The sequence below is a fragment of the Microtus pennsylvanicus genome, chromosome 10 (assembly GCF_037038515.1).
Source record: "Microtus pennsylvanicus isolate mMicPen1 chromosome 10, mMicPen1.hap1, whole genome shotgun sequence".
Taxonomy (NCBI): Eukaryota; Metazoa; Chordata; class Mammalia; order Rodentia; family Cricetidae; genus Microtus; species Microtus pennsylvanicus.
Window position 1 is genome coordinate 89,528,836 of NC_134588.1, and position 259,816 is coordinate 89,788,651.

The 259,816-nt window shown below is 43.6% G+C and overlaps 3 protein-coding genes across 10 annotated transcripts; 1 reads left to right on the forward strand and 2 right to left on the reverse strand.

Annotated features, from left to right (window-relative positions):
- Positions 1–74,864: 74,864 nt before the first annotated feature.
- Ccdc190 (coiled-coil domain containing 190) lies at positions 74,865–79,454 on the forward strand. 3 transcript variants are annotated; one of them, XM_075987536.1, is made up of 5 exons: positions 74,919–75,008; positions 75,178–75,224; positions 75,418–75,651; positions 77,963–78,083; positions 78,461–79,454. In XM_075987536.1, exons 3-5 carry the CDS (start codon positions 75,465–75,467, stop codon positions 79,017–79,019), a joined length of 867 nt encoding a protein of 288 aa, XP_075843651.1. In that variant the 5' UTR covers positions 74,919–75,008; positions 75,178–75,224; positions 75,418–75,464; the 3' UTR covers positions 79,020–79,454. The 3 variants fall into 3 exon arrangements, with proteins under 3 accessions (XP_075843652.1, XP_075843651.1, XP_075843650.1); XM_075987535.1 differs by having other exon boundaries at positions 77,960–78,083; positions 78,461–79,452; XM_075987537.1 differs by lacking the exon at positions 75,178–75,224 and having other exon boundaries at positions 74,865–75,008.
- Positions 79,455–92,963: 13,509 nt separating this feature from the next.
- Positions 92,964–113,023, reverse strand: Hsd17b7 (hydroxysteroid 17-beta dehydrogenase 7). 2 transcript variants are annotated; one of them, XM_075989035.1, is made up of 9 exons: positions 112,767–113,023; positions 110,888–111,091; positions 109,433–109,525; positions 108,124–108,238; positions 105,650–105,844; positions 104,127–104,231; positions 103,859–103,915; positions 100,168–100,266; positions 92,964–96,819 (listed from the first exon to the last, which is right to left on the reverse strand). In XM_075989035.1, the coding sequence occupies exons 1-9, from the start codon at positions 112,799–112,801 to the stop codon at positions 96,718–96,720; spliced, it is 1,005 nt and encodes a 334-aa protein (XP_075845150.1). In that variant the 5' UTR covers positions 112,802–113,023; the 3' UTR covers positions 92,964–96,717. The 2 variants fall into 2 exon arrangements, with proteins under 2 accessions (XP_075845150.1, XP_075845151.1); XM_075989036.1 differs by having other exon boundaries at positions 110,924–111,091; positions 112,767–112,886.
- Positions 113,024–122,218: 9,195 nt separating this feature from the next.
- On the reverse strand, positions 122,219–238,852 carry Ddr2 (discoidin domain receptor tyrosine kinase 2). Of its 5 annotated transcripts, XM_075989039.1 has the most exons (19): positions 238,220–238,236; positions 237,937–238,006; positions 220,726–220,876; positions 165,816–165,924; positions 149,200–149,302; positions 147,557–147,788; positions 147,128–147,275; positions 146,633–146,738; positions 144,365–144,548; positions 139,421–139,664; positions 138,513–138,575; positions 137,558–137,688; positions 133,769–133,979; positions 132,155–132,378; positions 130,564–130,691; positions 128,134–128,322; positions 127,618–127,852; positions 126,276–126,425; positions 122,220–122,563 (listed from the first exon to the last, which is right to left on the reverse strand). In XM_075989039.1, the coding sequence occupies exons 4-19, from the start codon at positions 165,895–165,897 to the stop codon at positions 122,429–122,431; spliced, it is 2,565 nt and encodes an 854-aa protein (XP_075845154.1). In that variant the 5' UTR covers positions 165,898–165,924; positions 220,726–220,876; positions 237,937–238,006; positions 238,220–238,236; the 3' UTR covers positions 122,220–122,428. The 5 variants fall into 5 exon arrangements, with proteins under 5 accessions (XP_075845153.1, XP_075845154.1, XP_075845155.1 ...); XM_075989038.1 differs by lacking the exon at positions 237,937–238,006 and having other exon boundaries at positions 122,219–122,563; positions 238,220–238,411; XM_075989040.1 differs by lacking the exons at positions 237,937–238,006; positions 238,220–238,236 and adding an exon at positions 238,738–238,852.
- Between the last annotated feature and the right edge of the window lie 20,964 nt (positions 238,853–259,816).

Below are 259,816 nucleotides of genomic sequence, written 5' to 3' on the forward strand. Positions count from 1 at the left end.
GGACTTACAACCATTGCATGATACAAAATGCATTTGGTGCAACTTCCAAAGTCTCCATAGTTTCCAACAGTCCCCAGACTGTTTAAAAGTCCAAAGTCCTCAGTTTCTTCTGAGATTCAAACAACCTTATAGCTGTGACACCTGTGAAATAAAACAAATTACATACTTCCAACATACAACGGCATGGAGTATATGCTTCCGTTCCAAAGGGTATACATTGGGGTCTAGGGGAGAATGATTGGGCCAAAGCAAGACCAAAGCCAATCTGGGAAAATATAAAATCCTATAGCTCTGTGCCCAGTATCTGGGGCTTCACTTTCAAGGAGCTTAGATGGCTCTGACCTTCAGTACCTCTCTCTCTCTTGACTGGCTCCAATCTCTTTAACAGTTCAAGACTGTATTTTAGTTCATGACTTGCCTGTAGCTTTAAGCTTCTTATTGCTCATTTTCTCTACAAATTGCGCATATTATTGTTTATTTCTGCTCCATTTGTTGCCCCCTTTCGTGTAAACCTGCATAAGTGTAGTCAGCAATAACCATGCCATTGACTCAATTCTATGCAGTCTTGAGATTCCCTCTCCTCAAAAATGAATCCATTAATTTTTAATTCAGTCTCATGCAAATTCTTAGGACATAGAATACAGACTCCTTGGAAAAGTTTCACCTGAATGGCCCCTTAAGCCCATTGCAAGTAAAGTCCTTATTCCCTCTGAATCCTCATGAGTTCGGCCTTCACTGTCTGCATTATTGTCCGTACTTCTGTCTTGAAGACTCCCACAAAAGCAAACAATTAAGCTCTGCCCAGTGCACTCACTGTCTTCTCTAGCCCAACGTTCCAAACCACTTCATATTCCTCCAAGAAATATGGCCCAGGTTTAACTCCTTTCTGGTCCCAATTTCTGGATTGGTTACTTTTCTGCTGCTGTGATGCACTATCCAGACCAAAAAGGAAACAGAAGAGAACGGGGCTTGACAGAACCAGATGGTCTGAGTCCATCATGGTAGGGAAGACAGGGCAGTAGGGGCATGAAGTCAGCCTGGCTGTCAAAAAGTACACTGATCACATTTTATCTAAACACAGGAAGGAGAGAGGGAGAGAGAGAGAGAGAGAGAGAGAGAGAGAGAGAGAGAGAGAGAGAGAGAGAGAACAAGGCTAGGAAACTTCAAACCCTCTTCCATCTGAAAAGTTTCCGCCTCCTAAGGGTTCCATAATCTTAGATGTCACTACCAATTGGGGACCAAGTGTTTGAATACGTGAACCCATGGGGCTTCAAATCACAGAAGATGCATAGTTACATTATGTAGAAGGGGGAAATGTTAGGGGATGTTCCGTACAGCACATGAGCGATCGTTGCTAGTGATGCACCACACTATTGAAAATGTGAATGAGAGAGGGAATTTTGCCACCGTTCTGTATCAAAATTATAGTTATGTAATGTAATACATTTGTTAACTAACTAGACTTAACCATTGCATGGTACATTTCCTTCAAAACATTATGTTCAATATGCTAAAAATGTAGTTATTTTTTAATTAAAGCAAATATAAAATTGTATGTGTACTGTAATGATGTCTATCCAAAAAAAAATCTCTTCATCTAAGTATACATTTAAAATATCAGAGAGTAAGATAATTGACCTTTGGGAGTTTAAGTAGTTCCATTATAATATAATTCTCCCCTTAGTAGCATAAGTGTTATCATTAACATTTAAAAGTTAAAGTGTAATTAGGAATTGTTGATACCATAATCCACTTTCCATACTAATTACAGCAAAGATTCAAATGCCAGCATGCATCTCCTTGATGAAATATTTTTAGTCTTCAAATATATTAGGCTATATTTAATCTCAGCATCAAAACAATTTATCATTCTTTGTTTTCCCCTGTACCTTGACTCCAAGGACTACACAGGAGACTCAGATGGGTTTCCAAGGTTGTCTGCTCTATAAACTCTATAAATATTGGAGATCAAGTATCAGGAACGAAGTAAGTTTAAATCCACATCTAATTAGATGCACCAGGAAGGACAGCTGGCCATCTGGCCTGGATTCTATTCCTGTAGGTCCTGACGAGTGAGCGCACCACCCCAGGGTTGCACAGAAAGCTTTCTGCACCCCCCCCCATCCATTTGGACCCTTTCCTCTATCTTGTGTCCCTCACGAAGAAGCTCCATGCCAAAAGAAGAGGTGCAGCTTTTCAGAGAACTCCATGAATACTCTGATGATTGTTTGGGAATGTGTTGACTATTCATGAAAATTTCTTGACTATTAATGTTTATAACAATTCCCTGAATAGGCACCTAGTGTGTGGCAATGAAAGAATCATAGAAATTATTTGCTCTGAGTTGTTACCTACTAAATCAAATTTGCATGCTACAGGGAAAGCTGCTGGATGCAAATTTCTGGCAGGAAGCCTAGCAGAGGCCCTTGAGTCTGATTCATCTCCCCAATGGCCCTGTGCTAACTGGTCTGATTCATTGCCTTATGGACCTGTGCTTGCCTGTAGTTGGTAATGATATCTCTACAAATTGGCTCACCATACAACCCTTGCACCTCTTCTGACCACACACTCTACAGTGAGAAAGAGTCTAGCAGGTGCTTAGTCGTCCTTTTCTTCCCCAAGTGGTGCTAATCCAATCAAGATCAGCTGTGTCTATAGCTGTTCAAGTCAAAAATAAATATATTCTTTATTATAAACCGCCTCCTTTGTTTATTTCTAGAAAGCTCTAAGATGAATTTCTCAGAAAAAAGACTCTTCTGAAGTGATGACTTCCTGTCTTCATAGCAAGGGGAAAAGGCCTTCTGGAAGAAACAAATGAATATGGTATATAAGAAATAGAAAGAGATCCAATGGCTGCATTCCCATCAAAGAGAAAGGAGAGGGAGGTAGGGAAATATCTCAGTCAGTGAAGAGCTTGCCTTGTAAGTTCGATTCCTAGATGCAACAGTAAGAGAAGTCAAGCACTAAAATCAAGCTTAGAATGAATCCCGGCACTGAGGAAACTGGGTCCTGAGAAGCCCTGAGGTTTGCTGATAAACCAGCCTTGCTTAATGGGGAAGCTTCATGTCGATGTGAGACCCTGTCTCGAAGTATAATGTGGGTGTCTTCTGAAAAATGATGCCAGAGTGTGATATTTCTACCTGCATGTACAAGCAAACCTTCACTATGTGTCCCCCACATACATGCACCTCACACACATGAATAGGCACACATATACTCAAAAGATGAAGGAGAAATACTGCCATAGTCTTTTGTGGGTTCTTTCAGAAGACCTGCTAACATGGTCTGTCCCAGACTATAACACAAAACAGCTCAGTGAACTCATGGTGATTGAAAAACTGAAGTTTTCATTCCCATATCTATGTCTTCTCCTGACCCCTGCCTGACCCCTGCCTGGCCCCTGCCTGGCCCCTGCCTGGCCCCTGCCTGACCCCTGCCTGGCCCCTGCCTGGCCCTCTGCCTTTGCTATGTGCTAATAAAGCCTGGCACAGCAATTATTCTAAAGGACTTCACTATTTTACATTGCTCAGTCAATACGATTCTACTTCTGATTGACGTTCATTATAGATTTTGCATCTACTGCTTTCTTTTCCTATTAGATGTCCATATGGTAATATTTTTCTCTAATTTATGTTCCCTTTTAATCACTGAGTGTTCACACCTGTGTATAGCAATAACCAGTAGATATTTTCTGAGAAATAAGAATAAGTTTACTGCGTTGATTATTTTTTAAAGTATTTATATGTATTTAAATGGTCTTCTATATGTATTTGAATGGTCTTCTAGATATTGTTTTAATACTCTGAAGGGTCAAGAACGTCTAGCAGTAAATCTCTAAAAGTTTTAAACTAGAATTTTTTTCTCAGAACTAGTAAATAGCTTGGTTTGGTGGTTCAGAACTAGTAAATGATACTCAAGTTTATTGTCTACTCTTCAACGCTGCTCTCCTTTATTGCATTAGTTACTTTGGTATAGTTATGGCTGAAATGCCTTAGTGAACTGAATGAAGGAGGAAATATTCATTTGGGCCCACAGTTCCAGATGGTTCGGTCAACGCTTCTTTTGGTCCCATGTTCTTGGGCAGAGCATCAAGGCTGTGGGAGCACTGATGGCAAAGACTACTCGCCTCATGCCTAGCAAAGGCAGAGAGTCAGGCAGGGGCCAGAAGAAGACCCAAACACCACCCCCACTGACCTAATCCCCTCAGTTAGGTTCTCCCTCCTACAGTTTCTAAAACCTGCGATAATGGTGCCATCACCTGGGGACTAAGCCCTCAACACATCACCCTTCTGAGGAAATACTTCATAGCTATAATCATTACAAGAAATGATAGTCATCTGCCACATTCTTCCCTATGTCTTAAAATTTTGAACTAAAAGTACATCTTGTTGTCTCTAAAACTTTATAAATAAAGTAATTCTTCACTGAGTGTTTTTAATGCGGGAGGCATTGTTCTAAGTACTATAACACATGTTTGTGTATTTAAACGTTCTGAATCTCAAACTTACATTCTCAAATAATCAACTCAAGGCACTATGCTTTTATGAGAGCGAAGATTTGCACCTTTGCTCTTCAAAGGCAAACACCTGCCCTTAACCACTACGGATACTAACCAACTTTGGGACCTTCTCAGAGCCCCGTGTGTTTGGCCTCTAAACCCAATCTCTGCATCATACAGGTGTCCCTGTGCATGACATCTGTGTGGGCGGTGACCTTCTGGCTCTGATTGCATTGCAAAGCGTAGGATCAGGAAAGTCTGCTACCTTGACCATACAGAGGCATGCTGCAAAATTGTTATGTCTGATGTCTCACACAGATTCTGTTGCATTTAGGATAAGAGGTGGTGTTCAGGGGAGCACATGAATTTATCATGGTTTTTATATTGAACCTTAAAATCATTTTCATTTTAAAGTACGGATGCTTATGTAGAAATGGAAACAATATAGTTTTTTTTAAAAAGAAACTTCAAAGAAGTGTCTTGCCCATGAGCTACTTCCGCCCTCTCCCCAGGGTTTCTGTTCATATTCCCTGCAGATAAGAGAGTGGATAAGTTTGGCATGCTCTCTGATCTATTTTAAAGTATCTGCTATTACGCAGTGACATTTGGCTCTAAGCAACAGTCAATTTTTTTTAGTAAAAAAGGAGCATTTATGAAAGGGAAATCTCTGCAGGTCAGTTGTACACAATCAGCACCTTTTCTAAAGCTTTTACCAAGTCACTGTTGTATCAAAGAAACTCTCCATCCATTGTACCCAGAGCAGCCTATTTAAACCTCGAGATCAGTTGGAGACATCTCATGCCAAGGACTTTGCAGCCCAGGTTGGGGAGTTAACATCCGATCTAGCGCTCACGTGTACAGGGCAGCCAGACACCTGGAACAGACAACTATTAAGAGTCACTGCTGGTCCTTCTGGCCAACGGATCTACATGCATGCTCTAGTGAAGGCTTTTGGGAGGACTGTGCTATAGCTACTAAGTCATGGAGAGAGACGCTAGAAGCAGAACTACGTACAAGAGAGCCCAGGGGCTGAGATGTTGCATAGGCCTGGTTAAATTCTGTCCCTACTCCCTAAATTCCTCTTTTAGGTTGGTAGGCACACTCTCCAAAAGACTTGGTATCCTTGTCTGTAAAGGAAATGGCCATAGTACATCATGAAACAGTTGAAATTATTAAAACAGCCTCTAGCATGGACAGCTGAGATCACAACTGTGGTCCACACAACACAGTCGTCAACATCACATCAGGAAAGCTTCGGAAAGACATCCCTGACAGTCGTCCAGCTCTTAGTCGTTCTTTTTTATTTCTAGACAATAGGGGGAAGCTCTAACTTATTCAGAGATGAATGGGGCAGCTTCCGGGTGCTGGCTTTCTGTCAGTCAGGCCTTTCTTTCTCACCTGCCTCCTCCAGTGGAATGAAGATTGGCAGAGGTTGTCACGGGCTGTACAGACGAATACCGCCTCCTGGGCTTGAGTCTTCCCTAGAGGCTGCTACCCCAGCTCAGACACTTGAGTGGGAGAGTGACACTGACTTATTTGACTCGTGATTTTTACCTCAACTTTGTGTAACTAAACCTCTATCCAAATTGATATACCTTCCTACGTCGTGAGCAGCAAACAGTTTGAAAACAATAAAACTTAATTTAAAAATTTGATCCTCCTCAACTTAGGCTAGGGTTGTATCTTATCAGGATACAAGTGATCTGATAGTGGAAACTGGAAACTGGGCGGGGGGGGGGGCTCCTTAGAAAGGTAGAGGGGTAAGTACTACACAAAGCTTTGCCCAATACTCTATCCTCCCACAGAGCGGTCGACTGAAGGCTATGAAAATCCCCATTGTTGGGTTTCTGATCCTAATGCACGCACTGGCTTTGTGGGAGCCTAGGCAGTTTGGATGCTCAACTTACTAGACCTGGATGGAGGTGGGGGTTCCTTGGACTTCCCACAGGACAGGGAACCCTGATTGCTCTTCAAGCTGATGAGGGAGAGGGACTTGATCGGGGGAGGGGGAGGGAAATGGGAGGCGGTGGCGGGGAAGAGACAGAAATCTTTAATAAATAAATAAATTAAAAAATAAATAAATAAAAAGAAAAAAATAAAAAAATAAAAAAGAAAATCCCCATTGTTTTATTTCACAAAAATAAAATTTCTAAATAACAAAAAAAAAAAAGAAGGAGGAAGGAGCATGAAGGGGAATGGCAGAATACAAGTGGTCTCTTAAGGGAAACGGAAAAGGGTTCTTTTTAGGGTGGGGGAGGAAAATAGAAACCGTATGGTTACATCTTGATTGCAAATGTCTAAAGTAGAAAATGTGTCTGATACCCCTACCACTCAAGTATCCTAGCGCAGTAACCTGTCATAATATAGAATATTGATTGTTTACCCTGGTGATCATGTAGAATTTAGTATGGGGACAACAGCATTGACAGCCCAGGGAAAGATCAAAATTCAACATACAGTTTCTACTGAATTCTAATTTTTTGCATCATTGCAATGCAGAAAAATTACAAGTAAATTTTAATTAGCAGAGAGCCATTAGTACACATTTTACCACAAAGAGACTGTACACACAGAAGTTGTCTTAAGAGGAGACCAAATCAGGAGCAGAAGGAGAGAGAGCACGAGCATGGAACTCAGGACCGCGAGGGGTGCACCCACACACTGAGACAATGGGGATGTTCTATCGGGAACTCACCAAGGCCAGCTGGCCTGGGTCTGGAAAAGCCTGGGATAAAACCAGACTCTCTGAACATAGCGGACAATGAGGACTACTGAGAACTCAAGAACAATGGCAATGGGTTTCTGATCCTACTGCACGCACTGGCTTTGTGGGAGCCTAGGCAGTTTGGATGCTCACCTTACTAAACCTGGATGGAGGTGGGGGTTCCTTGGACTTCCCACAGGACAGGGAACCCTGATTGCTTTTCGGGCTGGGGGGAGACTTAATTGGGGGAGGGGGAGGGAAATGGGAGGCGGTGGCGGGGAAGAGACAGAAATCTTTAATAAATAAATAAATTAAAAAAAAAAAAAAAAAAAAAAAAAAAAAAAAAAAAAAAAAAAAAAAAAAAAAAAAAAAAAAAGAGGAGACCAGACCATCGCTGTTTCAGGCATCTTGATAAGCTGTAGAAGTAAATACAGTAAGCAGGGTCTATAAATTTAAATACCAGCAAGTCTTCACAATCATTGGATGCCAGAACTTCAAATAGGAAAGATGACCTTTATTCCCATAGAAAGAAGAGTCTGGAGCTCTTGGAGGACAACCCAAAAAGAGCGAGAGAAGAAAGGATGGAAGACGAGCGACTCTACACTGCACAGTGTGATTCTCCTTGAACCTTCAGGAATCTCTAAAGGGCAATAAACCCAAGAATGCCCTGAGCGAAGTACATCTCAGCAACCTATTAAGAGCCAAAGCTTTGAGTGTAGACGAGCAAAGCAGTTGACAACGGAATTGAAAAGAAGCAGAGACTGGAAAGAAACATGAAAGCTGCTGTCCCTAAGGATTTACAGGAACCTGGGATAATGGGCTATGGATTTGCTAAGTCTGTAAGTAAAAGTAAAAGCCGTTTTGTCTGGGTTCCTCTGGACAGACCATCTCAGTAGAGAACTGGGTCACTGCTGAAGTGTAAGTGCTCTTACTGTCACTAATGGACGCTTGAAAAGTAGGGTTGACTTGATTCTGAAGGGATGTGACTGTGTAAAGTTCTAAAAGAGACATCTTAGACTCAGATAAAAGGGAAGAAGTGGGCTCGAATGAGCTAATGGAGCGGGTTTCTCAGCCTCTGTTACAGGCACATTTGAGAAAGAAGGTCACTGTGGCACGGCTGTCCTGCACTCAGAGGCTGTTTAGTGGCACTCCTGACCTCCACTGGCTGGGTGACAATGTCCTCCCCCTGCACTCCAGCCATAACAAACAACTGTCTCTAGACACTGTCCGACATCCTGGGGTCGGATAGGACAAAACCATCCCTCAACTGAGAAGCACTACAATATAGATTTGGGGGCCACCATTAGGGTGATGAGCACCAAGACTGAAAGTCAGACTGTTTCATTGGAAGAAAGAAAAGTAACCAAGCTAACTTCTGGAAATTCCCACCATTTGGTTCAGAAAAAGAGTTTGCTGAGAAAGTGAACTCTCTAAGACCTAGAAAATATTCCATAGATTTACTTTATTGTCTAACAATAGTCTAATTGAAGAAGAAAGAACAGATCAATGAAGTGTTAGGGGGATGAAGAAATGGCTTACCAGGGCAGAATACTTGCCACGTAAACATGGGGACCAGAGTTTGCATTCCCAACACCATTGTGAAAACTCTAGGCAGTCATGGTGTTCATCTATAATCCCAGAGCTCTGGAGGTAGAGAGAGCAGATCTTCATGGGCTAGCTACTAGCTAGGCTAGTTGAATAGGTAAGATCTGAGTTCAACATGAAACCCCTGCCTTGGTAAGTAAAGTGAAAAATGACGTAGGGAGATACCCAAATTACCCTCTAAACTTCACACATACGTACATGCACTCACACAATCATGTGAACATGTATACACAGACAAAAAGAATACCATATGCACACACGCATGTGTGCGTGCACTCTCTCTCTCACACACACACCTTATAATGTTTTTAAATAAGTTTGTGGTTTGATGTTGCAGTGCCTTCTTGGCAATTCTTAGCCACACACAGCCGAACGTAGAGACTGGACATGTCTGCTGATCTTTTGCTGATCTTTCCAAGACCTCATCTTTCAAGCCAATATGAGGTTCTCCTGCCAAACACCTCAATACCCGTTCTGTTGTGGTTTGAATGTGAACTCTCCCCATGGGCTCAGGTGTTTGAACACTTGGTCTGGGAAAGCTGTGGAACCTTTAGTTTAGAAGATCGAGTTTTGCTATAGGAATTGAGTCACTGGGGGTGGTTCCTGAAGTTTGATAGCTGGGACCCACTTTCTGTCTCCTCTCTGTTTCCTGAGTGTCTGAGTGTCTTAGTTAGAGTTTCTATTGCTGTGATGGAACACCATGACCAAAAAGCAAGTAGGGGAAGAAAAAATTATTGGCTTCATCACTGACAGGAGCTTAAACAGGGCAGGAACCTGGAGGCAGAAGCTGATGCAGAGGCCATAGAGGGGTACTGCTTACTGCCCTGCTCCCCTGGCTTGCTCAGCCTGCTTTCTCATAGAACCCAGGATCACCAGCCCAGGGATGGCACCACCCACCATGAGCTGAGCCCCCCCCCATTGATCAACAATTGAGAAAACGCCTTTACAGCTGGATCTCATGGAGGCATTTCCTCAACCGAGGCTCCTTCCTCTCTGATGTCTCTAGCTTGTGTCAAGTTGACTCACAAAACAGAAAAAACATGACCTGTCCTTCACATCCCCACTGCCACACCTTTTCCTGCCATATATTTGCTCAGACTATGAGCTGAAGCAAAACCTTCCTCCCTTAAGTCATAGCAGCAAGCAAGCTAATACTCCTTCCTCCAACAGAGAGGCCACGCCATTAAATGGCAGTTGCTTATGTAGCAGCCTCCCGTCCGAATGTGTGAGAGACACAGCACGCCAGCCTTGCTTACCACTGTAACTCTAGCATCTAACCCCTGCCTGGTACCTAGAGGATGCTAAAAAATATTTGTTAAATGAATGAGCAACTTAACAGACAAGCTAGCCTAACGGATTGTTGTAATCACATTCATCCTAGAGGTAATGATTTAACCTGTCTGTGCTCATGACTATTCCTCGACATTTAATTGAAGACATAGGTCTTATCATCTTTTTTTTATAAGTAAGGAAACTTACTCAGAGAGATGCAGTGATTTTCTTCAAAGGACTGAAGTCATATGAGTAGAAAATAGCAAGACAAGACTCCAGGCTCATGCTAATCTAGTCTAAATTCCTTTTCCGTTCCAAGACACTTGGAGTGTCTTGTTTGTGTAACAGCATTTGGGAACTGCATAGTTCTGGGGGGCTGTGATTCTCCAGGAATATGCTGTGAGCAGCCCTTTTGGAGATCATCGAAATAGGGCTCCCGGGCCTCTCACTCCTACTTCCCCGGGCCAGGTATAATCCCCACGGCTGCAAACCTAGGTTGTATTAAGTTCCTACTCTACCATCTAATATGATTCACCTTCCAATTAAAATTCTGCCTGGATACACAGCTGAGTCCTTCCAGCGTACTCCCCTTCTCCAAACTTGCTCTTGACTGAAAATTGGATTGAAAAACAGTATCAGAAAGGAAGAACAGGAAGTCTCCGTTTTATTGGAAGACTATGTTCTCAAAGGTTATCCGAGCTGTTTTTGTGTGCGCATTTTTTAATTTAGAATTTTTTCCTTTCCTCTAAAAATATAAAAGCTTATAAGGAGTAAATAGGCTTCCAAGTTAGAGCACAGGAGATAATTTAGCACATAGGCTGCATGAATGTCAATAAAAGCACCCTTATCCAGGTTTCTAAACGGTGGCAGAATGGCTTCCTACCAGGGGGAGAGACCCAGAAGCTATTTGGAAACTTCCTACCTCAACATGCTGGAGAAGCTGAATAAAATCTCAGCACAGCAGCCTTGTGGTGGTGGTGATGCAAGTCTTAATCCCAGCACTCCGGAGGCAGAGGCAGATGGCTCTCTGAGTTGGAGGCCAGCCTGGTCTACAGAGTGAGTTCCAAGACGGCCAGGGCAACACAGAGAAACCCTATCTTGGAAAAAGAAGAAGCTTCAGCAGAGAATATACTCTGTATAGAACTACTCTCAGAGAGAGGCTTGCCACTGACTTCTCTCAGATCCACAGTGTAGTTTCCCAAAAACAATCTTCATCTTTTATTGGTTAGGGCTTCCGGGGTGTGGCTCCGTGGTGGAGTGCTTTTCACATTAGGTGCCAAGGCAACATTAGAAAGAAATACCAAAGAAGTGTGATTGACCATACACCCAGAGCACTGCAAAACATTTCCATGTTTGATTATCTAAAAATACATTTTGTAACAAAATGCATCCATTTGGTGGGGGAGGGAGGGATAATGTGTGAAAATTTTATGTGGATTTATCTTTTGAAGTTAATTTTCCTTGTAGACCAAAAGATACCCAAAGTATACTAAATTCAAAATAAAGATTAAACTCATTAAACTCCTGGCACTCTGGGAGTAATCTATTTTATTAAACCCCTCGCCTTTGCACAACTGCTTCATTATCCTCTTTGTTCAAACCAAATTCTGGAAACTTTGTAATTTGTTATTTGCCTCCATCCCTTACTCTTCGCATCAAAACAATCATAAAGTTTTGTTTCTTCTGCATTTCTTCAACTTCAACATTACCAACATGGATTTATTATTATTTATTGTTATTATTATCAGCATCCTTGTTTCTTATTTTTATTATCATTAGCAGCAGCATCCTTGTTTCTCGTCTGGATCATTAGATCAGTTTCTTCACTGGTCCATGTTTACCGTAACACCCAGACTCCCTGCAGTACTCTTCTTACCATTTCCTGCTGCTCTAGTTTAGCCTGGGTGATGATCACTGGACCCTTGGTTCCTAAGGTCAATGGGTATAGTCCTGACTCATTGCAAGTGACCAGCTTTCAGGTCCTAGGGGCAGGCAATGGGCTACATTTTGAGCAAAGGTAACGTGGGTGCTGAAACTGTTAATGTAGCTGATAGAATGCTTGCCTAGCTTGTACAAAGCCCTGGGTTCCATCCCTAACATGGCACAAACTGAGTGTGGTAACACAAGCCTGTAATTCCATGTACACTGGAGGTAGGTAGAAATAGGAGAATATAAGATCAAAGGAGTTTGGAACCAACCTGACCTAGAGGCTTTAATAAAATAGATTACTCCCAGAGTGCTAGAGGCTTGCCTATAAATAAGAAAATAAAATACATAATTTAAAATCAAGCACACTGCTGCATTCAAATGTAGAATCATCTTCTGAATTCACTGTCTTAGGGTTTCTATTGCTATGAAGAGACACCGTGACCATGGCAACTCTTATAAAGAAAAAAATTTTATTAGGGCTGGCTTACAGTTTCAGGCGTTTAGTCCATTATCATCATGGCAGGAAGCATGGTGGCATGCAGGTGGACATGGTGCTGGAGAGGGAGCTGAGAGTTCTACATCTTGATTCACAAGAAACAGAAGACTGTGTGGCACACAGAGCATAGGTTGAGCTTAAGAGACCTCAAAGCCTGCCCCCACAGTGACACACTTCCTCCAAGAAGTTCTTATCTACTCCAACAAGGCCTCCTAATAGTGGCACTACCTACGAGCCAGGCATTCAAACACATGAGTATCTTAGGGCCACAACTATACAAACCAGCACAACTACTATACTCAACTTTTGTAAGACTGTTGAGGAGAACCTGATGAACAAGCAAGCATGTATTATCAGGAGCATTTGACTGGCAAGTCACCAAGAAGACACTATGCAATACACCACCAGCTCACTGTAAAAGTCCTTCTATGTTCTGTCATCTAAAGCCTGGCTCTTATTTATAATTTTTCCTATTCCATTCTGATCCCTATATGAGAACCCTTCAGACAGGGCTCTTCAGCCAGAGTCTAGGCTCTCAACCTTATTTCTGTGGTATCTCTTTGACCCATTCATCCAGCCCAACATGAAGAAAGGGGGAAAAGCTATGTGATTAACTTCATCAGATCTTATTAAATTAACAATCACTGAACTTCTGAGATATATTTATATTTCTTTTCTTTATTTATTTATTAAAGAGTTCTGCCTCCTCCCCTCTACCGCCTCCCATATCCCTCCCCCTCCCTCAATCAAGTCCCCCTACCTCATCAGCCCGAAGAGCTGTCTGGGTTCCCTGCCTTGTGGGTAGTCCAAGGACCTCCCACCTCCTTCCAGGTCTAGTAATGTGAGCATCCAAACTGCCTAGGCTCCTACAAAGCCAGTACGTGCAGTAGGTTCAAAACCCAGTGTCATTGTTCTTGACTTCCCAGCAGTCCTCATTGTCAGCTATGTTCAGCGAGTCTGGTTTTATCCCAGGCTTTTAAAGACCCAGTCCAGCTGGCCTTGTTAAGTTCCCTATAAATCATCCCCAATGTCTCAGTATGTGGGTGCACCCCTCGCGGTCCTGAGTTCCTTGCTCGTGCTCTCTCTCCTTCTGCTCCTGATTTGGACCGTGGGATTTCAGTCTGGTGTTCCAGTTTGGGTTTCTGTCTCTGTCTGCTTTCATCGCCCGATGAAAGTTAACCTCCAGGAGGATGACTATATGTCTTTCTTTGGGTTCACCTTCTTATTTAGCTTCTCTAGGATCACGAATTATAGGCTCAATGTCCTTTATTTATGGCTAGAAACCAAATATGAGTGAGTACATCCCATGTTCTTCTTTTTGGGTCTGGCTTACCTCACTCAGGATAGTGTTTTCTATTTCCATCCATTTGCATGCAAAATTCAAGAAGTCATTGTTTTTTACCACAGAGTAGTACTCTAATATGTATATATTCCATACTTTCTTCATCCATATTTTTGTTGAAGGGCATCTAGGTTGTTTCCAGGTGCTGGCTATTACAAACAATGCTGCTATGAACATAGTTGAGCATATACTTTTGTTGTATGATAGGGCATCTCTTGGGTATATTCCCAAGAGTGGTATTACTGGATCTTGGGGTAGGTTGACCCCGAATTTCCTGAGAAACCGCCACACTGATTTCCAGAGTGGTTGCACAAGATTGCATTCCCACCAGCAATGGATGAGGGTACCCCTTTCTCCACAACCTCTCCAGCAAAGGCTATCATTGGTGTTTTTGATTTTAGCCATTCTGGCAGGTGTAAGATGGTATCTTAAAGTTGTCTTGATTTGCATTTCCCTGATCGCTAAGGAAGTTGAGCATGACCTTAAGTGTCTTTTGGCCATTTGAAGTTCTTCTGTTGAGAATTTTCCGTTCAGCTCAGTGCCCCATTTTATAATTGGGTTGATTAGTTTTTTACAGTCTAGTTTCTTGAGTTCTTTATATATTTTGGAAATCAGACCTTTGTCTGTTGCGGGGTTGGTGAAGATCTTCTCCCAGTCAGTGGGTTGCCTTTTTGTCTTAGTGACAGTGTCCTTTGCTTTACAGAAGCTTCTCAGTTTCAGGAGGTCCCATTTATTCAATGTTGCCCTTAATGTCTGTGCTGCTGGGGTTATACATAGGAAGTAGTCTCCTGTGCCCATGTGTTATAGAGTACTTCCCTGATGGAGGAAGGTCATTGGTTAAATAAAGAAACTGCCTTGGCCCTGATAGGTTAAAATTTAGATAGGCAGAGTAAACAGAACAGAATGCTTGGAGGAAGAGGAAGTGAGCTCAGACGCCATGCAGCTCTCTCCAGGGCAGATGCGATGAAGCTCTGACCCAGGATGGACGTAGGCTAGAATCTTCCTGGTAAGCGCACCTTGGGGTGCTACACATATTATTAGAAATGGGCTAGTCCAGGTGTGAGAGTTAGCCAAGAAGAGGCTAGATATAATGGGCCAAGCAGTGTTTAAAAGAATACAATTTGTACGTTGTTATTTTGGGCAAAGCTAGCCAGTGGCTGGGAGCTGGGTGGCAGGAATGCAGCCCGCAGCTACAGCAACACTTCCCACTTTCTCTTCTATCTGGTTCAGTGTGTTCGGACTGATATTGAGGTCTTTAATCCATTTGGACTTGAGTTTTGTGCATGGTGATATATATGGATCTATTTTCATTCTTCTACAGATTGTTGAAGATGCTCTCTGTTTTCCATCATATATTTTTAGCTCCTTTATCAAAAATCGGGTGTTCATAGGTTTGTGGGTTAAACTCCGGGTCTTCTATTCGATTCCATTGATCAACTTCTCTGTTTTTATGCCAATACCAAGCTGTTTTCAGTACTGTAACTCTGTAATAGAGTTTGAAGTCAGGGATGATAATACCTCCAGACAATCCTTTATTGTATAGGATTGTTTTAGCTATCCTGGGTTTTTAGTTTTTCCATATAAAGTTGATTATTGTCTTCTCCAGGTCGGTGAAGAATTTTGATGGGATTTTGATGGGGATTGCATTGAATTTATAGATTGCTTTTGGTAGAATTGCCATTTTTACTATGTTGATCCTCCCAATCCAAGAGCAAGGGAGATCCTTCCATTTTCTGGTGTCCTCTTCAATTTCTTTCTTCAAAGACTTAAAGTTCTTGTCAAATAGATCTTTCACTTTCTTGGTCAGAGTTACCCCCAAGATATTTTATGCTATTTGTGGCTGTCGTGAAAGGTGATGCTTCTCTGATTTCCCTCTCTGCTTCATTGTCCTTAGTGTAAAGGAAGGCAACTGACTTTTTGGAGTTGATCCTGTATCCTGCCACATACTAAAGGTGTTTATCAGCTGTAGGAGATTTTTGGTAGACTTTTTTGGGTCGCTTATGTATACTATCATATCATCCGCAAACAACGAGAGCTTAACTCTCCAAAAGCGGAAGTTTATACTGTGTGTTTTAACACACACACACACACACACACACACACACACACACACTACACTACCCTCACGTGCAGATCACCGGCAGAGAGCATGCATATGAGTACCTGCCAATCATACACAGAGGTATTAATCCTCCCTGCTTCTGAAACACCGCAGAACTCTATCAAAACCTTAAACTATCGAATCAAGCCCCTCCACCCTCTCCCCACCATCCTGCACTCTCCATCCATCATCCGCAGCAAGATTTTCATATTCTGAGACATGCGGGTAAGTAGAGCAGGTAGTTTCTTAGCTTTTGCAATTATTTCTATATTTCAGCTCTATTACATAATCACTCTCTCCTTGGCAGCTACAGGGGTGAGATGGGGACTGTGAACTCACAGCAAGTCCCTCATGCATCTTGACAATCAAGAAAGTTTAGAATCAGAGACTTCGGGCAGCACCTAGAAGCTTGCCTTTGAGCATTTCTGAAAGATGTGGCACTGAGTTAACCAACCTCCTCTCTCGTGAGAGAGAAAGGAAGCTTGCTCTTGCTTGGATGTGTCCTGTGAGCCTCTGAAAACAGTCCATCCATCCAAATGCCCCAGCACACTAAGGACAGCACGATGCAGTCCCATTTGCCACAGGAAAAGATGAGAAGGAGGAGAGGTGAGAGAAAGAGTGGGAGGGAAGCTGGACAGTGGGAAGAAGACAGGATGCATGGGGAAAGGCGTAAACAGTTCTATTTATTCCTGTCAGCTCCTAACAGCACAGTTGCTTTGCACAGGAGGGTAATTCAAGGGAGACTTGGACACTCGAATTTAAATTTTGCTTAAACTGTGATGGCAGCACTGGAAGGTATCTGGAAAATACTGTTTATCATAAATGGCTACAACTGTGAGTACTGCATTCAAACCCAAATATTTGGCATCAAATATTTCAGCAATTTTTTAAAACGTTCGCAGAACCGGGGTATATCTCAGTGAGAGAGCATTACTATACTTGATTATGTACAATCTTCTATGTAAAAAATCAGATGCAAAAATTACCTCCATGTTTTATAAATACTGTATCAGCCTTAATAATAAACACAGCTAAAACTCTTAGCATGGGTGAAGCTGAGAGGGTTATCTCTGCACACAGGAAAAGAGGAGCATATGAGACTTTGTGTTAGGGCTTGTTTCTACCAGCTAGCCACTGGGCACTGTGCAGGATGTCACACGCTGAGGGAAATCCACGAGATGGAGACTTTTCGGTAATCAGTTGCAATGTCTAATTAGGGTGCAGAGGCCTGTGCTTCAGAATGGTCCTGCTGCAAGCAGAATATGAAATGCATCCTATGCAGAAGTAGAACTGGAAAGCGTAAGGTATAGGAGGAAGAACAAAGGGAAGAGGAAGCAGGTGTCTTGGTTCTGCTAAAGAAGAAAGGAGACTCAGCTTAAGAGCCTCACCTGTCACATTCAGAGGTATGGACACTGACAGAAAATGAGATATCATCATAAGAATTAATAGGAAAATGACATACCATATTTATGTCCTTGTTTAGGCACTTGAGTTGCAGGGTGTGGAAGGCATCCACTTTCAATTCATGAGAAAAACGTTCATGGCATAAGAATTATTACAGTCTACTTGCTGCCTAATGAGCTACATATAATGCGTGCGCACGTACATGTGTGGGCATATGTAAAATCTATTAAGTTATATAGCACTTAGTAGTTCATTGACAACGAATAACAAAGAGAGTCTGTGATGTAGGCAGGTGTAATTATCGCCACTTAACAAATAAAAAACTGAAGACTTTCGAGATTGGTGACTTGCTTAACAACACAGAACAATGGGGCCTGAGTCAAGCTCAAAACCAGCTCTCTTCACTCTTGGCCTTGTATTTTTCTACAAATTCATACTTTCAACTCAGTAGTGAACTATACTAAACATTTTTAAATGTGGGGTATCAGCAAAGGCCTGGAAGATCACTTTCTTTAGCTCGTGCTGCAGTTTAGATATGGTTTGTCCTCCCAAAGGTTCGTGTGTTGTAAGACTGGTGATCAGTGTAGCAATGCTGAGGAGTAGGGGGAACATTAAGAACTGGACTTTAGTGGGAACTGTCTTGGTCATGGAGGCACCACATCTTGAAATGATTGTATCTTCTCTGGGGACTGGATCAGTTTCTTCAAAACTCAATTATGCCTGGTAGGAGCGAGTTAGGTCTCACAGGACTGGATTAGTTACAAGAAGTGTTCATTATCGTATAATATTACAAGTGGGACATCCTCCCTTTGTCTCTCAGGCACAGTGTCCTTCCTCTCATCCTCACTTCCTCTTTCTGCCTCTTTGCTATCACATAATACAGGGTGACATGGTCCCTTCCCAGAATGTTGGCCCTGAGTTGTTGGATTTGCCTACCTTCAGTCCGCTAGCTAAAGTCACCTTTATCACTTTATAATTTACACAGGGTAACATTTTATCACAGCCACACAAATAAACTGCAGCATCACGGGAGCAAATGCAAAGGAGCTTGTGAGATTTCCCGGCTACACAGCAAGAGTAGGGCCTCCATGCTTCCATACTTCTGTGAGTGCTGCTCCTCTGCCTGGATCATCTTCAATCCTAACTCTTCTCTGTCCTACATCCCATGTCACAGTCATCACTTCCTCCGAGACACCTTCTTAGACCTCCAGTGTTGGGAATATACGCTCCCTTTATATTCTAGTACTGCTTAGAGCCCAGGTTCGTCACAGCACATGCACCATGCTGTAAAAGGCTGTTTAGGGCTCCTGTCTTTCCCTAGTTACAGTGTGAACGCCTAGAGACAGGAAATGTGCCTCTTTACGGATATCCCCTAATCGTGATATAAGCCTTGGCAAATTTTAAATATTCAAAAATTATTCTTAGTTTGAATGTTCTGCACAACCTTTGCTAGAGGAACTGCATGCAACCGACCAAGGCTAGAAATGCGATCTGCCTCCCACAGAAAGGATCCCTGCACCTTGCACCAATCCTCTCTACTAAGTGCTAATCTCCTGAGTGTGATTCATCACCACAGCAACTGCCTAAGAAGGCTGTGCCCTTCTCTCACGGAGCCATAATAAAGGTTAGTTTACTTTAAGCAAATGGTGTTTTCTTTCCTCCCTTCTATTTTTTTTCACTAACTATTTTTTCCTTCTATTTACTTATCCAGTGGCAGTAAGAAAAGAAAAATGACTCCAGTTTCTATTTAGATATTTGATATACAGCATGTTTAGATAAGGAGAGTTATAAATTGTCAGCTAGGCACCGTCTGGATACCCAAACTGAGTTCCTTCTATTTTAGCTTTCAGAAAAACAAAGAAAAGAAGTGTGTGGGGAGGAACGTGCACACCACATGTAGGTGGGAAGGTTGAGAACTGTATTGTTTCCAATCCAGTGTTTGAGTTCATGATCAGCATTACGCACGACAAGAACTGTACCTGGCATCACAAAAACTGGCCAATGGCAGCAAGCCAGATTTCAATGCAGATCGCACTGTTCGAACCCTGGTTCAGACCCAACCATAAACTGGTTATGTGAATCTAAAAGAAGTACAAGGTGCTCCGGGCCTCTGTTTTGTCGCTTGTAAAGGGAGTTTGGGACGGGTAAGACTGGAAAAGCCCACATTCACTTATTTCTACAAGGAGTTCTTTCAGCATGTCTGTGTGGTTTGCTTTGCACTAAGGGTGAATCCCGTGTCCATTGTGCTATCCTGTCTCTGTTGGAGACACACACTCTTCCTACCTGAAAGTATGTCCATTTTCCATATACCTATTCTGGAGATCTTTGCTTTTTTTCTCCCTCATGAAACTGAATATTCACATTTTATAAAAACTCTAATTTCTCCGTTTTCAGCGATTTCCCTGTCATGAATAAACCTGCCACACTCTGAGTATTGCCTTCGCCAGTGGGTAGATCAGATATGGCTGTTTGAAAGAAAATCTCTTGGGTTAATTGTGTTTTATGGTACATTAAAGATATTTAAAGTATTTGGTACTCAAAATGAATTTCATTTGAGACACTTGGTTTTGACGCAGGTGTGGGCAAACACATGAAATTTCGTCTAACTCTGACGTCCCAGGTTCCTCCGAATTCCCATTCTCAACGGGCAGATCCTCTGTACACACTTCCAGACCTGAGCAGACATCAGGCCTCTCACAGGCTTTTCCTTCATGCCCAGAGTCATTTCTCACAGATGGTCTTTGGCCTCCCATGAGGCGTGGAACAGAGCTCAACTTCTCAGCTCTTCCTCTCTCCGTCCTTAGCTGTCAGCCTCCAGCCAGCAATTCCCTTGATGCTCTCGGTTACACAGTACTAACCCGCGCCCTATCCTTTCTCTGTGCACTCTGCTTTCCCAGCTCCCACCACCCAAGCCATTCTTTGCCCCAGGGCCTCTGGCTCTTCACTTCGCACACAATTAGATGTCCATCACCATTTCAGCCCAGCTCCAAGGTCAGCTTGCAGTAAATAGCGGGGCTTAGTATCCTCATCCGTTCATGATTTGTTCATTCATTTATGAGTGACTTTGTTGACCATGTGTGGCTCTAGTTACACAGATGAAAATTGAAGCAGAATAGCTGTAGAATTTGTAGGTACAGTACAAAGTGCAAGTTTAGGCTTTTTGAAAAAATAAAACCAATAACAATTTCAAGGTAGTACTGGTACACATAATAAGCACAGGGCCCTGGTAAGGACAGAGATAAGTACAAAGATTATATACCAGAGCTCAGGGAAGCCCAGTGTCGTGACAAACAAGCAAAAGCTAACTCTGTGTGGTACATTGAGTGCTGTGATGTGGATAAACAGAGGATGCTGGGGACGGGGTGTGGTTAAAGAATGGAGACGGAGGGGGCGAGGGGGCGAGAAAATATTATGGAAGGAAGTAGCACCTAAATCCACTTGTGCGCCTCAACTGGAGTGGGGAAATGGGGGGGGGGGAAGAGTAAGAATAAATCAAAACACAAAACAGTCCAATGCAAAAATGAGGGGGGGGGGAGAAATTGAACACTATGTCCAAATTATGCATATCCTTGAAGACTCTCAAACACTTCTGACAATGAGTCACAGAAACAAATGCACACTTTGACCTCATACACACATTAAAACAAAACTTCACCAAAACACACACGGTTTGTTTGCTCTTTCCTAGTAAGTTTATAGCCCAGAATATGAATGGATGAAGGATATGAATACTTTCAGGATGACCTAAAGTGCCACCTTCTTGTCATGTCTCCCCAGTCCTCTCAGATTCAAGCCACGCGGATGCCTGGGTGCCTTTCTGTAGGCGCTTAGATTCTGGGGCCTGTGTCGTGCCTTCCATTGCTTATGGCACTTTAACTTGAAGGCAACCTCGGGTGCTAGGTGTCTATCAGGACCTCTAAAGGCTGCAAGCTGTCCATCGTCCTCCTCAGTCTTTACAGCTACCATCCTAGGACCACGAGCCTTCTCTGTCCGGCCATTTCCCACCAGTTTAACTACCTCATCCTTGCTAACGAGTTCAAGGTGAATCCTTGGTCTCAAATGAACAGAGCTTTGCCCACGGGGTAGGATAGCACATGATACACAGACACACACGATCCCAGCACTAGGCAGCTGAGGGAAAGGTGGAAGGAAAAAATTTTGTCTCAAAAAAATAAAATAAAATAAGAACAGGCTTGGGGAGAGGGGAAATCAGTTTTCTCCAGTGAGTAGGTCAAACACTCCAGGACAAGCCTTAGAACTGAACTCCACAGTTTGTGTGTGTGTGTGTGTGTGTGTGTGTGTGCTTTTAATTTGGTTAGTGTTTGGCAGGGTTTTTTCTTTTAATTTTAGATATGGTTTTATTTTGTTTTCTTGTGTAGGGGGTTGTTTTATTGCATTTTTGTTTGTTGAGAAAGAACTTAAAGTTTGTGGGGAAAGGACTTGGAGGATTTGGAGAAGGGGAAGAATATGAACAAGACACACTTAAATTTAAAAACTAAAAATTAACTGGGTCTTGATGGAGCTGGATGATGGTGGCACACGCCTTTAATCCCAGCACTCGGGAGGCAGAGGCAGGCGAATCTCTGTGAGTTCAAGGCCAGCCTGGTCTACAAGAGCTAGTTCCAGAACAGGCTCCAAAGCTACAGAGAAACCCTGTCTCAAAAAACCAAAAAAAAAAAAAAAGTAAGAAAAAAATAAATTTAAAACTAAGCCAGGGGTACTTCAGTGCTAAAGTACCTGCCTGGCATGTGCAAGGCCCTCGTTCTTGTCCTCAGTACCTCGGGTAAGAGCAAAACAGACCCCTTTCCTTGATATGCTCTGAAATTAACATCAAACCACTGTGATTCTTTGTGATCTTCTCTGTGCTTTCTGCTAATCTAACACCGAGCTCTAGTCGTATATTCCCAAGGCCTCCCACTCTCAAAGCTGTCTGTAGAGCAGGCCTTGAGTAAAGATAAATTGCTCTCAGTGTGAGTTTGCCAGGCTTTGACCTTCATATGGGTTTTACTACAAAGACTTTGACTATACCTGTGAGCCAAGAAATCCAATTATTATTATCAGTTCCCATCTGATGAACGCTCACAGACTTCAGGGTGTCTGACTCAAAGGTCACACTCTTTCCATTATACTCATCAAAGGACAGCAATGACAGGCTGTGGTGAGCAAAGGACCAGGTGGACTTCACAGCCAGCAACGCCACCTGGGCATGGGTGTTCATTTACCCAAAGAAATCCCATGGCAAACCACAGCTCCTTGCTTCCTAGTTAGTTATAGGATGCTACACAGTGACTTCCGGTCTCCCTTGCTGGCTTGGCACTGATTGCTTTGCCCTGGTGCTTTGTTGGGATCATCAGTCTGTTTAAGAGTTCACACTGGACATGAGATGTCAGATTCAAAAGCTTAGCCATCCCACGTCTGTTGTTTGTTTGTTATTGTATGGACCCAGTCTTCTTTTATTTCCTTTTTAGTAATAGGAGCAAAAAAAAAAATCCTTGATTTTCCTGGAATCAGAGAGCAAATAGGAAGTGGAGTGGATCCATAGGACTTTAAGGCTTACCTTTAGTGATCAACTTCTTCCTAAATGTCCCACAGTCTTTCAAAATAGCACCAGTCCATGGGGACCCAGGGGCCAGACACATGAGACTAACAGGGGACAGTTTGTTCTCAAACCACAGATGCTTAAATTGAGCAAGGAAGTACTGTAATAACAAATTCCACATGAAGCTCAGCCTGTTGCCTTGTTGTTTCTGTTTGGCTTCAGAGACAGGGTTTTAGTATGAAGCTCATATTGGTCTTCAAGCCAAGACATGCTCGTCTTACCTTCCCCCGTTCTGGGATGGAGGTATGTGCCACCATGCCCAGCCCAGTACCTTTGTCTTCTGATTTTAAAGCAGGGGGCTCACAGATGATGCAAAAGATCTCGTATAAATTTGAAGCTACCATGCATCTTGAAAATGTCACTCCCAACAGCTGGCTTCGCTTTGCTGCTCTGTGCCCGCGCTCCCTAAAAACACCTGCATGTGGATGGGTGGAGTGGGAACACTTACACAAAGTTCGCATAGTCCCTTCCTCTGTGACTTAGGAGCCTTTAGCCAAATGGGTTTCCATGATGCAAAATATGCAGAAAGGGCACTGAGTGCTCATCTTGGACCGAATATGAATTATTAATGTTGTGATTGCTAAATAATTCATCAAATTCAGTGTAGCTCAGGGATTCTAATTCAGGCAAATACGGAAGTATCAACCCTTCCCCTGGTCTTTCACATTACTTCCTTATTCATTTACTTGAATTTCTTTAGTAAAGTTTTAATATGAACAATCACCAATTTATCCCCTCAGCAATTACCCATGTCATGGATTTTCCTGGGTTTCTAGAGACAGAGGAGAACAAAAGAAACAAAGCCAATAATAAATATTTAGTGTTCAACAGATTTTGCTAGACAGCCAAAGATACGTCATTACCCTATCTCTGTCCTCAGTGGGTAAAATAGATGAAAGCAATGTAAGATCCATAGACTTATAAATAGCAAATGAGACATGCAAATCAGAGATGAGAGGGAATGACTTCAAAGGAAGGCCAAAGGAATTGACTGACTTGTGTTATATTGGGTAGACAAATTACCAATCCTTATATAGGGCTTGATTTTGAAAATCTGCACAGAGCATGCAGACACAGGCTGATTAAATTGGGCAACTGATGAAGGCTTTTGGGTACCGAATTTCCAATAAGCAAGTGAGTCATGCAAACACTCTTTTATGGTCATTTACATTGGCAATGCTGCTTTCCAAAGACAATCTATGGGCTCAGTTAAGCAGGGGGTAATTCATTAGAGAGCTACGTTAAGTCTACACAAGCCGAAAACACTGGATTATAAACTACCAGCCCTGTTTTCAGAAAACAACTGATTCATCCACATAAGAAAATTGAGAGATTGGGGATTTGACACCAGAAAGTACACGGAGCTCAGGCTTAATTGGCAAACTAGGTTTGTTATGCAACTGTGCAAGATTAGATAAGGAGGGGAATATGATGCAGGCCTGCTGTGCTGCAAAAATCTAGAGCATATCATTCATATGAATTTCTTGTTTGAGTGACAGCTATTGTAAATGGTACCTCTGGGTAAGCAAGTGCATCATAGAGCAGGGGCCAGCAGCGAGGAGTTCTGAGACCAGCACACTTAATTGAAGCATAGTTCACTGGGAATAGCTTAATGTAAATCTGGAGGCCAGATATATTGAGTAGAGGTGAGTTTTTAATGAGTCAGTATAAGGACTATGTAATGTGGGTCCCCCACAAATAACAGAAGGGCTGTGTAATGTGGGTCCCCCACAAATAACAGAAGAGCTATGTGATGCGGGTCCCCCACAAATAACAGAAGAGCTATATGATGCGGGTCCCCCCAAAATAACAGAAGAGCTATGTGATGCGGGTTCCCCACAAATAACAGAAGAGCTATGTGATGCGGGTCCCCCACAAATAGCAGAAGGGCTGTGTAATGTGGGTTCCCCACAAATAACAGAAGAGCTATGTGATATGGGTCCCCCACAAATAGCAGAAGGCTCTTGCAGTTATTGTTTTGAAAGAGCAGACTGTGTGCCACACACACAAATCACAGACACCTACCAAATCCAAAATACCATTCAAACTATTCATCTTGGAAACTCAAATTTAGATATCAGGCATCAGTTAAGAGCTGCCTGCTCCAAGTCCAAGTGACACAGTCAGAGTGACAGCTTAGAGGTGTAGCTTTAGGTGGCCTTTCACGAAATAAAGGAACTGAAGGAGTTCAACTGCAATCACGTCAGAGACACCCTAGTCCAACGTCTGAGGCAAAGTGCTCGAGAGTCCCATCCATGCCTCATTCAGCCTCGATTTTTTAAAAACAAGATATGAACTTGGCAAACTGCTTTCCTTAGCAGATAAGCTAGAGAGGAAGTTAGTGGTCTTTATTACAGGATATGAAGGAAAATTAATTGGACAGTACATAAAAAATGCTGATCAAATTTTGTTACAATGTTGCCACTCAAGAAATGTTAGGTCTTGTATGGTCCTTGATCTTCTGGAAGGCATTTGAACCTACACCTGTACATGTGCTGTTTAATCTTAGTCATCTACTTCTTTGAAATCAGAAGCACCCAGAGGACTAGCAGGGCACCCTTCTGGGGTACCTGCAGTGGGCTCCCAGAGACCATCGCATCATAAGGACTCTGATCTAATCAATAGACTTGCCATTTGGGGGTTTACAGTAGACGCCATTATTGAGAGGTAGTAAAAGGCTGGATCTAAGTGAAGGAAACAGGTCTCTAGGAACCTGTCTGTGAGGACTGCATTCCTCCTGGTCCTTTGCTTGTCTTTCCTCTTTTCTGCTTGCTGTCAACCATACTGTGAGCTATCCTTCTCTACCGGGCCGTCTCCTTCATGATGGACTGATTGACACCTCTGAAACTGAGAGACAAACCTTTCCTGTTCTCACAGCTACACAAAAGCAACCCAAACAACAAGTAAATGTGAGCTGGATGCACATCTGGATGCTTGTGTACAGGCTGGATGCACATCTGGATGCTTGTGGACATGAAGACCACGTACACGCCCAAACCCAGGATGCCCGAGAGATGCTCAGAAGCAAGTGAACAATGAGAGCACCGACTAAGAAAACAAGTAAGCCTGTCCTCACCCTGGACTTGACATTCCTTACTCCTCATCAGCACCCCAGGCTATATTTAAGTGAATGTTTCTTTCAGTAACGTATTTCACATTAAAATGTCCTTTTTTTTTTTTTCTGAGAGCTGGATGTGGTTTATTTCAATGCCTGTTTTATTGACTGAAGGGCCATGCCTCTCTAGCAAGAATTACAGAGAACCATTTTGGTTTTATAGCTGCAGCCCCTGAAGGTTGGAGCCAGTGTCTCCTCTGAGTGTCCTTTTAAAACAAGTTTTTCTATATTCAATTGCTGGAATGTAGGTCAAGTCCATATAAATTACATGATCTCATGGTAACTGCTACTCTGTTTAGCCCTAATGCTCAGGACCACCAAACCAAGGAGTATGGAGTCGTCCCCCCACCCCATGCAGCGCAGTCTCAAACACCGCCTGCTGCAATGTTCGAGTCTCTGTCTGTAGGTTTGTTGATGGTGGTTTCTCTGTTTAGTATTCAGAAAACATTAAGATACATGTTTCTGATAACTGTGGGCTCAACTCTGGGTAGTTATCTCTGAACAACAATTTTAATCGTGCCGACTATAGAGAAATCTGGCTTTGCTATTGGGTGCCACTGAGTCTCATCTTTATTATTAAAAGTTTTCATGTATAGTATTTAAAAGAGCTTTCTTAACTCTGAAATGTTATATTGCTATTGTTCTTTACAGAATAACATAATAGTTTTAGAATCTCTTAAGACATGGTTCTCAACCTGTGGGTCATGACCCCCATGGCAAACCTCTGTCTCCAAAATACTTACATTACAATTCATAACAGTAGCAAATATGAAGTAGAAATAAAAATAATTTTATGGCTTGGGGCACCACAATAAGAGGAACTGTGTTAAAGAGTTACAACATTAGGAAGGTTGAGAACCAGTGGTTTAAAAAGGCATATGAAGAAAGGAAAACACACATACATACCAAAAGGAAATTATCAGGCAAGGCAGTTCTTTAAAAAGAACAAGAAATATTCAGATTTATTTCTAGAGGGTGGGGTTTGGGCTTCTGGCACTGTACTGCGGCCCCTGGAATTTCAGATTTAATGACCATAAATGTTAAAGAAAATGAAGCAAAGCAGGAGGATAGAACTGAGCTGGCGCTCACGGGAGATGGCTTGAGGTCCACCTGGTGAACCTCCAGTTAGAATGGCGCATAGGCTCCCAAGCAAGGTCACATTGTGAGTGAGAGACTTTTCACAGAAATTTAAGGTGCAGAAATCTCCCTCAGAGACCCAGAAAGTCAACCTTGTGGAACGCACTGCTCATAGGCATGATGGATGCTTGTGTGTTCTGGAACCGAAAGAGTAAGAATTTAAAGTCAAGGAAGGAGACAAAAGAAAAAAAAAGCAAGAATAAGAACCAAATAGAACCCTGCTTAAACCCCTAATGTTAATCTTAGAAATTAGTGAATGTCTCAGGCAAAATGTCTGTCTCTTTGGGCCACAAACCACAGAAAAGTTCCATCGTGTTGTCTTAGGCTTTCACTGTTTTGTGGATTCACAACTGCCAACCTAGAAAAGATGCCTAATGGCAGCCGTATCTGAATTATAAGGGCTTCCTCTCTTTTTCACGCTCATTCACTGTTGAAGCACATTGGCTCACTTACCCACTGCAACCTCAGACCCTTTACCAATACGTTTCAAAATGAAAATAGACTTTATCCCCTCAGCATTCTGTATAAACTAAAAATAACAGCCACCTCCACGCCCATCCAACAGCCATCCAACCGCCTCGATTGCGCAAACTCAAAATAACTATTGGCTTTGACAGTCATTTGTCACTGTCCTCGACTGCGCCTGGACGAGAGACCCTTGTGTCTGACCCACCTAGATCGTGTCCTGTTCATCACAGATACCGAGAAATCTGCTACGGGGAGTCAACTCTGAGATTCTGTTTACCGAGCTGATAGAGCAAGTCCAGGGCTTATCCATCAATTTTAAGGCTAAACACCTTTTCTTTAGACATAGTCATACATACACCAAAGAGCCGTGAAGGAGATTTGACCCACGGGGACCAAAATGTAACTGCCTCTTATACAAGACGCATTTGAGTCTTTTTTTAAACATATTCCTTCCTTCCTCCGAGTGAATCATAGTTATTTCAAAGAGAATTTGTCAAGTGGCCCCATAACTATTTTTGTTTGGCGCCTGTACTTGGTTGCTCTCATTATCTGTCTAGGCCATGTTTCTTGTGTGAGCATGTCTTTTTTAAAAAAGTGCCACGGTCCATAGAAATAACAAGAGTCTTTGCAGTCACTTCGATGATGGGTCTCCCACCCCCATTTCCAGTTGTGTGCCTTTGAGAATGCCATTTCATTTATTTCATGGCCTCAGTTTCTCATCTGTAAAAAGAAAGAGAAGAAATCTCCCAGGGTCTTTGAGAAAATCCTAAACTGAAAGGTAAAGTGCTGAAATGCAATGAACTTTTCTGTAATTTAATATATATCCCTAGTCTGCTGAGAGGGAGGAACTTTACCAGTTTGGTGACCTACATTCAACAACTTCCTGTCCAGTTTCTGGAGAAAGATTGCCTAGAGCTTAGCTATGGGCCTGGGACAGACCAGGGGACACAAAGGGGAGAGAAGTGCCCAGCCTGAGCTCTGGAAAGGCTCACACCTGCTGCTTTTGTGACTAACTATTGGGTCCATTAAGGCCCTGCCAACTCCCCTAGCTCTGTTGATTCAGGATTTCTTACGGCTGGTGTCTTCTCTGAATGCTCCAGAGTCGTCTTCTGGTCCCTGTTACTCGATCTGTGGAACACACATAGGCAGGACAATCCACAGACCTGGACCAATGCCCCCCTGCCACTTCGTACTGACTTCATTTTTCACCCCCATATCATGATGAGCAGTGGAGATCCTCAGAGCTTCTCAGGCCCACGACAGTAGACGTGCCACACAGTTGACCCCCTCATGAACACCCATCTTCCCTGTCTCCCCCAACATGTAGGGCCCTGCGTCCTCTCTGCAAATGGATGTTCCACCTACTCATCCTTAGCTTCCTCTGAGGCTTTGCCTCCTCTGTCTTCTCCCTGTTGGGATACGTCTTAAATCATGTCAGGCATGAGAAACATGTCTGACTCACGTTGCATATTCTGTTACTTCTCAAAGCCAGGCTTCTGAAATGCTAGGTCTTTCCCTTTTTCCCGTGTGCCATTGTTAGTGTTTAGAATAAGGAAGAATTATGAGATAATTGGAGGTGCTCGGAGAGGAAGAAAATATTTAAGAATTCTACTTTCCTTGTTACTTTAAAATAGTGTAGTAATAATACTGAGTAATACTCAGTAGCAGTAGCGGACTGTTGTTCGCTGCTCACAAAAGCCCCCAGGAAGAGACCGTGAATGACTGACTCTGGGTCTTCACAGGAAGTAAGTCAGAAAAATGAAAATGAAGCATGGGGTTCTATGATCAGAAAAACCTTGAAAGACAACTAATTCTCTCTTTGTTTCCAAGATTTTTCCACTAAGAATTCTCCGAAATTCTCTGTTTGTGGCAGCCCTTTGATTCATTCGAATGGTAGGTAGTATGTAGTCTCTATATGTGATTTTTTTTTCTTTTTGAGTGAATAAATCTGAAATCCAGGGTGAGGCTGGACCCACTGGTAACACATAGGGGAAGAAATACTGGCTGAAGTGTGCTCCCCAGTAACAGCTTTCATTCCCACCACACCTTGGTGATCCCCCATTCACACAAGGGCACCCCGCATTCTCTCACTGGAGATCCTGAGCAACAGCAAGGAACCTTCCTGTTCCTCTTGCACCATATGGCTTTTCCTCTGGAGTCAAGTCTTCCCATTACCATCCGCTTGACTCAATACCCATCCCCTCTCTCCCCTGCTTTACCCTGGGGGGGTGGCTGTCATTAAAATCAGGGACATCTTCCATCCTGACCCATATTCCTACTGACCCAAGTCAGGGTTCATTCTTAATCCAGAAAATTGATTAAGCTGCTGTTCTTCTAGCACATGGCAGGGAAACCTCAGCTTCAGAAGAATTCACTTAACTAATGACCCCAGCTGTGATGTGCTGATTTCTAGCTCTGTGTGTCTTATCTTATTGCATTTCTCAGGAATTCTCTTACTCTGGCCTTCTGTCTATCAAAATAGTCATCGAAATCATTTCTGTGACTTGCTTTTAACAGGGACACCTCCTCCCAAGCACGGCTGCACAGCTGATGTCACCCACCTGCCTTCCAGCATGAGGATTCGTGATGCTGTAGAAAGAGGCATGACTTTTGAACGTAAAAGAAATCTGAGCTCATATCCTAAATTCCCCACACCCGGCTTCCGTGATCACCGCCAGCTATTTTACCCCTCCAGACTCGCGTGTCTTTATCTACAGATGATTGATAATGCTATCAACTGCGCAGTGTTGTTGTGAGGATTTCAGAGCCACATCTGTTCTGGCCTCCTGGCTGCCTGTCATCTGTAATGAAGACAATGCGATGCTTTCAAAACTAGCTGTTTATTGGCAAGAACAGGGCTATAGGATGGGAATCATACCACAGTCCTCTATTCTAATCCCAGCTCTGCTTTAATTAGCGTGGTAGCTTGGGTAAATGTCGTCTGTTAGAGAGTGGGTGGTGGGAAGGATTTATCTTTCATGTTCCTTATGTTTCCCTGCATCCATGGCGGGGGGGATGCCTCTCTCCCACTTGCTCGCTCACTTTTGACCGTGGATTTGCATGCCCATATGGTTTCTGCCTCCCTTGCTGAGTAGAAGGGGTCATGATTCTGCTCTGTTGCCCCTTGTGTACATTCTCCCTCCCAGCGTGAGAGAGATGACTGAGTGAGCCGACTTGCCTACAATAAAAAACGCGCTATCAAGACGTTTGTTCACAGACACAAAACATATCATCCTGTATCAGGACGTGTCAACGATGTCCGCACTACTTGAACTTCGCCTGACTTGCTCTTTTAGCTTATTTTTTTCCCCAAATATCCAGAACTTGGAAAGGAAACAGAGAAAGAGTTCTTCTGGATCTTTCTAGACTTCAAGCCAAGAGTTGTCTCTGGTCATTGCTCATTTGTGATCTGAGGGAGATAATGCCTGCTTCTCACGTGGTGGTCTCTAGAGAATGTTCGGCAAATGATGCTTTCTGTCCCACATACAGCGGCACACAGAGGTGAGCTTGCCGCTAGAACTATGCTTTGCTTTACAGCAGAGAAAAAAGGAAGGTATGCATTTTCTTTCCTTACAGTGTCTCATATGCCCCCATCAACAGAGGCCTCAAAAGCCAAGGCAGTATGTGCCCTCTCCTTAGTTAAACTACTTACAAGTCCTAGTGTCTTAAAAGAACAGACCTTGGGAAAATTTCATCTTGTCGTCAGACGTTTTCCTGTAAAAGCCCACGAGTTGTGAGATAAACACGTAATCCATAGGGACATTGTTGACAACTGAAGAGATAGAAGCTATGGGTCCCGAGTCACAGTGGCTAAAACTAATATCAGCCAAGGGAAACAAAGTCTAAAGTGGCCCCCTTCCTTCCTGCTTATTCTGCTCGGCTCCTGTCATATGGGGTCATTTCTCCTCCTGCTGCATTTATTCTCCTTACACTTGTCTTTCATTTCCTTTTGGCCACCTCACCAGTGACAGCTGCGCCACACTCTGGAAGTCTCCCCTCCACCTCCACACTCTCCCACTACTAGACTTTCTTCTAATTAAATACATTTTAATTGATACATAAAATAAACATACTATAGATTATCATGCGATGTCTCAAGGTATTCATGCTTAAAATTTAGTTTGGGTCTCTTTTTGTTTTCTTTTTATTTAACTTTTACTGAAAATGTTTTTTTTTCCCCCTCACATATCCGGATTGCAGTTTCCCCTCCACCTACTCCTACTAGCTCCTCGCATCCCTCCCATCTGAATTCAACCCTTTTTCTGTCTCTTGTTAGAAAAGAAATATGTTTCTAAGGGATAGTAATAAAATGTAATATGATAATATAAGAAACTAGTACATTAGAATAGGACAAAACAGAAGAAAAAGAGACCAAGAAAAGGCACAGGAAACTGATAAGATATTGACCCTATGTGATGCAGACCCAGCCCTACGCATGCTACCTCAGTCTCTGTGAGTTCATATAAGCAAATACATACCATATTTGTCTTTCTGGGTCTGGGCTACCTCACTCAGGATGATTTTTTCTAGTTCCATCCATGTACCTGCCAATTTCAATTTTTTAACAGCTGACTAATAGTACGTTGTGTTAACGTACCACGTTTTCTTTATTCATTCATCTGTTGAGGGACATTTAGGTTGTTCCCAATTTCTGGGTATTATGAATGAAGAAGCAATGAACATGGCTAAGCAAGTGTCTCTGTGGTAGGAGGAAGCATCCTCTGGGTATATGGCCAAGAGTGGTGTAACTGGATCTTAAGATCAATTTACATCTTCCTGAGGAACCACCAGACTGATTTCCCCCGTGGTTGTATGAATTTGCACTCCCACCAGCAGCATCCTTCCCAGCATGAGCTGTCATTTGTCGTTTTGAAGGGTATAAAATGAAATCTCAAAGTAGTTTTGATTTGCATTTCCCTGATGGCTAAAGACGCTAAACATTTCTTTAAGTATTGTTCAGCCATTTGAGATTCCTTTTTTTTGAAAATTCTCTGTTTAGGTCTGTAACCTATTTTTTAGACTGTTTTGTTTTTTTCATATCTAGTTTTGGAGCTCTTTATGTATTTTGGTTATCAGCCCTCTATTCAATGTATAGTTGGTAAAAAAAAAATCTTTTCCCATTCTGTAGGCAGCTGCTTTGTTTGAAGAATGACAGGTCTTCTTTACCATGCAGCAGCTTTTCAGCTTCATAAGGTCCTGTTTATTGATTGTTAATCTTAGTACCTCCCTGATTGGTGTTCTGTTCAGAAAGTCTTTTCATGTCCCAGTGAGTTCAGAGCTATCCCCCACTATCTCTCCTATCAAGTTCAGTGTATCTGGTTTTATGATAGGTCTTCATGTGAACTTCAGTTTTGTGCAGGGTGATGAGTATAGATTTATTACAATATTCTACATACGGCTGTCCTGTGTGGCCAGAACCATTTACTGAAGATGCTGTCTTTTATCCAGTTTGCGTTTCTAGGTTCTTTATCAAAAATCAGGTGTTCAGCTGCCCAAGGAACTAACTGGAAACATCGCCCTGGGCACCTGGGAGCCACTCTAGGTTCAAGTCTCTTGCCAGTCCTAAGGTGGCTCCCTTGACTAAGATATGTGCTTCCCTGCTCCCCTATCCAACCTTCCTTTATCCCAATCGTCCCATTTCCCCAAGTTTCCCCCATCCTCCCCTTCTCACTTTTCTCTCCCCATCTCCCCTTACTCCCATCCCGCCCCCCCCCCCCAAGATCCCAATTTTTTTGCCCGGCAATCTTGTCTACTTCCCATAGCCAGGAGGATAACTATATGTTTTTCTTTGGGTTCACCTTCTTATTTAACTTCTTTAGGATCACAAATTATAGACTCAGTGACCTTTACTTATGGCTAGAAACCAATTATGAGTGAGTACATCCCATGCTCATCTTTTTGGGTCTGGGTTACCTCACTCAGGATAGTGTTTTCTATTTCCATCCATTTGCATGCAAAATTCAAGAAGTCATTGTTTTTTACCACAGAGTAGTACTCTAATGTGTATATATTCCACACTTTCTTTATCCATTCTTCCACTGAAGGACATCTAGGTTGTTTCCAGGTTCTGGCTATTACAAATAATGCTGCTATGACCCTATCCTATAGCCATACTGATGAATATCTTGCATATCACCATAGAACCTTCATCTGGCGATGGATGGAGATAGAGACAGAGACCCACACTGGAGCACTGGACTGAGCTCCCAAGGTCCCAATGAGGAGCAAAAGGAGGGAGAACATGAGCAAGGAAGTTAGGACCACAAGGGGTGCACCCACCCACTGAGACAGTAGGGCTGATCTATTGGGAGCTCACCAAGGCCAGCTGGACTGTAACTGAAAAAGCATGGGATAAAACCGGACTCTCTGAACATGGCGAACAATGAGGGCTGATGAGAAGCCAAGGACAATGGCACGGGGTTTTGATCCTACTTCATGTTCTGGCTTTGTGGGAGCCTAACCAGTTTGGATGTTCACCTTCCTAGACCTGGATGGAGGGGGGAAAACCTTAGACTTTCCACAGGGCAGGGAACCCTGACTGCTCTTTGGACTGAAGAGGGAGGGGGAGAGAAGTGGGGGGAGGGGGGCGGGAGGAGGGGGAGGGAAATGGGAGGCTGGGAGGAGGCGGAACTATTTTTTCAATAAAAAATTTTAAAAAATTTAAAAAAAGAAATTAAAAAAATCAGGTGTTCAAAGCTGTGTGAATTTATGTCTGGGTTTTCAGTTTGATTGTATTGATCAATGAATCTGTTTGTATGCCAATGCCATGCTGTTTTTGTTATAGTTTTGAAATACAACTTGAATTCAGGAATGGTGAGACCTCTAGCAGTTCTTTTATTGTTCAGGGATCTTTAGCTATTCTGTGTTTCTTTGTGTTTACATATGAAGCTGAAAACTATCCTTTCAAGATCTGTGAAGAAATGTGTTGGAATTTTGATAGACATTGCATTGAATCTGTAGATTGCTTTTAGTAGGATGGTCACTTTTCCTATCAATGGCATGGGAGAGCTTTTCATATTCTGATAGCATCTTCAGTTTCTTTCTTCAGTGTCTTAAAGCTTTTTATCATACGAGTCTTTCACTTGCGTGGTTAGAGTTACCCTAAGACATTATATGTTATTTGAAACTATTGTGAAAGGTGCTGCTTCTCTGGTTTCTTTCTCAGTCCATTTTTCATTTTTTTATATAGGAGGGCTACTGCTTTTTTGTTTGTTTTGGGTTTTGTGTGTGTGTGTGTGTGTATGTGTGTGTGTGTGTGTGTAACTTTGTATCTTGCTTCTTTGCTGAAGGTGTTTATCAACTGTAGGTTTTGTTTTTAATCATGTATACACATATGTGCATCTGTGTGTGCGTATGAGTACATGAATGTAGATACCCACCAAGACCAGAAGAGAACACAATATGCCCTGGAACTGGAGTTATAGGCAACTGTGAGCTGCCTGCATTGGGTACTGGAAACTAAACTCAGGTCCTCTGAAAAAGCAGTACTTGCTCTTAAGTATTGAACCACCACTCCAGCCCCAAGATATGTGCATTAAATGGATTAATTCTACTTCCTCTGACATTTATCGATTTGTTATCTTTTCTTACAGCTTTTTGAAATACACAGTGTACTTCTGTGTACTGTGCAACAATACACAGGGTCCACTTACTCCCATGTAACTGTACTTGGTTCCCACTGATCAGTCTCTCCCCCTTCCCTTTAATCCTTTATCTCCCCAACACAGCCTCTCAGCTCCTCTGAGATCAACATTTTTTCTAATCCAAATATTATCACAATTAAGTGATGCTTATCCTCCTGTACCCAGTTTCATTCACTGACCTAAGGATCTCGGCTTCCATCCATGTTTACACCAATGGCAGCATTTTATTGATTTGTGACCGAATAGTGTTTTGTGTGTGTGTGTGTACCATAATGTCTTTGCTGATAGTCATATTGGTTGTTTCTATTTATTTTTTTATTTATTTACGATTTCTGTCTCTTCCCTGCCACGGCCTCCCATTTTCCTCCCCCTCCCCCGATAAAGTCCCCCTCCCTTGTCAGCCCAAAGAGCAATCAGAGTTCCCTGACCTGTGGGAAGTCCAAGGACCCACCTCCATCCAGGTCTAGTAAGGTGAGCATCCAAACTGCCTAGGCTCCCACAAAGCCAGTACGTGCAGTAGGATCAAAAACCCATTGCCATTATTTTTTTTGTAATTCATGGGAATTGTTTGTCAATGAAAATGAAATGCAGATTTCTCTTCTGGTGGTGAGGTGCATACACCGTCTTTTCTTTGTCTTGTTTGAGAAATGTCTCTTTTAAGTCAGGTGCCCAGGTTTAAAAATCAAGCTAGTCGTCTGTTTTTCCTTTGATGCTATGGAAGTTTTTTAAAGCTCTTTCCATTTCCTGGGGATTACGCCGTCAGCAGATGCGCATTTTGCCAATACTTTCTCCCACCATGTAGGTTGTCTGTTCAATCAGTCGGCTTTTTCCTTCACAGTGTACAAACATTTGAGTTTTACTTGGACACAATCCTTGATTGTGTTTCATTTTGTTTCCCGGCCTTTTGTATCTTGCCCCCACCAAAAAAAATTCTCACCCATTCTAATGCCCTGAGCTATTTCCTTTATGTATTTTCCTCTAATAGTTTTGCAATTTCAAATAATAGATGCAAATGTTTAAACTGTTTGGAGCTGATGTTTGTAACTGTCAAAAGATGTATCTTTAACTTCATTCTTTACGTGTGTGGACAGCCAGTATTCACGGGGCCCTTTCTTGTGAAGACGGTCCTTTCTTTGTCGTAGGTCCTTACGCTTGTGTCAGAATGAGTTGGCTGTAGTTGCACGGCTCATCTGTGGACCCTCTGCTGCGATTTATGGAAGCATATTTGCCTATCTGCCAGCACCATGCTAACTTGATCGCTACATCTTTTCTGGTTTTGCTCTAGATGGTTTTGGCTGTTTGGGTGTTTTTGTGGCTACATGCAAATTTTATGATTTTTTTTATAGTCCTGTGAAAATGTTATTGGCATTTTGCTGTGGATTGGAGAGAATCTGCTAAGCCACTATCCCACCACTCAGCTACATCCCCAGATTTCATTAAATTTGTAGATTGTTTTGGATAGCAGGAACCTTCTATGAATATTGAATCTTCCACTTCGTAAACAGAGGATGTCTTTTTATTTGTTTCTTCTTCAGTTTTTTCTTTCACTCATGTCTTACATTTTCATAAGAACTTTTACCTCACTGGTTAGATTTATCCCTAAGTATTTTTGTGACTGTTGTAAACGAGATTGCTTTCTTGGTTCCTCTTTCGGATAAATCACTGCCAGCAGCACTACTGATTTTTATGCTGATTTTATATACTGAAACTTTAATGGCTTTATTAATTCTGTAATGTTTCTGTTGAGTCTTTGAGATTGCTGATATATAAGTTGTGACCTCCTCTTTTCTAGTTTGGGTGATTTTTATTTCTGAATGGCCTGGCTAGGACTTGTAGAACAATACTGAAGAAAAGTCATTAAAAAAAAAAAGCACCCTTCCCTTGTTCCTAATAGAAGGACATTTCCCAGCCTCCTTCCATTCAGCGTGGTGTTATCTATGGGGATTTTAAATTCTACTCCTGCATGCATTTGGATGTTCATAAGAATTTTGTATCATTCTGTTGCTGTGTGGTGTCAGACTTAATGTTCTGCATATGCAGAACTTCAGTTAAACCACCCATGTGTCCGAGAGATAAATCCCACTTGATCCCAGTGAACAATCTTTTCACTAAATTATTGAATTCAATTTGTTCGCATTTTCCTGAGAATTTTTATATCTATTCCCATCCATGATGTTGACATATTGAATTCTTTTCTTGCATTCTTGTGTGATTTTAGTTTCTGGGTAATATCAACTCTACAGATGTATTGCAAGAATTTCTTCCTCTTCATTTTTGTCAGAATAACTCAAGAAAAATCAATACTGATTCTTTAAAATTTTATAAAATATGGCAGTGAAGTCATCTAGTTTTGGACTTTGCTTTAATGGAAGTTGTTTTCGTTATGGTTTCAATCTTCTTACTATTGATCTGTAAAGGTTTCTTTATGATTCCGTCTTTCTAATACTATTTCTGGCATGGATAATTGAACAATAGCATGTCTGTTACCCAAGGTTTCCATTGAATACATCTCAATTGTTTGGGGGAAGATGCTTCTGCTCTGAGTCTCTTCCATATTATTCTTCTCTTCCATCTTCCCTTCCATCTGGGTGAGCTATTTCTAGATTTACAATGTTCATCTGCTTCATCCCAGATTCTTATTCATAAGCCACCCTATGTCTACATCTTTCCCTATGGAGTCTGCTCTTAATGGTGTCTGATGGAGAAACAGAGATGCAGGGCAAGAGGGTGGACTTTAGCACAGGAATCCTGGATGAGAATGTAACTGTATTATAGTAGTCATTCTTCCTTGAGGAGGCCGCTAACTTCTCAGTTTAAGTTTTTTTCCTATAAAAATGTCACAGTAACACATCAACTTCAACTTGATTCAGCAGTGTAACAGGAATCCTAAACTAAGAGTAGCTGAGATGACACACACGCCCTAATCCTCATATAGATGTCTAGATAGTCGGTTGAGGAGGAGTTCCTCCTACCTTGTTGCTCTACAATACCCGAAGAGCAGCTTTCTTTCTTTTCCTTTCTTTCTTTCGTTTTTGTTTTTGATTTTCGAGACAAGGTTTCTCTGCAACTTTGGAGACTACAGTTCTGTTTCTTAATGTAAGAGGGTTTTGATTGTTCCCAAGGCTATATTATATCTGCCTTATATTTACAGGTAGGAAAGAAAAACCAGAGAAATAGTGGTCCTATTTATAGAGGCATAATTTAAAAGCCAAGAGCAGGGGAGTGGGACCAGAGAAAATGGTAAAGAACATCCATGAACTCTTTCCTCCATGACAGAAATGAGAAAAACAGCAAAACTTACAAACCATCTTTGTCATAACTCTGGAAATGAACCATAGGCTTGCACAATCCAGGAAACACCTAATCAGAAGCGGCAACCAAAGCTCCAGCAGAACAATAAGCTTCTTGGGGTTTTAACTCCCTGCAGTCTCCTCTCCCTCTCTTCAGTTCCATAGTAGTTTTGGAAACTAACAACCCAGCAGTCACAGGAGGGAGGTGAATAGAGCTTCGGCTTTTTTGAAGTCCCATGTACATAGGATTATCATTATTTGTGCTGTCTTGTGTTTCTCTAGAAGGTTCTTCATGAAAGGATGTCTGTATTTAACATGACTCAGATGGATCCCTTCAGGTGGGGGCAGGAAGCATTTTTCCTAGGCTCTTTGATTAAACATAATTATAGGCAATTATTCACCTCACAGCAATCTCAGACACTGACTAACAATTATACCAGTCAGCAGACTAACCAAGAAACTCAAAATGGAAAGTTAGGAAATAAGATCTCAGTGGAGGCTTTGAAAATCTGACATCTTTCTAGGAATATAAAAAGTCACTTGTGGGGCTGGAGAGATGGCTCAGAGGTTAAGAGCATTGCCTGCTCTTCCAAAGGTTCTGAGTTCATTTTCCAGCAACCACATGGTGGCTCACAACCATCTGTAATGGGGTCTGGTGCCCTCCTCTGGCCTGCAGGCATAAACACAGACAGAATATTGTATACATAATAAATAAGGAAATAAATAAATATTTTAAAAAAATTAAAAAAAATAAAAAATCACTTGTATGCTGCACTAGTTTGATAAACTGAAACCATGTAAAACTGTTGTCTGTGTCTTTTCTTGTTTTGTGAAGCACGGAGTTTAATCTGGGCTGTCTTTGTGGCCATGGCTTTAGGCATATCCACTGGAGCTTGATAGGCTCACCAGTGAGTACACAACTGGGAGGAATGACCTCTCCTCTCCCAGAATCCATCAGTTGCCACCAGTCCAGCAGGAGGAGGGGGAGGCTCCTCAGCGCATCCTCCATCCATGCTTAGCTGTTGAGAGCTGATTCTTGTGCAGACCCAGCGCATGCAGCAATGGATGTTATTTTGTTATTTTTGTGGCTGTGTCTTGCTCATAAGGTAAGGTTTGGTCACCCTACTACCTACCTCCTAGTTTATAGATGTCCCCACTCTACTTCTGTAGCATGCTTCTGGCCTTAGAGGGCGTTGTCTTGGTCAGGACTGGGTGTTTAATTGTGAGTTATTCTCAGGACCTTTTTTTGTTTGTTTGTTTGTTTTTGTTTGTTTTTGTTTTTCGAGACAGGGTTTCTCTGTAGCTTTGGAGCCTGTCCTGGAACTAACTCTTGTAGACCAGGCTGGCCTCGAACTCACAGAGATCCGCCTGCCTCTGCCTCCCAAGTGCTGTATTCTCAGGACGTTGAGTTGTCATGAGTCTCTGCATTTCACGTCCATTCACTGGAAAGAGGGGCTTCTCTGAGTATAACTGAGAGCAGTATCTGTCTATGAATGTAAGGATAGATATTTAGAAGGTAGTTTAACACTGTCAATTTAGCTAAACAACAACAGGAATAGGTTTACCCCACTGACCCAGTAGACTTGGGTTTTTGATTTATGGGACAGGCTTGAATTGTCTCCTGTAGAGCAGGCCTCAAATTCAGAGAGCAGTTAGTTACTCCTATAACAGTTACACCATTATTGCACAAATGTGTGCATCTTGCCTAGCAGGTTAATATTATAGTATGCAGAGTTCACAGATGGGTAAGACTGTTGATGTTTTTTCTTCCCTATCAGCTTGAACAATACTTCCTGGTACAATGAAAGCTGTTCAACAGAGAGGAAACATCTAATTTAGTTCTGACTCATCATTTTTATACCTTAAGCCAAAGTGTGTGGTATCTTCAGCCATAGAATCTCATCAACTGTTTCTGGTGAGCAACCAAGAGGAACAGTACAAGCTTGTTTTATTTGGGGATAGGGCCCTCTGTAGCCTTCCCAACTAACAACTCATAAGGAGGCATCCCATACCTGGCACTGAAGCTTTGGTTTAATAACCCATAGATTGTAGGGACCATTTTCTACTCTTGCATCACCCTTTCAAGCTCTTTTTGTCATTGTCATCATCATCATATTTTAACTGGGATATAGGATAATATATCTCTATATAGCTTTTTCAAACATCTTTCTATTTGGACAATTCTTTCTCCCACCCCTGTGTCCCTATCATCTCTACCCTTCCTTGCTTAAACCTTCATACCCCTAGTATTTCCCATGTCTACTTTCATATTACTGATGTCCTAGAGTCCTCCCTTTCTTAAGGTAGCCTCTCTCGATGGCCTTCTGATTTCATGACTTCCATATTGAACACTCAAAATTAGAGATTCTTAGCCAGGATCCACATATGAAGGAAAGTGTGTACCATTTATTTTCTATGCCTGGTAACCATCTTTTATATAATTTTTCCAGTTCCATCAATTTACTTTGAAATTTTATAATTTTGTTTTAGTTTCAGGCTCAATGAATTAAGAGATCAGACTCATCTTCATCTCAGACACCACCGCAAGTATAACAGTAATCCAGATTTCCTTGTAGCACTATTAATAAAAGCTCAGAGACAGAAATTTGGGTTCATCCTGAAGGTCAGAAAAGCAAAACAGCCAGCCACTGGCTCTTACCTCTACCTCAGTCTGAAATGATGATCCTGCCTCCAGGAATCCTCAGAACGAGACTGAGTCTGAGAGCTGTCTCCTCCCATCTTATATGCCTCTCTAGGGCTGGGATGAAAGGTGTGCACCACCACTGCCCAGCCTCTATGGCCAGCTAGTGTGGCTGCTGGGATTAAAGGTGTGCGCAACCATTGCCTGGCCTGTATGACTGACTAGTGTGACTGCTTTCCACTGACTTTCAGGCAAACTTTATTTATTAAAATACAGATGAAATATCACTACATAAACAGCCTATAAATTTGTGTTTCCCCATTATACATACCCACCCTTCAATTTCAACAATTTTCAGAAAAAGTCCCAGAACTCAATATGATAGTTGACCACAAGAGATGTAGTTCTAGACCAGCTGATTAGAAGGCAAACAAGATAGGATGGGAATGACACAGAAGCATTTCCATGCCCTCTGAATACAGCACTGCCCTAGCCCTTGGTGCACCCCACCATTTAGAGTTTTTAAGAAAGTTTCATTCCACGGATATGTTTGATTAAGTCACTGGCCATTGGTGATCAACAGCCCCTCGCTTCTGCCTTGGTTTGAGGTGAATGGCTGAAATCTCTAAGTTCCTAATCAAGACTTGACTTTTCTCATACCAGCCCCTAGTCTGAAGCTATCTGACAGTCTGACAGCAGACTCCCCTCAGTAGAACAAGTGACATTCCTGTCACTCATATCATTCAGGACATTCTAAGGATTTGAGGACTCAGCTCCTGGAAGTCAATACAAACCTACACAACATTTGTTTTATGCTGCAAGGACACCTTTTGTCAAGAAGATATAATATGTGCCCATCCATTCCTAACAACTGCCAAAAGGCAGAGTAAAGATCGTCAGCATCGAAGAAGAAAACAGACAACTGAACGTAGTAGGGATTTAACCATCTCACTTTCAATAACGGGTTCAACAACCAGAGAGAAGACCAACAAAGAAATAGAAGACTTGAACAGCTATGTAAACCAACAAGACTAGTGCATATCCATGAAGCCAATAACTCCTCCCATTAAGAGCAGAGCATGCAGCCTTCTCAAGGTATACAGAACAAAATCCAGGTAGGTCCTGAGTTAGCCAGTAAAGCAAAAGTATCAAAAGATATAAAGAAATTTAAATCAAGTAAAGCATAGTCTTCAGAAGTAAATTTGGGGGATTCATGAGTTGTAAAAAACAAAACAGCATACTCCTAACTAACCAGTATATTACAGAAGAAATTATAAGGCAATAATCTTCAATGACTGCGTACATCATTTTCTCATGCGTATACCTTGGCATTGAGGGACATGGCCGGAACTCTGATGTACTGTAGCAGTACCATTGCTCTGAAAAGCTATCTAAAAAATGCAGTTTATGTTACTGTTGGGAAGCAAAGCGATAGAAATAGGAAGATGTGTATCAATCAAGCCCTGCCACGTAGGATTTTGTGGGGACAAAATGCAATAACATGGAGTAAGACTTTTGCCATTTAGAATGCATTTTCCAGAGGTGAGTCATTGCTGTTGCTCATCTGGACAGGTTGGCAGACATTCTAGCTAGCTCCAAGGCTGACTCAACCTCTAATTGAACAAACACTAAAAAATAGTTTGTTGTTTTGAAGTCACCATTTCTGGCCAACATTTCAGCCTCAATTCAAGAATAGGAGCATGTTTCTCCACCAGGCTGATGAGACTCTGGCTTTCTGAGAGTAAAGGACTACAATTTTCGGAATTGGCCAATTACAAAAGAACCTTCACAGTCTTTAAGTTCTCTCTCTCTCTCTCTCTCTCTCTCTCTCTCGACCTTGCCTTGACTGAACATAGTTCCTCATTGCTGTGGAGGATTTTAAGTCTTTTTATGTTAAAGAGAAGCAATAAATATAGCTGATGTAGGGCTGAATAAAAGTCCCCAGCCTTGATTTATAAATTCAGATAAAGCATGCATTGTGATACACGCCTATAATCCCAGCACTCGGGAGACAGAGAAAAGTAAGTTCAAGGGCCTACCAAGACTGTGTGTGTGTGTGTGTGTGTGTGTGTGTGTGTGTGTGTGTGTGTGTGTTCAGGCAGAGATTTGAAAGTGTGCAGTCTCTTATCTTGGACCTACTCCATAAGACAGGTACACAATAGCCTTCCCCAAATCTGGCATCTGTGCAGCTCAGCTCTCCGAAGAAGCAAGAAACAGCTTGTGTGACGTCAGAGTGTAAAACAATTTCTATATGTTGGAAAATTCAATACTTTCACATACTCCCCTCTAGGGTTTCCCATTAAGGTATCCTTATAAAACACAGCATGTCTCAAAATAGCCTCGGCATTTGGCCCAGTTTACTCATCACAGCTGAGAAATTTCTTTTGTGTTCTATTTTATTGTAAAATGTTACATATCTTCAAAATATTGCTGGGTTGATCTTTATGATAAAATTGCTTCTTTCTCCCCCTTTTCCTTTCTGCTTTTCTCTCCCCCAGCCCTCTCCCCACTATATCACAGGAAGGTGTTTTTCACCTTATTTTTTTTTGAGACAGAGACTCTCACTGAACTTGAAACTCATTGGTTTGGCCAGACTGGCTGGACAACGAACTCCAGGAATCCACTTGTCTCCCCAGTGCCACCATAGATATATATCTATTATAGATTATAGATGAGTGCCACCATGTCTAGGTTTTTTTGTAGGTGCTGGGGTTCCAACTTAGAGTCCCAAGCTTGCATGGCAGCTGCTTTACCAACTGGACCAACTCCCTAGCCCCCTACTCTTAAATGACTTCATATAATAATGACATTCTGGGAGAATAAGTATGTGTAATTTCAAGCTACAGCCTCGTACAACACTGCATTCCCCTTTTAGAAGTCCAGGATACAACAATCCAGAATCTTGGTTTCCCTCTCATCCAGATGTTCACCTGATTCGAAGCCATTTTAAAAACTCTCAGGAAACTTGCCTGAGGATATTGTTATGGGTGCTAATTATTGGACTCATCTCCTTTGGTGTATTTTGATCACTCAAGTATCCCTCAGTGCTTGAAACCATGGTGAGCATATTGAAAGCGTTCTACTGACATTTGTTTGATGACTAATATTATTCAGGAATCTTGTTTATCAAATCTATTGTTCCAATAAATAAATAATGTATCCCAAAATAAAACATTGAACAAGAGCTATTGTTTATTGGGGTTTAGTGTTAGGCATGTACATACAGCTAGCTCATCATTTGTGGAATAGGAAACTGGGCAGGCAGTGTGGTACATTCTCTCTGCTCTTGACTCTGGGGTGACCAGCTGCCTCAGGCTCTCTGACTTTCCCTCCGTGATGGGGCTGTAACCTGGAATTCCACATACACTCATGGCTTAAAGGCTCATCTTGTGTGGCTGGCAAGATGCTCATTGTGTAAAGTCACTTGTGCAGGCCTCGTGGCCTGAGTTCCATCCCCAGAATGCACAGGAGAATGAGTCCAAGGCTATAGTCCATGTGACCAGGAAGGCATGGCAGCAGAAGCATGAGGCAGCTGGTAAGACTGCTGTCGAAGGAGAGGAAGTGAGTCTGGTGCTCTCTTCACTTTCTCCTTTTACTCAGTCCTGGACATAGCCTGTGAAATGGCGCCAAACTCATTCCAGATTCAATTAAACCAGTCCAGAAACTCCTTCACAGCTATGCCCAGAAATTCACCACCTAGACAAGCCTAGATCTGGCCAAAGTTAACAGTCAGTATTAGCCATCACAGAACCCTTACACAAAATAAAAATGGTAAATTGTCATAAACTGAGGTTTGTCTAACCTTTTCTACATGGGATGTCCCAGAAATTAAGAGTTATCGTTTATAAAATGTGTTGAACTGTTTGGACTCGGGGTTAGGGCTAGAAATCTGGAAGCAGAGATCCATGACTCGGAGCACCAGGAGAAAAGAATGTGTCAGAAAGATGACAGACACACTTGTCTTCTGCAAGGTTCCAATGAACCTGACTACCAAGTTAACACGCCTCACCTGGGACCACAGGCTCCAGACATTCAGTCCTGGTCTTTGTCCATAAAACAGAAAGAACGAGACACTCAAAACTCATTCTTTGTCTTTACATAATGAGACATTACATAAAGAATGAAGTGTATTTATTTCAGTGATGGGACAAACCAGAACAAACAGCGATAAAGAGAAATGACTGAAACCACGTCAATCAAATTTATGCCCCAGAGTACACAGTGTGAACACAACCCCCCTACACCCCATCAGCTGTTGCTCCAGACACCAAATTCACTAACATGAACTGTTGGCACTGGTAAACATCAGAAGGTGACCATCTAAGCAGTCACGGACTTGCTTTGGGGTTGGATGAAGGAGGTACTCTCATCAGCACCATCTGCTAAGAATTTCCTCATTTGCAAGTTATCAAAAGAAGAGTAAGATTTTCTTGGCAGTTTTATTCTGATGTCCCTGTTGTGAGTTACAATAAGTCTTCCCAAAATTCATACCTTTAAATCCTAACCCCTGGGACCTTAGAAAGTGAGTTTATTTGGAAATAAGCTCTATGCTGGTGTGATTAGACGAAGTCAAACTGCAGTAGAATGACGGGCATCATTATTTTTTAAAAAAGGAAATCTGGACACAAAACACACACGCACACAGAGAGAACATGATGTGATGATGAAGGAAGCGATAGAGATGGCAATTCCACAAACGGAGGGCTCTAAAGATTGACAGTGAACCACCAGGCACTAGGAGAGGTGCCCAATGAGAACATTCTTCCTGAAAATCCTCAGAATACACAGACCCTGCCAACCCTGACTTCTGAACTCTGAAAAGAATGTGAGAATATATTCATTTGTGAAGCCACCAAATTTATGATACTTTGTTATACTATCCATAGAAAATGAACATAAGCCCATCACTTAAGCTAATGAATAACAAAAAGTGTCTTAAACTGAACATGAGATAAAGTGGACTCTGCTTACAAACCAAGTCAGTAAATCGTTGGCTTCATCAATCACCTGGAAGCTATGAAGCTGAGAGAATATCACACAACCGTCAGCACCTCGGTCTTTTCTACGGTAAAGAGGGTGTAATAATCATCTTACCTTATGGGCGGAATTCAGCTGACACTGTTCTAAATACACTACCCAGCATACACTCTGCCCTCAAAAAATATTAACTACTCATAACGACTGAGTACATCTCCAGTAATAAAACGCTTTCTTGTGTTTTAGTTCATCTTTCTTTAGATTCTGAGAGCATCGTGTTGTTACTACATTTTACCACTAGACTGTAAGGCTCACAGATTTAACAAGAAATCTGAGTAGAGTTGAGGTCTAGATGGTTGGAACCCTCCAAATCCACCTCCCATTTGTGTAACATTGAACACAATTTTAACCCCGTCCGTATACCTTCTCCTAGACCAGATCTTCTATACAGTGAACCCACTAAGTTCTTCATAACCACTGGGGTCTTTAAACATCCACTTTAGAGTAATGCAGTGTGAGGAAGACTCACCAGCATTTTTTGTCTTGAAGATAAAGAAAAGGAGCTAGGAGTCAATGAATGGAGTCCACCCCTAGAAGCTGGAAAGGGGGGGCAACCTGGTTCTTTTGCAATTCTGAGGCCTACAGAAAGGAAACTAGTTTCTCATAAGAAATTGTACTATGATAGGACCAGTTTTGCACTGCTGGCTTTCAGATGACAGTCTGCAATGTTTAAGCCACTTATTTGGTGACAATTTGTTTATAATTTGTTACAGTGAAAACTGATACATGCCTACTCATTTATACATCTCCACACTGCTACAAAGGACTTCATCCCCCCCTACATATATATATATGTATATATATATATATACATATATATATATATATATATATATATATATATATCTTTCTCTCATCCCTCCAATCAAGATTTCAGGGAATAGGAATTCATTTGAATAAATCTGATTAGCTGGTTCCACCACCCTCCATTACCCCAAATTCCATTCATATTCTTAATATGGGACATATCTCCTCCACATAAAGTAAATAATCCATTATACCGTATAAAGATCTGCCCCTCCCCCTCCTGCTGTCTCTCAGGGCCACTCTGGTGACATAAACCCGTGGACCATTTTCTGCTTGCACCACAACACTAGGATGACTCATAGGTTTCTTCAGTTCCCATAACCAATTAACACAGAACAAGTACTTTTAAATATTAAACATTTATTTCTAAATATCCCAACATTCCGAATGAACAAATCAGCAGGATTCACTCTTTTGGAGGCCTTGAGGGACAGTCGTTGCCTTCCTCTCTCCTACTTTGTAGTGGTTGTCAGTGGTCCTGGGCATTGCTTGGCATGTGCATGCAACTCCCCACTTTCTGCCCCTCTTCAAATCGCCTTCTTCTTTGTGTCTCTGTCTTCTCTTTTGTATCATGTAAGGACACGTGTCATTGGATATAAAACTGACAAGGATAATTCAAGACCTGTGCTCCATGGTAGACTTACTACACTACCCAGGAGTCAAAGTCATCCTTGTTTTGCTCCTACCGAAGAGGCCATAAGGATGAACAGAACGGGTGCATTGCAAGAGCAGTGGGGGCACAGAAGTCCATTTTCTCTACCTCCTTGTGCCCATGTCTATTTATGCCCAATTACCAACGTACCACTTACATATTAAAAGGCACTGCTTGCTCTAAGGTTCCTCCAGCATTATGCTTTGAGAGGTTTGTCAAAAGCGCAGTTCATTGTGGAAAATTCTGGCTGCCTGGTAACTTAATATCTTACAGTCAGGTGTCTCATCTGTGCCAGGGCCCAGTAGACTGCCAGGAACTATTTTCAAAAACAATGTCTACTTCCGTGCTGTAAATGACTTGAGTATGTGCCAGAACCCTAGGCATCTATGTTGTGATTTTCTTATCAGAGCTTGATAGAAACCATGCACACATCACAGCTACCTACTGTGGACACCTGCAGTACTACAGAGTCTGTCACATGATATGATCCAAATGGAAGGACCGCTTCCTGATGTGACTTGGGTTTGCTGCTGAAACTTCTGCTTGGGGATCCACTGAGAGCTGGCAGCCTTCCACATTGCCTGATAAATAGGTCAGAGCATATTCTCCAGTGTGGACTATTCCTCCTTAAAGATATGGAGAAGCCTATTGGATTTCAGAACGCTTCTGGCTTCATGGGGGAAGAAGGAAGTCACAAATGTTTGTCTTTGCTTAGGAATGACTATCTCACCATATTAGACTCCTAGGGCCTCCTCTAATAGCGCAGACTTGAATCTTTGCAGAGTTTATGTCCCATATTCTAGGATGTATTCATGCCCTTGTCATACTTTCTACTTCTTCCTTATCTGATAGGGACAAACTGCCATGGATAGACTCAGTGTGATGAGCTGTCCAGTGCCCAGGTGGTCCTCATCCCTTTAGACTGCGTTGTAATTGAAGGTTACACAGCTACCATGCCCAACCCAAGGTCCTAAGTGTATACAGTCGTCTCTTCCATATAAATGGAAAATTCTATTTTTACGCCAAGGCATTGTTGTCATCTCTGTAGTTGTGTATTATGAGTACAAAATTATGGCAGTCTGTTCCAGTGTGGCAGATGCGGTACAGCTGTAATAGTCCCCTGGTATCCATTGCAATCCATCGGAACCTTGCAGTACCAGACTGACAAATGTTAAAATGATGAAGGTCACCACCCACACATCTCTTATGTCCTCACAGTGGCAGCCATCCCTTTTAGAATTCAGGGTAGTGGTGTCGTGGGTGGGATACAGGAAATTTCAAAATCTGTCATAGGACCGTCAGCCCTCTTATGTGTTAGCTCTCGTTCCACAGCTTAAAGAGCAAATGTGGGAATTTAGCTACAGATATGTCCATTCTAGTTATATATGGAAACTATGGCCCCATAGGCTTAGACTAGGATTCCTTTCGTAGCAACATCTTCAGGTGCCCCAGTTCTAGGGAAGTAAGGCATAATACAATCAGCTCCTGTCCCTATACATCTTTCTTCGCCCAGACTCTGCACACAATTCAGGGGATAAAAGGCAGTTTTCATCAAGCCTGACAACCTGAGTTTGATCCCCAAGATCCACAGAGGTGAAGGAGAGAGCCAGTTCCCCCAGGTTTTCCTCTGGCTTCTCCCCATAGGCTCTGCATACACATCCGTCCCACATAAAGTTTAAAAAGTGTTAATCAGCTTATGCCATTTTATTATTCTGTGTGTATGAATGATTTTCCTGCATAAATGTTTGTGTGCCATGTGCATGCCTGGTACCTGCAGAGGCCAGAAGACGGTACTGGATCCCCTGGAACTGGAGTTACAGACGGTCCTTGGTAAACCACGGTGTGGATTGCTGGGAACCAAATCCAGGTCCTCTGAAAGAGTAGCCAGTGTTCCTAATCACTAAGCCATCTTCCTATAGTCACTGGCTTTACTTTGGACATTGATACTTTTTATTTTACTAAACTTTTTTCTTTGAGCAAATTATCCCACTTTTTTTTATGTAGCTGTGGATTTTTCTCTTTTACGTAAAGATCAATCAGTGTACCAACCAATGCTTTCTTTGGGAAGTTTTGTGAGTCACTTTTATGTTTAAAGCTGTAAGCCATCTGTAATTCCAATTTTACTTTCACAGGAAGAACAAGACACTCTTTTCCTAAAATATTTTCTGAAATATCCTGCATCCCATTAAACCAGAAAGAAAAGGACCAGATATTCTCTCTAATTTTGCATAATAATTTCTATTAAATTACAAATATAGCCTTTAGGGTAGAAAATTTGCTAAATACAGGAAGGCAAAATACAGGAAGGCATAAGATAAAAAATAAAAAATAACACCAATAAGAGATAATATGACTGTGGATATGATGGTTTATTTTTGACATATCTTTATAACCTTGTCTAAAACTGGGGTCATACACTTATATACAATTGATTTGTAACTTTATTAGTTTATTATCAGTTCAGCAGGTTGTAGACCTCTGTCACTAAGGAATCTTTGAAAACATAGTCTTAAAAGGCTATATAATGTATTACATGCATTAGTATGATGATAACCATGCCAAAAATTTGGGAGTGGATCAATAAAAGAAATTAAGAAACCTTGGTCTGGAGAGATGACTCAGCTATTAAAGGCCAGGCTCACAACCAAAAACTATAAGAAATCAAAGATTCGCACATGTTGAGAATATCTTCAATATCTTCCACTTCCAATATGTAACAATAATTCCCACTGTATTTAAGAGGACTCACCTCAAACTTGTTTTGTTCGTTTAATCTCTGCAAGTTTGAGTGATAACAAATGATTTATTGTTGGGAGCCTTTTAAATACCACATGATTGCCTGCAAATATGTCTCTCCAGGAGTGTCCACGGATTAAAGAAAAAAACTTTAAAGTTCTCAAGCCTTCAAAACTTTTAGTTCTGATTGATGTATGTGTTACTTTCATTGGTTAATAAAGAAACTGCCTTGGCCTTTTGATAGGGCAGGATTTAGGTAGGTGGAGTAGACAGAACGGAATGCTGGGAGAAAGAAAGCATAGTTGGTCAGATGCGATGAAGCTCCGACCCAAGGTGGATGTAGGCTAGAATCTTCCCGGTAAGCCACCACCTCGTGGTGCTACACACATTAATAGAAATGGGTTAATCAAGATGTGAGAATTAGCCGATAAGAGACTAGAACTAACGAGCCAGGGACTGATTATTTATTTTTTTTCAGGTAGTGTTTAAAAGAATACAGTTTCTGTATAATTATTTTGAGTGTAAAGCTAGCAGTATGGAAGCCGGGTGGGACGAAAAGCAAGCCTGCTCACTCCATAACTACATCTGATAAAAATGCACAACCAGTTTCCTGTGCCTATCTGTGAACAGAGAATGCAAAGAACGAAATCCCCATACCCATGCAGTGTGCTCCATCCTTTGGGTTACTGTGACCCAAAGAGGATAGGTGTGTCCTGGTCCTATCTGCCTCTTGAGAAGGGTACCTAAGTTTAAATACGCAGAGTTAGCAGGGGATAATGCAGAGGAGAGGAAAACAGGAAGAAGATAGAGCCTGGGTCTCATTCTTGACTCTTCCTCACAATGGGTCTGAAGACGTGCAATGGCTAGAGTGTAGGACAGGCTCTAAATCTTGAGATGAGAGACTGTGATAGATGTTTTTCTCAGCTTCACACAAACCTAGACGTATCTGGGAAGAGATATCTCCACATAAGAATTGTCTCCATCAGAATGACCTGTGAGCAAATCTGTGGGGCCTCTCTTAATTGATGAGTGATGTAGGAGGAGACAGCACTGTGGATGACGTCATCCCTGGGCAGACGCTCCTGGGATGTATAAGAAGGCAAACTGAGCAAGCTATGGAGAACAAGCAATACGCAACATTTCTCCAGGTTCTCTGCATCTGTTCCTGCCTCCGGATTCCTGCTTTGGGTTCCTGTCTGTGTCTTCATGAGAGATTCTAAGCTCTAAAGTGAAATAATCTCTTTTCTTCCCATGGTGCTTTTGGTTGTGGTGTGTATCACAGCAATAGAAAGCAAACTGAGACAGAGATCACTAGGGGAGTGGCCATTTATTAAGAAGCCAGTTATCTCCGCATTTAATTACATTGGTGGACATTCATGAGAGGAAGCAGCATCGGGAGGGAACACATGAGGGCTATTACACTGTAACTGTCTCCAGGATTTTCTGATGAGTACATTCTTCCCACTGGTTGATTAAAGAAGTTGCTAAGATCAACAGTCTCATGGCTTTCATTTATAAACCAAGAGGAAGAAGGCTGGATCAGGAGAACATCACATGTGGGCTTTGTGTGTTCATTATTTTACAGGTGAAAGCCTGAAGCTGAGAGAAAAGTTAAGAAAACTGGCACAATTATAAACCTAGACAATAAGTGACAGGAAGGAAATGCCGATATCTGTTTGGCCCCTAAAGTTCCAGTCTCATTTGAGCAAATGGTTTAATTTCTGTGTCCTTGGCCACCCCACCTTCGATGTGGAAGAAGCAGAATGAATCATGTGTAGTCCAGAGCACCTCTCTGGCCCAAGCACGTATGAGGGTGTTTGTAAACTTGATTACAGGGATAGCCTTCTGATTGCAGAGTCATAACAGAAGGTTTGCGGCTCAACATTTAATTTAGCCCCACAGTTACCTATTTATATCCCAGGAAATGAGCATGACCTATAAATAGAGGATAATAAAACCTTATTGTGAAACTTTGTAAATGTAAATTAATACTTGTTACATATACTCCATCAGTGATTAACTATCCAGTTAAATTTATGTAAATCTTATCCAAAAAATACAGGAAAACTCTTAGAACAGGGATCCCTGCCTGCCCGTTATCCTCATTCTTTCAGCCCTCAATCCACCCACCCACTGCGCTTCTCACATGGAAATCTCATATATCTAGCAACAAGTGTTTACAGTTGCTTTCTCTCTTTGTAGTCTGTGTGTGTGTCTATCTGACTGTCTGAATACCTCTGTCTCCTCTGTGTGTGTGGTGTGTATCTGTCTGTCTGTCTGTCTGTCTGTCCGTGCCTGTGTTTCTGAGTCTGTGTATGTGTCTGTGTGCATGTGTAGATGTCCACATTCGTGTGTAATTTGGGGTGTCTTTCTCTATCACTTCCTACTTTGGCTTTTGAGACTGGGACTCTCACTGAACTTGGAGCTCACTAACAGGGCAAGAATAGCCAACCATCAAGCCTTGGTGACCCTCCCATCTCTAACTTCTGCTTCCCTGATGCTGAGGTTGTAAGTGTGCTCCTGGGGTTCTGGGATACAGGTGTGTTCCTGGGGTGCCAGATATACAGGTGTGATTTTAGGGTGCTGAGAATGCAGGTGTGCTCCTGGGGTGCTGGGATACAGGTGTGTTCCTGGGGTGCCAGATATACAGGTGTGATTTTAGGGTGCTGGGATACAGGTGTGCTCCTGGGGTGCTGGGATACAGGTGTGTTCCTGGGGTGCCAGATATACAGGTGTGATTTTAGGGTACTGGGATACAGGTGTGATTTTAGGGTACTGGGATACAGGTGTGCTCCTGGGGTTCTGGGATACAGGTGTGTTCCTGAGGTGCCAGATATACAGGTGTGATTTTAGGGTGCTGGGATACAGGTGTGCTCCTGGGGGGCTGGGACGCAGGTGTGCTCCTGGGGTGCTGGGATGCAGGTGTGCTCCTGGGGTGCTGGAATACAGTTATGCTCCTGCAGTGCTGGAATGGAGGTGTGGTCTTAAGGTGCTAGGGATCAAATTTAAGTCCTCATGCTTGCACAGCAAGCTCTTTACCAAGTGACTCACCCAGCCCCCAGAATTCATAGTGAATGTTAAACACAGAGTCACCAGAATTTCGACAATTTATCCTCAGCTCCGCCCAGAGAGCACAGCAGCAGGTATAGAGGAGGGAACACAGAAACAGGGTAAGAAGCTGGGCTTTGCCCTTAAGGTGACAAGAGCAGTGCACTTAAATCAGCCCCCGGTGTGAGAGAAAGGGGACACCAAGGTTTCCTTTTCTGTAAGGTCATACAAGAAAGCAGGAACAGTGGGGAAACCCCTGGCCTTTCTGACCTCGAGGCTTGAGATTTAAGTCTGACTCTGCCAATTTCAACATCAACACTGAGGCAGATGGCTCACCCTGTGGGCCGTTCATATCCTCAGCTGTAAATTAGGGTCCAACAGTTTTTAAGCATCTTTCAAGGATTCTAATATTTGGGATCTGAGCATGTGGATTAAAGGTGATTCTGCTATAACTGATGAACAAGGAGGTTTATTTTCTTTCGTAACTTGGTTTTTACTGGGTACATATGGGTGTTTTGTCCGTGTGTCTGTACATCACGTGTGTTGGCTACAGAAGCCAGAAATGGGTACCAGATCCCCTGGACCTCTAGTTACAGATGATTGTGAACCTCCTTATGATTGCTGGGAATCGAACCTAGGTCCTCTAGAAGAGCAGCCAGTACTCTTAACCACATAGCCATCTCTTCAGGCCCCTAGAAGAAGAATACTTTCAAGACAAGCTTCAGAAGCAAACTTCCCTTTTTCTGGTATTTGGACTGAGTCTTTGCAGGCTGAGGTTAAATCATTGCTGATTTCTCCCACCTCCTACCAACCTGTACACATCACTTCCACCACAACATGGGGACCTCCTGGGGTCTCATACCTTTCTCCGTTTCTCACCTCACAAGTTGCCTCCTCTCATCAATGGACAATCAAATGAGATAGGCGTGAGCTTTACGCTGACGCGAGGAGAGCCCTGGAGCAGCAGGCATGGCAGTGCCTCACCCCTTGCACCTCACAGACCTGGTAGGACTTAAAAGGGTCCTGTGTACAAAGGTGCGTACAGATTGCAGAAGGGAGTGGTAGTGGGGACAAGGAAAGGAAGACTCTCCATCAAGGCTTTATTCTTGCTCAATACATGCCCCGTGGTTATTTGACATTGATAGACATTTCCTTTACCTTCCATCAGAACTTTGCATCTAATAGAAGACTAATACCTACCATTTCCCCATTATTTTTTTTAATTTCCCTTTTCTCGTACTAAGAGCGAAGTGTTTCTACCTTTGGCTAAAAAGCTGGTGGTTCATCTGCTCAAAATAAACCCCATTTGCTTTTGTCATTTTCCAAAGCAAAGACAAGCATCTCTCCTTGTGCTGGTCTGAATAGGAATGGCCCCCACAGGCTCATATATTTGAATGCTTGGTCATTAGGGAGTGATGCTACTTGAGAGGGAATAAGAGGTGTGGCCTTGTTGGAAGAAGTGTGTCACTAAGGGTGAGCTTCAGGGTTTCAAAACCTCAAGCCAGGCCCAGAGTCTCTCTCTTCCTGCTGCCTACAGATCTGGATATTAAACTCTCAGCTACCCTGGCTGCCTGCATGCTGCAATGCTCCCCACGATGAGGATAATCCTCTGAAACTGTAAGTCAGCCCCAGTCAAATACTTCCTTTTGTAAGAGTTGTTGTGGTCATGGTGTCTCTTCACAGCAATATAACACTGACTAAGACGCTCCTTTTGATAAAAGGGTTCAGCTGCCCTTTTAATTGCCTAGGCACCATGTGGACTCATTACGGTCCCTGGATTCTGAAAAGTGCGGAAAGAACTAACTCAAAAAAAGCAAGCACTCTATGTGTTAGTTTCTACTGTAAAACAAAATTAGTAGCAGCACCTTACTCCTCCATTTCATTCTGACCATTATACAAGATGATCCAGCTAATGTCCTTCTAAGAGTCTGCCATATCACATAGTGATTGTGGCTTGTTGGAGGGAGCTGCTAGTGTGCTCCTAGCCACCCTGACTCCCAAAATAGCCATACAGAAACTGTATTAACTAAATCACTGCTTGGCCAATTACTTAAATGTATTGCTAGTTAGCTCTTACAACTAAAATTAACCCATTATTTTATATTTTGTCACCAGGCTCGTGGCCTACCGACAAGGTTACAATGTCTCTGGCAGTGGCTCCATGGTTTCTCCCTGACTCCACCTTCTTTCTCCCAGCGTTCAGTTTAGTTTCCCCCCGCATAACTAAGTTCTACCTAGCTACAGACCAAGCCGGTTTCTTTATTAACCAATGGTATTCACAGCATACAGAGGGGAATCCCACATCAGTGGAGAGCATTGATTTCACTGCTCCAGTGGCAGTTTTTTGAAAGAAAAAGACAGGAAACTGAATGGCAACAATGATCCACGGGCCTCTTGGCTGACCTGCAGCGTGTGCTGACAGAAGACCAGCCACCCTTGAAGAAACAAGCAAGCATTCTCCAGTAAGCAGCTTGTACATTCATTGTCTCCATGCCACATGGTCATAATTGAAGGTCCTGCTGTCTCAAACCACTGGCACCCCAATCCCTCCAAGACGACACTTATCTATCTCCCTTGCTCCTGGCAGTCCCTGGGTCTCCCTGCTACCTAGGCCTCTTCTCCTTCCCCTGCCCAGCAGCTCCTGTTACAGCTGTGGAAGTGCAGCTGCTGAGGGAAGGGCAGGACTTGGCTTCTCTCCCAACACAAACAATTAGGCAAGCATTAACTTTTCTCTTAATGGGCAAAGCAACATTAAGCAGATGGAAGCCCAGACATGGGTCACTTTGCAGAGATCCCAAGCTGTGGTGAGGCCTCAAATATGATCTCGAAATTGAAACCTAATTGGCCATTCATGGAATTTATCCAATTAAAACTACTTGCAATTAAGCATGAAGAAAAAAAGAAGCCTGAGTTTTGGACCCAGAGAAAACAGAACTACACTGAATATGGTCACTAAGCCCGTACTTAAGAATATATTCAGTTATACAACTATCTTCAGTCATACAGTGCTTATGCCCACCACCTGAGGAAAGCCTGTCATCGTACCCCATCCAACTCCTCAGGCTTTCCAATTCAATCCAGAAACTTCAGTGGAAAAATAACTCCACAGTGTCCCCTGAGAAACACACACACACACACACACACACACACACACACACACACACACACACGGGGGGGGGGAGGAGATTAAGGAAACAGATTCTGCTACTTAATAAGCTTCTTTGTGTCCTAGAACAGTAAGTGGTAGAGCCAAGGCTTTGTGGTTATCCTACCTCACCATTCCCCAGGTGAGGGAGATTGAAAGAATAGAATAGGAACCGCTAATGAAGGTACCTTGGAACTATAAGATATAAGTAGATCTAACTTTGTCTTCATGGCTGTAGCAATCTGACACCCAAACATCACAATATATAACCCCACCCCTAATGTGAGACGAAAACACAAGCTCGGTTGTTACGTAGCATATTAGACTGGTTACCAATGCAGGTGTGGGGTCAGAATGCACAAGCCACACCTTGACCTGTTGTTTATGAGCCATGTGGTCTTTGGGAAAGTTGCCTCTCTATAGGTCAGTTTTCCCACTTAGGAAATGAGAAGAGTAATGTCTTACAGGTTAACATATATAAAATGCCTTGGACAGGGTCTAATGAAAGGTAAGTATTCATGTTAACTGTTACTGTTCATCTGCCAAGATTAACAAATCTGTCTCCAGCCCCCTTTCCCTGAGAGGTCCTCAGAACTGTGTGCTTGGTGGCACTTACGATTAGATCATCCATGGATACTCTCGCAATGCAAACAAGAGATCAATATGCTGATGTCATCCTGGGCATCTCCAGGAGTCTGCAGAATCTCAGTAATTTGTCTTTTGTGAGTTTGGAAGGGAAGTGGCCATGTGAAGGGTATTTGGAACCCTGCCTCACACAGGACATTGTCCCCTGTCCTTTGCCACTTTCCAGATGCACAGATCCATAGCTTTCCCCTTAGCAGTTGCATCCCCTGACCACCAGCTCTGGCTACCCAGAATGACTAGGTCATTGTCTCATCCCATTTGTCCATTTGGTCCTAACGTGGACAAGAAGAGAGTGGTGTTGGTGGGTGTCTGAGCTGCAACAGAACAGCAGCCAGGCTGGCAGCATCAAAGACACTTGGTATATAACTGCGGGAGGTGGCTTCTGGGAAAAGTGAGTGGCTCTGACCATGTCCCTGCACAGAGGCTGTGATCCTTTGGTGTCCTTGCCCACCATCATATGAAGCACAGGGGCATGGGAGGAGACATTGGTCTTCTTGACCTTTGGTTAGGGTCCACATTTTCACTACACTGGGCTAACACGTTGGGCTCCGAGCTCTGAGATGTCTTCAGGACAGTTACCCTTGGCAATTGCCTTCACCATAGTTCATTTCTACCCTGAAGTAGGATTAGCTATGATAATCTCAATAAGCCTGCGTCTTTGGATCTGTCTGCAACCACCCCATAATAGGAACACGTAAATCTGAAATCACAGGCACTCCATGTGGCTATAGAGTATTGAAATTCTGAAAAGGGGCCACAGGAACCCATCACTTCAGGGTCCCACTGTATTATTAACAACAGCAGCAGAGAGAGCCGAGAGCCACAGGCCATCTCCTTTCTCCTACATCTGGCAACCATTAGCAAACTCACTGCTTGGGGCAGTTTTGATGAAGGGAGTGTCAAGAAAATCAGGCTAAGATCTTATTAATTCAATCAGCTCCACGGAGCCTTGGAAAAAATTTGTGCAGTAGAATCATTTTCTAAGCAGAAAATAAACATAATTAAGGCCAACCGTCAGATAATTTCCTTAATGTCTAGTGGGCAGCATCAGCACCATCGTCAGATTCTGGAAAACAAATAAGACTCGAGATATTATCTCATTGAATTTCCAGGGCTCTTTAAACATGCTTAGGATCTCATTGGTCTTAGCACATTAAACATCTCCACCGAAAGATGTCAGTGGACCATCCACCATCCCGACAGGACGGAGCAGATGAAGGGCTTTCTAAGAAATCGTGCTCTTTACTAAAAGTATCATAATTCAACTGAGCCATCCATCTCATGCCCTACCGCACCTTCCCGGAGCTAAATATTATAATGAATTCTTCTTTTTTTTACTTCTTTTCTGTGCTGGGAGCTTAAACATCCTTTTTGTTGCTGTTGTTTGGCTGGTTTATAATTTGGTTTTGTGGGGTTTATTTGTTGGTTTTGTTTTGCATTTTGTCTTTGTTCTTTGTCTCAATTTCCCCAAAGCTGCCCACCCTAGCATGTGGCTAACCTACCTCTATGCTGGCTGAACTCCACTTCTCTCCTCCTCGTCCTTCGGTCTCCTCTCCCACACGGCTTGCTTGCCTTGGCATGTTTCTTTTAAACATCGATAAAACTGTCTTTGAGCTTCCATTTGAGTCCATTCTTGAAATCATTTATTACTGAGGCTAAGAACCCCAAGAAAGGTTATAGATTTCCCCAGTATCATACAGCAAACCAGAAAAGCTACCCCTGCCCCCAAATTTTCCATAACAATCACAGCATGGTGAATGTGAACCCCTTCCCAGAGAGGAAAACTACCACCAGTTTAAAAGAACTTTTTCTGAAATTCACTTTATGTACAGGGAGGGATGAACGGAATGAGAATGAGACTTCTCCCAAGGCAAGGCACCCATGGGTTTCCTTTTGTGTTGCATTGCTGATCATGGTGCCAGACACAGAGGAGGTCAACAGTCCTCTCTTGAAATGACAACATATTAGCCCCTGAGATAGCAGGGGTCAGGTCAGCCATCCCTCCAGCAGAACTGGACTTTGTGCGTGAATCCCATCACGAAACCCTTAGGCGCCTCAGGAAAAACCCAGACTGATGGGTCCCTTTGGTTGCTCATCTGGAGCATCCTGTGCCCCTGGTATCTGTTAGCCCTGCAGACCCACCCTTCTTAGCTGGATGAGGACAAGAGTATGCAGATTAGCCTGTCAAAACTAACCAGCACCAAGCAGAGGACTCCGCCACTCCCCTTTGCCGCTTCTTCTACTCTTTCTCCCTGTGCCTATGAGAATTTTTTTTTTAACACAACACTGACACTGACAGGCAGCCCTGACCTCTACAAGCATCATTGGAGACCAAACTCCGATCATCAGAGACTCCTGCACTGTTCAGAACAGTTGTCCTGGCCACACTGCCATTTGCTTCCAGAAAATCTCTTGACTTGAATCGCTTTCTGGCTCATCAGAGAAAATGCACAGACCAACCTCCAGTAATCCAAGAATGGATTATCCTTATCACTCCACTGCAATTGTAGAACAGACAGCACTCATCTGATCCAGTCTGTTTAGGAGTGATACCAAAATAGAAACACGAAGGAACAAGGTCCAGATAAAGTGGGGCGCTTTACCAATGTGTCCCAGGAACCAAGTGATAACTGTTGGGGATCCCCCTTGAGCCCTGAAGGGGATCTGTCATCAACAGACTCTTGAGCAAAGCAAACATTTCCTTCCAAGGGACAGCCTGGCCCTGAGCCCTCCCGAAAAAGACTCGTCAGGATTTTTAATGACACAGACATTCGCCTTAGAAAATTGCAAGCCTGTTTTTTGTTCCCCCTCGGCACAAATGCACTCTTGCCATCTAAAGAGCAATAAACTGGACACCAGCCTGGGTCGCCACTGCTTGCCTCCCTGGTAAAGCTCCCTACAGGACAGGAAACTCAGAAAATTAACCTAGCATGGTAACTGAGGGTAAAATAAAACACACACACACACACACACACACAGGAATGAGTTGCAAACCTGGACTTTTGTCTTTATCTTACTTTTACTGTGTAGCTGTTGGTGAGTCATTTTATATTCTGTCTCCTAGGAGATGAGGCAATCAGAGAAGAAGTATTAGATGGTCCTGAAACTAACTCTTTAATCTCAAAATCAGAGGTCTCCCATAGTAGATATTTTATTGAAAAATAAATATATATAGAAAGGGGGGATAGACAGACGGACAGAGATTTGATTTCCACGTGTGAGAACATACAGGATGCCTGCCCATTTCTGGCTGTACGTGGCCTAATGGTTTCATAAATATTTTCAAGGTTGTCACATCAATGGGAAGTAACCCTGATCTTCTGAACTACCAAGGACAAGCCTACAAGTAAACTGGTCAACAGACGCAGGGGACAGTCTCACATGGATGCTCAAAGTGGAGACAGAGCAAGTTTTCCCTAGGGAAAGCCTGTGTTCTGCCGTCATAGGAAAGGAACCAAAGGGAACCGTTTGTCTGGTGTGAGCTTTGGTGTCTGTGCATTTGGGATCTGGGGAGGTGGGGGAGGGACAGTGAGACTGAGCATCGGGAGAGAAGAATCCCAGATGCTTGAGGAGTGCAATGTAAACAGCCCCCTAAGTCCCTTCCATCATCACGTCCCCCAGAGGGACATCTCCATCCCTCCAGCCAACTACGTGCTTCTCTGCATTCTCAGCCAGATGTAAGCTGGCCAAGGGGGTGGCCATCTGGACTCAGAGAGCCCATTAGCGCCGTAACAGGCAACCAAAGTCTGATTATAAACACCAGCCTCTCTCAAGCCAGCTGTCTCACGCTTTGAAATTACGCACTTGGGGAGCATCTGGGTTAGGGACAGAAGACTCTTCTCCCATGGGCTTCTGAGAGGAGGAGGCTGGGAGTAGGTGGCCCAGGCAGCACATGGCTTCTGGCAGAAGCCTAGCAGGCTCTTTTCATCTCTCACCCTACTCTTTAATCTTAGCATGCCTACCTGTAAGCAGTGTGTGCCTGCACGTACACAATTTGGGAGTTATTTTTTCAGGAACACTGCAGACAAAGAAGCTTTATTTAAAATAGGAGTAGGTGAACTAAAATCAGGAACACGACAAGGCTGTCCACTCTCTCCATACCTCTTCAATATAGTGCTTGAAGTTCTAGCAATAGCAATAAGACAACATAAAGGGATCAAGGGGATTCGTATCGGAAAAGAAGAAGTTAAGCTCTCGTTATTTGCAGATGATATGATAGTATACATAAGCGACCCCAAAAACTCTACCAAAGAACTCCTACAGCTGATAAACACCTTTAGTAATGTGGCAGGATACAAGATCAACTCCAAAAAATCAGTGGCCTTCCTATACACTAAGGATAAGGAAACAGAGAGGGAAATTAGAGAAGCATCACCTTTCACGATAGTCACAAATAGCATAAAATATCTTGGGGTAACTCTGACCAAGGATGTGAAAGATCTATTTGACAAGAACTTTAAGTCTTTGAAGAAAGAAATTGAAGAGGACACCAGAAAATGGAAAGATCTTCCTTGCTCCTGGATTGGGAGGATCAACATAGTAAAAATGGCAATTCTACCAAAAGCAATCTATAGATTCAATGCAATCCCCATCAAAATCCCATCAAAATTCTTCACAGATCTGGAGAAGACAATAATCAACTTTATATGGAAAAACAAAAAACCCAGGATAGCCAAAACAATCTTATACAACAAAGGATCATCTGGAGGCATTACCATCCCTGACTTCAAACTCTACTACAGAGCTACAGTATTGAAAACAGCTTGGTATTGGCATAAAAACAGAGAAGTCGACCAATGGAATCGAATAGAAGACCCTGACATTAACCCACAAACCTATGAACACCTGATTTTTCGATAAAGGAGCTAAAAGTATACAATGGAAAAAAGAGAGCATCTTCAACAAATTGTGCTGGCAAAACTGGATGTCAACCTGTAGAAGAATGAAAATAGATCCATATCTATCACCATGCACAAAACTCAAGTCCAAATGGATTAAAGACCTCAATATCAGTATGAACACAGTAAACCTGATAGAAGAGAAAGTGGGAAGTACTCTACAACACATGGGCACAGGAGACCACTTCTTACTTATAACCCCAGCATCACAGACATTAAGGACCTCATTGAATAAATGGGACCTCCTGAGATTGAGAAGCTTCTGTAAAGCAAAGGACACTGTCACTAAGACACAAAGGCAACCCACCAACTGGGAGAAGATCTTCACCAACCCCGCAACTGACAAAGGTCTGATCTCCAAAATATATAAAGAACTCAGGAAACTAGACCGTAAAAGGCTAATCAACCCAATTATAAAATGGGGCATTGAGCTGAACAGAGAATTCTCAACAGAAGAACTTCAAATGGCCAAAAGACACTTAAGGTCATGCTCAACTTCCTTAGCGATCAGGGAAATGCAAATCAAGACAACTTTAAGATACCATCTTACACCTGTCAGAATGGCTAAAATCAAAAATACCAATGATAGCCTTTGTTGGAGAGGTTGTGGAGAAAGGGGTACACTCATCCATTGCTGGTGGGAATGCAAACTTGTGCAACCACTTTGGAAGGCAGTATGGCGGTTTCTCAGGAAATTCGGGATCAACTTACCCCTGGACCCAGCAATACCACTCTTGGGAATATACCCAAGAGAGGCCTTATCATACAACAAAAGTATATGCTCTACAATGTTCATAGCAGCATTGTTTGTGATAGCCAGAACCTGGAAACAACCTAGATGCCCTTCAATGGCAGAATGGATGAAGAAAGTATGGAATTTATACATATTAGAGTACTACTCAGCAATAAAAAACAAGGACTTCTTGAATTTTGCATACAAATGGATGGAAATAGAAAACACTATCCTGAGTGAGGTAAGCCAGACCCAAAAAGAGGAACATGGGATGTACTCACTCATATTTGGTTTCTAGCCATAAACCAAGGACAATGAGCTTATAATTAGTGATCCTAGAGAAGCTAAATAAGGAGAACCCAAAGAAAAACATATAGGCATCCTCCTGAATATTAACCTTCAGCAAGCGATGAAAGGAGAAAGAGACAGAGACCTAAATTGGAGCACAGGACTGAAATCTCAAGGTCCAAATCAGGAGCAGAAAGAGAGAGAGCACGAGCATGGAACTCAGGACCGCGAGGGGTGCACCCACACATTGAGACAATGGGGATGTTCTATTGGGAACTCACCAAGGCCAGCTGGCCTGGGTCTGGAAAAGCCTGGGATAAAACCGGACTCTCTGAACATAGCGGACAATGAGGACTACTGAGAACTCAAGAACAATGGCAATGGGTTTCTGATCCTACTGCACGCACTGGCTTTGTGGGAGCCTAGGCAGTTTGGATGCTCAACCTACTAGACCTGGATGGAGGTGGGGGTTCCTTGGACTTCCCACAGGACAGGGAACCCTGATTGCTTTTCGGGCTGGGGGGGAGACTTAATTGGGGGAGGGGGAGGGAAATGGGAGGCGGTGGCGGGGAAGAGACAGAAATCTTTAATAAATAAATAAATTTAAAAAAAAAAAGAAAAAAAAATAAAACCCAAGTAATGCAAAATCAAAAAAAAAAAAAAAAAGGAGTAGGTGAGAGGCTTGAGAACATCGAGGACTGTCAAGTGAAAAGCCATTTAGACTGACAGTAGTCACATCCGTAGGCAGCCCAAGCCTTGGATGTAGAGGTAGGGGGAGGTCTGGACTGCGGGTGGGCATACATGCCTGTGTCCCCCCACCGTAGATGGTCAAAATAAAACAGGAAAACAGGTTGAAAGTCACACATGAATGGGAATACCGAAGAAATCCCCCACCTTGCTGTTCCATAGGGAAGCCAGAATGAGGCTGCTCCTTAACAACCATCCAGAATCTTCCTCTGCCCATGCATGACTCCTAATTAAAAGGAACATGCTGTGGATCAGTTATTATAGGCATCAGCCTCTGCCCTAATCTTTGAGCTGGTGGGGGGACCAAGATTGAAGACTGTTGATTCTTGCTACCTCCCGTACAAAGCAGGTATTATCAAGCAGATATTTGAAAATGTTGCAAAATGGATTGATTGGGACACCTTAGCTGGTCAAAGTTTTCCTTTAATGGGTGGTAGCTGCGCATTAGACATATCACTAGTAACTTTGGCTCTTAGGACTACCTCTGAGATCCATGAAGGACAGTTGCTAAGCTAAACGAGATGCTGAGGACCTAAGGAAAGAAAGTGAACAAAGTGGAGAAATAAAGGTGGTGACGTGGTGGTCCCGCGTAGAGTTTGAGAAGGGGAAGACACAGTTGTCAGCGTGGAGGCCAGTAGCATAAAAGAAAGGGACTACTGGGTCACCTCAGCCTTTGGGAAGGTAGACTTATGTCCAAAAAGAGGGGGGACTATGCCCCTCAGAAGTGTAAAAACTGGGGTGCTCCTTAAAATCAGAAGCAGGATTAGCACAATTCAGTGAAGTGGGATGCGAGGTTGCTGGGTGAACACCCTTATTTCCAGCAGTAGAAACTGACAAAGTCTCATCCTATAGCTGAAGGAACAGGTGAAAATCATCTGGAGGGAGGTGGGTGACCATCCCCACGGAGGCTGTCTTGGGAGGATACATAAACAGAAAGGATGGCTACGTGGTGAAGTGGGGATGCCATCTTCATAGACGCCGGGAAGAGAAGGACATCTCAGTTCTTATTGGCAGGCATCTCCCTCCACTGAGGGGGAGCCCAGACAGAGAGGAAAGCAAGCTTTAGGAAGAAGGGATGAGGCTGACATTAGGGAAGTGGCAAGGAATATAAGGTCCTCAGCCGTGGTGAGCACTCAGGCCTCTGGCTGAGGTAAATGCTAAAACCAAGATTGTTTGTTTGTGGGGGGTATTTTGAACACTCGGGGTATTTTTTAAAGGTCTCATCTCATTTTTATTTTATGAGCTTTACTCAAATTCCTTCTGGGATTCAGAAGGAAGAACTGACATGAACTTTTAGGCATGGCCCTCTAGAAACAGAATTGGTTTTCATCATCACCAAGAAGCAGTCTTTCTTTTTTCTCCCACAAAAATGGAGATTGACTCTCAGCACACCAGCCTGTATTTTACCAAGGGTGATGGCACATGCATATAATTCCAGCAGTTGAGAGGCTGAAGCAGAAATACTGCAAGTCCCAGGACAGCCCAGGCTGCAAGTCCTTGTCTCAAAACCCAGTCAATAGTAGTGAAAAGTACCTGAGTTTGAAATCTTTGTGACTTCTAACATGGAAAAATTAAGCTTCCACACAAATGACCTAAAAGCATGAAAACCTAATTTTGTGAAACAGTAGCTTACGCTTTCAGAAGAAATAATTCATAGTCACTTGTTAGGTCTCTTTTCTGTTCTAACCCCTTGTCCTAGGCTCTGGTTCAGTAGTTTCAGAAACTCCCAGTTTCCGCTCACTGAGCAGAGTAAGTGGTTTTGGAGCGCCCTCCGGTGTCAGAATCAGTAACTACAACAGACTGTCACGAGGCAGGACTCCAACCAAAATTTTAGCCATGGTGTGCTATAAGACATTTGGTTACTTCTGTAGCCCATGCACCTGAATTCCAACACAAGCTCAAAGTTCAATAGTTCTGAATTGAATGATTTCAACACACTATCGAGAAGCACAAGAAAATCCTGGAGCTGGGTCTCAACAACATTCTTACAGCAAACTAACGCTTAGTACAAGCATCCTACAGGGTCTGGCTTTTAAAAAGAGAAACCCTTCGCTCTCTACCGAAACTTCTCTTCACAGTTCCGCCAGCCTCTCTTGGACTCCACCCTTCAAAGAACAGCTCAGCTTCAAGCAAATGTTTGCCGCATATTATCGAAATCTCTGCTGCGCCGTTGGACCTAGGAATGAAGGAAAGGAGCAAAGGATGATCGTAATGGGAAACATATTGGGGTACCCTAGGATGGAGAAAGGAGACAGCAGACATTTATATTCCAGAGCACTCGCCCTTATTAATTCATCTCCCTAACGCAATTCTTCCTTAAAATGTTTAATCCTGTGTGTTAATCAATACCCCGGACCTCATTGTGATAAAGTACATTTTATTTCTGGACTTGAATTACAAATGGCGCCGCCATTAACTGAGATGCCACTGCTGCTACCAGAATACATAGCAGTTAGGGTCAAGACATTTCTCGCTGGTTATCATCTTGTTAGCATGTGACCTGTTTTGACCACATTCCTTTTTCCAGAATCTTTGAAAGAAATCACTTTTAAAAAGAAAACAGAATACTTCATGATCCCACTTTCCGACCCCCCTTTTTTGCTTGCTTGTTTGTGGGGTGGGGGGCTCGGGGTGTTGGTTTTTTGTTTGGTTTAGTATGGTTTCTCAAGACAGGGTTTCTCTGGGCAGCCTTGGTTGTCCTGCCCTAGAACTAGCTGGATTGACCAGGCTGTCCTCAAACTCACAGAGATCCCCCTGCCTCTGCCTCCGGAGTGCTCCACTTCCTTGCAGTAAGAGCCCTTTGTGTCTTTCTCAGCACTGTCTCGCTACCACAGTGCCCAATGCCTCTATGTAGAACCAACCTAGGAAGAATGATAGCGGCATGCGGAGGAAATGTCTTGATCGAGGCAGCGACCATTCCTAAGTGGCTAAGAGAAGGAATGGAATCTTTCCTTGGCTCTGGGACTTAAGCACGAACAGTTGGGGCCTGAAAAGATGATGGTTCAATGATTAAGAGCAGTCACTGCTCTTTTGGAGGACCCGAGTTCAGTTCCCAACATCAATATCAGGCAGCTCCCAACCACCTGGACCGCCAGCTCCAGGGAATCAAACATCCTCTGGCTACAACAGGCACCTGCAGACATGTGCATATACTCATGTACAGATACATGTGCATACAGGAGATTTAAAACAAAAAAATTAATATTTTTAAATTTTTAAAGAATAGACAGTTATGAAAAGAATTGATCAGTCTTGACAAAACACTCAGATTTTCCAAACAAGAATGTCTTCTGTAATCTAGGAGATTTCTGCTTCTTGTCTTAGTCTCTTTAAACTGTGTCCACAGACCCAGTAGCCTGCAAACAGCAAAAATCTTATTTCTCATAGTGCCGGGGACCGAGAAACCCAAGATTAAAGTTTAGGCAGATTTGTTGTCTGAAAAAGGCCCATTTCCCGCTCTACAAGAGCCATCTCCTTATCTCCCCTGACAGGAGGGCTGAGAGCGCTCTCTGGATCTGCCACAGCAGAGCTCTACTCTCACCAGTGACGGTTCTGCCCTCGTGACTGTAAAGTGGGCAAACCCAAGCTGAGCCCTCGCATGTGCGCATTCGTTACTCTCCTGAGGTGGACGCCCTGTGACTGACTAGCAGCTCTCTGCTCCCGTTGCTTTGACTTCCTTATTGGGAAGGACTGCCCTGCGAACTGTGAGACAAAGGAAGCCCTTTCTCCCTTAAGTTGCTTTTGCTGCAGTATTTTATTACAGCAACGGGAGGGAGGGGGGCTAGGAATAACTTGTTCAGAAATAAGGTGCAAGTGATCTAATCGAGACGACTGCATACATAAGGCAGTGGCTAATCCAGCAGAGCTGGGGATTTTTTTAAAAGGCAAAAGGAGAAGGCTATGAAAAATTCTAAGTAGGGCTTAGAATTGTGCTCATCTGAGCGGGCCTCCAGACCTGGAAGAGACAGGAGTAAGTCTCTTGAAAGCCTGCAGGGGGCGCGTGGCCGCCACAACACCTGGGTTTCAACCTCTGCCTCCACCACTAAGAGAAAAATAAACAAAGCAAAATAAAAACCGTTGCTACTGTTTCAAACCAGCCAGATAAGGTAACTTGTTATAGCAGCCACAGAAAATTCATTCCGTTTCTGCTCGGCACGCAGAGCAGGCGAAAGAGGTGGATGCTTAGCTTTGTATGCCTGGTGAGTATTACAGGACTGTGTCTCTATAGAGATGCTGTCTTACTGAAAGTTATTCATTAAATCCATGAAGAGATTAGGAGTTTGTTAGTTTAATAAATGGGTGTACTTTGTCTCCGATAAGGGTGGCCCCTGCTGTTATCTGATCGCTATATGACTACAGGTTGAAATTTGTTACCAGAACACAGGAGGCCTGCCCGGCGGCTTTCCTGGCAGAGCCATTCCCAAAAAAGAAACACGGTAACCCTAACCCTGGCTGTCCAGGCTGTACCCTCTCAGGACAAAGCACCTGATTTCCCAAACCCAGCAAGGTCCCTGTGCGTTAAGGCCACCAGGAGAGAAATGGGCTGTGAAGCCAGAACTAGCACATTGGGGGGGGGGGTGGAGGAGAGATGTTGGGAAATGAACCAACCCGCCCGCCGACAACGTAATCTGATTCACAGAGAGACTGAGAATCAGAACAACTATGGCTTCCCGAGTTTGAAACACTCGTTGGATATTTGGCGTTATTTTCAAAGCATGCTTATCTTTCCAGTTTCATTTAAGAACTAGTGGGCACGGTTTTTTTTTTTAAGCATTTAATAGGAAAGTCAAATGCTGTTGCATACGTTTCCAGGGGAGTCTATTTAAGTTGCTTTTTTTTCTAATTAATACTTCACTCAGCAAACATTTATCGAACACTTATGAACGAGGTGCTCTGCTCCATGAAGAAAAATAAATAAATCTCTTCCTCAAGAGAGTTGGCACAACAGCGGATTGAGTGGATGAATAGTTGAAGGTACTTGATCTTTTTTTTTAAATTATAGTGTATCATGGTTGTTGTTGAAAGACTTAGTGTGCTATTAATACCAAATGTGTTCTGTGCCTCAAATGTGTAAATGCAGCACAAAGAAACTATGGCTAATCTTCTCTGGGAAACAAGGCCACCTGTCTGTCCCCTAGAGACACTCCCTTCCTCTACCAGGCACAGAAAGCCAACATAGGGAGGGTGGCCAAGAAAAGGAAATGAGTTAGCATGTGCCAAAATCAAGAGTCTTGGGGTTCACGTGGCTTTAGGAAGATGCAAACATTTCAAGGGGGAATGAGACAGAGGTTATATCCTAAAATGTGTCATTCTCTGTCTGTCTTTTTTTTTTTTCAGCAAAATCAAGTGGTTTTCTTGGATAATCTATGTATTTGAATAGGATTTCTGATATTGTTTATTAATTTCTTTATAAGTCTGTGGATGGCAGTTAGACCCCAAGATTAGAATAAATTCAAGTACATGTCTCAACCCTTCCCTTAGGGATACTACAGTTTGTCAGAGGGCTCAGGGGTGTCGGCTGATTCCTCACTATGAATCCTTCCCTGAACCTTTCAACTAAGGTTGGGCAGGAGCTGTTGCCTGGATCCATTACCTCCAGAAGCTTCCAACTCACATGATTTCTTCTGCATCTGTGAGCTACAAATTCAAAAAAAAAAAAAATCCTCACCAACACTTTAACTTGGAAATACACTTCATGAGGGAAAACATGTGGGATGCTCGATCCTCTCCTTTTATTTTATGGACAGTAAACTGTTGCCTAAATGGTCTGAGAGTAGCCAGCCTGTGGTATCCACACGTTGGACACCATTTGTTGACAGAGGTTTCTCTTCCACCAGGTCCCGCAGTCGTTCAGTCCCAAAGAAATACACAGAGGTCTACATTAATCATAAACTGGTTGGCCTATTAATTCAGGCTTTCTTATTAATTAATTCTTACATCTTAACCCATAATTCTTGTCTGTGTTAGCCACGTGGCTTGGTACCTTTCATCAGCGAGGCATTCTCATCTGAGTTCTCTATGTCTGGGTGAAGACTGCAGTCTGAGCTTTTCCTCTTCCCAGAATTCTCCTGTTCTCAACATTCCACCTCTACTTCCTGCCTCTCTCCTGGCCAATTAGCTTTATTAAAAATAATACAAGAGACAGGATAAAAGACCATTGTCCCACGCAACTGTGTACATGCATTTAGTTCTATGCTGATACTCTGTCAGTCCTAGCCACCACAGTCTGCTTAGACTCCATTCTCTCCAGCTCAGAGCCGGCTGGGCTCTGTTTTGCTTCTGTTTTCCCTGTGTTATTTCTTATCTCACAGGAACCACACCGGCATCACCTCTTTCCTGATGTCTGAAAACAGTTTTTTTCATACATTTGCTTGGCCCTGTACTTACCAGAAGCAACAATTCTTCCTGTGCAAGCTGAAGCTGCCTGAATCTTGGTTGAAATTGTGGGGTTTTTTTAAATAATTAAATTTACTAAGATGTAATTTACAAACAAATATATATATATATATATACACACACACATATACATACACACACATATATATGTGTCTAATATATATATATATATATATATATATATATATATATATATATATGAGACAAGATTTCTTTGTAGCTTTGGAGCCTGTCCTGGAACTAACTCTTATAGACAAGGCTGGCCTCAAACTCACAGAGATCTGCCTGCCTCTGTGAGATCTTCCTAGTGCTGGGATTAAATACATGTGCCACCACTGCCCAGCTCATTCATATACAGTAATATGCCAGAGTTTAGGAATATAGGTTGTTGGCTTTGACAAATGTATGCAACACATAATCACCGCCTCTTTTCGCCCAGAATCCCCCTCTTCCCTTTCGGCAGTCAGTCTTTGTCGGCACCTCCCCATCCAGGAAGCCACTAAGCCGATCTCTGTTGCTATGGATTATTTGTGCCTGCTATAATATTTCGAATGATTGGAGCCAGTTTCCCTTTTGTATCTAGCTCCTTTCATCAACATGCTGTCTGAGGGATCCATTCATGGGGTTTATGCATCGCGTTTTCTTTATTACTAAGCAGTATCTCGTTGTGTGAATGAATCACAGTTTGTTTCTGAATTCGCTGACTCACTGGCCATTCAGCTTGTTCCCAGGTAGGGCCTGCCATGGAAAAAGCTGCCGTGAGCAGGCGTATAGAGGTCTTTTGGTGCACTTAGCCTTTCTCTTGGTTAAATCTCTAGAAATGGAGTTCCTAAATCTTGTCTATGTGTTAAATTTGACAAGAAACGGCCACACTGGTTCCCCAAATGGTTATATAAATTATATTTAAGTAGTCAATCCATGACAGCTTCAGTTTACCATATCCCCCCCACCCCCAGCATCTTTGCGAAGCCATCCTTGCTGTCTGTGTTAGGCTGGCAGTTGAGACGGGGCATCCCTCTGTGGGTTTGATCTGGGATTCCCAAAAGCTCACTACACTGAGCATGCATACCCATTTTCGCATCTCCTCTTGCGTACTCCTTTAGATTGTTTGTTCTGTCCTTTGTCCATTTTGGAATGGGGCTGTTGATGTTGTCATGCCAACGCTGTTTGGGCCGTTGCACACACAGGCTCCTTGTAAGGTAAGGAGGCTGCTGGAGCATCCTCCAGAGCTGGCACACCATCCCTCTTCTCTGGCAGTGTGCTTTGAAGAAAAGGAGATTTGCTACCATTTGATACAGTTTATTAACTTTTACTTTTATCTGTTTTTGTCTACTTTCGATTATTTGCCTAAACCTATGTTTACAAAAACATTTTATTTTCTTCCTTGTAGAAATTTTGTAATTTTAGCCCTTAAATGAAGACATAAAGTCCCTCTTCTTCGCTGTCCTCATTTGGTAAAGCACAAGGATTGAGGTGAATTCTTCAACATGGGTACCGATTCCTCCAGCACACCCTGCGGGGAACACAGCCTTCCCCTCGTTGCTGATGTTTCTGTCAAAAGCAAATGAACTAGATGTGCAAGTCTTTTCTGAAATCTCTTTTCTGTCTTGTGGTCTTGCATGTTGACTTTTATTCTGGCACAGTACAATCTGGCTGTGGCTTTAGAGTAGGTCTGGAAGTCACACAACGTTAATCTTCTTTGTGCTCCCATTTAAAAGTTATTTGACCATCATCAACCTTTTGCATGGACATTTCAAATTTACAGTTAGTTTTTCAATATTGACCAGGAAAAAATAAAAGTCTGCGAAGATTTTGATGGTGATTGACTCTGTAAATTATCATAAGAAGAGCAGACAGCCTAAAATTCTCCACATGATAAGATTTTCCATGCTCTGTAATCACTGAGTCTTTCTCTGTGGGTGGTAGCCAAGGCATGATCCTGGAATGATAATTTCACATCTGCCGCTGTTATGCCCAAATCTGCGAAGTCCCCCAAAAGCCAACAAGGAGACCAAGTCCCATATGTAAAAGCAAAGAGCCTTTATTTTATGCAAGTTTGCAAACTCGGTCTCTCTGCACATCCAACGTATTAGAATAAAAGAAGAGTCCCGAGCTCAGTTAGAGTTGGGATTTTATAGTAGTAAAGGTGGGGGTGAGGGGTTTCTGAGGTTCAGGGCCCCTGATTGGCTGACATTTGTCTAGGGTGTCCTGGTGCATGTATGCTGGCAGGTGATCCTATCTACAATGGTTGGGACATTAGGCATTTCCTTTGGATGGTCTGTTCTTGGGTGGTGCTCAGGTAATCTTAGTTTATGGTTTTTCCTGTAACCAGGTATGGCTTCAGGATAAACTACTGCGACTCAGGCCTCCATTAAACTTATCGATGGCTGAGTCCTACTCTGGCAGGTGATAATGGTTGGAAGTTAAGAACTTCCTTTGGGTGATCGGTTCATATTTAGCTTTTCATGGCTGACTCCTACAGCCACCACCATCTTCCTTTTATTTCTTCTCCCTGATTAGACTGGACAAAGTCTCCATGCTTCTGGCCACTCTGTGTATAAGAAGTTTCCACTCACTTTAAAGCTTCAGTCTTACATGCAGGTGAGACCTTTCCTCCCTGCCCTCCAAGGATGTGGAGGAAGAGGAAGAAGGGTGATGTCTTGTCATTCTCCTCCTCCCATTGTTGGAGTAGAGTGGGGAACACTGTGTGTGTGTGTGTGTGTGTGTGTGTGTGTGTGTGTGTGTGTATACATGTTCGTGTGTATGTACACCGAGGCCGGAAAGGCATTAAGTGCCTTCCTCAGCAACTTTTTGCCTTTTTTTTTTTGAGACAGAATCTCTCACAGAACCTATAATTCATTAATTCAGCAAGGCTAGATGGTCAGTGAGCTCCAGAGATCTCTCTGGCCCCTCCTCTTCCGGTGGTTTGGTTACAGGAATGCATCACCATGCCCGGCCTTTTTACATGGGTATTGCCGGTCCAGACTGAGGACCTGAGGCTTGTGTGGCAAACACTGAGCCATCTCCCAGCCCCAAGGCACTCTTTGTTAAGCTTCCATTCCTTCCCTTGTCTTTCTAACCCAGCCAGCAGGGCTTGTTTCTTGCTGCTGCTGTTGCTTGGGGCTTTACTCTTTCTCTGCCACTGTTGTGTGTGCCCGGGTTGCCTCAGTTTTAAGAAGTGCGGCTTTCTGGAGGAAGCTCATCTACACCCAGATCCCTCAGGCCGGGCTCATGCTTCCAGCTCCTCTCTGTTGAAGCATTTCTCCTCCCACAGACCATGGGTACAGCACGGTTTCTGCTCCCGCATTTGGCGTCTGTGCCTCCAACACGTTCTCGTGGGGACCAGAGGATCACGAAGCACACCACACTAAGGGCCCTTCATAGGGTTAGTTCCGCAAACTTCTCTCCATCAGCAGTTTCTCAAGATGACACACAATTTGTGTGAGATGCCACAATGTCTTCAGCTGGGAGGGGGCACAAAAGTACGGCATGATGGTTGCTCTGTTACCTGTACTTTATCAGCTTTCCTGATGGGGAAGTAGAGTGCCAGTCTACCCTTATGGGGCACCCCACTTTCTGTCCTGCACCCTATTTGTTTAAATCCTGGAGATGAAGAAGGTACGCCATGGGAAAGCTCTGAGAAGGCATTATTCCTCACTCAGAGCCTGAGAACCGGTCCTCCCTCTCTAGTCTCCTCAGTAATCTCTTTAAATAGTTTGTTTGCAGGGTGGTGACTGTGGTCATAGGGGCTGCTTAGCCACCTTTCAGAAACCCTGAGGGGATTACTGGGCCCCAGTGTTGCTGGTTGTCCTTAGACTGTGGAATATTACTGCCTCATATTTCCAGAAGGATCCCCAAGAAAACAACAGTAGCCCCGCCCAGTAGCTTTTTCTATAACCAATAGTTCAACTCTACTCTCTGCTGCAGTGATCCAAACATGAAGACAAAAGTTCATTTCTAAAAAAAAAAATAATAAGTCGCTTCATCTAATGCTATGTCCAATACTTTGCAAATCTAAATAAACTTCAAAATGCACTTAAGAAGGCTAGAAGCCTGGAAACACTCAACATGGGGTGCAATAATGTAGGATAAGCAAATCAAATGCCCTTCAGTGCAAAGTGGGCACAGGCGTGAGTGGGAAGACAGGGTGCTTTCTTTTGGTTTCCAAGAAACAGGAAAGAGGGTGGGAGGTGGGAAGAATGCCGGGGTGGGGGGTGTAGAAGAGAGGAGGAGAGGGGTGGAAAAGAAGAGAACGGTGACAAACAGTGAGGGACTCTTTGCTTTCTTTCATTCTTGGCTCCCATAGTCACGGCGAGGAGCGCTGCAGGCCTCTCTGGGGAGGGCTGGAAGTTGGCAAGCTTCCTTCATTCTCAAAGCACGTTAGAGATGTGGCCTCTTCAAGAGGGACTGACTGGTACCCAGGGCTTGAGGAGGCGGCATTCCTAACCCGGGGAGACAGGAAAAAGCAGAGCGGCCTCAAGTGTAGTTAACACTGTGCCAGTGGCCCTCTCCCAAGCTGCCTCCTCCTCTTGCACGGGCTCTTCTTAATGAAGAAAACAAGCACAGTAAAACAGACCTAGCCTACTGCAGCCCAAGAAACGAAGATTTTCACAGTGATAACTGGGTTTGCAGGTAAGTGATGCCTACTTGGTTCTCTGGTGATGCTTTAGTCTGTACTTGAGAGTCTAGATCAAGCTGATTTACAATAGTCTCTGAAGTTGAACTGCCCTGTGTCTGACTATGTCCCCTTCCTTAATGTTAATCTTACTTTAATGAATTATTACCACTATGGCCTTGGCAGGAGCAACCGCCTGCTACCCTACACACATTCTGTGCTGAAGCCCTGAGGTGAGTATTGGGAGAGACCCAAAGGAGAAAAAAAGTGTGTCCCCTTTATGGGAGTGTTCCTGGATTTAAGGAGGTGGAAGGGTGGGTTTTGAGATCGCAACTTCATCTGATGAGGCAGTTTGGAGTTCAATAAAATTCGGTTTCAAACTAATTGGCGACCAGTCACCAGAGACCAGCATCTTGGCTCTTTTAGGTTGGTTGTGAAAGACACGCGCTTCACCGTCTGCAACCGTGAAGAGGATGGACAGAAACACGGCGAGGGGACCACTGTACAAGCAGTTCGACTCGGAGAGGAAGAGTGCCAGGCGAGCTGAAGCTAGACTCAGCCTGAGCCTGCAAAGGCTAGAGGTCGTCTGCCTCTACCACGTGAAGACGCTGGCCAGGGAGCAGAGACAGCTTCAGAAAGAACTGCAGCGGTTGCAGCAAGGTGAGGCCCTGTCCCAAGGGGCAACCTGCCCCCCACCCCACTTCTGCTTCTAATCTGCCCTGACTTCCAGAAGTAAGGAGCAGTCTACCCCAGAGGCGGTGGAGGGGGGTGATAGCAGCCTCCATGTCACTGAGGGAAGGGAAGAAGAGTGTTTGCCTCTCACCAGGGTCCTTCAGGGTCCTGCATGGCCAGTAGAACAAGTGCCTCTACCTCCCATATATTTAAACAGGCCTAACTATCCTGGTTCTTCACCCTGTCCCCAAACTCCATAGCTTCTCCTGCTGCTTGGTTCCCAATCTTCCCCCAGGCTTCCATCATTGTCCTGTTTCTAATTTGCTCTCTCTCTCTCTCTCTTCTCTCTCTCTCTCTCCTTCCTTTCTCCCTTCCTCTTCCCTCCCCCCTTGTTTGACTCTTCACACAGTGCTCTCTTCCCTCTCTCAGAGCTGATTTTACTCCTTCATCATCACCGCCTTTCTCCTTGGGATCTAGTGGCCATTTATTGACCAGCGAAGGAAGGAAGGAGCCACTTCCCTTGCCCATGTTATAAAGCGAAATTTAAAAAGGAAACCAGAAACCCTTTCTCTGGGATTCTGACCTCTGACGAGGAATAGGAGTGGTGATTCCCATCCTGTGAAATTATCTGAGCTCTCAGTGCGAATTTGGCACAAACCTAAGCACAAAGCATTTGCTTAGGGTTTGACAACTTTTAATTACTCAGATCAGCAGTGCAAAGTCCTCTCAGAGTGGAAGTGCTCCTGCTGTCTTGCTGGAAACGGGTTCAGTTGTGTACCTTGTGGAAACCAGCGCTCCTCGTTTTCTTCCTCAAATAATTAGGTCTCAACATTCCTTCAAAATTACATGGAGTTGGTAAATTCAATTTCTCAGGACATTCCCCCTGACTTAAGGCAGGTGCCAGAACTAACTCAATATTGTGTTTCATGTGATAGTCATGCCTGCCTCTTGCCTGGTCCAGTGCCCTCATTCCCACTGCCTCACACATTCTAACTTCAGTAGGATGCTTCTCAGAGGGAAGTGGCCTGGGTCTGTTTGCTGGTGGTTATGTTTGTGTTTGTTTGTTATCCTTGGTTGGGATTTCTGGTTTGGATTTAGTGGGGAGGGGAGCAGATGGCCTACTGCTAGGGATTGAACCCAGGGCCTTGTGCATCTACCACTAAACAACACCCCTGGCCTTACCCACTGTGACTTTACACGATTCCCATCCAAACACAAATCAATGCACGATTTAAATGCCTTAAAAAATAGGGTCAGTGTGTTCTCTTCAAGCTATGACTACGAGAGCCCGGAACATCAACTGGGAAAATGGAAAGTCCACTTAATCCTGGCCTCTGGCAGTTGCAAACCCTTGCCATGGGTAGAAGTAAGGCATACAACTGTAGTAAACAGACAAAATGTCCACACCCAGGTGTTTTCTCTGTTTTTAAACACTTGCCCTTGCCAAGTAAAACATTCAAACAAAACCCATCAGGACTGGGGCAGTTGCAACATCTGATCCTGGTGTCTAAATCCTCTCTGACACATTCTAGGCAAACAGCAGGAACTACAGGAAGCTTTGCTGTTTTTGTCCAGTGTGTCAGAGAAGGGCAACGTGCGATGGGGACCCAGGATGCTCACATGCTAGCTCTCCGAGAGTGAGAGCCCAGCTTTCACTCCCCTCACCTATTAGACTCAGTTTCTAGGGCTGCACAGCAAAGTCCCAAATCCCGCACAGCTCAAACCAGAGAACTTCATTGTCTCAACCTCTGAAGCCTTGAAGTCAAAGCGGGAGTGTGAGCAGGGTTTCCCCGGGTATGAGGCAGGAGCAGGCTCTCTCTTTGGTGCGTAGGGGACAGGTCTACCCCCAACCCTGCTCTCTCTGCTTGTCTGCTCGGACTGCTGCTATCATAAGCATGCCATCACAACGGACAGGGCCCACCATAATGACCTCATTTTAATTTGATCATATCTATAAAGAACCCAACTCCAAATAGTGTCACAATCTCAAGAACTAAGGACAAGGACCCTAATGAATAAAATTTTATACAATTCAATCCACATGAACCCATTTTAAACTTTATTTTATTTGTGTAGACATGTGTCTGTGTGTATGTCTCAGTGCATGTATGAGCACATGTGCATGCAAGTGCTGGCCGAGACCAGAAGAGGGCGTTAGATCCCGTGGAGTGAAAGGTGTTTGTGGATCGTGGATGTGGGTGTCGGGCTCCAAACTCTTGGTCCTCGTGGTTGAGCATGGAGCACTCCTAACAGATGAGCCATCCCTCCAGCCCATCTTTTGTTAATTATGCCACAGCAGATATCATCAAGAAAAGGTTCTCCTCTTATGCCAAGAATGGAATTCAGAAGAGACCAAGAGATTCTCTCACGTTCTCACCACAAACAGGACAGAGGCATGTAGCCACGCAGTCTAAAATCAGGTAAGAAAATGAGTAAATGACTCCCATGTGCCAACCAAGCTCTTTAAAACATTCCCCTCCATGTAAGGAGATGCTGCCATCTTCTTCCGAGAGAGATATACCTCTGCCCCTCACCCTCCGCCCCTTCACACCCACATTAGCTCCTCAATAAAAATGCCACACATACACACACACACATGCGTGCACACACATACACACGTACACACATACACACATGCACACACACGCACACACATACACACATGCACACACACGTACACACATATACACACTCACACACACACACAGTCTAGTAAATGGAAAGGCCTAAATAGGAGACCCTTCATTTTCCAATGACATTTCTTTCTTTCTTTTCATCCCTTCTCCCGCCTCCCCAGGGTACCGCCAACCAATATGACCCAAGAAGCTAAAACTAAGATTCATGGGCCCTCTTTACCTGACACTGCCCTCAAAGCTGCCCCGAGAAGCCAGGATCACCTGCAATCCCAGCGTGACAGCACCAGCTGCTACAAGGAAGAGTATTCAGGAGCCCAGGAGGGAGAGTCTGCGAAACCACTTAAGGGCACGGACTCAAACAGGAATGTCCCTGTCCCGTGTCATGGTCAAGAGGTTTCCATCAACAATACAGAAGACAGCCCTGTGTCCAGCCCAGATGGTGCGAAGGGGTTGGCATCTGCAGATGAGACTAGATCAAAAAATGCCGATCCAAAGCCACACGAGGATGCTGGGGAGCAAAATGCCCCATGCTCTGTGGAATGTGCAGGAAGTTTCAACGGCAAGTGCGCAGAGTCAACCTTCCTCGAGCTGTTGGCAAAGGCCAAAGAGGCCCACTATCTCCGCCACAGGGTGCCCCCCGAGTCCGAGAGGATGCTTAGCATTGGGGAGATATTTGGACATGGAGACGCCTCACTACCCAGAGCAGGGGAAAAACTGTGAAAATGGTACCAAGTTCCTTCCTACCTGGCTGTGAAATGTAGCTTGACAATGAGATACCATAATCGCTAAGGAATGTGACCCGCAAATAGCTGCGATAAGCAAGGCACAGAAAGAAATAAGCAGAAATCCAAGACAACTTTCTTCTGCATCCTTAGGGCCTCCTGCCCTTTTATATAATCTTTTTCAGAATAAACTTTCTCATAATAAAGGCTACTATGAAAGGGGGGGAATATTTGAAAATACTTTAAATTGAGAGCCTGGACTTGCTTTGGTGGAGACAAAGGTCCGTCTCATAGAGGTGCTGCTTATAGCGCCACCTGTTGGCCAATCGGCACAGCTAGTCACCTTGTTTTCCTTTCTTTTAGGGTTTGCATGGGAACCCCACTGAAATTATGTAGTGCTGTGGTCTCCAAATAAAACCTGTTCTTGCCACAGTTCCGTACTCTTTTTTTGAAGCTCCTCTCTCTCTTCTTCCCTTTTTTCTCTTTCCTTCCTTCTTTCCAACCTTCTCTCCCTTCCTCTCCTTCATTTCCTTACTTCCTTTCTTCCTTTTTCAAGTAGTTCCAGCTGGATTTCTCCCCACCCCCGTTTTAACCCTAATACCAAACATTTTTGGATCCTAATGAAAGAAACTAATCTGTGTTCTTTCCTCTCCTCCCAAATCAAAATATCTTAAAACATCCAGCACACTATGAAAGCTATACCACATTCAGTCAATAACCAACCGTCTCACAGTGAAAGAATAATTTTCATTTAAAAATTGCTGTTTTAAGCTAGGGTGGTGTCACATGTTTATAACCCCGGTATTCCAGTATTTGGGAAGCTGAGGCAGGAGGATTTACAGAGCCAAAGTGAGCTACATATCGAGACTCTGTCTAGAAAAGCTCTCTTAGTAAAACAAAGATTGCTGTTTTTAGTACGTCTGCATAGCGTGCATCCCACTGTAAATTGATTGAGTAAACTTTGTTTCCCACCCAGATGGTCCAGATTTCACACTTCAAACAAATGATGTCATATGTCATCAGGGAACAATAGCTCACTGTTAATACTTTAATCATCTGCTCACCGAATACACACCAAATAAAACTGCCCCTTTTATCATACACTGTTTATATTAACTTCATTAGAAAAACTAGCTTGTAGTTAGAAATCCAAAGTCAGATAGCAACTGTTAAATTCAATTTTTCAACCTTATAGCAAATTTGGAAACCAAAAGAATAAATTCAAGACCTATATAGTTATTTTGGACTTATTTATTTACTTTGAATTAATTTTTTTTTTGAGACAGGGCTAAGCTATGCTGTCTTGGGTTGGCTCTGAACTCCCACGTTCAGTGATCCTGCTGCCTCAACCTCCTAGTGAGACAACCTCCTAGTGAGCTGGATTGCAAACTCGTATCCCCAGAACCTGTTTACATTAGGAGAATATATTTGTTGTATTCTAGCTTAAGGCTATCTTGAAGAAACAAAACAATTTATATCAAAAATGATAAAGGACCCAATCTTCTAATGCTAAAGCTCCTAGGGTTTAAATTAATTTGAATTTAATGACAAAGTATGAATTAATTGCAGTTGGTTTAATAACACAATTTAATTCCCATTTGAGATGCCTGGTGTTTAAATTTATAACTCATAATAGTTCCCAGTTTCCAGCACCTTCTGCCTTCCCGAACTTTCCACACAGCATATCAATTCCAATTGCTCCTCAGAATTCTGGAAAGAGTTGTCTTTTAGTTCCTGCTTTACAGATGATCAGAGCAAATCAGAACGCATTCTTGGTCTGCACACTGTCACACCTCTGTCACACCCCATCTACCTTGCTGCCACTTAGTTGAAGACAAAAGCTTCCCTCAATCTTGCACAATTCAGTTGTTTTAGCCCAGCCTTTGGTCTTCAATGACAAGGCAATAGTTTATGGTTGAAGAAACACAAGAAACCTTCTTTCAGGGTGTTCTCTAACGCAGAAGGCAGGTCAGGGACAAAACTGGATGATTCACAAATTATTTACACTGGTCATAAAGGTGGGAGCTCCCAGTACAGAGAACCCCCTTTACAGAGTGCCCAAGTATTGGAGAGAGATGATCTCTTCCCGCTCCCTGATGAGAAAAGCTTTCCCAGAATGCCTTCTAGATAGAGAGATCTAATAGATGTGGAGGCATCTATTACCGTCTTATCTGAATGCCTTCTGTGTGGAGACATCTATTACCGTATTACCCAAATGCCTTCTGGTGGAGGCATCTATCACCACATTGCCCAGGCAGAGGCATCCGGACACCCACAGAGGTCATGACTGGACCTCTCTCCTCAACCCGCTCTAAGCTGTAACACAGGTGCTCTATCAGTTCTGCAAGGAAGCCTTAAAGCTGACCAAGAATAATAAAAAGCAGCACCTAAGAGACCATGGCTCAGTGGGTAAGGAGTTTGCTGTGTGAGCTTGAATATCTGAGTTCAGATTCCCACTATCCACACAAAAGCCGGGTGTGACCAAACACACCTGTAATCCCAGCACGGGGTGGGGGTGGGGCAGAGACAGCTAGATCCCAGGGTCTCATTGGTCATCAAGTCTGCCAGAAATGGCAAGGCTCGGTGGGGGACCCTGTCTTGAAAAGTAAAGTGGAGAAGCAATCGAGGTAGGCTCTGGACATCTGCTTCTGGCTTCCACTCCCTCCAGCCTGAGTAAACATGTCTGCACACAAGTGACACCTAGTGAATGAACAGATGCAAAAATAAAGTCTTTAAAGCAAAAATGCAAGGACATATCAGGCCAATAGTTGTAGACGGAAGTTTCTGTCCCACCCAGTACCACAAATGTTCAGTCCCAAAGAAACACACAGAGGCTTTTATTAATTATAAACTGTTTGGCCTATTAGCTCGGGTTTATTATTAACTATCTCTTACAGCTTAAACTAACCCATAATTTTATCTATGATTAGCCATGTGGCTGGGTACCTTTTCTCAGTGCAGCATTTTCATCTCGCTTCCTCTGTGTCTGGATGGTGACTTCAGACCAAGACCTTACTCTTCCCAGAATTCGCCTAGTCTGGTCACACTAGCTATACTTCCTGCCTGGCTACTGGCCAGTCAGCTTTTTATTAAACCAATACGAGTGACAAATCTTTACAGGGTACAAGAGACTTATCCCACAGCACTTCCCCTTTTTTTTTCTTTTCAAAACAAGAATTGTCATCGCTTAGCTTTTTCCTCATCATTATCCATAACAACTTGTAACCAACAAGAGTAAGTGAAACTGACGACAGCTTCCCTGGGAGAAAAGCAACCATTCTGTTTCCACCTCGCCGAGCTGAGACTGTTCAGTTTTGAGGTGGAGAAGGAGATGCTGAGTCCCATTTACTATCAAGACTACAAGAGTTATTACTACTTCTAGGCTGAGGCCAATCTGCCTATGTGAGACCCTGCCCCAAGAAATTTCCTTACCCAAAATTTAAAAAAACAACAACATTAATTTATCACACAGTTCTGCTCTCACTTGTGGGTTAGAGTAGGGATCACTTGAGAACTGGACATAATATGAAACACACCCTATGCTTCCCACATTTCCACCCCCACTATGATCAGGATGCTGCCAACTGTTCTGATAACAGCCATCAGTCAATCGAGTATAAATTAACTTCAATATATCTAGTCATGTTATTTTTGAATGGCTTGAGTTCAATTCTGTAAAATTTGTTCCATGGAATTGAACTACAGAGAAATCTAATAAGACTCTAAATAACAAATATCCACTTGACCCATCATGACATGAACACTGTCATTGCCGTGGTCATAGAAGGGAGAAATTCTCTTTCACAATTTAATCTGAGATGAAGAGAAATGTGCAGAAGCTATGCATAGGGAATAGTTCACCGTACAATCGGCAATGGGAAACTGAATGTATGTTTGTGCTGGGGACTCTTTGCCTATGTTGACGTGGGAGGAGGCAAATGATGCTAAGCTAGCCAAACTGACACACCTCACGGCTGGTGGGACGGGGACAGGCAGCAAGCAAGTGCATTCCTGCTAATCTTCAGCTATTTCCTTCTTAGCTTCCCCTTGGACTCCAGAAAACAGGAAGCTATGATGAGAATGCCCATTCTGTCTGGCAATGGTCCTGTTATTTTTAAATTTAGTTGTACAGGGGACTGGTGATGGATCAGCGGTTAAGAACCCACGTATGAGGGAGAGATGACAAGGTCTCTGTCTCCTCTCCCTGATGAAAAGAAAGCTTTCACCCTTACCCTGACTACTCAGAAAGGTCACAGTATGTGCTCAGAATCTCTTAGTGGCAAGCCTCAGAAGCAAGATGCAACCCGGAGCCCTGGCCTCTGTACAACCCTGCCACATTCATTTACCCAGCAGGCTCAGAAGGCCTGTGTCCAACCAGCCCAGTGGCCTCCTGAAGTTGTGGAGGCGGAGAAGGGAGCCAGACAATGTCAGACCATGAAAGCTGAGGGTGTTGAGCAGGTTCATAGGAGAAAGGGAGGAGATTCGAAATTAGAGACAGGAAGGGATTTAGAGAATATATGTAAGGGCTAGAGAGCCGGCCCAGCAGTTAAGAGACTGGCTACTAGAGCACCAGATCTCTATTCCTAGCAGCCACGTGGCAGCTAACAATTGACTGTAATTCCAGTTCCAGGGGATCCAACTCCCCCTTCTGGCCTGGGGGGCACTGCACACACATGGGCCACAGACGTACATGCAGGCAAAGCACCCACACACATAAAACAAAAATTTAAAAGTAAACAAATAAATGAAGTTTTACGTATCCATGGTATTTTTCTTATGCTTCATTTCCTTAGGGAATATGACCATGTGGCACATACATGTGTGTGTGCGCGCGCGTGCGTGCACACACACACACACACACACACACACACACACACACACACCTTTCTTTGGGAATAAAAGCAAAGAGAAGCACCCCACAGTTACACAATGGCTTACTAGAGGCGTTCACACCAGCAAAGTGGTGGCTTGCCACAGGCCAGCGGGAGGTGATTGTTTCAGTACCTGTGTGTGAATGGTGGTCTTAACACAGTTTGGATTTGGCTGCTCTTGCTATACAGCCCAAGCTAGTCTCAAACTCTAAGTCTTACTGTGCAGCCTCCTGAATGCTGGGGTTATTCTCTAGTCACCATTACATTTGGCAGCCAGACTTTATTTTAAGTTCCAGAAAATTTTGGTACAAATTTGCCAGTGTTTTCATCCAGGCCTGTCTGAAGTAATAAATTCAGTGTAAGTTGGGTCCTAAATGGGAAGGAAAATGAGGCAGATAAGACTTGGATTAGAAAGAACAGTGTTTAGAGAAGATATATAGGAAGAGAACTGGCCAGAGCAGAGCCTGGCTGCTTCTCCAGGGAGCTCCGAGGACCCGGGACAGGTCACATCACTGTTGACACCATCCCCAGAAAACAGAGAACCGCAGGTGTGAACTGGCTGTCCCCAGTAGCTTGTCTCTGCAGAAGCACTACCTATGATGTCCTGTTAAACAGTGAAAAAGAAAAACCCACTGTACTGAAAGTTCAGCAGGTGCCGCGACCACAAAGTCAAGACCGTCCATAATTATACTCACAGCATCAAGGTGAATGTCTTCTTCATAAGGACCAGAAAACACCTACTTTCCTTTTACCCAGAAACCAATTCTCCTTGGGCCAAAAAAAAGTTCACACCCAGGAGGGTGTGCCCCAGGTCAGCAATCAGATCCCGGGGTTCACAAGCTCACAGCTCATCCCTGCTTGGCTATTTTATCCTAAATATCACACAGATAAGCATAACAAAGTTATGCTGGGGACAGGTTATCTTCCTCCCCTCCTGGGTTTTTGCCGTAGGGCCTTGGAGTTGGCACACGATATAGAAGTTAGCCAGTTCAACCTCAGTTCGGATATGTGAAATGACTTCCCCCAAAAGAAGCTGAATATGAAAGTGCTTACTTTGGGTGAATTTCTTGAGTGAATCTTGGTTTAGAATGGAAATTTGTTCACTATGTATGTTCCAATGCTGCCCCCTGGTGGTAAAGATGGCCCATTCAGAAAGAATTACCTTGAGAGTCAAGACTTAATTTCTCCACCAGTTTTCCAAGAAATCTTGCTAAGTGCTATTAAGGAAAGACATAGAGTTGAAATAAGCCTGGGGAAACCTGAGTCAGACTATTGGAATCAATATCTCCAGCTGGGACTTCTCTTAAGTCTTTAATATGCTAATATCAGGGTGCGCACTCAGAGGGGAAATTAAATGAAGCTGAATTAGCCCCAAGGATATGACCATGGAAACTCTGTCCATAAATCATCTCCAGGAACTATGGCGAGCCACTAAGCACACTTTAGAAACAGTATCATAGAATAAAAGCTGGATTAGAACACGCTTTTTATATCAAAAAGATCAAATAGACAACAGAGATCCCATATATTCCAGAAGGTAGTTTTTCTTACAGGCTGTTTCCCTTTACTATTCCTTTGAGTTTTCCCATGAATGAACACACACACACACACACACACACGCACACGCACACGCACACGCACACATGCATACTCATGCAAACGCAGCAATAACCCAGTTTAAAATCTTAGCATAAGTGAGACAGAAACAGTGAGATAAAGAAACAAAACGCTCTGCTGGTTCAACTGCTGCCGGTGTAGGGGTCATCATCACAAGCGAGAAATCTATGGGAGAGATTTGAATGTCAGGATCCTGGGTCGATTCTGAATAGGCAGCAAGCAGGACTAAGAACTCTATCTATTTCCCATCAGTTCCAAGGCCCCGTCACAACACCAGCAACACCTCACTTCTTTCCACACGAGAGCTAAAAAAGGAAGCAGTCCTGAGTCTGAGGATCCTGACAGCTGGTGACATAAACAGATCTCAGAACAAATTCAATTCAGGCACTGAGTCAGGAAGTCACTGTTTTTAAAGTATTCCCTAACATCCTTTCTACCACAAGCGATCAACCAAAGCCTACCCCGGTCAGTCTGTAATTCATTCTGAAAGGGGTGTGTGGCTTAGTACTCGCCAATTAGACGGGAGACATCCGCTGACTGCTTCGGGGAAAAATATCTCTGTTCTGAAGAAAAAGAAGCCAAGAGAGTAGCTGTTTCCTTCTTTTAGACACAGCCATACCTGGATATGACTTTCTGACCTGGTTGAGGTCAACTCGCTCCAGGCAGAAGAGGAAACAGAAAGAAACCAACAGTGAACAAGCTGAGAACCTGGAAGAGGTCAGATAACAGAAGAACAAAAGGCTTCCTATTAAGGCTGCCGTGTGGTCTCTCATCTGAACTGGAAGGCTTCTGAGAATGAGAGGGGATACTACCAAAAATAGGCTGGCTCAGAGGGCAGAAAATAGACAACCCTGGCTATATGTGATGCCAAGGAACCTGGGAAGCCAATGCTGGGACTAGAATTAGGGCAACGCTGGAGGCACAGTCAAAATGAGATAAGTTAAGAGAGGGGGTACAGATGAAGTGGGGCAGTTACAACAGTGTTAACGAGCAAAATAGTCATAATCTTAGCTGTGATTATTAAATATGATTAAATATAATTAAAATAAAATAATAATCTTAATAGCCAGGTAGATGACTGTTAGGTCTGAAAGGATGGCACCAAGAGGTTCTAAGACGGCACACGGGTCTATTTTCTGGGACTGGGAGGACATGAACATCACCTCACTCTGGGACGTTCTAGACAGCAAAATCTTTGAACACTATAAGACGTACAACTCCCTGGACCTGCTCGGTAGCCATAGGTATGAGGAAGCCATCTTAATGTAGGAAGAGAATTGGAAATGGGGAGTGACTGGATTCATTTCCTCAGTCTTTCTAGCATGGCATTAAGAAGGAAAGGATAAGATTAGCAGCGAGGAGTCCAACAGGTACTGTGAGCACAAAGAGACTGGGGTTAACAGCCAGGAGAGAAAATCCTGCTCACACTGCCAAGAGCCACACCGTGCCTGCATTTTCCATCTCACCATGTCGTTCTTTCTTCCAAGAAACCGTCTGTCTCTCCCATTTCCTGTTCTTATCAGCTTTAATGTAATCAGAAGGGCTACATTTTATCTGGCCATTCTAATATACAGCCAAGAGAACGTCTACAGTGTGGTAATAGTCCCACGGGATAAAGACACCCCTTACCCTACTGTTTGAGAAGTCATCCATCAACATGCAAGGCCTTGAGTGCAAGCCTCGTGCACGCACACGCGTGTGCGCACACACACACACACACACACACACCTGTCCTCACAGGTACAATCTCACCAATTAGAGAATCTGTGCTCAGACCCATTAGAGACATGCTGTAGTCTGCATTCCTAGTCTCAGATTCACACATGAGAACACGGTGATGCAGCAGGCCCTGCGGAAAGCACACCAGGAATAAACACATTCTCACAGCTGGAATTTCTCTACTTCCTTAGCATTCTTTCCTTCCTGTCTCCCTTCTTTCCGTCCTCCTTTTCTCCTTCCTTCCTTCCATCACTGCCTACTAACATCTTCCAGGAAGACTAGATTTGGCTTTCTGAAAGATGGGCTGCTCCCATTCATGGTTTCTAGGGCTTCAGAGTTCTGTGTCCCTCAAAGGCCCAAAGGTCAACTTGAGGGAAGTGGGCCTGGCCTGTGTGTGGTGAGTACTATTATGGGTGCTTACATTGCGTTCCGTGGCATTTGCTGGGGCACACTGTCTGAAAAAGCATTAAATGAGTTGAATAAAATTGCCAGATAGATTCTCACGTGTTGTATACTCTGGAATGGGTAAGCTTTGCTATGACCAAGGAAGGGAGAACAGCCCCCGAGGCAAAATACCCATTGCATTGGCCTCAGGTAACTGCTTTGGGTGCTTAAGACACTAGAAAAGATTGGGTCTGAGTGCTCAGCGTGAAAGACTTTTCCTGGATCCTATTTTTTTCCCAGAAAGTTCTGCTCTAGGAGGAATTTTTCACCTTCACAAAACTCACACCGGTGACTTAGCTATTTGCTCCCCCATAAAGGTACATCTAGCTGGGGATGTGGCTCAGTTTGTAGGGTGCTTGCCAGGCATGCACAAAGCCTTGGTCCCAGCTCATCATTGCATAAACAGGACTTGGTGGCATGCATCTATAATCCTAGCACTCGAGAGGTAGATCCAGGAAGATCAGAAGTTCAAGGTTATTCCCAACTACATAGTAAGGTTGAGGCTACCACACTGGTACACATGAGTTCCTGTCTCAAGGATACTTAAAATAAAGGCACTCCTGGATCTTAAGTGACTTGTTAGCCACCAAAGAATTGCTTCAGTGTTTTATAATGGTTTAATTTTCAATTATTTGTTGCTATCATTAGTGTGTGTGTGTGTGTGTGTGTGTGTGTAGGGATGCTACATATATAGAGGCCCCAAGACGACTTTGTGTAGTCTACACTGCTTGGCTTTGTGTGTCAACTTGACACAAGCTAGAGTCATCAGAGAAGAAGGAGCCTCAGTTGAGCAAATGCCTCCATGGGATCCAGCTGTAAGGCATTTTTTAATTAGTGATCAGTGGGGTAGGGACCAGTCCATGGTAGGTCGTGCCATCCCTGGGCTGGTGGTCCTGGGTTCTATAAGAAAGCAGGCTGAGCAAGCCATGAGAAGCAGCTCAGTAAGTAGCTCTCCATGGCCTCTGCACCTGCTCCTGCCTCCAGGATCCTGCCCTGTCTGAGATCCTGTTCTGACTTCCTTCAATAATGAACAGTGATATGGAAGTGTAAGCAGAATAAACCTTTTCCTCCCCAACTTGTCCTATGGTCACAGTGTTTCGTTGTAGTAATAGAAATCCTAACTAAGACAGAGTCTGTCCTCTCCTTCCACCTCAAGCTTGCATAGCAAGAGCCTTTACTGGCTGAGCCATCGCTCATGCTCATATAATGAATGACTTACTTTTTGATGACTTATTGTAATTATTGATAATTTAAAAAGCACTTATCTTACATCTTAATTTTAGCTTGTTAACTTAAAATTCATAGGTATAAATATAATATATGCTATCTATAATTATTCCTTATATAAACTACATGTGATTGTATCTTATTTCGCACTAATTTATTTCAGTATTACTCTTAATTTTACTTTAATCTTAGTTGTAGCCAAGAGTAGGAAAAGGTGATATAAATAATAGCCTATGTTTAGCCAATATCCCCAATTAAAGATTCCATTGCCTGTGTGCACTTGCTCAGCAGTGTATCCTGTAAGGTAACATTTCTTTTAAGTTTTTTTATGTGGTTAGCAAGAATTTCTTGACCTCTAGAGAGGATCTGGTGATTCACCTTGGCCTCAATATTGAAGGTGTAAGTCACAAAACAATCCCACACCAGTTTGGAATTATGATTAATAAAAGGGTTATTTATTTAAAGGGAGAAAAACTTACAGATCACCATCCCAGACAAAAGCCCTCTGTGCGATCAGGAACGAAGTCAAATGTCCGGAAGCAGAGGCCACGCCCAAGTGGGCTGGTATCTTAAAGGGTATTGGCTGAAGGAGCGGAAGGAGCTCCTGCAGCACAATATCACGGCCCTAGGAAATTTATTATTTATTAATTTTTAATTTATTTTAATAAGTGCTAAGAGCATAACTATGGGTACCATGTGCCAGGTACTGTGGTCAGCATTTAATAAACATCAATCCAGGACTCCCCTCTCAAGGGGGACTAGCCTTATCTCAGGGGATGCTCAGGATTGCTGAGAAAACCTGCATTTCAGTCTTGTTTCCAGAACCAATGTAGGTGAGGAAATTATGACTGAAGACTCACGATCATGTATGGCAGGATTAGGTGAAAAGTTACTGAGCGGAAGACCAAGTCTTCCTGGGCTGTGCACTAAAATCACACCATGAGTCTAGTTCAGGAGCAAGACAGGCAGTCCTGAGACCTGAGATCTGGAAGGGGCCTCTGAGTTGTTTAGGTCTCATATTCCGCTCCTATGGGCCCTGACAAGTAGCGATAATGTAAGCCCTCTACCGGAGTTTTCTAGTTCTGCTCTCTATCGAGCCTTTATCAACAAACTCTTCCCAAAGCACATCCTACCTGGACTTCAGTCTTACCTCAAAAGTGAATTTCCACTGCTAACTTAAGCGGCTGAAGAAGGCCCTAGCCATCAATGAGGCACACCTGGGTGTGTCTATAGGACTTTTCCAGAGAGATTTAGTTGAAGGGGAAGCTCCATTTTAAATATGGATGGTGTCTTGTTAGGATTTCTATTGCTGTGAAAAGATACCATGACCATGCCAACTCTTATAAAGGAAAATTTTAACTGAGGTGGCAGCTTACAGTTCAGAGGTTTAGTCCATGATCATCATGGCTGGGAACATGGTGGTATGTAGGCAGACACGGTGCTGGAAAATTCTACATCTTGCACAGACAATAGGAAGCGAAGTGGGACACTGGGCTTGAACATATATGAGACCTCAAAGATCACCTCCACAGTGATACACATCCTCTGAGGTCATACCTACTCCAACAAAGCCACATCTCGTTATAGTGTCTCTCCCTTTGGGGCCCATTTTCTTTCAAACCACCACAGAAGGCACCATCTCATGGGCTGGGTCCCAGTCTGAATAAACAAGGAAGAAGTAGAAAGCCTTCTGATTACCTGCATTCATCTCTCTGCTTCCTAATCTGCCCATGATCTCTACCCAGTGCTCTCCCCGCCGTGATGGACAGTCCCCCTCAGAGCATTAGCCCAACAAATCTTTCTCACCCAAGATGCTTCGTTCAGGTATTTGGTCAGAGTAATGTAAAAATTAACACATACATATTAAAATGTCCCATTCTCCCTTGACAATTATGACTCAAATAAAACTCTAAGATTCCCTCAGAGAGTAAGATGTTCTGACTTTGGCCAGCTCCACATTAATTTGAATAGAATAAACCAGGACGACTATATTCAAAGAAGAGCAAAGGGGACCTGTTGAAATTACTCCCCACTACCAGAGAGTCAGTTACATCTGCAGGACAGCAGGAGCGCCAGCTGTGTTAAATGGCTACAGAACCCGGAGGCAGGCAAAAAAGGAGGCTCAGGTCAGACGCTGAAAGCAGGAACGTGGACGCTTATGCTAGACAGTGCCTGGAAGAGCTAGCCACAGCAGTACCCAGTACCCACGTGGTCATCACTCCTGAATCATTTCTAGGACTTGAGTCTGGTGAGACAGCCAGAATTCCGAGTTGTCCTCGGGGTGGGAACAGTGGGGAAGAAGGAGTACCCCTGAGTGCATCCTCCACTCTTCCCCTAGCCACCCCAGTGAGCGGCATCAGCATGGTGCACGCAAAAACCGACTACCCAACAGGAAACACAGACTGGAGTTTCCCAAGTAAGAATCCGCCAGCAACTGACCCCATCCCTTCACCACAGCTCAGTCATCCTTTCTGTACTAAGTACCTCTCTCAGGCCCTATTGACCTGTAGCCTGGGTCCTAATCACTTGATCCAGAGGCTGCATGGTATGGGTGACCTCTGGGGGCTAAGACACACCCCAGAACTTGACACCTATCGCCCTGGGCTATTCCACAAATCCCACCACCTCCTAAAGGCTGCTATCACGAGTGGATTGTTTCAGAGTGGTCTGTCTGTCTGTCTGTTTTGGAGGGCTGAATAATCTCTACTTGGTCTTCCAGCAACCCACTTTCCGCTATCAGCTCTTTTGCTTTGCCTTTGCACTGAGCAGGTAGCTGTGAAAACAGCCTCCCCTTGTCTGTTGTTTCTTCTGACCCTGAGTGGTTTATTTTAGGCATATTTAAGCACAACACAATTTGGTGAAAACTTCCCTGGTCATAATTTATTCAACCCTGTGTGAATGCTAAAGCATACATAAATCTTGAGCAACAAAGTAGGTTAGATAAAGATTAAATGTGACTACATCAAAAATCTTTGTAAAGCCTATGTGACACCTTCCATAAAGACAGGTTCTATAGATCAACTGAGGAAACAGGCTTCTGATACGGGTCTGGGGGAGACTCAGTGTTGGTCTCCACCACAGTTACCAGGCTAGGCATCAGGTCCACGCCTCGCCTTCTGGGATTTTAACAAGTTATATGTCCCTCCCTTCGAGGGAACAGCCCAGTGTGCACAACATTCCAGGATCCCTTGTTCTTATCTGTGAGCGCAGGGACACATTCTGTCTTCTACAGAATCTGGTTTTATTCAACCAATCCACAATCTAGATGAAGCTACCTCATTCCTTTCTTAAACGCTTGTTTTATGATACTATTACTTTTACTGCATTTTATGGAAATGACATCATTCTTTGTCCAGCATCCTAAAGGCTGGAGAAACACGCTTAGGTTCTCTGTATTCTCCTGCTGTGACTGGACAAAGAAGCTGCAGTGAACATTGTTATGCTGGTCTAAAATCCCTTATCTGCAATTCCAAAGTTGGAATAGCTCAGAACGCTGAATATCTTTCAAATGTTTGGCACACTCCTTTGGCAGCTAAACTCCAGCTGAGCTGCTGCGAGGCTATTTATAGTTTTATAGTGCTTTAATGTGAATTCACGCATCCTTTTCACTGACACACAACTGCCTTTGATTACAGCTTGTTATCCCAACTCCCTCCAGGGCCATTACAAAGAATACAGATTGTGTGCACCAACTTATCCTTCCAACGTACAAGCAATTTTAATTTTTGAAGCATATTAGCACCAAGGGTTTCCAAAAGGTGACAGTAACCCTGACGCTCTATGCATTTGAGTTATATCTTTAGGATACATTTAGAAAGGCTGCATTGCTGAAGGCTCATGCCCTTTAACTTCTGATAAACACTGGCAAATTTGCAAGGACAGACAACAATGGCATGAGAAGGAAGCATATTCATTAGGGTAACATAATGTTTTAAAATTAGAAAAACATAACAGAGCCTCAGTAAACTCTAGCTTGGTATTATGAGTATTATTCCAAATTAAGATAAATTGTAGCTTTTTAAAATTTTGGCAGAATAAAAAAAAATCAACTGAGCCAACCCAAATAGCATGATTCTTTTATTCATATAAACACTTGTTCGATCAATTGTTCATATATTTATCAAGAGCCTCATAAATGCCAGCCATTGATTGAACTATAAATATGAGTCAGAACAACAAAAGGTCTTGGAGCTGGTCCTTTGGTATGTCAAAGGACAATAAGCAAGAGAAACAAGTACAAATTTTAGATAAATAAATGATGTTTAGACAAGAGCTTCATTATTTATTATATAGATAATATCCCTTATATTCAAAGGTTGAAAATCAAACAGGAAATGGTAAGATACATGAACACACAGCTTGACACAAAAATAGGTGATTTCTAAAGCACGCTCCATCAATACAAGGAAAATAAAAGTAATTCAACACTGGTAGATGTCTCTCAGAGTAAAGGCTTCATATGTGGCTGGGCTCCTGTAAGTTGGATGGGAGGGTGCGCTCCAGGTTAGCTTGGAGAGGAGCAGGAAAAGGAACCTGGGCAGCAGCCTGCTCCTAGATGCCTATCAGGAGGCTTTTAGGGTAAGAAGGGGTGCATTTGGTGATATGCACAGATTTTAGTTTTATCACAACTTTATACTCTTCCTCCCCCCACAAATTAATGTTTTTTAGTTTGGGATTCTGTTTTTAAAATTTATTTTTTTACGTGTATGAGTATTTTGCCTGCATGTATATCTGTGCACCACTTGTGTCTGGTGCCCACAGAAGCCAGAGAGAACACAGGGTCCCCTGGAACTTAAGATGATCATGAGCTACCATGTGTGCTGGGAACGAATCTGGGTTTCCTGGGAAAGCAGTCAGAGCTCTTAAGTGCTGAGCCATCTCTCCAGCCCTCAGGTAAATGTTTTGTTTTGTTTTTCAGAAGGTTGATAAGGATGGTAAAACCTGAGGTCCATGATAAAATGTTAGATTTGATCAACTATCAAAGACCTCACTGAGGCATGAAGAAAACAAAACAGCACCAACTAAAAGCTTCAGTGGACAACTATCATCTACAGCGTGCCTGCCCAGGGATCACCCACGAGGAGAAGATGGACTCCACAGCCCTGAATTCAATGTGCCCCAGCATGCAAAACAAATAATACAAATTAACAATAAAATTCATCAAAATTTTGCAATAACTAAAACCAGAAATGGACACAGAACAAGAAAAACTGACTGAACACAGGAAATTATAACAGAAACAAAGACTGGTACGTAGATGAGAAACACTGCTTTCAACAGAGTGGTGTGGCCTTCCCACACGACACCTGCCGGGAAAGCAGCCATGAACTCTGTAGAAGGTACAAAGAGAGCAATCCCCAGTGTTCTAAGGAGGAAATACGAGCAGGCATGGTGTGAAGGAAAATCCACAGACTGCTCCTGGGCCATAAACAGAACTAGGACTCAATGCACTCTGACTATACCAAGCTGAAAGTAGAAAAGCCCAACAGACTATACCTAGAAGCTAGTAGCAGCTCTTACAATAATTATTTACCTCCACGTGTACAGGTGTTTTGTCTGCATATATGCCTATGCATCTTATGCATAGCTGGTGTACAAGAGGCCAGAGGAGGGCATTGGATCCCCTGGAACTGGAGTAACATATCTTTGAGAGCCACCAGGTTAAACAGGGAATCAAACCTGAGTCCTCAGGACTCTCAACCACTGAGCCATCTTCCCAGCCAAGTACCAACCTTTTAAAGCTCTAAAAGTATCAACATTAAATAACTTCTAATAATTCATTAGAGGAAACCTCAACAGAAAGTAATAAAATAATCTAGGGCTAACAGGAGGAAAATAATAGGTAGCATGTCAGCAAACATGAAATCCAGTTATACCAGGCTGAGAGGGATATTTCTGTAATAAATGCTTATAATTAAACACTTACACCAGCCATGAAGAAAAGCTTTTAAATAAGTAACCTGTTTTTTTTTTTAAAAAAAAAAGATAATTAAAACAAGCAGAGCTAAAATCTCTAAGGAAAATATGTAAGAAACTGGAGAGAAAAAATTCAGTGAGGCGGAAACATGGTGCTCTGAAAACACAGCAAAACGGAAAACCTCCTGCACCACAGACAATGAAGAGATTATCAGTATCAAGAATAAACCAGAGGAATTACTAATCCAACTGGTGAAAAGAAATGAATAACTTGCTGTTCATAAGGTGACAACACTGGAAAAGGCCACATTTTTCCAAACTCACCAATAACCCAAGCCCAAACTACTCCACTCTCTCGAGGCCAGTTTAGATTATGACTACCCAGCCCCAGGGCCTAGAACTCTCCCCATTCCATCCTGCAGTACCCCATGCTATCTCCTGGAAATGCTTGGGGAACAGAACCGACTGTCAGAAGGACCGTGGTCAGTCAGCGCCCTTCATGGGAGTGGGAGTGGGGTGGGGTCTGAACCCCCACGCTCTGGGTTTCTGATCTCTAAGGAACATCCTCATTCTGCTGACGGTCTATACAGATCGTCAATCCCCTCTTCACTGCAAACCCGTGAGCAACAGAACAAAGAGGTTTCAGTTCACACGTGAGAAATGTGAGTTCACCATGTAGAAGAAGCCTTTTCCAAATGTGAGTTCTGAGTGGATGAAAGCAAAGAAAGAACAGCCCCCATGCTAAGCTCCACCCTCCTTTCCCAAAGGTGAGGGAGGGGCAGGGGCGTGCACTCATTCTCACCTGTATCTTTACAAAAAATCTTGGTCAACAAAATCAAATTTTCATAGCACAAGCTGTAGGGAAATTATATTAATATATCATTTTTGACTTTTATTCAAAATTTTACTGACTTTCTTATATCCCAAGTAACGGAATGGCTTTATTTATGATAAAAATATATAGTTATCCTTAGTATTCTGGCTCATACCAAAGGATGCTCAGGTGTGGCTCTTTCAGTTTTACAGAGAAAAGGATTTGGAAAACTCATCATCTGACACACACAAATGAACTATTTCTTTCTCCTTCCACTGTGCACCAGAGGCCGGCACTAGGCCTCATAGCAGTGTCTCAGACTTTTCTGTTTGTTTGTTTTGACATTTCATTGAAACGTGAATAAATAATTTTTGCTATAAATTTAATTCCGGTGAAATACGACCATGAAGATAAGCTCTTCATAACGAACACATCTGCCCACGTTACTGAAGACCAGGCTCACCGTGGCCTCCACTCCCTGATTAAAAAAAACAAAATGCTTCGAAAGAAAAGAAATAATGCGCGTGGCCCAAAGCGGTCACACTTTGCTCCTGAGACTGACTGTGGGCAGTCACGTGGGGGCTGCTCGGTGGACGATCGTGTAAGATTATCTGAAGCAGCACGTGGAGAAGAAAATAAAGGGGGGGGGGACAATCATAGAGAAAAGGAAAGGGAAGGGAAGGGAAGGGAAGCAAAGCAAAGGAAAGCAAAGAGGCATTGCCCCCTCCTTGCCAGGACTAAATGGAGGTTGAGGCTGCACCTGAACCCAGTCCCACAAGTCTCATCAGCTGGGCTCCAGGTGACAGAATGCTGTATGCAGATGCTGTGCAGGAAGCCTCTAGCAATTCTGAAAGAACACTGTTCTGGAGGGCATTTATTTGGGTCCTCTACTTTGCCCATCTTTCCTCACGAGTGTGTGCATGCCTGCACACATGTGCACACACAGAGTCATGGAGATCATTTTGAAAGGTAGGAGAGGAGATCATCATGGCTTATGGTTTACGACAAATGTGTATCATCCAGCACAATGGAAAGCCACGTGCCCCGGAAGGTACAGAAGGTACTAGACGCTCAGGAGAATGTCGCTATCAGCTGGGGTGATCCGATTTTTCCATAGTGATCCTAACGCGTTTTTCCAGTTCCAATAAGGTTTGATAAAATTTTTCAGCGGTGTCTTCATCTATGTCCATCTGGAAAACAAGCACAAATAGAAATGACTACAAGAGAAAAATAAAACAAACCACATGGAAACGAAGGGAGGGCGTCCATGAATTTAACTGGAAGCTAGGAAGGGACAGAAGGGACCATTCAGGGACCGCTAGGAAATACTGAGGCCATAAATGCTAATGTAAATTCAGCACTCACCAAACCTCCCACTGCCTGCAAAGATATGAAGTGCAAGTGTTTTTCCTACTGTCTCCTAGCACCCAAGCAAGTGCTGAAGGAAACGGGAGAGAGGAACTCTAGAGTCTGTAGTAATGTTTCACTTGTATTTTAACAAATAAAGACTGCCTGAAGATCAGAGTAAAACAGTCCCACTGGTCAGCCTCACAGAGCAGGCAGTGGTAACACACACCTTTAATTCCAGTTGCCAGACTAGTTTGCCATAGAAACAGAGAGGTAGTGGTGCGCGCCCTTAATCCCAGCCCTAGAGAAGACTGTAATACGGGAGGAGACTGCCCTCACACAGTCTCATTCTGAGATTCCTGGAGGCAGGATCGCCATTTCGAACTGAGGTAGAGATAAGAGCTAGTGGCTGGCTATTTTGTTTTCCTGACCTTCAGGTTGAACCCCAACATCTGTCTCTGGGTTTTTATTAATCGTGCTACAGGTCTGGATTCCTATAGATGCTCACCGCCTCCAAAGTGCTCCCGTGTGTAAGAAATAGGAGATTCTATCTCAAGTCACTAGTTTTTGCATTCTTGTTCTTCCTGCAGAAAATCTTATCAGGACAAGAAGAACCACTTTCAGCTGCTACAATCAAGCTATCTTTTTTTCCAAGTCAGTGAAAGAGGATGTCTTAAAACTGAAAGACTAAGGATTAAGGAAACTTGTTAACAATTTGGATGTAACATTTATCCACATTTAATCCTGTTAGTTCTTCATTTTGAAACTGGAGATGTTACAGAACTCGCCTGTGCAATCTCACCTTTTTTTTTAATTAAATTCCTTCCTCAACAATTCTGTGTCTTTATTACACTCATCCCCACCCTCTCTTATGCCCCCACCCACCCCTCCCTCTTCCTGCTTTCATGTAGTTTTGTCTTTTCATTGTGACAAACTGGGTTTAAGGGTGGTCCACAAATGCCTGGGCGAGGAGTCACCGCACCACAGAGGCTCAAGGACACACCACTGATGACAATGAACTGTCCTCCTCCAAGATCTGTCCCTAGTTCCCCCTATCAGTTAGAAGAGGGGAGAGCAGATTTCCCCCAGAGAATCAAAGGCTAAAATATTTTCTCCAATAAATTTCATAGAAAATATTATGAAATGCCTGGGTTTGTAAAATTAAACATTTTCTCCCCCATAAGTAAATCACTACCTGTAAGGTTATAAAATAGCAAATTTAAGTAATTTAAATAAACTCTGAAAGTCCTAAAGTGAGCATATTAAATTGCAACAGAATTTCACAAAATATATCATTTTGGATGTTAAGAATCAGTAGTTAACTCAAATTTGAGTTAAACAAATAAAAAACCCAACTCAGAGCAGGGAGCATGGTGGTACTTATCTTCAGTCCAGAAGGCAGACGGCAGAGGCAGGCAGACCTGCGATCCGCTTCTGCAGGTCAACCTAGTTAAGCAGCCAGTTTGTGTGGCTAATTTTATGCCATTGTGACACAAACTATGGTCCCTCAATGGAGGAAAAGGATCCCACAAGATTGGCCTGTGGGACATTTTCTTGGTTGGTGAGGGATTTGGGAGAACCCCGAGAGCATCTCAGGGATGACGCTCCTGGGTGCTATCTTCAGAAAGCACAGTGAGCAAGCCACTGGGAGCAAGCAGTTCTGCATGGCCTCTGCTTCTGTGTGTGACTCCAGGCTCCTGCCCTGACTTCTCTCATGAAGGACTGTGATGTGGAAGTATAAGGTGCTTAATAAGCCCTTTCCTCCTCAAGTGGCTTTTGTTGCAGCGTTTATGACAGAACAGAAGCCCTATCTAAGACAGAGTTCCAGGCCAGCCAGAGTAACGTGGTGAGACTCAGTCCTAAAACCAAACAATCATAGAGGGGAGGGAGGGAGGGGAGAGAAGCGAAGGGAAGGAAAGGGGTATTGCCCCCTCCTTGCCAGGACTAAAAGGAGGTTCAGGCTGCACCTGAACCAATCACTCAAGTCTCATCCACTGGGCTCCAGGTGACAGAATGTAAATGCAGTAAAGAAGAATTTGGAAACGCCGTCATCAACCACATCGCCTCTGCACCGCTTAACTGTTTCAACATCTCAAAGCCATGCCTGGGCTAATACGCTGTGGGGAACCCACAAGGGAAGACAGTGCGAAGGGTCAACTCTACCTGCCTGAGAAACCACTTCTCGAAAATGCTCCCAAGTCACTGGTATCCAATACACACTTTCTACGAAAGGCTGGTTTTTACCGGCAGGTGACATGGGAAGCAGCATTTGAGGCTGGCTGTCACTGGACTCACGCTGCTGCCAAACGGACAGAGGTCACCTACTTGGCTCAATCTAGTTGTATTTTACACCAATGCATCCTCAGTTCGGGGATGGGAAAAGCAGGCGGCTACAATAAACCTTGCTCGTGACAAAGTTACAGCATGTTCTCGTAGTCCCAAGTAAATATTCTCACTTCCCCCACAATGTAATTTTATATGATTACTTTTAAGATAAGATTTCAAAAGACGAAGCCGGGCGATGGTGGCACACGCCTTTAATCCCAGCACTCGGGAGGTAGAGAAAGGCGGATCTCTGGGAGATCGAGGCTAGCCTGGTCTACAAGAGCTAGTTCCGGGACCGGCACCAAAGCTACAGAGAAACCCTGTCTCGAAAAACCCAAAAAAATTCAAAAGATGAAATTGATTTTCTCTATTTTACCCGTCTCTTCAAAGCATCTGTCTAACAATGCTGCTAATAATCTCAAACAGAATGCGCATTCCAAGAGATATTACTGTGACAAAGAAAGATGTTCTCTGTTCCATACAACTCAGGATATATTTATTAAGAGTCTCCATGTGAGGCAGCATACAAGGGAAGCAGGTACGATCCCTCAGCTGAGAGTGAGTGCTACCCAGAACAGGTCTGAGAAATCCCGTAACAGGGCACAGGGCCCAGTCTAGAGAGACACAGAAGACTGAGAAGAAGGTGGGACCTGAAAGATGAGCAGACATCAACAGAAACACAGATAAGAGCAGCTTAGTGGGAAGAAGATGCTCTGAGACGGGAGGGAGAAGAAAACAATGAAACAGACCCTGAGGACGCCAGAGTGAGGGCTCAGGCACAGAGCTGTGTGGCTGATCTGCCAGCGTCATGAGTCCGCAGTACCTGACTGGCAGCATGCTCCACATGACAACACAAACCGACTTACCTTTTGGTCCTTGACGTAATTAGTCCCGAAGCCTGTGGTGGAGCTCACGTATTTGGTCAGAGGGTTGAGAGACTCGGGTTTTTGGTGGAAAAGCCACACCTGGAAGGATAAAGCATGTCAGTGACATCGCTCCTGCCCCAAGCAAGTGAGATTTGCCATTGTGAAATCGCAAGAGTCCTCTCAAAAAGCAGCAGCTAATCTAAGGATCTTTGGAAAGTGCTGTCATGTTCTGAAGGGAGAATATAAGGCAGCCTGCTTCACAGTAGACTTTAAGAGCTAACCTAAGCAAAAACAAAACAAAACAAAAACAAAACTTCACCCACCTTCTCCCTTAATCCCCATATAAATCCATGTCTCAGACACTGGTTAATTCAGTGTCATTGTCTGCCCACACCACAGCAAAGCACAGGTCGCTGGGATATTATCAGTGAGAAGATGCACATGTCCACAAGATGGAAGCACAAAAAGGAAGTCACTTAGCTTACATCTCTGGGAGTAACCCACTCTTGGGAGCAATGCCAAGAAATACCTGCATTGAGAAACACATCCTTCTCTCTTAAATGGAAGCATAACACAACGAGGTTTTCTCTTGAACAACAAACCTGCAAATTTTCCAATCTGTGTATACTGAGCTGTTTTGTTGGCTTCTGAAAGCACAGCATCCCATCCTGGGCATGAGCTGTAACTAGTATGTTCAGCTTTTAATTAAAGGATATATGCAGCAGACTGCAGTCTCTATGATCACAAACTAAACCACGATGGATGATGAGTACATCTACAGAAGAAATGCCAAAGATGGAAGTTCTTGGTGAAGGGTATGCGCCTTTAATACTTGGCTCACCTTGCCCGTGAGTTCTCCACAGGAGCTGTGCCATGCACAAGCGTTCTACTTCCTTATCACCAGCCACCACAGCCCTGGATCAGATGTCCTAAGCTTTGCTCATCTGAGCTGAGCTCTGAATTATAGATTGAATTTGCACTTCTCTCAGCATCACTGTGATGAAGAACCTTTTCACATGACTGAGAATGTTCAGAATCTTATGTCTGACTTTTTTGCCTGTGACTCCAACAAGTGCTGTCTTCCCTTTGCTGGGAGTCTCGATTTACTTGATCTAAGACAGATGCTTGTATTCTGCCTTGTGCTTTATTTATAGTGGACTTTGGGACCACACAAAGTTTATTTTAATTTCCACTCTTCTAGAGTGTCCACACTTAGATAAGTCTTTGCATTCTGAAATGTCCCATAAATTCCCCATATTTTCTTCCAAGAATTTTAGGCTTTAATTTTGACATATAAACCCCTTCACCTATCTAGAACATTATTTTGGTGGAAGGCAGGGAATGATGATCATAATCTCCCTTTGGGCTACATCCTTGCTAAAAAGGGCATCTTTTCCCTCCAACTCTGATTATTAACACACACTAAATCTCTGTACGTTTAAGGGCCAATTTCTAAACTTCCTATTCCATGCCACTGAGCCATCAGATTGTATTTGTATTGATAAAGATCTAATGAGTCTCTGCAATGCCCCTGCTTCCATTCACTGCTCTGGTTCTTATTTTATATAAAATAGATGGATGAAAAACATGCTCGAGGGTTCCCAGCCAGGAACCAGAGAACTTGGATCTGAATGGTAACCATAATTCTGACATCCTCATATTTGGCCTATGCTCAAGCTCAAACTCCCCTCCTGAGGAGGCAAAACTTACACAGCCATTGAGGGAGACCCTAACTGCCCACGTGATGCCCTACCATCCCATCCCTCTCCCCCTCCCGCCAGCATCTCCAGACATCGGCGGATGATGTTTGGGATGATGCCCTTCTACTCACGTACATTTCAGAAAATTATAGCAAGATCACCATGGATTTTAACATTTATTTTTATTCTATGGGTATTTTTCCTGCATATATGTATATGCCTACAGAGGTATCAGAACTCTTGGAAGTGGAGCTACAGTTGTGAGCTGCCATATGAGTGCTGGGTCCTCAACAAGGCCAGCAGTCCTCACCACTGAGCTGGTTCTCCAGTCCTTCACAATGAAGTTTTTCCAACTGTAACACTAGGATCCTGGTGCTCATCCTATCCAAATCGCCTGGTCCCTCAGAGCCCAGATCTAGCGCCACTCTAATCAAAGTCAGTTCTGATGACACCAGTCCCAGTGGGTCCCATGTTCCCCACCCAATGACAAGATGTCTTGCTTCCTTGCCTATTATATGGATTCATTACTTTCACAAACTTAACTCTAAGCTACTTAGTATCAGAGGATTTTTCTCTTCTAAATATATCCCACACCACAGAACATATGTGACCCCAGACACAGATGTACAGAATGAGAAATCCCTCAAGGACTGCACACTAATGCTTCTTATATCTTGGGATCTATATCAATACTGTCTAAAAGCACTTGTTTTCACAGTTACTTTGTGTCTACACAAAAACGTATTTGATTCATCCCCTTTATGTTTCCCCCAAACTCAATTTGGTCAAGATTTAAGAAGCAGTCAAGCCTGGACCCCACAGTACTAGCCCTCAAGTTTCTAGGATGAAAGTCAGGACTCAGTAGATTGAGTACCACCAGTGAGAACTAAGACAACAGGATTCCAATCAGAAGGCATGAAGAACAGATGGCAAGTCTCTTCTTGGGTGAGAATTCTGAACCACAAGTAGAGATTGTCTGTGGAGCTCTGGGGTTCTGAGTGTAATATACAAGAAAATACAACTATAGCTCAACAGCAATGCCTGTCCTGGACGAGGAAACACACACAGCCCACCATTAGGCACCATTCAAGGAAATCCTATTTTCCTAAGAAGATCCTCTTATACCTTGATCCTCTAGTACCAAGATAGGAAGAAAAATCTTTACGTTTTTTTCCTTTAGATGTATTTTATGTGGATGAGTGTTTTACTTGCATACACGTCTGTACCACGTGCATACCAGATGCCTATGGAGGTCAGAAAAAAAATGTTGGAGCTCCTGAAACTGGAGTTAAAGACAGTTATTCCACATGGGTGTTGAGAATCGAAGCGGGTATCTAAAGAACATGTGTTCTTAACCACAGAGCCACCTGCCGGATCCAGGAAGGAAACTCGTTAGGTGACAAGAGGGCTTGTTGCCTCAATGTTTATCCCACAAGGCACACCTCCCCGATGGGAACTCATTCACAAGTCACCTCCTTGCTTTAACTGACTCGACAGTGTCCTGCCACCTGTCCTGCGACTCTTGGTGCAGCTTGCTTCTATAGAAGTGTGTCGTCTATAGTCAGGTATCTAACATCATAGCAGACGTTAACTGTCAAACTTCTGATATCTTGTGTGTAACACAATACTTACCTTAGTCCCAAATGGAACTTGCTTGTCCACAGAGCTTGCTCCCTTCGAGCAGTGGTTCTCAATCTTCCTAAAGCTGCAACCCTTTAATAATACAGGTCCTCATATAGTGGTGACCCCCAACCATAAAATTATTTCGTTGCTACTTCATAACTCTAATTTTGCTACTGTTATGAATTCTAATGTAAATATTTGATGTGTGACCCCTGGGAAAGAGTCATTAGATCCCAAAGGGATCGCAACTCAGAAGCTGAGAATCACCGCCTTACAGCCTTTTACCCTGACACTGCTCACTGCCATCAGGAACGTGCACCCTTCCATCACTAAGCCATGTTGTAGACTATGAAACTCTAGTAACATACCAGCGCTTCTGCTCCATTGTACGGTGTCAGAGTGAAAGCGTTTGCAAAAAAGCGAATCTGACGAAAAGAAAACAATGGTTGTTATGAGGCTATTTAGAGCAGTAACAAAGAGTAAGCTTTTCTCAATTAGATTCAAGAAAGAAAATTTGCATTTATGATTACTGCATATCAAAAACATCAAGCCGAACAGAAGTCTGTCACTCCGAGTTGAATTCTTAATATTTCGGAACCCAGAATTAAAAGAAAAAAATCAATGTTTACCACTTACCAGCCATAACAGCGGCAAGAGCAATGTCCACACAAAGGGCGGCAGAATTCCATATGTCAGATTGGTCAGTACTACGCCTGGGCACATCACACTGGAGTACAGACCCTGGGAACACAGGAGAGTCGTCTGAGATTGTCATTCAATGCATACTGACTCAGTTCACGGATGCCCGTTAATAAAAGACACACACACAAGCCGAGAAAACAGGGAATGGAAGGTTTGCACTCTCACGCGTCCTTGTAGCTTAGTAGGACCATTTAAGTCTAAAATCACTTCCTAGGACCAGGAAGCAAAGGTTATTAGCAAGATGAAGTCTGTTCTCAAGACACTTATAGTTTAAAGAAGAGCCAATCTTAATGATGGGAAAGGAAAGTGGGACCTGACTACAAAGATTTTCTATTATTGGTTTAATTAAAGATCAATTCGTCACCCCCAATAAGTATATAATGGGCTTACTGAGTTTAATTCTTGCCTTCAACTTGCTTCTGATTAATTAAATACAGTTGCTAAATTTAAAATTATGCTGTTTCCCTAAAGCAGAGGTTCTCAATCTGTGGGTTACAAACCTTATGGCAAACTTCTACCTCAAAAACATTTATAATACAAGAAATAACAGTAACAAAACTACAGTTATGAAGTAGCAACCAAAATAATTTTATGGTTGGGGGTCATCACAACATGATAACTATATTAAAAGGGTCACAGCACACTTGGGAGGCAGAGGCAAGTGGATCTTTGTGAGTTCGAGGCCAGCCTGGTCTACAAGAGCTAGTTCCAGGACAGACTCCAAAGCTACAGAGAAACCCTGTCTCGAAAAAACAAAAAATAAATAAATAAATATATAAATAAAAGGGTCACAGCATTAGGACAGTTTAGAACCACTGACCTATAGGAACATAGCTGAGTTGGACGCTCTTGGCATCAGGAGGAACAAAGATCTTCAACTCAAGATCTCTAGCCAGGTCCTGAGTGAAGGACTGATCACTATGTAGGGATCTATCGTATACTTGTGTGTATATGTTTACATTTATACACACAAAAACATATATATGACAATATATATGTCTCTATAAAGAAAGCCTCAGTTAATACAGGGATTAAGGTAATAAGAATTACCCTGTGCCAACCATAGTAAGCCCTACAGCTCTGTAATTAATTTTATTACATTTTATATTATTGTTAGAGTGACTAATTTAACGCATTCTTGCAACTTTTAATCTCGTTCTCTCTCTTTCCTTTTAAATAAAAAGTAGAAAATGGCCATAAAAAGCAGCTCATTCCTGTAATTCTAGCCCTTGGAAAGAGGCAGAATTTTGAATTTGAGGCTCACATAAACTACTTAACAGTCCAAGGCCAGCGTTCCTGAAGAATACAGCCTGGTAAACAATCTGCACCTCCCTAAGAGGACAGGAGCTGTTTATCCCTCCCCTGTAGCTTTCACTATAAGAGTTAGGGGAAGCCTGCCACGCTCTAGAAATAGCGGCTCTGATGGTTAACTTCTGGATCTCTGAGACCAGCCTTGCCTTCTGGTTGAAATTCCTGTTCAAAGCCACATTCAGAAGGTCAGTAGCGTATTTGGAGGAGCTGTAGGGTTCCGGGCCTTTGCTGTGCTGGATATCCTCAAGGCTGAAGTTAGATTTCTTGGCATTACGAGAAGAGGTCCAGATGAGCTGGGAGGGGCTGTCGCTGTGGCAGAGAAGGGGTTCCAGTTCCCGGATCTGAGTGAAGAAGACACAGAATAAAAGGCTTCACAATCCACTGAGGGGCATATGCTAACAATTTAAAACACCCGATAAGACACCCCAAGCCAGGTGATCAGACCAACAAGGAAAGGCCATAAACTCTGTCATCGTCATTCTGAGCCAGGCTGTCACTATGCTCTACACTATGCTCCGTGCACTGCATCCACAGGCTGGCTCTGAACTCTCCATCTTCCTGCCTCCGTCTCCCACGTGCTGGGATTATAAGCACGTGCCAAACACGCCTAGCCTTGGAATACGTACTCTTGATATGAGGTGATGAGAAAGGAACTTATATTTACAGTCTTTCCAAAAACATTCTGCAGACTAACCATGAGCTATACATCAGGAAATCTGAGAGACAGTCTGTGAAACACCTGGGTAGCAAGCCCATGAAGTGTGAGGTCCTCAAAAACAAGGCAAGACTGTGAAACTCCCACAACAAAGATCCTAAGGGACCTTGACTATAAAATGGACGTATGTGGTGCCCTGGATCGAATCCCAGAGCTGATAGTGAGACTTTAGAAAACTGGCAACTTAAGTTAGTACAGACTTACTTAATAACATACCAGTACTGTACCATTTATCCTGACAAATGTACCATACTGACACAAAATGCTAATAAGAGAAACTGAATACAGGATGCACAAGAACTCGCTGTACTATCTTTGCAAAAGTTTTGTAAATCTACAACTACTGGAAAACATTAGTTCATTAGAGAAAAATCTACCAACAAAGCTTCCAGATGTGCCCCATGCGCAGTGGACAAATGAGCCAAAAACAATTGGGAAGAACTCCATAGATAAAACCAAGTCCCACTCCTCAGCAGCAAGACCTCGCTGAACCTGGAGCTCACAGAAAGAATCCCCACTCTTTACCACCACAATGGGTGCCAGCTCAGCATTCTTACATGCTAATCAAACCAGCAACGGATCTGTTTGTTCATTTACACGATCCCTAAATTCAGGTTTGTGTTTCATGAACTGCGGTCAGATTCCTAAACCTAACTGAAGTAGAAGGCACTGCAATCACAGCTTTAGAATCTGGTAAGTGTGTTCTGACACACACGCACCCCTCCCCAGGATAACATGTCTGCCTGCAGAAAGACATACCAGGACGTCCGTGACAACTGCCCCATGACCACAGCTCTCATTTGTTTTCCTAACAATTTAACTCTACAAACCATATATACATCAAAACTTGAGACTATCAATATTATTAATGAATTAAGTCTCTGTCATTACCTCTTTTTATTTCAATATTGTTTGTTTGCTTGCTTTGAGAAAGGGGCTCACACTGTAGCCCCAGATGGCCTCAAGCTTGTAGCAATCCTCCTATCTCAGCCTAAGCGTTGGGATACAGGTGTGAGTCATCACTTCTCAATTACTGTGCAAGCTGTCCCATAAGAGTGAGCCAGAGGCAACCTCACAGAACACACTAGGTAAGTCACACATCTCATGCTGAATCTGCTATATGTGCCTAGAATTGTACTTTCAGGTATGGGCTCTTAAGAAGAAACCATGATAATGAAAAGCCAACTCTGCATCAGTGTCTAATGACAGCATGCTGGCTATCCCGGGCTACCTGTGTCTAACAACAGCATGCTGGCTATCCCAGGCTACCTGTGTCTAAGGACAGCATGCTGGCTATCCCGGGCTGTGTCTAATGACAACATGCTGGCTATCCAGGGCTACCTGTGTCTAACAACAGCATGCTGGCTATCCAGGGCTACCTGTGTCTAACAACAGCATGCTGGCTATCCCAGGCTATCTATCTGTGTCTAACGACAGCATGCTGGCTATCCCAGGCTACCTGTGTCTAAAGACAGCATGCTGGCTATCCCAGGCTATCTGTGTCTAATGACAGCATGCTGGCTATCCCAGGCTATCTGTGTCTAATGACAACATGCTGGCTATTCCGGGCTATCTGTGTCTAAGGACAGCATTCTGTCTATCCTAGCCTATCTGATGCCAAGCCCAGTTTTTAGAACTACTTAGGGCAGAACTAATGTGCTTTTTCTGCTGTTATACATGTCATTTCCAATAGGTGACTGGGGTCTGGTAATCTGCTTCCTCTGTTCTCTAGGTAAGCAACATTTCCAGAGGCCAGCGGACAGACTTCATTACTCAAAGATTTCATGGTAACCAGACTTTAAGGAGCCTTCACAAAACAGTCACATGTCTATTTACATTGTCGGGATCACAATGTGAATGTGATGGAATTAGTAGGACCCAAGCCTTTTTTTTTTTTTTTTTTACCAGGATAAAGTGGCCAAAGAGATTTGTTTCAAACACCTCCTGGAACCCATCAGCAGTGACCTTGTCATTCTGGGTCAACAGTCCTTCCGCTGTGGAGAACATATGAACCACATTTCTGAAACAGCAGAAGACAGCAGGGTGACTTTTAATGCTCCTTTAACTGAAAATATTAAAGATGTTACACACACACAGACATATAGACCTTCTTTGAAATTATAATGACAAAATACCAACTTCTTGGACATGTGTGATTATTAAATGAGTTACTAAATGCTTTTCCCCCCACTGCACCAATTCATGGATGTACTTAACATGCTTGTCTGCTCCCGCTACCCAATCAGATTACATGTAAATTATTCTTGGGCAATCACAGCTACGCCAATGAGAAAAGGTCTCCAGCCATGTCAAGTGTGTTTGATTACTGAAAAAGTTAAGCAGGTTGTCTTTTTCACTAGGAATTCTAGAAGCATCAAACAGCTTAGTAGTGGGATCTGTGCATGTTTCGTCTTCACGGAAGAAAAGTGAAGAGAAAGTAAACACGAAGCCCACATCAATGAATAAACCTCTATGAATAAATGCACTGGGTTGCAAACTAGACTTATTTCTGACTCTGGTTCATGGCTAGATAGCTTTGAAAGCCACTAGACTCGTGCGGATTGAGAGTCTCTCAGGCAGACATGCGTTATCCGCATCCTCTCAGCCTACTGGCCAGAGTAGCTGGCACGTAGCTAGGTATCTTCTGATGTAGGAGGCTGTCTAAGAATGCCACATATCTAGGACCGTTCCGCCAGCAGCACATTCAGCCAAATCAAACGCTGACGGCATGATCCATCTGACAATATGGAATGTTCCAGAGTCTTAGAACATTATAAAAATCATGACAACGTGCGGAGTTCTCCACAAAGACGAGTACTTGACGTGCCTACTATGGATCAACTCCTCCTGTCCAGGTATCTTCATCCTCCTCAGCGTCCCCTCACTCAACAAAGGCAAAACCATGGCAGCAGAATGAATACCTTTCTTGCAATCGGTTCATCTAGAACCGTGGTTCTCAACCTTTCCTAATGCTGTGACCCTTTAATACAGTTCCTCATATTGTGGTGACCCCCACCCCCCCCACACACCATAAAATTATTTTCATTGATACTTCATAAATGTAATTTTGCTAGTTATGAATCGTAATGTAAATATCTGATATGCAGGCTATCTGATATGTAACCCCTCTGAAAGGGTTGTTTGAGCTTCCTCCACCCCTGAATGGGTTATAACCCACAGGCTGAGAACCACTGATCTAGAACATAAAAATTACCTTGAAAAGATGCCCAAGAAAAACGCTTTGAAATTTAGTTGGGGATTAGGCATGATCCCAGCATTCAGATATAAGTAGTCTAATCTTTGAAACCTACAAACAAAACACCAAAATGACATTATTAGAAAAGACAAGAGTGCACTCCTCCCCTAGAATACAGAAGATCCAAGGACAGAAAAACCCTTTCTGAACCAAGTAAGATGTCCATGCAGGCTACGAAACACCAGGGTTGAATAGTTCTTTCTCAACAGTTTCTCTAGCCATAGTGAGTATCTTTGCTCTGGGTGGTTTCAATTGGGCTTTCAAGTTAAATTTCTATAGAAAAATCCAACTGCGGCCCACCAATCAGGCGCTGAACATCCTCTATCAAACCATCCTCCACCCCGTCCTCCTTTTACAAAGCTCCTGCCCTTCTTCTCAGTTCACATCTTCCATAGCTGACAAGTTAAATTTATATCACGTATAGCAGGCCTGACTGGACCGATCAGCGCCAGAATCTGGATGGCCTGGTATCTACCAAAACAGAAGACCCAAGTGGAAACCAATCAGTGCTCATGGCCAGGGTCTATGTATCATAAACTGATCAGTGGTCACTCTCCTACCCTGACACTGTCAATGCCCTGTGGGAATTAGGTATGGCGAAGCTGAGAAACACAAACCTGAGTGAGCTTTTCCAGTTCTGGAACTTCATAAGATTTAATATAAATACATCCCTTTGGAAGGAGGATCAAAGCAGGCAGTAGGTGCTCCCATGATACCCAAGCAACACACATGCTCAGAGTATCTCCCAGAACCCTAGCCAGCACACTGTGTCCTCCACGTAATCAAGGACAGATCCACAGCTAATCAAACTGGACCTCTGAAATATATGCTTGGCTGACAATATGGATTGTGCACCTGCATTTCTTGATCATGCTATATAATAACCATATGGTCCAAACTATTGAAACGACTATTTTAAGTGATGACACTGTTGCCACTATAGCCGCCACTCATCCTGGAGGTGAAGCCAGTGGGACCCCAGGTTAATTACTCTATTATCAAACTTTAGTAATAGGAACTTCTTTTCCTAGGCATGGAAAAGCAAGGCTTAGTAAAAATGTGGGAATGAAGCTCTGGCTTCAACCAAACAATGTAATTAGTGTATTCAAAGATGAAAGGATTGCCATAGTGTCTCTATCTAGATAATAACAGCATCAGTATTTCTTATGGGTTCCAGCCGAACAGAGGACTGTGGGTGGAGAGACCTGGTGTCAGATATAATGATGCATTTGCCCACTGGAAAGGGTACTTCCAAGCTCTCAGGGCTCTGAGGTCATTCTGCACAGATTCCCTCAGCACAACACGTTTTCCAGCCTTACATTTACTTCTCATTTACCTCCCCTTACTTCCCTGTCCTTTCTCATTTGATTAACTGCTATGCGACACTACCGCATCTATCAAAAGGAGACGTACATTTGCTTGACTTCCTTTGCACCCTGGACCACTGACCGCAGGCTGCTGACATCCATCTGCACAATGCTGACTTGGGCGGAGGGGTGAGAGGCCAGCAGGGCATCACGAACGGCTCCGGCTTTGCTCAGGTTCCTACACGCCAAACACAGGTGAAGCTCCTCGTCTTCTGCCAGCAGCCGACTGCAAAGGGCCAGCCCAATGCCACTGAGGAGACAATCCAGGCACAGGGCGTGAGCTCATTGAAATGGTCGGACATTAAAACATTTCTCTCTGGTTCAGACACCTGACTGTGTCAACACGAGCTTCAACAAGAAGCGTGGGCAGACAGAAAATACCCAAACATCACGTGAAGGAAGAAACCCCCTCATAAGTCACTTGATTAGGCTCACATCTAGTTGTTCCCCTCTAAAATAGTTCAATGACACAGGAAGTAGGGTTTGCGGTACCTGTTGTGTGTTGGGATTTAATATATCCCAGCAAATGCTGTGAAGAGGACCTTATAGGCTGTTTATTATGTCCCCATTTTCTTGTGCTTTCTAGGTCCCTCAAGGGCGTTCTACCTCCTTTTGGTGTTGTTGCTATTAGGGAGACCGCCAATCCCGAAGAGTGAACAGGGGCGTTTCTGGGCTGCTCTCCTATCCCCCAGGAGAAAGCACAGTAGCATGGCAGGAGGTTGACTCCCTGTCAACTACTAAATCACAGCAGGACAATCAAGAGAAAGAAAAGGCCCTAGGAGCAAGTGACAAAAAGTACGAATACAAATCAGATGGAGAGGAAGACAGCGAAGCAGGGATGAATGAGCATAGCTCACTGAAACCTTAGACACACTAGGTCAGAAAGAGCGATATGAAAAGTGCCCAGCAGATGGGGCCAGTTTCTGGCAGCAATGACATCCTGGGTACTAATAAATTCTCAGGCAGACTGCCAGCAAATCGAACATCAAAATGAGTCTGGAGTTCACATCATCAGGTGGCCCTGCCAGGAGTAGCAAACATATATAGGCCTATTGATCCTTCCTTCAAAAGGGCAGACCTTTAGTATAAATATACAATTGCACATACCACAATGAATAACAAAGAAACACAAGATCAGGCCTGACTTTTGTATGCATCTTCCACTAAAACCAGTTGATCTAAAGGAGAGGACACGCTAACAAAAGCCCAAGAGAAACCCCTCCTACAGTGGCTTAGTTAGCACGGACATAGTTAGATCTGTATGAATTCCTCGAAAATATCAATGTAACCAGCTCGGAGAAAGGTTGGTCGGTTTCATCCTCCACACATTCTTCGTGGACAAATAAGAAGTCTAGTAGGCAACAAAGTAGGACAAGGGTCAAATGAACAAGCCTGGAATAGGTACGAACTGGTGACTGCCTTAGGACAAGCTTTAACAGGAAGCGACTGATCGTTCGATATGTTTCTGGGGAGAGTATGCTAGGCGTGCTGCAAGAATGAAATCTCCCATTGTCGTAAAGTTCGTGGAGGCTGACATTTAAACTCCCGGAGTGTAAGGCACACGGCGTGTTTAGGGTTAAAGTAAACTGAGGGTACCTGCAGTAACTAGTGAAGTCTGGGTCACTGATGGAGGGGATGGCAGTCTGAATGAAACCGTCAGGTCCCTTGAGAGCACTCCAGGGCTCAGGATCACTGTCAGGCTGATCAGTAACTGGAGCTCTGGTTTTCCTCTCCACTTCATGTTTAATTCAAAGCGCCAGTTACCAAGCACCCACAGGGGCAGGCCTGACCACACCTCTTGGGAGGCCCAGAGAAGGGCAGGGCAGGGTTTCTGTGGAATCCCCAACGAAGTGAGTCCAGAGTCACCGACCTGCGCTTCCCCGTACCCCGGAACTTAGCCTCCGGGATTCCGTAGGAAGCCTCACCTGCTTGCCCCGGTGATCAAAACCACCTTCCGCATCTTGCACGGCGCGCCGCAGAGTTGATCTGCACCGGCGACCACAGCAGCTCACGGCCTGGACCACGATCCGCGCCCTTGCGCACCACGGCCAATCAAGGCTCTGCCAGGCCCCACCTTCCCTTGCGTCATCCGTCTCCGCCTAGGCCAGCCAATTGCAACCCGGCATCCTCTCTCCACGCCCGGGCCTGGTGGGGTGAGATAGGCCGAGGGGCGGAGCCACGTGACACAAGGGTCCTGGCCAATCAAGGCAGCCCCCGCCCGCAGGACTTTTTGCAGGAGGTGTCACCTCGGGGCGGGGTCTTTGCTCTGCGTAGCGAAAGCGGGCGGGCAAAGGTGGAAGCATCACGTGGACGCTGGCAGAGGGTGGGGTGCAGGAACCTAAGTCCAAGGTTACATCTTAGAATGTGTAGAACCGTCTTTGAGAAAAGGAACGTGGATTTTATTGTGTTTTATTTATGTCGAGACACGGGTGAATTAGCAATTTCCAAGCTCTGAATGTGGAATGGAAATGAGAATTTCAGAACTCTTAAAGGAATGTGTACTGTCATCTCCTGCAGTGCCCTATCAGGCCTCTGTAAAGGGCCCTTTTTTGTCGCCAGGCCATCCCAGATGAGTATTTTGCAGAGAGTGCGTAAGGGGAGGAAGCTAAGTAATGAGGGAGGGAAGGCCAAATGCTTATAAGTTACAACCCCCACTTTTTATTAAGTTTAATTCCTATAAAAGTACCTTGTGCTGCTGTTATAATCCTTATTCCAGTTTCGCTATTTATGGATGGTTGAAAGTCCCCAGTAACATTGAGTAAAGGTACTTATACTTACTGCGACTAGACAAACTCCATACCTCTTTCAGAGCTGTAGACTATGAATAGCCGTGATCCTAAATGATTGAGATGATATTTTCTGGGGTTTGATCTTGATGTTTTGTTTCATGATACCAACTAACAGCTAAAATTAAAATGGATTTTTGATCATTTCCTCAAAGATTGTATCTTAACAGTATTTACTAAAAGCGTTGGAGTAAAATTCTTTGTGATCTTGAGATTCTATACCCAAAGGAGTCTTTCTTTTTTGTTTTGTTTTGTTTTGGTTTTGGAGGTAGGGTTTCTTTGTGTAGCTTTTGCTGTCCTGGAACTAGCTGGGATTAAAGGTGTGTGCCACCACTGCCAGGGTTCAAATGTTCTTTTTAAACCCTGGAGTTCAGAGGTGACATGGAAGAGAGCAGAGAGAACTATGTGGCTCTCCAAAAGAAAACTCATTTCTTAGCCAGGCAGTGGTGGCGCATGCCTTTAATCCCAGCACTCAGGAGGCAAGAGACAGGTGAGTTCAAGGACAGCATGGTCTACCAAGTGAATTCTAGCACAGGCTCCAAAGCTACAGAGAAGCCCTGTCTTGAGAAAACCGAGAGAGAGAGAGAGAGAGAGAGAGAGAGAGAGAGAGAGAGAGAGAGAGAGAGAGAGAGAGAGAGAGAGAGACAGAGAGAGAGAGAGACAGAGAGAGAGACAGAGAGAGAGAGACAGAGAGAGACAGAGAGAGAAACCCATTACTTTAAAGAAGTCAGAAAGCACAATGCCAAGGCCAAGCAGGTGTATCCAAACTGCACCCTAGGGTAGCTCTGAAAGTAGCCAACATAAAACTGTAAACTTAATTAAAATATTATGAGGTTTATTTTGAGATTTTTTTTTAAAAAGCTCTGTTGTACAGTTCTGAGCATGAACTTTGTCCATGGAAGCATCATTTATCACAATGTCGGGTTGGATGTCAGCTAGGGACTCAGCCTCACCAAAGTCTCAGATGAGACTTGCTGTAGGGCCAGCTTTGCATTACACGATGCCCTATACACGATTCAGAGAAAGTCTGTCCTCCTCTCTCCCCTACATCCTAGGCCAGTGAGAAAATCTGAATGCCGCCTTTCATTTTACTGAAGTTTGTTTTTGTTTTTTATTTTTTGAGACACGGTTTCTCTGTAGCTTTGGAGCCTGTCCTGGAACTAGCTCTTGTAGACCAGGCTGGCCTCGAACACACAGATCCACCTGCCTCTTCCTCCCAAGTCCTGGAGTCGCTGCATTCAAGGCCCTGTGACCTTCAAGCCATGGACTTGACTGTGGCACTAAACTGCTTCATTTTAAAAATAATTTGTCATAGGGAGGATACAACCAAAAACAAGTGGAATATATTTCACTCTATAACTGAGTGGATTGTTTCTTTATTTGTTTTTATCTCCCTAAACTAGTCATCTTGGGTTTGTATTATTCAGGGGCTTCTTCTGTTGGGTACCAGAGCAGTGTGGCACACAGTGAGTCTACCTATCACTGACAAGCCTTGATAGATGAGTTGAATGATAGGTGTACCAACTTTATCATTATTTATGCTCCGTATAATAGATATGTCTCTACCCTAAGCTCTGGCGCTGATCTCTGTTTTTTTTTTTTTATCATACAGTAGATAAGGACGAGGAAAGGATCTTTTGCTCCTATAACAAAGCTCCATTCTTGGTCCTTGTAAACTTTCCCGGAATTGCCTGCCTCTGATTTGCAAACAGAACTAAAGAGCAACTGCAGGCTGGCGCTGTGTAGCTTGTCTTGTTTATATTTTTCACCTCTCTTCCTGGAAATAATGCGTTCAGTCTGACCCAAAACTTACTCAGGATTTTTCCCAGTTCGCCGATGGCAAACAGTGCCGTGTTACCCTGGGTAGGCTCCAAGGACTACAGAAGAGAACAGTTTGCAGATATGTGGCCACTTCTTTTTCAAATGGGGAATAAATATAAAACAATATATGGGAATTAGTTTTCTTGTTCTCTGCGACTTAGCCAAGCCCCTGCGAGTTGCTAATGGAAAACTGAATGGACATAATTTCCATCCTCATTAGCAACCTGTATGTTAGATACATGAATAACTGGCCTGTGTGTTTGTGTAAATATGGATGCAAATCATCATTCATAGCTGCCTTTAGGCCTTGGCAGTAGGTATCGACAGCAGAATTATATCTCTGAACACCTCCAATCCCCTTGTTTCCTTTCCTTCCATCCCAGTTCCACCACTCAGGTACCTGAATTCCTGGTCTTGGGTCCCGAAGCCCCAAGCATTGCAGAGGCGGAAAGAGCAATCGTGACTATTCTGTTTATTCTTGGAGCATTTACCCATCCTCTTACCTACTGTGACAAGCTCTGGAAGAAGCGTGCTCAGGGTACCCAGAAATCTGTTCTGCAGGTTGATGTCAAAAGTGTTTGGGGTCGTGCCACCTTAGTCTCTATTGTGAAGCTTGAATCTGGGTTCCAGTTGTCTGCAGTGTGGTTGGCTTATGCTTGTGTTATCAGTCACCTGAGACAGGCCGTGCCATCTTTGGAGTTAGTAGAGATTTCTGTCTAAAACAAACTCCATAGCAATGACTATAAAGGCCCTCCAGATAGCAAGGCTATCTTCCAGGCAGGCACAATAGTGTGAAGCTATAAAATCATAGTTTCTACTGTATTTGGATATGTCAGAGACATAGCTGTGTTAGTTAGCTGTCAACTAATATCATAAAGAAGCCTACACACACACACACACACACACACACACGTGTGGCTGAGTAACCCTAATAAAGATGTCCAGACCGCATGCACCTATAGCTCTTCCCCTGTGTCTCATCAGTACTACATAAACTGTATAGGGAGGAAAGATAACAGAGACCCCCAGAACCGATGCTGCTTAGACAGAAAGGAGGCCCCATCAGTAGCATGACTCTTTAATCTGTTATTTACAAGGTATCATCCAACAGACTTACAGAGAATAAATAAAGAAAATACACTATTGGCATCACATTCTGCTCCTTTTTCTAATACAGAGGAGTTTTGTGTATTCTGTTTTAGAATGACTATGATAGTTTTAGGCAGAAATTAAATCCATTTGCTGCTTAGCCCTTAACAAAGCACATTATCCACCCCAGCCCGTGAATAAAGCCCAGATGTTGCCTCATCATGGAAGAGTCCACCATACTGCTGCGGAAAGTCAGTCCTCAGGAGCAGTTACCAGACATCGGGCAAGAAGAACTGCATCCTTGAAAGCAAAGAATGGTTCAGATGACTAGTGCAGATTGCCACCCCTCAGTGTGTTTGCAGAAAAGCTCCCAGCTTTCCCTGTCATCCAAACCCCTTTTAAAGAAAACACGTTTGCCCCGATATTGACTGCCTGTGCTTTCCCTTGACAGATGTTTCCTTGACACGCAGCTGGGATTGCAGATCAGCCTTGGAACTCGTATCTGTTCTCCCAGAAGACCTGTAAAGCGACTGGCAAGGTGTCTGTAGGAGAAACTAAATCAATAGCTCGGTTCAAAAGAGCTAGATTTGGAGCCAGGGTCTACTCTCCGCCTTTGAACTAGAGCCCTGGGAGAAGCACCATGCATCCTGTCTGAATCAGCTTCACCACCACAAGACACAAGGGGGTACATGCTGCAGGACACTTTCTTCCCTTTTCTTTTTATGTTTTAACAGAGCACTTCTCCCAAAATTCACACTTGTGATACATAACAATTTTTCCATACTTTATTCACTGAAAACATAAAATTCACAAAATATTCACTTGTGTGCTAGGAACTTCATAAGCCACAGACAGTTATTATCATGTAGCCCTTGAGCAGGGAAGCTTAAAAATGGCCAGCAGAAAACCCAAAGTCATGACCCTTTAAACTAGAGTTTCAACTTTTCCATAGGAAGCTTGAATTTAATTCAGTAGCTGTTAGGACATTTAAGGATGAACATTTAAGCAAATGAGACTTCCCCGCTACTCTGAAAAGGGTGTTTTATCTCCCATTAGGGGTTTATATTTGTATTATTAGTCTACCCAAAAACTATCCCTGCTTCCAATAAGTATCACTTAATTCTTGACCAAAGTACTGCTTTACCCTAAAGCCTCCTTGTCACCAACAAAAGCTCCATTCTTCTGTTTAGAATTTCCTTCTGCCTGAAAGCCTTTTATATTATTAATCTTCTTAAGTTGTTCTTGGATTGTTTGGGGGTGCCAACCGAGGAACTAATCATTTCATATGATTGGTGTGGAAGGCTATGGCCATTCTGGGTCCAGCAATGATGAACGTTAATTGAAAGTGAATTCAGCAAATAGGTGAGATGTTGTTCACTGGTGAATGGGCTTGCCAACTGCTGGTTTCTCTCAACGTTTGTCGAATAATATCTAGGCTCCTTCCTGCCGTGTGCCCCCAAGGCCAGGTTATGAACCAACAGCGGTGATGTCCAATGAGCAAATGAGTACAAGGCAGGAAAACTGGTGAAATCCAAGTTCAGTTTTGAAAATGGCTCCAAGCAGACAATGGTTTTGATGGATGAAAATAGACTAAAATATTACCAGCAGAAGGAAACCAGATCCAGGGTAAGCCCGTGCTGAACTGATTCTTTTGTAACTTCTTTCAAGTTTCAGATCATCTGAATATAACAAGTATCTGAGACGTGTGGGACAGCTAACTGGTGGCTCCCCGGTCTTTTTCTGCCAGCCTACTCAGCTCATTAGAGAACAGAGCCCAAATCTGCTCAGAATCAAGTCCTTATTAACTACCCAGTTTCCTTCCTTCTTAATTCAGGATCCCAAATAATTCATCGAGTGCCAATGACATTCATCTGTTTCTAGAATATGAAACTTCAGTTCAAAAGGATTTCCCAGAGTAGACCAGAATCTGCATCTTGTCAAGACGTTAGGGGCTTACCCAATGCAGCGCCCAAGGACATGGGCTTCAAAACAAAGAAAAGAGGACTATGACAGAAAACACCAGACCCATCAATTCAACTTAGGATCAAAGTCATCATAACTAATGTACTGCAATTCTCTTCATTTTGTATTTTGGGATAAAAATATTCTTCTGTCTTTTAGTGTATGTGCTCAGAGCATCTTCCCCTGTTCCCTTCATCCTGACACTCCCCTCTTTCTCTTCTTTACTTAAAACACATGGCCTAGCCTCACATCCTGGTTTTCTTGTGGATGCCTGGGTGGGGCTAGAAAAACATGTTTCCAATATGACACATGCCTCTGTTTAAAAATCAGACAAGATTTAGTCTTGTCTAACTTACACCTATTGCTTCCATGTTTGCTGGGGCCACTCTGGCTCCAGCAAAGATGAGCATTATTGAAAGTCACAACCATAAGCTCCCAAACTCCTAAATCTTCAAGCCGAAATAGCACATGGAACACCAAGCCCAGTGCACAGACAGCTTTGACTTGCTACCAGCACTAGATGTGGTCTAGAAAAAATAGGAGCACAAACTGCCTCCTGTACCCACTTCCCCTGAGATAAAAAGGGCATTCCCTGGTGGCTACACATGCCTTTATCCATGAAGACCATCCCCGTCCTTAACTCTGCCAAAATCCCTTCTATAGCCCTGACTTCACTTTAATAAATACAAGTCTCTCTCACCCAGTTTTTCTTCTTCTACTCATCCTTCATTCATTTCAAGTCACTTTTTCTAATCTCACTCAGATCTCCTTTCAAGGGTTTACTTTCAGGTATCAAAAATTGATTTCATGGCCTCCACCATCCCTGTTTCTACCTTTCCTGGCTTGCCTCCTCCTGTGTCTTCCTATAATCTCTCCTTACCTGTCTTTATGGTACCTTCTTTCTCATCTTCGCCTCATCCTTTCCATTCAGTCACACACACACATGTGTGTAACCACTTTTTAAAACCGCTTCTTGCACACTTGCACACAGCCCTCTTTTGTCATACAGTCCTGAACACTCACAGGTGATTTTTCCATAGCCTTAACAATGCATCATCCCCTAAGGGCACTCCTTTCGACTTTAGATCACATACATGAATTAGTGAGATATCTGTCTGGCCAACAGGGAAAGATTTGAACATAGATACTGAGGCTATAGATAATGATAGAACCTCTGCTTAGTATGTGTGAGTTTCTAAGTTTGATTCCCAGCACTAAAAAATATATGGAACTGCCTATCAATACATTTGTCATAAAGGTAGAAATCGAGATATGATAGTCTAAAGGTCATCTTGACATAAATGGTTCATATATATATATATATATATATATCATGATCATGAATAACTTCAGAAAACAACAATAACCCGCGGTTTCTCGTCTGTTTCTGTTCTCTTTCCTAAAGCCTAGCTTCATTTCTCTAATTCAGATTTGAGCTACCTGTTAAGTCTATATGGTAAGCCCTTCCCATCTACCATGTTGGGTCACTCAGGTTGGTACAGCTCAACTCTACAAGTATAAATAGAAACTAAACTGTGTCTATAAATCAAAGGTCTCAGTGCCAGAAGGTAGAGCCTTCTTCATACAAAAAAAAAAGAAAGAAAGGAGGAAAGGAAGGAAGGAAGGAAAGAAGGAAGGAAGAAAGAAAAAAAAGAAAAGAAAAGTTCTGCTTGTACATGATGATATGTTTTGGAGAGTCACCTGGAACAGATGAGTTCCATGATGCAAAGTCAGGGAATTTCATTTTAATCACGACTTTTAAATAGCAGGTAAAGGAATAAAGCGAATTAGGGACAGAATCTTAAAGAGTACAGAGCCAAGAGTTGTGAACGAGACGTGGCTGGCCCTGGAGATACCAAATGAGATAATGGGTGGGAATTCCGGGCACTCTAGAGCAGAGATGATGCCAGTGTCAGTGTTTCTAAAATGCTGCCTCTCGGGGTTTCTTTTACTGGCCACACTTTTCTGAGCAAGAGAGCAACTGAGCCTACATCAGTCACAAACCTGGTTCTCCAGCAAGCACAAAGCAGAGCAGAACTCCAAGAGATTTCCGTTTCCAGACTGCCTAATTCAATTTACTCCTTAGACAGATAAGGAAACAGATTCAGAGAGACAATGAGACTTGGGAAGGTGGCATACTTGGCTCGAGGCAGAAAGAGGGCCAGAGTTCCAAACCCAACACTCACCTACCTCTCCTCCAATCAATGACCCCAAAGTTACTCTTGGGAAAGACTAAAGCAGAAAATGATACAAAAGCCACAGGAAAGGGGAATTCACTATGACTAAATAGGATCTGAGAAATTAATTTTAAGAATTAGAACTATATCTCTGCTGTGTCCTGGAGTTATCTGAAGGCTGAACCAAGAAACAGCCAGGCTTCTGAGAGATAGAGCAAGCTGCCTGGGTAGACAACGGAAACAGCTATTTTACCTCAGCTTGGGAAGCTTATTCGTTAATCTTTTCTTGGTTTTCCTCTACAGGACTTAAGGTTTCTATATTCTAGTTTCCCAATGAATCTGAGAGTCTTTAGAATATGAAAACTTAGGATCTGCTCTTAGACAGCTCCTGTTTGATGGTGTGTCAGTTTCCACGAATCCTAAAACTGGTCCCTCTTCTCTGCTGCTGGTCGCCATCTCCATGGCAAAAGCACATTCAGTCACACTGAATGGCTATCCTTTGACTCTCCCATACAGACACAAGTATCCAGTGGCCAAGAACCTCTTTCTTGCATAGTTCTTCAGCTAATATCTGAAAGTTCTCAGAGATGAGAGATTCGCCATCTCTGGGGAAGCCCATTCTTGCTTGTAAGTTCTGATTCTCTCCATACTTCCCCAAATAAAGAGTGAAAATCAGTTTTCCTATACCTTCCTTTCAAGGTCCAGGCCAGCCTTTTGGGAACACTCAAAATGGATCTACTATACGTTGTACACAGCATTGGATATTTATGCCTGAGAAGTTCAAATCCTAGCCTCTAGGTCACACAGGGGAATCACATATTGAAAGAAACAGAACTGGGAAAGATGAACTAAAGGAGCAGCCTTTAAAATATCAAAACATCAGGCTTTTACTGATTAAAAAGTCAAGGGATACAAGTGAACAAGGGAACAACAGAGATAGCTACTATTCATCCTCCACGGACCTCCTTTCCTATGACTCTGTCTACTGAGAATCCCGGGCAATCTTTCTTTTCTCTATAGAAGTATTGTCCTTCAAGTCTCACAACAGACATTTTTCCTGCCCATATGACTTGTTTCATAGGCATGCCCTGATCTCTGTCCATGAGTGAAAAAAACATTCATTCCAAAAAACAAGGCAGAGCTTTTGAACTTTTAAGTACATGTGACTCACTTTGACAAGAAAGAGAGAGAGACAGAGAGACAGAGAGATCTGAGAGTTGAGAGTGGGTCAAGTCCGGAGGCCAAGTCAAGAAGACATCCATTAGTTGCGGAGTACCAAGTCCTGCAATTCTTCACGGCTACCAAGTCCTTTCCTTATGCCTAAGCTCATGCTTCCCAAGACATTCGTATTCTTCAAGTTTTTCTTTCTAAAGGTATTCTATAGAAAGTGACATGGAAAATATTGCAGGATCTGCACACTTATAAACATAAGCATAACCTTTATAAATTATCTGAGTTTCTAGCCTTTATTATCTAAAACTTAGATATATCAAGTAATATTTATTTTACTAAATTTTATCTGCTCTATTTTTTTTCTTTTTTAGTTATTTCATGTAAAAAAGTATATATGAGTCAGTGGTAGGGAATAGGGAAGTGTAGTGGAGGAGGCAAGAGACAGTGAGAGGGTAAAGTGAACGCTTTTCTGTCTCTTTGGTCCATTAAATGTCCAGATGAAGTGGCTTAAACGTGGGTGAGTGGTAGGTCTTGTGGGAAGGACCTGGGCCACAGGAACATTGGCAGGCATTGATGACATCACTCGTCCCCTTGTTGAAGAAGCAGAAGGTGTATTTCTTGGAATGATGGCCGATGCTTGGTCTCTCTTCTCCAACAGCTGAGCATCAGCTTATATACAGAGTCGGGGCAAATGGCTGGTTGAGGGAGATAAGTCTTTGGGAACAAAAAATTTAAAAGAAAAAATACAGATTAAGAGAAAGGAGGTGAATAAATTGTACCATAGCTCCATTTATGCCCACACTATCTTATTGAACTCAACAACCGAAACAGATAGAGGACTCTATCTATTCTTCTCAATCATGGAGTTCTAGCTCCTTAGCCCCTTTCCCATTTCCATGGTCTTTCCCAGTTCCCTTAAGCAGTATTTTATGGTGGACCATGCTGTGGGCCCTATCTTCATGCTGAAGATAAAACGAATGCAAAGCAAGCTCAGATCCCCAATTTGTGAGCGTGGATCTTGGTTGAGCCAATACAAAAGATATCAATTACATTTGTAACTTCAGCTCCATAAAGCATTTGACGTTTTATTGCAATTTTGCTTGGAATAAAATTTCAGCCAATGCAGAAAGTGGCATGCAGGTCGCATCCTTGTAATGCCTGCTACTGTCCTCTGTGTTCCCCCTCCTCTGTATTAGTCTCATTTAGAAGAGATTAGATTGCACTGACAGGGTGGTCACTGTGCCCTACCCCCAGGCTAGGATGTTGCTCTGAAGTTGCCAGTTAGCATCTCCACAAGGACGCCACTCTGCTTAATTCCCAGTCTTCTGTCTTCTATATACTGTTATCATCCCTTTACCTATAGTTTTAATACCCTGTTATACTGATAGATTACTTAGCCACACTCAAACGCTCCATGTTCCCTGAATCATCAAAGTATCATTGCTTCTGCTGAACACAATATCTGTGCCTAGTTAATCATTAACTACTTCCCATTGCCCCGCCTTACCCCAGGCAACACCAGCCTGTATCATGTATCGTAGGAGCTGGGCTTTACAGAGTCTAATAATCACATATGCCCATCAACTCCTAGTTCACAGGTAAAAAGGCTAATAGGCAAAATCTTTTACTTCTGTTAAAATAGCAAAGTAGATAGAATATCAAATCAGACATAACAGCTCTGCGCGTTATACAACTATGGTTGTAAAAGACCAAGCATTTGAGAGACACCATTACCAACAAGGGTACAGCATAACAGGCATTCACACATATTACTGATAAAACTTAAAGCTGCGGATCTCTTTGTGAGGTGCCCACTGTAGAACTTTATAAAAATTATTATAGAAGGATGCCAGATATGGCAGAGGCTGGTTTGTAATCCCGAGCAGAAGAATCCGACTTCAAGGTTACCTTCAGAATGTAGCAAGGCACAGTCTCAAAAGTAACAACAGCAATAGCAATGGAATCCACTCTAAGCCAATGTATATCAATGAAATTGCAATAGTAAATAATAGGAATTAGTAAGGCCCCTTTCAAATGTTATAAACTTGACAATTTAAGTTACGTTTCCTAATACTTCATATCATATATATGATTTTGTTACCTCTTGTAACACCAAAGAAAAAATTAAAACTATTTCATTTATATAGTTATTTATACTGTGCGAATTCAAGAAAAAAAATGCTGTCTGGAATTTCTCCATATCTTGTGACTATAAATTGAAAGCAAAAATGTCAAATACATTATAGTGGTTGAAATTTTTGCTATAGATGTCTAAGCATTTTAAATTGGAGATAAATTGTTTAAAATTTTCTTAAGCTATGAACCCGAAATATAAAATTTCTTCTAGCATTTACATTAGCCCAGCTGTTCTTTCTCTTCCTTGTATCCAGTAGGCTTGCTGAACTGCTTGAAAATGATTTCAGCTCGTGTGTAGTCCAGTGACCACAGAAGCCATATAGCTGCTGATAAACAAGAATACTGACATTTCAGTTGTAAACACAATAGCAATTAAATTTTATCAAATTTGATAAATTGTGTTTAATCAGTTATTAACATTGATATGCCGTTTAATAATTTTTATCAAAATTTCCAGTTGTAACTGAAAAATGACTCGGTATATGATGGTAATATTTGGCTTTGGTCTGGAGTCAGTCAAATATCCGACTTCAGTGTTTGACTATTGGTAGATGGTCAAAATGTATATTTGGTACACTGCTGGTATCTTGTATAGGTAAAAATAGGGGGCCTTTTTACACAGACTGTCCAAAACTAAATGAAAAAAAGTAAAGTTCTGAAGATTATTAGAAATGAGAATTTCTATTGCTATCAGATGGTTTGAAAAGACACATTCTTGTGAAATTGAATAACATAGAATTGAAATAACTTTTGGGTATTTAGAGATCATTTTTAGTATCACAAACATTCATGTAAAACGAGCAAGAAAGGACTTAGAGGCCTTCCTCTTGTGGCATGGATGGTGATCTAATTTTGCCTTGGTATAAAAACTTACTCTTCAGGGTTTCTGTTGATGAATAATAATTTGAAGAAAACTAAGAGGCTTTCAATAACTCTACCTTCGCATATAATTCTAAGATACACTCAAATTAAGACCATTATTTTGATGAGTAGGATCCATTTTCTAACTGAATATACAACTCTTAAATGGCCATGTGTCCCCTAAAGGATGGTTTGAATAGATTAATCCATGGAGAAGAACTTTTTTTCTTGGTCCATTGCATATTTCATAAAGACAAGGACAAATGTTTGCTTTATCACAATAAGAGAGCGGTTATCTCCTGTGCTGGATTGTTTTATGTCAGCTTGACACAAGATAAAGTCATCTGAGAAAACCTCAATTAAGTAACCTGAGAAAAGCTCAATTAAGAAAATGTCTCCATAAGATCTGGCTGAAAGCAAGCCAGTAGGCCATTTTCTTAATTAGTGATTGATCAGGAAAGGTCCAGTCTATTGTGGGTGAGGCCATCCCCGGGGAGGTGGTCCTAGATTCTTTAAGAAAGCAGGGTGAGCAAGCCATGAGGAGTAAGTCCTCCTCCTTGGCCTCTGAGTCAGCTACTGCCCCTGGTTCCTGCCCTGATTTCCTCAATGATGGACTACGGTGTGGATGTGGAAGCCAAATAAACCCTTTCCTCCCCAACTTGCCTTTGGTCATGGTGTTTCAGCACAGCAACAGAAACGCTAAGCCACCTCCTGACTAGGACAGGCGAGAGAATACCTATTACCACACTATCTAAAGAATATTGAGATGAAAATTAAGTTCCCTGCCAGTTCTCATTTTCAGCATGTACCATGTGTTATTCTTGCCCTCTCTTGTCATTTTCTTGTGTAAGTCCAGGTAAGCCAGACAGGACCCACTTGTATCTCCTGCAAAACCTGTCTCCAGCTATTACCATCTTCCTATTGATGATTCCATGACGTAAGGTTTGCTATGAACAGATCACCTGAGGGACTGCAATGCTCTGGTTATTAGCAAGCTTTAAGTCCTATGTCTCTCAAGAGCATTAAATAGTTGGCCAACCAAAGAAAACTTGATATCTCAGAGAATCCGGATTTGTTAGCTTAGGGGCTCAGTAGTCCATAAGTTCCAAAAGGCTCCATAAGCAGGCCCAGCCTCCCCAGAGAAGGGCCAGGGTACCCGGTCTATTTGTGGATGTGCAAGCGCAGAAACATTGCTCACCAGCCCAAACCAACACCATATCTTATTCTAAGACTTTTAAAACAAATACCATTAACTCCCTTCACTCTTTTTTGTTGCCCAGTGGACTAGTCAAATAATCTAGATCCAGAAATAGATTGAGCATAAGAAACAGAATTCTGTTTCTGTCCTTGAACTGGGGTCTTCCTACTAAGTCAGGACCTTCCTTTCCCCTTTGAGAGCACCCCAGTTCACATCCCCAGTAGTTCATACCTGCCTCCCTTGGTCTCGGAAGAACTCTCCAGTATTCTCAATGACCTGCTCATCTGACAGCTGGGAATAGGGCTGCTCCTGGCAAAAGGTGAAAGTCTCCCACAGAGTCACCCCGAAGGCCCACACATCACTTGCTGTGGTGAACTTGCCCTATTGAAGGAGAAGAAGACAAAATCAGAGTAAGCCAGGTACAAAGAGGAAAAGAGCACGTTATTTGCTCATCATCTGGAATCAGTATTCTCCTACAAAGGACAAGGAATGTGACAACTGGCAAGTTTTGCCTGGAGGATCTGGAAGCAGCAATATGACCTTACTAGAAAGCAGCCCACTCTCCCATCCCTATGACCTGGGCTTAGTTCTGTTTCTCTTGGAGATGACATCCAAGAACTGAAAGGATGCTGACCATGAGCCAGTGGACTCTATGAGTGCTAGAACCCACACTTGTAAGCTACCCATCCTCTGAACACTAGAAGGGCCACCTGTAGGATATGGGACACTGGAGAATTGCCAAAGTTAGCATGAGAAGTCAGCTGTTTTGATGGTAGGGATAAAGGAAGATGTTTCAAGTGCATGGAATTAGGCCTTGCTTCCATATTCAGTGATAGCCACAGTCTTGAAAAAAAATGACATTTTCATTAAATACATATTTTCTATTTAATAAAGATAGTGACATGAACTTGTAGAGGATGTTGATTTTTAGCTCAGAAAAATAAGAGAAGTTTGCTAAATCATCCTGGTTAATAAGTGCCTTAATAATGCAAAAACTGGAGTAGGAAACATGGTCCCCTGAATGTAGTCCAATATGTCATTTTTTTAAGATCACAAAGCACCTTTAGGTTTAAAAAATGCTATCTATCTATCTATCTATCTATCTATCTATCTATCTATCTATCTATTATCTATTTATCCATCTATCTATCTACCTACCTATCTGGGTATTTTTAGTTGTCCTAGAACTTACTCTGTATACCAAGCTGGCCTGGAACTCATAGAGATCCGCCTGCCTCTCCCCTCTGAGGGCTGGGGTTTTAAAAAAAGGTCTAGAATCAAGACCATTCAATAGTTGGAAGGGTAGAGGAAGAAGGGTACTAAATTCTTTATATTTTTAAACTTTTTCCCTAAAGTTTCAATAATGGTGTATTACCTTTTTACCAGAAATAAGCAAGTCTTTAATAATAATAATAATAATAATAATAATAATAAATGTTCAGAGATGATCCTCTCAAATGAGGGAAAATATCAAGGTCTGTGGGCTTGCCTCCTGCTGCCTCCCATTTGTCCCGGTCTCCCACCCGACCAGAGGGTCAGCTGCTGGACAGGGCTCACGGGTGTAGAGACTCACCAACAAGATGCTCTCCCATGACATCCAGCGGATGGGGAGCACGGCCCGGCCCTGGATCCGGTAGTAGTCACCACTGTACAGGTTCCTGCTCATTCCAAAATCAGCTATCTTGATGGTGTAGTTCTTGCCCACTAAGCAGTTTCGGGTGGCCAGATCTCGGTGGACAAAGTTAAGGGATGAGAGATACTTCATTCCAGAGGCAATCTGGGTAGCCATAAACTTCAGGTTGGCATAACTGAAGGCACACATAAGAAAGAGAAAGCAGCTGTGAAGGGGGCATATTCTAAACAACAAACCAGGCTTGAACCATCTATATCTTGCCTCCACTCTTAAGGAATCAGTTTGATTTCCCCTGCTCCCCACAAAGGGTAGCTCCCCCATCATTCACTGCAATAATAGACTTCCCACAATATCCCCACGACAACAGGAACCTTAAACATCACCTCTCCCCATTTTCAGGCCCTTATGACCTTATGACCACAGAGAAAAGACAACAGATGTGAGTTTTTTTTTTACCTGACTGTGGCATTGCTAGAACAAGAACCCAGAGGCTCGTGGCGGGAAAGAAACTGATTGAGATCTCCATTTTCCATGTACTCCGTGATCATGCAGAGTGGGTCATCAGTGATGCACACAGCTAAGAGACGGATGATGTTTGGGTCCTTGAGCCGAGACATGATCTTTATCTCCTTAAGAAAATCATTCCTTTGGAGGGTGTGATTGTAGAGAAAATCAGAGGTTGTCAGAATTGGAACGGAACAAGGAAGGATGCACGACATTGTCTGTTCCCACCCATCACAACATGCCTTGCTCCCCTCTGGAAGATCTTTGAGATGACAGACAAACCACACCCAGAACAATCACATTCAACTCCTCCTTGAACAAAGCAGATCTTTACTTAATCAATAATAATGTTCTTAAGAACAAGATCTATGTCTTACTTTTATATCCCTCATATGGTGGTAAAATGCCCCTACATGGAAAGGTGTTGATGTTACTGACTCAAATATGTGTTGTTTAAAGCTACCTTGCAAGTGGAGCTTTTCACTAAAAACCAACTTGAGGACATTAAGATATTTGCCTCTGTTTGGATGCTCAACTTACTAGACCTGGATGGAGATGGGGGTTCCTTGGACTTCCCACAGGACAGGGAACCCTGATTGCTTTTCGGGCTGGGGGGAGACTTAATTGGGGGAGGGGGAGGGAAATGGGAGGCGGTGGTGGGGAAGAGACAGAAATCTTTAATAAATAAATAAATTAAAAAAAATTAAAAAAATAAAAATAAAAAAAAGATATTTGCCTCTTTCAAGAGCTACTGAATCGTACTATTAATGAAGTAGAGATACATTTTACAAGGTGAATAACCACCCTCTTGATTATCTGATCATTTCTCTTTTTCTCCTACTGGCTTTTCCCAAGACCACCTGCACCAGCAGCCAGCCATAGTATATGCACTGATTTGGTAGCCTGTTCAAGCAGAGTTGTTTGAAAGTCATCATGGTAAACTAAAGTCATTTCACAAGTATGCATCTGGCCAAAACTTGCAATGGTTTGAGTTCAGGGTGGCAGCCACACTTGAGTTGCAAATTGTCAACATGGAGCCCATAGTCCACATTCCCAAAACTCCAGGGGCAAATCAGTTAGAAGTCTCTGGTGAGTTTTATAGAATTTCTGCAAGAAAGACAATGCATCTCTTTCAAGTCAGGCTCTGTCCACACACATTCTTGGGACCCATGTAGTCCTGATTCAGCATCTCCTCTCTTACTTTCCTATGAGTCCCCAGACCATGGGTTTTGGTGACTCATGAGGACCCACAGTCTAGGCCATTTATCACATTTATCACTATCACACAAGAGTGAACACAAGTGTACCTGGTAAATTTCATCAGCCCAGAACTGTATTGTCCTATTTCATACAGTGTCTTTTTCTCCTTGCCACTTTCTCCTGCCACATGCAACGATTAATATGAGGAATATCCCATCTCTCTGTGGGCCCCGGGGGTGCTGCTTCTCATTCATGTGTATGTTCTTAAGTCAAAGCTCTTGGTTAAAGTGGGAAAGCCCACACAGCTCCATTTCCTCACCTTTCTCTCCAGTTCATAGCCTGTCTGTTGCAAGACTTTTTTTAAAGACATGAAACCTATCGTTGTTTTTGGAATTTGCAATAACTTAGGGAGTAGAAATAATAAACTTCCTCTTGGGATGAATATCAGTGGGACAAATCAAGACAACACACATGGGAAGATGCATGTGGTATCCAGATGTTCAGGGACACAATTGTTTGCTAGCAGCGTGCCTCTCCGGGTGAGGATTCACTCACCATTCCCGTATCGAAAGGTTGTCAGGGGATAAAGCAGGGTGATGGAAACAGCAATGTATGTCATAAAGGATCCAAGAGACTATCAGCCAGTTAGGAAGCCTGCTAAAGGGTTGGGGGTCCTTTGGCTCTGAGGTCCATGGATGCATTTCCAAGTAGAAGTAGCTTCTCATTGTGAGAAGCTGCTGAACATAGAAGAAAAGGAGCATAAAAGAGGAAAAAACAGGATGAGAAGGAAAACAGAGGTGTGGCAAAAACAGGAGGGCAGAGATGTAGGCAGAGAGATGTCTGTCATTGTGAAGTCAGCTAGAGGAGAGTGCCATTCTAGAGTATGTCTGGGTATCATGAGCGAAGAACACATGTGAGCTGTTGTGCACACTGGGGCAAGGGAAGGAAAGATATAGTGACTATAATATAAATATATACATTTGTGTTTGAAAGAGATGGAAAAAATGGGTATGTCCAACCACATTGGAAGCATAAAATGTAAGAGTGGGCTTGGGGGGACAGCTCACTGACCTTCCCATCTCAGAAGAAGAAAGAAAAGAAAGGCTCAAGAATTTCCAGGAGTAATCCTAATCCTCACACTATGAAATAGGTAAAGGAAAATTAAAAATTCAGACCACAGACCTGGCATTCTTGTTTGCATCTGCTCGGAGCATCTTCACGGCCACCAGGACAGGCTGGTTGGCACTGACATCTTGAGCAAAATCTTTGTCTTTGAATTTTTCCATTCCCTCCACTTCACAGAGATGAACCTAGACAAAAGTCATCTAGTCTCAGCATCATCATTGCTCCTGAAGATGGCTCAGTACTCTTGCTGGGCATATCCTAGAGATAAACTAATGCTTATAACTCAGGCAAAATAACTGAAGACCAATAAGGGGCTATGGGTGACATATCTTTGATTTAAGTAATTGACAACATTAATAAACAATACTGAAGTACCCAACTAATATAATATGTTGATGCCTTCTAAGAGCAATATACATTAAATGAAATATTGATAAAGGATGGGATGAATCTACAACATAGTATTCTATCACAGCATAGCTGGTCTAGAAAATATCATTTGGCATAACTGTTAAACTTTGATTTGAGAAAGTTAATCTGTGGTCTTAAAAAATAAGGCAGTTATTATAAGATAATCCTTTGGGGTGAGGAGAATGTCATAAATTATGCCTATGTGTTAGTAATAATATAGTGGGCATAGGATTTCAACCCAGGGGACAGAATGAGTCCATATGACACCACAGACAGATGTCATAGGCTCCTCTGCCCACTCCAACACCAAACCTACCCAGAGGGAGAATATTTGATCCTTATTGGAAGTCAACAACATATTCACTTAAAACTAAGTATTATATTTGGGGCTTAGATGACAGGATTAAAGGGAACCCATGACAGCTGAAAACATCGCTCTGAGTTCCCTGAAGGTTTCTGGGACTCACACCAGAGTGAAAAGTTTACTATTCCATGCCTCAAGTTTACTATTCCGTGCCTCATTCTGAGGGCAACTCAGAAGAGGGCTCCTCCTTATCTTGTGGTGATTCGTTCCCTAGTGGTTAATTCTGAAACCAAAGGCGGGGGGGGGTTGGCTTGGGTTTGGTTTGGTTTTGTCTTTTACCATTATGTTCTTTTTTTTAAAATATTTATTTATTAATTATGTATACAATGTTCTGTCTGTGTGTATGCCTGCAGGCCAGAAGAGGGCACCAGACCCCATTACAGATGGTTGTGAGCCACCATGTGGTTGCTGGGAATTGAACTCAGGACCTTTGGAAGAGCAGGCAACGCTCTTAACCTCTGAGCCATCTCTCCAGCCCCTCTTTTACCATTTTGACATATAACTCTCATTAAAAGAAAAATAATGACAGCATGAAGCAGGGTGTTCCTAGGTAACCATAAACGATGACGATGTCCATAAGCCCCACCCTTGGCAACCTACTGGAAACAGTTTTTGAAAGCATTGAGTATGTTTTAGGGTATCTGAATTCTGGTGACTTATTTGCCTTAAAACCTTCTATATATCAATCAAACATCCCAGGAAATCCACAGCTCTTACACAAAGATGAGGTCGACATTAACTGTCCATCCTGACGGCAATGCAGGCAAGTAGAGGAGACCTTCAGTCCTAAGTAGACCCTTGTGCTACTGATCTTTTTTATCTTTCTGATCACATTATCAAGGGCTGGGTGTCTCCTTCTGAAGGTCAACTCACCTCCCCAAACTGGCCTTCTCCCAGTTTCTCCTTGAAGGCCAATAGTTTCCTGGGGAACTCTTCCACAGCCACGTCCTTCCCCGACAGCAGGTCCATGGTGACAGCAGGCACTGAGTAGGTGTTGCCACCTGTCACGCCCTGAAGATTCACTATGTCGGCTTCTGCATAGTGAGGTACCCCTTCAGGTCCGTTGGGCTGGGCTGGCTTCACAACACCACTGCAGGCTGAGAAGACATGGGCACTGAGTCTGGCTCTGGGGGGGCAGCTAAGGGGAGATCTTTAAGAAGGGATATCTGAGAGGTTAGCCAGAATCCGGCCCCACGGCAGCCTAACCCACTTCACACATACCTATCTGGGGATGGTTGTGCTTCCTCTAGCCCCCTTCTTTTTAGACTTCAAAATGTAGGCTACCATTTTGTTGCTCAGTCTCTTCACAAACCACCATCATGAACAAGGCCCCTGACTAATCCTATGGAATTGTGTGGCTAAGTCTTAGGAAGGTTTATTCTGTATCAGGATAGCAATCTTAAAGCCTGGAGGTTTAAGAGCAAGCTTTTTTAATTTCAAAATGCTGACATTAATTTAATAACACAGTTTAGGGGAGAAAACAACTGCAGATTGAATTTATATGATTTTGTTTAAGATATACCATAACTTTAGAATGTTAAAATCTGATTGATATTGGAGATGTTTTGGCCTTCAGGAAATAGGTTAACTACTCCAGTTCTATTAAGGAAATAAGTTCATACATAGTCTTTACTCTTGCTGTTTCTAGGAAATTAGATGAATTCAGTGTTTTCTTTCTATGATGTTTTACCCCATCAGTGATAAATTGGATGTTAATTTCCTTTCTTCTTTCCGCAAGTTTATCCCTCGATGAGCCTCTCCTCTTTATTTAGTCCTATCAGCTGGCTAGGCCTTCCTCTCCTGCACAGAAGTCCTCTTCTGCTAAGCTGGTCACTGCTACGCCGATGACCTTGGAAAGCTGCGAGGATGCCAGAAATGATCAAGCATCCCTCCTGACGTCACTCTATGGCACTTGTTAAAGGGGACTGAGATTCAAAGCAACTGGTACTATGTACCTTAATCAGCACTTTTATTGAGAAAAGATAAAAAGAAATAAATAAAATCTTACACCAGTGTAATAAATATTTACCAAAAAAAAGTCAAAATTACTCAATTATTGAGATAGCTACCCACAGCTATAGAATATCTTTAGCTTCATTTATCTTTTTTTCATCCAATATAATTTCCTGTCCAGAATTTCCCCCGGTGGAGTCTGGTGTCAAGTGAGTGCCCAGCTGGGCCTTCTCTCCCATTACACACAGAATACGAAGGTGACCGGGGTGAGACAGCCCAGCTGCTTCTGGGAACATCTTAGTGATACTTTGCCAATTTTTGTGGGTCCCTCTGTACATCTGACATTAAATATAAAAGGAAGGGTTTCAGAAAAGGCTAGAAGCAGCAGCTACCAAATCTAGAGACAGGCTGTAGGTTTCTCCAGAAGCTGGCACAGACTTAATGGATTTGGTTAACCCGCAGCACGAGTGTTATACCTACATCACATGAATCAAAGTTTCTCCCTCCACCTCCTGCCCATAATTCCATCCTCACCTGGTTCCTCCTCCCCGGGAGCAAATTCTGGGAGCTTTCGGATGAGTCTGGACGGCTCCTGGTAGTCAGGGCGCAGAGGAAAGATTCGATCGTAAGTAGAGTTGGACTCCTGCTCACTTGGGGACGAGGAGCGGTTGTTATTGAACATGCTGGACTCGCTGGGCAGGGAAAGGCTGACTGTCATCTCATCATCCAGCATCCTCCGTGAGGCCTGAAGGACGTGGAGGGGGAAGAATGTGACTCTCTCTCCCTCTCTCTCATCCAGCCCTCCTCTCAGCTCATCCCTCCAAACCCCCAGGAAGGCAGCTGACAAGGAGATCATCTGGTTTCATAAATGTCTGTGTTACAGAAATTTAGCAAAGCCCATATTTCCTCGAGGCAGAATTCCACCTCTAACTCTCGTGCTGACACCGCTATCAGATCTGCATCATTCACACAACTCTGTAACAGCAGATCAGCAGCCAAATACTGTCTCCGTTTTTAGAGGTGTGTGAGATCTGTTGAAGAATGTCTTTTGTCAACTTATCCTTTAACCCTTTGATCTGGGTCAACATAAACTGGAATGTCCATTAACTCAGGAGTTCTAAAATATGCTAGACTAATGATCTATCTGATCACCCTAATGTTATATGCTAGAATAATAAGCTAACCTTTACTAGCCCCAAGCAGAATGGTCAGCTACCTCTACTAAAAGCAGACAAAGCACCAAAGGAGCAGCTGTTGTAGCGTACTGTCTAATGTAACCGCCTGCTCCAGTAACAGAAGACTGTCAGCATCTAATGGGTGTCGTATCTGAATCTGCAAAATGATCCATTTTAATAAACACACTTTGAGTACTCCATAGAGCACATTAGATGTCTGTCTGTCTACTAGACTGGACAGTACCTTGTTGCGGGAACACACTCAGAGCAAACATGAAACCCAGAACCTAGTAGGTCCTCCATAAATGTGTGGTGACTTTCTCCAAGAAGTATTGCTTGGGAACACCATCAAAAGTATCGACAAGAAATTTTATGGACTATAAATGTGTTTAGTAGTGCTGTTGGAGCATACGCATATATAAAGTCTTTACACACACATACACACACACACGATGCTATCCTAGCAGGAAATTCAGAATGTCATTCCAGGGCACTGTGAGTCATTGTACAGGGATATATAAAGAATGAAAGAGTAGTTGTAGAAAAACTACTTCAAGATCCAAAGGCAAAGGAAGCTGCCCTCACGCTGTTGGGGGGGTTTCCAGACTAGCATTCGTCTCCCAGATGATGAAGACAGTCCTACAGCTTTCAGAAGAAAGACCCAGAGAAATATAGTAAATTGTAGGCCAAATGAAGATAGAAAAAGATCTAGAGCAGAGAATGCAGATTCTCTTCCCTTCTTCAAGTAAAATGTAGCCCAACTAGGCTGTTCAGTAAACACAAACGCTAGTCCCACCCCTAACTGAGGGGCTATTGTCAGCTGATGGCTTCCCAGAGAGGGAGAGTCAGTCTTCCTGAAGGTTGTGACTTCTGCTAGGTTGGCCACTCTCCAGTGGATGGCCCCATGCCCATGACTACATGCCTAGCACAAAATGGACATAGTAGGTTATAAAGAAGAAGGAGGGGGAGAATAAGAAGTTGGAAGAAGTGAGGATAAATATGATCAAAACACATTGCATAAAATTCTCAAAGAATTGATAAAAATATGTTTTTAAAAGAACACATGTTAGCTTCAAGCAGCCTAATGGAAGTAGCCAGCCGGATTCTCCTGCCACCAACGGCCCTCTGCTACCTTCGAGCTGGAGTTACCCATTCAGATACGAGTGCACTTCAGCATTCTGAAAGATGGAACTGCTTAGTATCCTGAAACATATGTACGCCATTGAGTGGGGTCTGCCGTTCAACTCTGTAGATGCTGCTAAGGAACTGAAGGCTTTGTTTTGCTTTGTTTGTTTTTGTGTTTTGTTTTGTTTTTGTCTGATGGTGAGATGCAAAGAGACTTTCTCTCCTATGAAATATTACTGTCCCACAACCTTAAACTAAGCCTCAACTAACTTTGGGGCCTGGATGTGGAGCAGGTCAGAAAGGACCACAGGTGACTAGCTAGGTTGCTCCTCTCACATCTTAAGTGAGCCCTTTTTTTTCCTGTCCTACATAGAGAGCGTTCTAGAGATTCAAGACCATTCTCATGGTGTCCCGCCCCTCTTCTGGCACAAGCCTTGGTCTTTGAAGTAAATGACTTCCTTCTAGCTTCCACAGAGACTCGCAGCCTAGAGCTCCTATGACCCATATCCATTGATAGGAACTCATTGACCAGAAAAGCCAAAGCCAGAAACATTTCTATAGATCCACAGGTAGACCATCACCTATCAACAGTGTCCATTGAGGGGTTTTTCCTGATAAAGAAGTCAAGAAAAATTATAGATCCTCATCTTTGGTGAAGCGTATTAATTTTGAACAATTGAAAAAAACAAAACAAATCCAAAGATAGAGTACAGATCATCCCTTGAGTATGCATAACTCATCACAACAAGCTCAATCTAGTTCATCTGAACATCACCCAGAGTGGCATGTGAAGTACCATGCGTGAGCAGGATGGGGCAGTGCAAGTCCATTATGACACCTGGTGGGGGGGTCAAGAGGATCACAACATGGTCAAGACCAACCCAGTCAACAATACCAGGCTAACCAGGGCTACACAGGGAGACTGTTTCAAAAACAAAACAAAAAACAAACATCAGAAAATAAACCTTTGTATATTAAAATATTAGATATAGATACTTGTGACAAAAGTTATCCATGTCATTTGAGCAAGTAATTTGAGGAATTCTGGAACGTATAAGTTTATAAACCATCAAGTTTATAAAAATATAGGATTAAGATAGGATCCAAAACTACAGAGAAACCCTGTCTCGAAAAAACAAAACAAACAAAAAAAGATAGTGATAAATTACTTGGTAGTTAATGAAGCTAACTGTTTTTACACATACAGAGAGAGAGAGAGAGAGAGACAGAGACAGAGACAGAGACAGAGATACATAAGCTTCATTGTCAATTTAATGGGCTTTGAGTCACCATGGAAGCATAATCATGCATATGTGAGCAGGTGTTTGGAGCAAGAGCAGGGAAGACCTGCCATCCTATGGACTGGGATCCCAGACTGAATAAAAAGGAGATGGCAAGCTGAGCTCCAGCATCCATCTCTCTCTGCTTCCTGACTGTGGGCACGATGTAAGCGGCCACTGCCTGCCTTCCACCATTCCTTCCCTACATGAAAGACTGTCTTCCCCCGTAAATCATGATATAAAATTAAGCAATCCTTAAGTTGCTTTTTGTCATCTATTCGGTCACAGCAACAGGAAAAGTAAATAATAGGACACACACACAAAGACAAACGCACAAAGAAGAGAAAGGACTTTAGGACCATTATTAGAAAGTTTAGCAGGACCAAGAGTGATCCCCAACCTCAGCTGTCCATCAGAATCATTATCAAATTGAAAATATGCACACAGGTGCCTGCAATCTACCTCAGCCCGGGAAACCAGATTCTTCACGGGAAATGCCCAAGTTCAGACTCAATGCATTAGGAAGCATTTCCTGAGATTTCTAGGGAGACTCTAAATTCTTCATTCTGAAAATGAAAAACTCAACTTAGCTAACTATTTTCTGGCTCACTTCAACAGCCTTCTCCATGCCTCTGCTTCTTGGTAGCCTCAGGCAACTCACTAGCCTCTTAAAACTTTGTTGGAATCTGGCACTTTTGGTGCCTTGACAGTCATAGCTCCCTGTCCATACTGCACAGCCTCACCTTTTCTAGCATCTTCTGCCAGAACTGCCTCCACAGGATGATGACAATAATAGCCAGCAGGATGAAGATGATGGCCACCAAGCAGCCAATCAGGATCCGAGTGTTGCTGTCATCCACTTTAAGCATGGGATCTGTGGCCAAGAAGAGAAAGCAGAGGAAAGAATCATTTCGCAGGGCAAATACAAAGCAGCCATAACTGGAAGAGAGCATGGAGACAGACCCTGTTCCTTCAGGAGAACTCCAGAAGGTGCCATCCTCATATTTCAGCTTTTACTTATCTTGCTTTATTACTTTGCTCCTATTTTCTACACTGCACCTCCGTGAGTCCCCACCACCCTCCCTCTCTCCATGTCTCAGACTAGATAGTGAAGAGTTTTTCTACGCATGCCCACATTTCCCCTCTATATTGTGACAGTCTATATGTATAAGGCTCTTAGCACGCATGACAAATAGGTAAGAAATGAGTCCCACTCCCTTCATTCTTTGAGATGGGCCAAGGGAGCTGAGATTCCCGGAAAGAGAGATCTATCCCCATGTTTCCTAATAGACTTCAGACTATTATAGCCGGTGACATCCTCAAGCAAAGAGTGCACTTTGGATACTCATTTCTAGGGAGACAGAAAAGCATTTTTGTTTCATGGCCCCTTCCATGCCCTGAGATCACTGCTATGGGTCTCAAATAGAAATAGTCCCTTACTTGTTTCTTCTCCAAGCACCTTAAACCTTCCTGGAGCAGCTGGAACACTCAAGAGTCTGCCCCTCTCAGCTGCAGAAACTCACCAATGGTCAGAAATGAGAGTAACTCTGGACCCTTCACTTTGGGGGTGGACTATTCTTCCTTTAGCTCATGGATGGAAGCAAGCCACTCACAGTGAGGTCTTTGCAGTTTCTCTCCTTCTTTATCTTGCAGGAAGTGTCTTCAATATAATATTTAACAATTAATAATCATACGTACCATAGGTTGTAGGTGCCATAGGAGAGGTGGGCAAGGCTCCAGAATTGTTGTACATTGCGGTATCTGTTATAGAACAAGAGTGAATTAGAGCTTGGAGCAAACAGCCAGGCAGGCAATGGCTCATCTGAAGGTAGCCTGAGACCTTGCATGTTGAAAAATCAATTTAGTTGGTTACTAATAGTGATTTGGCAGGGAGGGGGGTCAGTTTGAGACAGGGTTTTTCTGTAGTTTTGGAGACTGTCCTGGAACTAGCTCTTGTAGACCAGACTGGCCTTGAACTCACAGAGATCCACCTGCCTCAAGAAGTATTTTCTTAGATGCATTTCAAAATGCTAGTAATAAACCAAAATATGTTTTAGATTTTCTTACAATTACTACAGCAAAAATGAATAAAGGTGATGAAAGATTAGTAATAAAGGTGAGAGATGGAAGGAGATCCATTGTTCTCTTTACTTTTGTACATAATGGTTAGAAATTTTCATGTGAATACTTCGATAGTGCTTAAATGTTTTCCATTATGAGTCTTAATTTGAGCCGGGCAGTTGTGGTGCATGCCTTTAATCCCAGCACTTGAGAGGCAGAGGCAGAGGAATCTCTGTGAGTTCGAGGCCAGCCTGGTCTACAAGAGCGAGTTCCAGGACAGGCTCCAAAGCCACATTAGTTATTTGTAACATTTTTGGCACAATTTATTATCATTTTTTAAATTCTTTGACTTAAATCTCTTTGTACTGCCCCACTCTCGTTCCCTATAACTTCATAAAACTAGAAAGGCTTCTCTTTTTTTCCAAAAAACTGTGAGGCACCTGGTAACCCCACCCCTCCAGAGAACTTCCAGGAAGCAGCTTGGATGCCCTTCCCACGTCCTGCATCAACCCACTCTCCTCCAGGTGGGGACCAAGGTTTCCTACCTGACTGGAAAGTGATCTCGCTGAACATCATCCATGTGTCAGCAAAGTGGTACTGGCATTTGATGGCACTAGCCATTCGGTGGTGGAGAGGCACCGTGACAAACCGAGCACTAGGGTTCACATCATCCAGGACGAGGGGAAAGGAGACGGCCGTGGGCTCCCACTCACTGGCTTCCGAGCGGAAGTAACACTGGACCTCCTTAAAGATCTTCACACCTTTAGCAAACATGTTGTTGCAATGGACCTGGCCGAGAGAGGGGCATGTGAGACACAGGCTAGCCCCGCTGGGTTGCACAGGAAAACAGCCTAACTTGCCCAGGAAACACCTAGACCTGCCTGTTTCTCTGACTACTACCCATAATTCAATCTTCTGGACAGTGGCAATGATACACAGGTCAGTTCTGTCCTTATGAAACCTAGGATGACGTCAGCAGAGTCGCGGAGCAGAACCATACTGGGCCCCTAACACCTAGAATGCTGTACCCATTTCCAGTTTGCAACTCTGTGCCAGGCTGCAGTGTCCCAGCTGTTAGGGGAGGACTAGACCAGCATCGTACCAAGTCTGTCCTCCACAGGAATTCTCCTGGCTCTGCCACCTTCTCGATCATACTTGCTCTCTGCCCACATTTGAGCTATTCTGATCTGGGATGGTGACCCAGCGTGGCACCCTTCTTCCTCCCCAGTACCTTCCAAAGCCAGACCTTTTCTTTTCAGGGAGGGTTTGTGGGAAACTTGAGAGAAAGTCATATGCAAACAAGGAAAATCTTTCTTTACGGAACTCTAACTTCACATACATGGATTGGCACTTTCAGTCAGAGACACAGACGTAAGCAAATTCAGCTTAAGTAAAATCATTCAGATGGGAGAATCAAGTCTTTCTCACTGATAATTTCTGAGATGAGACAAAAAGTCAATTAGAAGGTAGCTGCCATTACTCTCCTGACCCATGACCCTTTCAGTGGGATGTTTGTTAGGCCTGTGACGTCATCAAGAGCAAACATTCCACAGCAGTCCAACAACCCACAAAAGATGCAATGTGTATGTTTGCAACGGACTCGGGTTCCTACAGCAGCTCAGTTCCATCTCCTCTGACTTGGTCTAACATGGAATACAGATCTTTGCTGGCCACTGTCCCTCAAGAGCCTCTCGGGTTGAAAGGCCTGACTGTCGTTCGTGGACCTTATTTCCTGTTTCTGTTTTAATGGCTGCTTAGGCCCTGAGTGATGATAGTCAGTGGAGGACTACCAGGATGAATTCACTTTTAAATAAAGAAGGAAATGACATAAGGACAAATGACTGGACCAGAGATATTCTAAGGGTAGATCATGAGAGCTACTAGAGGGTACAAAAACCTTCTGCCCAAGTATGTGTGCTGACGAGATACACATACTCACGTGCTTTTCTGACCTATGGTCAACCCACAATACAGCTGGATATGGAGCCCTGGACATCTATCCCAATGCCCTTTTGTGTACCATACCGCAGAGAAATAGAGAAGCCTTCTTTTCCATTTGGATTTTTTCCTCCCCAAGTTTTATTGATGAACACATGGGTTAATATCTTCCTTGAGTGAAATAAACATCCTAGTCTATTGGCCCCCAAGTCAATGGAGTAAGGCTAAGGGCAAAAAAAAGAAATCGAAGAAATGCCTTCTCCAGCTTCAATAGGTTTTTCAGATGTTCTGAAATCTGCAAAGTGCTGGGTAAGTACCCTGCAGGGAAGGTAATAATCTTTCCTACAGATGTTTCAAGAATTCCTTGGGAATGCAAATAAATAGGATAGGATTTCATCCCATGTGGGCTCACATATTTATTTATTAAAACAATATACTTTGGATGCATCAATAAGCTTGAACAGTATACTTTAACCATTCTTCAAAGCAAGAAATGCAGAGTAATTTGCCTCAGAAAGAAACCTGATCTATAAGATATTAGTGCCCTGGAAGTCATCTTTTACTTTTTTTGCCAAAAAAATTAAAACATGTGTGGGATCTGGTTGCCTAAGAAGATGGCCCTGAAGCTCTCCTTAGGAATTTCTGGTTTCTTAATTTAAGCTCTGGAATCATTTTGATCTGTGATAAACTGGCTGAAAAGAATCCTGGAGATTCAGAAAGATCACATTTTCCTGATGAAATATTATAACCTCATGGATAATTTAAAACTCATTTAATTATTTGTTAAATCAAATTCTCCCTGTGAGTTTATGTGTATGTTCACAGGTACATTAAGGACAAATACAAAAAAATTTTCTCTTACAGCATATTTTTGTTGTTGCGATCCATATTCCTTTCTTTTGCATCTCTCTACTTCCCATCTACAAAAATCTTTGAAGAATAATGTGTTACATGTAATTGCAAACACTTATGTTTCACGATGGCTAAAGATCCTCCAACAACTAGTCAACAGAGTGGGCGTATGTTGTTCCTTCTATCCTGATCTTAAATGGTCATTTAATGAATAACTGTTAACCCACTTAAAAGAGATTATCCATTAGTATCTGGAAGTACTATAGAAGGCATGTATTTTTAAAACTTGGTTTATGTAAGGAATGACAACTTTGTATTTGATGAATACATATTTCCTTCTTCTTAGTCCCATATGACCCTGCATACATTCTTTTGCAAAGTAATATTGCCTTTCCTACTGACCTTGGGACCAATATGGCCCAAGATAGGGAATATTCTTCACTTAGAATCTAGCATATTATTCCCCAAATATAGTTGTGAAACCAATAACACAGATGAACAGATGAAATTTAATTATATAATATATAATATAATTAATATATTTTCCACTTAACTCAAGAAGCATATACAGACTGAAGACTGGATACTGAGTAAGAGTTACCAAATTTGTGGATTATTAATACTTTGCACATGAATATCAACATGGAGAAAGATCAGATACATGAATATTCATGTGGTAGGCCAAATTTGACTCGCCCACCCTTTCCTGAGGCTTTTAGTGAGGTTCCCTTTTGTGCTTTCATAGATGATAAAGAGTTACACACAAACCATATAAAACCCTGCAGTCTCACCTTACACTAAATACTAGGGCTTTCCTCAACACCCCTCTGATTTAGAGCGAATCTGGTTGCTTTTTTGCATGGTTTTGTTGTTGTTGTTTTGTTTTGTTTTTTGTTTTTCTTTTTTTCTTTCTTTCTTTCTTTTTTTTTCTGTGCCCTTCTCTCTAAAGCAGACTTGGGGTGGAATGAGGGAAGGGGAGGATAAGGATTTAAACCACATACCAGGAAACACTTGATATTATAACAAAGACATTATCAACGGCAGCAACAAGCTTTGGCTTCGTGGTGCAGTCTTACTTCAGAGAAAATAAAATCTAGGCCTTACGTTTCCTTCTGCGGATCTCTTTATGTATTCATATTTGCTATGGTCCATTACATGGCAGCCTCTGGGGCAGCCTTTGCCAAGCCTTTGCCTTCCACCCAACCATTCAGCAATAGTCAGTCACCAATTTCCACTGAACTGTTCTGTTGTAATGCACTGATGAAATAACTGTTTCTATGCCTAATTGAATAACAATATTTGGCTCTGGCACTAGGAAGGGAGGAAGGGAGAGAGGTGGTAAATCAATAATAATGGGCCTAACCTAGCCTATCCCAGAATTAACAAATGAAGAAACGACCTTAAAAATAAAATGACTCGGTTACTCAGCCCAGGCGGGTGAAATATACCACAGGCCATCCAGGGTCCTCACAGTCCCCAGCTGGCTGAAAACATCCACAGCCCGCAACCCCACCACCTTCCCCACCCCACCCCCGCCCCACCTCCGGTGCCACAGGGGATAGGGCAGGTAGGTGTCCTTATGATGAGCAAACATAAGGTGGAGAAATAAAAGGAAAGCAGAGTGGTCCATGTGCTGTGGAAAGAGGCAGAGCTGAAAAGGGAACGTGTTGAGAAGCAGGCTACTGTGGGCGGCCTGCTTGCCAATGCAGGCCAGGGTGACATCAGCCTTGAGCTGCTGCCAAGGGCCATGTCTGGGTCTGTAGTCCTACCGCAACTGGGGTCTGTGTTGCCCTCCATGGTGTGTGTTACCACAGGGGACCATAGGAACCATTCATGTTGAAATCCAAGGGCCATCCTGAGCTGTCCCTGCCCCTCACTGGACACTGCAGCAGGAGAACTGGTCCCACCCTTTGTGGGAGAGCTGCCCCTGCATTCCCACACTCAGGAGAGATGGCCTCACCCCTCACCATGGGCATGGGAGAGCTGGTTTTGCCCCTCACCTGAGGCAGCTGTCCCAGCAGCCCAGACTGACCAGCTCAGCTACGAGCCAGGACCACATCCTGGGCCTTGGGTTGGCGCATCCTAACATTTACCCTGTCTCTGACCTAATGGAGCCTGTGAAGGAACTGGTTCTGCGGAACAATAGCTGCAGGATTTCCATGACCAGGGCGACAGCAGGATGTCCGAGAGGAGTTTTGGTGAGGGTCCAGTGGTGATGGTGTGTCAGAGACCTTGAACCAGACCAATGATTCGTTGCTATGAACATCCTGGGTGGGGCTGATTGGACAAAATGGTATGCTGTGTGATTCGCCACAGCTCCAATGCCACTGGGATGGGTGAAGAGGTGTTGAAGATGCAGGAAGGATAGAGGAATGTGGGGGGATTTTGCTTGTTTTATCTAGTTTTTACTTAATTTGGGGGTTTCTCTTGGGGATGCTATAGGTGTGGAGGCAGACATGGAGGGACTAGTAGATGAGCAGATTTGGAACGCATGCTGTGATATTTCCAAAGAATTTTGTTATGGAAAATAGTGTGATTTTGAATTTACGTATACTTGTAATAGTGGAATATATTCTAAAATCTAGTTCTGTTGATATCAGTTCAAGGCTCATCAAAAATCCCTTCCTCCCCGCCATCCCACACACCCACTAAAATTTTGAATTTCCTTAGGAAAATCTGTGACACCTAACTCCACTGACCTTCATAGTAGTAAAGTTCCTGATTCGGTCGAATTCAAACATGATCTCGATGTAGCCGTTGGTAGCACTCTCATTCCGCCAACCCACGTAGTCATAGCCAGGCCACACGTGGTATTCGTGGGTCTGGGTAAAGTCATCCAGGCCGGATACCCCATCGGTCAACTGGCCTAGCCCTTCAGTCATACTGCTCAGGACAACGGAAGAGGAGAGAAGAGGGGAGCCCAGAGTTACTCACGCACCCACAGAAGAACTCTCCACCCCACTGCTTCACCACCGGATTTTACAAGAGACGATAGATAATGTTAGAGATGCAAGGATTTGGAGAAAGCAATCATTTTATACTTGTGACTTCTTTTTCTATATTGTGTAGTCCATGATACTTTGATAATAGTAAATCATTATATCAAGACACCATCTTCGGCTGATAAGCGTAGGCAAGAACACAGTGCATAACAGAAGTTTTTTATATAAACTAATAAGCCAGCTCTTAAAAAGGTTTGCTGTCCATGTAGCAAACATTGGCTATTGTATAACATTTGCTTATGTGAAATTTGACCTCTCCACTGATTCAAGGGAATAGATCATTAGGACAATATTAATTCAATTGGATACTTATAATCCCCCAAATGACTATTTCTTCCTTTTCTTGTTTCTAAGATTGTCATTATGGCCTTGGCTATTCATTTTACCTGGTGGGATCTGGGATTTAAAAATCTACCTCACTAATTTCTCATTAGACTCAAATCTAATCTTTGCCACCTGCCTGGTGGATCTACCTAAAGCACAACTCCAATCATGTCCTTCCCCAACCTTAGGACTCTTCAATGAATCATTGTATTGATGACGCTAAAAAGGAAAAAAAACCCTCTCCCTATCCATTTTCCCTCTTCTTGATCTCCTTCTTACTAGTCCTGGCCCTGGCATTCAAGTTCCCACCACCACCGAGAACATTGCCACGCTGCACCTTCTCCTGCCGATGAACTGTGAACTAAAATAAAGCCTTCTTCCCCAAGGTGTTTATCGTCTGGTATTTGGACACAGCAGTGAAAAAAGTAACTAATACATAGAGTAATCAATCTTCTTATGTAGCCGCTGTCGCAAACTGTGAATGCCCCAAAAGCAAGACCCATTTCCATTTTCCTTGAATACCTACAACACCTAGGCAACTTCTTCATACATTATAAGAACTGACTAGCAAAGTTTGGTTGGATTGGATTCAAGTGATGTCTCATTTCCCCTGTGCCTTGACTCTACGCTAGTTAGGGTGTGGCTGATGATGTCAAGATGCTGCAAGAGAGTGGAGCAGAAGTGAATGACTAAGTAGATGGATATAAGTAGGAACAGATGACTGCATTAATCAGGACTTCCCCAGGGACTATCAGCTGAGGGTGAAAGTTCATTCTCCACACCTAAGCTAGTAGAATGGCTGTAATTTTACAATATGCTTACTGAGATGCACTAATATTTCTTCTGCTCTGAATTTCACAATAGTCTGACCTCTCTTCCAGGCTCAGTCCTTGCTGATAAAGACTGAACTAAGAAGAAACAGTGTTAGAAATGGGCCAGAAGATTATAATGAGGGATTAGAATGGATAGGCACGTGTCTTACCCAGCTCTAAACCCCCATGTGTCTAGTGATATTTTTCTGCCCCAGCTCTCCATCCATCCACTTCAGGCTTCTCTGCTGCTCCCAGCTCCATCTCTTGCCATAATCAGATCAATATCATCCTCTACTGTTTCCTCTGCACCCTTCTACCTACCTTTCCCTGCCTCCATTACCAGCTCATCCTGAAAGCCTTTCTTATGTATTATAAACCCTAATAGAATAGTTTTTCTTCTCACAGCTTCTAAAGTATTGTATCTATGAAGTCCATTGTTTCTTAAATCTGTGACTTATTACTTTATCTCTAACTAAATCAACTTTTATTTGGAACATACATCCTTATTTCTGGGTCCAAAAATATCACTCCCACATTTATAGCCATATCACAAAGTTTAGCTCTTGCTTTGTGTAATTTCTTCCTGTCTACTGTGTTATTATTATTGTTATTATTATTATTACTATTATTATGCTTTGCAAAAGCAAGCTACAAATTGGAGATGCAAGTACCTCGCAGCTTGCCCCATCTCAGCTGTCTCACAGTGCATCCCTCATGGACATAATACTGGGGGGTTCACTGATTCGTTGATTACTGACTATATCACAATAATTTTTTGTTATGGCCATTTTCCCCATTCGTGTGATTGTTTCAGTCTTCTGGACTTTACCTGTAGCCAACAGCTCCATCATAGACAGAGTCATTCAGATAAATGATGGAGCCTCCAGGGAGTACAAACTGCTGCCCAGCTGGAGCATTGTAAGATACCAAGCCATCTGTCAAAGGAAATGCAGTTGTCAGTGTCTCTGGTAAGGAGATGTGCCTGCCACTTGACCAGGTGCCCCAAGAAGCTACTTGAGCTACCAGGGGTGCACAATCTTATGCATCATGTCCACTGGGGCTCAGTTTGGGTTCACAGTTGAACACTGTTAGAAGCCCACCTCAGTGGCAGTTACCTGAGTAATTCCGAATGTGTCATTCCAGGCACCAGGGCACCAAACCCTGGCTGGATGTGCATGCCTTATTTTTCTCTCTTAACCAAGGGAGAATCATTTCATTCCAAGGGTGAATGACTCCATCCCTTTCTGAGTTGATGGCTGGTCTTCAGTTCCCAGGCCTTAGGAGTTTCCATATGGGGCATACGATCCCTTCAGTAGATTCTTACCTAGCCAGACACAACCATAAAGCTCAACCCTCATGCACACATTCATGGAGTGGTCCGTGACTGGGATAAGGCGGACAAATCTGGCGACAATGGGCGGCTCCAAGTCCTTCAGGAAAACATCGTAAGGGTTACTGTTTCCGTCTAGCACCTAGGAGAGAGAGGAAATAGCAGAGGTGGCTTAAATCCACACTCGTCTTTCTTTACCCATCATGCATTTGATGAAGCCTTCGCTTTTTACTCACGGAAAGTATAATTACTCAGCTCCCCCAGCGGAGCGAATAGACCCTCTGTGCCATCTCCTGCACTTTGGTCACATTTACAGTGGCATGTCAGGTTTCAACATACACATAACTGAGCACATAGTCCATTTGAGTGGTTCTATTATAACTAAACATATGTTCCCTCAGAAGGTGGGCATTTTCTTCTTACCTGCTCCCCATGCCGGTTGCGCCAGGAGATCCAGCGAGTGCCATCTCGACTGTAGTTGATCTTGTACATGGGCGCAAACTCAATGCCATGACCCCCTGCGTGGCGCCCCTGGGTCCCCACAAGAGTGATAAAGTGCAGGGTACGTAAGTCAATCTGCAGAAATTCTTTCAGGTCATCAGGTTGCACGGGGATCTCGGGGCACCAGGCTCCGTCTCCTTCTTCAGAGTCAAGCCTTGAGCGGGAAGGGTAAGGCAAACAGAAAAGCTGTGGAATAAGCGTCAGTCACCAGCTCATAGCGAGCGGCTGTCCTGTGCCCGAGGAGCGAGCGGGAAGCGGCAGTCTAGTCCAGCGGGACTTTGAGGACCTCCCCATGTGTCTCTCTATCCTAACCATTCCCATTTGTGGTCAGTTTCCTGTCTCCGAAGCACCACTCAACCCAGGGATTGTCACCACAAGGGAGCTGGGGGTTTTCAAAACACATGTAACCTTTAGAGTTTAGAGAACTCTTGGGAAATGAAACTCTTGCCACCCCTGTTCCCTTATGGAGTTCTTTCACCATCCCCCTTCCAATTCTCCACCTCAACCTCACAAAGCTGGCCGTTCGTGGTCTGAGTATCAAGTTAAGGGAGTGAGGAGGGAGGAACGGAAGGGTCTCCGGTGTGGGCTATGCAATGCAGTGGAATGCTGGGCAGCAGAATGGGCCTGACCACCCAGCAAAAGCCATGGGAACCGTGGTGAAGGTGAGCGTGAGGGCAGAAAGCATGCGAATGGAGTGGCCAATAACCTGGTTTCGTTTATTACCAGGCTGGCCTAGCACTGAACATGGCTGTGAAATCACTGTAAGGTTTATTTGGGAACCTCTTAGCATTTTTCCTCTTCCTGGGGGGGGGGGGCTTCCTTTCCTCACAGATGCTACCCACTCATTCTTGCTTCTTCCTAACTCCTCCAGCCATCACCCCAGTCACTCAGATACTAAGATAAATATGACGGGGAAGGCCTATGAAGATTGATTTCCTTGTGGGTGAATCCATTTTAACAAAATCGGTACAAAATTGACATCAAAATAATTATCAGGAAGAGTAGGCATTGGCCAGCAGAATTGTTTCTGAGTTGGGAGTCTGTTCATTTAGGGAACCTTGGGAAATACATATACCACACAGAATATGCTCTGTTTATGGATGAGGATGGCCCTTCTGTGTGAGGTTTCCTTGAGGGAGCAAAGAACTTACTGGAAACCTCAGTGTCTGGTTTAACCGTAAAAGTCCTGCACAGTCACATTCCAGGTGCCTCTTGAGAAGCCCGCTCCCTCATGGCCAGTGTCCTACATAATCTACATCTCCAGGGACCTTCAGCCTTGGCCTTTCTCCCGCAGCAGCCCGCAGTGAGGTCAGGGAAAGCCAATCCACTGCCTATCAATGACCCCATTCACAGTGGGTGGCGGGGCTCTGAGGCTGCTGTGGTTAGGAAGAGGCTTCCAGGCCAGCAACTAAGCCAAGGCCTGGCCTCCTTCTGAAACACTCCGAGCAGCACAAGCCCCTCACGTCTCTCTTCCGATCTCACGAGTGCTCATTAGCACCATCCCTCAAGCCATGGCTGTGTGTCCATTTCCCCCAGCATTCAGGCTCTGATGGAGCCATCCTCACCTCCCGTATCTGGCAGCCGTGGATTCTGACCACTGACTTGAAGCTGTGATGTCCTCGTCTGGAATGTGGCCTCCTGACATGCCCAGAGGATAGCGACATGAAGCTGGACAAAAGAAACAAAGAGAACACAGAGAATATGCTTCCATTTTTATGCCAGAGCCCCCAGGAAGGCTGAAACTAGTAACAGGGTAGGAAGTAGAAGCACTGAAATCTTTCTCCATCTCTCTATGACCCCACTTCGGACACTCTGTGCTACAGAACTTCTTCCTGACCCTGATTCAAATACTTTTTATACCTCCAAAATCTAACCAACAGTCAGGCTTATATTTTGGCTCAGACTCTGGCAACTAATATGATATAATTTAATATGAATGTTCTTATTTTATTGAGTAATAACTCCAGTAGCCCATCTTTAGTTCCTTAATAGCAGATTTGCATATTGAATCAATTTCCTACAAGTACTAGAATCCTTGTAGCCATCAGATACCCCTAAGATCCACAGCACTCTGGCTTTCTGGGACGCCGACTGTATGAGATTATGAAACAAACCCATGAACTGCCCCTATGTTTGTACTGAGTAGTCTGGGCCCTGACTTAAAACAATAGTTTTAGGGGTGGGCTTCACTTTCAACAAAGAGAATAAAATGAAACATATGCAATTCCCTGTGGAAAATAACACAGCTTTCACACAATGAGGACCAGATGAAAGGACCACCATTTCTGAGTGTTGGTAAGCAAGGAAGGGCCCAACAGATGAGCTGGCTACTGCCCTGGCAGCGCCCACTTACAGCAGGGGGTGAGAACGCACCGTGGGAACTTCCTGACTTAGAAAGATGAAGCAAGTAATATTTGAATACTTTGAAATCACTGTGTTCTACACATTGGAACACAATAGAAAACGACGAGGCATATAAAGCAGGGGAAAGGAACCATCATGAGGAGGGAAGAGAAAGAACTGATTTTCAACAGTATTTTTCCCGAAATATTTTTTTTAATCATAAGATTCATATGAAACCACAAATGGCCTTGTAAAAACTAGAGCATTCTTACAAAAGAACAGACCTGGACATGTTAGAAATAGAGATTTCAAAACATATCCCAAAGCTATATTAATTAAAATAGCCTGGTGAATATATATATAAGTAATCTCACACATATAAGGTCAACTGGTCTTCAACACAGGTACCAAAAAATTGTATGGGGGAGGGGGAGAATAGCAAACCAATGTGTTGGGAAATTTGCACATCCACATGCCCAAGAGTGAAATTGACCCTTACACTATACATAAAAAACCACACACGGGGGTTTGTTAGACTGGCTTACAGGATCAAAAGCAGAAAGGTTCCTCAATGACCATCTTCAGACAGCAGAGGAAAGGGAACTAGCGGCTGCTCAGTGTAAGTCTCAGGACATTAAAGCCTTGGAAGAAGAGCCTAGAGGTGCGGCTCCCATCAGAGGCTGAAGGCCTGGAAGCCCCTTTGCGTCCAAAGCCTGAATAACCTGATGTCTGCTCTCAACAACTGACAACAAAAAAGGACAGCTGCCCAAGAAAGGCAAAGTCAAACTGAGAGCAAGAGCGAGTTCCACCTTTGCTTTATCTGTTCCATTTGGCCCTCTGCCTGTTGCAAGATGTGACCTACATTTGAAGATCTTAGATCTTAACTCTAGTGTATCTGAAGCTCAATCCAAGAACTACATGTTGATAGAGATCCAGAGTTAGTCTTCTGTGGGATTGGGCTCAGAGCTCTGCTCCCAGATCCCATCCCTCCTGGACAGAGAACAATGCTAGGGGCCCTGCTGGCAGCCACAGAATAGAGCATCCCCACTCAGTAAGCGCTCAGTCCCATCCATCATACATCTCCAGATGCTGGGCTGCACACATCACGAGAATCTGTGCTCTGGGACGTGTGAGGTAAGCCAGACATTAGGAAAGAAGAGCCAACAAGGTGAGTCATGAAATAAATAACTTCCCACCATGGGGAATGCTGGTCCTTGGGACAATAACCAAGACATTTTATGCTGCCACTGCCTCTACAACATGTCTCAGTAGGACTGTATTTCCTGGAAATCCTTTTTATGTCATCTCCTAATTGACTCCATGCAGGAATTTTCCCTATTGAACGGATAAAGAAAATGAAGTAACAGAGATCTGAAGTATGTCTGAGAGGCAGATGGGGGAGCGTCGAGAAAGACCACATAGGATTCTTGGCTGTGAGTCGTCAGAGGACCCAGAGGCTTACAGACAAAATCCTGGGGATTCAGCCAAGGGAAACCTTGAGTCACAATGTGCACACTGGCAGAAAATAGAACAGGCTTCCCTGTAAGTCTGACCATCTCTTACCTTACAGCAATCTATCTGTTCGTGTGTTGAGTTAACGAGTGTCCTTGTATCTAGGTAGCTGCTCAGTAGTGAATAAGATACAGAAAAGCGTTTCTCTCATAGACCTCCCTTCTGGTCCAGGGGACAAAGGGAAGATGAACGTGTTCAGAAATCAAGTGGATACAAGTTGCTTGCCTACTTGACAATGGCTATTACCGTCTCTGACTCTGACGAAGCTATCAAAAATACTAAAATTTGGTGTCGGGATAAACCCAACAGAGATTCTTTTAAGAAATAACTTTCATCATGGATTTTTCTATGGCCCTTACACCTCTGGGTCTCCTTGTTGAGATTTGGTGATCATGGTACGTTCCTTGACCCTTTCAACACCTGCCAATGCACAGCACTGCTCAGGTGTTCAACAGATACTGGGCAAACAGGTAGGCATGAAAAGCTCGAGAGACAGGTAGATGGATGGAAGGACGAAGGCCCGGATGGAAAAATGGACAGTGAACTGCAATTAGATCTTGGAGTGCAGTGGAGGAGTAATTTCAGGCTCAGAATCTCCCAAGTGAGTCACCATCTGTGGAGTTCAACAAGTTTTTGTGACGCAGCAGCTTGCCCAGCAACCTCTGGTCAGGCAGGGTCAAAGTTCATCAGAGGGGGTGAGCTACCGGTAGGAGAGGAAGAAAAGCCATAGCGCAGGTCTTAGTCAGTGCTACTGGATAATGAGTCACCAAGATCTACTAGGAAGACTTTCTGGAGTTTTCTTGAGGGTTCAGGGACTACAGATAGACCTGAGGGATGGCAGGAATCCTCTTCTGTGCTGAGATGTGAACCTTCAGATCAGTGCCAGAGCACTGATACATATATATATATATATATATATATATATATATATGTGTGTGTGTGTGTGTGTGTGTGTGTGTGTGTGTGTGTGTGTGTGTGTGTTTTATATTTATTTATATTTAAACTTTATTTATTTAAATTTATTTATTTATATTTATTTTATATTTAAACTTTTATATTATATATGTAAAAGTTTAACTTAGAAATTAAGCATAGCAAGAGATAAATAGTAATTAATATTAAAATAGAACAATTATGATGTTCCATGGTAAAATTATATGAATGAAACTGTCTCACATCATTTTTAAAATGTTAATTTTGATAACGCATACATGTCTGTATGCACACACGTGTATGCAGGTACATGGACTCATATGAACTGGGTTCTGAAAGGGGTAGTTAATCCCTCTGAGCTATAGCTACAGACAGCTGTGGGATGCCCAGCTTGCTTTATGAGTTCTGGGATCTGAACAGAGATCTTCCTGAGTCACAGCAAGGTCTCTGAACCTCTGAGCCATCTCTCCACGCTCTCTCCCACCTTCCCAAACTGCACTCACTACTCTCAAGATGAGGCAGTGCTTTATATAAGGAGATGGAGTGAGGGAAGCGACGGACGACAGACGCTGGGTGTGAAGGAGGGAGAGGAGTCGGGATTTCATCATGTGAGTCCCAATCACTACATTTAAAATTTGTGAATAAGTTCAGACTTTGTCCATCTTGCATTTTCAGACTATGATTGGCTACAGAAAATTGAGACCAAGGAAATCAAAACCACTAATAAGGAGGGGCTAAGGTTCAACCTCAGGCAATGAGAGTTAGGCTAGGGATCCAGAAATCAGGACCAAAGAACATAAGGTTGAAAACAGGGAATTCAGAGACAAACGCTAGTAAAGTAGCAATGTAACATGCAAGCAGGATTTCTCCGTGACTCAGTGTTACCAGGGGCCCCACAGGAAGGGCAGAGGAAAAGGACAAGCTGATCTTGGATGGCCTTTCTCATCCCACTGGGTCTTTGGAACCAGAAGAAGTCTTGGCCCAGGGAACCCAACGTGGCACTTCTCCGCAGCCCCACTGTGGTTTTCCTATTGAACGTGCCTATTTTGAGTAACTGGTGGAAGGGATCCCAGCTACTAGGGAAGACTCAGACTGCAACATTGGCTCCAGCTCTCTACGTCAGACCCCTTCCTTACTCCCATGCCTCTCTCACCAGATCCCACTCCCTGTTCTCTCCATATCTTGAGATCTCACCAGATCCTACTCCCTGTTCACTCCATATCTTGAGATGTAAAGAAACATGTAAGTAAGGAGGGCAGCCTGTCACCGGAAGCAAGAGTCGCTGCTACAGCAAAGGGTTTGCTTGCTGAGTTGTCTTGGTGGTTTTCCGGGTGCTTCTGCTACCCACCAATCTCCTGACAGAGACGCCGATGGACTCTTCCAGTTTCCCTGAGTGGAAAACTACCAGCATCAGCTGCAGTAGGTCCTGCTGAGAACTCTGTCCATCCCAAGCTCCTGTAAGGATTGGCAGGCAGGCTAAGGAGAAGCAGCTGCCACCAGGCCCCAGCTTCCCAAGAATTACTTTTCAGACTCTCCTGCCAAGGCTGTGAGCCTGAAAGCATTGCTTGTTCCAAGATGTTTACCGCCCCATGGCCAGCTCCAGCCCATGGGCTCCCATCAATGAGTATCCTATATGCAGCTTCCAGGAAAACAGCACACGAAAGGTTTGAACACAGAGGTATGACCCCTGGCTCCCTCCAAGCACACATACTTGACAAAGAGAGATTATCAGGGTCGGAGGCGGAGCAAACCAGTCTGTGGTCTAAAGAAACATGAGTAACTGAAAAACGTTAGAGTCAGGAAGAAATCTTAACTTATTGAACCCTAGACCTCTATATTTGATATAAGAACTCGTGAGTCTTCAAATGGTGACCGGAGTTGCTCAGAGACTTGCAGACAACCAGAGCAATGGTAACGGAAACCCAGGGTTCTTAGCTGTGGTCCTTCTCAGACCTCCTCCGTCTACTTCTTGCTGTTCTAAAAAGGACAAACCCAGTCAAAAAATGTCACCTGAACCCTGCTTCCCACAGACTTCACAAAGCTTATTCACACTGAGACCCTGCCAGGGTCCTGGCAATACCGTTATGATTGCCTACTTCAGGTTGTGGGGCTGTTTTTTTTTATTATTATTATTTTTGGCACATGGGACTCTTGCATGAAGATCACTTTTTCCCAGTTGACACCTCTTTAAGAATATCCCTTTGCTCTGAGATATTCAAAATAGTTTCCAGAAACAAGTGTTAAAGACTTTGAGGAAGAAAATCTGACTATATGGGCTTCAGGGTTCGGAGGTACATTTTCCTTAGTATGTTAGGTGTCAAGGCCAGGCCTTGTGTGCATGTAAGGGGAACACTCTCACACCAAGTGTGGGTGAGGCTTTATATCCTTTGCTGGTGGGAACTTTTTTCACGTTGGTTCTTCATAGCTTTGAACTCCGAGAGTGAAACAGTCCAGTGTGGTGGCTCAGCGGGTAAAGGCGCTTGCTGTGCAAACCTGGTTACCTGAGTTCAATTCCCAGAACCCACCTGAAAGTGAACGGAGAAAGTGAGCTCCACAAAGTTCTCTGACCTCTGTATGTGTGCCACGGCGCATGCATCACACAAACACATAATGAAGGAGGAGGAGGAGGAGGAGGAGGAGGAGGAGGAGGAGGAGGAGGAGGAGGAGGAGGAGATGATGATAACAAAATAGTAATGTTGATAACATACATTTTAGGTGAAGCACAACCATTTAAGAGGAATCGTAGTGATAACAGAGGAAAAGTTAACTTCCCATGCCTGTCCCCAGATAGGCTAGGGTAGCTTGTGATAATCAATGTTTTCGCCAAGAGTACGTGAAAAAGCTGGATAAACTTCATAAATGCTCTGCTCAAAATCGCCTGATTGATGAGGCAGGGAGAGCAGCGTAACCAAGACCTTAGAGAAGGGAGCAATCTCAGAGAGGAGAAAGAATCCTCGTAGTCATTTTCAGCCTCCAGCAGACTGGGACAGGGACAAGACGCTAATGCTCGCTGTGGCATCCGCAGAGGGTTGCTATGAGAAAAAAAAATCAGTGCTGATGAGAATCTGCGATGGACTGTGCACAGAGCTCTTCCACTCAGCCACATGCCTGGGGCTGGGCCTAGTAGAGCAGGAACGTAAAAGCCAAAGAATTCAAGACTTGCAAGGGGAGAACTCACGGGGGTTCTGGAGACGCTCTCAAGGACCAAGAATTCAGCCTACCAACGATGTAGCCTAAAGATGTGTTGTTCTGCCAGATACAGGCAGATCCAATTGCTTCACCAATGGCCAATCTAGACTTAGGTTCACAGCCCCTTACAGCATGCTCTAAGAGCTAGTTAGGCCAGATTCAAGAAGGAGCAGGCCATGCCGGTTTTGCCTACTACACCACGGGGTTTCCAGTAGCTACTCAATGAATAAGGTGCAGAAATGTGCCCATATATGTGGAAATCCTTTACTCTTAGCATGCCAAAGGAAGAATTCCAGTTCAACCTTTTGGGTACTATAACCTGTTCTTAAGATGTAAGGTCTAATGAGGGGTGTTCCTGTGTACAAGCAATACTAACTACAGAAAGGCTGCTCTCTCGGGATAGAAATTGGACATTTGTTCTGTTTAAACAAGACACACATCTGATCCAGGCATGGTGGTCCACACCTGCAATCCCAGCACAGGTTGGAAGTAAGGGAAGGAAGAGCCAGAGTTCAAGGCCAGTTTTAGCAACATTGAAAGTACAAACCCCACCTAGGCAATGTGAGACCCTATATCAAAACAAAATCAAAAAGAGTGAAATGAGACAGGAGGGAGTAAAAGGGGGAGGGGGAGTGAAAGACAGACAGGCAGGCAGACAGGCAGACAGGCTTATACCTGCAGTCTGAGCACTTGGGAGGCTAAGCCTGAATAGTTTTTGTCTGAAGCCAGCCTGGGTTACATAGCAAATTCCAAGATAGCCCTGGCTATATAGTTTGACCCTGTCTCAAAACAAACTAAACAAAACCCCAGAAAGACAAAGGAACAGTAGCTAAAGACAGAACATGCTACCATCATTAACTTAGTGGGCACCCACTTGGGTGGCTGGTGCGGGTCCATCTATCACTCTTGAGAAAGTTCCTAACAGGAGAATCTATTATCAATCTTAAATGTTGATCAAACATGCTAAAAGAGAACACATTAAAACCATGGCCTTTCTAAACCACATCTCCCCCATCTCCACAGACCGGGCTTATGACACCCTGGGGATATGTTAGTGGTGACACAGAAGGCGGACCTAGATGTCTTGTGTCTTTATTGTGGTTGTGACACTTGAAAGGGGCAGTCTGAATTCATCCTTACAAATGCCCAGAGTAGGAGGTGTACACCCAATGCGACCACAACCTCCTTTATTTATAACCCTCCAAATATTCTCCCTGTAGACCATAGGAAGGAGAACACAGGCATTTAATAATAAGCAGAGCTCTCTAGCTCCTGTTTGGGCAAGGTTGCTCTGCCTCTTCAACTGGGAAGGGTGTGTCCCCATTCAGACCTGAGAGAGACTGGGCCTTACTACATCTGGAAAGGGGGAATTCAGTTCACCCTCCCTCTCTGATTTCCTCTCTCTCAGCATCCCATCGTTAAAGGAATCACTTCCCCATGGCCTCTACCTCAGCTTCCCCAACATCTTTCCGAAATCAAGCTTCGCATGACACAATTTACATTCTTTTCCTGCCGTGAAGCACAGAGAAGCCTCGAAGTCCCTTGTCTTTCGTTTCTACCCTCCCTGTCCTCATTACTCAAGTGTTGGCTGATTGCCTTCAGAAGCCAAGCATGGCGACAGGCACCCTTCATGGTCATGGGTGGATGGGAGGTCATCACCACAGAAAAACAGATAAAGGCCAAAGCCAGAGACATCTTCCAATCAGAAGCAAAAGTTGCATGCCATTTAACAGTGTATCACCACCCACATAAGCCCATAAAAACACACACAAACCTCAAATATTTAACGACTGTAACTTTTGTTTTACTGCGTATGTGTCCAAGCCACCAAAAGCTCTGAATGGCTTATTTTGTTGCATCCATGCCCTTCAGAAACTTGCTAAAGGCAAAAGCTCATCTGCAATCTCCCTATGCTAGAGCAAACACACTTTGTCCCTTTGGGGTCAGAATGACCACAGCCTAGGGGCGGGCAGCAGCCTCATTCTCCACTAAGAACTCAAGTCTTTCTTGAAGACTACAGGAAAAGTATTGTTCATGAGTAACTCCTTTTCCTACCCTGTTATCTACAAGGTACTCACTTTATGTGTTTGGTGTTTGGACTTTATTTTCAGTTCCCTACTCTTCCTAAAGACACAAATGGCAATTCAGTATTTGCAGATAACAACTTTCCAAAGCCCTTTACTCACTACGTTCCTCACTTACTACGTCACTATTGTCTCCCATGTGCCCCCCCCATGGGGGGAGGCCACCTTGTGAAATGCAGACAGTAAAGTTACATCCCCCACCTTGTAACTGAGCAAAGCTGGTGCTGTTGGGGTTCTGTTTGCTCCCCAGAGATCCACCTAATGTGAAGGGAACTTGGTCCCCAGTGTGGAAATCTGGAAACGCTTGGAACCTTTAAAAGGTGAGGATTTGGGGAAGTCTGAGGCCCCAACCCTGGGAAGGAAAGGTAATTCTCTAGGACTCTGTTGTAGGTTGTTATCAAAGCCCCAAACTGGCCCCATCCAGCTCTCTCCTTGCTCACACGTCTGCCATTGTCATCCACCACGCCCTTGAACCTCCCAACCTGTGAATAAACAAACATGTTTTCTTCACAGCCTTGTTCTGTCCTGGTATTTCATTATACCAACAAATCACCAGCTGCGGCACAAAGATTTACTTTAGTAGTGAAGGCCATAACACTGAACAAGGACAGAACCAGAAGCAGAATCTTGACCTTTGATCTCCATGGTCACCGTCTATTCACCCCTCCGCCACCATCCACTACAGATAGCCAACAGTTGCCACACTGTTCAAAGCATAACCTCAAAGGTCAGGAAGACCTCCAAGTAGAACAATCTGGAAAAAGGCTTGAGGGAGGTTCTTACTGATGTAAACTTTGCAATGTCCTGGTCTCAGAGACACTGAAATATAATAGCACAAGGAACCTGCCGCTTGGGGAGGGCATACAGCAAGGACCTTAGTCCTAGGTGGTCATGAAATATTTGACGTACCAAAGACTTCAAAATTATGTGTCACTTGCTTATGTGACTTCGCATTGACGATCATTCCTATCTTCCTACTTTGTTTTCATGTGTGCCTTTTCTTGTATTCCAGTTCGTTGTCTTCCTCTTGTCACCTGGCCTGGTAGATTTCTTTAGCTTTAGCTCACTGACATACCTTAACATTCCAACCAACAAGACACTGGAGGTTTTACTTACTTGGGCAAAATGTGATCATAATTATAAATATACAAATAAATTAGCCTGGCATTGTGGTATGTATGTATAATCTCCCAGTTGAGGCAGGCAGATCCCAAATTTAAAGCTAACCTGGGCTATGTAGTGAGCTTAGGGCCAGTCTGAGAATTTTTTTTTTTTTGATTTTTCGAGACAGGGTTTCTCTGTAGCTTTTGGTTCCTGTCCTGGAACTAGCTCTTGTAGACCAGGCTGGCCTCGAACTCACAGAGATCCGCCTGCCTCTGCCTCCCGAGTGCTGGGGTTAAAGGCGTGCGCCACCACCGCCCGGCCAGTCTGAGAAATTTAATAAGGCTCTTCATCAAAAAAAAATTAACTAGAGTAAAAAAGACTGAAGATTTAAGTCAGTGGTTGAACATTTGCTAGCTTGCACAAGGCTTTAAATTTAATCTCAAAGTCATGTACCCAAACACCCCCCCCCCCAATTGGATATCTTAATGATACCAGCTTCAAGGCCTTGGGGTTTTGTCAGCTCTTAAAAAAGGCCTTGCTAAGCAAGACTGTTGTAAAGTAGTACTGATACTTAACTCTAGACACTTCAATGCTAGGTCTCTATAGTAACCGAAAACACTGGCACCTTGTGTATTCCTACCAGGATCAAGGGTCCTCCTGTAGTCTCTTTGCCTCTCAGCACAGAAGCCCTAAGCACATCTGACAAAAGCCCAGAGGCCCAGGAGAGGAACTCTGTGTGGTATTCTGACTGTAGTCACACGATCATAACCCTGGCTCTGAAGCTTAGCCCAAGTCTCCTAGGGCTCTGACTCAACCGACCGCAGAAAGAGAAGTTCTCTCCTCTCCTGCACTCCAGCAGCTCTCTGCCTCTTGAAGCTTGAGACCTGAGACACAGGAGTGCAAAGTAACAAAATACAGGCAAAACTTCAGAGTATAGATAAAAATCCACCAGATGCTTTGGGTAGAAGGCTGTATTTTCACAGCAAATGTACTTGGAGCACCTTCATCCTAAGATGTAAGACCCAAGAATTGCAAAAGAGAAGCATATTCTATGTAATTTCAAATATAGAAGACAGTGTAAAATAATCAAATTATCAATGAAGTCTGTGATCGCCATAAAATAAATGGCTAAAATTAAGGAAAATAAGGCCTGGTATCTCTTAAGCACATCTCATGTCTTACGTTATGCCAGGTCCCTTCTGTGCGTTATCCTGTTCTTCATAATAATCCTTAGGTAGTGACCAATGACAGGCAGGAAGACTGAGGATGTTCAAACAAAAGTTGGAAACCTGCCACGCTCACTCATACAGTTAAGTCATAGCCTGGATCAGTGGTCCTCAGCCTCCCTAGTGCTGCAACCCCTTTACATGGTTCCTCATGTTGGAGTGACCCCTAACCATAAAATTAGTTTCCTTCTTACTTTCATAACTGTAATTTTGCCTCTGTTATGGATTGTAATATAAATATTTAATATGCAGATGGGTCTTAGGCAACCCCTGTGAAAGGGTCATTCAACCCCCAAAGAGGGTGCAAACCACAGGTTGAGGACTGCTTGCCTAGATCCAAAGTGAGATGTGGCGATTCACTTCCCAAACATGTGTTTCCTGGCGTCATTTTGTCTCTGTGAACCTGTGTACCAATGAATTCTAAAGGTCTACTTGTCATAATCTAGAATCACCTGGGAAGACAATCTCATGGAGGACTTGCCTAGATCAGGTCAGCCTGTAGGCATGTCTGCAGGGGATTGTCTTCTGTGTTAATTGGCCCAGCCCAATGTGGGTGGCACCATTCCCTAGGCTGTAGGTTCTGAACTGTGTAGTAATGAGAGAAGCTAGCTGAGCAAAAGCAAGCATCAAGATGCATTTATTTTCTCTTGACTGTGGGTGTTATGGGACTAGCTTCCTGAGTCCTTACCTTCATTTTCCTTCACTGAAGGACTATAACCTACAACTACAAACCAAACTTCCTCTCCTGTGTTCCTTTCATTCAGGGCGTTTCATCACAGTCACAGAAATGGCACAGCCTCAACTCTCAGTTTCCTCATTTTCAACAGATTAGATGAAACCAATTTTTCTTGAGCTTTCCCAGAACTGGCCACAGAGTCCTTTAAACATCCAGTAACAGAGAACCTTTTTTTTTCTTTTTTCAAAATGCACTTTTGCCTCCGCAAATCAAGCCTGAGATTTAACTTCCCAGGCCCTAGTATCCATGCACTCACAGCTGGCTCCTCTGTGATATAGGCTCCTCTGCATTGATACTCTGTGGTCTCACTGTCTGCAGGAAGCAGTGGAGCTTGGAGGTCAAGGTCTATCATCTTGCTAGCACTAGATGGAATCCCATTCAGGCTATGCTGCTTTGCCTATAATTTCAGTTATCAACTAATATTTGTGGTCCTTCATCCCTTCTCTGTAAAACTGGAGTAATGGCCAGGCAGTGGTAGTGCATGCCTTTAATCCCAGCACTCAGGAAGCAGAGACAGGTGGATCTCTGTGAGTTCGAGGCCAGCCTGGTCTACAAGAGCTAGTTCCAGGACAGGCTCCAAAGCTACATGGAAACCTTGTCTCGGGGAAAACAAACAAACAATCAAACAAACAAAACCTGGAGTAATACTGCATCCTCATCATCTACTATGGAGACTGCATTGTTAACACCACTTCAAATGGTACTAGGAGTTTACACCATGGGTTTTGAATATCAGTTGGTGCTTTTGTTGAGCTCTGCAGTTTACAGTCTCTTTTCCCCTTCTTAGTATACTCAAGAGAGTGCTAGGGGCAGTTGAGTTTCTGCTATCCCCACAAGAAGATTCTTATATTGGAAAGAAGGATATAAGAGGCCACCCAGGGCTAGACTTGACAAACAAGCTTGCAAGGGGGAAAAAAGCCCCTCTAGCATTGTTCACTTGAGAGAAATTCATCCTGGGCATCTCCTTCTTGCTTTTTATATCCCTTCCTCCAAGGACTCTATTCCAATCATCAGGGAGAGAGGATGAGAGAGAGAGAGAGAGAGAGAGAGAGAGAGAGAGAGAGAGAGAGAGAGACCATTAGTTAAATTCTCAGCATTTCTCTCAAGACATGAATAGTGGGGGCACAGGGAATGGAAAATAATTTTTCATTTTGGAAACATATAGAAGAAACAACATGCATCAGCCTTGGTGGAAGTGAAGGAATTTGGAATCAGGTGACAACTTGGTACTGAAGGGACCCCAAACATCCCCAATGCCTCAGTTTCTTTGCCAAGGTAAAATGGCCCTGAAGAACTTCTACCTCAGAACTTTTTCATTTAGCACAATGAAGAGACCAAAGTCCCATATCTGAGCTCTGTGTCTTTCTTTTAGTCTTATGCTAGTCTTTGCCTTCAAGTTGAGCCTCAAATTTAATTAACTTACAGCTATAAACAAATAAGTAAATAATGAATGACTGAATGATAAGGCTAAGTATTTTTCTAAATGAACTTTAAATCATTCACCAGAATTTTACAATCCCACTCAAATTGCTGACTTGTAAAAATAAGTTTTGCAAATTTGTTAGTATAGTTGTTTACTAGGTGTGGATTGCCACGAGCCAGCTTCTGAATTATGATTCTGCTGTAAGATATTGCCCTCGCTCCTTCCAGTACTTCCTCCCTCAGCTTGGCAATTGTTACAATTGGGATCCTCGTGCACAGCTGGAACTGAATGGTTGCTAGCACATCCCGCCCATCCTGCAGGGCAGGAACATACTACATCTCAGTATTTCTCACGGAGACTTCCACAGCCCTACCCTGCAGCCCCTCTGGCCGCTTTGAACATTGCCATCTCTGGAAACGTCAGTGGCGTCGCTCAGCTTGCCAAGTCCTTTGCCAAAGCTCAGCTGCTTTAGAGCCCAGTGCCTTAGACAGTGGGTCACAATCTCAGATTGGAAGAGGAGGTGTAACTGAACATGGAAATTGTCAAAGTATTGGCAGCAATAAAGGGGTTTTGAAAATGAAATGACAAAGATCAATTATTGCAAAATCAAATGCATAGCACCTGTGTGTTTCTGGCAGGGCTCACCCCTGTTACACCGTGCATCATCTCTGGAACCTTGCTCCTTAGCCCACAACACGTGCACTTAGCACTAAGCACAATGTCAGGACCCCAGTGCCCACAAACTCTGCCTAAATCACAGAGCTCAGATTCCAGACTATCGTATATTATGGGCTTCAGTGTCTTTACCGCATTGCAAACATTTCTGCCCTTATAGAAACATAATGATTTAATTATGGAAGGAGCCTTACCATTTTCCCATCAGTCCTCTGTGTATACGTATCAAATTAGTGTATCTTTGGCTAGTATTATGTTAGAATGTTTAACTTTTAAATTGTTATTTGGGTTGCTGAGTTCAGGTTCATTTTTTTTTAACAATCATTAAGTGAATTTTTGGCTTGTGACTGACAGGATAGGATTTCAGACACCTTCTAACATGGCCGTAAACCTAGTTCTGTTAATAGTTGGCCATATAGCATTTACCACTGAGGAGAAATGGAAATTTCTTGCCCGCTTTCACATCTCTGCTTCCAGTTTAACTTGGTGAAATAGAAGTGGAGGCAGAGAGAAGGGCTGTTCCTTTGGTATGTACCACGCTCCTAGGAAAACCTTTTGAAATTGAGATACCTGTTTTTTGTGCTGGTGGCAAGGGCCAACAGAAATACCTAACAAGAGAGCAGGGAGTAAGATTGCCTTCGCGCAGCCTGCTTCCTGTTCAAGGACTACAGCTCGTGTTCTAACACTGGAAGCTGGTTTTCCTGGTTCAATTGCTTAAGTGCCCCTCCAGGATACCAGCCTTCGCGATGACACCGAGCACCTCAGCCTCATGGGCACTCTTCGCCCTCTCCCTTGGAGCTCAAGCAGAAAAACCATCGTGGGAGACGACCTAACTTTACAGGGTAGGAGGGATACAAGGTATAAAAATAAAAAAGGTGTCCACATTGAGATCTGAGGGGCCCCCACAATAATGGAGAAAACATTGAATTCTCTCAACCAACAATTCTTAGATTTTTTTAAAGGAGTTTTGACCATGTTTCCTATTAAGGGAATAAAGAATAGTCTGTGAACAGGGCATTGGTGGGGGAGGTACTCTCTCAAGTGTACCATTATACTGGTAAAAAGACAAAATGAATGCACCCTTGAGGATGTAATTATAGCTAGCTGAAAAATGGAGCTCCACATACTATTGTGGGAGGCTAAGTGGGTAAAAATCCCTTTGGAAGACTCTACGGCATTATGAAGAACATTAAATAACATGTTACAAGTGGCCCAGGAATTCCACTTCTGAACATAAACTCAAGAAAATTGAGTATATATCCTTACCACAAACTCTATGCAAGAATAGGCAAGATTTTTTTTTTTACACAACAAGCCCAAACTTTAAACTATCCAAGTCCCCATCGATAGTAGGCCATGTAAATGAAGAACACAAACAAAGTAATAATATACAACAGCAAGGACGGGCCATCAACCACGGCATGTGGCCATGGAACAAACGCAATAAAGAAAATGTTGGTTTAAAGAAGCTGGGTGTAGTATCCATACATCGTATGCCTCTGTTGATATAAAGTACAAACAGGCAACGAGTCTTTCTTGCTAGAAAGCAACATAATGGATGTCACCGGGGTGGGGTAGAAGAAAGAACTCCATGATGCCTCTGTTTCTTATATATTAAAGTGTAGCTCACTGCCAACCTCTTGATATTGCCATACAATGTCATCATCTACAAAGTTCACATTCAAGAGTGGCACAATCAAAAAGATCACATAAAAAAATCTCATGTTTTATATGTGTACACTTTTGTGTTAGCCCACATTCAAACTACCCTCTGCTTCAGGTTAGACATATCTGAATGAATATGTTAGGTTTGTAAAAAAAAATCTATCAAATTGAACACATAAGGTATATGTAGTTTTATTTGTTTATATTTGTCAAAGAATTAAAATATGGACTTAAAATCTTTACCTTTCTCTTTACTGTGTACATTTTTGTTCTTACAGACTCTGGGCATAGCTATATGGCTTGTTTTGACCAATGAGGATCACCCCTAAAATACTGAGAGTTGAAACAGGGGCTTAGCGGACAAGCGCTACCAAGCTACAGCCCTCATCCCGCCAATATGTTCTTAACAAACAACCTGAACAGAGGGCTGAAAGATTATTTGCACATGCTTGCTTCCAATCATGCTCTTGTGCAACTTCCATGAAAACATAACCAGGCTAGTCTGCTAGAAGAATCTACAGAGCCACAGCCAAACTGCCCTTCCTCAGGGCCAAGGCATTCCTAGATGCATCAATAGCCAACTGCCTCCCAGATAGGTAAACGTACTAAGACAGCTCAAAGTACAGTCTGACCAAGCACAGCAGAAACCATCAAGCTATAAGCTTGTGAGCAAAATAAACACTCATTTTAGTCACTGAGCTATTGAAGATGATGAGCAACATTATTGTGCAACAGACAAATGGCACCATTATATACTTTAGGTTAAAGCTAAAAGATAAACCAACTAGAACACCACACACACACACACACACACACACACAAACTGACTTAAAAGATTCATCTCACATCCTGTGAGAAAGGGAGACTACGTGGGATCCTGGGAACCTGGCATCCCACAGACTTAGTGTTCCAAAAGTATAGCAGATGATCAAGTAAAACCCAGGCCTTGCATCCAATGGATAAGCTCATCCAAAGAAGCTCCTTGCGCATCTAAAAGTTCTCTCCCATTTCTCCCAAAAGGCACAGCAGAAAATAGCCATTTCTTCTCCCATTTAAACAAAAAGGCATGAAAACTGTCCTGATCTACATAACACCTCTTGTAGAATACCCAGCACGCTCTATATGGACAGGGAACGGACACGACGTTCTGTTTCCGACTTGGCCACGTTTCACCACGCAGGTGAAAATTGACACTGTGGGTTCCCTTGGCAGATCTCTTTCTGAGATGACCACTGACAGGCGTGGGCAGGCACCTGGTATTCAGCTTCCAACTGAGTAGTGGCTGTGTTACCTGGATTAACCTGAGCTTTTGCAGAACCCAGGATGGGCAAGAGCAGGAGCAGCACCAGGGGCATTCTGGGAATCGGGATCATTTCCGAAGATGGAGTTGGATCTGAAGTCTGCAGCCCACCAATAATGCAAGGAAACAGAAAGAGAAGGAAAAGAAATGAGTGATGCAGATTTCACCAACACACACGAACACGATCTTCCTAGATAATTTGGAATTCTTGCAATGTTTATTTCTATATTTAATACTTCAATAGACCCAGAGATTATCTAATGCAAGAATTTTCCAATTCTATTAGATTACGCACTCACTCCTGAAATTAAAATCAACAAAACTATACACAGGTAGCAATATATTACTGAGGCAAATACCAAACAATAACAAAAAAATAAAATTTATATTTATGATGTCATCTAATGTTTTCATATTATCAGCATTAGTTCCAACATTAAAACAAAAAGATCAATAACTTTAACCTATTTTTAAAGGTGTATAAGTTCAACATTTATCTTGTTCCACTAGATTTGAAGTGATATGCAGAACTTTGTAGTTTACTTTTTTTTTTTTAGGTTTCCTCGAAGAGATCTATGTGACAATGCTTGAGACATGGACATATCAGTACATACCCAGATTCAATTCAGTAAAGGCACACATGTGGGAATTTTTATATGTATGTATACGAGTGAACATAATGCACATCCATTGACCCCCTCACTCCGACAGCTAAGAGGGCCCAAGGGCAGAGCATCCTGGCAGTGACCATCCATTGACAATGCAGACCAAGTGTCCAGATCTTGGTTTTTAATCCCACCTCCAATACAAGGAATCAGAGTTCCTTAGAGAAAATGGTTGATTCTGAGACCCGGTCAGAAAATCCGTAAGATAAGCCTGGGATTTATGTTGTATACACACACACACACACACACACACACACACACACACACAAAATGAAGTATGTCAAAAGTATATAGGCGTCAGTAACCAACACTAGAACAATTTGAACAATAAAATAAATAAAGAAGTATTAGATTATAACTCAGTGTATAAAGTAAATATCCACAAGTCCATGCTGATGTAAACAGAACACTGAATAAACAAGCAGGGGAGAGCAGCCCATTTTCCAAGAAAAAGAATTCCAAATAATTATGTAGCTAATCTGGTCCTTACACATAAGTTGTACATAGCAACTTGCTTCCAAAGGATGCAGCAGGAGCCGGGGGAGGGACCGGAGAGCATCTTTTTGTGGGGGGTGGGGTGATCTGCAAACTACCTAGTGTCAGGTAATTATTGTTACATAACATCAGCACTAAAAAGTCATTGTGAGATGTGTGTCCTTGGTGGGATGTCAAGGCAAGGCACTTGAGGTCAGTGGTCCCGACCCACAAACTATGACCTTCGTCTGTTCCAAAGGGCAAAAAAGGCAAATACTAAGAGGAGGACTTTCTCCAAGATTCCCAACTTATCCTCTGTGCTGTCAGTCATCCAAAACAAGAAAGCCCGAGAAGCAGTCACCGCTAACGGGAGGGAAGGCAGTACGGATATTAATGACAATGTAGTGACAATGTAATGACAATGTACACATCCTGGATTTGAAAAAGGACACGGAGTGGGGGGCAGAGGAAGTCAGAGGAAACTGTGGACTTTAGCAATGCATCAACATTGTTTCGCTCATTTGACAAACAGACAGTACTAACGTAAAATACTAATTCATGTCAGGCACACAGAGATCCTATGTAAAGTCTTCACAATGATCCCATAAATACACAGCTGCTCTATCACCCAGATAACACTGATAAATGACAAGGAGAAGAATCCCTGTAAGTTGGACTGAGGGGGGAAGAATTCCAGAAGACATCAGTAAGTTCCTGAAAGACAGGCAAGGTTTGAATGAGCAGTAAGGGAGGGGCTGACGCAGCTGAGCAGGTGGCGCTTTCTAAGTAAAAGAAAATCTCCGTGATGATTTCTACACAGTAATATGTTGAGCCACTTGAAAAACTTTTTATTTACTTTTTTGTTGTGTGTGTGCTTGTGTAAGTGTGTACATGCACACGTGCATGCACCATGAGAGGAGAGCCTGTAGAAGTCAGTTCCCGTCTTCTATCCCACGTGTTCTGGGATTCGAACTCATGTCATCAGGCTTGGCAGCAAATGCTTTTACTCCCTGAGCCATCACATCAACCCCTTAAAACATCTTTTTAAAATGCCTACATTTACCTACCAATTATTAGTTAAATATATGTGTGTGTTCACATGTGTGCATGTGGCAGTATGACAGCGTGTGCGAATCCATTCCACGTGGTTTCCAAGGATCAAAGTCAGGCTTTGGCAGAAGATTCTGTAGCATACTTTCTCCCTCATTGTGGCATCTTACTCAAGGGTTTCTGACCACATATTTCCCCTTCCCAGTGCTACAGAGACTATCTCCTCCACCTCACCGTACAGAGACTATCTCCTCCACCTCACCGTACAGAGACTATCTCCTCCACCTCACCGTACAGAAACTATCTCCTCCACCTCACCGTATGGAGACTATCTCCTCCACCTCACCGTATAGAGACTATCTCCTTCACCTCACCGTACAGAGACTATCTCCTCCACCTCACCGTATGGAGACTATCTCCTCTACCTCACCGTACAGACACAATCTCCTCCACCTCACCGTACAGAGACTATCTCCTCCACCTCACCGTACAGAGACTATCTCCTCCACCTCACCGTACAGAGACTATCTCCTCCACCTCACCATATGGAGACTATCTATCTCCTACACCTCACGTCTCGTTCACTTCCCCAATCCACACACCCAGTTTACCTCTGTGTTATTAGGAAATTATCTGTTAACCATTAGCTTCTTCTACAAACTATGCATTCAGAGAGGTTTTGCTCTGTTTTCTTTATTTGTTTATTTATTTTTTATTTTTGAGACAGGGTTTCTCTGAGTAGCCCTGGCTGTCCTGGAACTCATCCTGTAGACCCAGCTGGCCTTGAACTCAGAGATCTGCCTGCCTCTGCCTACACATGCCCCCCCCCACCAGAAGTAGTTTTGAATTGAACTAAACCAGACTTACTAGATAACAAAAAAATTACCAATTTCCCTTTTGGTACTGTTGCTTGGTTTCAGGCTGTGAATCACTAAAGCCAGTGGTGGGTTTCCCCCCCTTTTCTTAAAAATTGAGGTGAACAGTAGCTAACTAACAAACACAGAGGGGTCATAACAGACCTAAACGTCCATCCCTGTAGCAGATGGGTCTAATGCCCCAAGGACCATTTCACTAACATCCACTCAATGGGGTGTGGTTTTACTGATGATGTAGCTGAGGAGAAAGTGGTTAAACTCCGGGTAACGGCACAGAAAAGCAAAACAAGCACATGGGCCTAGGGTTCCATGACTCCAGAGTCCACCCGGTGTCACCGCTATTGTCATCATTCCTTTTGTCTTTCTTTTTATTCTATCCTTTTGTCTAAGCCTCCACCTCCTTCCCAGCTCAGTCACAATGGGGCTTCTCATTTATTTCTGCTATTTTTTTCTTTTTAGTTTTATACTTTTGTTATTTTTTTAACTTTCTTTTCATGTATCCTTTGTGTCTTTCACATCAGGCATCTCAATCCCACTCATTTCCCATCCCTGGTCCCTTTGTATCAGCCCTCTGCCCTTGCAGCACCCCTCCCAATAAAATGTAAGAGAAAAAAAGAGAAAAGGAAACTGTAGTGTGATGTAGTGAGTCATGCAGTTCTTCTATTTCCTTTTGCCTAAGAGCCTCTGCCAAGCCCTTTCCTCTTTGCCTGCCCAAGTCTCTATCCAATGATCACTTCTGCATCAAAGTGTTCTGATTCAATTGATCAATGCACTGAAAACGTAGCTTTTCTATACAGCAACGATCACGATCTCAGCTGTGTAAGGTTGCCGTGACTATCCAGTGTCCTTTCTCAGCTGTGTAAGGTTGCTGTGACTATCCAGTGTCCTTTCTCAGCTGTGTAAGGTTGCTGTGACTATCCAGTGTCCTTTCTCAGCTGTGTAAGGTTGCTGTGACTATCCAGTGTCCTTTCTGGATGTTCCGTTCTTACTCTCAATGTCTCTGTGTTAAAAACACTCAACAAGAGGCCTGATATACACCATTGTCGAACCAAATACTCAGCAATTACATCTGGCTAATCTGAATTTTTTTTTTTTGCCCTAAAAGAAACTTTCTTCAAGGATTCCTATGAGCAGACAAAACCTTCTGAATGAATTGTCTTAAGGATTCCGTATGTAGACATGTGGGGGGCACAAGGACCTCAAAGCGTATGTGGGAATATGAGCAGTTGGGAGAGTCCTCTCTGAGCTTCTGTGACAAACAACGTTAACTTCTTTGACAATTGATTCAGGTCTGAAAATATAAAATAAAATTGAAAATGCAAACGCCATTGGTCAGTCTTGCCTTCCACTCCTTTATTCATTGATTATCTTGCAAATGTCCCCTCACATGGGATGCAGATGCCTTAAATGTCAGAGAAGGGCAGAGGAGATGGCTCAGGCCGTAATGTACTCTACAGAAGCATGAGGACCTGAGTTTGACTTCCCAGAATCCACGTCTCTGAAAGACACTGGCACAGCTGTAAATCCCAGCACTGGGGAGGCAAAGACAAGAGGATCAGAAACCAAATCAACTCCAGGCTCTGTGAGAAACCCTGACTCAAAACAACATGGTGAAGTGAAATCAAGGAAGGTATCCAACATTGACCTCTGGCCTTCACGCATGCATTTGTTAATACATAAATAAAATAAACGAGTCAGACAAGATCACCGTCATCACAGGGCATAGAGTATGCAAATAAACAAGCAATGAATGCATGAAGAGATGTACGGGTGGCAATTGACAGGCCAAATGCTCTAAATCATTTCTTCCCCTTTCAATCCTGTAATAAACAGGACACTCTGAGGTGTGAAGAGGATCGCTGTATAGTGAAGAAAACAAGGTTGAGTAATACAGCCAGGTGAGCTGTTCCAGGGAGGTGTGCAGTAAACTCTTCTAAGCGTGCAAGTGGCTCAGAGACAGACACACAGAGCGTGAAGAGACTGGCGGCCAGGATCCAAACACAAATAAATAAGCATTTGACAAATAAGCATATGAGAAAAGGGGACATTAAAAAAATCAGTAAGTTTCCAGTGACTCGACAGCCTTTACAATAGCAAAAACCAAAGCATATCCACACTGCACACAAAAATCAAGAGCCCAAAGTCTAAAGACAGAACAATAATCCCAGAACTTGAGAGGCAGAAGCAGATAGAACCGTGCGTTTGAGGCCAGTTTGGTCTACAGAACGAGATCCAGGACAGCCAGGGCTACACAGAGAAACCCTGTCTTGGAAAAAAAAACAAAGGAGAAAAAAAAGAATCTCAAGAAAGTAGACAAATTTGCCATAAACTAAAGACTTTTCCATGAAACGGCATGGAAAGCAAAATACACAGACAATAAAAACATTTTCCATAAAAATTCAAAACATCCTAGGGATAAAAAAAACCCCAGAAATTATAAACTTAGCAGATAAGCAGCGAACAAAGGTGAATATTTGAAACTGTGAAAGCAAACAACTTCTGTTGCAAAAAGCCACTAGAAATATGGGCCAATAAATAAAGAACAAAGGGAGCGGGAGACTGCATCAGAAAGCAGTCAGCTCAAAAAGTCGGAAAGCTGAGCCTCAAAGCAGTCGCTGAACCAGTCCCACAAGCTTGTCCAGTGTGGGGATGGAGACCTGACGATGAGGTGGCGAAACGCAGTGCTCCACCCTGAGCCATGGTTCAGGAATTAGGAGATAAGTTAGCTAAAAATGCATCACACATCCTGGAGAAAGGGCTGATTGAAAATACAGTGTATTTGTACAAATGCGTGCTTTGCAGGGTCTTCTAGGCGACAGAAACTTGGGAAAGCATCTATCAACAGAGGGATGCTATAAACTATACTACTCCTATCAATGCTTTAGGGTGGTGAAGAACAAATTCCAGGGGTTGGAGAGATGACTCGGCAGGTGACAGCGTTGACTGCTCTTACAGAGGGCTTAGGTTTATCTCCTGGCAGCCACAGCGCAACTCACAACCCACTGCATTTATGCCCTGGCAATGCTTAAGCACACATGGGCAGCCCATTTATGATGGTTGTTCAGTTGTTCCTATCCTAGGTAGTCCTAGATGCTTGTGTTATTGTCATACCCGAGGTTCCACAGTCTTCCTTTATGTTGTCTATCCAGCATTTTTTATCCTCTTCGTCTTATCCTGGGCACTCCTTCAGGCAGTGCTATCTTCTGGTATCTGCCATCATTCATTCTCATAACATGGCTGAAGTATCTCAAGCGCCGTTGCCACATACTGTAGTTTCCTTCCTTTTACAGATGGAGATGTTTTTTAATGTCATCATTGTGCAGCCTATCTCTTCACATGATGCCTAGAGTCCTCCTGAGATGCGCCATCTTGAACATGCCGTTCTGAGGAGCGTTTCATTGTCCAGGTTTCGGAGTTGTAAAAATGGCAGCTCAAGACAAGTGTCTCATATACTTGTCATTTTGTTGTTGTCGTTATGCCTCTTGCTGACCAAACCTTTCCTAGTGCCTGGAATGCAGCCCTCGCTAGCCCTATCCTCCTCTTGATCTCCAAAATAATTCCTTCCTTCGAACTGAGGTTTCCTCCAAGATAGACAAAGTTCTATGTGGTATATGTGCGTATACGCACATATATATGTTTGTATGTATAAGAAAATGTACATGTGAATGTACATACAAGTGTGTGCAGAGAAGAGAGGTAGATATCAACTGTCTTCCTGGATCATTCTTTGCTTTATCTACCGAAACAAACTCTTTCACTGAGCAGAAGCTCACTGATACAGCTAGTCTGACTAGCTAGCTTTCTCAGGGAATTCCCTGTGTGCACTGAGATTTCAGGCAGGCTGCCCCATCCACCTGGCTTTCAGGTGGGTTCTGGAGATCCGAACCTCAATCCTTACACTCCTATGATAAACACCTTATCCTCTGAGCCATCTTCCAGCCCATTGTTTCATTTATAAAAGGAGATGTGTTCTTGGTAAATGTCACTTATAATAACTTTTCTAACAAAAATATAAAAACATTGTTCCTGGCATCAGGGTATCAGAATATCAAGACGCTTTCCAGGCAGTCCTGTATATTCTAGAATGAGGGGTGTTGGGGTAGCATGGCCTGGCCGCCAAGAGTCACTTGGACTACTCAGAGATGGTACTGCTCTGTGCATCTGGCTTGTGGGAGGAGAAAATGGCTGAGGCTCACCTTGTGTCTTTCTAGATTAGAATGCGGAGTCCCTTCCAAATGAACCACATGACAATCCTCACAGTCACGGGAAGGGGAATTCCCATCTTCCTGCTACAAAGCAAGAAAACACAGTTGCTCCGCCCACAGCCTGGATACTTTCCCTTGCTCTGGCCGCTGTTTCCCATCCACCTCTCTGAGTCTCATTCACGTTTCACCCATTTGTCTTGTCTAGCAAGTTAGACTTTGTGTCATCTAAGATCAGGGATCCTGCCTTCCCACTTCCAAAGGAAGTTGATTTCAACTGCCCTGGGCCATTAAGTTAGAAGAGAAGACAATTAACATTGATTCCAGTTACCCTAATGCCAAGGTCAGCATTTCTCTGCCCAGAACCCAACACTTTCCAAGGAATGTCAAGAACCTGTGGCTCAAAGAGAATGTGTGGTAACGAATCCCTTTTTCCCTCTGTTCACATTCAGACTCCTCGTCCCTTCCTCGTGTTCAATGACTACCCCTAATTGAACATAAGGAAGCCACAGTTCAGGACTTCCCATAAACTCTGCAGGGTTTTTTTCTTCCTTCCTTCCTTTCTTTCTTCCTTCCTTCCTTTCTTTCTTTCTTTCTTTCTTTCTTTCTTTCTTTCTTTCTTTCTTTCTTTTGGGGGGGGTTCTTTTGGTTTTTTCGAGACAGGGTTTCTCTGTGTTGCTTTGGAGCCTGTCCTGGAACTAGCTCTTGTAGACCAGGCTGGCCTTGAACTCACAGAGATCTGCCTGCCTCTGCCTCCCAAGTGCTGAGATTAAAGGCTTGCGCCACCACCGCCCAGCCAACTCTGCAGAATCTTATGGAAGATTATTGGCTCTCTACCTCTAGATGGTCCACACCAGGATTTGGACATAGTAGGAAATCAGGAAAAAAAAATGGGAGGTGAGCCGGGAGTGTGGCATCCACACCCAGAAATGAGCATCTCTTTGGGGGGAGGGGAGTCAAGAGTATGGTAAGTCCAACTTCTTATGAATTATCTCTAAACTCAGAAGAGCTTACAATAGCCTCTTTCAACCATAGTCAAGGGTAGCCCCTTCACAGAAAAGGGAAAATCTGTTCTACAGAAGGCTTTCAAGAGATGGTTCACTCTTAGACAGTCCCAAGGCTCCTGCACTCAAGGATTATCCACTCTAGAGACCACACCTGTCTCTTAAAACTGTCTAAGTAAATCAGAGCATCTCCCTGGGAAGAAGCATCACAATAGAGATGAGGTAGGAGAGGGAGCAAAGAACCTTTAAAGACAGTGCTGAAACTGTTATTAAGCTTCTGAGTGATCAGGAAACTAAGGTCACCATCTCATCTTATTCATATGCTCTGTGATAGCAGCAAGGTTGGACTACCTGCGATGGTGGCAGTCCAAACCACAAGCCCCACTGCAAAGTCTGTTTTTCACTACAGAACTAAATACGTGCGACAAATAATAGATGAAATAGATGGGTGGTAGATGACTAGATGATCAATACATATATGATAGGTGATGATGAAGATAGACAGATACATACATGATTGATAGATGATAAATGATGGTTGATAGGAGATAAAGATAATAGATGACAGATGAAGCAATAGATACATGATAGATGTTGATTGACAGATGATAGATATATAGATACTTAGAAAAATAATAGGTAAATAATTGATAACAAGTGGATGAGTAGATTGATTATAGATATATAATAGATAGGTAGATAGATGATTGATAATAAATGATAAATGTTGACTGATAGATGATAGAAAATGATAGTAAGTGATGAAGAAATAAGTTGATAAATGGGTGATAGATTATAAATGAAAGGTAGAGAGAAGAAAAATGATAGCTGGTAGATAAGTGGATGATAAAAGAGAAGATGGATAATAAATTAAGATAAATTGACATGTAGAAGGCAGGTATGGAGGTAAATAAACAGCTTTAGATGAGAGATATACATATAAATATAAGCAGAAATTCCTTTATAAACATAACTACAATAAATAACATTAATTATTAAAAATCACCCCTTATTTCCAGCTGATCATAATGAGAAAAGTAGGCAGATCAGGCAACCCTTGGGGGTCTTTTGGCATAAAAAATGGAGGTTTAAACAGCTCTGCTCAGGCTGGAGAGATGGCTCAGCAGTTCAGAGCACTGGCTGATCTTCCAGAGGTCATGAGTTCAATTCCCAGCAACCACATGGTGACTCACAGCCATCTGTAGAGGGATCTGATGCCCTCTTCTGACATAAAGTTGTAAATACAGATAGAACACTCATACATAAATAAATTTTAAGAAGAAAAGAAAAATATATTTAAATGGCTCTACTCTTCCCAAGACCCTTGAAGAGAGCAAAACTCACAGATGGTAGAGTTCTTTGTATCTTCATGTGTGAATATTAGCAAAACCCATCTTTTTCTCTGAATCAGAACTGGAGATATATCCAGCCTACCTTAAGATACAACTTAAGAAGCATTTATTAAATATGTAAATCATTAAATGCTTATCCCCGTCACAGAATATTCTTTCAAAAGGACTTTGCTGGATGGTTTTGAAGAACAGATCCCACACAGTACATTTAAAATAACATTTGGTACTTTTAAAGTATTCCATCTACTTATCAAAGTTGTAAATCAGTGAATGAGCAGCCAACACTGCTAAAGTACTCATGTCCAGGCATCCTTAAACAGCAAATCCATTCAGTGCATTCAAAATATGACTCAACGCGCTAAAATCCAGCATATAACCAACTGTTCAGGTATGTGGCTTATGTTCCAAACAGAGTATGCCTGGTTTAACAGGTGGCCCTTCTTCCCAGACTGTCCATCGTCCCAGACAATCTGAAATGACACTGGCTTTGGTGAAGAATCAGTGTCTATAGATTTTGTTTAAGACCCTTGATGAGGCCTGGGTCGGGTACCACAGAGGAAGTGCTGCCTCCTAGGAAATCACACATCCCTGGAAAGTCTGAGGTGTGGATGAAAATGAGATAATAGGGCACGGCACGTATGTTCAGATACAACCGCATGGCACCTGTGTGCACATGTGTGGGAAGTCAGGCTTCGGTGAGGAGAAATCTCACACTCAAATATTCAACTCAGAGGACATGGGAGGGCATTCAAGACTTGTTTTTCCTCTCTGCTGAGTAACTGCCATTTCAAATTTAACAAATAGGAAGCATCATCTTTGGGTTATTTCATATTCAGCAGACAAATATGCAGAAATGACTTTGGTTTGGGTAAGAAGTCCCCAGACACATATACACACAAACAACAAAAGTTGCCAAACATCTTCATATTTATCTTGATTCCTGAGGCTGTGTCAAAATCTTTCTCACTCCCAGCGTCTCCCTGGGTCTACCAGCCTTGTTCTTCTTCATATGATGCCCAAATCCCAGACTGGCCCAACACATGCCTAAGGACTCAAGATGTGGCTTGGGTGACCTGGAGTGACCCACGCTGCTAGCATGGAACAGTGAATGCTACTTCTGCCTTTGTCAGAGGAGTTTTTCCCCTTTAACTCTGTGTTTTCATCTGTAGCATAGAGACAACTAGAATCTGTAAAGTAGTGACCCAGATAGCTTTCATGACCTCATTCGCCTTCTAGGACCAGGAACGGTAAAGAGCAAAGCCAGAGCTGCAGAAGATGCCCCTCTTCCTGGGTAGAGGGTGATCACCAATCACAGACCCTTGTGTAATGTCATCCACTGAGTTTCATTTGGGTATTACACTACTGGGATGTTAAACCTAAATGTCGTGACAAGATTTCCAGGAAAAAGAGGCAGATAGCACAAATACAAAATGAAGGTAGAGATCTTTCTAAACACAAAACAGTGGTCAGCACTGCATGTAATACAATAGTCCTTTGGCTTGCCAAGACCGTAGCCATGACCTTGCTAAGCTCCAACAGGTCCTGGATCTACATACATACACACACACACACACACACACACACACACACCTCACTTCCAAACATGATCCAACACGTGAGTCTCCTTCCTACCCAGTCTCTCTTGTTTCTTTCCCCCATCCCACCCCTATCCCAGTTCCTCAGTCCTCCAAAGCACACGCTCACGAGCAGAGGGCTAGGATCCGCATGAAGGATGGTGGTAGATGGCTTGTAAGGTGCCAGAGGAACTTGTTAGTCCTCAAAACCACAGAACCACAACAGTGAAAGCATTAAGACAGAGACCTTGTCTTTCCCAATGCTCTCCAGTTATGTGACCTTTGCAGAGTACCATAGCCCGGGTCAAACATCTCATCATCTGGTCCTGCTGTCGTTCTCTGTGACTCTGCCTCTCCTGGCCCAGCTGCCTCTTCTTCCTTCCTAAAATGCAGAGCCACACACAATCTCTTTAGCTTCTGTCTGTTTATTTTAAAACCAGAATAGTCACTAGCAAAGTCTCTGTGGTGGCTCTAAAGCATCTCCACTGGCCGTTTTTACATTGTCATTGAGTGCTCCTGCCTAATTGTCCTCCCTTGAATAGAAGCTTAACTGAGTCACAGCTAACGAAATGAAGGGGTAGAAAAATGGCACTTGTGAAACTGTATCCTAAAGGCGTCTGATCTCTTCTCCAGGTCTACTACCCTGGGAGCCCAGCCACCATGCTGTGACAAAGCCCGCCAAGGGACAACAGTGTCCACACTCACACTTGGGAGAGAGGAACCCTCCGAGGCAAACCCCAGCACAGCAACTTCCCGCGCAACTTTAAGGCAGGCCCTGAGCAAGAGCAGCTTAGCTGAACCCAGTCACCTAAGCACAGCCACGTGAGAAGTGATTATCGCTACTTTGTCTTGCTAAGTTTTGAGGTGACGTAGTGCCAAGCAAAGAGTAACTGCAACAAGTCACTCCAGTCAAGTTTGCCTGGCACAAAGTGAAGTGTCCATTTCTTAATATTGCCTAGATTTTTAACCTCACCAATTTGTTGGTGGTCTTGAAACTTAGAATTACGACTTATGTCATAGGGTGAACGAGTCAAGTGGGAAAGAGTGATACCTAAGGACTCGAGTTTGGTGACAAACTGCCCTTCTCTTGAAGTCTTAGTGGTGAGTCCCCAAGCAGCATCTGATCCAGTTTTCGTTACTTTCTTTGGCCTCTGGGTGGCACACTCTATGTTGCCCTTCCGGCTCCAAGCTGCTTCTTCTCCATCACTGTGTCTGAAGCCAAATTCTCCAAGCTTCTGTAGGAAGTTATCTCTACCTCTCACTACCTAAAGGGTCTCACCTGACCCTTGGCACCTTTGTCCTAATCTGTGAAAAGGAGGGTAATAATGGTGCTTGTAAGAACAACACTAACACACAAGAAGGGCTTTAGAAAGCCAGGCAGTGGTGCTGCATGCCTTTAATCCCAGGAATCAGGAGGCAGAAACAGGTGGATCTCTGGTCTAGAATGAGTTCTAGGACAACCAAAGCTACACAGGGAAATCCTATCTCAAAAACAAAACAAAAACAAAGCAAAACATAACAAAGGGGGGGGGGGCTTTAGAACAGCGCGCATGAATGTGAATTATTTGAATCTCTCTCTCTTTGTGTGAGGGTGTGTGTATGTGTGTGTATGTGAGTGTGTGTGTGTGTGTGAGTGTAAGTGTGTGTGTGCTAGTGTGTGTGAGTCAGTGTGTGTGAGTGTGTATGTGAATGTGTGTATGTGTGTGAATGTGTGTGTATGTGTATTAGTGTAAGTGTGTGTGAATGTGTGTGTATGTGTATTAGTGTAAGTGTGTGTGAATGTGTGTGAGAGTGTGTTATGAGTGGGTGTGTGCGCACGCGTGTACAAGTGCACATGTTCATGTTTGTGAAGGAAAGAAATTAACAGTAGGCATCTCAAACACTCTCCTCACATTTTGAGATATGGAGTCACTGAATCTGAAGGTTGCTGATTCCGCAAGCCCGTCTAGCCAGGAAGCATCAGACACCCTATTTCTGCATCCCTAGTGATGGGATCACAGACATGTCTTAGTCCTTGTTCCATTGATGAAGAGACACCATGACCAAGGCTAGTCTTAAAAAAAAAGCATTTAAGTGGGGGCTTCCTTGCAGTTTCAGAGGTTTTGTCCATTATCATCACGGCAGACGCAAGGCAGCATGCAAGGCTCTGAAGCAGTAACTGAGAGCTACATCCTGTCTGCACGCAAAGAGAGCAAGACGGGGTCCGGCATGAGCTTTTAAAACCTCAAAGCCCACCCCAAGTGACACACTTCCTGCAACAAGGCCACACTTCCTAATTCTTCTAATCCTTTAGAACAATTCCACTCCCTGACGAGTAAGCATTCAAATATAGGAGGGGGGGGGCATTCCTATTCAAACCACTATATGCCCTGTGCCTTTTTCTTTTAAAACATTGGTACTGGGGTCACATTGAAGTTCTATTAAAGGAAGGATGACACCATCATCTCCTTAGACTCCCTGTGCAGAACACCGAATGTAAGGATAATTAGTGATTGCCCTGGGGAGGTGATAGGATGGTGTAGGCTTCCTTTAGAACCTGAAATATCCCCTGTCCTGATGGGGAGCACATGCTTCTTATACTTGGCTCTTCCCCCCTTGCAGCATTCCTTGGAGGCAATCATAGATTTCCTCCCTCGCTGGGTCCATTGACTCAGCAGATAACCCCATGGCACCCTGTATCCTAGGACTCCTCAGTTGTGTTTGCGTATGACTGTGAGTCCTCAACAAAGTTTGAAGTGTCTCAAGGGCACGGATATCTTGTCCCTCTACAGTATTTTTAGCCCAATGATAAACATTTATGGAGCACTTACTAGATGCCAGGTCATGTGCTAGGCTTTGTGTATACTTTCCTCATTTGGCTCAGGGCCCCTGAAGGATTCTGGACCCATGAGGACAGAAACAGGGGCTACCAGCAAATTTACCTATGGGCCTGAGTTCTACCACCAGCTCTACCACAAATTCCCCAAGTGTCTGGACGGGGAGGGGGGAAGGCGGGAACATTCCCTTAAAGGGCTCGGTTCTCTCTTCATTGAAGGAACTGGAATAATGAGCATGGAGGGACTCACAGCTGCCCCTCAGCCCCAATGCTCTAAACTTTTAAGTAATACTCGAACTTATTTCTAACATTTCTAAACATGTATAAATATATCTTTATTATAGCCACCCCAACTCCTCACTCCCAGTCCTCCTGTCCTCACATGTCCCCCTCCTACCCTGAACCTCCCTCCTTTTTTTATAGCCATTGATTCAAATCAGTGCTGTCTGCATGCCTGTGGTTGCATGGCCACCCACTGCAGTGTGTGCAACCTATCGGTGTCTTTATCCCCAAAGAAAAATGACACCCCTCTCCAGCCATCACCTGCATCCTAGCAGGAGTGGAGCTCTATGGATCCCTTCTCCATCCATCCCGGAATGCCGCCTGGCTCGCCCTAGTGCAAGTTGTGTGTAAGTGACCTCAGCCGCCGTGAGTTCCTGAGTGTATTAGCCACGTCCTATCTAGAAGACAGCATCTCACAACGCTCCCTCCATCCCCTAGCTCTTATATCCTCTCAGACCCTTCTAGGAGGTTCCCTGAGCCTGGGATGAGCAGGGTCTAGATATAGCTGTGCCGTGTAGGGACGGGCATCCTACGGTCACTCGCTCTCATCCCTTTGACCAGTTATGTGTATCTGCATTACCCACTGTCCACTGCCAAAAGCAACTTCTCTGACCAAGGTTGTTAATGCTCTGCATGCCACCAGTGGCGGGCTCACCGTAGCTTAGCAGAACTGGCCCCAGCTCAGGAGGGATGTGGTTCCTATCTAGCCCGGGCGCAAGCCATCTAGAGGTAATAAGAGCTTTGGTTGCTCAACACATCACAAAGCACCGGGATGCCTTAGTTTCATCAGTACTCCTTACCCAGCCCACAAAGGAAATCTCTGCCAGACCCAGGCCAGAGTGGAGATGGCGAGAGACACCCACCCACACGGCCCTTTGCAGAAGCCCATCGGCTCCTGTCTGGAATGAAAATCACCAGTGGTAAAGGCTGCGAAGAGTCAGTCTGCTGGGCAGCCTGCAAGGTCACTCTGGGACAGAGAAGAAACCCTGGCTGGAGTCAGCTTTGAGATCTGAACTCACCAGGGAGGAGCTGGTGCCAAGCCTGAGGCTGCTGGAACCACGACCTCTCACCTCTGGGAGAGACAGCAAAAGTGCAGCCAAAGGTCTCCATGGAAACGAGGCTAACCCATGGCTCCCTCTGGGTCCTGGAGGCATCTTCAAAGTAGAGCAAGCCTGATCAAATAGAAAAGAGAGGCAAGCCTGCAGAAAGGAATTTGAGACTTTCTCTCTCCGAGCTGTGCCAAAGGGCATGTCTTCAGGGGGCGGCCGCAGACCTAGAAGCAGAAGCTAAAACCGTGCCATTTGATTCACCGTAGAGAGCATGTAGTAAAATCCTGTTAACTGGTCCACGACTGGTCATAGGTCTCACAGACAGTGCAGATGGCAGGGGAGGCTCTGAGATTCACCGTGAAATCCTAACCCCTATGTGTGATAGTGTTGAAGCTGTGATAAGTTACGCCATCATGACAGGTCTTCCGGTACCTTCACAAAAGCACTCCCTTGATCCTCTTTCAAAAGACTCCAAAGGTAAGGATGGGAATCCACACCTATAAGCCCTGCACTTGGGAGGCTAAGACAGCATGTTTGCTGTGAGGCGGAGGCCAACCTGGACTACACCATGAGACCTTATCTGAAAAACTTAAAAGCAAACAAAAACAAGACCCTATAGAGTTCCCCTCAGCTGCTCTGCCATGTGAGGACAAGGAAAAGGGGTCATCCATGATACCATTTAACAGTCCTAAAATAGTGAGACCTCTTCTGGCCTATGACTCTGGGTTCCTCCCAAGCACTGTGCATCTGCAAACACACGGGTGAACCGCCTCTGCCTTTCAGGTCCTTTTCCTTGTGCCTCATCTCCCTGAATCCTCAATGATTCATCAGGGTGCAGAATGCTATTGAAACCAAATCCACACTGTACGGTGTTTCTCTGGTTTCTTCTCACTGTTCCGTACTGAGTGATCAGCTACAGAAGAGAACACACTGGTTTAACTGCACAGCATAAAGTTTCCTTCTCTGTCCTTAACACCGCCTCTAGGCAATTTGAAGGCATGAGCTGTGTCTGCCTTCTTCACCACAGTGCCCTAGGAGTGCTTCATGACCTCAGCTAACACGTCACAGGGTCTTCTCAATACTATTGCTTCTTCTGCCTTGCCACGGCCCCAAATCCCAATAGTACAGGCCTCCATTTCTTCTAGAATTTTGGTTAGAATATGCATTTTAACATATTTGCTAAGAGAATTATCACATGCTTATGCTTCTGGGCAAATACTTCTTCTTGTGTAGAAGGTCATCTGTAAACTACGGAGGCTAGCTGAATCAGGTGGTTAAAACTCTGAAAGCCCAGCACCTTCCTAGAGTCCCAGGCTCTGCCTTGCTGGAAGAAAATTCCTCCAGGCATGGATCTTCTGATAAACTGCACAACGTTCTTGACCCAAGCCCCTGCCCCTGCATGGGGATGTGATGCGTGAGAAAGTGCTAGGTCAGAGTCCTGGAATGCACAGAGGCCTGGTGGGCTCAGTGCTCACGATGACCTGAGCCAGGTCAGGTGCTCACAATGACCTGATCCAGGCATGAGAAGAGTGGCGAATGATTATGTTATAGGTAAAAACCAGTATATAATAAAAAAAAGGGCTGAAGATCACAGGGTTAGGACTTACAATACTGGAAAATTGATAACGGATGGGCTCAGGGCAAAGTCATGGTCACAGCTACTGTGAGGGCAGCCACCTCTGCCCAGCCTGTGGTGGTGGAGAGCTCTCGCCTGAGGAGCGATGCCTGTTTGCAGAGAGAGCATGCGAGCTTCTGCTGAAGTGAAGGTTCACGCTGGAATCACTCCCTCCACCTGGCCTGGCTCAAAGCTCGCTTTTAACCTTTAAGAAACTGATGGCATTTGTGGAACTAATTCATCATTTTTACAGAAAGGAAGTCGAATAAAACTTAAGAGAAGCTGAAAACACATCTAAATGAAATACAGAGAACAGCATGACGGTATACAACAGCCAAATGGACAGTTCACAGAACCCAGATCACAGACCCACAGTCTCCCTCACACAGCATGAATTCCCCAACAGCACGAACTCTGTGGTCTTCAGAACCATCAGCTAGGGTAACTACTGGGGTCAGGTCTTTGGGACAGAGCAAACCCTGCTCTTTCCTGAGTGATACTGGGAAGTGGGAGGAATATCCAGGAATAAAGCAGAATTAAGAGATCATCAATAATGCCGTCTCTGATGCCTGGCCAGCCTCAAGCGTGCACAAGACGACAGGAGAGGACCAACCACTCAGGAGCTGGCTGAGCATCTACCTAGACAGCTCTGGAGACTCGAACCCCTTGGCTCTTCTTCTGGAACACCTTACCCCACCAACCTCGCTACTCAACCTTTCTTCTGCCTTCTGACTACCCACCCCTCTCAGTTTTCTCCTTAGCTGATGCCAGAATCCAGTTTCATCAGCCGTGTGTCCGAAGAAGGACAAGTCTCAGGCAGATGGACAAACGGACAAACTACAAGCATCAGTGACTAACAAACCAGCAGATTCTCTCTTCAGTCTCAAAGAGAATGTCTTTAGTTGGCAGTGGTTGTCTCTCTTCTCAATGAGGACAGGCTCTCGGGGATAGAATGTATAAACCCATCCCATCTGATCCTATAACCCTATCACGCATATTAACTCAGTGGTTGAAATACGGGCTCTAGAACAAGCTGCATCATCTTCAATGTCAACCGGCCTTCACTGTGTAAGCAAGCTGGTGGCTGCTCAGGCCAAGTCTTCTAAGCAGAATGCTAACAGCAGTACCGTCTGGTAGGACCTGCCTCAGAACTAAATGAGTTAATCCTTAGAACAGGGCTTGGCATTAAAGCCCGCCTATTATTGTTACGAGCGGAGCTGTTTAAAAGACTGGAACCAATCTCATTTCACAGAAATGCATCTGATTCTCCTTCATGCATGGCAGAGGCTCATGCATGTGAAACAGTCCTGACATTACAACACACCTTGGCAGCAGAAACAAACACACCAAAAGTAGACACAAAAAGCCTGCCCTCTTCGGCTCTAATAAGAAGCAGTTCCATGTTAGCATTCAGGGTTGTCAGACCGAATCTCTACCCGGACTTATTTAACCCAACAGATGTAGTCCTATGTTGGTTAGAAGTGTGGGACACTTCAGTTACTACCAGGTGACCTCGGGAGACTCTGCAGTTTCTGCTTTTCCTGTGGAGGGATTGTTTGGACCTGGATTTTATGATTTCTCTGGGAGTTGGTTTAGCCCAAGATTTGAGTTGTTCTCTAAGCTGCTGGGGGCAGGCCTTGGCTCTTTTTCAAATGGTCTGGAATTCCATCCCTTCTAAGAAACACATATTTCTAACTGGTAATCCTCATCCATGAAACCTATGAACTCCAATACATTAAATGGAGAAAGAGTTGTCACAAATGTGTTCTTTCTTCTTTGTTGAGCTACCTTGCAAGATCTTTAATGAAAACGGAAGACCTGCGGAGACGGTGGGGAGGCACAAGGAGAGGGATCGGGCATAACTAGGTAATGGAGATGCAGGGCCAGAGTTGGGCAGTGACGGGGTTCGGTAATTGAGAAGCGAATCTGCAGCCCCAAACAGAAGACTAGCATAGCTCACCTAGGGGCAAGATGAGGAAAAGGCCTTTTCATCAGAGGAGAAAGAGGTGGCTGAGTAGGAAACAGGGGTGGGGAAGAAGGCTTGGAAGTCCATAGCTCCCTTGGGCTTCAGCAGAAAGAGCTGGGCAACCAGCAGAGGTGTGGGTGGAGAGGAGAAGGCGGAGCCTCCCATAAGAAGGCTACATCTTGGCGCCCCCACCAGGAGGGTGTGTCTTCGTTTCATTTGAGTCTGGGGATTGGTGAGTTGCATATCCGGTCATCACCTCCAGCAAATGTGCGTCCAATCAGTGTCATTTTTCCAACCCTTGCCCAGTTCTAGCTAGAGAGGCAGCAAAGAAAGCCAGAGGCTCAGCCAAAAGCAGGCAGGATCCCAGGGCTCCGTGGCAGGCTCGGCTCATGAAATAAGAAACCCAGAAAGAGAAGCTGAAGGGGAAGTCACAGCCAAGCGAATACACCCTCAGCCTTGAGCGCTGAGCCCAGAGGCCTAAGAGGGTGGAGACTCCAGGGAAGAGTTCCAGACGTTCCCGCTCAGTTCCTCCACAGGAGCACAGGTTCTCCAGACTGTAGTTCCGCCCAGCCCACATTTCCAAATGCTTCAGTTGCCTGCAGTAAAGGATGTTGTTTCCGTGTCCCCTGTGGATCAGTTGCTCTGATGGACTCATGGAATTCACCTTGTCCTTCTCCCCCGCCCTTTAGACAGCACCAGAGGACGATGGATGCATGACATAATATGATCTACAGCAATAACCAGAAGGAAGATGCACATAGCTTCACAATGAGAAAGCTCAGATGTTTTCAATCTGAGAGATGTAGAACCTAATGACAAGCACCCTGGTACATTTCAAGCCAGAAACACTGGCTTCATTAGCTCAGTGCTACCACTGACCTGCTGCGTGACCCAGGTCAGATCATAGCCTCTCTCGGCATTAATTGATCCATAAGATGGGATGATGACATGGATCCCAAATGACAATTGTTAGAATTAAATAATACGGTCTACTTCAAGCAGTTTGACATCTGGAGTACGGCAGCTGCTCAATAAACAGTTGCTGTGAGCCAAGTTCCTGACTCCTTCGTCCTTACAGCTCTCCCATCAAACCTGCTGGCAGGACTGTGCAGAGGCCTGGACACCGGCAGTGCCACAACACCGTAGTCCCCCACCCTCACCCCGAGTCTCCTCCCTTCTCCTTCTTCACAGTGATCGTAAGCTTCATTTCTCACTCAGTGCAAAGACCTTCTTTGCCCTGCTCTCTTGCCTCGGCCGTTCCCTCGGATGTGAAAAGCATCCGTTTCTATATGAAGGCACAGTGATACTTTGGAAGAAGTATCATCCACTTTGCTTGCCGAAAAGTTGACAAAACTAATCGACCCCCTGAAAATTGTTCTAGAAATTAAGTCTAGGTTCTAGAAACAAGTCCCAGAATGACGTGGTGCTGGAGGCGGTGAGCAAGACACGTGGATCTCTAGGTCTGAATTATTTTTCACAGAAACAAATCCTCCTCCGTAAACTGAGACTTTCCGCATGACTCAGTGAAGGGAGGTGTAATTTATGTGCTTGAGATTTTAGGGAACATACAACCAGCAGGGATAAAAGAAAGGCATAAAAATAGTCTGGCTTTTGTGAATTAATACATTCTGTTTGGACTGTAAAATATTCCCATCAGCTACTAACGAAGAGATTTCCAGGCTCTTATGACTCCTAAAGATCTGGGTCAGTATGCATTCATTTAATAGTCATTGAGCAATTTCTCAGGGCCAGTACAGCGCTGAGTGCCCAGGGTGCAAACTAACACAGTGACTGCCCGTCCAGCCCCATAGAGCAGAGTGGGAGGTTCGGAACAATAGAAGCCAATTAAGAACGGTGTGACAGGGCAACGCTGCCAGCCCATTGACCATCTGACAAGTTCAGAAGGGTGAGATTACTTCCCAGGCGAAAACAACTCCCAAAGCAAGCCCTAAGGGATAAAACTAAAGTCACAATAAGAAGGTGAGGAAGCAGCAGCAGCCTGGTGCCCCTGGACTCAGAGGGTTAGAAGCTCGGGCAAAATGAGGGGAAGAGAATCGTTTTTGTGTTCCTTGGCCTTGGAGTGTGGAGCCCAAGCAGGAAGAAGTAACTCCAGACAGGAGAGGAGGTCCTAGGGACTGCATCAGAGCACAACAGGAAGCCACTGGAGTCCTGGCAGAGAAGCAGCAGTCAGATGACTCAAAATCAGAGGAGGAGAGGCAGCGTCAAGAAGCCATTGCCCAGACAGGCGACAGCGGTGGAGAGTGGGGGGGTAGGGGGAGACGGGGTGGGGGTGGGGGACAGTAATGGAAAACAAATCGGGACCTGCTTTGGTTTGAATAAAAAGGTGCAGGAGATAGAGAGGCAGACATGCCAAGAAGGCTGCTTTCCTTCTTTGGAGGCTGGAGGTCCTATCACTAGGTCTTCACACCTATAGTTCTCTCTGCCTGGAATGTTCTCCCCTACCTGCCTTCTAGGCTGTCTGTCTCTCATCATTCAGGTTCTTACTCAACCACCTCATCAGAAGTCTTCTTCAATCTTTTCATACAAAATAAAGCATAGTTGATGTTCTAACCCTCCGTTTCCCTCCATTTTTCTTGTTCTCATATTACCTGAGCATTTTCCCAGAAAGGACATGGTGTGTATTTGTTAGTCAGTGAGAACGCACATTCCTTGAGAGCAATAACTCCTAGATTTTCACTGCTTCATCTTCAGGATCTTAAAGTAACCCCTGGCATATTGTCACTCTCAAAACACCTTTAATGAAAATACATATAGATACCAGGAGAAGAGAAAACACAAAGGCAGTTCAGGAAAACACACATGAGAGGTTCTGGCACTTTCGTCCATAAGTTCTTTTGACTTAGACAATGCGTAGAAACCCACATGACTCATACACACGTGGTTCAGTGGGTGCGGGGTGAGCGCACCTTTTCTAAAGTGCTGCACAGCAAGAGTGGTTTGGGCTTTGGAACATGTGCATGGGCTCTCCTGACTGAGCTCTATATCTAAGCCAATACTCAAAATGCAACATGCCCCTAGATCTGACACTTTTAGATTAGTAGGTCAGTGTCCAAACCTTTCCGATTTCAGCCCTGATGAGACAGCTTAGCTGGTAAAGGTCACCCAACCAAGCCTGACTGTCAGAGTTTGATCCCCAAGGCCCCACAGTAGAAATCGAGAGAATGACTCCTAAAAGTTGTCTTATGACTTCTACATGTGCACCAGTCTCTCTCTCTCTCTCTCTCTCTCTCTCTCTCTCTCTCTTATGCACACATGCACGCACACACATAAATAAATAAATAGTTAATTCAATAATTAATAAGTGGTAAGAAAATACGCCATCCTCGGAAAGGCGACCTGTCTTCCACAATCACCAAACTCTTTGCTCTGTCCCAGAAGAAGAAGCCAAGAAACTGACTTCTGGCCCTTGTATTATTTTTTTAACTTTAAATACAGGAATTTTTCTTATAGTCTTTTGAGTCTCACCTCTACTCACAGTTATATCTATTAAATATATTCATATCATTATATAGAATGATTCTCTATGCTTCTTCACAGCCTTATGACATTCCACCTTGCTAGTAGTTCGTAACTTATTCTTAACTATAGATCAACAAACAGCTGTTCCCAATTTGGAGTCATTATTAATGATGTTGCTTGAATGAGCATTCTAGTATAAACCTTTAGGTAACACACATGTGATATTTTTAGCTATATATCTAAGGACGCAATTAGTATGCACACATACAATTTTAATTTAATGACTACTACCAAAGGGTTTATGGAAGGATTGTACCAATGTTCAGTCTTACTGATGGTGACTGTTATTTTCCACTACACTATATCCTCCCGCACTTTAGCCTACTAGGCTGGGAGAGTTCTCTGTATGTTCTGAACTCAAGCCCTTATTGCACAGAAGTGCATCAATGTGTCCCCTGAAAGCTGTTTGCCTTTACCATTTTAACAGTAACTTGATGAACCTAAATTCTTGGCTTTGCATCAGAGAAATGCAAATCAAATTTTTGGCCAAGGACAAAAACACTGATGACAACTTGTGCTGGAGAGGATGTGGAGTAAAGGGAACAACACTTTATCCTTTGCATTGCTGGTGGGAGTACAAATTGGAACAGCCCCTTTGGAAATCAGTGTGGTGATTTCTCAGAAAATTAGGAAACAACCTTCCTCAAGGCTCAGCAATACCACTTTTGGGTATACACCCAAAGGATGCTCAATCATACCACAAGGACATGTGCTATTGAAGGGTCACTGTCTCCAACTCCTGAGAAGTTTTCCTTACCATAGTCCCAGCTGCCTTCATCTGAACCACCTGAATGTGCTCATCTCAGAGCTGAGGCACTGCCCCTTGGAGAACCTGTCTGGTCATCTATCTCTGAAAGCAGACATTAGCAGAAGGACCAGCCTTTACAGGCTTCTAAAGGATGCTCCTCATATATTTAAAAATTCTGGCAGCCAACTGACATCATGATGGTAGTCCAAATCAGCCAATTGGGTAGTGGATTTGTCAAAAACTGCGCATAGGCGCAGACTACCTCTTCCATGGGGCCCATCCTTGAGCATTTGCCAGCACGTCCCCAGATATTGCTCCTACCCATCTCTTGGTGCCTAGCACAGAACATAGAGCCTATGGCAGTGTTTGCTGAGAAAACTGCAGTTTTCATAACTCAGAGCACTGTTTCTAAAAGCCCATGAAGGAGCTAGAGAGCCTGCTCGGCAGGTAAGAGCATGCGCTACTTTTCCAAGGACCCAATTTTAGCTCCTAATATCTCTATTGGGCACTCACAAACAACCCTCCTGTAACTCAGCCCCAGGGGATCCAACACCTTCTCTAAACTCCACAAGCACCTTCCTTCCCATGCACATAGACACACATGCACATAATTAAAAATAATAAAAATAAATCTTTAAAAAAGCTAAAACATGTCTCGAAAAACCAAAAAAAAAAAAGCTAAAACACCCACGTAAGTAAATTCTCCTAGCAACAATTGTGAGGCCCCATCCTCCCCTCCTGCAGGACAATCAGTATGTCCTGCTCTATTATTGTACACAGTGATTGGTCCCTGAGACTTTGCAAGTGAATCCATGAAGACTTTCAAGAATATCCCGGAGTTATGCACAACTAAGTGCAAAGCAGTGTGTGTCAGAAGCCAATCCTTCCAGTGCCCAGACCTCCGGAGATATTTATAAGCCATCTGCTGTCCCTAAAGAGGTCTACAAAGCAGCCTTTCCCACGAAAACCTAGAGTAAAAACAGCCAGGCATTTCCTAGAGCCAAAAGCACATGGAACTCACAAAGCCCTGAACAAGGAGGCTGTGAGGCTGCTGTGTTGGATCCCTGGGCCTGCCCCTTGCTGTTCCCTCCCCAAACAGGATGGGGAAATGTCAGAAGGCTTGAAAACACATGATTCACATCACCTATGCCCCATGAGGGGGATGAGGTTTTCAGGAAAAGAAATGAGCGAAGTTTTATTTGCTGCACAATTTCCAAAGCCGGAACTGGGTGAGAGAATGAATATAAATTAAACAGACACAACTCCCAGCATCTCAAAGTAGTTAAGTAACTGTCAAGCCTTTTGTTTTAGAGGGAGAATACCACCCAATACTTCTTAACCAAAAGAATGCGGGCTGTGACAGGGAGCAGAGGAGGAAAATCTCCTAAGGAAGAGAACTGAGGCCTGTGTGATTCAAACAAAGATTACTCAACACTATAATTGCTTTCATTTATTTTTAGTCATCATAAGCTGCTTGCTTGGAAATTAAAAAACAAAATTAAGGAAGGCACAAGCGATGTTTATAAACAAGACAGGCACGGGGCTCCAAAAGAATGAGAACGGCTCATCTATTTTGACGCTCATCTGTTACAGAGAAGGGAACTGAAATTCCAGCCATGAGATCTGGAAGAACACAGGCTGAGTATCTATGAATCAGTAGCTCGTAGCCAGCACTAACAAGGTCCAGCACACAGTAGGTCTACTCGAAGGAGCCACTGAATAAATGAATGAAGAGGTTTGAGGCAGACTCAGGAAGAGTTGGCCTGCCTGTCCTAATCCAAGCACTCTGCTCTCTTGGAGAGCAGAGTGGGTTATTGGGAAGATGGGGTCTGGAGCCAGACTGCCTGGGCTCTGCAGAAACAGCTCTCTGCTTGCCAGCTGTGTGGCTCTAAGTGGCTTTCATAACATCCTTGAACTTCACTTTCTTCTTCTTTAAGATGGGAGCCCTGATAGCCTGGCTCCTTTGCGGCAGACACAACATAGGACAAGATGGGACTGCATCCTGTGTCCTATGTTCTTGCTAAACCCTTCGAAAAATTAACCTGAGAACAAAGCTAGGAGCGTTACTTATGAACAGTACTGTATTTCTTTTCTATCAGCTCATCAACTTCAAATAAAACCAAAGTCTACCAAAAACGTAAATAAACTAAAAAATGGCAAGACATGCTTTAGAAAAGAGCATTGTCTGTACTATAAAGTCTCCGCTGCTTGCCAAGGAACAGGTGAGCCAGCCTGGCAGTCAAGAGCATGGAGTCTAAGCCTTAACTCCCTTTGTGTAAGCCCTAACTCTTCTCTTTGTTTCCTATCTGACCCAAAACAAATGACTTCCCCTCTCTACTTGTGCCACTTCATCTGTAAATGAGACTTGTGACTTACAGTTACCCCATAGGGTCGTGGCAAGAACTAAACATTGGCAGTTTGTTAGAAGAGCAAGCATTGGCCATCACCAAGCTCGATAGACAGTTATGCGAGGTCATTTGAGTTTATGTAAATCCAGCTGCATGTTGGAGAGCAGTGTTGTCTTGGGATTGGTCATCCTCACAGCTTGTATCACAACTGGAGCCAGATCCATGGTCCCAGTCCACATGCAGCCCTGACCCGGAGCTGAAGAGAGGCACAAATAACCAACAAAGCCAACACTGGTTACTGGAATAAAGTCCCGTGACAATTGGCTTGAATTATGGAAGTTGGGCCACACATCAAAAGTGGAGGCTACTATCTGGAGAACATTGAAGGGAAATCTAAGGGCCTGGGTCTTTGAAATCAGTGGAAACAACTGGCAACATTGCAACCGTTGGCATAAGACTACATCATCCAAAACCAGCCCAAGGAAGATGCGCGAGCAGGTGCCGAGGGACCCGCTGGGAGCTGATCGCTCTCATGTTACCCCTCCACCCTTGGCACTTTCCTGTGTCTTCTCCAACCAGAGTTCTGGCATAAGCACAACCCAGTTCAGCCCAGGACAGCTTTGGGACTCATGTCTACTGACGCACCCTGTGCCCCTCCTCTGTGAGTCATAGCCGTCTTCCTTACAGGCAGATTGAAAACCCACACGGATTTTTTTTTTAATAGAGATAGTGTGTAAATGTTCTCCAGCTAACAGAACCTAAAATCAATAAACTTAGAGATTTTGTGGAACCTCTGCTGCTTGTGGTTTAAGATCTTGGAGGCTGAAGTTGCCTTCCCATCTTGCCTGATCCTCTTGTTTACTTTGAGGCAGATATTTAGCCTAATTGTGTCTCTGTTGCCATATCAATAAAATATAACAATAGTATTTACAACACATGGTGACCATAATGTTGAGTTAACATGTGCAAGCAGTTAGGAGGTACCCAGAAAATAGGCTAGCTGTGATTGGCACACCACTAGCATTGGGTGGGAAAGACATCCACACAAATGAGAGAAAAGAAGTGTCACACTGGCTAGAACAAAAGGTTGGAGCCATTTGTGTATGCTGGTGTTTCTCATGTGGTTCATTTTAATAAAATATCCTTATTAATTATTTCAAATTTTCATATAATGTATTGTGATCATATTTCCACATTTTTCTTCCCCTAGCTCCCACAAATCTAACTCTTATACCCCTATCCCTTCTGACTTCCTGTCCTTCTTGACCTCTTTTTATTTTTTTTAACAACCCACCAAGTCCAAAATCCACATACTCTTGGGTGCAGGGCCATCCACTGGAACATAGGTCAACCTACCAGGGGCTACACCCTGAAAGAAAACTCTCTCTCTCTCTCTCTCTCTCTCTCTCTCTCTCTCTCTCTCTCTCTCTCTCTCTCTCTCGCCCCCCCCCCCACCCGAAGCCATCAACTATCAATTGCTTCAACTTCCTCAATATATAGATGGGAATGCAGCTCAGGGTTACCAATTCACTTATCTGTAACTGTATACCTTGTTGATAGGAGCCCTGAGATGAGATTCAAGGCCTGAACTGCTCATGAACCTAATGGATTATAAATTCTTTTGTTTACTCCTCCTTGGAACGTACTTGTCTGTCAGTGACTAAAAGAAGGGGATGAATGTGATCACAACAGCACCTTGATATGGTATATGGAGACAGTATTTGAAGGCAAAAGCCCAGTTGCCTCACTCCATCCATATATTATATAAATAGGATAAATGCACTCATATCTCCTGCTTCATGCATAAAAGCTGAGTATATGTGACTTATTTAAATCCTCACAGAGCTCCTATGGGGTAGATACTATAGTTAGCATAAAGATATTGAAGAGAAAAGCCAAAGAACAAAACAGTTAGATAGCAAGTCAAGGAATAAATCAAAGGTAAAATTAGATGTAAACTTCAGAGGAAATTCGTACTTCTCAACACTCTGCCGTACTGCTTCGTGAGTACCACCTGGTTCAGATTTAGCTATCGCTGTAACTATAGGCTTCAGCTTTCCTTGCTTGATTTAACCATAAGTCTTTATTATAGTAGTCAAAGAAGATAGCTCTGGGGCTGGGGGAGCTATTAGCCTTGTGAGGTGTGTGTGTGTGTGTGTGTGTGTGTGTGTGTGTGTGCGCGCGCGCGCGCGCGCATGTGTGTGTTCCAGGTTCCTTTGTGGTTTTTGAAGATCTTAAGAACTCACATCTTATGAATTTACATGCAATCATTCTTGGGTGATTGGCTAGCTATTTTGGATCGCTTCGAGATCTTTCTGCCCACATAAGCAGAAGTGTTCTACCGGGAAAAGGCAATCATTTTTGAACCTCCCTTAAATTGCTATAAAATATCTTGTTTCCAGATATTCTCAGAAGTTGCTGACCAAGCCATGAGCTCCAGGTCTTCAGGAAATCTCAAGGCAGCTCTCTAAAATGAAGCCCCACGGCTCATGCTGGTCAAGCTGGCCAATGGAAGAGTTAGCACCATTAGGAAGAAAGAAGTGAAAACATCACACCACAGTCTGACCGGATTTACACAGCCCGATTTTCATGGTATTCACTCTGCATACTAATCATTTTGGGGAGCAGAATGCCTTGCTCTTAAGAAAGGAAAAGCCCAGGGATTCTTCCGTGAGATAGAAGAGGAACCGTCCCAGAAAAGGTCAAGTGACTTAGAGTCACCAGAGACACGGAGACCTAGAAGTGGGAAAGTCACCTGATCAAAGACACACAGTAGATGAATGGTAACCCTGGACCCTAAACTTGGGCTTCCTGGTCCTATTTTTTTTTAATGAGGCTGCACCAAGTTATATTGTGTGAGATGATTTCTGAATTATATAATGTGCTCCTTCCAGCCTTGGGTCTGGTTTTTGATACAACGGTTTTACTGACTGAATGAAGTGATAAGTCTTCAGATGTACTGATTTGTTCCGCATTCATCTTTCTTTTCTAAATTGTTTAGATACTCATCCTATGCATCTAAGTTCTAGGCAGACAGCGCTATGTCCATGGACAATCACCGAGGTTTGGGCAGAGATTCTGTTAAACTTATGAACAGAGCTGAAGGGACCAGCGCTCTTACTGCGCTTTGTCATCAGTATGTTGAGCACTGCCATGGACAGAGTATTTCTCTCCAACTATTCAGACTTTAAAATTTTCTTTTATGAAGTTTTGTAACTTTCAGCCTATAAAGCCTAGGCATATTTTTTACATTACATTTAGTTATTTCTGAGTGGTTACAGATACTATTGTAATTTAATTTTGGAGCTCATGTGTCTGTTACTGGTCTGCAGACATACAGTTGACTTCTGAACCCATGAGCTTTCTAATGCATTAATCCGCTCAAGGGGCAGGGTACTTGATAGATTTGGGTGGGGTATGTAGGCAGTTCTGTTATCTTCAAAATCAGTTTTCTTCCCTCCTTTCCAGTCTTTACTCTTTCTCATAAAGCCTAGGACTTTTTATGTTAAAAAGTAACATAGGGGGCTGGAGAGATGGCTCAGAGGTTAAGAGCATTGCCTGCTCTTCCGAAGGTCCTGAGTTCAATTCCCAGCAACCACATGGTAGCTCACAACCATCTGTAATGAGGTCTGGTGCCCTCTTCTGGCCTGCAGGCATACACAGAGACAGAATATTATATACATAATAAATAAATAAATGAATAAATAAATAGTAACACAGGCAAGTGTCTTTGTCTGCACTCCAGTTTTAGGGAGAAAGCACTCCATCACTACATACAAGCTGAACTGGACTTTTTATATAAGTTCTTTATCAGATCAAGTTGGTCTCCTCCATTCCTGACTTACTTACTAAAGGGTTTTTCCTTATGAATGGTTGCTGAATTTGGGCAAATTGTTTAGTATGGTCATATAATTTTTATATTTAGTCAATATTGTAGACTTGGAACAAATTCCCTGAATGTGCCCATTCTCTTTACACACTGGTCACATCCAATTAGCTAGTATTTCTTGATGATCTCTGACAGTGATTAATACAGTTACTCTGGCTTTCTTTCAATCAATATCTACATGATCAAAACATTCTTTTTTGTCCAACACACTTGTATCCTTATAGCTCAAGGAGTTTTCTCATATACAAAACATGGCTGGATCACATTTTTAAAACATTCTACTAACCTTGGTCATCCTTGAGGTTAAAAGCAGGTGTCAGCAAATTTCGTGGCTGTCACCCCAACACATTAGTCCATTTAATCCTTCAAACAATATCATCAAATACAATCATTTCAAAAGGCAATTTGAGGCTCAGAGAAATAAAAACATCTTCAAAGTCAGCATCCAGGAAGCAGTGGACTCTCAGCCTAGACTAGCTCCACAATTCCTGTTTGCATCTAGTCACGTGGCCAGCCCAGGGCAGCCAGCAAGCAAGGCTGAGTTTGGTACATGCCGCATGTATCCTAGTAGGTCCACCTGCTTAGTCCGCTCCATCCCCACTGCAGAGAAAAGTGAAGGTCCATACGCCAAGCCCGACAGTGCCTGCGGCCATGGACTTCAGGATGACTATCTGCTGTTACTGCTAGGTTTGAGCAACAGTGTTATCTGTGCCCTTCTCCCTGTCCCAGAGGGCCTAGACATCTGGGCCTAAAAAATCACAAGCAGGCCAAGTGATTGAGGTAAAGTCTCTGGCCAATTAAAGAAGGAGGGGCCAGCCTTCATCCTGGGCAAACACAGCCGCAGTGTCCAGCTCAAGGGAGGCCCACCAAGATAAACACTGGCCCCTCGCCTTGCAGCCTCTTGGTGGATTTCTCCAGGAAAGAGGAGGGAGGAGCCCACACAGGAATCAGGGCAAGGCTTTGGGGCTGATCCAAAGCAGACACACAGACCCAACCAGGCACCTCAGGAGGTTAGAGCACGAAGTTATCCTGGATTTGGCAGGCATTGCTTGAATGTTTCAAGAAGACCCAAAATTAACCTTCCTCCCTTGCGATGAATGAGCTTATAAAATGACTCAGAGCGGTGGAGCGGAGCCTGCACACAACTCAAGGCTGTCCTTAACTGAAAGCAGGCCTGGCTGCCCCTGCACACTCTCCTGCAGCCTGACCGCTTATCTCTCCCCAGATTCAAACTCTGGAAGCACATCTGCGATTGAAGGCGTTGGAGCTACAGCCTTTGCAAGAGGGCTTTACAGCAAGGGTAAATAAAACAGGGAACCCGAAAGCTTATTCCTCCCTTCCCCGGTGAAACAGCATAGTAAGAAAGCTCTGTCTGCTGGCCAGGAGACAGGAACTCACTAGATATCAATCAACCCCCGGCACTTTGATCTAGGACTTTTGCCACTAGAACTGTGAGAGATGTTTCTGTTGTTGATGGGCTCCAAGTCCATGCCATGTGTTACAACGACCCGAACAGATGAAAATGCTATCCTACCACTCTATCTTTGTGTACAGTCTTTGCATAGACCTGACCTACCAAAGTCATAAAAGAGAGAAGGTCAAAATGATATGCTATTGTCACAGAGCAAGGGCAAAACCCAGGGGCCTGCACGGGGAAAGTCAGCGCTCGGTCTGCTGGCAGTGTAGAAATCTATTGGGCATATCACAGGCAACATTCATAAGACAGCATCTGACCCTTGTGAGCCTTCTGCGGAGCACAGTGCACATTCAACAAGCTGCTACGGATATCAGATCCAGGGTGGTTAAGACGCTTCACAAGGTCATCCAGCAAAAGGGGAAGCAGAACCCAGATGTTAATTCTGGTTTCAATCTGGACCTTCTCTTGGCCCCAGACAGTTTTCTGTTCACCTCAACTCTACTATCCCGTCCTTGATAACAGAAACAGATGCAGACTCCTCCACACAGATAAGCCTGAATAACTTCGGGGGATGGTTAATCAGCAAGTCCCTGAGGCAACTTGAGTTTTCTTAGAAATAGCTTGCCTTCATAATCTCAGTTTTGTGAACATGCTGTGTTTATAGAAGAGGACTAGAACACATCAGATGTCAGGGCTGAGAGCAAAGACCTCCTCTGCCACCAAAATGCCTTCTCTAGGTTTGTATTTCTTTATTTCTGTGTTTGCTTCCATGTTTGTAAAGACGTTCGTTATTCTGTCTGGCATTCCATGCAAATGCATCTAAAGCCACTGAAGCTGAATGAAGCTGTCAGCAACAAGCTGACACGTGTCACTCTGACGTCTCTCAACCCTGTAGAAGCCAGCCTGACAAAAACATGTCCGTGTTTCTGTCTTTAAACACTGCTCATGAGTGCTCCTGAGAATATGCATGTTTGTCATCTGTCCCTCAAGATATCCCGGCTCTGCACCCAGCCTAGAGAGGAGGGGACAGTTTCCTCACCTCGCTAGTCTTTGAGCAGGACTTACACTGTTATCTGAAGTGTTCTAGCCAGAACTGCCTCGTATGTAGGATGTCTTTAAGGGGAGGTCTGAGTTGACCTCTAGTAGAGGACTGGTCAATCCCTCCTCCATGCCATAGACCTGGGGTTTTGTGAGCCAAAAGATGCTCCAGGCAACTGACAGAGACTATTTTGGATTTCTTCCGTGGCTTATTCTGTGACCCTTGGCCTATGTTTCTTCATCTAGGAAGGGAGGAACTAATGAAATTGCCTTTATGGTTCCTCCCAGCTCTAAGTTCAGAAAGGCTTGGTTTTTCTGGCAATAAACCGGGAGAATTTACTAGCAGGATGCTGGCATAGGAGAGAGGATGCCCTGCAGGAGTGTGGTGCTAACAAAAGCTCCTTTGCACTGTTACTTTGTGTCACTCATTGTTCTTAGCATTCTACATGCATTGTCTTGGTTAGCACAGTAGCCCTATGACGGGGGTCTTAGGGTCTCTGATTTACACATATATAAACTATGGTTCAGAGAAGATTTTTACCTGATTCAAATCACATGATTGTCAGGTAGTTGGGCTCCAGAGCCATGACATATGGAAAGACCTGTCCACGTGGCTGTGTCTCTCTCTAAAGTGACATTTACTCATTTAGGGTTTCACCCAATTTACTCTCCCTCTTTCTTACATGCTGCCCAAATTCTTCATGGTTTTATGATCCCCTTTGTACAATTTTTTAAGTCTTTGTTCAAGCCCTGTCTTGGTTACTTTTCTATTGCTGTGATAGAACCCCATAACCAAGGCAATTTATAACAGGATGCATTTCATTTAATTTAGGAGGGTTACAGCCCATGATGGCAGAGCAAAGGAATAGCCGAGAGTTCATATCTTGATCGAGAAGTAGGAAGCAGAGGTGCACACTGGGAATTGTAAAAGTCTTTTGAAACTTCAAAACCTGCTGCTCCCAGTGATATACTTCCTCCAATAAGGCCACGTTGCCAAATCCTTCCCAAACATTTCCATTAACTGGGGACAAAGTATTCAAATATATGCCTCTAGGGGGCCATTCTTATCCAAATAACCACAAGTACCAACATATTAAGTATGAAAATACATATAGATTGGGGAGTTGGAGAGATGGCTCAATGGTTAAGAGTACTGAAGGCTCTTCCAGGGCACCCACATGGGAGCTTACAACTGTCTGTAACTCCAGGATCCAACACCCCTGTTCACACATATATACAAGCAAAAACATCAATAAAAGACACACACACATACACATATAAACTGGAAGACGCTATTAATAGTTATATTTCAAACACATATGAAAGCTAAAAGGTGAAGGAGTGAAATTCATGCTGAACATAAGGAGGTATATCTTAATAAGCAAGATAACTGAAATTTGTGCCTTATTATCTCCCTTAGCTTGTTAGTTCTTTGACAATGTTCATACTTGCATATAATGCATTCGTGTTACTAACTCCCCCTTAGCCTCTTTTATCTCCCACCCATCCCCACTCCTCCCTGCTCATCCCTTTGCCAGATTCATGACTTTTCCTTTTGTTTTGTGACCCATTTGCTTGAACCAGACCATCTATGCTTCCTTTGGGCTGGAATGGTCCTGTGGAGCCCACTAATGTCACAAGTGGGAATACAGTGGAAGGCAGTGACTTCCCCTTTCCTGAAATCGAATTGGTAGGAAGTAGTTTCTTGGTGACAGGTAGGGCTTACTGATCCCCACCATTACCCATGCCCAATTGACCATGGGACCATTCTTACGCAGACCCCATGTAGTCACCTGCAATTGGTTAGAGTTTATGAGTGCAGGGGTTGTGGGTGGCCTAGAAGCTGGCATTTCATGGTTCTTCTCCATATCTTCTAATTCTTATATTCCTTCCACCCACCACTCCTCTGCAATGTTTCCTGAGCCTTGAAAGGGATCCTATAAATGTCTTGTTTATGGCTGAAGTCTTGACTGTCCCTTCTTTGCAGCAGCTTATACAGCCATGAGTCTCTGCAGCCACCACACTTGGGTAAGCAAAGCTTCCCTGAGAGGGCTCAGAGTGGCAAGCCCCATATTCTTGTTGCTGCTCATTACTGGGGTGAAGGCTCCTTGGGAGGTGCTGTTCAGTTCCAGGATGTTAAATAAAACACAGTGTGGATGACTCATCCAAGCTGGAGAGCAGTGACGAGTCAGACGGGAAGAAAGACTATACGGAGGACAGGACCCTCTGTGTTTCCTCTTTCCCCTGGGTTGCTCATGAACATGAGAATCCCAGTGGGGGGAGATACAAAGAGTCTGCAAAGATCGACTGAGATTTATTCATGAGGCTTAGCTAAGCCGTGGCCAGTCCATTAAGATCCTTAGGCAAGGGAGTATTCACTGTATGTCAGCTTCGGGCAAGGCAATCTGGGGATGGAGGGTCCATGCTCTTCTCTTGAAATCTGCCATTGTAACTAACAGAGTGGAAAAGAACAAAGTCTAGACATATTTGAAATTGTCCACCCTGTTACCCTGCCATAGAAGGCATTTTGCCTGATGGGGAACAAAAGAGAAAGGCCATAGTTTGAGGGAAGGGGGTCTCTATCTCAACCCACCATGGGCTTGGTTCTCAAGTGAGAGATTATTCCCCATGTGTCCCTGATCCAACTGACACTATCCAGGGCTGGATCAAACCCAAACTAGCTGTGCCTCCGGGAGAATGTTTCTGGTTTGTTCCTGGTATTGACCGAAAACTCTTGCACACAGAAGCGGTTCCTTTGTAACCAGATGGTGCCCTTTGATTTCCAAAGAGAAAGGCTACGGCTCTTCCACTTAAGCAGGAAATGGAGAGCTAAGAGTGATGCATTGTGGGGAACGGAAGTCTGTGAACAGAAATGGTAGCACAGACTTTGCCATGCAGCTTTAGCTGTGTGACTTGAAAGTGGCTTAACTTTAGTGAGCCTACCTTCTGTCCCCTGTAGATGTCAGGTGACAATATTCCCCTCCTAGCATTTCCTAAAAGCACTCTGTATGGTGTGCATAGGACAGCACCCAGCACACAATAGGCCGGTGTAAGTAGTAGCTGCTGTTGTTGTCAAACGGTATGGGAGGTAATAATGAGATTTACATTCTACCTTAAGCGAGCTGCAAAATAAAGTCCAAAATAAATTGAACATCTTTTTAGTTTATTCAATACACACTAACTGAGAACATACTAAGAAACTGAATAAATCAGACTCTGGGAGCACACCCATAAATACCATACTTTGCTGACCTTGTCTAGCAAGGGGGAAGCATCGTATAAATTAATAAGGATAGTTCATGGAGAAAAGTGTAGTGTGAGCCTGAGGCTGGCGTACTTCACAGCTTAGCATGAGTCAGCATGGAAGCGCACTGCCAGGTTCTGCCTGTGACTTGGAGCATGTGATCAATCAAGAGTTAAGCCGAAATAGTATTTTATGAGATGTTAGGTGGGACTGATAAGTATTAGATAATTCCTGAATGCTCGTTTATGACTCATTCAGGCACACCCACACACACACACACAAACACCCCACAAACACACACACCCACATGCACAAACATACACCACACACAAAGAAAGGTTGGGGAACATGTTCAGCTTACTTACCTGTGAGACACACACATTTTGTGTACAGATTTACTCCAACTGCACACACGCACACACATATACGCGCGCGTGCACACACAGTGATTCAATCATGGTCATTCTTACATTGCAGCCAATCCTTACTTTGGGATTTCACCTCTGCTTTGGCCTTTCTACTCTCTTCAGCCCCTGTACTTGTCCCTGGACTCTGTAACAGAGTCTGAATCCTTCCTGTCTATGCTTTCATCCCCCTGCATACCTCAGCCACTCTCCTGCCCGTCCGTGCTCAAGGCTTTAGTCCCATTCCCATCAGCCTGTCCTCTGTCTTGTAAACAAAGGTATTGTTTCTAAACTCCTTCTCCTAGATAAAAAATACGACTATCTACTTGTCACTTAACCTGATAAACACAACTGTTGTGGGATATCATTTTAACTATGCAAAGATGTGTTACATTTGCTTATTCTGGGGACTATCACTTTAACTATGTGAAGGTGTGTTGTTACATTTGTTTCTGCTGCCTTTATTAACAATAAAATGATGTGTTACATTTGTTTGTGCTGCATTTGTATAATTATGTAAAGATGTGTTGCTGTTTCACCTTGTCTGCTTAAGGCACCTGATGCTCTAATAAAAAACGGAATGGCCAGTAGCTAGGCAGTAGAGAGATAGGTGGGGCTGGCAGGCAGGGAGAATAAGTAAGAGGAGGAATCTAATGGAGTTGGGGGGGGAGAGAATGAAGAAGAGAGAGACCCCTGGTGCCAGAGCAAGCTGGTCACCTGCCAGTTGACCCTGGAGATATTAGGAAAGTAAGATAGAAGAAAGAAAGAGAAAGAAAGAAAGAAAGAAAGAAAGAAAGAAAGGAAGGAAGGAAGGAAGGAAGGAAGGAAGGAAGGAGAGAAAGAGAAAGGAAGGATGGAAGGAAGGAAGGGAGGGAGGGAGGGAGGGAGGGAGGGAGGGAAGGAGGGAGGGAGGAAGGGAGGAAGGGAGGAAGGGAGGAAGGGAGGAAGGGAGAAAAGAAAGGTAAAAAACCCAGGGACAAAATGTAGATAAAGAGAAAAAGATTAAAATAAGAGTTAAGGTAAGACCAAGTATTCATAACTAATAAGAAGTCTCCATCTCATGATATGGGAGCTGATTGGTGGCCCCAAGAAAAGCCTGGTACACATAGCAAACAAAAAGAACATGGTTCATTTCAATCTTCTTCCAGCCATTTCTGTTTATTGAATGAACATCAGCTAAGTGCCTAGTGTGTAAGCCTTTGGGTCTGGCCCACGCTTCCCAAAGCAAATGGAAACGACCCAAGTGTCCAGCGATGAGTCAACAGACCAGGGCAACGTGGCTCCTTAAAGCCACAGGCCGTCTCCAGGAGGCAGGGTTTTGCTCATTGTGACTGGTGAGCTCACCAGGGACTGGAGCGGGGACACGACTCAGGTAAAACACTTCTCTCACAAGATTAAGGACTTGAGTTTGGATCCCCCAAACCCATGTAAGTCAAGCATGGTGGCAGGTATGTAATCCCAGAAACACCAGGAAGGGCAGCGGAGACAAGCAGATCCCCGAAAGCTCCAGGGGTGAGGGGGGGGGGGCGTTAGCCTAGCCTATGTATTGAAACTCCATGACAATGACGAACCAAAATGGAAGCACCTGAGGACAGACACCTGAAATATCCGCTGACATTCATTCATGCCTGCTGTGCATATGCATGTCCCCATGCCCCCAAGTTAGATATCTATGCACACATGCACACACATACATACACACGCACACACACACACACATTTTTATTTGCATATGGCCACAGCTGCCCTAACTGCTCTTTCCTTTCCCATGACTCACCAAGCTTTGATGTCACTAAGTGTTCCAATTAAGAGACACAGATTCAACATGAACTGAGGGGTTCTTCTCTGCCTTCTATAGCCCCAACTTGGCCTATCAGATGTGAGACAGAGAATCTACAGGGGGATGGAGGCCAGGTAAGACTGTCCTGTGAGGATACCCCCAGGATCCTGACAGCTGCCCCCCAAGGGGTGAGTTTTTTCCATGCACAAGTTTTTAGGGTGTATTAATTTTCCTTGTAAGGTAGGCTATGGGAAAGAATTTTAAAAAGCACATTTGAGTTGACTGTTATGTCTCTGAAATTAATGTCTTTATACCTAATTATAGAACTAAACTGGACTATTAGAGCCCATAATTAAAGAATGTACGTAACAATGAAATTATAGTGGGCAATGATTTGAGAAAAATCCTAATTATACTCTGTGAGCCTGAAGTCCCTGGCACAGCCTCTCATTGCTATTTTCATTGCAGAAATCGCTCCAATGAGCTCATCTCCAGGGTTTACACGTCTCTCAGTGTGCTTGTCTCACGGGACAAAGAGGCCCTGAGATCAGGCCCACTGCGAACTTTCACATAAACCAGGGGGCCCAGTGCACCATTGTAAGAACAAGCCGTACCCTGGTGGAGGGGGCGCTGGGCTGGGGAGATGGCTCAGAGGATAAAGTATTTGCTGAGCGAGAGTGAGAAGCTGTGTTTGAATCCTCCAGAACCCAAAGAAAAACCACCAATATAGCACACACCTTCTAGCCTCACATTGTATCCTTTTATCCATGTAACCACAAGATGCACCGCCAAGAGGAAAATCCCTAGAGCTCGTGAGCCAGCTAGTCCTGCACATGCAGGGAGAAACAACTAAAGAAACCCTGTCTCAATGAGACAGAGCAGAGGTTGACACCAGAGGTTGTCCTTTGACCTGCACTCGTATGTCATGGCATGCAGGCTGTGTATTCACACCCCCCCCCCACACACACACATAAAGTAAAAATAATGTCTCATTATAATGACAGAATGAATGGGTATTTGACCAAATCTTTTATTTAGAAACATCATCAAAATAATGAGCTGGTTAATAAACTGCAGAGCATTTGAATTCATGTATGTATATTTGTCTAATATATAAATGGCGAGTATGCATAGTGTGTGTGTGTGTGTGTGTGTGTGTGTACCCAGAGGAATGTGAAGAAAGATAAATATTATGATTTAGATATGAAATGCCTCCCCTTGGGCTTAGATGTTTGAACACTTAGTCACCAACTAGTGACATTGTTTGGGGGAGGGCTTAGAAACTTGGAAAGGAGGAATTAGCTGGAGAAAGTGGGTCACTGAGAGATTGAGCTTTGAGGTTTATAGCCCGGCCCTACTTCCAGCCCCAGTCCTGCCGCCAGTTCCACTGGGGTGAAGTCAAGCAGTTGCCACCACTGAGCCACCTGCCTATGTGCCCTTCTTACCACGATGGGTGGGATTCCCTCAAGCCCCAAATCAAAACAAATCTCACCTCACTTAAGGTGCTTGCAGACAGGTATTTGGTCATGGAAGGAAGCAAAGTAACTAATATAAGAAGTATGATGTAGCTGGGCGGTGGTGGCGCATGCCTTTAATCCCAGCACTCGGACAGCAGAGGCAGGCAGATCTCTGTGAGTTCAAGGCCAGCCTGGTCTGTAGAACAAGTTCCAGGACAGGCTCCAAAGCTACACAGAGAAACCCTGTCTCAAAACAACAACAACGAGTATGACATGAGGCAGATAGTTCCTGTGGCTCCAGCCACTAGTTTATGAGCAACACTCCAAGCAACAATTCAGAAATACAGTGAATAATGAGTCACAAAAGCAAACGGCAAGTACTAAGAGTGTCCTGGCTAGTTTTTTGTTTGTTTCTTGTTGTTTTGTTTGTGTCATGATGACGCAAGTCAGAGTCATCTGGAAAGAGGAACCTCAGTGGAGACGATGCCTCCATCAGATTGTCTGTAGGCAAATCCACAAGGCGTTTTCTTGATGAAAGATTGATGTGGGAGGACCCAGCCCATGGTGTACGGTACTATCTCTAGCCCCTAGTCCTGAATGGTAAAAGAAAGCAGGCTGAGCAAGTCACAGAAAACAAGGCATAAGCAGCATCCCTCCCTGGCCTTCAGTTCCCAAAGCCAGGTCCCTGCCTTCAGTTCTTGCCCTGACTTCCTTTGATGGTGGACAGCCATGTGAAAGTACAAAATGAAGTAAATCTTTTTCTCCTCAAATTCATCATGCTATTTTCTCACAATAGAAATCCTAATTAAGACAAAGAGACGAAGAGAAACTGTGGAGGAACGAGGAGCAGAGAGGATCTGCTCCACAGAGTGCTGTGGCGGCAGACACTTTTAACGGCAGGTGTGTTGACTCATCTCATCCCGCCTTTGAAAAGAAGGGCCTGAAATCTAGGGCAGCCTGAGAAGGAAGGTGACAAGGAAGAAGGCCGCTTAAAAGATACTGATTCCGGGGTACTGGCTATTAGTCACTGCTTGCAGGGGCTCTGGACCCCCCACCCCCAGGCCACTCCCCCACTTCCTCTATAACAGCCACACACTTGGCAGATGCTAATGACTTGATCGGTTGCTATTTCTTCAAACTGCTCAATAGTTAAGCTATAAAAAGGTAAGATTCCCATGTGTCTAGTTCACGACTGAATTCTAAAGCCCTGTGTCTGACCTGCCCCTAGATAAATATGTCCTGCTTGTGGCATAAATAAGGGCAGAAGTGGGAAAACTTGGCTGATGAAAAGGCGGGAACTAGAGGTCATATTCCTGGCCCCTTTCCATTTCTTCATACACACTGCCTCTCTCTGCCCACACCTCTGCCCATTTCTCAGGGCAGCTCTCAGGGCTGGAGAAGTCACCACTACATGATGCACACACGTGTGTGTGCACACCTGTGTGTGTGCGTGTGTGCGTGTGTGTGGATGTGGATGGGTGCAGAGAGGCCAAGCCACAGCCACTCTTCCCTAAGAGCCCACACTTCTCATTTACTGTGAACCTCCTGGCATGCAAATCAAAGATTCAATCCAGCAAGTCAACCACCATCCCAAGCATAAGATGTTTACTGGGGCCAGAGGAAAAAGCAACATTGCACTCTCTGGCTTCACAGATCTTGTACCAGAGTCAAATCCCTGGAATTAGTGTTCGGACTCCTCCACTAACAAAACCACTTGCTTCTGGCAAATCAGGGAGGAGCCACTTACCCTTCCTAATCATGTGAGCCAGTATCAGCAAATAACAGCGCAGGCAAAATCTTGCTCTTGTCTAAAGCAACTGGAGCCCAAGGCATCAGCAAAGATGAATTCTGCCAACATCTTTGAAGTCTTCGAATTTGTGTTAGCCAAGTTGTTGGTGGTTGTGATGGCTATTCTTGGTTGCCTAATTGACTACATCTGGAATTAACTAAACTCCAAAAATGGAGGACTTACCAGTGAGGGTTTTGCTGTTGTTTTGGTTTTGGTTTTGTTTTTTGCTTAATTTATAGTAGGAAGACTCATTTCTAATCTGGATCTTGAGCCGGTCACACGCATCTTTAATTCAGGCCATGCCTTCTGCTGGAAGCCTATATAAGGACATGGAAGAAGGAAGCTTTTGCCATCTGCCTGCTGGCTCTCACCTTGCTAGCAAGTCCATTCCTTCACTGGCATTAGAACCTGCTTCTGCACTCCAGTGTCTACTGAAGACCAGCTGAGACATCCAGCCTCACGGACTGAGCAACTTCCGGATCCTTAAGTCATTGTTGATTAGCTGGACCACAGCCTGTAAATCATTCTAATAAATCCCTTTAACATATAGAGATACAGATAGATGAATATATAGATTATATATATGTATATGTACATACATATGTGTGTGTGTATATATATATATAAAGAGAGACAGAGTCATTCTATAAGTTATACTGTTCTAGAGAACCTGACTAATACAGTGGTCAAGATGAAACCAGATGACAGATAATTTCTTAATCAACAAGCGTCATTGTTTGCCAAAGTGACACCCTACCTGGAAAGCTGTGACCCATTACTTGGCTGATATAGTGTTGCTGTGAAGGGACTTTGAGGATGTAACTGAAACATAATGAGTTGGACATTTTCAAAGATGATATGGCTGTGTCTTGTCCCATTATAACAAAGCTGTAACTTTAAAGCACATCTGATCCCCTCTGAGGAAGAAACCCTGCCTGTGTGTATAGAAATCTCAGCCCAGCCTAAGAGTTCCAACCTTCCTTCCAGAGAGTTTGCCCTGTGGACACGAACTTACTGACCATCCCTCGTAATCACATGAACCAATAATTAGATATTTGAAAATAAGCATGCACTAGATTATGATCAAATAAATGTATTCATCACCTTAAATTTCTATCATCTCCATGTAGTTACACACTCAGTCTTTGCGTTGAGTTCTTCAAATACACGCCATTGTTCATTATATCACCCTTACTATGCGAGAGAATACCACGTCTTATTTCTCAACCTAATAGTGTAACTCTCGACCTACCTTTATCCTTTCCCATTATCATATCCAATAATGCGTTGACCAAAAGCAAAATTAGAGATATAAAACAATAATAATTGTTGGGAAATTCACTAGGCCTAAGGTGCTACTCAAGATGGCAGAGATGTGACTAGGAGCCATGATCTGTGCCTGTGGCTAGTGAGAGCCAGAATGCCCACCTCGCCTTGGAGGCCTCCCACATAGCCTGAAACCCATCATTAGGAACACAGCGCTGTCATTAGGAGCAGAGCTTGCCACAAGCCTTCCTAGATGTATATGTCATACCTGAATCACCCTCTCCCAGTTATTTCACTGGTGATAATGCTAATGGTGATGAGGGAATAAAATAGATAGCACAAGTAAAATCTTTCCAGTTTTTGACAAGATGGGAGACAGAAAGGGAAGGAAGGAGGGGGAGGGAGAGAGAGGGAGGGAGGAGACGAGAGAGAGGGACAGAGAGTGTACACTATGAGAACAGCAATCTTCTGAACAGGGAATGAAGAGAGAGTGGCAAAGTGTGATCCTCAGGCAGAAGGAATTCCAGGGAAGGGGTTGGAAACCGTGGAAGGATACAGCTCTTTCCTGGCACGCCACTAAGTCGAGTTCCGATCTTTCAAACTCTGACTCCAACCATGCACAAGTGGCTAAGTTCTTCCCATTCATCTACACAGATGGAGTGGAGGAAATAGATATCAAAGAAGATACTTGGAGCTCACAGAGAGAATCTGTTTTAAAGGTTACAAACTTGAAAGAGCTATGGTTTGGATGCGCAAGTCCCCTACAGATTCATGTGTTTGAACACTTGGTTCCCAGCTGTGGTGGAAAGTTATGGAACTTTTAGGAGGTGGAGTCTTGTTAGAGGGAGTCACTTTGAAGGACTTTGATAACTCAGTTCCATTTCGTGTCCACTCACTGCTTCTTGAGTATGAAAGCAATGTGACCAGGCACTGCAGAGCTGCCTGTTGACGTGACAGACTCTGTTCCCTCAAACTGTAAGATGAAACAAACCCTCCTTTAAGTGATTGCTTGTAAGGTAGAGTTATAGAAATAAGAAAATTAATGCAGAGGGTACTGTTGGAGTCCATGGGCATGGATCCGTTCCACCTTGACCAAGGGTCAGAGAGTTCAGGTCTATTCTTGCTCCTTCAAGGTTATGGCAGGAGATTTGACCTAGGGTGTAGCTGCCTACAGGATGCTTGGCCTAAGGTCACTGCAAGTTCTGCCTACACAACAAAACACTTAACTCAGGATATAGTTACTTGATGTTTCAGGTGTTGTAGAGGTAATTACTTTGTTTGCTCCTTTTTTCTGTCCTGGTAAAGAAGTCTTGTCTTCATCTCCTTTTGGATTGGGGTATATAAAGCATATAGAAAATAAACACAGGCGAATTCAACATTCACTGAGTTGTCCTCCCAACTCTATTCTGTGTCCCTGTCTATTTCTTTTGTCTCTGTGGTTTTCTCTGCCCAACATTTCTAACCCTACCCTGGAAAGTACGAACCCATCAAGACTGGATCCTGAGAGATGTTACCTGACAGGGTACCAACTGTAATCTTAAAATTTTTAAATGTGGAGAAATTAGGAAGAACAACAACAGTTACAAAATATGACAAATAACTGGCTTTCATGTTTATCTGTTTGGAACCAGAGCCCCCAGCAGGATTCCACACTGCAGACATATAGGATGGAGCCTAAACTGACTTCACAATGGGATTCAGACATATCTTAGCACACATGGAAGACTATTGAGATGGAATTTTCTAGAAATATGATGAAGAATTGAGAAAGTTCAGGGGAAATTGCTAATTTTATATATAAAAAAATAACCAATCAAGCCGTAAATCCGGACTCTGTATGACCTGCCTTTGACTGACAGTGGGGTGATGACGTATTCATACATGATAGCACGGTGCTCTAGAGAGGAACCTTGTGATAAGACTGAAGATAATATATTTTTTGGAAACATTCTCTGTACTGCGCTAAGGGGAGTACCTACATCACCCCTCCAAGGCCCAGGAAACATTGTGGAAGAAGGCGCAGACAGACTTTAAGTGGCAGAGGATGGGAGCAGTACCGTGAAACAGCCCCTAGATAGGACATGGAAGCTACAATCATGAGCACACAGCAGCTGTGTGGATACTTTCAACACACCATCGTGGATAAGTGAGGTGCTCATGAGACCCCGTCCCTTTCTGAGGACCTGCTGGGAGTTAAGGGCTACCGTAGTCACTTTTTGCAGTCTAATAAACTCCACAATCTTTGCTAGGAACGATATGGTTAACACACAAAGAGCATGAGACTACAAAGATAATCACTTAAATTGAAATGCAGTTATCAAAAATATCATAAATATGCATGGTACAGTAAGATGTGGGTAGCCTATCTAACAAGATCCGGTCAAGGATATCATAGCACAAATTTTAAGCACCAGTACCTAAGAGAGTGGCAACATTTTAATGTGGTATGAAATACCTTTGATTTCTGATAATTGAAGAAGATACTAAATTTTGTTTACGGTTAAAAAATAATACATAGCCTTTTCTCTCAAAGGTCTTAAATATTGATAGGCCCCTCTTCAATTCCTCCCCCTTGGCCTCTTGTGTGAATCTCAAATTTGAAGACCTTTACTTTATCGTCGTCCATTTACTCCCCTGTCTCCAGACAAGTCCACAATTAACACTAGTAAATAAGTATTAGGCCTAGATGTAAATTTAAAATCTTACCAGCGAAGGAAAACCCAAAATATTCTGCAGCCACCTAATCCAAATCCTCAACATTTTAGCTCCCTAAACAGTTTTCTAAATTATGTAGTACTTAGATTCTGCTTATGTTTCATTTATAGCAAGGAAAAAACTGAATTAAACTAGAGTGAATTCAATTTTGCCTTTCCACTATAAAATTTTTACAGAGCAAATAATTTATAAAAACGAGGCTACAGGAAGGACTTGAAACATTTTAAGAAAGCAAACCGTTTCTAGACACTTTAGCCAGCCTCCAGGTGCAATGGCCACATGTAGTGAATTAAAAGGCAGGGTACCAGATTTTCCAAAGGACATCCCCCCCATGGTGAATTTTCATGAAAAAAATCTGAAATTTATTACACTTGGCAATACTAGAAACTATTTAGTAAGTTGCTTGTATGAGAACAGAGTTTTAACAGGGTAAATACTAATTTAGCACAAACACGCCCTGACGGTTATCGGCTGAGGACTTACATTCAGCACTGCTCATAAAATCCTGTGCCTATCCGCGTCCATTATCAAGACTGTGATGTGAGCACCCAATGGACCTGCCCTGCATTTCCCCAGAGATTTAAATTATGAAAGGTCTGTTCCCCAATCCAGTACCACTCCTGAAAGCACGTGTTTCTACATGAAGTGAAAGCCCTCATCTAACAGTGACATGGTTGAAGTGTGTCCTCTACCTCAAGAAAGATTTCTTCAAGTCTTGACTCTGCCTACAGATAGGACCTTGTTTGGAAATGGGGTCTTCACAGACGTTCTGAAGATTTGCCTTCTGAAGGAGACACTATCCAATGGATGTTTACAAAAGAAAACAGGCAAACACAGGGAGGAGGCTGGGTGAACAAACAGGGAAGACTGGATGGGTGCAGGAGCCCTGAGAAGCCTGAAAGTGAAGATGGGCTAACTCCCTGGACCCTCCAGGGCACCCTGGGTACCTCTCTGCCCCCTCCAGAGCAACCTTGGCTCTGCTCACATCTTGATTTTGTGTTTTCTCCAGAACTGTGAGGCTGTGAGTTTCTGCTTCCTTAATGCTCAGTTTGCCAGTAACTTGTTAGAGAATCCCTAGACAGCTAATAGAAACAATCTAATCCATTGGCTTCTTTTTTCTTTCTTTTTTTTAATTTCCTTCAGAATTATTTCTGCATCAGTCACAGGCTAAGGTTTCATGTGTCTGACATTCATGGGGCCTTACTCGGCATTTTAAAAATCAAAGACTAAGCTTGGATCTTCCTGCTACTGAACCTTCATTTTGGGTGGCTTGTCCGTAAAACTTTGTAACAGGCTTTTGGCCTTGGTTTATTAGTCACCAATTGATTCACTAAATATTGAATTAAGGTAGTGTTTTTCTGGATTTCTGAATTTTGACTTTGGCATTTTTAGGCCTGTACCCAAGGCACATGAGTCACCCACCACTTGTCCCTAATCCCATCCCTGTCTCCCTAAGATCCACAATATTGTCCACAATAACCAGCCTCCCTCCCGTGCCCTTGACCTCTGAATGATCATGCTCGGTCTCAGGTGAGCGACTACTGATCGCATCTGTGAATTTTAATAATGAAACTGGAATTTCTGGTAGAGAATTGAGGAAAGTGCCAGTTAAAGCTGACCCTAGCCGGATGCCTACAGGCCCACCCTAGACACTTCCCTCGCGGATGGGAGTTGTGCCATTGCTGGCATGGGCATCCTATGACATTCCCCTGCTACACCTATGTAATCCAAGCCATGCTCACCTTTGGGCTACCAACTGGAGAACTGCAAAAGAGACAGCCATAATTGAAAGCCCAGTCATCCCACACTGGTCCGTCTCTCACCACTGCTCCAACTATACCTTTCAAATGTATTTGGACTTGAGATTTGGGGGTTTTGTGTGTATTATTTTTAAAAAAACATAACAATGCAAGAGCCTGCTCATTGGCCCTCTCTTCATCATTTTGGATTTATTCAATAAAACCCCTCATGGTTTTATTGAAGGGATACCAAAGGAGCTCTGAGGCACTGTTCAAATCTTCAGGAAACCTGGGGTCTGACACAGTCTGGCCATGCACCTGTGTGTGTCTCCAGGAGGCCACTCCACCCTCCACCCCCGTCCTGTCACTTTTACTTGACTTTCTTCCCCTGTAAATGGAGTAACGATCTCTGTCCTTCTTTCTTATAGTGTTTGAGTCAAGCGACTAGTCAGTGCTCAGTCACCTTGTTAACAAAGCAAGCTCTACCCCAAGGCTTGCAAACGCATAAGGGTACAGAGGATCACAGGACTACGTTTGTAACCACCAAACACTCCTAGACAGCGACAGGGGATAGATCATGGTATACTCTAACAGTAAGCAATTTTGTCTTCATTCAAACAATTGTTGATTTGGAGAGGGAAACAGAGACAGAAGAGTTTTTGTTTTTAAAATAGCATAAGTACACAAAGCTATAATCTACGTACCTTCGGGGATATGCTGGGAACTGTAAGGTTAAGGCAAGCAGCCACCTCTGCAGTGGTAGAGAAGAGGGCTAGGAAAAGGAATGTTACTTCGCATTGTGTTTTTTAAGAGGCGGGCTAAGGTTAGTGTAACAGGGATTTGGGTGTCTTTAAACATCGCCACCCCCTGGAAAAAACCTAAAAGAAGTAAAATGCTACCGAAGTACCAGTTCTCCAGCTGCAACCACGTGCCAGCTGATACACCATTCTCCTAAGGGCAAGACTGCTTTTAACCGCATTGGGGATTAACCCAGGGTGCCATGCAAGCTAGACAAATACTCTACCATCGACCTAGCTCCCTGGTCTTCCTTTTACTTTTTATTATGAGGAAGGAGTTCACGAGCCTGTTCCAGGCTGGTCTTCTACTCACTCTGCAGCCCACTCGGGCCTTAAACTTGAGATCCTCCTCCTCCTGGGCCTCCAGAGGAGGAGTGTCTGGGCTTCCCAAGTACGCACCACCAGAAGGGAAGCATTCTTACCCGCTAAGTCTCCTCCTCTGTGCACGCACAAATGCATACACTTTTAAACAACTGGAAGAACTAACCTTGCAGTGGTTTAGATTTATACTAGCTAATCAGAGCAATGACCCATCACCCACTCCACTGTGGTGCGGAACCCTTTCCGTATTCCACACTACCCCTGTTGCCATCAAAGTTGCGCATCCTTTGTCTGCTGCCCATTCATCCATCTTACAAATACTTAAGGAATGCCTGCCATGTGTTTTGCATCGATTGTACTTGGTTCCAGAAAGGCAAACAAGAAAAGATCTCTATACTTAAGCAATTTGAAGATTTAGGGATGTTGCCTCACTATCCTAGAGACCATTCAGTTAGGTCCACCCACCCCATGATGTTGAATTCTTATTCAAATTATATTGTCTGTTATACTCTTGGCATGTGCTGTGATTTTGATAAAAAAAAAAAAACAGTGTATGTGAGTGGCCAAGATGTCATGCATGGCCACTGTTAATTAAAACCACTGGGACTAGAACAAGAAGGAAATGGAACACGACGCAGGAAGTGTGGCATTTGAGAGGTGGAAGAGAAAGGCCGCTTCAGGCACAGCCATAGCCTGTGAGGAGGCACAGATGGGGAAGGGGCATAGGGAGAAATAGGGGTCACAAGGCTCCAGAACTGTCGGGAATCTTGGAGAGTCTCCTCAGACTCCCTGGCTCACAGGTACACTATGCGTGATCTGAGAAGGAACTGGCCTGCCAGGACCACACTGCTGAGCCAATCTGGTCATACTGAAATTAGTAATGGACCACTTTGCGGTGCTTAACACATGTCCTGGGGATGTGTGGCCCCCAAGAACAAAGGCAAGTTCCAATATGGGAAGCAGGGCACAGTCGAAAGAACGAATCTGAAAGAGCTTTGGAGAAAATGCATGGAGGGAACTGAGGGGGTTGACACTGGAAGGACCAGCTGGGATTCAGTTCTGAAGACTGTGGACATCGGGCCAAGGAATGTGTGCCTGGTTTTCCTCGGAAGGCACAGAACGCTCCATAGGCTTAAGCAGAGCCCAAATAGAAACCCTGCATTTTGTGCTGTTTTTGTTGTTATTGTTGTCGTCTCTGTTTGGCTAGGATTGGATTGATTTGTGGAAAGAATTTAACTTTGAGCAAGGAAGATCTTTCAGAAGAACTCTAAAAAGAAAAAGTTCTCAGAATACAAAGAAAAGGAGAAAATTCCCTAGGATTTTGTGTATTCTCTCTAGGAAGAGAAAGGACACTTGAATAACATCTTCCTGTCTTCAAAAGTTACATAAGGTTATGCGGTCCTTTTACTTCCTTTTCTCATATAAAACTAATTTATGCACATTTATGATAGTTTAACTACATAAAGAACCAAAGATGCATCCGTAGTCTTCGTCACACTTAACCATGATGGCTAATCTTGATTCTCAACTTGACACACCCAAGAAGGAACCTGGGGGAGAAACTGCCTCCATCCCATTGACCTATGGCATGTCTGTGGGGCATTTTCTTGAATGCTAATCGATGTTGAGGAAGCCCAGCATATTGTGATCAGTGCCCCTGAGGACCAGAGGAGGTGGTTCTATGAGGTCTAAAAATGGTATCCGAACATGAGCCTTGGAAGAAAACAGGAAGCAGTGTTCCTCCATGGCTTCTGCTTTAGTGGCTGCCTCCAGGTTCCTTCATTGAGCGCCTGCCCTGGCTCCCTCAGTGATGGACTCTAACCTGTAGGCTTAATAAATCCTTTCCTCCCCAAGTTGCTTTTGGTCATGATGTTTCATTATAGCAGTAGGAAAGCAAAGAAGAACACTAGCATTTGGAGAAATCTATGCCTTGATTTTACACTTTTTATATAACGTCATTGTTTCTATTTTATGTCATATAAAGCGACAAGAATCTTGTATTATCTCACACTCAGAGGGACTATCATTGAAAGGTCTCTCTCTCTCTCTCTCTCTCTCACACACACACACACACACAACTTACACAACTCAAAATTGGTAATTTATATTATTCCTTTTTATACATTTTATAAATTTATAATTTATATTACAATTTATAAATTTTGTAATAATTGTCTTTATGTATAAAGCTTTCTTCTACAAGAGTGTTTTCTTAATGCATTCATAAAACTAAAATTCTTTAATCACACAGTATGGACACTTTTTAAGGTCGTTCGTATATCTTTTCTGGTTGATTTCCACTTTTTATCATTTAATACATTAAAATATAAAATTCCAGGACTGGAAAGAATTAGAGCATTTATTGAATGAAAGTAGCTTCTATTTTAACAGTCTTTTATTAATTAATAAATAGTCCCTATGTAAAGAAAAGAAAGAAATCTCCATAAAACTAGCTCCTTGTGGGGGAGGGGTGGCTGAGTTAGCTTTCTCTCTCACTCCTTGGCTGTTCTTTGCATCCCTGTGTTCTTCTGTCTTCCCATCAGTATTATTACGTCACCTTTCTATTCTCAGAGGCCATGCCAGCCTCTAGGATTTATGGAGGGGAATTCCACTGCAAATTTACCAGCACAGTGCCCAAGTGTTCATCCTGAGGCTTCCGCATCCTTGCCTAAGGCTTTGAAAACTACAGTTTTGCAACAAAAAAGAGTAATGGTGTTTTCCTGATCCTCATAGCTTCTGCGTTTCCACACTATCTCCCCTTGGGTGCAATCACTGTCTCGTTCTGGAGCCACAGGAGGCTGGCCTCTGTCCATCCCAGAGCTGATACATCTGGAGTCACCACCCTCCAGAGAAGCCAAGGCCCCTTTCTCTCTCTTCTGATTGGCATTGTTTGGCTGCAAGCCCCCTCGCTCTCTCACTGGGCACCATTCAGGCACCTGAAGCTCCTAGCTACCTTCCCTTTGGTCTTTCTTACACATTGTCTTGAAATCAAGTCTCCCTACAGCAAAACTGATAACATCTCACAGTGCCTCTCAGCAACACCAATTCCTTGTCACCTACATGGGAACAAAGGTCTAATATTTTGCAGTGGTTTCATGAAAAACAAAAATCATATGCTTTTAGATGAGTAAGCCACAACATGAAACACTATAGAATCTGTAGGATGAGGTCTTCCAGATATAAGGAATGTAAAGTTCCTTAAGGAAGTCCCTGAGGGCTTCCTGGAAGAGGTCAGGTGGTTTAGGCGGTTTTCCATGCAAGGAGTTTTAGTTCATGCCTACAATCTCTCAGATATGAGTCGGATTCTACACCTGAGAAAGAAAGAGGGCTCTCCACTCGTGCCTAGTTCACCTTCTTATAACATAATTTGTATGGTATGCTATGTAGACAGAGAAAAAAGGAATTTAAAGCCCCAGGGTTATAGCAGATTGCCACAGAATCCAACACGCTGAACCTCTTGGGCTCCAGGTAATCCTGCCTCCTCCTATGCCTACCTCCTTTGAAATTCTGTTCTAGAAGAAAAGCCGGGTTAGGACGAATACTCAAGACTTGCAGATCGGAGCAGAGTGCCCACATCCTCAAGTGACTCTGTGGAGCCCTTCCACCCCCGCCTCCCACAACCTCCGGACTTCATTGTGTCTGTGGAACAGATGCCTGGTTCAAGCTTCTGCTGCTCCCGGCCCTAAACCCTGCCTTCTATCATTGTGTGAGTCTCATATGCTTGGCGCACACAAGCAGCTATTCTAGGAAGTGTGGGTGCCATCGTCTCACAATCCAAAAACCCCAGAGAAGACACAGGTGGCGCAATTCTTCCTGGGAAATTTAAAGAAGGAAACATCTGAATCTGGCTGCCCAAAGGCCGGACCAGAAGTGGGTTGGGACTAGCACTGCCTTTGCGATGGAAAACAGGCGACAACAGCCCGTACAAGGACTGTTTCTTCCTTTGTGTTCGTGTGTGGTGGGGTGGGGTGTGTGTGTGTGCACACACATGCATGACTTGGCATACATGTGTCTCTGCACATATGTGGAAATCAAGAGGCAGCTTTTGGAAGTCAGTTCTCTCCTTCCACTGGGGCTTCTGAGGATCAAACCGAGGTTATCAAACATGTGTGGCAGATGTTTTTATCCACCGAGTTCAAGCATACTTCTCAGAGTTTCTTCTAAAACTCTGTGGCTTGAGTAGTAATTCAGTGGCCATTGCCAATGTGGAACGCTTAATGTTATTCCCCACAATCCATAGCTGGGGCTAAAATATTCGATATGATATGAAAAGGTGTAAGACTTTGAGAGCTGAAACTATGAAAATAAGATTTCTTGCTAGCAGTCCACATTCCACTCAGAGAGCAATAGAGTTTATAGCTGATTCAAAATAAATATCAAATCAAAGCTAGCAGATTTGAAATCTTAGAAAACACTAGCTCCAAGTATGCTTGCATTTACAGTGTCAGGCCCAAAGGATAGTATTTCCCCCCAAGTTTATTTTTATGATATCTCAAACGTCACTCAGGACTACCTGCACTCAACAAGACAGACACCAGGAATAAACATCTCTAGAAGTAAAGTCACCGCCCCCGCCCCCCCCACATACACACGGAGAGCAGGGACAGTACAAATGCTGGGTCCCCAAGATGGCATCCAGATGTCCTATCCCAGCCAGTCAGGGTTCTGCTCCTCCTGGCAGCTGCTCTTCTTTGCAACCTTATCCACCACTCCTCCACCCACCCTCTGCTCCAAGTAGTCCGCTATTTCCTCTCTTCTCCAGCTCATGTGCCCAGCCAGGTCTCTCTGGGTCCTTGCGGCCTAAGTCAGCTCCAACAGTAACAACTGACCATGCTCTCCCTTCTACACGTTGAATTCCTCCCTAGCTCCAAGGTTTGGCTCAAGCTCCGTGCCTTTCAAGTGCAGGGCATTTCTTCTAGTATATTTCAGAAAGAGGTGCCACTGTGGCCTTCTTTCCACCTTCGCCATTCTCTTGAGTAGATATAGTCGCCCTGTCTCTGTCTCTGTCTCTCTCTCCCTTTCTGCCATTGAATAACTTATCTGGGGATGTCTCTTAGGTACATAGTTCATTGTCTTCCTCTTCCAACTACTTCCACTATTCCTAGAACATCGCAGATGCCCAGTAAACATTCCCATTTCACTGAGTAAAAATATCGTCCAAAGTTCGTGAATCTCCACAACAAAGCGCTTACTGACTTCCAGCCCACCAGTTGCTGACATCCGTCCTGAGCTGACACTTTTCAGAGCATTGCTGGAGCTGTGTATCAGAAATGCCTAAACCTGGGAGTGTTTTACCTCCATTTGCCTCTGACGAATTAGCTTTCCTCCATTTCTAGGGGTCCCCTCACTCTCTGATGGTATGCTTATGACAGCTGTGGATCCTCTAGTTAGCTACTTCTCCCAGCCCCACCTTTTCTGATCTTCATCCGCATAACCACAGTGTTTCATCTCAGCCACAATTTACACAGTAGCCTGCAGATGGCTCCCAGGTTTGTTTCTATTCAACCTTCAGCCATTCCCACTTCCAACACCCCAGGCAGTGTTGTCTTCATGTCCTCCAAGATACATGGGACCCCTGTCTCCCATCACAGTTGAATGAAATGGAAACAGACCGTACCTAGGTCTCTGTGATGGGAAAGAGCTTCTAAGTCATGCAGGAAAAATCAAGCTGCAGTTGAAAATTCAAGGAGAAATTCTTGTTGGCAGAACTCTCAACCAGAGATGATGCAACTGTATCAGTCTGCTTGGAGCTTAACAAGGGTCAGTTTCCTGCTCCGTTATTAGTAAAATGACCAAATAGTCGGCATCCATACTGAAACAGGCAGGAAGAAGAGCTGTCAGTGGGTCCCTAGTGGACATTAGCACTCTCAGGGAGACAATGTCAATTGCTCCAGACCCTGGGTGTTTGAAATGTATATAGAATGTAGGTATAATTGGCCACCGTGTCTTCCTCTCACCTCGCCTCTCTCTTCTCTCTTTCTCTGTCTGCTCACTTTCCCCCCACGTCTCCCATTTTCTCTGTCCTTTCTCCTAATTCTAATTTGCCCACTGTCTCCCTCCACTATCCACCCCCTACCCACTAGCTCTCCTGTTGTTTCTGGTAGCTCAAAAGAACTTGAACCGGTGACAAAGAAAGGGCTGGTACCTGAAGGAACCAGCATACTTCCGATAACTCCCAGTGCATCACCGTGAAAGGGTAACGGTTGGGGGGACGACAAACCAAGCTTTAAGTGGCAGGGCTATATTTAGCCCGTGACTTCCATATTGAAATAATGGATTCTGGAAATAGTTATTTCAGATGGAGAGTAGAGGAAATAAGACCACAATGATAGCCTCTCAACGGTAGAAAAGGATGATTCGTAGATAAATAATGCTTGAAAATCTAAGGGAACAGGGAAAACCTGCAATAACTTCTGATTAGTGACTAAGCATAGCTATGAACTGTGAAGGCTTTGGTTCAGAGTTTCTCAAAGGAAGGAAGAAAAGAAAGGAGAGCGGGAGGGAGACTGATAAGACAGTCTGGGGAAAGAGTTCTTTAAACTATGGCTTATCACCACAAGGAGGGAGGAGTTCGCTTGGTCAGAAACAGAAAATTGTACATAGTCAAGAATTCCTGTGACAAAATGGAAATCTCCTAAGAGGGAAAAAAAACACTGAATTTTCCCGGTCTCCAGGAATCATTTGCTTCCCAGTCCTACACAATGCGCTCAGTCATTCACTGAAAACATTCCTGAAACAGTACTGGACACAGGCAAGTCTAAGGCAAGCCAGGAATCCTCACTGAAAAGCCTTCAAGTGCCAGGCAAAGATACAGGTTTGAAGCAGCTGGGGCATCAGGGTAGGGAGGGCTCAAGACCAGGACTGTAAAGGTAACAAGTCTTCAAAGAGCAGCCTCCATGGACGAGCCCCTGAGCAAGGTCTTAAACATATGGACCTTCATGCCATGAAGGAGACAAGCTTCTGTTATCAGTGAGCTCTATAACAGAAAGGTCTCAGATCCATGAAGCTGCCAGAGTGCTAGGTTCTGCGGTAAGATCTGACCTGCCCAAAGGGTGAGGTGAGAAGATTCACAGAGACCAGACATTACCTCTGACAGACTTCCTTGACACATGGGGAAACTTCTGCTAAAATCTCTACAGTGTAAGCATGCTTCTCTTTCTGCCTTGAGTCTTGGCTCAGTATATAAATTTTCCCTGGCTCTGAGGTAGACATTTGCAGTTATTTATTCCTCTAAAATTATTTTGCAGATTACTGCTCTAGATCCCGGTTGGGGCGGTTCTGAGTATTGTTTTTCTATAAGTCACTTCAAATTACTATTGAAAGAAAACAACTCATAAGAAGTGATGCGATTGTAATATTAGAAAACACACCCAGGAATCTAACACTCCCTTGAGTACTAGGACGGGCTAGTCCATGTGAGCCACACCCAGATTGTGGCTACTTCCACTATCATGTGGCAACAGAGCTACAATGACAGACTACTCACGTCAATGGGTGTAGAACATCCTCTGTTGGACAGAACCCTCCAAAACAGAAGGCCCCCGCTCCTCTTCAGTTATTTCAGCTTCTTAAGAGAATCCAAGCAACAAGCCCGGAACTTTCTAGAGCATCGGATGTCAGGCCACTTGTAGATTTCCCTTAATGGAAAGAAGGAGAGGAAAAGCAATATTTTATTACAACATTTTGTTTCATTTTGCTCCTCCTTAGCATCCCCGTCCGCAGTACACAGCAAAGCTTCCAAGCAGCTGAGGCTCTCTGATGGAACTGGGCACGTCCCAGGGAACCTCAAGGGAGTTTCATTTCTATCTCCTGATATTGACTGATTTTTAAATTAAAACAGAACATTCTAACTTTATTATATATTCCTTGATGACAATTATGCTAACATAAATATGAATTGCTGTGAGAAACAAATTTTCCCAGGAAAGTCCGTGAGAAGAACGACATCATTTTACATGCTTTGAGATCCCAAACATCTGACCTCTCCAAAAACAGCTGGATTATCATATCTGCTTCTGGATTCAATTTGGTGCAGTATCACGTGTCAGTTAACCTCTGAAAAGCTCCTCCAGTACTCACAGGAGAATGAGGGAGGAGAAAGCAAAAGACATCTTGGCACTGTCATGAAAATAACTATCACATGGATCTCTGAATGAGACTCAAGGACTCGAAGTGATCCCCATACGGCATCCCATGTGATAAATCTCACGTGTACCTCAGACTACCATCCTCTGCCTTAGATGTAACTGGTTATCTGTTCTGAATAGTTGTTGGCTCACAACCTCCCTGATATAGAAGCTAAGGAAGCACCAACTCCTCCAGTTAACTGGGTGTACACTGAATGCCCCAGATGTTCAACTCTGCACACATCATCAGTGTGATGCTGTCTTAGTTCTATTGCTGCAGTGAAATATGAACAAAAAGCAAGTTGGGCAGAAAGGGTTCATTTGGATCAAGCTTCCAGATTATAGTCCATCATTGGAGGAAGTCAGAACAGGAACTCAAGCAGGACTGGAACCTGGAGGCCATAGAGGGTGCTGCTTCCTGGCTTGCTTTCCATGACTTGCCCAGCCTGGTTTCTTACAGAACCCAGGACCATCCGTCCAGGTATGGCACAACCCACCAACAGCTGAGCCCTCTCCCACTGGTCCTTAACTGAGAAAGAACACCTTATAGCTGGATCTCATGGAGGCGTTTCCTCAACTGAGGTTCCTTCCTCTCTGGTAAATCAAGCTTGTATCAAGTTAACACACAAAACCAGCTAGTACAGACATCCTGTGACCTCACACATGCAGTATGACGAAACAACATGGCACATGAGCAACACTTATACACACACAATAATAATAATCATAATAATAATAAAATAATTGAAAATTAAACCACTATAAAACTAATGGGAGGATGAAATCTAAGAAGCCTGAGATCAGAAACCTTTCTTTCTTTCTTTCTTTCTTTCTTTCTTTCTTTCTTTCTTTCTTTCTTTCTTTCTTCCCTTCTTTCCTTTTCTGAAGCTGGGAAAACTAAAGGAAGTATTCTGTTCATAAAGAGAGACTGAAAATAAAGAATTTTGTTTCTCATGGAGACAAAAAAAATAGATCTTGCCTGTAGAGAGGCAGAAAATTGAGCCTGACATTCAGGTGAGTGTGATGCTGTCCATAAATGGATTAATCAACCACCTAAGACAGGAACAGACATGGAAGTGGGTGAGACCGTCTCAGAAGGTAAAACAGTCTTGGGGTCCACTTGACCTGGGTCAGTAGGGAAAGAATAACACCCGTGTGTCCTCTGACCCAATCCAACTTCCTTATTTCTGCAGATGAACCTCAAACCCAGAAGGCTAATTTATTATCCAACAGCTCAGAAGATCTGAGAGAGTGAGCAACTGGGAAGTCAGCAGTGCCGGCCCTGAGCAGACAATCGGCTCAAGAGCTCCACCCACATCTTACGATCATTGTTCCTCCCCTTCCTGTTTCCACCTCCAGTTATTACGGAGAAGAAAAGTCTCAGTTCTCTTCCCTCCGCAGATTTCTGGACTTGAAAGGACCTTAATGATTCATCCAATATAAGAGAAAAAACCTACGGAAACCAGGATTGAGAGGTTGAGAGGAGCCCACTGACTTGCCGCAGACTGCCTGTAGATTCCAGATCCAAATCCCAGCCTCTTGTTTCTTTCCTTTACACTACAAATGCCTGGTGTAAGAGGCTGTCTTAGTTAGGGTTTCTGTCTCTGTGAAGAGACACCATGACCACAGCAACTTTCATAAAGAAAACCAATTTGGTGGCTTACAGTTTTAGAGGGTTAGTCCATTATCGTCATGGTGCGACAAGGTGGTACTGGAGAGGGAATTGAGAGTCATACATCTTGATTCACAGGCAATAGGAAGTGGTCTGTCTCACTGGGGGTAGCTTGAGCAAAGGAGACTTCAAAGCTTGCCCCCACAGTGACACACATCTTCCTACAAGACCAGACCTACTCCAACAAGGCTACACCTCCTAATAGTGCCAATCATTGGTGTGGGGAGGTGGCATTTTCTTTCAAACCACCACAGAGGCCTATTTCTAAGATGTACTCTCCAGTGCCTAATATCTCCGAAAGTATGTTCTGTTTTCCTCTTCCCTTGAGGTGTTCCTTCCCAAAAGAGCTCATGGTTCACTAGCTTGTACTACCATCTACCGTCTCTATGATAAATAACACTCTGTGGGGGAGGGTCTAGGTATATTGTGTTTCTCTGTGTGTGGATGCATTCGTGTAGGTGCACGTAGAAGTCAGAGGTCAGTATTGGTTGTCTTCCTTAAAATGGTCTGTTTTTGAGATAGTCATTGAGTTTGGAACTCACTGATGTGGGAGACTAGCTGACCAACAAGCTCCAAGGATTCTGTCTCTGCCTCCCCAGTGCTGATAGTATAGACATCTGCCACCATGATGCTCTTCATGTGGCTGTTAGGGATCCAAGCCCAGATCCCCATGCTTGCACATCAGCACAATACCAACTGAGTCATCTCCCTGGCCCCATGGCAACGCTTTTGCTATCATATGAAAAGAAAGAAACCTATATGATTCTCTACAGTAGTTTCCAAATTCACTTGACCACGGGACTCTCATTTTCCCCGCTGCTTTATCTACTAACTTGAGTCAAATTTCCAAAGGCTGCACTTTGAAAAACTTAATCAAAGTCTCATTATCAAGAATTCCCAAACAAAGCATCTCCATGAAGTGGTCTTCTTGGGAGGGACCTAGCAGGGAAGCCAGGAGACACAAGCGAAGTAAAGAGAAGCAGTGGTCACCATCTGTCCCAGAGCCGTGTGCACTGCCAGCAGCAAAGAGTGAGATGGCCACACCCACTGTCCTCTGGCTAAAGACACTCAACCCCAGCCACAGGTTCGCACATCCTCAACACCAGCTATTGTGAGTTTCCTTCTACTTCTGTTCTCTGTTAGGAGAGACTCTGTCATGCCAGGTCCTTCCACATCTGCTCTTGCCTTTCACCATCCTGATCTAAAACCTCTGGACTTACAGTCACGCCTGGACCTCTGAAAGAAGCTTGCTAATGACTGTCCCTACCTGACTCCTCCTCCCCTTCAATTCTCCTTACAAGATGCCATCCTGTTAACCTTCCTAAGTAATGCAACATCGCGTTTACTTTTGGAGAAGTGAAATGCTCAAGTCTCTACAGCAACTGATGTCTCTTGCTGATGTCCTAAGTCCTAACTGTGTAGCACAGTGCAATCCATGCTCCCCCAGCAAGTTCCCCATCACCCTGGGCTCATCCACCCCTGCCACCCTCATTGCCCATGCAGCGAGAGTGTTCAGCTCTGTGCCTCTGTCTCCCAGATTCCTTCTGGTTCTTACCTTCCTGCTCCACCACCAGTCCTGAAGCGGAACAAGCACCCCACCTGCTCCTACTCTCATGGCTACGGAACCCTACGTCTGTACATCTTGCTCTTTGACTGGATTCTTGCATCTCCTCACTCATAGGAAGCTTGGGAAGGGAAAACATCAGGCATCACTAAGTGTGCTTAGCAAGTACTCAGAAATTTCTCTTGTTGAATAAAAGAATCCATATTCATGGCCGGGCGGTGGTGGCGCACACCTTTAATCCCAGCACTCGGGAGGCAGAGGCAGGCGGATCTCTGTGAGTTTGAGACCAGCCTGGTCTACAAGAGCTAGTTCCAGGACAGGAACCAAAAGCTACGGAGAAACCAGGTCCATATTCATCTCAAGACTATAAGTTAAGCAGACAAGTTTGAGCCTATAAAACTTCAAGGCAAGAAATGGGAAAACTAACTGCTTTTGAGGATACAGAGGCATTTGTAACAGATCTTTCTAGTTAAACTGACCTTAAATTTTGAAAATAATGAGAAAACCTATTCTATGTCAACTTAGCGGATCCAGGGAATGCCAGCAATTTTCAAAAAGACAGAGCTGAGCTGCCAGCCTCTTCCCTACCAGCTTCTCGCTGTGCTCCAGGGGGAGGAGTCTAGGATGGGTGAAGTGGGCTAGCCAGTGAGTACCAGGACTGCACCAGTCTCCTCCACCCCAGCACTGGGAGGACAAGTGCACACCAGTAAACTTGACCTTCTTATGTGGCTCCTGGATATTGCACTCAGGTCCTGCTTATGTGGCAAACACATTATTGGACAAGCCACCTCTCCATTTCCTAGCACAACTGCATTTGAATTAACCCCAAATATGCTTTGCTTTTTTTAAAACTGGGCCAGTCTTTTATCTGGTTTTCAAACCTCAATATGCTTCAGAATCACCTCTAATTGCTCTTGGAGAGGGACACCTAATGCTAACCTCTGCCATCCACATACATGCACACACATGAACAGGCATGCACACACACACAAAGTCATCATGTATACTTGCAATAAAAGACTCACAGTGGCCAGGCAGTGGTGGCAGAAGCCTTTAAACCCAGCACTCAGGAAGAAGAGGCTCTGTGAATTCAAGGCCAGCCTGGTCTATGGAGTGAGTTCCAGGACAGCCAAGGCTACACAGAGAAATCCCGTCTCAGAAAACCAACAAAAATAAAAAGGACTCACGGCGTATAATGGGGATATACAGAGAATGAGCAGTTGGCAAAACTTGCAGAATGCAATGATAAAAGTACGGGTTCAAATTCTAGACCAGTCACTCTGTGCCATGGACCTGGCATTTTCTTAGGGTCCTATGTCCCAAGGCAAAGCAGAAAAAGTCCCCACCTCACCATACCATAAGTTTTCACTGAAACTCTATGTGAAATGCTTAACTTAACTTCAGTGCACACCAGCACTCAGCACTTCATAATTATTCATGAAATCTGAAAGCAGATCAAACAGGGTTCTGCAGAGTATCGTGCCTGCCCTAGTTTGCTCTTCTGTGGCTGTGACAAAGCATTGGTCAAAAGCAACTTGGTGAGCAAAGGGTTGGCTTAGCTTCTTAGCTGACGGTCCATGACTGGGACGCCAAACTCAACGCAGTAGCCTAGAGGTAGGAACTGACGCCGAGGCAACGGAAGGATGCTGCTTTCCAGCTCATTCTCTACCCATGGCTTGCTCATCCTGCTTTCTTGTACAGCACAGGAGCCCTGCAGTGGCAGCACCCACAGTGTGCTGGGCCCTCCCACATCAGCAACTAATCAAGAAGATACTGCACAGACATTCCTACAAGACACTGTGATGCAAAGACTTTTTCAGTTGAGGTTCCCGTTTCCTAGACGACTGACTGGTTTGAATCAGGGTTGATAAAGGCTAGCCACCGCAGAGTCCAGCTTTAGTATTATAATGTGGTTTTTGTCAGTGTATTCTTGAAGTCCACAAGGTTCCTGGAATCTTTAAAACTGTTACGTCTTTCGGTTCTCTAATTTGACATTAAATGCAAGAGACAGCCATCTTCCATTTAATCTTGGCGCCCACCTTTTCATCTGTGTTTATAATTGTACGAACACCCAACAAAAGCCAGGTCAAAACAAGAACCAATCTGGAAAGAGAAGAATCGGTGGGAAAATTGAGTCACCGCTTGGCACGAGGCAGTTTAATCTATTCAGCCACAGCAGTCCTGCAAGCAGATGCGTGATTTGGAATCTGACATCTTACATACCAGCAAGTGCTGGCTTATAAGCAGAGAGCTGAGGCATAAACATACAAAGCGGGATGATTTCATCCCCGGTTCTATTAGTAATTGGGTTAAATGCCCATTTGGTACCAGTTTCAATATCACCACAGTGTTAACCTTGTCTTCAAGAGAGTGAGCAGTTCTAACACTTTATCTTAATTGTCAACTTGTCTGAATTTGGAATCTCCTAGGAGTCACACCACTCGAAGAATTCCCAGGAAGGGTTAACTGAGGAGCAAATCCCATCCTGAGCATGGCATCACCATCCCGTAGACTGGGGTCCCAGACTGGATAAGAAGGGAAAAGGTTCAGAGCAAGCAGAGTGACAGCATCCATCTCTCTCTGCATCCTGACTGTGCCCAGTGTGACCAGCCCCAGAGCTGGAGCCACACTCCCCACCATGCCTACCCTGCCTCCTGCCATGATGGACTGTATCCCACAAACTGTGAGCCCAAATCTGCCCTTCCTTCTTTAAGATGCTTTTCTTGAGACATTGGTCACAGAAACAAGATGAGTAATTAATACAGCAGTTTAGTTCATGGTCAAATGGTACCCTTCAAAAATCATATTTAATGATGAACTTCTACTGCATTTCGGATGAGATCCACGTTTTCTGAATTTATAAACCCTTGAAGCTAAGACAACTTGTTCAATGTACCTATACCAGCAAGCCTTCTCTGCCTAAGTATTAATATATTTAAATCATAAGCCCAAGTTATAAGGAGAAGGACACACTCACTGTTCAACTCCACGCACTAACTTCCTCTCTAGCGATGAACTCAGACAGAACCTCATCGTCTCTCCCATTGGAACCATGCTATTAACTGAAATTACCAATCATTTTGTTTGATTTCACTAGTAAATTTACTTTAGCAATGCGGTTGCCTGTGAGCTATAAGCACAAGAATTGTCTGTAGGACCTAGTTTCATATTTACACTTTTCAAAAATATTAAAAAAAATTTTATTGTATCTGTATGAGTGTTTCCCTGTGTTGTGTTTGTACACCGTGTGGTCCCTGGTGCTCACAGAGGCCAGACTAAAGCATTGAGAGCCCTGGAGCTGGAGTTACATATGTGTGTGGGCTGCCGTATGGGTGCTAAGAGCTGAACTCATGTCATCTGAACTGAATTGAGCCATCTATCCAGCCCCAGAGTTACACATATACTAATAACATATTAATGGCATCACCGAGAAGCTGAATTTTTTCTTATAAAATAGATTCACACAGTATTCATGTAATTATGGCAAGTTGGACAGCCCTGAAGAAATGTTTTCTGAAAACTCAGTCTACCTCTCTGTCCGTCGGTGAAATGGCTGTGTCTCTCTTTCTTTATGTTTTATATTCATGAGGACACTGGTATCTTTTTTCAATTTTTCTAATTTTTACAAAACAGATTTTGAACCCAGAGCTCTCAACAGCACACTCAATGCTTAGTTCATTTCCACGTGACCTGACTCCTGGATACCCTGATCCGGCAGCATAACCAATGAACAGAAATCGAGGTTTGTTTGTTTTTATGTTCTCAAAAACAGCGAGTGTGGCTTTCAATGCTCCCCTCTAAGAATTTTCCCAATAACAAATCAGAACTGTCATAGGCATATAACAAGCCCTTAATCTGTTTGAAGAAGCCAGTAAAAACTCACGGGTTACGCTAGAAATGAGATCTGAATTACATGGTCAATCTGAAACTGGAGCTTGCATCTTCAGAGTACTGTTTAGCTGAAGTGGAGGGAGAAAGGACGCTATTCAGAGAGTATAGGACTGGGCTGACCGTGAGAGTCGTACAGTAAAGGCCCTGTGACTCAAGGCTTTACTATAATGTGACTCCGGGCGTGCGTACTAGTCCCAGACAGTGATTAGCAGAACCAAACTGGAAGCTGTAGAACTTGTATAACGCTCTTCATAGACACGAACATTGCATTTTTTACATTTATTTATCGTGTGTATGGGTGTGTCTAAGTGTGTGCACATGCGTGGACCATAGCTCGTGTGTGGTGGTCAGGGGAACTGGCAAGCGGCAGTTCTTTCCTTTCACTATGGAGGCTCCATAGGGAACCAAACTCTGGTGATTTGGTTTAGCGACAAGCTCCTTTACCTGTTGAGCCATCTCGCCAATCCATATAAGAACATTTTGAGCACAAAGAAGCCAAAAAATGGTTGCACAAGGGCTCACTGCTAAAAGTTTGCAAAGTTAAAAGCAGAATTGTGCCCTACTAACCCCTGACCCATAGCACTTTCAACTGTAGGATGATTTGAAGTGAGGTTGTCTGTCTGTTGTCATAGCTAAAACTACTTAAATGATTGCTAAGTAATAGCTGTCATGTGACAAGAAGATCTCATCAAATATCCCCGGAGTGCTCAAACGTCTGCTACGAACCTTTAGCAACATTCTTAAAGTTTCATAACATTCAAGTTTAAAACACAATCAGAACAACAGTGCTACCTTCCAGAAACATATAACCATTTTGAAACAAAAGTAACCCATTATGTTACAGTTCTTTCCTTCGTCTAAGAAAGAGATAAACAAGAGAGAATCACAGTGTTAGAACTTACGGACTTGGGGAAGAAATTTTTTCTTAATTACATGCTTCTTAGAGCAGTTCTAGGTTACAGAGAAACTGAGCAAACATAGGAAATTTTTCTCATATGCTACCTGCTCTCAGGTGAGTTTAACCTCCCCTGATATTAAAGATGTTTCTAACTGCTGTCCGAGCACTATAGTCAACAAGCCCACAGTGGCATGCCATTGATGCCCAGCGTCATAGTTTGCCCTAGAGTTCACTTGTGGCACTGGTGATCTATGGGTTTTGACAAATGGATAATGACATGTATCCATGTATCACCCAGAATAGTTTCAACACCCCCAAATCCCACCTATTCATCACTCCCTCCTTTCTCTATGTTTTTTTCCTGGTTTCATAGAGCATTTATTGCTGAATAATTATTTTATTTATTAATAATAAATTATTTATGACCGTAGGCATATTCATGTGTGTCAGTCAGTGTCTATGCACGGATGTGTGCTTGCATGTGAAAGCCAGAGATCAGCCTTAAATATCCTTCCTTGGATGGCCTGCCTTGTTTTTTGAGACAGGGTCTCTCTGTTCATACGTGGGACTCATCAATTTGGCCAGGACAGCAGTCCAGTGAGCCCCAGGGGTCTTCTTGTCTCTGTCTCTCCAGTGCTGGGATGGCAAGCACACTCCACCACGCCTGGCTTTTATGAATTATTTTAATAAAGCATTATTTGTGAAGCTGTTATTAAAACTATAATTAATTCAGCACTGCTGCTTTTAGCACTGGGCAGTGCTCTATGATCAATCCCTCTACTGGAAAATATCTGGGTTATTTACAGATTAGGACAATCATAACAGAGGCTGTTATGAAAATTCTTGCACAGGCTTTGTGTGGCTACAACCTTTCCACTCACTTAAGCAAATACTAGAGCATATAAACACTACAGCCTATAGTCAAAGTCCGTTTAGTTTTACAAGAAACTGCATGTGTGTATTGCATTAGCCCAATTTGCAGCTCCTTAGTGGTCTCTGCAGCTGCACATCTCCCATGCTCGCCTGCCCTCTGCCTCTCTTGAAGTGTACTTCAAATATTTCATCCTTCTTTAACCAGCAGTATGGTTTCTTTATTGTTGTGTTCTTTGTGTCTCTCAGATAATGTCTTCTGCAAATATTTGCCCCTATTGTGTGTCTGATATCCTCATTTATCTTGACATTGTCTTTAACAGGAAGGAAGTTGCTGATTTTAATAATGTCTAGCTTCTCAACTATCTCCTTCATGTACAGTCGGGTCTTGGGGTACATTTTGCGTTAACTTTTGTGAAGGACGTCAGCTATTGTCTTGATTCATTCTGTTCACTATGAGAAAAGACTTCCTTGTCTTTGCTGTGTTGCTCTTACTCCTTTGTCCTCTTCTTTTTGATTGATTTTATTGAGCACTACATTTTTCTCTGCTCCCCTCTCTGCCTCTCCCCTCCTCTTCAACTCTCTTCCTTTGTCCTCTTTGAAGGCATTCACAAGGGTCTATGTAGGGCTCTCCATTCTGTTCCACACGACCATTTGTTCATCCTTTGTGGTACTGCACTGCCTGGATTACCGAAGATTTCTAGAGAACCCCAAAGTCAAGTGTTGCCAGCCTTCCAACTGTTTTCCTCCATCAGCACTGAGTTAGCTATTCTGGCCATTTGGACTTTCCATATAAACTTTTTTAAATTAAGCAGGGTATCACCATGTAGCTCAAACTGACCTTGAGCAGGATCTACTTGCCTCAGCCTCTCTGGTGCCAGGATTCAGGTATGTATGCCACCCTCAGAACTACACATAAACTTGACCGTCAGTTTATCAATACCCACAGGCGAGCTTGCCAGAGCTTGGGTTGGGATTTGGATTTTTTTTCAACTTGGAAAGGCAATTTGTTTCTGTAAAAAAGGTACATCATGACCCAACCAAGACTAGTAAGCAGCAATTTGGATTTATTTTTAATTTCCTTTCATGTCATTTTTACATCATCGTCACCATCTTAACTTTAAAGCTACAAACTCCACACCTCTGGAAATCAGAGAAGCATCTGAGCCAGGTGGGTAATGCACACTGGTAAGTCTAGCACTGAGGAAGACGAGTGTCTCCCTGGATTCAAGGTCAGTCTGAGCTACTTAGTTAAGTTCCAAGGCAACCTGGGCTTCAGAGTGAAAGTCCTAACCCAACAATAAGCTAACAAGAAGATCTGTACCTAGTCACCCAGTAATAGCTAACACTTATTTGGAGGATTTTACTTCCACTCTCTCTTCTTTAAATTGGTTGGTTCCCCTGTAAAGGTCGTGTAATGTTGACCTCTAAGTCTTACAAGTCTCCCTGAAGTTAAGGATGGCAAGGCATTTAGGGGCAGCTCCCATGAGGACGGCCAAGGTGTGAGCTCCTTTTACAAACTCAAATATGACTTCAGTTTACTTCCAGTGAGCAATGTGAGTGGCATGTATCAGTGTGATGGTGCTTTAAATCTACCAAATCACACACACACACACACAAACACACACACACACACCTTGCCACGTGGTATTCGAGCTTGGTTTCACTCTTTGATTAGACATGGAAAGATAAACATGATCATGATGAGGACGGAGACAGTGGCACACAACAGTGATGCTAAGGAACACAGCCCCAGCCCACAGTGGGACCTAGTGGTAGAGGTTGCTCGCTTATGCTGGTACTGTCTCCTCTATGCCAGGTTAGGAATTATTTTATACTGCTTTTGACATTTTCCTCTGTCGCTGCTGTGTGTGTCTCTGTCACCTAATGTCCTGAAGACAAAGACTCTGTTTGGTTCCAAATCCTTCATTTTCAATTGTTGATATATTCATCAGGTATTAGCGGATATCTGCAATGATTCAGTCCTAGCTCTGTTGGGTGTTGTACCGAGTGTACAACAGCTGTTTAAATCAATGAGACTTTAAACTATGGGCATATGACATTATACATGGTTTGAAAAGAAAAAAATGTGATTTATTTCATTTATACCTCCATCATAACTAACAGAGAACATGGAGTGTTTAATAAGCACATAATAACTAGTTGATTAAAAATAAAAGATACCAATGCAAAAATGCTGTCAGCAGAGCAGCTGTGTGAGGGGTGGGGGAAGGTGAGAACTCAGGACTGCGCTCTCAGTTTTTCTGTAGGGATAAAGTTGCAAAACACAACATTTCCAGTCTTTTTGTAAGACACTTGGCTCTATCGCTTGCAGGAACCATTTCTGAATTTCTATTTCTGAATTATTTAATCATATTTCGGCAAACTTTAAAGCACAAAATCTAATCCTGAATGGCAATTTTCCAAATCAATCAAGTTTTGTCCAAATGCACGTGATATTCCCTAGAACCTGAAGCAATAACTGTCTAAAGACATGAGGAAAAGGCGGTGATGACGGTCCCATTGGTACAGAGCTGGCTGCACAAGCAAAAGGTCCTAGGTTGGATGTCCCAGAACCTGGCACCGGCGGTGGTCACGCACACCTTTAATCCCAGAACTCAGGAGGCAGAGGCAGGCGGAGCTCTGAGAGTTTGATCCCAGTCTGGTCTACAAAAGCTAGTTCCAGGATAGGCTCCAAAGTTACAGAGAAACCCTGTCTCAAAAGCAAATAAATAATAATAATAAAAAAAGAACCTGGCATGGTGGCACATGCTTGAAACTCTAGTAATGGGGAGATAGAGACAGGCAGGTCTCTAGGACTTGCTAGCTGGCCAGCCTAGCCTACTTGAGGAGAGAGAGTGATTTACAAACATACGAACTTGGACATACACAAACAAAGAAAGAAATGATCATAAATGATTATAATCCCTAAAACTTAGAACTTAGAAGGTATATACCAAATAAATAATTGCTGGGGAATTGTTAAATCAATAGAGAAAAAACAAAATTATAGTAGACAATGTAAGAATGCTATATAACTCATTATAGATAGAAATATACTTTTTATGTACCAATTAAAATTTTAATGAAACTAACCTTTGAGTTTTAAAAATAACACCATTTGAGAAGAAAAGGTTAATGAGAAACCTTTTGTCTTAGACAAGAGAATTCAGACATTATCTCTGTTCAATGTCTTATAAATTCCTAATCTACTAAATTTAAAAAGAAAAATTAAAAATCACTAGATTACTCTAATTCATCTCCCATCTCAATTTATTCTGGCTTCCTATGCCATTAAGACCTTAAACACAGAAGTTGGAGAGAGGGCTAAATGATTAAGAACACTTGCTATTCTTGCAGAGGATCTGAGTTCAGTTCCCAGCGCATACATCAGGCAGCACACAACCACCTGTAACTTCAGCTGCAGAGGATGCACTGCCCCCTTCTGACCTCAGTGTTCACATACAGACATATATGTATTTACACACACACACACACACACACACACACACAACTTTAGAGTTTTTTTTCTCATCTTTATAAAAAGACCCTAAACACAATCTTTAGCAAACTTAACTGGGCAGATTCCTATGAAAGATACCAATGGGCATCCCCACAAACCATCTTTCTATAAACAATACTTTCCAGTTTCCAAAGCATTACCTTCTCCGAACTGCTACCCCCCCAAAAAATAAAGAAAAAAAAGTTCATAAACAACACAAATGAGATTGTATGTATCTCCATGAAGATAAGTCTCCTCCTGAAAAATAATAGCGCTGGGATCAAAACCTCATAATACGCACTCGCCTGCCAGGTTCTTCCCACCACCTGCCCTTCCCCCATCTCTCACACTGTAGTGCACCAGACAGCATTAACCAATCTCTGAGCAAGTTCGAGGGACTCATCAAAGATTTGAGGTGGGCATGAAGCACAGCAACAAGACTCTATTGCCAACAAGGCTTAGTTTCTAGAAAAGTCATGGAAGCTCAGCACTGCGGCATCAGTCTCAAGCCAACTTTTCAGCATCTTTGTTTGTGCATTCATCTTCCAGGCCAGGCCAATACTGACAAAGTTGACCTCCCCTGTGTTTACATGCCAAAGTGAAAGTCTAGCTAGCGAGTACACAATTTGTCAAACGACAGGATCTTACAGGGCTGGAGGAACTACAGAAACTTGGAAATACTCAATGGTTCCACAGGAAACGTTAAGAACAGAAAACAAAATTTAGAATGGACCTCAAAATAAGCGAATCGTTTATAAGCAAATTATTTATGGAACATGCAGCCTTGGTTATAATATATTCAAATATATGCAAATACCATGAATAAAAAAACAACTTAAAGTCCCTCAGTTCCATCACTGGGCCATTGGAGTTCCAACAAATATCACTGGACAGTTATCTAGACATATTTGCTAAGTTGTGTCATTTTGAAAAAAGTCGAACAGAATTGAATTGAAATACCGTAGCACAAATACTTATCTCTGGTCAAGTTAGAAAGGCCTGGATAACACCTCAAGATACCAGCTCCCATAGTCTACCTTTGGGTATTTTAATTTAATTGCTCTAGAAGTCCTTAAGGTCTATGCATGGTCCCAAATTACTGCTGAACAAGTCTCCCAAAAGATCATCTTATCAGCTATAAGGACACACACTGGGGTTTTGAGACCAGTTGCTGAGTCCAGAGAAACTCTGGTCTGCCTGGGAATATTGGGCACATTCATGGCCTGGTAATCCCTGTCGGCAAAGAGTCAACCTGTTCACACGCTGCACAGCTTTCGGCAAACCAGGCACATAAAGAGTGTACTGTGTCTGTACGGCAGGCAAGTCCACAATGGTGTGAGCTAGCGCACACTAGCATGCATGGCCGTCCATGTTTAGGCGGGGCTTGCTTTGGCCTGTGTGTTTGAGGTGATGGAAAACACCTGAAGATGCATCTTCCCGAGGAAGCTGAGATAGATTCCCGAGTTAAAGCTAAACTGATGTGGCGCGCCGTTGATAGGTGGGGGGCACTCTGTCTTTATTAATGCATCTGCTTGAAACGCTCTAACGCGGAAAGGGAGGGACTAAATTTCCCACATGGCTTGCATTTCCAGAAGTGCTGTGTGAGAGGGGAAGAAAGTATTGCAGAAAGGTGAGGGAGGAGAGAGAAAGTTGAGACTTCTCTGGATGATGCCTCTGCTTTGCTCTTGGACAGGAAGACTGTTGGTCCAAAGATTCTGGAAAGACCTTCTCAACATCTCTTAGTTCTGCGGTTTATAAAAGCAACATAACCTTAATCAGAAACAGAGGTAGGGGTTCCGCATGTTAGCTTTCCACCCCCACCTCAGGAACACTGCCACCTTTCTGACGACGAGACCAGAACAGGCAATGTGACCTAGAAGATGGAGGGAGATGTACCTGCCAGGGAGATGATCCTGGGCCCAGATCTGTCCTCAGCTAGCTGGGATGCTCCTCCTGAGTACACCTTTCTCATTCAAAGACAGCGCAGATCCCAGAGATGCTTAAAGTAACCTATTGGCCTTTATCCTGCTCCACTTTGGATGCGGAACCATGGAAAAACCAGACCAGAAAGGAAATTTTCAGAGGGTAAATCTATTTCTCCATGAGACAGAATTGTTTCCATTGAAAGATGGGCATGAAGGGCTGAGGACATAGCTAGCTGGTGAAATATTTACCACACATGCATGAGAACCTGAGTTCAGTCTCTTGAAACCTACGTAAAAACGCCAGCTGAAGGCACATACTTGTAATCCCGCAATACAGGGCCAGAAATAGGAGGATCTCTGGAACCCAGGGGCCAACCAGCCTATCTTACTCAGTGAGCACTGGGCCAATGAAAGATCCTGTCTCAAAAAACAAGGGGAATGATACCTAAGGCTGACCTCTGGTCTCCATACACATATGCACACTGGTGCATGTGCGCTCTCTCTCTCTCTCTCTCTCTCTCTCTCTCTCTCTCTCTCTCTCTCTTCTCTCTCTCTCTCTCTCTGTCTCTGTCTGTCTCTCTCTCTGTCTCTCTGTCTCTCTCTCTCTCACACACACACAGATAGGAATGAAGACAAAGTCCCCCCTTCAGAGTGTCAACACATAGTCCCATCCAAACACCCTCCCACAAGTCTGCACCAACAGCCAGACTCAGCGTGACAAAAGCTGCTTCCCTGTACAGTCAGGAACATCTCCTACAAGTGTAAGAGGCAACATAATGAAGCCCTTCAGAGCCCTTAGAATACTTCCAGGCACATGTCTCTTAGAACAAGAAAATTCAAGAGCATTCTTATTTCCATGCAGAGAACACTGAAGCTGAAGAGCCGGAAGCACTTGAAAGTAAAGACAGAACCTAACCTGGGTCTATCAACTCAAAACGCCCTAGCCTCTCTGCATAACGAAGCTAAACAGACACCCAATACCTAGAAATTAACCCACATCTGACACCCAGGTGAGTGTTTCTCCAAGCACAGGTTCCAAACTTTTCCCTTAGCCTGACATCGGCACCTCCTGGTCACCCACTGAAACGTGGTAATTTGACTCCAAAAGTAAGCAAGTCCACATGTGGAGGGGGTGATGGGAGAATTGCTCCCCAGTGATTCGGAGCACAGCATGGAGGGCCGGATGTTAGCAACGTTCAAGAGCATTAGTTGTGTTTTCTTGAACAATTCACTTCACTTCTCCATCCCTTCCCATAAGATAGGAATAATGCCTTACACAGTGGTGGGGACTCAGTCAAATAACAGGCAAATCTCTGAATGTGGAGGATGGTCAGGTTAAGGATTCAAATGTTAGATTTTTTGTTTCATTTTACACACACACACACACACACACACACACACACACACACACACACACACACACCAAGAGCCACTAGCTGATGAACCATTACTCCCATCTTCTCTATTGCTGATAACATCCTCAGGATGACCTTCCTCTATTGTTTCTTCCAAATCTTAAAAATAAGCCTGAGGAAGCGACACGGAGTGCGCCGGGAACTCACGCCATCAGCTGCGTGCATTTTTCCATGTCACTTCTAATGTGCTGAGAGACCCTGAACAAGTCAGTCCCCTGCTATCATTTTTTGAAATTAGTTCAATGAGAGGGTCAGAAGAGATAGCGATTGCAAAGACCCTTTTCCGGACTCCAGTTGCCGCTAGGAAGGATGCCGAAAGCTGAATGGTTAAAATGGTGCTAAAGCCGCCACTGGCTTAAGCACTCCCAACTCTCCTCAAATGGCTGAACTGAGTAAGTCTGCCACTCTGAGAGAACTCTCTCACTTGGATGGGCCTCTTGAACCTAGGCCAGGACTCTGGGTCCCAACTAGAAACAGCCCCAATTACTCTGATAACAAAAGGAAAAGCCCCTAGCACCGGGGAGACTGCGAGTCTGGGAAGCGATTGCTCTGTGTCACCCACTGCAAACCCTCCAGGCAGCTGGCCTTCCCGCCCAGCCACCCAAGCCCAAAGGTCAAGCCACCCCACACCCACAGACCTCACAGTTGACCTTCCCACAATTAAATCACAAAAGGTGCTAGGTCGCGTTCTCACCAAAATTCAGGCCCTTCAAACACCACCACTCAATGCCTGAAAACCCAGCTCCTGGCCCTCCTCGCTCCGGCAGCCCAACTCTGCGATCGGCCTGTCTTGCCTGCCAACATTTCCAATTCTGCTAAAGCTGTTTATTGTACCTTGCAGCTGCTATGGAGTCCTGTACTTCGCTTCGGCCTTCTTTGGTTATTGGCGCCTCTTCTTCCCTCCCTGACACAAATCCAGACCCCAAAACGTGAGCTCTGCCTTGGTCCTGAGTCTGTAGAGCCCGGCTCCCGCCCTTCCTCCTTGATTCAAACTGTCCGCTGACGCTTTTAAAACTTTTCCTGACAAACCAAGAGAAGTACACTCAGAGCTTTCGTTTTTGAAAAAGAAAATGAAGAGAGAAACAAAAAAGAAAAAAAATAGAGCCACATCACTTACTTCCATCCTGGGACGCCAGTTTTGAACGGAAGAAAACGGCTGTAATCCAATGTGTTCCCCCAACCCCAAAAGAAGAATTTGTTGTGAACCACTTCTTTTTCCACTTTGCCGGTGAAGGAGCCCCCGTGGTAGGCATACATCCACAGGCTGATGCAAGATGCCTTTGAGAGAAACCTCACATTCTGAGGATTCCTGGGCCTGCGCCAAGGATCCCAGCATCCAATATATTGCACATTTGCTTTCAATTAGGAAGGGGGCTGGGGAGGGAGAAGGCAAGTCACCAATCAGAGCTGTGTTCTGTTTAGAGACTATTTCTTTTGACCCAAGGGACCACGAGCAAAGCTATAATTTACAGCAAAACCCATTCATAGAAGAAAAATATGTATAACCATAGGACAGACTTAAAGACGCGGCTCCCTCCTGCCCTCTCTCCCTCCTCGCGCCTCCCGGTGCCTTTCCCCTCCAAGACTTGGTCCCATCATAGGATCGTCACCCCACCACTGTCTCATTTTTCTTACTGGAGCTGAAGCTATAAGAACAACTTCAGGCTTGGACTCTCTTCCTTTTCACGTTTCCTGGACAGTTGAGTCACAGGCGTGGAGCTGATTCTTCATGTTTTGGCCATGAGAACTCAGAGCTGAGTCCTCGAAGAAGGTTTGATTTAATCCCTCCCCCGCCCCACTTCCTACTCTAAAAAAAAAAAAGAAAGAAAGAAAGAAAGAAAGAAAGAAAGAAAGAAAGAAAAGAAAAGAAAAAAGAGAAGAAAAAAGAAGAACCCGGATGGTTCTAGCATCCAGGATTTCTCCTTTTTAAAAAATTCATCCCTCAACTGGCTACTGCTGAGATTCCTGCTGCTAAATGAAAACACAAAGATTTACAAACTTTCCAAATATTTTGTAATTTTTTTCCCTCTTCTCACCCAGCCCCTCCCTACCCCACCAGTCTCCTTTCTGTGGCCAGAGTGAAAGAGATGTCATGTGAAAATGCATGTAGGTGACAAGGGAGGGACACTTGCTGCGCTCTCCTAACATAACTAATAGGCTTGTCCATCCACCCAGGTTCTGGCCGTAACCCTTCAGAGCCTGGATCCCTCTTGATAAAGCATAGGACCTAAGGGTCTTGATTTTCTGGGTGAGCAGAACTGTGGAGGGAGGCAGACGGTCACAGGTAAGTTCAGAAGACTTAGCCTCCCTTTGAGAGCTAGCCTCTTCACGGTGATACCTCTTCCCATGGGTTTCTTCTGAGTGGGTTGCCAACTCTTCCCTGTCCTCATTTGAGTAGACAGCCGGGGAGGTGGGGGTCCTGGGGAAAAGGTATGGGAGACCTCAGTAAGTGCAGGGCTTGGCTGGTGACACACAGAAAGCCCCAGTTAGGCTGTAAGAAATGAAGATTTATACTGTCAGGGGTGAGTCACTCAAGGGTCATAAGCTCAGCACGGGCCCCGAGAGTCAACAAGCAGCTGTGAAAGCCATGTTCCACAGTGGGAGAGGACACAAAGAATGAGAAGGCTGTGCCAAGGCCAACCACACAGACAATGATGGACAGAAAATGCGACTGGGGAGAAGAAAATGAGAATCTGGTTTATCTTACAAAGATAAGGGCAGAACAGAGATGCATCAGTTCAAACAGTGTAGAGCATATGACATCAGGTGTGAGGGGAACTGAGTCCCAGACATTTAGCTCAGTTTGATAAACACTTACAAAAACCATGGGTCAAACACTTCACTGGGTGTTTGCCAGAGACATCCGTGGACATCTGGCTGAAGACACATGTCTACAAACCAGGTTTGGTGGGGTCACAAGTTAAAGCTGAGAAGCCATGGAATAGCTTTGCAAAGACTGAGTCTAATAAAAGACAGGTATCTGTGGACGTGTATCCTCAAACATCAACATCTCTCTAACGCTGCTCCGCAGGCCAGACTGTTTGCTTATGTGTGTCTATTATTCTTAAGCCAGCACTGTTGAGTTCAAAACCCAAATCTCCTGGCTGTGCTTGAGGACGGACGAGCAACCCCATCAGGAGTTTGTGCACAGAGCAAGGAGACTTCTGGGGGAAAGTGAAGGCTTTGGAAGATGCAAGTCCAGGATCTGGAGAAATAGGCCAATAGGCGAAGTGTTTTCCACACAAGCATGAAGAATGAGTTTACATCCCTATGTCCACATTAAAACTACTACTAATAGCAATAATAAAAACCTGCAACTGCCTATAATAATTGCAGTAAGGCCAGTAGACATAGAAGGATCCCTGGGGCTTAGTGGCAAGCCAGTCTAGCCAAATCAGCAAGCCCTGGTTTTAGTGAGAGACTATATCTCAGGGGGGAACAAAGTAAAAAGTTATGGAGAAAGAAACTAGACATCAACCTCTGGCTTCCATACCTGCTAGCCTACACACACACACACACACACATACAGGCATTCACACACACCCATGCACAAGCATGAACACACACACACACACACACACACACATACAGGCATTCACACACACCCATGCACAAGCATGAACACACACACACAGACAGACACACACACGCACACAGGCATTCACACACACCCATGCACAAGCATGAACACACACACACACACGCACACAGGCATTCACACACACACCCATGCACATGCATGAACACACACAGACAGACAGACACATACACACACACAGGCATTCACACACACCCATGCACAAGCATGAACACACACACACAGGCATTCACACACACCCATGCACAAGCACTCACACACACACACACCCATGCACAAGCATTCACACACACACGCACACAGGCATTCACGCACACCCATGCACAAGCATGAACACACACACAGACAGACACACACACATAATGAGGAAATGTAAGTCCAGTTCAGTTTTACCCAAGGTAAGGAGTAGCTTAGAGAAAAAATGCTGCATTTGGCATTCAAACCATTACATCACCCCAAACTCCCTGTTGTCCTGGTTAATTTGAGCCACATCGCAGGTCTAATTATGAACTCTAAGAAATAGATACTATCAAAACAAGCAAGGAAAAGCTAAAAGTAGTATTTCACTAAAATACTTAAGTGCCACTTACAACATTAGGAGGAATTGGCTTTGAGAGGTTTTCATGAGTGTTTTGCCTGCATGTGTGCTTGAGAACCAGATGTGTGCCTAGGACCTTGCGGCATCAGAAGATGACGCTTGATCCCCTGGAACTGGTGACCACCATGTGGGTACTGGGAACTGAACCCGAGTCCTCTGGAAGAGCAGCCAGTGCTCTAAGCCACCGAACCAGCTCTCCAGTCCCAGAAGAATCATACTTGAGCCTCAGTTTCCCAGGCCCTCTCTGGTGGAGCCAGGAGGGCTGGGCCTCTTTGTCATTTGGAGAGTCATTGCTGAACTGGAAAGAAAAGAGGTAGCAAATGTTACTTAAAAGCTTAGAGGGCCAGCTCATGGAGCACAAAATTCCCCAGGACATTAGAACCCTTCGACAATTTTGAGTAAGCTGGACCCCCTAATGCTGAGGGAACAGATGTGGAGACAGACTGATTTATCACTCTTTTGTGTGCAGATTCTACCTCCTGGTTTGTTTGGCTTGGGAAACATGAGTCACAGTGATCAGAATTATTTTTATGCCATAGAAGGTAATACTTCTTAGTTAGGATTTCTTTTTTACGCTGAAAATGAATTAACTGAAAAGCAACACACAATTCCATTAGTAGGGTCTTACTAAAAAAAGAATCTTCCTATGTGGTTTGGTGACAACGTTTGGTCCAGGTGGAGGCGTAATAGTATAGACCACTTGCCGAAGTATGTGCAAGACCCTGGGTTCAATTCCCAACACCTCCCCCCACACACACAGAGCAGTCCCAATTAAGGAAACATGAAAATGACAAATGACTTTTGAAGAACTTGTCTTCGTCTGCACCCGAGATCCGAGCAAACACAAGCGCTATCTCACCTGGAAGTGTGCAGGAGCTGGACGCTCTGGGCGCCTTCGGGAAGCAGCTTGCAGGGGGGTGAGGATCTGTTGAGATAATGAATTAAGTAGAATAAATTTAATGTATCCTTAAAAGGATATGTGCATTTCCACAGAAATTCTCTGCCAATGACCTAGTCCATGATTTCTCTCTGCCTTCTTGTTTTGCCTTCCACTTTCTGTGTGCATTTATTTCTTCCCCTCTCCCACCAGGCAGCAAACAATGTGTGTGTGTGTGTGTGTGTGTGTGTGTGTGTGTGTGTGTGTGTGTTTCTTTTCATACATATCTAAAGGTGGTAACCCTAAAATAGTACCTTAGTTCTTTATTTTATCCCTCTTCACTCCAAGTAAACATGACAAGATGACTAGAGTATTTGGAACCCAATTCCAGAACCTAGGGGTGCAGAATTTGCTTTAGTCAGGCATGTTTCATGTGTTCATCTTCTACAACTAAAGGGCTGCTGGAGGTGATGCGTGATGTCCTAGGACTAGGGCTCCAAGTGTTCACACCACAGTTATCAGATACGTCAGTTATCAGAAATACTAGACAGAGTAAGCAGACAGCCAAATTGTTTCTATGACAATCATTTACTAAAGACTGATTATGCCTAGATTGTAAAAAGCATTATACCACGCCATCATGAAAACAGAAAGCAGTGCGTACAGTCAAGAGGGACCAAAGAAAATACCGCTTTTCTTAAAAGGCAGAATGCTCTAAATATCTAAACAGCCGCATAGACTGTTCTCGGTTTCCTCCTGGGAGTTTGCTTGTGATTAGCAAATCTTCACAGGCTTATGAACCATCTGTAGGCCCATGTACACCGAAGCATGAATACGGTCTTTCTATGTTAAAGTCTTTCAAAGATCAGTCTAGCTCTGAGATTGTTCCCTTTCTAGTACAAACCTTCATCCTGTGTACTAATAGATGTTCTTTTCCTTCGTGGGAAATGATTGAAAATCAAATATCCGCAGGGAAGAATCACCTTGAGCAAACCCTTAACTGGTCATAAAATAAAGAGCAATATGAGCAGACAACTTGCAGGGTTGTGAAGATCTGATGAGATAATGATTAAGTATTATATAATATACATAACACATAAAATAGCATGTATTAAGTGCTCACAATGTGCCAGGCACCCTTTTAAGAACTTTACATCTATCGCTACTTTTGATACACACAAGGGTTCGTAGGGAGGGGACACTGACATCCTCTGTATCCACAGAAGGAACTGATGTACAGAGATCCCAACTTGCCCAAGTCTATGCCTTGTGGACCTAGAAGGCATATGTGCACGCATTTGCTTTGCTAACAATAAAGTATGTTTGCACAGCGAATAGAAATGATTGAAGAACCCTTGGGAAATCATGTTTGACTTTTCAGAGATTGAAGTCATGTCATGCATACGAGAACTCATTTCCTTTCCCAGCCTTTTCCACTCATGAAACCCATCACTGACCGTCTCTTTCCCCCAAGCGTTTCCACCAGAGAACAAAATGAGAATCAAGAGAGAATTTCAGATGGGGCTATCTGCTGACTGTTTGTAGAGCAGAGTACAGACGAAGTTGGGGTTAATGGTGAAAACAAGAGTCCTTTTGTCTTTGTTCTGAACAATGCCACATATAATTTATCACGGTTTAAAGAGTATCTTTGCAGACATGACTTCATCTGATCCTCAGACAGCCCCAATATGTACTCAATGCAGATATTAAAATCCTTGTGTTACACATGAGGAAAAGGGGGCCTGCAAATCAGGAGCTTGCTTGAAGATTTTGGCTGGCCATCGGCAGTGGCATCTGAGCTTTTGTCCAGTTCTTTTGATGTTGCGTACTCCCTCTGTGCAGTTGGTATCAATAGCAAGCCTTCCCAGAGTCACCTGATTCTAGTGGACATAGCAGCCTGTTTCCCTGCCTTCTGCTCTTTCTTTCCTCTCTGAGTAGACCTCCTGAGAAGAGAGGTGAAGAAGCAAGACCGGGGAACTTGAAGCCATAATTTGGCTTATGTTCCTGAAAAAAAATATTATGGCTACACAAATTATTAAGACATCTTGTTCCACAGCATTATCCTAAAGATACACCCTCTTTCCAGTCACAAGGCTGGAGCATTGTGCTATCCTTAGACAGGAACGCAGCCTACTTTAAAACGCTCCAGGGAACAACATCTTTCAACAGGTTGGTTGTTTATCAACACTCACGTTCTGTTTTATATGCGTCTTGATTCTTTCCTTACTGTCATTTGTAGCTTATCCTGCAGTCCGCAAGCAATCACCTCCCAGCACCTCCTACATTCATTCACCTGTCACAACAAAACAGAGTTGAGGGACACCAGCGTCTTCCCTGCTCTGTCACAGTTTGGAGCAATCATTGTATACACATCCCTAGCCTTCTCTGTGAAGCATGAAGAACACCGGCTGCCTCCCTTCCAGGCTGGGGTTTTTCCAGCCTGTGGAGGAGGAGAAACAGTTTGCCCTGGTCTGCTTGGGACCCAAGTTTGTGTGATCAAATTGCTTCCCCTTTTTTAACACTTACTTTTAAATATTTGCATGATTCTCCTCAAATATGTCCGAAGGGCACTGGGATACGTGAAGGGATAATATCTGTGATTGTTACCTGAGTGGAGGAGCTTCTAAAGTATTAAAATCATATATGTTGTCCTCTACAGCATCTCAGTTTAGGGACTTTACACCATTTTGCTCTTTGGGTGTCTCTCCATCCCGTTGCCCTGAGTTACACCATAAACACCACCTCCTTGCTTCTAATCTATTATGTACTTGACGGCAGCAAAGAATTTATAGCATTGGTGTTAATTTTCTGCGTGCACTGCCAGTGTGGATTGTTCAGCAGCACTCAAATTCCCTTTCAGTTTCCGGCTCTATACTTTTAGGAAGGCTCAGATGTGAGACTTACAGATGGAATCAGTGTTCTCCAGGGTCCTTCATGTCCAAGATAGAGAATAGTTGCACAAAAAAATGCTTTCTTTTGAACCACTGAAGAGATTTGCTGCTGATAAAATAGGAAAAAAAATCAGCAAAGCATCTTGGACCTGTGAGGAATTATGGGAGTGAGTTGAGGGGTATGGTCTCGGTTGTCAACTTGGCTACATCTGGAAGCAACTAAAACAGGAGCAGCTAGGCATCCCTGTGAATGATTTCTCCTGATTTGAGGTCAGAAGACCCACCCTAAATCTGGGCCACACCTTCTGGTGGCAAGCCACATAAGGATTGGAAATCAGGAAACTTTTGCTTTTTGCTTGCTTGCCCTCACTTTTGCTGGCAGCTTCATCTATCCTGCTGTTGAGGCTTCCCTTCACCATTTCTAGAACCACTTCCTCCGAGTTCCAGCACTGATGAAAGACCAACCGAGACATCCAGCCTTGTAGACTGAACAACTACTGGATTCTTAGCCTTCCCAGAGAGAGACAGCCATTGTTGGACTAGCTGGACTACAGCTGAGGGGTCCCTCTAGTTAATCCTCTTTCAACACAGATTCATGAGGGATGGAGTCTGGAGAAAGTCAGCCCATGGGGTGTCAGCAGCATTGGAAAGCTCAGAAAGCTCACATTCTGCTGAGTCGATTGGCAGCCTTCGTTGCTTCGGTGGAATGAAGGTTAGACACAGAGTTAAATTTTCACGAGAACTCTGGGATATGCTTGAGAGTTCTAATGGGGATGGATGGCGGACTGTGTCCCGAGTCTTCAGACCCATGCTCACTAAAGCTGGGGCTCCGGATCTTTGCCTAAAGACTCAGTTCTCCCTTCCACATCTTTTTAGAATCAATCTGAAATGAACATCAAGACCAAACTCTGATCTTGTCTCAAACTCTAAGTGTCATTGTCATTGCTAAGACCAAGCATGACAGATGCCTGAAGGTCTTCATGGTCCACAGTGACGCTGTTATCACCGCAGTCATGCGGGTTGGACAGCTTGGATCTGTGCTTGCATTAGGTAACCTCTACTTCCACGGCCATAACTGAAGGGATCATGACTAGAAATCTATACAAAAAAAAAAAAACAGAGCAGAGAAAACCCTCCCCCACACATTTGAAAGAGGAGAGATCAACCCTAGAGCCAGAAGTAGAAATATTTCTGTGTCGTGTAGACTGTGGGATCAGCCAGAGGAAATAAGACCCCAGAGGGGAGATGAAATAACCTGCAGGAAAATGATACTAATGAGGAGCCTGGCAGTTTCCCAGCTCCCAATCCTAAATCCTCCCCTATAGAGAGCTGCCATTCTGGTTCTAGGATCTACACCACACTGTGAGTCCTTATAACACTGATATAATCCCATTTGCTGCTTAAACTGTGACAAATGAATTTACGTAATTTGAAGTTAGATGACTTCCAAGACTCTCTCCTGGTGTGTTTGCTAACATTCCAACAGGAATGAAAGGAAGATATTACTGTTCCAATTAAGGATTGCTAAGAGACTCATGGGACTGTTCCCAGTAACTCTGTGACTACCTGCTGACTCCCTTGTTAGACTCCTGACTACTTTCCCTTAAGTCCAGGAGACAGAGTTCTATCTATTTCTGCATTAGTAAATATGTACAAAAAGATTACTTTGAAGTTGAGAGTGCTTACTACTTACTCAGAAGACCCAAGTTCATTCCCAGAACCCGTGTTAAGTGGCTCAGAACAACCTGAAACTCAGCTCAAAGGGTTCTAATGCCTTCTTCTGACCTCCATGGGCACCAACACATACACATACGCACACACACACACACACACACACACAGAGAGAGAGAGAGAGAGAAAGAGGGAGAGGGAGAGAGAGAAATAATAAAACAATTTTTTTTTAATTTACCCAGGGAGCCAGAGAGACGGCTTAGTGGTTAAAAGCACTGGCTGCTCTTCCAGAGGACCCACGGGACCCACGTCTGATTCCCAACACTCACACGGCAGCTCACAACCGTCTGTAACTCAAGCTTTAGGTTATCCAATGCCCTCGTGTTATTATGGTGAACTGGTCGCACAGCTGCTGGAAGGCTAACTAGGAAATAATACCTTCAGACGCGGAGGGGACACCATGAAACTAGAGCTTGACATCTGAGGAGGTCCCCACATGGTTTCTTCTGGCATCGTGAGTTGGCACTTTGAGGGCGACTGGTTCTCCAAACAGGAAAAAAGCTGGAGCTAGAGCCAGCTGCCACAGTAGTGTGAAATGCCACAGCTGGCGAAAGGTGCCACATCTGGAGCAGTGACGTTAACATCAAGGAAGTGACAACGACTTCTTTCTTCCTCCTCTTGACTCTGCCCTCTGCCTCCCTTGGTCACACCCAAGAGGAAGCCTGTAGCAGAGAGAACCCCTGGGTCTGCTTTGCAAAGTCCTAGCCATGTCATCACAAAACAGAGCACAGAAGGACGACTTTAAAGCCGAGACAACAGGCAAATTGCAACCACTCTTTTAGGCCATTTGAATGTACCTTCTCCACCCTTTCCAGCCTCTCCCCCCCTCCCCCCCCCCCCCCGCTCCCACCCATATAACCTCCGGCCTTGGAGCCCATGCTTTGCTATGCTCACCAAGCCTTCCGATGACAATCCTTAAAACAATGCTTCAGATACCATGTTGTCTCACGTCATATTCATAAGCCATAACCCACCCTGGGGATCTCTATCTTGCTTCAACTAAAGGCTAGTTAATATTTCTCAACCCAGAGAGTACAAGCAGATACTTTCCTAAACGATTGCACAACTCAAGTGTCTCTGACAAAAAATGACCCAAAGACAGAGAAGGAGGATCCTTCCTATAGGTCAGGGGGTAGTAACTCCCTAGGATGCATAGGTTTCCCCCATAGATGCACATTTACTCTGGTTCTTCTGTCTTTTATCTATCGTTGGCAGATTTCATCTCTCCTCCCCCACTCCTCTCCATGTTGAAAATTCTAATAAATATTTTCTCTACCCGTCTCTAAGTTTCTTTCTTTCTAATTTTTTTTATTGATTTTATTGACCTATACATTTTTCTCTGCTCCCCTCCTCTTCAACCCTCTCCCATGGTCCCCATACTCCCAGTTTACTCAGGAGGTCTTGCGTTTTTCTACTTCACCTGTAGATTAGATCCATGTATGTCTCTCTTAGGGTCCTCATTGTTGTCTAAGATCTCTGGAATTGTGATGTGTGAACTGGTTTTCTTTGCTTTATGTCTAAAAGCCACTTCTGAGTACACATGATATTTGTCTTTCTGGGTCTGGGTTACCTCACTCAATATGATGTTTTCTAGCTCCATCCGTTTACTTGCAAAGTTCGAGATTGCATTATATTTTTCTGCTGTGTAGTACTCCATGTGTAAATCTATCACAATTTCCTTATCCATTCTTTAGTTGAGGGACATTAAGTTGTTTCCAGGTTCTGGCTATGACAAACAATGCCGCTATGAACATAGTTGAGCACATGTCCTTGTGGTATGATTGAGCATCCTTTGGATATATACCCAAAAGTGGTATTGCTGGGAAGGTTATTTCCTAATTTTCTGAGAAATCGCCACACTGATATCCAAAGGGGCTGTACCAGCTTGCACTCCCGCCAGCAATGCAGAAGTGTTCCCTTTACCCCACAGCCTCTCCAGCATAAGTTGTCATCAGAGTAATGACCCTTTCCAAGAATTTGATCTTGGGAAATCTCAAATCCTTTTGCTTTCCCCTGTTGTTGTAAATTTTTTGCCTCTTCTCTCCAATAACACTTCCAAAGCAGCTGAGGTCTGTTTTCTAGGACCACTGAGATTAACTGAAGCCAATCATATGAGGTAGCCTTACTGTTTGAAGCCCATGTTTCCCTAACAAAAGGTGAATGTAATCCATAAATACTATTGCTTGTTTAATTTTTTTTAGATCACTCATACATATTGGTTCCCTTGTATATTCTTTGACTAATTCAGGGTACTTTGTACCGGATGGTCTTTCGGTGGAAATTACCAGACAGGCAGTTAAACCTCTGGGTAAGTCAACCCGTAGTCTGGCACTTATTGATGAGGCTGAATTCTGTCCTTGTACCCTCTGTCTTTGCTCATCAGCTTTGATAATTTCCTCACTCTTTTCAAATCTTTTTACCACTGCCTTTTATAAAGTCTGAATCTCCTGTCCAGTGTTCTGTTCTAATGCCCTCATTGAGGATTCCAAGGTATGAACTTTGTCCTGTCTTGGCAGGATGAGATGATTGAGCCTCCGGTGTGTAGTACCATCCATTTCAGGCAGCTGATGAGGTGAAATGCAGTATTTGCTCTGTGGGTGGCTTTGCCATATCCAAAGGCAAGCCTCCAGAAGGAAGGTCTTCTGCAACCATGCATCTTCTTGGAGGAGTTATAGAATGCTGGCGTGTCTTTCTACCATAAGAAGCTCTTTTGTTAAAAGCCATACTCTCAGATCTGTAAAGACACTGGAGAATCAGGGTACCAGAAGATTAGAAGGAATACTTTAAAAGCCAAAGTATATTGGATGTGGACCATCTCCTTGGTAGAACCAGCATACATAGATACTCTTAGCAAAGATGGTACTGAGGCTTTTACTTTGACCTCAACCAAAAATGGCAGCTATCCACTTATTTGTATTTTTTCAGAGCTATTGTTACAAGTTTTACATATTTTAAAACAAGCACACATACACACATAAAACAAGTATACTGTGGCCACATTATTTACACATATGTATTAACAGACAGAAGAACAAAACTTTTTCCAGGAAACTGTGTCTGCTGACCAACTTAAAGATCCTGGAGTAAGACCCAAAAAAACCAAATATGGTATGTATTCACTCATAAGTGGATACTAATCATAAACAAAGGGCAACGAGCCTATAGTTCAGGATCCTAGAGAAACTAAGTAATAAGGTGAACCCAAAGAAAAACATATATAGACCCACCTGGAAATTGGAATTAGACAAAACTTTGGGAGCAGGAGAGTGGGGGTAGAGAGTGAGGAAAAGGGGGATTGAGGAGAACTTGAAGGGAATGGGATAGTCGAAATGGAGGAAGGACAGATACGAGAGCAAGGAAAGAGATATCTTGATTGAGGGAGGAAGCCATTATGGAGTTAGCAAGAAATCTGCCTCTAGAAAAATACCCAAGAACTCACAGGGATGAACCCAGATGAGACCCTAAGCAATAGAGGGGGTGTCTGAACTGACCTTACCCTGTAGTCAGACTGATGATTATCTTAAATATCACCATAGAACCTTCGTCCAACAACAGATGGGAACAGAGGAAATTGCCCACATCAGAGCACTGGACTGAGCTCCCAAAATCCAGTTGAATAGTGGAAGGAGTGAGAGTATGAGCAAGGAATTCAAGACAATGATGGGGTCATCCACTGAGACAGTTTGCTTGAGCTAATGGGAGCTCACCAACTCCAACTGGACTGGGAGTGAACAAGCATGGGAACAACCAAGCCCTTCTGAAGGGGGTTAACAGCTGGGGCAGACTTAGGGGCCATTGCTAGTGACACTGGGATTTGTCTCTACTCAGATACCAGCTTCATGAGATCCTATTCTCTTTGGATGTAAACCTTGCTCAACTTAGATGTAGTAGGGAGGGCCTTGGACTTTCCGCAGGGCAGGGTGCATGGCACTCCCTTAGGGTTGGAGGTGTGGGGAGGAGGGTCTGTGGAGGGAGAAGGAGGTGGACTGGAGGAGGGAAGGGAGTGGGAATTTGGATTGGTATTTTTTTTTAAGTAATAATAAAAAAGAAAGGGAAAAATCCTGGAGTATTTGCAGGAGCAAGGCGAGCATACAGGTGGTTCCATTGAGGGCCAGATCAGTAGATGCTGTAAGAGAGAACAGAAACATAAGGATGGAGCACCTATGTAGCTCAGAGTAGGAGGATGACGGGGGTTGGGGGTAAGGGGGAAATTGATCCATTGCAGGGAGAATCCCAGAGTGACCAGATCACATGCTAGGAATGCAGACAAACAGCAAACAGTGAAAAAGCAGAGAGGGGGTGGGGGGGAGCAGGAGCACAGTATCCAGAAACCGTGGGCATATGGGAGTTTTACTAGTTCCCACACCAGCAAAAAGTTTTTAGGCATCAAGGACATACAGTGTCAGATAGCCCCAATTTAAAAGATTTTGTAAAAGGCCACCCAAGGGCATTTGAGGATCAATCAGGCTTTGAATTGCAGGTGCCCAGTTCACAAATCTATGTCAGACCCAAAGCCTAGTGCAATGCGTCCACTGTGGTAGATTTGGGGTCAAAAACAAACAAACAAAAACACAGAGGGGTGTGAGAAATTCCCTTGAACAGAATGTCTGCTGAAAAAGTGATCCCACAGAGCAAGGCGCGTCCTTGTCCCAGTAAGAGGTCAGAAACCTGACACAGCTGCATCTTTTGCAGGACAGTCCAAAAATCACAGAAGGTCCTGAGCCTTTAAGGCAATGACTGGAAAGGACAACTTACTCAAACGAAGCCCATCTTAGCCTGGCGGAGAGCAGGTGTTGGGGAGGCTCTGGGCTGGTGAGAAAAACAGTCCCTCGATGGAACCTCCAGATGAAATGTTTCTGCACTCCAATAAGCCTCTCTGCCGACACAATAATTTGAATCAGACCAAATCAAACTGAATTAGAAAAAACACTGATTTAATGGATACAAATGCTGCTGGATGGCTTGCCAGCCCACCAGAGAGGGGACAGGAAAGGAAGACTGAAAAATTACATGTTTGTTCTCTGGGGGCAGAGTTTAAATCCCCTGTGTGACTGTTCTTTAGCATCTCTGGGGCGGGGTTTTCATTTGGTGGACTTTCTCAGGGGCAGAGTCTGGAGTGAGGCAGCCCCGGGGGAGGAGGCTTGGACTGGAACCCCCACCCAAACATTTAGGTTGACAACAAGTGGAAGAACAGCAACAGTGTCTACCTCTGGCTAAAGGATGCAGAAGATGGAGAAACAAATGAACCAAGTGCTCTGCTTCTTAAAGAGGATGGAATAGCAGTGGGGGTGTACACCTTTAATCCCAGCACTTCGGAGGCAAAGGAAGGCAGATCTCTGAATTCGAGGCCAGCCTGGTCTATAGGGCAAGTTCCAGGCAGGACAACCAAGGCTACACAAAGAAACCCTGTCTTGAAAAACAAAGAGATAAAAAGAGAGACAGAGACAGGGAAAAAGAGAAACAGAGAGAATGGAAACAAGAAGCTTGTTCACAGAACTGAGAAATAAGTGTGGAGAGGAGAAGGGAACTGACTGAAGAATGATATTTTGTTTGATTTTACAGGGAAATGATTTGGGTGCCTGTTGAGCGAGCTGCCGGGCTGCATTCCCGCCACCCGGCTCCCGGTTGCCTGGCTAGCTTATGCCCCAAAATAACAACACACAAACTGTATTCTTTTAAACACTGCTTGGCCCATTAGTTCTAGCCCTTACTGGCTAATTCTCATATCCCGATCAATCCATCTCTAATAATCTGTGTAGCACCAGTCTTACCGGGAAAGATTCATCATGTGTGACCTGGTGGCTTGCTTCATCGCGTCTGCCCTAGAGAAGAGTGGCATGGTGTCTGTCTGACGCATCTTACCTCACTTCCTCTTCCTCCCAGCATTCTGTTCTGTTTACTCCACCCACCTGTGTTCTGACCTATCAGGGCCAAGCAGTTTCTTTATTAATTAACCAATGACCTTCCTCCATCAGGTGCCAATATGTAACACAAGTTCTAATAGGTGTTAATAATAAAAGCCCAGAGTCAGACACAGGGGGAAATGCTGAGAGATCAGAGAGATGAAGGAGCAAAGCCGCAGCCACCTTACCTACTCAACTTCTCACCCAAAAAGAGATCGGGTTCCTGTCTCCTCCCACCTTATCATTTCCTCTCTCAGCCCAGCCATATCACTTCCTGTCTTTCTATATAGATCTCCAGACCTCTATGGTTAGCTAGTGACTAGTTCTGCCCTCTGATCTTCAGGCAAGCTTTATTTGTACAAAAAAGAAATCACTTGATCTCCTTTTTTTGTGTAAAAAAAATTTTTAAAAAGGTTATAATTAATATAAAAACTATTTACAACAATCACAATAACTATATATAATATATACAGGCAATGGATACATCAATAATGTCTAGTCTATTAACAACTGACAAATTCAGAGAAAATATTCCATATCTTTCCTATTGTGGTGAGTCCAAAAGTTGTCCCTAACTCACTTTCTATTCTAACTTACAGAAAGCTAGTAGTATGATTCTCTGTTAAGAGGAAGCGTAAAGCTGAGTCTTGTGTGTACAGCGGCATGGTGTCATGGTCACTACCACAATTCCTAGTGAGTATGGATTTCAGTTCAACTGCATGCTGTCAGCTTGATTGTGAGCAAGACTTTCAGTCTCTTTGTGCCTCCTTTCCATGAAGCATGCCCTGAATGGTTGCTGTGAGAGTTAGCTCATCAATATTTTGAAATAACTGCAATAACATTGGTATCATAGTGATATAATATACATTGGTAACCACTAAATAAATGCTAACTAGTTATTATGTGGAAAGCAGAGGATATATGTTTTACACGTGTGTGTGTGTGTGTGTGTGTGCATAAGTACTCAACGTATACTAAATATCTATAGAAATGCAGAGAATGAGGAATACTCAGGAAATCCAGAAAGCTCCAATACTGGGTAACTTAGGTTTCTATTGCGTAATTAGAAAGGTTTCTTTCCTGGACTACAGAAAAACATAAATAACATAAAGAGGGTTTGAAGCTCTTTGAGTCCAGCTCCTCCTTCATCCTCCCTCCACCACTGTCTCTTTCACATCACAGAAGAGGCAACTGAGGTTTGAACAACACAATGGCACTGCCCTGTAGTCCTAGCGCTTGGGAAACTGAGGCACGAGGATGAATATTTGAGTCCAGGATGGCTAAGTAAGGAAACCTGATCTCAAAACAAAAACAAACAAAAAAATTTTAAAGGGTGAGAGATTGATAGCTTTAGATTACAGAGCAGAGTAAGGTATCAAACCTAGAGCCTTCTGTATGACACACACACACACACACACATATCTGCGGCCACAAAATTGATTTTCAATCTAGTGTACAGCAGCCATCTCAGAGAAAACGCCATAAAGATGACCTTGTCAGTTGGTCTGAATCTAAAGTAATTTATGAAATCTGAAATAATTTACCAAGGGGTAATAAAGGAAAATGAGAGGAGACCTCTGATGCTAAGGGTGCAAGGGAACACAGCTACACCACACAGACGCCTGTCTCCCAATCCCAGTTCTCCAACTATTCTATTTCTGCTCTGGAATCAGTTAAAAAGACCATGTTGCTAGACGCAAGCCACAGAATATTTGATTCTGAAACACAATATTGTATAATCAGAATGTTCTCAAAAATGTATATTCAAGGATAAAGAAAAAACTGCACTTCAAAGAAAAATTTAGAAGTAGAAAAGAAGCAACCACACCCACCCCCCAAAAAAAATCTGTGGAATGATATAAACACAGGCCAAACTTTTAATTTTCCACTTTGGAACTTTATCAAATGATATAATTTTGGTGTGTCCTATTTTATACTAAATGGTCTCGGTTGTATATGGGAAGCCAGATGAGGTTCCATGAGGACTGGCTGTACTTACTCTCAGATATACTAAACAAAAATTGCTTACCCAGTAGGTCAGATTTTGTTTCTGAATAAACAGCTTGCTGGTTAAATATAGGACTTGAAAGAGTCCAGATCACTGCTGGTTTGCTATTGTTTGGTTCTTCAAAAAGGAGTGATTATTTGGAAGAGAGGGATGGAAGAAATAAACAAAGCCTTTTTTTTTGGAATGATATAAAAGAACTTAACTTGTTCTTTTCAGGGAAGAATCCAATGGGAATAAAATTGGTGTTCTGGGTTTGGGGACCTGAACAGACTCAATATTGATGAAAGAAACATTCTAAGGGAATGTGATACTATCATAAAAACTCCAATTGAACATTTGAAAAGCATATTAAGAGGGAAAGTATCTAAAACAGAACTTTTTCACCCAGCTGACTGAAAACTGAGGTATTTGTTCTGCTTGGTTTGTCGGGCTGACAGTGTGGTGGACTTCGGCTCCATAGTGGAACGGTTTTCTCCCTCGAGAATCTGTTGAATGTTACAAAGAACAGAATATATTAGGAGATTTTTTTTTTGAGTTGCAGAAACTGAAGCCTCTGGGATTCATCTCCCATATTCTTAGAAGGGTGTAAGGCAGCTCTGGCTCCCACATAACCACTCATTACATCCCTTTTGGGTACACTCTGCGAGCCTCAAACAATCACATTTCTTAGATAAGCATTGGTTATATGATTTTGGTCTAAACCATGAAACTCGATGCCTGAGTTTACCCACCAATAAATATAAAACGCCTGTGCGATTCTGTCTTGTTTATGTCTAAGGGGATCGTCGAGAGAAAAACAATGCTTGTACCCTTTACATTGTTTAAGCAATTGGTATCTGAGTGGGTTGCTTTACACCAGCTGTGTCCCTCCTTAGAAATCAAAGTCGCTGGATCAGCCACAAGATGTGTCCTGTAATAAAAAAAGACACATGTTCACAGGCCTTGAAGCATGTCTATAAGGTAACTTTTCTATACGCTGTGTTGTAGCTAGCATTTTAGATGGGAAACATGAAAAAGCTAAGCCATTAATTCAACCATTTTCAAGATCATCAACACCCACGTGCTTGTGCCCCTACTGCCTGAGAGCACAGTGAGAAGCCAGCAAGCAGGAAGAATCTACAACCGGGCAGTGAGTGCCTCTAAAAACCTGCTCCACAAAACAAGAGTGCCGCAGAGACTGCTAAAATCAACTTTCCGGACTCTTGGGACCATTGAAAGGATGGTAACTAAAAGCCTTTAAAATTAGGTAAGGAAAATAAACTGTGTGCATCCTTACTTGTCCTGTTCTTACTCTCTGCTGCCCAGCTTGGCAGTAGCCTCATAAACCAGATAGAGAAGTCCCTGCCTATCATCTCAGCTTTCAGGAGGAACAGAAGGTCAAGGTCATCCTTGACTTCATAGCACACTCAAGACTAGCCTGGGCTATATGAGACCTCGCATGAATAAAAGAAGTGGTGGGATATACTGCTAAAGAGATGGCTCAGTGCCGGGCGATGGTGGCGCACGCCTTTAATCCCAGCACTCGGGAGGCAGAGGCAGGCGGATCTCTGTGAGTTCGAGACCAGCCTGGTCTACAGAGCTAGTTCCAGGACAGGCTCCAAAGCCACAGAGAAACCCTATCTCGAAAAACCAAAAAAAAAAAAAAAAAAAAAAAGAGAGAGAGAGAGAGATGGCTCAGTTGGAAAAGTGTTTGCCATAAAAGAATGAGTTCATGAATTCAGGTTCCCAGCATCTGTATAAAAGCTGGCAATGGCAGTATGTAGCTGTAACCTAGAAGATCCTGACACCTGCTGGCCAGCCAGTCTAGACAGTTGACTAGCTGTAGGTTCAGTGAGACACTGTGTGGGAGACCACAGAAGTGGGTCCATCCCACCTTGACCAAAGGTCTGAGAATTCAAGCCTATTCCTGCTCCCCCAAGGATAGGACAGGAGGTTTGACCCAGAGAGTTGCCGCCTACAGGATACTTGGTCTAAGGTTTGGTCACTGCATGTCCTGCCTAAACAACAGAATACTTAACTCGGGATATAGTTGCTTGATGCTTCAGGTATTAAAGCAAGTAATTGCTCTCTTTATTCTTTGTATCATGTTAGAGCACTCTTGCCTTCTTCCCCCCATTTTTGGGTTGGGGTATATAAGCATATGGATAATAAAGGCAGGCAGATTCAGTATTCGCTGGATTGCCCTCCCAGATCTATTCTGCATCTCTGTTCCTTTTCTCGTATCTCTTTTCCTCCTATCGAATATTTCTAACTCAGACGCCCCTACCCTGGAATGTGTGAATTCCGTTGAGGCTGGACCCCACCAGCCCTGCCTCAAAAAAACAAGGTGGAGACCAATCAAAGAAGACACCCAACATGGATTTCTAGCCTCAACACACAACTGCACACACGCACACACACACACACACACACACACACACACCTGCTGGTAACCTTGATCTGGGAATATTACTTAGAGGTAGAGAATTTGCTTAGCATGCACAATGTCCCAAGGGTGCTCCCAAACCACTAAAATGGAAGAGTCAAACTAGCAACCTCAAAACCATACCTGTGAAAAGAACTACCCCCTAGTCTCTAATTCACCCATTAAGACCTCTAGAGACAGCAGGAGGTTTGGAAGGTTTTTTTTTTTTTTAAAGATTTATTTATTTATTATATATACTGTATTCTGCACCAGATCTCATTACAGATGGTTGTGAGCCACCACGAGGTTGCTGGGAATTGAACTCAGGACCTTCAGAAGAACAGGCAGTGCTCCTAACCTCTGAGCCATCTCTCCAGCCCCTGGAAGGTTTTTAAAAGATACCATCTGTAATCCTTACATTACCATCTGACATTTGTCCGGAAACTCTATATTCTCAAGAGTTGTCTTTATTTGACCTGACTCAGGCTTCACTCCTTGGGAAACTGTATCTTTAACATGTTTATCAAAAAACAGGCAATTTTGTGTGGCCTATAGCATCAATACACATTGAAATAAATAAGAAGCTGGTCAAAATACTTAAAAGAAAAAGCTAAAGAATGATGTATCTATAATGGTCATTGAAAAATTCTTCCACTATTTTCTTAGGAATCTAAAAGACTCAAAATTGCCAGGCAGTGGTGGCTTATGCTTTTAATCCCAGCACTCAGGGAGGCAAAGACAGGTGAATCTCTGTGAGTTCAAGGCCAGCCTGGTCTACAGAGTGAGCTCCAGGACAGGCAGAGCTTCATAGAACAACTGTGTCTTGAAAAACCAAAAAATAAAAGCTTCAAAATCAAGCCCATAAGTATGCCTGGGAGAGGTGTATCTTCTCAACTCTGGCTAACAATAAGATAAGAAAAGAAGGTATAAGCCGCTGGACGGTTCATTGAGAGTGTGTCCCAGTTCTCATATAGAATACAGTATCAGAAAGTAGAGAAGCATTTGGTTTAAACTATCTTTAAAAAATTCTCTTATAGCTGGGCACTAAGTCAATCTAACAGAAGCATTAGTGGCCACACAATGCTTGAATGAATGAAGACCATTAAATTCGTAACAATGAGGAAAAAGAAAATGTGATTTTCAGGGTCACTGTGTTGCATTGTATTAATTGTCCAGTATTTTTTAAATGACTTACACACAACTAAACAAGTAAGTCCATGCTAGAGAAAAAAGATAGTTGATAAAAATAGTCATGAAGGAAGTCAGACTTACTAGTAAAAGACCTTAAGGCAGATATCATAAATCTTATCCATGAAATAAAGAAAAAGAAAACTCAGTCCAGATAGTTAAAGGCAAGTCTGAGAACCATGTCTTACCAAATAAGTCATATAAACAAGAAGCTATTTTTAAAATAATTAAATAAAGCTTTTAGAAATGAAAGGTACTACAAATAATCAAAATTAAAATTTCATAGGCAAGAAAACTGAGTTTGTAAAATGCTTGCAAAAAGCATGAAGATTTGGATTCGATTCCCCAGAACCCATCTGAAGGGACGTAGGGCATATACATAGATCATATGACGTTATTACCAAAGAAACCACACATTTGGTTGCAGGACATAGAGAAACCGAAGTGGAACTGACCAGGAAGCTCCCTCCTTGGCTAGCTTTCAGAGTACCAGAAGGTGCTAAGCAGGCAGCTTGGGAGAGAAGATATGGGTGGTCTTCCTCAGCATTAGACCCTGCAGGCTACAGCCCTGACTTGCTGAGGAAAGCTATGGACACTGGTGCAATTGTGGCATTAGTTACAGAGTAACCAACCACTTTCTGGAGGCCTGCTCTCCAGGAAAGAATTCATCCCCAGAACTGTAACCTGATCAAAACCTCAAGGCTGGGGAGACCATAGGCCCTAGGTGTGGGGAGTCTACTATTGTTGCTTTGCTAAATGGTCATGCTATCAAATGTCTTTCTAAATATGTGTTTTTTTCTACTCACAGACCTGGGCTACTCATAACCTTGGTCAGAGCAGGTTTGGGGTTTTGTCTTAGTTAGCGTTTCTATTGCTGTGACAAAACACCACGACCAAAAGGCAAGCTGGGGAGGAAAGGGTTTATTTGGCTTCCACTTCAGCATTGCTGTTCATCACTGAAGGTAGTCAAGACAGGAGCTCAAACAGGACAAGAGAGACCCTGGAGGCAAGAGCTGATGCAGAAGCCATGGAGGGGTGCTGCTCACTGGCTTACTTTCCCTGGCTTGTTCAACCTCCTTTCTAATAGAACCGAAGACCACCAGCCCAGCTATGGCACCACCCACAATAGGCTGGGCCCTCTCTCATTGATTGCTGATTGAGAAAATGCCTTACAGCTGGAGCTCATGGAGACATTTCTTCAACTGAGGCTCCTTCCTCTCTGATGACTCTACCTTGTGTCAAGTTGACACACAAAACCAGCCTGCACGGGTTTTGCTATTTGTTCCTTTGTCGTAGCTTGCAGCGGTTAACGCAGAGATTTATAACTAGTCAAAATAAGAAGAATAAATGATTGTGAGTGTTTGACTCCCAATGGGACGTCTCTATCACGTCTACACCCAAGGTTCAGGGACCAATGAAGAAGAAAGGGCCGAAAGAATGTAAGAACTGAAGGGGGGATGTGAATGCCTTGAAATGTTGTCTTCTGCACAAGAGATGGCCGTTGTACTCATGAGCT

Bases quoted from the DNA above. Each gene is read 5' to 3' on its own strand.
- Ddr2 (XM_075989037.1), bottom strand. From the start codon at position 181,271: ATGCCTCCAGGACCCAGAGGGAGCCATGGGTTAGCCTCGTTTCCATGG. The intron at 133,980-137,557 runs GTGAGGCTGTGC...CACGTCCTTCAG, and splicing joins GGCAGAAGATGCTAGAAAAG to GCCTCACGGAGGATGCTGGA. The intron at 128,323-130,563 runs GTCTGTGGTCTG...CACCCTCCAAAG, and splicing joins GATGCAAACAAGAATGCCAG to GAATGATTTTCTTAAGGAGA.
- Ccdc190 (XM_075987535.1), top strand. From the start codon at position 75,465: ATGGACAGAAACACGGCGAGGGGACCACTGTACAAGCAGTTCGACTCG. The intron at 75,652-77,959 runs GTGAGGCCCTGT...ATTATGCCACAG, and splicing joins ACTGCAGCGGTTGCAGCAAG to CAGATATCATCAAGAAAAGG. The intron at 78,084-78,460 runs GTAAGAAAATGA...CCGCCTCCCCAG, and splicing joins GCCACGCAGTCTAAAATCAG to GGTACCGCCAACCAATATGA.
- Hsd17b7 (XM_075989035.1), bottom strand. From the start codon at position 112,801: ATGCGGAAGGTGGTTTTGATCACCGGGGCAAGCAG. The intron at 105,845-108,123 runs GTAAAAAAAAAA...TTCTTCACTCAG, and splicing joins TCTTTGGCCACTTTATCCTG to ATCCGGGAACTGGAACCCCT. The intron at 103,916-104,126 runs GTAAGTGGTAAA...TCTTTTCGTCAG, and splicing joins TCTTGCCGCTGTTATGGCTG to ATTCGCTTTTTTGCAAACGC.